This window comes from Euleptes europaea, chromosome 16 (genome assembly GCF_029931775.1).
Source record: "Euleptes europaea isolate rEulEur1 chromosome 16, rEulEur1.hap1, whole genome shotgun sequence".
In the NCBI taxonomy this organism is placed as follows: domain Eukaryota; kingdom Metazoa; phylum Chordata; class Lepidosauria; order Squamata; family Sphaerodactylidae; genus Euleptes; species Euleptes europaea.
In genome coordinates, this window is record NC_079327.1 from 35,876,487 (window position 1) to 36,134,245 (window position 257,759).

Below are 257,759 nucleotides of genomic sequence, written 5' to 3' on the forward strand. Positions count from 1 at the left end.
ACAGTCAATCCCGATCTCCCTGGAGCTGTGTAGCGAGGTGCAGGACTTCAAAGTGGACATAAGTTGGTTCAAATGAACCCATCACAGTCACAGGACAGGGATCCGGTATTCTTCCTGTTTCGGTAAGTTCTTCATCAGGGTTCAACACAGACTGCACAGTAGCAAGTTCACATGTTGATTGGATCCAATCAGGAATAGCCGGAATTCAAGGCGGATGTGAGTTTGTTTTGCCGAGAAAAGGGACCTTTTTTCCCCCTTGCAGAAGAGTCGTTAGCTATGGAGCTGCTAGGACCGCCCAAGAAACTGTATTGACCCTTTCCCACCAGGACATGGAGAAACGTATTTCCTCTGTACTACAAGAGGGCTGGGGACAGAAGTAGCGACAATGGGTTAAAGGGGGCAGGACCAGAATGCGTCGGGGGGGGGGGGGAGTTCTTAGCCAGTGTGTCCTCATTTCATCCCTGCAGGCGGAGGTAGCAGGAGACAGCTGTAGAATCCGGCCCCGACCATGCGGAGCAGGAGCAACTCCGGCATGTGGCTGGACAGCTACGCCTGGCTGGTGCAACAGACTATCCTGTGCCACCAAGTGAGCAAGTGCACCACCGGCTGGATGCCTGCCTGCTTGCCCGTGCCGGGGGGGGGGTCATCTGGGGCAGCTGCCTGCTTGGGGCTTGGTCGGCTAATTTTTAAGTTGATGATTTTGTATGGCCCGTGAATGATGTTATAAATATCCAAATGGCCCTTGGTGGAAAAAAGGTTCCCCACCCTTGTATTATACGATTGTATTTGAATGCATTTTTGAATAATATTCAGTTGACAGCAAAGCTACACTGTTCATGTTGTATGTTTCTGCATTTCTCATAGCCAACTCTGCTGTAAGAGAATGAAAGCATTCAGACATCACGACAATCTGCAATTAAACTCTGATTGCCCATGATCACAGCTTGTTGCTGTGTCCGCACCACTTGCTCCTACCACATCCCTTTAGGCACGGAGCTTGATACAAAGCTTCTCAATTTGATCACGCTCCAATTCACCATAGCATCCAAATGCAGGCATTTCAGTGAACTGAATTTTGTTCACCGTACTCAAGCCAAGATTCTAAATTGGGGTTCAATCGGGATTTAGTGACATAGCCTGATTTCAGTAAATTTTGATTGCAGTAAATCGCTGAGATACCTGCATATGGACATCTTGTCCCCTACCTAGTGGACTCCACAATGACCAACTCCCACTCCACTGGAAGTGCCATGGCAACAACTGCCATGCCAGGCAGGTCCCTCCCTCTAAACCATGGGGCCATCTTACACAGCAGGTAGTCAAAAGGACCAGCTGCATGGCAGCCCTTCAGCAGAAATGGCCGTCGACCCCTCAAGGCAGGCTGAAGGGGAAGGAGACTTCCTGAGGACGCTCTCAGCTGGAAGAGCCAGATGCTCAGCATTGGCTGGAGACATCAAACTGGTTGGTGAGACAGGAGCAGGGGGCACAGATGGCCGAAGACACAGGGGTATGGGGGCTGGGGGAGACGTTTGCCCTCAGGAGCAAACCAGTTAACTGAGCATTCTGGATAATCAAGTGCCAGATAATAAAGGTTGTACTGTACACAGGATAGAAGTTCTTGTAAAAGAGTTCCACAAGTAAAACAAGCACGATTGAAGGACATAACAGAAAAGCCTCTCACAACAAGGAACATGAATACAGATAACCAGAACGCTCTAAGAGACTGCTGAAACAGAGGCATTCCAATGAAAGCAGCACATGAAAAAAATAATCAGTGCAGAAAATTAAAGTGACAGTACCCTGTATGAGATTTTTGACTAATCCAGATTTACACAGGATTTGTATCACTAATCTTTTTAAATGGGTTCATTCCGCAATAATTCCTGTGTCAGTCAGTGACACACATACCAGAATTAGTATATAGAAAATTACCTGGGTACTGGAGGGCCCCACCGCTCGCCTTGGGACTTTGACATCAAAGCCGGTTTTTGGATCTTTCTCTCCCCTCAATGCTGGATCATTAAATGGTTCATGTCCGCCGTCCCAATCACAAACTGTCTTTCTGATGGCCTGGAGAACACTAGCCATGATCCAAAACACATGCGTTAGTTCCCGAACTCTTCCTTCAGAGTCACTAGCCATGCTGAACAAAAATGCTTTCCAAAGGCACTATGCATTCCACTAAACTTTAAATAAATCACACTGGGAACGCACTTTCAATCAATTTATTAACTAATCCAAGAGTTCAGACATCCAAAACATGTAAGCCCGGAGGCTTCTAGTTAGTATTTATTTCATCAGAAAATACTATGCCTATTAAAGCTTGATGAATGAATGAATTAGAAAATAGCACTTTATGCTAACAGTAACTCTGACCAATACTGATGCTAGCTTTGAGAATACAAACATGTCTACGTACATATTGCAATGCAACCAGATAAGACAATCTACAACAGGAATGGGGAACATCAGGCCCGGGGGCCGTTTAAGGCCCGCAAAATGATTTGGTCTGGCCTTTCATAGGTCCTGGCAGATCTCTAGCTCAGAAGGATCTAAGACTGGCAATCCGCCCCCTCCCATGGACAGGAATAGCCTCTATTCAAGGCGGATGTGAGTTTGTTTTGCCGTGAAAAATTTCTTCCTTGCAGAAGAGTCGTTAGCTATGGAGCTGCTAGGACTGCCCAAGAAACTGTGTTAACCCTTTCCCACCTGGGCCATGGAGAAACATATTCCCTCTATACTACAAGAGGGCTAGGGGTGGAAGTGGTGACAATGGAGGGGGTTAAAGGGAGCAGGGCCAGAATGCGTGTGTGGGGGAGTTTCTTAGCCAGCGTGTCCTCATTTCACCCCTGCAGGTGGAGGTAGCAGGAGCTAGCTGTAGAATCCGGCCCTGACCATGCGGAGCAGGAGCAACTCTGGCACGTGGCTGGACGGCTACACCCAGCTGGTGCAACAGACCATCCTGTGCCACCAGGTGGGTGAGTGCGCCACAGGTTGGATGCCTGCCTGCTTGCCTGCGCCCGGGGGGGTGTCATCGGGGCAGCTACCTGCTTCGGGCTTGGTTGGCTAATTTTTAAGTTGATAATTTTGTATGCCCCGCGAATGACGTTATAAATATCCAAATGGCCCTTGGCAGAAAAAAGGTTCCCCACCCCTGATCTACAACATAAACTCATCACTGTTTTCTCTTAAGAAATCCAGAAGACTTCAGTTCTGTGAAGTGAATTTCCATCATCTTTGCTAAGCATGCAATCACAAAAAAAAAACCCTGCTCTGGTGAGTTAACGCAAAGTACTATCTCCTTTCTTTCTCTCACTGCCATTGTAAGCAGAGTCCTAGAAAATCCCAATCACAGTATACTGCATGGCCCAGTAGCTACCTAATACCTGTTTGCAGCCCAAACAGTTACAATAGTTCTTTATGAGGAGTAAGGTATATAATCTTGAAGCTGGAAGTGGAAACATCAGCTTAAACAGTTGCCTTTGACAGCCTTGCCTTGCTGCTGGGTCATACTGTATAGTGAATCCATACATATCTGAGATTTGCCTAGGCGCCACTGCCTGCACTGACTGTGGAGAATGTAGCTAGACCAGCGCAGCAGGATTTCTAAATTCCGTGCAAAAATTATTTCCACGGTTCAATTGGGAGAAGCCATGATGGTTATGTTGGATTATAACAAGAATGCATCATAAAAGTGCCCTTGTGGCCTCCCTGACAATTTTACTGTAAGTCTGAAAGGCGGGGGGAAATTAAATGGGGTTAGAAAATGTCAGCCACCACCTTTGGATAACGTTCTTCTTCTTTTTGATAGCTTGTCTTAATGGTTCTCTAAGCGTAATCTGAGCGAAGTCCTGGAGAGCAGCATAGATAGTATGACGAATAGCATGATTGAAGACACTTTCCATCCTGCCCATCAACACCTGTAGACCTTTGATCATTGCAATAACCTGCACGGGGAAATGGCATTATTTTGCATAATTATATATATTTTTTAATCATTTGGGTAGGGAGTAGGAGAGAACCTGAACTTCTGGAGAAGATATATGCTTTCTCTTACCTCAACAAGAGCAAACTTTTCTTCACAGGTGTAATTGTATCTCGTTGCTCTTTCATATTCTTCTGCATTATCTGGGCAATCTTTGTTAGAGTATTTGTCAGTTGGATGTACTAGTTTCCACGAATACTGTAAAGGACAGAGGGAATACAACAGCAGCACTGAACTAACTGAATCATACTGGAGGGAAAATTAGCCAGACTTCTCACACACCATAAAGTTTGAATGAACGTTTCTACTCTCTTGTGCTTTTGGCCAATAAATGTGGGTGTTTATCTTAGCCCACGAACTATAATTTACTAGAATCCCTAAAACAAACCGTCATCTCCAATCCAGAAATGCATCTCTTTGCCCATAGAAGCAGACTGCTGCTGGCGCATTCAATACAGATGATAGTCGACATCACAATGAGCATCAGGATCTCATGAAAATGACTGAATGCTGTTGCACATGACTGACTATAGCTAAATAGGGACCCGTTTAAGAATACAAAGTTTAGCAGAACCAAGACCGAGAACCGAGTATAGCAACATAGCCTTTAAAGTGCTACAAGGCTAAAATTTTAAACAGAAGTATGTTCAATTACTGGTCCTCTTTTAGATCTCTTCTGCCCGCTCTCACTATCAGATGTTGACAGGGTCCTGGATGCTGTGAAGGTGACAACTCGCTCCTTGGATTCCTGCCCATTATGGCTCATGAAAGCCAGCCAGGATGTGATAGGAAGCTCCCTGAGAGAGATTATTAATTTGTCTCTTGCTCAGAGATGTTTCCTGGCTTCCTTGAAGGAGGCTATAGTTAGACTTCTGTTGAAAAAGCCTTCTTTAGACAAAAAGGAACAAACCAATTACCCCCAGGTATTCAATTTACCATTTCTGGGAAAGGTAATTGAGAGAGCAGTCGCAGAACAGCTCCAGGAAGGTAGGCAACAAAGAAGTATCGTCAAGGTTGACTGCCAGTTTGAATGCTGGAAAAAATTCCTTCACCATCCCCATATACCGTATGTCAGATGCGCCACATGAAAGTACTACCAAGCCTGTTCACTACATCAGACCTTATCTTTCACTCATCCAAATGAGGCTGGAAATAAGGCATGAGATACAAAACAAGAATAGAAAATCTAAGAATTAATGGTAATAATCTCCTGCTTGCTGTTCCATGTCCTCTTCAATCTGGACAAGAGCCTTTTTTTTGTGTGCACCCAATTTGTAGAATGGCCTGCCTGAGGAGATCATAAAGGCGCCATTTTTATTATTTCTAAAAAGAGATACAACAGCAGTTTTGTTGCAGATGGAATTTCTATTATGTGGGGCTGTTACCTGTTGAGAGGACTTGTGTTTGACCTGGTTAGCCAGAATTTTTATTGTTGACTGTTAATTTCTAATGTTGACAATTTAAACCACTGTTATTAATGTCTGCTGGCACATCTTTTGTAAGCTGCTTTGGGGGCCCCCTCAGGGAAAAGGCAGGATATATATTTTAAAATGTAATAAATAATACATAAATAGAGAACAAAATGCTTTTGTTCAGTCTCTCTGGACTTCTACATTGTCTGTCTTCACACATACCACTTCCATAACATGAGCGCTCCACTGAGACAGAAGTTGTAAACCTTGGAGAGAAAGATCAAAGAGTTTTCGATATTCTGCATCCGTTTTTTGAGCTTCCTGGCGGCCTGATCCAGTCACCACCTGGAAAGACAGCATGGCTGTTAAAACATACGATATATTTTAAAAAAACCCTAAATGTTTGTTCCACAGTGTAAGCATCCAGCTTTTTTCAGCTTCAAAGGAAGCCAAATTTCCCCACTACCATATTGGAGGTGGATGCTGGTTTCCCATAAAGCAATCACCGGCTGGTACAGCAATGTCTACATGTAGACCTACCTACAAATTACATAATTTTGCCCCATACCTCCTTGGCAATATTTGCATGGGAAGGCGCTTTATCATTTCCCCTGCCTACCAGGTTCCTTCAGAAGTGCATTACATGGAAGCCTGCTGCTATGGTCATGTACTGACTGAATTTTAATTTATGATGAATAAGCATCTAATCATGTTGGTGTCTTTTCTCTCTTTCCATGTAATGGTGGGGTAGAGAGAAAATTAAAGGGCTGATGTTTATTTAGAGATAAGAGAAATACACCAGATAAGAGAAATACACTCAGTGCATATACCGAAGTACTCTGCTTCTCACTTCACACTTTCCAGAGCTGAGCCTTACCATGGAAAATACATTTAGAGACCTGGATGTGTGTGATCAAATTAAACTTGAATTAGCACATATCATGTTGCCTCCTGTTTTTCTAGTGCAGTTATTCAGACAAATAATTTTTTGCCTAGATAAAAATAATTAGCCTGACATTAAAAATGTTCTTAACACATTCACAGAATTCACAACAAATTCAGAACAAGAAGCACTTCAATGAACCACTCAAGATGTGAACGTTCTCCTGACAGTGTAACAATTGCTCCAACCAGGCCGCACAAGACATGGTGGAACATTTCCAGTTCCTCTTTCCAATGTAAGAAATTGTCTGCACATAAACCCTGCCAGCATCCAAAGAGGAAGCTCATTGCTTTAACTCACATACCTCACTATTGCTGTAACGAGCCAGTTCTGAAATAAAGCGCATGTGATCGTCTCTGATCTGGATCATCTGTTCACAGATGTTGTACTGGGGACTACTGCTGGAAGATGTGCATGTCCATCTACAACAGCAAGAGAAAAAAAGTGTGAAATCTTTCTTTATACAAAAGCTACCATTCATGGCAACAAGCTCTTTCCCAACCCCTCAAATCTCCACACCTCTTGACCTGACAGCAAGCGTATAACACTCACAGCAAACTACTTTCTCCAAGACATCCATATTTTTATAAGGCTGCAAACAAGATTGCACAGCTGCTGCTCTTGTAATGTCTTTTAAACTATATGGCGATGGTCGAACAGATAGTTTGGAGGTATAAAGTGTATGAAAACTAAGGAGATGTGGAACTGAACATAAACTGGGACAGGAGATAACAAAACAACCCATGTAAGAACAGGATGTAACTACAAGCAGTATTTTAGAGACCAAAGTAGTGAAGGATGAGAGGACATCATACTGAAGGTTTCCTGTCCCCACAAGCAGCAGCCAATGAAGAGAGCAACCTGCAACACAATTATGTGATATCCACGTTTTAATTTACTAAACATCACTAGGGCAAAATAGGGGAAGAGATATGAGGGTGACGCTTTCAGCAGCAGCCACGTGATCCTTATTATGTCTAGTTTCTGCCCAAGTTCCTTAATTTTCAATACTTATTGCTAGGTGTGATTCATGTAGCCTTTTAGAAGGTAAGGAAATGGAAAGACTGCAAAAAAAAAAAAAGCATACATTTATGAAGGTTTGAAAAACACCAAGCCAGGAATGAGAAATTCTATTCCTGCCTGTTCTACAAGCTGAGTTTCCCACACAATGTGTAAAGTCACAGCTTTATAAAAACAAAAAGAAATAAGATAGTTATTATTGCCCCAAATGCAGTGCATGAACACCCATCTCTGCAGACATCAGTTCTTCCCATCTTTAACTAAATCCTAAATCTTCCAGAAACCTGTTTTATGTTTAAAAAAAGGGGAAAGCAGCTTTATGACTTGCAATCCTCCTAAGCACACTTCTTAGAAAGCAAGTGACATGAAGCTCAGTGGTACTTATCTCTAAGTAAACATGCATAGAACGGGGCTTCAAAAAGTCAGACCAGAAGGCAACATTTCTAGTTGGAGTTCTAAGTGGCACCAACACTTGCTTATTTCAACTCTGAGATCTTGTTCAGTCAGTGCGACATACAACCAGCTGCCAAGTGCTGTGGTAAGAGGGTTAGAAAGCATTCACATGCATACGCACAACCACACCTACCTTAAATTGATTTTCTTTTTTAAAACAATCTACACAATTATGAAGAACTATTCTCCTGCCCTTGCCAAAGCAAACTGGCCTTTCTTTTCACTCGTCAATCTTACCGGGATTTGTTTTCTTCATAGTGGGCGCTAGTCTTAATGTATCTTGCCAGTTCGATCTGCATGTCACCAAACAGGGGAACTACTTGTAGCTGCTATATTCAAGACAGAAAACAAAATAAGCAGACGTATTCTACCATTTGCCAGAAAGCTTAGTTAAGGTCTTACCCAGCAATCCAGGAATGAAAGCACCGATCACATTTTAGCCTTTGTGCTATATTTGCACTCATTCAAAGGCCAACTGCACGGAATCAACTGTGCAGGTAATGGAAAGGGGGAACACTGGCTGTTTACTCCTTAAAAAAGGGTCAAGGTAAATGGGCACTTATGCTGGACATGAGGAGTGCACAAGGAATAAAACAGAAACCAGAATTTAAAGGCTGAGGGATGTTGTGATAGATGCAGAGCATTTGGCAGTGGGGTAGCTGGGCTAGTGCTTGCCACTTTCCACTCTGAAGCGGAAAGTGTTAATCCATGATGCAATTAAATTAATAAAATTAAACCTATGAGTTGCAAAATGGAAGCAAGGGCAGTTATGCCACTTGCCAATGTTTATGTCATGGATGCTATGCCATTCACAATCAAATTCCTCTATGGCAAATCACAAGAGATTTTTCTCTGCAGAAATATTATGTTTCTGGCTCAACAGCCGGGCAACATCTTCAGTGTGAAATCAGAGCTAGGAAAGTTGGGGGCGCCTAGCCCAGGTGTCACTAAATACTGTATCTTAGCACCCACAAATTTTGATCTTTCCCCCCACCTCTGCACAAACATGACAGTTAAAAATCTGACATTTTGTCTTTCAAGGTTAAGTACAGTTTCTCAGGAATCTAATTTCAGAGGGTAGCCATGTTGGTCTGTAGTCAATCACCTACAGTAGCACCTTGGGGACCAATGAGATTGTCTTTGCATACAGAATGGAGTAGCAAACTTCTTGATTTTGCATTAATGGCTAGACTAACTCACTAAAAATGAACTCAACTGATGAATTTATGACAAAATGGCAACCTTTATATGACTATTACTCGCCATGAATATTTACTACAATAATACAATACAATACCTTTATTGGCATCATAACATGATATAACACGCCAAAACGTCAGCAAAAATAAGTTAAAATCTTCCGCTGTTCGTTAAAAATAATATTTATCGATTAAAATTTTATTTAAGTTATCTTAAACCGGGTGAGCTTGATGCTTCTCTCGGTAAGGGCTGAACCTAGAAAGGAAGCTACTGAAGCCATGAGGTGAATATTTACTAAAAATAAATAGTATAGAGAATTACTTTATGAACTATTCAGCATATGTTTATAACAATGACTATTTGTTTAAGACGACTGATGCTATTTTGATTTGATGATAGTTTGGAATGTATAATGCTCGAAGGCTGAAATAGATTTGATTTCTTTTTTCCTTCCCTTTCCCTATTTCCCTTCTTATTTTCTGTATCCCCTTGTAAAAATAATAAAATACTTAAAAAAAAAAAATTCTCTGTGCATAAGCTTTCAAGAGTCAAAGTTCCCTTTGTCAAAGAAGGAGTTTTGACTTTTGAAAGCTTATCCCAAAAAAATCTTGTTGTTCTCTAAGGTGCTACGAGACTCAAATTTAGCTGCTCTCTCAGGAATGTGACACACATATAAATACACATAACTTCTCATTCTAAACCAACCTTAAAAAATTTGTCAATCTTGGTCAGATTTATCCTTTTCTTGGCATCCAGCTTATAGATGTTACTGACACTGCCATCCATCAGGTATAAGCCGAAGCCCATTACCTGGAAAGGAAAAAATCACACATTGCTAGTCAGGGTTAAGTGATAAGCATAAAAAGTGTTTCATTTGAAGACAATACAAACACCTGCAAACTGCCCAAATCCATGTTAGATAATAATGGCAAAGGCTTCATGTGTGTGTATGTGTGTTAAGTGCCGTCAAGTTGTTTCCGACTCATGGTGACCCTATGAATCAATGTCCTCAAAAGTGTCCTATCCTTAACAGCCTTGCTCAGATCTTGCAAATTGAGGGTCATGGCTTCCTTTATAGAGTCAATCCATCTCTTGTTGGGTCTTCCTCTTTTCCTGCTGCCTTCAACTTTTCCTAGCATGATTGTCTTTTCCAGTGACTCTTGTCTTCTCATAATATGTCCAAAGTATGACAGCCTCAGTTTAGTCATAAAGGCTTCATAAGCAGGATTTATATTTTACTCATGATTGCTTCATTTGATCACAATCTATCTGACTATATACAATCTACCTTAACTGTATTAAGTTTGAGTTGGCAGTAACTGATGCTCATAAATACACTCATAAGTCCCAAGAAAGTCTAAAATTTTGTTTTTTAAAACAAACCTTAAACTAAGAGGACACTCGCCCCATCCCAAAGCTTCCAAGTAGGCCCATCCAACACCCCACCACTTCCCCCCCGTTTCAAATTAATCTGCATAAAATCATACTACTATGGGCCACCACAGAAAGGTGCTTGAAGAGCAAATAGTTAAGGGAGCCTAGCCCACACAATGCACAATGGTTCAAAAATATATTAAAGATTCCAACCAGAACAGGGGAAGGTTTCTTACTGATCCATTATTTAGCAACAGTTCAGACCCTAAGCAAAATCCCAGAGATGGCCAATTCTTTCCAAGAGAAAATTTCAGACATACTTCTTAATGGTCTGTAGATACAAATGCCTACACTTTAGCCTTCCACTGCTAAAAAAGGATGAACTTCCTGTCTCCAATAAGCAAAATTGAAAAACCAGAACAGCAAATAACCATATCATCCCTGATATAGGTACGTTTTAAACACACACAATCAATAGGGAGGAAAGGTCTTTAACAATCCAATTTTCACCTAGTTATTGTATCATATGTGGAAGTTCAGAAACAGGTGAATTACAAATTACCCTTAAAATATCAATCGATCATTTATATTCCCAACACCTGATATCATGCCTAGGATTACAAAAGTGACTATCTGGATTTTCTAAATTGTAGGGAAGGACCATGGCTTTATGGTAGAGCATGCAGAAGGCCCCAGGATCAATCCCCAGCATCTCCAGTTAAAAGGATAAGATTGTAGGTAATGTGAAAGACCTCCACCTGAGACCCTGGAGGGCCTCAGCCAGTCTGAGTAGGAAATTCTGACCTTGATGGACCAATGGTATGATTCAGTACAAGACAGCTTCATATGTAAATATTAAATGGAATGCTAAAAGGTACTCAAATATGCTCACAAATCACAGAGAGTGACATTGCTTTCCCACCCACTCTCTTTCCCCCGCAACAATGAGACCATGAAAAGCCTGATGCAGGAGGTTCTGGGATCCATATGGACAAAAAGAAACACTGTTTGGGGTGTGGGTCACTTTAGCGAAAAAGATGAATTGGTGAAATTATCCTTTTCTGCTGACAAAAGAGATTCTGTTGCCCCAAGAGCAAGGTTGGGGCTATTTCATTTGGGTCCCCCTCCTCATTGCAGCCCCCTAATCCACACAGGTTTGGGTGGTTGTTGTTTTTGTCCCTGGAAGCCCTACAGCCTCTAGCACCAGCTTTGGGGAGCTTGTGGGAAGGTGTTGGGAAAAGGTGGAGGAAGTAAAGGTGCATCTCCACAAAAACACTGCACTTGTACCTAAGATCTAGAACAACAGATACTTTTACCTCCTAAAATGCAGAGATGCACGTATTTAAGAGATAAATGCCCAACATTCTTAAAGCATGAGCTCTGATTTGATAGCTGTTAAATTAGCTTCCTTGTACAGTCTATAATTTTCATTTTGGGGTAGATTTAAAAGTACAAATTGTCTTTGCACAAATACATTACTCCTTTCAGCACATTTTTAAAAATAAAGCAGTTTTTTAATTACTATATTCATTTAGCTAACAGTCAAAGTAATGAATGGGTTCTGAGCAATTTGGTGCCACAAAGCATTGTACCTGGTAGATTTGCTTCTGCATACCTTTTACCGACTATGACAAAGTGACACAAAATTGTACAAATTACATTGCTGCTTTTCTTCCAGTTCCCCTTGATAAAAATGACTTGCACAAATGAGAAGCGAACCCCACTGAACAATAAAAGGGAGGCTGTAAAACCTTCTAGAAGAGCCCCGTGGTGCAGAGTGGTAAGCTGCAGTACTGCAGTCCAAGCTCTGCTCACGACCTGAGTTCGATCCCAACAGAAGTCAGTTTCAGGTAGCTGGCTCAAGGTTGACTCAGCCTTCCATCATTCCGAGGTCAGTAAAATGAGTACCCAGCTTGCTGGGGGTAAAGGGAAGATGACTGGGGAAGGCACTGGCAAACCACCCCGTAAACAAAGTCTGCCTAGGAAACGTTGGGATGTGACGTCCCCCCATGGGTCAGGAATGACCCGGTGCTTGCACAGGAGACCTTACCTTTACCTTTTTAAAACCGTCTAGAAGCATTCTGAGTTGTTTGGCAAACTTTAGCATTTCAGGAGCATATGCACCGTTTGCCAGCAGTTTTTTCCCCCCTTCATAATGTGGGAGTGTTTGCAAGGAACAAATCTTACCTTTAAGAGCATGTGCTTCTCACTAGGTGTTAGATACATTTTGTTTTCATAATAATCTACACATAAATTCACAATATCTGCAAGCAGTTCTTCATATCCAGGAATAACCTCAAGTTGTTGCTGTAAAGACTGAAACAAAAACCAGTTAAAAATTATACATGGCAATAAAGTTTCAAGAAATATCTATATATTAAATTATCAACATGGCCCCATCTGCGGATACTTAAATCTGTGGATTAGGGCCAGGCAGAGGGAAGGGACATTTCCCTACAAACTCAGGGGACACCCAGGGTTGCACAGGAATATGAATAGTTTTTTTTTAAATGGAGAAAGGGTTTAACCCCCTCAACAGAAGATAGTGCATGTGGGAGACAGAGGGAGAGTTATCACTACCTGAGCCAGATAGTCAGGGGCAGCGGTGACAGGTGACACTGCAGGTCAAAACAGGAGGGGAGAACCACACTCTCACCACTCCCTGTGGTGAGGCAGAGAGGCAGAGTGGGTGGATAGGGATGCAGACAGAGTGCAGAAAAGGGTGGGCAATGAGATTCTCCCTCTCCCATGGGTGGTAGTACTGCAGGCTGGCAGATGGCCAAGTGAAAGAAAAGGGAGAGGATAGTACTCCTTCCCACAAGGTCTCACAGGTCCCTGCTTTGTATATATAGTAATGAGATTATGCTTAGCATACATAAAGAAATCTAACAGTGCACTCTCAAAGGGGGGAGCGAACCACGGTGGCCAGGACAGCGCAGCTGAGACGCCTCCTTAGAGGCTTCCTAGCCACCGTGGAGGGTAAAAAAACCTTTTTTCCAAAATAAAACCAGGGAAAAAGGCTTTTTTCCCCCAACAGGGGAAAGCGGGCCTGTGACACCTAAATAGGTGGCCCAGGACCTCCGCCATCCTGGGAGATGTTCCTGGGGCGAAAGGGGTTTGGAGGCTGCCTAATGGCAGCTCCACCCCCCAGAAAGCCCCAGGAACGTCTCCCGGGACACCAGTGCAGGGACTTGCATTGGGAGAATGCTGGTACCCAAGCCCCACCGGCGCCCAAGCCCTTGCTGCCACCGCGGTCTAGGGGCAGCCAGCCTGAGTGGCACTAAGCCAACATCCGTGCCAGTTTGCACAGTGCAAGTGGCACAGGACGCCAGTGTAGTGGTCCCACCGGCTCCTAAGAGCATTTGTCCCCCCCCTTTAGGAATGCACTGTCTGTGTCTTTATTACTCTATTGTACATAGAATACTAGGCACTGAACAAAACAGATCAAGTCCCAACAATTCATAAACAGTACAAGATATAAATAGTCATTTGATACATAAGAACATACTTGTGTGATCTTGTTGTGATTAGCGAGGAACATGGAGAGGTTCTGGGATTCTTGGATAGACTGAGGATCGGCCATTTTACGCAGAAACTGGGCAGCTCTTTAAAGAAAATAGGGGTGAAATTAAGTTCTATGAGAACAATAATCAGTGTTTCCCTATAGAAAAGCTACTTTGCAACGAGTCTCAAGACAGTCTACACACAATGATATTACTTCTAAGTCAGAACTATAAATTAAGGATAATTGATGTAGTCTATGAATCATCATCCCTGCTATGGGAAACGCCCATTCAGCACCATAAGCCTCACCTCCAAGACTGGCTCTAACAAATTTTATGGCAACGAGGTGGAACCATAATTTCCAGGAAGCAGTTTTCAGCATCAAATGCCTACCATATGAAGCATATGTTTAGAGATCACACAGAATGCAACGTGGGGCTGGGCTAGTAGGCATCAATAAACTACTTTTCCTGCACCCAAGATAAATATAATTCCTTTACTGTTTCTTTTTCTCAGCACTACATCCTCTCCTCCTCGAAACATACTAATTGTTCAGTTCCTTACTTTAGCTTCTGCCCATCTGTACATGGCACAGAACAAATTATGCATGCAGCCCCACCAGTCTCAATCTTGGTGAGCAGTAAACATTCTCTCCTCTGCGCCCACCTTTGTTGCTTCTTCCTCTTTATCATTTGTGGGGCAATTACCATCCTAGACTGTTTATTTTATATATTCACCCTGAAATTTCTAAAACATGTCACAAAAGTCTCCACTGTATTGTAGACAAAGTTCTACCTCAGGGTTCTGATGCCCAATGACACTTTTCCTGGCACCCACCAAGTGTTTTTAGAAAGCAGGCAGGGCCAGGTGGGACTATTGCCCAGCAGGGTTTCTGACTGGCCGCTGGACATCTGATTGGCGGTGAAGACAAAAAAAAATTGCTTTGGCAGCAAATGCCACAACAGCATAATAATCTTTAATGTGTGACTGTAGGTTAGCTGTGTGTAAGCAAGAAAATCCTTTCATACAGTATGTTCGTTTAAAAAGGTATCTTGTTAAGCAGAGCTTCTGCCTGAAATGTTGAAGAGTTACTATTAGAGCAATGCATAACCTCACTCCCTGGCATTTTGCAATTGGCTCCGGCTCCAGCAGCATCCATTTTGTAGTTGTGCCCACCATCCTATATCAGAGGGTGCCCACAGCCTCAAAAAGATTGAGGAGCCCTGATCTCTTTCTCTTGTGTTCTGTTGTTATTAGGGTGAAGCCACATAGGAAAAAGTGTTGTAAACAATACAGACTCAGTGAGTTATGGGAAGGTGAATAAGACTTAGATCTTAAAAGTTCTCATGGACTTAAGCCAAACCCTTGCAAACAAGACCGCAGAGAAACCTCACAGACCTTAAGGCAAACCCCCACAACGGGCAGAGATCCAAAAACCCGTACCGCTGACAAGTTCTGATACAGCACTTTCTTCAAAGCCTCTCTGCCTCTCAAAGCATCTTTGCAAAAGCTGTTATTCTCAATATAGCACTAGTTCAGCTAGATCAGTGATTCTTAACAAAGACCGTGTGCAAATGTGGGAACAACTGACACCACCTTGTGGCCACAATGTCCTATAATGCAGCTGTTTCACACATTAAGAAAGCATGCATTGTTTCATGTGGGTTACACAGGAAGACTTACAGTGCAATCCTAAGCAGGGCTACTCCGAATCCTGCCCATGTCCACTCAAGGAGGCTTACTCCCAGAAAAGGGTTTTTAGTATTGCACTGTTAATGTGGAACTCTCTGCAGCGGGCGCTTATATAAAATATGGGTGTTAAAAACCAAAGATTTTTAAATGATTTTAAAGGTATGAATACACTTTTAAAAAGCATGGGGGAGGACCATGTCTCAGTAGTAGAATGTACAAGGTCCCAAGTTCAATCCTTGGCACGTCCAGTAAAAAAAAATTAGGCAGTAGGTAATGTGAAAGACCAAAACCCTGGAGAGCTGTTACCGGTCAGAGCAGACAATTCTGATCTTGACAAACCAATGATCTGACTCAATATAAGGCAGCTGCATTTATTCACTTTACCCATTCCAACATTTAAGACTATGTGAAAAACAGTTTTATGGATACATGTAAGTGTTAATGTGTTCAAACAGCAACTGCATGTTTCAATACATATATCATAGAGGTATGTGCGCCAGGGAGCTGGAACGAATGGCATTTACCTACCACAAGGCTAACAGGTATTTGCCTTCACATGAAGTGTGAAATATCCTAATTCAGTACATATGACACTCAACAAGCCACAGGTGATTGTACAAATTTGTTGATCCCAATGTGTTACCTGAACAAGGGAATTAATAGGACTGATGCAAAAAAGTATCATTATTGTAAACATGGCTATGACACAAAAAACGCTGCACTATTTCGTATCCTTTTATTTTGGTACCTCCTCCCACCTTCCTTTTTAGCACCACACCACAATGAAACCACCTGTGACACCCCATGATCTCTCAATAGGCAACACTTTCCCCCTACAACTCACCGTTTATAGGCTGAATGGTCATTCTTCACACTGCACTTCATGTTTTTCAGCTCATCTAAAACAGCAAACATGTTGATAAATTTTCCAAGAGTGATCAGATAGGCTTCAGATACAAAATCCTTTCTCCTCTCTGCATGGCACAAGCGCTTCACTTCACCACAGAATCTTTCAATTGCATTTCTCTGTTGAAAAAAAAAAAGAAATTAATGCTTCAGAAAAAAATGTGAAGAGTGTAATCCAAAATATTGTCGAAGGCTTTCACGGTCAGAGTTCATTGGTTCTTGTAGGTTATCCGGGCTATGTAACCGTGGTCTTGGTATTTTCTGTCCTGACATTTCGCCAGCAGTTGTGGCAGGCATCTTCAGAGGAGTAACACTGAAGGACAGTGTCTCCTGTCCTTCAGTGTTACTCCTCTGAAGATGCCTGCCACAGCTGCTGGCGAAACGTCAGGACAGAAAATACCAAGACCACGGTTACACAGCCCGGATAACCTACAAGAACCAGTGTAATCCAAATTGCATATTTACTAGCCATGTCCCCGCCATCAAAATATCTGCAAAAGTAGGTTTCCCCAACGCTAGAAGAGTTAGTTTTTATATGCCAACTTTCTCTATCACTTAAGGAAGAATAAAACTGGCTTACAATCACTTTCCCTTCCCCTCGCCACAACAGACACCCTGTGAGGTAGGTGAGGCTGAGAGAGTGTGACTAGCCCAAGGTCACCCAGCTGGCTTTATGTGAAAGAAGTGGGGAAACCAACCCGGTTCACCAGATTAGCCTCTGCCGCTGACGTGGAGGAGTGGGGAATTAAACCCGGTTCTCGAGATTAGAGTCCACTGCTCCAGGCCACCGCTCTTAACCACTACACCACGCTGGCTAGGATAAATTATTTTGAAAACTTGGAGGAACCCTCAGATTTCAATAAAAGTATTTTTTAAAGGGGGAGACACATAAAATAGTATAGAAGCACTGAGATTTTGGTCACCACTGTGGGATGCCTAAGCATTCTAGAACAACTCTGTAGGGGCAACCACCTCTCTTGCACATTGCAGGGGACATCTGATGCAGGAGGGAAGGGGTGGCAGGGCAAGGAGTAGTACTGCAAGAAACAGGAGGGAAGACAGCTAGCAGGAGCGAAGGAAAGAAAAAAGTAAACACAGCCAATGTGAGAAGAGAAAAAAGAAAGCAGGGTGGGAGAAAGAAAAAGAGAGGGAGAAGAGCAGAGATGGGGAACACATGAACACATGAAGCTGCCTTATACTGAATCAGACCCTTGGTCCATCAAAGTCAGTATTGTCTACTCAGACCGGCAGCGGCTCTCCAGGGTTTCAGTCAGGGGTCTTTCACATCACCTACTTGCCTAGTCCCTTTAACTGGAGATGCCGGGGATTGAACCTGGGACTAGCTGCATGCCAAGCAGATGCTCTACAAACTGAGCCACAGCCCCTCCCCTGGGAAAACCAGACTCAGCAAAGGAAGGGAGCAAACGGATGGAAAAACCAGGTGAGAGACAGAGCAAACAGGAAGAAAGAGTAGACAAAGGACTCCTGGGGAAGCAAGTGGGGAAGCAGAGCTGCAGCAAGGGGAGAAATGCCCTTTAACTTCATAGCAAGAACGACTACTGATTTTGAATGGATCCGTGCTGAACCCACTCTTTGTATAAATCTCATACTTTTTCATACCAGACTGAGAGCAAAACCACCTATTAAACACACACATACATCCCACGGGTCAGGCATAAGGAATGCTAAAGCAGGGGGTAATCATGGGAGGCAATGTGGAGAAAGAACAACCAAAGAGCATCTAACATCCATTTACCTGAAAATACATAAAATTCATCAGTTTGGTGACCTCTGGTTCCAGAACTTCAACAGTTTTTTCATAAATTTCCACTCTGTTTGGCTGCTCATTACATTTCACCTAAAAAGGAAAAGGGGAAAGACTCGAGAAACTATTCAGGAATATCACACACGCCTTTCTTCACCAAGTGGGGGAAACCATTCCTGAAGGGGGTGGTGGATGTGCAGCGGCCGGGAGCGGCGCAGTGAAAAGAAAAACAATTTAAATTGAAAAATGGGGGGAATGCCCCCATAGAAAACAGTGAGGCTACGCCACCAAAAAAGGTGGCATAGCAACGCTGCAAGTTGAGGTGAAAGGGGTTAGGATTCTGTCTAAAGGCAGCTCCGCCCCCCAGGAACACCCCGGGAATGCCTCCCAGGACACTGGGGCATGGGGACTTGCACCGCTGAAACGCTACTAGAAGAAGAGTTGGTTTTTATATGCCAACTTTCTCTACCATTTAAGGGAGACTCAAACCGACTTACAATCACCTCCCCTTCCCCTCCCCACAACAGACACCCTGTGAGGTAGGTGAAACTGAGAGAATGTGACTTGCCCAAGGTCACCAGCTGACTTCGTGTGTAGAAGTGGGGAAACAAACCCAGTTCACCAGATTAGCCTCTGCCGCTCATGTGGAGGAGTGGGGAATTAAACCCGGCTCTCCAGATCAGACTCCACCGCTCCAAACCACTGCTCTTAACCACTACACCACGCTAGCTAGGAGCCAGTGCCAGAGGAGGAGCCCCACACAGTGACGTGGTGTCCTGGGGCCGACTTGAATGCCCTCCGGGCCAGCATAAGTGCCCCTTATCCCGGGATACATGGGCACTTATGCTGGCACGGGATCACACTAGCTCCTAAACCGATTTCCCCCCCCCTTCAGGATTAAGCTCTTAAGACTCACACAAAAACGTTACCAATTTCAAAACATGTTCGACGTTCACCTGTGCCATAAAAACATAGTTTTTGTTTTTCAGAAATTGCTTTCAGGATCATCTGACTATATTAAATATTTTACCTGAATGGTGGTCCTAATGCTTCTGAATTATCTAAATCAATACATTGCAGGAACAACAAGATTGAGCCCAATAAAATTCGCTGGATATAACTCAGCTCATAGTTTATGCACGTACTTGCTGTCTGACCTATCACCATATCTGAGGAAAGCCCCCTTACCCCCCATCTTTCTTTAAATGCTAAGGATTACACTTTAGGATTGCACTTTTAGGCTATTTCAGAGCAACTAGCCAAGGATTACAGATCTCATCTACTGCAACATTTTACATGTTACTGAGTGCAAAGTATTGGAAGTCTGCAAACAGGCCTTTTAAAATCTTTTGCTTTGCTAAGCTTTCCCTGGGACGGGCAGGCAGAGTAATCTGGTGTTTGCCACTGCCTGGCAGCAAAGTCTGCCTCAGAGGTTACACACTTCCTGTCTTCACCTTTTTGTGGCTGACAGGAAGCAGAAGTGAGAAGACAGGCAACAGGACATGGGTAAAAAGTGAAAGATTCTAAGAGGCTGCTGCAACCATCAAATAAAGTATCAGGCCCAGACTCAGTCAGGGAACCCTGGAGCAGCCCTCTCCAACAGCTCAGAAGGCAGATTTGGGATGGGTGGGTGGAAGAAGCTCCCCCACTGAGAAAGGAGGGACGCAGTTTCAATTTGGCGCTGCTTCACTATATGAAGGGGTCCTCACATCTGCCCGCCACTTACAGCTGACAATCCACACATGCTCTTTTAATAATATTTTCCACTGCATTCAATGCATGGTTCATAGATTACATTCCAGTTCCAGCAATTTAAATATAGTGGCTATTTGCAATTATACCTTAGGTCACTGATGGCATCTTTGTAGCCCACTGAATTAGGCTTGTTAATGAAAGAAGACATAGTGACCTGGGTGGGGGAGGGGTTTAGAGTTCCTTCTGGAAGTGGTCCATTGACTCTAACAGCTGTGGAACCAGCAAAGTGTTAAGAAGTCGCCTACGGAACAGTAAGAAATTGAAACAGTCATTCTAAAAGTTGATTTTCCTGTTGTACCTGAGGGATGGCTCTTGAGCAGCTCCTCCACGTGTAGAGCATAATGGCATACTCTTGGCCTTCTTCCAACATTTCATTCTGTAATTTAAAAAAAAAGAGGAAAGCTGGCATTTACACAAAAAGGGTACAGTAATTGATCAAAACCAAGATACTAGTTATGTAATACTCCGTATTTCCGAGAAGATTGCAACTAAAAGCTTTGTCAGAACAGCGACTGAAATTATTTTTAATAATATCTCCAAACCTAAACATGTTTACTAGGAAGCTAGCCTAATTTTTCCATGCAAGCACACATCTTTGTTTTTAAGGATAATTGTGACTGCTTCAAGAACTACTGAACCAATTACCTCAGCTACTGAAGAAGGGGGGGGCAGATATTGTTGGGATGCCAATTTCGTATTAGGACTAAAAGAATGAGCAGAATCACAGAACCATCATAGCCCCAGGCTTAAGAATTTTTCCAAGTAGCAAAAAATGGCCCTTCATATCCCTCTTTGAGAGGAAACAAAGGATAAGCAGTGGAATTTTTTAGTCTAGTGTATGCACAACGGAATCAGTTATGGACAGATATTCCCACAAAATACAGTGATTCAATAAGGGTGGTTGCATCACTTTGGAACACCATTTCTCAAACACTGAATTTACCTACCACGCACGCACGCACTATTCTACATTTTGAATCCAGAAACCAAGATTTTTAGTTTATTATCAACTCCTACAGATCAATTTTTAAGTCTTCAGTTTAAAGGAATACAGTGCCACAACAGGAGACAGCCATAACATAGTTTTCATCTTATAAAACAGGAATGAGAATTTCAGTGCTCTAGCTATGAAACATGTAAAGTCATAAGCAAAAAGGGGTCCCAGGGTACATCCAGTGCATCCCATAAATATGTACAGCAAATTGATTTATCCTTAACGAATGTTATATGCTTGAAATAAAAATACAAGCTGGGTTTTCTTATGCCCTTTTACTACAGTAAGTATTGTCAGAGGTGTATCGTTCAATATTTACCATGTTAGAATGAACAGTTGCTTGTTCGATGTATCTCGCAATGCCTGTGACAAATGCATTCCTGTCTTCAAAATTGGTGTTGAAATTGGGCTGTATGAAAGACAAGAAAATGCACCAAAATGATGAACAGTGTTGAAGAAAATCATTCAAGTGGTAATAATTGAGCACATTTTAAAGTAATCAGCATGGCAATGGATACATCCTTTTATGCATTCCATACCTGATAAAGCAAGGATGATGGAGGGGGTTCAATACATGGCTGTTGGTCTGGCAGTGGTAATTCTTCCAAGAGATCGACATTGGACAAAGCATCTTCCAGGGTAACTTGAGCAGTCATTCTGATTCTGTAAAAAGTAACATGTGTGTATGTGTATATATATACATATACATTTATATATACATTTATATCTCAGAAGCCAAGCAGGGGTTGGCCCTGGTTAGTATTTGGATGGGAGGCAAGCAATGGCAAACTAGCTCTGAACATTTCTTGCCTTGAAAACCCCGTAAGGGGTTGCTGTAAGTCAGCTGTGACATGAAGGTGAAAAAAGTGTCATATGTGATACAACATGAACCAAAGGTTCATACCAAATGATATACCTTTGCCAGTCTCAGCATGATAGATTAAAGAAGTGTTAAGATGTGTGATTTACCACATCCTGGAGAAGCTCATATTACCACTCAGAAACAGAAGAAACATGCAGCGTACAAAACAGACTATTAGTGCCTGTACATCAAAAGTAACCTCATCTCGCACAACCCACATCGTCCAGGGAAAAATATTACCATAGTCCCAGCATCTAATTTCTTTGGGTTGAAAACCCTGTCTGCAAGAGCATAAATATTAGATGTGATACTGTTGCAATTCTCTGCAGTAAGGTAACAACACTCTTCCTCTCTCGTGTCTCATCAATGAGACTTGGAACTGCAGAGAGATTCAGACTAAATACTGATGAACACTTACTAAACTTAAAATACTGCACAATTCCAACATCTCTTTGCACAGCGGTTCATCTCCCCAAGACTGCATTCTATAGCCTCTATGACATCCTTTTACCACTTTTCTTCTCCCACATGCAGTTTTCTTGGATATGCTCTTAAATTCTGACATTTTGAGCATGCAGGAGCAATTCCACTGTGCATATTGCAGCCGGCCTATAACAGCATAAACTCACTAATTCAGAAACATTGATTCACCTTCAAATGGTTTGTCTGAACACATGCCTGGATATTGAAAGAGAAACAAAGGAACCTACTCCAAAAAAATAACACCTGTTACTAGTGTCAACCACCAAGGTCACATACACAAAACAGTAATTTGTGCACAAATTTAGAAATTCAAATTTATATAGTACAAGTATTTACTCTTTCATTGACAAGACTAAAGATGGTCAAACCCACAACATATCCAAATCAAACCAAAATCTTAATTGCTCAATGACAAGGTCTTATGCATTCATAACCCACAATATATTACCCTAGCTAGGCCCATAACACAAACCTTGATTTAATTTAATACTGATCCAAGTGGCAGATACTTTAAGCAACTGGGTAAGCAAACCAATGCCTTTAGCTTAACTTTGGGCATTTTCTGTTTTTTTAGTCTGTTTGTAACATGTTGTCTCAGTAGGATACTGAGATACTGGAATCAAGTCGGATAGGCATGTTCAAGATACTGCTCTGCTTTTTCACTGCACCCATGAAAATACAAAGTGTGTTGTAATGCAGTATTTGCCTTGAAGGCTATGATAGCTGGATGAAAACTGATATAACGTTCTAAACACAATTCTACGTTTCAGGCTGGAATGGAACCCAGTTAACCACTAACCACCACCACCACTAGTAAACATATAGACCAGTGGTTTCCAAAGTGGGCAGTACCACCCCCTGGAGGGCGATGGGATTACCTAGGGGGGCACTAAGAGGCAAGAAGGCAGCAGGGGGGCACTAGAGGTGGGCCTCTTCAGCTGTGTTGTTCACTAATTTACAATAGACCATGCTGGCAAATTTGGTAGAAACTATTTTTTCCAGACTTTGAAGAACAGCTGGTACCACTGGATCAAATTCATCAGTTTTGTTGAATAAATTTCAACTAAAAAGTTTTAATTTGATTTTGAATAGATGTGTAATTAATTGTTACTGTTTTGAAATTTTATCATTGTCTTCTTTAGTGAGTCACGCAAACCCTTGTTTTGAATAATGCTTTGTATAGGATAGGGGGTGCTGGGGTTGAGTTTGTGGAACCAAGGGGGCGGTGGCCCAAAACGTTTGGGAACCACTGATACAGACCAAGCTACATCTCTAGAATACTGAGATGCCACAATGAAACTTGATATGTTCCTTATTATTTTGTTTATTTTTATTTATATCCCGCTTTTCTCCCTAACTGTGACTCAAAGCAGCTTATCACATCATTCTCCCCTCCTCCTTTTGGAGGGGTTGTGGCTCAGAGGCAGAGCATCTGATTGGAACACATAAGGTCCCAGATTCAATCTCCAGCATTTCTAATTAAGAACCAGGTAGCAGGTGATGTGAAAGACCTCAAACTGAGTCCCTAGAAAGCCGCTGCCAGTCTGAGTAGACAATAATGACCTTGAAGGACCAATGATCTAATTCAATGTAAGGTAGCTTCATTGGTTCCTCCACTTTATCCTCAAAACAACCACCTTGCAGGTAGGTTAGGCTGAGTGAATATGATGGGCCCAGGGTCACCCAGTCAGCTGCCATGGCAGAACAGGGATTCAAACTATTCTGCAAGCAGAGCTCTGATGTGCTACCTTTTAATTCAATGCTACCCTAATTTCAACTTCAACGAGAACCAATCTGCTTAAATTCACGTAGCATCAATTGGCTTGCTGGGGTCCAACTCAAATTAAAGCTCTCAGATAGACACACTGGCTTTTTAACAAAATACATGACTGTAACGATGAATTTCATCCTTAGTTCCCTTTCTGCCTCCCCCAAAAGTTTCCTTTTTCACATCAAATGTTTATAGTATTTAAAAGATCAGCATTTTTTATAGTTCCTTTTTTTAGCACTAAGTAAGACAGAAACTTTGACTGGCAAAAACGCAAGAGAAATAGCCCATCAGCACAAATACAGCAATAAAAAAGCAGATTACCACTCAGCCAAATCATACCGTTATTTCTTTACTGTGGAGAGCCAGTGTGCTGTAGTGGTTAAAGTGTTGGACTAGGATCTGGGAGATATGGGTTCAAATCCCCACTCATGCCATGGAAGCTTAATGGGTGACCTTGGGCAAGTCACACACTCTCAGCCTAAAGATGTAAGCCACTCTGGGTCCCCATTGGGGAGAAAGGCAGGGTATAAATGAGGCAAATAAACAAATACTGAAAGTTAGGTCAGCTCTAAGTTTTACACAGAAGCCCACACAGTTGGGACACAAAAAAGTATTACCAACCCTTTTAATTAAAGTCAAACTCTTGCTGGCTGAACCAGAACACACAATACCACAAGGCAAGTTACTACTGTTAGATGGTGCAGATGAAATCATGCTTCTCAGAGATAAGCAGCTGGCAATTAAAGGAGAAAATAGATTGCCCAGGCTTCGTTTATTTCTAGTTATATAGAATAATAAAAGATGCAATTGCCTATGTACCACTAACAGAATTCAAGGGTGTACTTTTCTCAAGATCATAGGGCCAAACTACACATTACTATGTGTGAGTCCACCCTGGGGACACAAAGCCATATTGCGGCGGTGAGTGCCTGGTGAAACTTGATTTAAAACTTGTGTGGGGGCCTGGATTCAGATCAGGACTGTGGTGCAGAAAGAAGGCCTTCCTTCCTTTTCCAGTACACCGTTTCCCTGAACTGAAATGGTGCTGTCAGGTTCTCGGTTTGGGAAAACAGTGGGGGAGAGGCACTTACGCTGCAGTCCTGGTCTGAATCAGACCATTGCTGTGGTGCTTTTAAATGGAGTTCTCATCAGGAACTCACAGCTGCCAAATGGCGTTGAGTTCCCATGATGGACCTGCATATTTTCTAATGTGTAGTTTGGCCTAAATCAGTTACATTTGGAACATTCAAAATGTTCAAAGTCTTGTGTTGCTGTGTTCCACAGCAATTCCCAAATTATAATCTTGTCAGCTTTCCAGAAATATTATACCCTCCCTTATCCAATCCCTCCCTTCACAAATTTTTACCTAAAAACAGTCCCATCTCCACAGCTATAAAGATAGAAAGCGGCAGATCACCTCTGTTAATGCTACAACTGTCGTGATTTAAGATTTAACACCAAAAATATGGGATGCACTATACAATGATAAAGCCAACTCAAATTTGTCAGCCAACAAAGGAAGGCTGAGGCCTTGAAGAACATTGTATTTCCCACCTTTGATGAAATTCAGTTGGCTTGATTAAGAGCCATGGGGTTATATTGGATCTAGCATTACTGCTGGAGAAGCAAGTTAATGCAGCAGCAAAAATTGCGATCTTCCAACATCACGCAAGGAAGATGGACCCCTACATTGGATCAGCTAATCTAGCCACCTGGATCCATGCCATGGTAACATACAAACTAGACTACTGTAATGCTCTCTACCTGGGCCTACCCTTGAAGTGAAGTCAGAGACTCCAGTTGGTACTGCTGCAGCTTGATTATTATCAGGAGCTGCATGGAGCATTCTGCAATTACTCCAATTTCAGCTACCAATTTCAATGCAAGATACATACTATCATATACAAAGTCCTGCATGGCCTTAGACTCTCATACCTGCAAGATCGCTTCTCCTCCTGTGTTCTATTAATCTCTTCAGGGGCTTCTGCAAACGGACAAGATGAACCTGTACATGTACTTTCTCTGTTGTGTCCCCCACCTTGAATAATGGCCAGAGGGCTCCCTCACTCCTATCATTCTACAAACTATGCACAATGGAGTTGTTCAGGAGAGCTTTCTATACAGTAGTAGGGCTATACTGTGATAGAATCATTTAGGAAGGCGCTTTATACATGGAAAGGGACTGTACAATACACTACTGTGCATCGGGCGAATTATTGGTTTGCCCTGTTGTTTCATTGTTTTCTACTGATGTAATACCACTTTATTTCATTATATCCACACTCTGTATCATGCATATTATGCTATGCTCATTCAGATTTCAGTAATTCTAGTCCTATGCTCATTAGACGTCTCCTCATACTGACTGTATGAACTCGCTCTATGCTTTAGATGTCTCTTCGTACAGAATGTTATTGACTTACTATGTAATTCACTTTGAGTCTCAGTGAGAAAGGTGGACTATAAATACAGTAAATAATTAAAATAAATAAGATTTATTTATTTATGCAGTAGACATAGTACTATGTCTGACAAAAAGAGCTCTCGGAAGCTTACACCCTGAAACTCTTGCTGGTCTCTGAGATAATGCTGGGCTCAAATCTAACTGTAATAAACATATTGAGAACACTTTTTCCTATGGGTAAGTGGGGGGAGGGGGAATTCATCCAAATACCAAGAAATATTTTGCCATACACAGTAAATAATAAGAAAATAAAAATTTAAGTTGCCTTCTGGCCAGGGAGCATTAAGAGCATAATCATTTATTCGCTGTATGTACTGAGTTTTCAAGTACTCCACAGAAGTTTCCCTTATGAAAATAACTGTGAACACAGTGAACAGAATTTACCCTCCACTACTCCAGTGATGTGAACAAGGATCAAGGATGAGGACTGTAAGCAGCAGAAGGGCAAATGCTGCTCCTGCAATTCTGCACACAAGACCACAGCATCTTGTACAATATACAGAGACCTAAACTGCATATGCAGTTTATGCATATAAATGCGGGAGGATCTTTGGAGATGGTTTGATTTTTCTCAAGCAACCTTTACAGACAGCTTGCACAGAGGTATACAAATTGCTGCCCCACAAGCAAACAGCCCATCTCCAGGGCTTCCCCTCTTTTGCTTTGTGATCTAAGAACAGAGGAAATTAACATGTGCTGGAAAAAGAAGTCTGAGGGTGCCTTGTGAAGGGGAAAAAAGTGAGGGAAGTGCAATATACACTATGTGCAAACGCAGCATAAAAAGTCCCATCAACTCCCTCTTGTTGATGAGGTTCAGAATATCACTAGCCGGACTGAAGGCTACTGAAGCCGAAAAAAAGCCCAAGAGCCATTTATTTATTGCATTTCCAGCCCACCCTCCCCAGCCACAGCCAGGCTCAGGGCAGGTAACAACCGTAAAATCGCAGATTTTATATCTATATCTATACACACACACGCCAATAAAAACATCTAAAACAATGAAATATCAAAATGTTTGTGAGCAGTTCCAACATTCTGTTCTTGTAGGTTATCCGGGCTGTGTGACCGTGGTCTTGGTAATTTCTTTCCTGACGTTTCGCCAGCAGCTGTGGCAGGCATCTGCCACAGCTGCTGGTGAAACATCAGGAAAGAAAATACCAAGACCACGGTCACACAGCCCGGATAACCTACAAGAACCGATGAACTCCAACCGTGAAAGCCTTCAGCAATAGTTCCAATTGTGAACACACAGGCACAACTGTGGTTAAATAAGCCTCAATTCTGCATTAGTTTAAGGAATGAAATGAATCAGCACAAAATATCTGTAGATACACTGCCTAGAAGCACACTATATCACTGACACTGTATATCTTAGCCAGTTTCCAGGCACAATCCAATATAACGGTTTTAATTTTTAATGCCACGTCCTAAATAATACCATATATCTATATTAACTATCCCCTGTAGTGAAATAAGGCAGAAAAACTTCCATCTCTAAAAAATACAGTGTTTGATAAAATTGATTAACAACATAACGAAAGTCTGCAATTTTGGACAGATTCACAGTGCCACTCTAAGAATCTGGAATTGTCTTAAGCAGAGTTATACCCTTTTAAATCCATTGATGTTAATGGGCTTGGAAGGGTATAACTCTGCTTAGGATGGCACTATCAAAAGTTGATAATGTAATGTAATTCCCTTTTTTTTCTGCCATAAAGTCACATCTGACTTATGGTGACCCCTGGTGGGGTTTTCAAAGCGAGAGATGTTCAAAGGTGATTTTGCCATTGCCTGCCTCCACGTCATGACCCTGGTATTCCTTGGAAGTCTCCCATCCAAATATTTGGCCAGGGTCGACCCTGCTTAGCTTCTGAAATCTGACAAGATCATACTAGCCTGGGTTATCCAAGCCAGGGTATATGTGGGTCCTTACTCACACAACATTTAAAGTACACTTAATACGCCTTTTTGAATCCCCCCCCCCAATAAACATTTCAGATCAACTAGGAAAAATCCTTTTTGAGATATTTATATAGCGTGCAAACAGGGTGCACTTGTAAAATTTGGTTTACTAAATATAAGCCAAATAACCTTCCTTAATCAGATTTCAACAACTCGTATTTAAAAAAAAAATTCCAGAAAATCCAGTCTGAAATGGTACAATCATTACAAAGGTTGATGACACAGCAGAGAATGAGCTTTCAGAGTGCCCTGTTGGTGTGAAAATACAAATGGCAAACACATGCAGAAGAATATTCCCAGTGGCTACTACCAGGAAGCTGCCTATCTCTACACATTCACAGCAACAAGCTAGAACACCCCATCTTGAGTCTTGGTAAGAAAGGCTGACTACAAATGAAGTAATAAATAATAAAGGTGGAATATAAGTATAGTAGTAAATAATAAATAAAACTAGCACTTCTGTTGCAGGAAAGGCCATTCTTTTCATTAAGTGTAAGATTCTGCACTATTTAATCAATGGATATCTAAACATCTGTTTGCCTATTAAACTTATCTCTTGCTTTTTCCTTAGAACTCAAGACCATGAACCTGTCTTACATTCCAGCACTGAACAGTACAGAGCTCCTTAACTTCATCAAAGTTAACAGATCTTTAGGTCATACTTTGGGACGTGGGGTATTTAATGTTGTTTTAATCTGTTGCACATCACCATGAGCTTGTAGCGGAAAAACTAACCATTCATTCATTCATACACAGAAACACACTCCACACATCCGAGACAGTGCAACTGCCTTAACGTACACATACAACTCGAGAGCAAAAAGTTGTTGAACATTTTAAAACATAGTTTTTCATATTCGTTTGTGTGCCAGTATTTTTTTAATTACAACTGAACACATTTTCATTTTCCTAATGAGTACATGTAAAGCTTTAAATGTAGAACAATAAGAACTATTATAACCAGTCCTAAAAATCACCAATAGCCATTCAAAAATGTCTAAATTTGAATTACTTTGTTTCAGTCACAAAGTTATTTCAGCAAGCAGGTCTCCATAGAGGCTGTATATAAATTTTCTAAATAAATGAGCAATTTAATGCCATGTCTAGAAGAACATTATTCTGAATTATGCACACTATCTGGAAACCCAACCTGCAGCCTATTCTGCCATATTTTTAAACCTGCTCTTCTTCCAGGGAGCTCAGACAGACATACATATTTCTCCCCCACCCTCACAACAACTCTGTAAGGTAGGTGAAGCAGAAAGAGACAGAGAATGTAAATGACTAAGTTACCTACTGAGCTTCATGACAGAATGGGATTTGAACCCTGGCCTTCATCTGACAAGCTAAACACAGAACACTATGCTAGCTCCACATGTGATCAGTCACATCCAACTGTATTAAAAGTTTGAAAATTTTATTAAAATGTATTACAAGTTTGAAATTTTTTATAAAAAATACTGTTCGCACTTTCTATGTATTCCCACCAATGTATTAAGAGTTTGAAAACGTTATAAAAAATACTGTTCGCACATTGGGGGTTACCGCACTTTGTATTCCCAGCGATGTATTAAACTTGGTTCTTGTAGGTTATCCGGGCTGTGTAACCGTGGTCTTGGTTACACAGCCTGAATAACCTACAAGAACCAATGAACTCTGACCATGAAAGCCTTCGACGATGTATTAAAAGTTTGAAATTTTTTATAAAAAATACTGTTTGCACTTTCTATGTATTCCCACCAATGTATTAAGAGTTTGAAAACGTTATAAAAATACTGTTCGCACTTTGCTTGGCCCCTTGAGCTGCGAAGACGTCTTCCAACCATTTATAAGCCGTGGCATCAAAACACCCTTTTAAAAGTGATGTTTTTTATAACGTTTTCAAACTCTTAATACATTGCTAGGAATACATAGAAAGTGCGAACAGTATTATTTTATAACATTTTCAAACTCTTAATACATCGCTGGGAATACAAGTGTGGTAACCCCCTATGTATTCTCACCGACGTATTAAGAGTTGGAAAATGTTATAAAAATACTGTTCGCACTTTGCTTGGCCCCTTGAGCTGCGAAGACGTCTTCCAACCGTTTATAAGCCGTGGCATCCAAAAACCCTTTTAAAGCGATGTTTTTTAGAACGTTTTCAAACCCATAATACATCGCTGGGAATACAAAGTGCAGTCACCCCTATGGCTTTAAAAGGGTTTTTGGATGCCACGGCTAAAAAAAGGTTGGAAGACGCCTTCGCAGCTGAAGGGGCCAAACAAAGTGCGAACAGTCTTTTTTAATAACAGTTTCAAACTCTTAATACATCGCTGGGAATGCGAAGTGCGGCAACCCCCAGGGTTTTTGGATACTACGGCTTATAAACGGTTGGAAGACGTCTTCACAGCTGAAGGGGCCAAACAAAGTGCGAACGGTACTTTTTAATAACGTTTTCAAACTCTTAATACATCGCTGGGAATACAAAGTGCGGCAACCCCTATGGCTTTAAAAGGGGTTTTGGATGCCACGGCTAAAAAATGGTTGGAAGACGTCTTCGCAGCGGAAGGGGCCAAACAAAGTGCGAACGGTCTTTTCTAATAACGTTTCCAAACTCTTAATACATCGCTGGGGATGCAAAGTGCGGCAACCCCCAGGGTTTTGGGATACTACGGCTTATAAACGGTTGGAAGACGTCTTCGCAGCGGAAGGGGCCAAACAAAGTGCGAACGGTCATTTTTTAATAACGTTTCCAAACTCTTAATACATCGCTGGGGATGCAAAGTGCGGCAACCCCCAGGGTTTTGGGATACTACGGCTTATAAACGGTTGGAAGACGTCTTCGCAGCGGAAGGGGCCAAACAAAGTGCGAACGGTCATTTTTTAATAACGTTTCCAAACTCTTAATACATCGCTGGGGATGCAAAGTGCGGCAACCCCCAGGGTTTTGGGATACTACGGCTTATAAACGGTTGGAAGACGTCTTCGCAGCGGAAGGGGCCAAACAAAGTGCGAACGGTCTTTTCTAATAACGTTTCCAAACTCTTAATACATCGCTGGGGATGCAAAGTGCGGCAACCCCCCCCCCCAGCCCCACGGAAACGCTCTTTCCTCCTAGGCCAGACGGTGGGAAGAAAGAAAGGTTTGGGGGGGGGGTTAGCCTTTCCTCCCCCCCCTCCTTGCACACCGTCCTAATCCTTCCCCCCCCCCCCCCGTGCCTGGCACCGCAGGCAGCAAAGAGCGAGCAGCCTGACAAAAGGCTCGAGCCTCCTGCAAGGGCGGAGGAGAAGAGGAGGAGGAGGGAGGGAGGAAGGCGCGGATCAGGAAAGTTTGGCTCACCCGGTGCGGGCGCGCCTCCGAGCGCCGCGACCCCGGTTGCGCAGCTCCCGCGAGCTTCACCCTCTGCAAATGCAAACGGCGGAGGGGCTGGCGGGTTGCTTTTTCGCTGCCCGGGCCGCGCGGACCCTCGGAGTTTCCTGCCTGAGTCACTCCAACAGGGAAGCGGGGCCGGGAAACACCCTTCCTTCCTTCCTCCGGCTCCTCCTCCTCCTCCTCCCCTGTCCCAAACCCTCTCCAAAGCAGCCGGGCGGCCGCCTCCGGCTCCTCCTTCCCGGCCCAGGGCCCGCCTGGCGTCTCCAGCCCGCCAACGGGGGAGGATCCGCCAGCGGCCGCGGGGAGCCTGGGCGCAAACTTCGGCCCCGCTTGGGAAGTGGCCGCGTCGGCAAGCTCGAGTCCGATGTGCCTTTGACGCACGGGGGGCTTGGGGCTTGGGCTTGCCGCTCTCCAGATGCACGTTTCCCCCCATCTAGTAGAAAAGGGCAAGAGTCCAGTAGCACCTGAAAGACTAACAAATGTTTTCTGGTAGGAGAAAAGGGCAAGAGTCCGGTAGCACCTTGAAGACTAACACAAATGTTTTCTGGTAGGAGAAAAGGGCAAGAGTCCAGTAGCACCTTGAAGACTAACAAAAATATTTTCTGGCAGGGTATGAGCTTTTGTGAGCCGTGGCTCACGAAAGCTCATACCCTGCCAGAAAATATTTTTGTTAGTCTTCAAGGTGCTACTGGACTCTTGCCCTTTTCTCCTACTGCAGACAGACTAGCACGGCGACCCACTGTGAATTATTTTCTGGTAGGGTATGAGCTTTCGTGAGCCACAGCTCGCTTCTTCTGATACCCTACCAGAAAATATTTTGGTTAGTCTTTAAGGTGCTACTGGACTCTTGCCCTTTTCTACTACTGCAGACAGGCTAACACGGCGACCCACTGAATGTTCCCCATCTGAATTCTTAAAAACTCAACAATAAGCCCCCTGCAGTCTTGACAATTCGGGTGGGGGGGGGGGAAATGCGCATCTGTGTGTGTGTGTGTGTGTTAAGCGCCATCAAGTCGCTTCCGACTCATGGCGACCCTATGAATGAAAGTCCTCCAAAATGTCCTATCTTTGACAGCCTTGCTCAGATCTCGCAAACTGAAGGCTGCAGCTTCCTTTGAGTCAATCCATAACACCTTGCTGGACATACCAGGGTGTGTGTGTGTTAAGTGCCGTCAAGTCACTTCCGACTCATGGCGACCCTATGAATGAAAGCCCTCCAAAATGTCCTATCATTGACAGCCTTGCTCAGATCTTGCAAACTGAAGGCTGTGGCTTCCTTTATTGAGTCCATCCATCTCTTGTTGGGTCTTCCTCTTTTCGTGCTGCCCTCAACTTTTCCTAGCATGACTGTCTTTTCCAGTGACTTTTCCAATGCGCATCTAGAGAGCGGCAAATCCAAGGCAAAACCTCCCGTGCGTAAATGGCATAAGTATTTTATAGATCACATCAAGCCTGAACTGACCCTAGAAGCTAAAATGACTAAACCAAAGCTATCGTACTTGGGTCACATTGTGAGAAGGCAAGAGTCACTAGAAAAGACCATCATGCTAAGAAAAGTGGAGGGCAGCAGGAAAAGAGGAAAGACCCCACAAGAGATGGATGGACTCAATAAAGGAAGCCACGGCCCTCAATTGGCAAGATCTGAGCAAGGCTGTCCAAGATAGGACATTTTGGAGGACTTTCATTCATAGGGTCGCCATGAGTCGGAAGCAACTTGACAGCACTTACACACACACACAAGTACTTTTTCATGGTTAGTTGGAGATGTAGATTTTCATTCCACACCTAGAGCCACTAACATTAGAAGTAAGTTGATCAAATAAATGCAAATACTGTTTTTTTTAAATGAACTATCTTTGTAATGCACACCTTTTCTTTTGAATACATGCTTTAGAATTTTTAGTATGTCTGTTTCAGAGCATTTTCTGTATGAGCCACAGCAGTGCTACTCCCACTGCATCTGACTGGCAGCCACATTTCACAACTCCCTGCCTTCAGACCTGTGTCGCAGGAAGGCTTGCAGCTTACCCCTTCCTCCGGAGGTATCTGTTCAAGGTAAGAATCAGTTGCCAAGTACGAGACCCACAGGGCAAGAGGCTTGCCCACTTCCCTGAAACATGGGGCAGGCGTCACATTGGGAAACAATGCTTAGAACACCCACAGGTGGCATGTCAAAACAAACACCAAGTATGTTGGCACTCTGAAAGTTACCTGTAGCTCTAAGTCATACACACTAGGGGGAAACTCTTACAGAACAATCCTAAAGAGAGTTACTCCAGTCTAAGCCCATTCATTTCAATGGGTTTAGACTCTCTTTAGGATTGCACTCTTAGTTTTAAAATTGTTATGAGGCTCCTGACTTTTAGCTGTTAGAATTCAGAAGGAACATGGAAATAACCATTTTCAATTCAAAACCGACGTGAGTTTTTAAAAGCCAGTAAGCAGCCTATGAAAACAAAGAAGTTCCATTTTCCTGATCATAAGCATAGATCACTTAGATCCAGTTCATAAACACAAACAGCAACACAAATGGCCATCTGAAGTAAAGTTAGATTAATGTTTCTTTTACTGAAAACTGTTCTTAGGAAAACAGCTTACCGTGACATTCTGAAATGTTCCCTCACATCTGCACACTTTAAAGTGCCAGCATAAAGAGAAGTGGAGTATTAGGAAGTTTTGGACATTTGTAGGAATAGCTTGCAATGTGGAACATGGCTGGAATTTGAATATTAACCCTGATGAAACTTCAGTGTACCTACTAGACCCAAAGAGTTTACATTAAAGCCAAAAGCTGCACCTTCCAGAGCTGTTCAAACCAATTTTAAGATCAAGAGTAAAAATTACTACTACGTTTAATAAGTTCTGAGCTTTAATCACTTCCATAGTGTAACACATTACAAAAGGCAGGGCTGTTATAACCACCAAAACCTGCCTTCCTTTTCTTCCTTACCCCAGGAAGCAAAAGTTCTCCCAGGAATGGAAACGCTGATTGATATCTTATCAAAGAAACACACACACACAAAACAGTTTTCAGGCCATGTATCTGCTGACCGGCATAAACTAAGTTGTACAATTTCCCACACAATTGTTTCTGGCCATGATCACTGCAATCCTATCCAGAGTTACTGCAGTCCAAGTCCATTGATTTAAATGAAATAACTCTCAAAGGACTGAACTGTAAGTCTCTTATGCCAGACTCCCCCAAAAAATAAGTAATTAAAGTACAAATACGTTTGGAGTATAGGAAAAGTAATAATATCCTTGTTTGCTGTATTTATTGTTGTATTTTGATTTTTTACTGTACAAATGATGCAAATGAATAATACAGGGACAATCCATTACACTACACACTTATACTCTTCATGGTTTACAATATTTAAATATTGACATTTTGGAATTTGTCAGAGTTGTTAGGTTTTTACATTATACAAGACGATAACCATGGCATAAACAAGTATGACTCCTGTGCCAATACCGATTCCTTTTCTTGGAAAACAATGTTCAGTAGAACAGTACCTTTTGATATAGCTGCTGGAGCTGTGGAAATTTCAGAACAACTGACATACAATTACATCTAGAACAGCTGAAATACAATTACATCTTGGAGAAAAGAAAATGAATGCAATCCAGTGTTACCGGATTATTGTAATTGTATTATTGTAATTGCATTGAGGGATAGCCTGTAGCCTATGCACACCATCATCTTCTGGGAACCCTTTTAAAGTAATAGTTTGGTTGCTCACGTAGGACAGCAGAAAATAACATATTTAACATATAGTAATGCAGAAATAAATCATAAAATAGTTGCACCATTACTGTATTTTATTTACATGAAAAACATTTTACCCTTTACATGAAAACCTTTTACCATTTCAAGCAGAAACACACATAATCTGTTCATTTATGTACAAGTATGTAAATTCTAATGTACAGATTGCAGTACTGTGATTAGCCAGATCAAAAAATACTTTGAGTGATCATCAATGAATGACCACAGTGTGAGGAAGAAGTTCCAGTCTGTATTTTGCTAACTTTGTTCCATTCCGGCCATGAGTGATAAGGCTAAAGACTCCACTGAGAAAAAAACCACAAAGTAAATTATTTAAGTTTAGCATTTTATTTTTCATTGTTTATAGAAGACATCGGGATAGCTTGTGAACCAAAATTCAGCACAAATCGGCAAGTAGTTTTATGTCTTTTCAATTAGTTTCAAGTTAGAAATATTTCTAATAGTATGCTTAATATGCACCAATATTCTACGTATATATGATTATATGCGGTTAAAACTCAAAATATATGAATTGTAAGCTACTTTTATGCTTAGATTATATTGAACTGGGAGCATGAAGAAAGCTTGACAATGTATTATGAAATAAATGACCGATAATAGCAGAAAATCTCATTTGAGCTTTCTTTTCTCAATACTCACAATGTGGGAACGAGCCTCTACAGACTGCTTTGTTCAGCACTGTGACAAGGAACATATGGCAGTTTTTAAAATCTGATTCCATCTTCGTTATAGATTCCATCCTAAAACAGTGGAGGATAATTTAAGTAGAAAAATGGCAAAAATCAAACTGTACTAAGAAAATGACTTAAATCGTAAGGAACTATGAGTAGAGCATAGTACACAAAGGAATTCCTACTGGAGTTCTCAGAAAAGTTGTTCCAGATGTCTAGGGGATTCTTGGGAATGATGCGAGATATGATGCAGAGATTGCAGCTAGAATAGGAAAATTACCCCCCTCGGCCACCTTGTGCGAGTTCTTGCTCCATTCAGTAACAGCTCATACAAGGCAAAGGTGATTTCTGCCCATTTCCCCTTTCCAGCAGCAGTCCCCCATGCTGCATCCCACACCATTCAAGGGAATCAACCAACTTTCTCAATAATGGCTTTCTGAGGGGCTCAAGAGACTCCAGCATGACAAGGAAGATGCAACGATCCCTTCTGTGAACTCTGCTCCAGTCATGGTTTAGAAATCAAGCCAAGAATCTGCACTTCTTTCTAATGGAGAACATTAATGGTATTGGTATTAAAAGTAATAAGGACACATTTTAGTTGTGAATAAGTACATACTTAACACATTGAAGCTTTTATTCTTAGTCGTTGAATCTACTCTGAAACCAACGTCAGTCATCAATCACTCTTTCACGCACACACTGTACCAAACACCTAGTTTCAGTCATCTTTAATGGCATGATAGTACCAAACACCTAGTGAAACAATGCAATTACATACACTCAGCCTTGTTCCAGCCATCTCTCCTTCACAAGTCAGGCATAACATGTAAATAATGAATGCTTTTCAACGTGTATGATCTTCACTGCTTTTTTGAAGATCACCAGGCACATGCATGACATAAGCATGGTGGGGCGTGATCCTTAGCCCCACAGTCCATTCAATAGGCAGTCTGCCATGCAAGTCCCATGGATGAAGAATGCACAATATTGCAGCCCTGACCACAGCATCCTCACTATCTGCTGCCTAGACTACACTTTGTTATAAAGGAAGCATCTGAATGTATATATAAGGCTATCCAAACATCAAAGCTGGTGAATCCTATATCTTGTGTCAATCACAACACAACACTGTTATAGCCATTCCCAAGATACTTGTACTTTTCTACACAACCAGATTAAATCATTGCCCAATACATTTGTTATTCTCAAAAGGCAGAAATTCTTCCAGAGAAGTTTTAAATACCCCCAATTTGATGACAGAAATAATAAAAAAGAATAGTGTAAATAGTAAATAACTATTTACACTAGAGAGAAATGGCCACAAAAATGTAATTCCTTTTACTGGTGACCATCTACTGTGTCTCACTTACTGTATGAATGCACTATTTCCAACCTTATCTTTAACAGACATGCCGATTATGCAGCCAACATATGCTGAGAACTGATAAGATCCTGCTTCAAGTGAAATTCATTCTTGTTCAGGTGATTAGTCTAACCTTTCCACTGCATTCAAGTCATAATACTTCATATACAGAATAAAAACCAGCTAAAAGACAGATCCTGTAAAATTACTGCAACATGGATGACTATGCACGCGCTTACTTCCAAGCTCCCAAGCCAGCTTGCCAACGATCTGCAAACATCAGTACTAAGTTTAGTACTTTCATTATAGCTTCTTTCACAAAGCTAACCTGAACATGAAAAACGAAAAAAAGAAGCAGCTGTGATCCAGTTGCATTTAGAGATTCAAAAATGATACAATTCCCTAGTACTGACTACATTTTCCAGCTACTCTAGCTGATTGCAATGCTTTACTCATGCAGAAAAAACTATTTATCCTAAATATTCAGCTATTTCCAATTCAAGGGTATTAAATATTTCCAATTCAAGGGTATTAAACGTAAGGCCCAGGAGCCTTTACCAAGTTAGGGTAACTACAGTAACATATTCTACACATTCTGGAATAGGAAGCCAGTGTCACAGAGAGGGCCTACTTCATGAACGGCTCTAACTGCATGGCATACTGAATAGCTTATAAGAAAGCATACTTAAGTCAATGAATGTCAATGAACACAGATGTCTTGGATTGCAGCCATTATTGCTGTATTATTCTATTCATGCTACAATTATTTATGGAGATAAAGAACTTGCCTATGAGAATTTTTAAGATGTTGAAGAATTTTAACTAGAATTGTATGTTTTTAAATTGTGTAATATGTTGTGGGCCACCCCAAGCTCGACATTGCCAGGGAAGGGTGGGATATAAATCAAATAAATAAATGAATGAAAAAAATAAACAATTATTAATTTTTCCATTGTCTCGTTAATGTAGAATTGATATTTAGGTCAACTCTTCATAAAGGGTGGCCATCAGCATTTGCTGGATAGAAAATTTGGCACTGTAGGCCTTTTGAGTTTTACTTTACCATTTTCAGTCATAAAATCTTTAGCACATATAGGGCAAGAAGGCTTAAAATCTGTACACGGAAATATGGCACATTTCATTAAGCTTCAAGCTAACACCAGTGTTAAAATCAATCAACTAGAGGTTCTGAAAGAGCTGCAATAAATGTAGCATTTATATATCAAGTAAAAATCACAAGTTTTATTTAATGACCTATAACAACTTTATGTACCTTTTCTCTCAGCAGGCAACGATCATGAATTGTAGACAGGTATCTATAATGAATTTTAATCAGCTGATCTAGATCTTTTGCTTCTTCTACCTGATGTTGAAACTCCAAACCTGTACTATGAAGAATCTTTTAAAAATGAAAACATACAAAATGGTCAAATTTAGTAGTTAAATGCCTCTTACTATTCACAAAAGTTATACAGAGCTTCTACAGTTCCAGTTTTTCTCCACAGCCGTGACTAATCTGATAGCCAGGATCTGCTTTCATAATCTATCAGTCGACAGATCTGTTAAAACATGTTTACATTTTCTAAAACTTAATGAGCTACTTTTTCAAGTGACAATTCTATTATCAAGGATCACATCTCCTAAATGTAGGGATGGGTGTCTACAATACTGTCATTTAAGATATTGTAGCCAAGGATAAAAAACTGGACTTCCATCTCTAATTTCTTAGCAGCATGTGCTTTCAAGGCAAGCTACAAGTCTTGTCTCACCATTTCCGCTACAAAAAGTGAAAGTTGGCATTAAAAAGGCTTAATGCATACAGAATACAAATAGTAGTTATTTATCCATTACCACCTCTACCAGCAAATCAGGAGAAGGAAGCCAGGCCCCACTCATGCTTGGACTCAACTTCCCTTGAGTACCTCCTCTCTCTAAGAAACACTAGCTTAGCAAAATTCAAAATTTGAATAGCCATTAAAGTGAAACCGTAAGTCCAGATATTAGACCCCTAAATAAAGAGGATGCACTTTCCCTGTACAAAGTAAATGTCAAATTTATCTGCATGTATGTCAGAGGCCATTTGGAATGATTAACAAATACAAATTAGAACAGAGGATCCCAACCTTTTTGAATCTGTGGGCACATTTGGAATTCTGAGACAGTGTGGTGGGCACAGCACAAGATGGCTGCCACAAAATGGCTATCACAGGAGGCGGAGCCAGCCACAAAACGGCTGCTGCAGCTTACTTTCAGTCATACAGTGGCAGCTGCTACCAAAGCAACATTTTTAAAAATCTGCACAGCCGATCAAATCTGCAGTGGCCAATCAAAAGCCTTGCTGGCCAAAAGCCCCATCTGGCCCCACCCACTTTCTAAAAACACTTGGCAGGTGCCAGGAAAGGTGTCAGTGCCCATGAGAACCATGTTAGGGAGCCCTGCACTAGACATTAAATTCTTAACTTATTTAAGTTAGTATAGCAATACATACCCTAGTCATTATATAGTTGTGCAGGCTGTTAACAAAATGCATGAGTTTCATCCTTAGAAGGAACATGCGATGAGTTTGTTGTTTTACAGGCTCTGCCGGGGACCCAAATTGAGGAAGTGGGTCATGTTCAAATTCCGTCACTACTCCTTTACTCTGGGGATTTTCTGCTGCACTGACTAGCTCTTCAAAGAGGTTCAAGACAATGGAAATATAACATTAGGAAAAAGACCACTTCTATTGACTCATAGCATCTTCTAAAATTAATCCCCGATACTCTTAATATTAGCTATTGCTACTTTTTCTTCTATATTCAGCCGTTTAAAGGAACACATGGACTCCATTCAGTGTCAGAAGGACATTAGATCAACTACTGGTTTTTATTTTTTAAGCTGAAGGCTATCATTCTCCTTCCTAGATGGCCAAAGGAACACCCTAATACCAGCTCCACCCAGCAACACTTGATTCAAATCTGCCTGGCATTCTACACAACATGCAGACAAGACGCCTCAATTCCAAACAAAAGCTGTCTCACTGTTCTGTTTTGTTCTGGTTGGTCCTAATAAAATGTATTACGTTGGCTTTGTTTTTGCATCCTACCACTGCTGTTATTTTAACTGGAAAGTTAACAGTTTTCCAGTGTCAAATACTGTATTAAACAGCAACTGCTGATCTCAAGGATCTGTTCAAACAGCAGAGGGCAGGGATGCCTTGAAGTACGTAATAGGAAGTCAGAGATCAAGACAGTAATATGTGCTGGAAGATCCACTATTTAGTACAACTAAAAAGCATAATAAACAAAAGTGTATTAAAACCCAAGACTGAAAGAACTAAGATAGTAGGGTCATAAGATTTTAAACTTAAATCTGTAAGATAAATTTGCAACCAGGGGTATATCAATAGTAAATTGTGGAATAGAGAGCATAACTGAGCATCCAGAACATTTCAGTTCCTCTAAACTCTTATGGCTACAAACATTAGATTGAGGGGGCAGGATGTCAGTGCTCAGCCTACCGCTATACATTTATTTACTTCATTTATACCCCAGCTTTCTCCCCAATGGAGACACAAAGCAGTTTACATCATTCTCCTCTCCTTTGTTTTATCCTCACAACAACCCTATGAGGTAGGATAAGCTGTAAGCATGCGACTGACCCAAGGTCACCCAGCAAGCTTCCATGGCAGAGTGAGGATTTGAACCTGCATCTCCCAGGTCCTAGTCTGACACTCTAACCACTACACCACTGATAAACTGTACACATCACACAACATGCAAATATGCATAACCCAAATCACTAATTCAAGCAGCAAAATTCAATTTCTTAGCAAGGTTTTGAATTATATTTAGCGAAGTACCCACAGCTATGCTTATAGCAAACAAATAGTTATAGCTACTTCATTAGGATCTGAATAGCAGCAGCCCATCTATATGCTCAGTCATTCCCACCAACTTTCCTCAGCGTATAACTTGCCACAAACACTTACTTCTTCCTGTGTCTCCTCCATGACTGAATGCCACTCCATCAGGGGAATTAATAGGTCGTTTAAATAGGGTACCGTATTGTGAGACAGTATGTCAATGTGGTTCCGGCCAAATAGATACTCTTCAGCACGCTTTGTTTAGCTGTGACTTGCTCAGCGAGGCTAGAGACAGATGGCTAAAGCCTTTTATCTGGGAATCTGTCTCCAAAATGGATAATTTGAGGGTTATTTTAGCAGGGCTGGATTTTAATATTACATTGGCAGTTGCCAAATTTCTTTCCCAGGCAATTAAGATTAAAAATATTTATTTATGGGCTAGTTAGATAGATACTTTTTCTTATTTTGATATCAGTGTGACACTGTTCAGGGCCGAATTGGCCATGTGAACAATATCATTCAAGTAAGTATCTCCTCCCTTCACATACTCAGCTTCCACTCCTGCTTTCCTTTTCCTACCTCTTAAGGAAGCAGCATGGGCAGGTAAAGAAAGCATTAGATTCCCGTAGCACCTTAAAGCAGTCTGGCTACAGCTCCCCAGTTTTTTTAGATGTTTCTAGTTACACAATTAAGAGTCTATGAATTTCCTTACCATGAAATCTTAACACGTCCAAACTATATTTGGCCCATTTGATTTGTAGCAACAAGAGAAACACTTGATTATAAATTTTTTGACACTCTACACTTATAACGATATCCACAGGCCAAGGGACCTAAGGAAGACAAAAATGACCTTGATGAATTCATTTCAGTTTTTCCCCTGAATGTGTTGCATATTACTGTACTTTATATTCAGTGTTGTTGTGACTAATTTTTTTTACTTCAGTTTTTTCCCCCAATTTCCTATTACCTTATAACTCAGTATTAAACCATCCAAAGTATGAACAGGAAGTTTCTTCTTGGCAATATCAATATTTTCACATAATATAGACAGCCTAAGTAGAGAAACAGATATTAGTTGCCAATCTACAGTCAAGAACAAGATAGCTACCATTTTGCATCAAATGTATCAGGCAAAAAAATCAACCCTGTTGCAATTAATTCTGTTCCAATGTTTATAATAGGAGATTAGAGGGAAAGCTATGTTCTGACCAAATGATACATACCTAACTACTCTCACCATGTATCAGTCACGTTACATACTTTTATGAGAAAAACAACTGGGACTTGGTCTTTGAGGACTGTGAAGGTTGAATCTTCCCCCCTAAAAATCAAATCACTTATCCCTAGTTGTGTTATATAGCTACTCATTATTAAGTATACTACATAGATTAAGTGATCGATTGCTGGATCTCGGGGGTTACCGCACTTTGTATTCCCAGCGATGTATTAAGAGTTTGAAAATGTTATAAAAAACATCGCTTTAAAAGGGTTTTTGGATACCACGGCTTATAAATGGTTGTAAGACGTCTTCACAGCTAAAGGGGCCAAACAAAGTGCGAACAGTATTTTTTTATAATGTTTTAAAACTCTACATCGGTGGGAATACATAGAAAGTGCGAACAGTATTTTTTATAACGTTTTCAAACTCTTAATACATTGCTGGGAATACGAGTGCGGTAACCCCCCTCATTTCGCTTAGAGTAGCGGTCTGTAGGCTCAGGGGTACACACAGCTCCATGCCCCCTTTTGAGTCAATGTCCCTCATATTTACATCTAGCGTGTTCAATCCTACCAACTTTTCCACTGGCATAGGAGGGAGGAAAAGTTCCTTTTGACACTCTAAAAGACTATGCCAGGGATCACAAGACCCGTATGGACAAAAAGAAGACATCTGAAGGGGGGGGTAGAGAGAGACTACCTCTCCTTTCTATTGTGCCCACAAAAAACCTAACAGGGTCCAATTCAGCATGTTCCTATGTTTGCAAACATTACACTGTCAATCAGTGCATCAATCTCCCACCATTCTAGATTCTGCTTCTTTTGCAGCAGTGGGTTCTTACTGAAACAGAAAAGGCAAAGCCCTTCCCCAAAGCCTTGCACTCACAAAAAGATACACTTCCTCAAGTCAGCCAGAGACAGAACAGCTCTCTAGCATTTATGTCAGATGTGTTCATGTTAGTTCTTTCACCTCTCCAGTTTCAGGGCTTAACAGAACACAGTCCTGGATTCTTGCTTCCTCTTTCCCTCCTCTCATTTCCCCAAGCGAAGAGATTAAACCCAAACCAGACCAAACCAAGTTGATTTCAGCAGAAAATACAAAAGATGGAGAAAAGGGGATTCATGTTCTATACTTAGAAGGATTTTTAATTAATATTTTTATTTTTTTCTCCAAAAAGCCTTCCAGCAAAGAATCATGTGTTCTTCATCAGCTCCCTGTTAAACAGTAAAGGGGCTTTTCCTTTTTCCCACTTCAATTTATACTGCAATTATATAAACATGCTTATTAAACACAGCAGGTAAAATTATGAAAGGATTAGAGGAAATTAAAGTGATTAAATTTAATGAGTTGGAACATAAATTTTTTACAAAATGGTATAAAACACCCGCGCAATTAGCGAATATGATTCCGGGACTAAGCCCTATGTGCTAGCATTGTAGACAATCTAAAGGATGGTTCTCCCACATGTGGTGGGAATGCCCAGAGGTTAGGGACTTTGGATACAAATGCTAAAAATTATAAGGAGAATATGTAAAGTACCCTTAACCATAGATTTTAAGCTAATGTTAATGAGTACAACAGGGAACTTGGCGGTAAACAAGAGGGATCAAGCCACATTCAAGGCTATGTTATTAGCAAGCAAAGCAGTAATAGCTCTGTGTTGGAAGGATAAAAGTAAATGGACTATAGAAATCTGGCACAACTATCTGTTTGAATTTATACAGTCGGATATCGTCGAGATGATGCGTCAGAAGACTTCATGGGAAGGTAAGAACAGGGAAATCAGGAGTAGATGGAAGACCTATTTAGAATGGATATCAACGGAAGGAAGAAAAGACATTCGGTGGAAGATCCAGACTTTGTGCCCGTGGCTGGGGTTAAGACACTAAAAATTACAAGGAGAAGGAGCGGGGCTAGGGAGAGGGATGGGAGGGGTGGAAAGGGAATGAGAAAAGTATGATATACAAACAATATATGTTGAATAAGAAATATATATTTGAAACTTGTATAAAAAGAAATAATTAAAAAAAAAACCCATGCTTATTACCTTAAGCTATCTTCTGGGTAACGCTGTCCAACAGCTTCTTGGAGCTGAACATTAAGGAATGTCTCACTCTGCCATGTATCCTTCTCTCGTATTTTATCAAAAATAGACGTGTAGAAGTCATACATGGTATCACCAGCCTCAAGCAAGAAAAAGTTTCTCATTGCCTGCAAGTATTCTACCAGCCTGAGCAAGAAACACAATCACTTCTTCAGATTTTATTTCATCATACTTTGTAATTCAGTGTTCCAATTAATACTTCAATATTTATAAAAGAACCCTGTCAAATGCATGCAGTTCATGAAAATGAGCTCCCTTAGTGAAAGTTCATTCATACAGTACCAGTAAGGTGCATGATTCAGGAGACCTTGCTTCAGAATATAGTAGTTGCACCTGTTGTAAAACTGCAATTTACTATTAGTGCCTGCCCACCATTCTTCATCCCCATCCACTTTTTCTGGAGCCCACACTTCTTCCTTTCCTTGGGTCCGGTGATGTTTTCTATTAGCCCCTTCTTTCCTCGCCTCCCCTAGCTTCCCTGTCTTCTTTTTCCCCTCAGACTCCTGTCCCATCTACCTACTCATCCCAACAAGTCCCATTTTCTTTCCAATGCATATCCAACTTTCATCTTTAGCCAATAAGCCTTATAAGCTAGAGATATGAAGGGCTATGGGGGAGACCCAGAAAAATTCACGAACACGCCACTTTTTCCAGGGATCGTTTTTCAGGTTTTCCAACAGGCAAATTGGGACACTTGGGGGTACACTTAAAAGAACTCCTATGATTTGATTTTGAAATGAGTCACATCTTTAAGGTAACGTTTGACTCGTTCAAAAGGTATAACATTATAAATTTTATGTAAGACAGCCTGCAGCATTAGATATACTGTAGACATATACAAGGTATTTCCAAGGATATGCTGCTTATTTAAATGTGAATTTTGGTCACAATTAATACGCTAGAATGTGTTCAATAATAATAAACATAGCCCTGAAGTTTAAAGTATGACATTTCAGGGCTTTCTCTTGATTTTTATGGAGGATATTACATTACAAACAGAAAACGTTGACCTTTACTGTTAAATTGAAAGTCCTCAATTGTTCTCTGCCAGTCATTTGTAGAGAAGAAGCTTGGGGGATTTAATTCTATACAACATGCACAGATAATATGTTGAGTTAGTACTATGTTTTATTCCTTTCAGAATGCACAGAATAATATATACAATTCTGAAGCAAACATGCCAGGATCCAAGAACCGTGGAGCTCCGCCGGCCCCTGTCATCAGTGCAACCATGCCAGCAGGCACTTCCCACGCCGGTGTCGGGGGGTGTTCCCAGGGTATTTCAAGGGGCGGAGCTGATGTTAGTCAGCTTCCTAGCCCCTTTTGTCCTGGGAACACCCCCTTGAGTGGCGGCGAGGCTGCGCCACCTTTTTTGATGGCGCAGCCCCGCTGTTTACTATGGAGCATTTCTCCTTTTTCATTTTTAACATTTAAACAAGGCTTTATTTTCCGCTGCGGCCAGGAAGCCTCTGAGGAGAAGGCATGGCTGCGCTGCTCCCAGCCACCATAGATCCACCCCCACCCCAGGAATGGGCTGTAAGTGTTCTGCAAAAACAGACCAGATGCTGTAAGTGGCAATATGTGTAAATTCTTACCTGTAATCTTTCTTCAAAGTCTGCATTAAATTTCCACAGCATTCCAAATATTGTTTGTCTATGTGAGGATAAAGGCAAGACCTCAATGTCAGTTCAAATGTTTGGCACGTAACTGATTCAGAGGATCTATCCACACAAACATCATCTCCAGCAAACTTCTCATGAAAGTCACTTTGTTCCAAATACAATCTGCACAACAACAAAAATATTGATTTGAAATGTCTTTTAACACGGCAGACACAGTTACCAAATATGCAAAACTTTTTCACGGTTAATTACAGCATACTCCAGAGGGCTTCTGTCAAAGCCGGTGACATCAGTTCTTAAATCAGCTTCCCCAAAGTTCTAAAGGTGTCCAAATACTTTGATATTTGAGGATGGGCCAAATGAGCAGAAGAAGTTGCATGGATAAAAGCTGATGACGTGAAGATGAGAGCTAGATTTCTACCAAATTTCTAACTCTCTAGGTGAGGTCAACTAAACATTCGGGGCGGGAGGGGAGAAGATACCAGTTTCAGGAGCATCCTAAGCACCTATTGGCTCTGTATACCTGTCCAGCTAGCTAGAACCTTGAGGCTTGCAACATCAGCAGCATGCACCAACGCCTAGAAGTTTCAATGGAGACTTCAGCCAACATACTGTCCTACTAGCCACTTCAACGGCTAGAGAAATCTAGACATGAGTATAATGATATCCCACAGTATTTTGTAGAACACTTCAGAACCACCACCGCCACTACCCCTCAAAATCATGACACCCCAAATTCCAGTATGGGTGGAACTGCAGCGCTGGTATGATCTCAGTCAGGTTCCCTGGTACAAAGTGCCAAAATCAGTGCTGTCACCGGGTGTCTCTGTGCAGACCTTTCAGTGTATTCCCTCAAATCTCCATGCCTTCCAATCAGGTTGTTTCTTGACTCTCTGGGGCTACCTTGGCAACTAGCGTCCCTGGCTCTTGTTGCCCTGGCAGGCACGCCTCTTCAGGTGTTCTAGGGCCTGGCATTTCTCCTATAGCTGTCTGCCCACAGACCTTAATCCCTTCTCCTTCCCCCTCGCTCCTTCCGAGCTTCTTGACTCCTTCTTCTAGCAGGAGGGCTTGGCTATCTTTTCAGGCTGTGCTGAGTCTCAACCACCTGCACAGGTCCCAGTGACAATCCTCAGCTACCTCGCTGTCTGTGCCTCATCGACTCAGACGGGCTAGTTGCTCTTCCAGATGGGCACCGTCGCACTCAGTCTGTGACCCTGGTACATCTTCCTCTGCCTTGCAGCCCCCCTTTCCATGCAGCTGATCAGAGCAATCCCCACACTTCCATTGCCATCACCATGTTCCTTCTGGCTAAGCCGTGTTTTCTTCCGGCTGGGCTGTCAGGAGCACCCTGACATTGCCCAGGCCCCATGGAACCGTCCGAGAGGCCACACTGTGTATGTGTCACTTAACAATATCTTACTCTAAATTATTTTTGCCATCTGAGAAACAGGAACTCCTCAGTATTTGTCTGGAGGAAATATCAAAGCCTGGTCTTTGATACAGTCGTAAAAATCCATTATTTTGCAACTCTTCAATTACCTTGCAAAATTGATAGCCAGCAAGGGGTCATGAACATCATCCAGCTCCAAATGCCTTTCTGCAATAGACTGCATCTTTATTAGACTCTGTTTGGTTGCCTGCTGCTCTGTAATAACTTCCTGAACAGGTTCTTCCCCATGTCGCAGCCGTGACTGAACAGATTCCAGAAATAATGTGTACAAGCTCTTCCTTTCTGCATCTGAATCGGTTAGTGAAAAATTATTTAACTTATTAGTGGCTTAAACCAGAACAAAAATTTAAGCCCCAATATTGTTAATAACGCACAACAACAGAATATAGTTGAACTAACAAGAAACTGAGTTTGTGATTCTCAGACATTTTTATATGCCTACCAAATATGTGAATCTTGAACATCCAGGTGACATATGTCCTCTAATACTACTTGTGATGTCTTACCCAAAAAACTAAATAATATTGTGATTTGACACATTTTTCTCCTAATGGTCAGAATATTTTATTCATTGCAGAACCAATTTGGTGTTTAATGCTCAAGAGCCAGTGAAGACAGAACCCTCCAAACCATTTAAAGAACACTGCAACACAGAGAGCAGAACACAAGATGCTTCTGCCCTTATAGCTCTTACATCTTACATGGTTAATCCAGACCTCTTAAAAACTGATTACCAGCATTATGTCCAAAGATTCGAAGTGGGATAGAGTACCAATTCACACAACCACATTTTCATTTCATACTGTTTTTTGTAGTCACCACAGAATCCCTCACAATACTAATTAAGTATATTATGTGTTTAGTTCTTGACTGGCTAATATTCACAGAGACAAAGAAATGTAGATTGCCCAGTGTTCACTGGGACCACATTACAAGATGAACTATGTGAAAATCATGTGAACACAGAAACACACAAACACACCACCCACCCATGGAGCTCCCACTTACTTGGTTGACTCAGCCTTTAAGTCAAAAAAGAAAAAAAAAAGTATACTAGACATTTCAAGAACTGAAGCTGGTTTTCGGGGCTGACTGTAAATCTTTAAAACTATAAAATACTTAAATTCAGATATGATAATCGCTGAAAATTTAAGCTTTACAAGTGGCTTACAGCCTAGAAGGCAAAAATTAATGCTAGCTGTGAGACATATAGGTAATTGTATTTGAATGTAAACATCTATTTAGGAATCTGCAACAAAACGTACCCTTTTCAGTCGCATGTGAAAATGTACATCTACGCAGTGCTAGGATAGCAATGACAACTGCATATCACCAAAGACCAGGGCTAATAATGGTCTTATTCACGCAGCCTAACTATTTTTTACCTCTTGATGATGCCTGTTGTGAAGAGCCATCTGTGCACTGTAAGTTCTTTAACAACTGCATGGACTTTCCAGCCATGATGATCTGTTTTAATACTGGTTTTAGAAACGAGACCATGGTGTGTTGCCTGCTTGAAGGTGCTTGATCGCTGCCAGAACTGGCACTAGCATTATCGCTCATCTTCTCTTCATTCTCAGTCTTTTCAGATACACTATACAAGGTGTAAGTGGCATACCAAAAGTCCCTATGGTTAACTGGAACATTTTTGTTTCTGCAAAGACAAATATGAAGTCACTAGCTTTCTCTTTTAAAAAAAAAAAGTGCTTCCCTATTGAGGAGGAGAAGGAGTAGTTGGTTTTTATATGCTGACTTTCCCCACCACTTAAAGGAGAATCAAACCGGCTTACAATCACTTCCCTCTCCCTCCCCACAACAGACACCTTGTGAGGTAGGTGGGGCTGAGAGAGCTCTAACAGCTGTGACTAGCCCAAGGTCACTCAGCTGGCTTCATGTGGAGAAGTGGGGAAACAAATCCAATTCACCAGATTAGGCTCTGCAGCTCATGTGGAGGAGTGGGGATCAAACACGGTTCTCCAGATTAGAGTCCATCACTCCAAACCACTGATCTTAACCACTACACCACGCTGGCTCTCAAGTAGTGTGTCGAATGAAAATTACCAAAGATTATCTTAACTAGATGTCAGCTGGGGGAGAAAACCATTCTAGTTTTGTTTTAATTGACAGTACACACAAAAGTTAATCATAGCTCAGAATGACCATATTAACAGGGTTAAAAGCATATATATCTTCACCCTGGCTTTACAGATCAACAGCCGAAATCCAGGAGGCTGTCAAATGTCTGAACATCACTATGCAGAGCTTTTCAATACAGTTAACAAGAGTAAAATAATATTACACAACACAAAATGGCCATGAGACGACAAGAATCATGAAGAAGATCACTGAAGTGATCCCTATATTCAGAAACATGTCTAGAAAAGGGTGATTATTTGTCTAGTTCCACAAATCTAACAACTGTCAAACACAATCTACTTTCTTCAGTTAATAATCAGATTTTTTACTATGCTTACAATGTTCACCTACAGGGTGATCATTTTGTCTGTAAATTGTTTTGATTCCCACAATCCAGTTCTAACACATGTGTGTGTTAAGTGCCGTCAAGTCGCTTCTGACTCATGGCGACCCTATGAATCCTCCAAAACGTCCTATCTTTGGCAGCCTTGCTCAGATCTTGCAAATTGAGGGCTGCGGCTTCCTTTATTGAGGCCATCCGTCTCTTGTTGGGTCTTCCTCTTTTTCTGCTGCCTTCAATTTTTCCTAGCATGATTGTCTTTTTCAGTGACTCTTGTCTTCTCATAATGTGACAATATGATAGCCTCAGTTTAGTCATTTTAGCTTCTAGGGTCAGTTCAGGCTTGATTTGATCTATAACCCACTGATTTGTTTTTTTGGCAGTCCACGGTATCCGTAACACGCTCCTCCAACACCACATTTCAAAGGAATCTACTTTCTTCCTATCAGCTTTCTTCATTGTCCAGCTTTCACACCCATATACAGTTATAGGGAATACGATGGCATGAATTAACTTGATCTTGGTGGCCAGTGAAACATCCTAACACATACTTAAAGAAAATTAGTCATTGAAGAGTTTTTCTCCAAGATGTACTTTACTAGCTATTTTATGAATGGCAACTGTCAAATCAATTTGATTTTGTAGAACTAGATATTAGATCATACTTTTGACATTTCCCTTTGGTGAAGCTAAAGAGAGAGCAAAAGACAGTTGCTTATTTTGACTCTCACAGACAGCAGTCCACAGTGTTTACATGGCACTTCCACAGCTGAATATAGGAACAAAGCTCCATGGCTGCACAGGATGTGTGTAGTTTGCAAACAGGAAGTCCCTTACAGATGCTGGGTTGCTTGAGAAATCACAGCTATGGTCATCTAATCAGGGTTTGCTGTCGTAATGAAAAGCATTGCATTTCACAGAAGTGTTAATTAACCCTACCTTTGAATTATAAACTCTTTAGCAGGATCAAACAAGTTACCATGGACAATCCACTCATCTACCGTCTGCAAATATGGCCTTACTGTTTCAACCCAGAGAGAAAATAAAAGGGATACCTGCAACAAAGTTTTTAAAATAGTATTATTTGGTGTTATAAATATGACAAATATCTTCCAGAAATGAACACAGATCTATCCCCCTTGCCTCACAAGAAGGCTTTGGGATGAACGTCAAGAGCAAAACACACAAGACTAGGGAGTGAATCCTCCCCACCCAGGATAACAAGCCACCACCAGCTCCTCTAAGGTAACCCTCAGTGAGATACTGAGGGACCAAGTCTCCAGCCCTACAAGTTGTTAATCAAGAAGTCAGCCCTAAAAGATAGGACACTCTCAAGTTGAGTTCCACAAACAATTACTTTGGTAGCTGTAGCCAAAATAGGCCAAGATTTAAACCGAAGCCCCAAAACCCAAATAACACCACAGGAATATGATTAATAAGGTTTAATAAAAGAAAAGTGCAAAAGTATACAAAGACTTGTATTTTCATAATATCTGGAGAACAGGTGACATATACGGTAAATCTGTTGGTTCACATGACTGGATAAGTTTCTTTTTCAGATGATGGCAGAAATTGCTTGTTTCTCCTATAGGAATTATAATGAGGTGAGAGCTTCTACATACTGTTTGTTCAGAGGCTTCTCCAACGTTGTCATAGTCGAGGATAGCTTTGTACAGTGTATTAAGCAAATGGGATGCTCTCACAACATTTCGAGTGTCAGGTGGTACTTCTGCAACACCGGTGCTAAAAATTTTATGAAGTACCTTCAGCTGTGCTAGTCGATGTGACAATTTATCTATGACTATGGAAAGAGTGATGGTTGTGTCTGCAAAACAGAGGTATATTAATCAACATATCTTGCATGTTCACACCAGATTTTCCACAAACTTCTCTGTTATAATGAAAAGTCTTTTACCTTTGTGGATAATGCACTTCTCAATTTCAGTAAGTTCTTCTTTGAAACTAATGAAATATTTATAGAGAGCAAGCATGAAAGCTTGATAGGTTCTAAATGGAGCTTCTGCACATTTCTTAGGAGTGGAAATGGTTCCAGGTATTATGCTTTCTGAGCTGTGACCCATCACTTCATCAATGAACTTCTGTAGCCTAAATACAACTTGACCATACGCTGCTATCCGCTCCAGCATAGATCTTAAGGAATTCTATGAAACAAAGAAACATAATTCTGTACTGTTTTCTAATGAAAAGTAACATCATATTGTATACAATTATGAACTGGGCCATAGAAAGTGGATCAAAAAATGCACACAACTGTGTGACTGGCAAACGGGTGGCATGGTTTTAGAAGCATGGGGGAAGCCCCAGGTTTACAGAAAAATATGAAATATAGAAAAAATTCACTGGGGGTTCGAAAACTGCAAAAAAATCATAGGAACAATGTCTGCTTCTTTAAAAAAAAGTGTGCCACTGAGATCTCACAAGACTACACTGAGGTCTTAATGGGGTGTTACTAGGCAACTCACACCCACCATTGCCAAGGATTCCAAGATTCAGTTACAGCCCATGCCTGAAAATCCGGCTGAAAGTCCTGGAAGGCGCACGCCAGCGTGTGCGGCCCCAGTGCTGGCGTGCACGCCTGTCCCCAGCCACAGCAACGCTGGTTTGGAGTTTGGAGGCTTTCCGGGTCGGGAATGCCCCTTTTTGTTTTTTAAAAGATACGCCAGCTTTTTGCTGGCGTATCTCCCATGCAACCCTATGAGGTGCCAATCCTCTACCCGGTGCCAAAAACCCATGCAACCCTATACGCCAGCAAAAAGCTGGCGTATCTTTTAAAAAATGAAAAGGGGCATTCCCGAGCCGTTTAGGAGGCAATGCCGCTGGGTTGCCTCCTAAAATCGGCACAGGCATTCCTTTCAGGAATGTGCTGTTAGTGTCACAGTGCAGAGGAAAATGTGAAGAAAGAGATTTAAAAGATTAAAGATAGGAGGAAGGAAAGGTAAACCTGGATGGGGAAGAACTAAAAAGGGAAAGCTGAAGATGGGGAATGGGAACAGAAAAGGGTGGGTTGATGCAGAGTATTATCTCCGCCCCCACCCCCATGGGGGAAGCATTACATTTAAAACATGTGGAAAACTAGGAGTCTCTTTGTCTGTTCTAATGCAGTTTATTATTCTCTCTTATAACCAATTTCTGGCAGTTAATCAACCCTCTGATTGAAGACAGGTCAGAAGTTCTATTTATTCCAAATGTCAAGAAAAAAACTTGTATCCAAGCCAAAGAGCATTCAATGTTATCTTTTAAGATATTTATTGAAAATACAAAAATCACTCCCATATGTCAATGAAATTAGAAACAGAAGAGTATACTTGTCATCTCTTATACTATCTATCTTAAATTTAAACAGTAAAATACAATTTCTAAGATTCTCACCAGAGCATTTTCAGAAAGATAAGATAGCCTCCTAAAACCCAGACCTGAGAGATTCAGGGTTTTTTAGGGCATGGCTACCTTTTATATGTCCAATTATGTGAACATCATATGATTCTATTAAACCATCTAATTTGTCTCCCTCTGAAGACATGATGTAGACATCTGAGCATTGACCGACACGTTCCCAAGAAACATTTCTTTCAAAACTGTGTTCTACTCATTCCGCTCTTTCTAACATTTAATAAGGCGTAAGGCCATTTATTCATAAATGACCTTTCTCAAGGATAAAACAGTAAGCTGGGCTGACACAGCAAAAAACAAATATGTGGTTGCAGAAATTCTCTGGCCTGCTTTGTTCAATAATCTATACCAGGGGTGTCAAACTCAATCGTTACGAGGGCCAGATATAACATAAATGTCACTTGTTCGGGCCAGGCCTTGCCAGCCCAGATTGAGAGTGTGGGGAGGGCTGCCTTGGCTGACTCGCAGGCTGGGTAAGAGCTCTCAAGGGGCCGGATCCGGCCCTCGGGCCTTATGTTTGACACCCCTGATCTATACCATTAAGTATCAGTCTGCGCAGGGCCACTGATTGAGGGGGGCAGTGGCTGCCATGTGGAAAAACAGAAAAGGATGGGAGAGGTTATAGGCGCTGCTAGAAGGAAGCAAACAGGATACGCAAGAGGGGGAGAGGTAATGGAGAAATTAGGTATCTACCCACATGTCCTTAAGGGTCCCCCCACTTGTCAAATCAAAATTGCATGATGCTTTCCTTTCAGGTTTTATGAAGCACATAAAATTCCACTTATATTAATAACTAGTCACAGGAAACCAAGATACAGATCAGGTACCACTTTTGGACACAACCTTTTTTTTTAACTACTAAAACCTGGTACTTTCAGCAGCAAGAGTCATTACTGAATCAGATCACTCTACTTACATGGGTCAAATGGGTTACCATGATATCATTTCTCACAGTAATCTTTCCTTCATTCAACTGAAATATAAAGAGGTTTTTTACACCAGAAAAGAGCCTGTAAAAAAGGACAATACAGACATTTAGAATAACTTTGCTTATTAAGAGAAACTGTCATAGAAACTACATACCCACACCCACTGGGGAGAGGAACATAATCCAGAACAAAATAAGGCACGCACAAGGCCAACTGATTTCAACAGAAATACCCTTGGATTACCCTTAAGTTACTGGTGACAAATTGGGTCATAATTAGTTTATGAAAATTGGAAAATTCCCCCTTATATCAGAATCTGGGTGTGCCCAAGGTAAGATTTCTGTGGACAACACTGAGAAAGTGCTTATTATCCCAATTAATAATGTAATATGTATTATGAAACTAATTTCTTCTTTAACCCATTTATGCTGGGTAAGCCAAGTCACAAGGATTCTTCGTGTTGCTTTCACGCTGCCACACTGGCAATGAAGCTTTCACACATGGGACTTCGTTGTGCATTTTCCTCAGCCTTTTTTTCCAGCTTCTCACTTTCACGTGTGTGTGTGTGTGTGTGTGTGTTAAGTGCCGTCAAGTCGCTTCCAACTCATGGTGACCCTATGAATGAAAGTCCTCCAAAATGTCCTATCTTTGACAGCCTTGCTCAGATCTTGCAAATTGAAGGCTGTGGCTTCCTTTATTGAGTCAGTCCATCTCTTGTTGGGTCTTCCTCTTTTCCTGCTGCCCTCAACTTTTCCTAACATGACTGTCTTTTCCAGTGATTCTTGTCGTCTCATGACATGACCAAAATACGACAGCCTCAGTTTCACATTTACTACTTTCACATGTACTACACAACAATTCCACGTTGGCTCTTGAGGTTATGGTCATCATGCCTGCCATGTTGATTTAACTCCCCTTCTTTTGTTTTCTTCATGTACACACTATAGTGCTAGAACAGTTCTATTAAAATTAGAACAGATAAGTGGCAATATGATTGTTACAGCAGTACAGCACTTCTGCACTATCTTCATCTATTGCTGCTTATTTTAATAGAACCATTATTACAACAGGTCATTATAGCTATAGCAATTAATGAGTTTTAAAAAAAAAAACCTTAAAAAGCCCTCCAGTGGCATGGCAGAAAAAATTATGGAAAAACGGTATGTGCAACAGGCTAACATCACAAGAATGACACTGATATGGGTGAGACTTTTACGAAGTAGCAAAACGTGCCCCATTCCTTCCAGATGGCATGCTAACATGCTTGGACTCCATTCTTTTTGAAAAGATCAAAATAAAGTAGGTCCAGAAAAGAGCATATTGAGGATGAGAAAAACCTGGAAACAGGATGATTGTAGTACAATATGATGGGAACATTAATTTCTTTTTTGAACTTGAGTATCACCTGTACATCAAATGTTTAATGAAGAGTTACATGTTCAATGAAGATTCTACAACTTGCAATGTATTTCAAATGGCAACTACTTTCAATGTGCTGCTTACCAAATGGTTTCACGAATCACCTGTGTTTCGGTGACAAGGATTCTCTCCTCTGGCACATACAAAGGATCACTGTTATATAAGTGCTGCTCCCTAAAGACAAACATTACATTTTGTAACAACTGGCATTACTACTAAATGATACCAAGTACTATTCCTCTCAACCAGTTTTTCTACAGCACCAATGGGCTTAAGGATTTATCAAACAAGTAATTAAAGGAACCATTCACCCTTTTAAAACACTCAGAAAGGCATAAATATATGAATCACTATCAGTGCATTCCTAAGGAGAGTTACTCCAGTCTAAGCCCATTGAAATGAATAGGCTTAGACTGGAGTAACTCTCCTTAGGAATGCACTGTATGTCTTCCTCACCTGAAAAGTTCTTACAGGGTTTTTTTTTTTTTTAACTATTACACTATTTGTACATGGATGTCCAATCCTTGAGACTGATAAGGTGCACACCTGGTTCAGTAATGCTGCAGCATCAGATGTTCCCAGATATTCAAAGCTCTTACAGTATTTATTTTAAAGAACAACCTTCATCTCAGAGTCACACTGATTAAGACCTGTATAGGTTTGGAATAAAGTTTTACCAAATTAGAAAAGCCGACTCCATGAGGTCTTGTAGTTTTTCAAAGCTACCACGTTAGCTCCTTACAGAGCAACTGAAACAGAATTTCTTGCATGGATGTTCAATTACTGCTTTATTATAACTGCTGCATATATACTTGACACCAAAAAAAAAACCCATGCACACAGGAGAGAGATGCACAGGAAGACAGGAGAAATAACAATATAGTATTTCATAGTATGCAGAAACTACCAGGAAAGGGTTTCTACATATTACTGTGGGATGGTAGTTATTTTAATCAAGAATGAACCACTTTGGAGACAGAATTTATTTCCTTCTTACCATACAGCTGCTAAATTGGAATGAAAATGCAGACTATGGGGGAAACGAATCACTCTGCCAGTCCAGTATTGAGGAACTACATGCTGCTCCAGCCAGGTACGTGCATCAGGTTCCCCTACAGAAGAGACATTTCACTAAAGTGGAAAGGCTTCCATTTATACACAATGGAGACTTCTGTGACACACAAGATCAGGGTAACTGTTAATACAAATAAGAATAGCCCATAAATGCCCCATGTGAAAAATCAGACTCTCAGAGCAGATGTTCTACATGGCACACTGAGGCAGGGCTAAATCAAGGAAGTCCCGCTGAGTTTTCCTCAAATCAGGGACAGAAGGCTTGCATAGAGAAGAGACGCAGCCCATTTACAGAAGGTCTGACCATGCAGTCTAGGATAGCCCCCCTCCCCCTTTTCCAACCTCCTCCCCACTAGACTTGAGGATGGAATAAAGTTGCAACAGAGATGGTGTCAGAGAAGAAGCAGAACATGCAATTGCTGATTTCCTCCTTCTAGTTCAATGCTATCATCTGTTGTATGCCTTAGTGGTGGAAAGTGCTGCCAAGTCACAGTCTACTTCTGGCAACCCCGTAGGGTTTTCAAGGCAAGAGGCTAAATGAGGTGATTTGCCATTGCCTGCCTCCGCATAGCAACCCTGGACTTCCCTGATGGTCTCCCATCCTAGTATCAACCAGGGCCGACCATACTTAGCTTCCAAGATCTGACGAGATCAGGCTAGCCTGGGCCATCTAAGTCAGAGCTGCTTTGGGGGCAGGTATCCTTTAAAGCGTACAGTCAAGAACAGCACTGGGTTTGTAATAGGGAACCTGACTGCACTCCTCCTAAGGGCCCAGCCATGCAGTCCTGGTTTGAATGGGGGCATGGACAGCAGCTGTGCCCTTTTGTGCCTTACACAAGGCCAGAAGGCTTCTGTGATCTGGTGCTGTGATCTTCAATGGCTAGCAAAAGTGCATACAGTACATGCTCTCATCACCATGGTTTTGGGGGAGAAGTCATTCTTACTACCTGCTATTGTTCCAGCAATGTTGGAGGGACCTGTACCAACACTGCAGGGACCAATGTTACATCTGAATAGGGACAGGCTAATAACTGCACAACTGCCCCAGGCCATTGATTACACTGCAGAGTTGCCATTTCTTTAATTAACAAAAGATCATGTATTTTACCAACTTGAACTCATCAGTGTCAGCTGTACAGATTTCCATATTTAAGTGTTGATAGCATCAGTGACACACCACATGGTAGTAACTAAGACATTAACACTCCATTCCAATATAATATCCTACCAAAACAAAAACTTTTAAGAACAAACCTTTCCAAGTAATGTGAGACACCGCCTTCTTGTTTTGATCTTCTTGTGGTGTCCTGTCCACTTGAATGCCAGAGTCTTCCCTGCTCAAAGGCTCAGTATCATCATCACTTATGTCAGACCACTCCTGGAAAATTTTACCATACAAAGCAAATTTTATTGCAAAAATAGATAACATGTTCTGTCAACTTCTGTCAGCATGATGTGTTCTATCATGACATGCTGTTACACATAAGAGTTCTTATTTTACAAAATGTATTGTAGCATGCCCTACAATCAAAGCACAATACGAGTTTTGTTAACTGTAACTCTGTTAACCAGAAAGCTTATTGAACCAGCATGCCCAACCAGGGCACCTGGGTGAAAACTTTGTTAACCAGCATATTTGGTTTATCAGGAACCACAATTCCCCACGGATGCCAGCTAACAAAGCTTTTACTGTATCCAGATTAAAATCCAGACTTTCATTCATTCCATGGGCAAATACCACCAAAGAATAGCAACTGCTGCTTTGCTCAAAGGTCCATTAGGCTAGCATTCTGCCTCCAACTAATCCACAACTCTGCTTCCAACACCAGCTAACCAGATGTCCCCCCATTCTGTTTACAAGCTTGCCAGAGACATCAACTGTCCCCTACATCCTACATCACGGGAATGCTACATCTCAATATACAGGTTCCATTCTTAATTCTCATATGGGGGACAAGGTGGTTTTTTCCCAGGTATCCAGCACACCTACAATCTCAATATAATCACAGCAGCAATGGCCCTAGAGTAAGTGCAGACCTACAATCTCTATAGCCTACATTATGTGTGAACTTTTCAGGAACACAGGGGAAAAATTCCCTCAGTTTGTTTCATAAAGCAGAGTTCTCTATTACCGGTGTTTCAACATCAGGACCAAAGTCAAGTTCTTCACCTTCCATCAAGTATTTTCCCCAATCAAATTCTTCTTTTTCTGTAAGAGATATTAACTTATGATCAACTGCCTCTTCAGTAATTTCCCATCTCATTCACTGCAATTACGGGAGGATTAAACAAGTACGCTTAACTACTGCTGCTTTGATTTTTTTTAAAGCTCAATACTAGTAACATACAACTAAATAAATTATAATGATAATTCACAAAATAAAAAGGCCTTGACATTTTAATAAATGAATTATATGATATTACAAAAGTGACAAAACATCATGTTTTACACTTGATTTCTAGGATTTTCATAAACATAATAAGACAGCAGCAAGAATTGGAAAAATACTGAAATACGGTACAGGATGGTAACAGATGGAATGTTGATTGGACGCAGCTAAGCAAGGAGAGCCCAGGATAAGAGTTAATTGGAAAAGCCACAGCATAGGAGGAATGTTGATTAACATTTGGTTAAACACTAACCTACACATGCAAATGATGGGCTCCAGACAGAACTATTTCTGACCAATAATAATCCTGCAAATGTAATGTAATAGAGCCAATCAGAAATGAGTAAAATGGTGTATAACCAATAACTGCTAAGTAAATGTTTTGTAACCAGTAGCAAGTAGAATCAGAAGATGCATTGCTAATGACTCCTAGAAAATGAATACTAATGAATCCACTGGCAGTGGATAAAAGTAACACCTTTAGCCTTTGAAAGATGTTCAGCTTTGATGCTTGCTAAAGCAGGTTGGGCCAGCAGCTGCCAATAAAAACTGTTATTCTCGAACTCCGGTCTAAGGGTCTCTGTTCCAGCCCTATTTTTGCCGCAACAATAAGTAATAATCTAAGACTTACCCACTTCTTTCTCTCTTGGTTTTTCAGCATAGCTGGTATTGGAAGGGGACTCTGACAGGCACAGCAGAAGGGAGAGGATGGCATAATGGGTATCTGTCTTGAACACAGAACAGAAACAAGAAATTCAGTGACGGGGAATACGTTTGTTACGGAAACAGAGCCGACCTTCCTGAGACAGGGGCATAATGACACGCAAGAGAATAGCTTCATTGGCTCACACAAGAATATATACTGCAGGAACGGAGTCAAGTTACAAGACTGCCTAAGTAACAAAAAGCACCAGACTGTATAACAGTGTATTTCAATTAGCAGAGTTGACCAGAAGCAGAACACACATTTCTACAACCTGGTTTTTAAGCTTCAGCGCCAATTCCCACTGTTTCATCCAGTCTCCACATGCTGATTCAGAATACTCTCTTCAACTGCTTTTAGCATAAGATGTTCTTTTTGCAAGAATGCTGAAGCTAAACCTTTGCTTGCTTTATATGGAAACTCACTTGAGCACAAGCTTGGGCCATATTTAGAAAATTACGTGCAAAACAGAAGTCTCTTCACAGTCTGGATGACTGCTACACTATCGCCAGGGACGCCAAAATAGAGGTATGAGTACTTTGCTCATCGTTCTGACCCATACACCACTTCAAATCCTCTATTTCTGAAGTTTCTGAAGTTTCTGAAGTTTCCATTCTTCTGACTCACAGTATTCACCTCAGCAACCCAAAGCCTGAATTCAAAGTGAGGCAAACTTCACAGATGCCAAATTCTTCTCTGGTTAGGATGATAAAGCCAAGCCATCCCCTTCCAGCTCATCTGTCCTGCTGTTAAAGAGTTAGGCTTCAATGGCCTCCTAGCCACCACAAGGGTGCTTCCTTCTTCCATTCTTTTTTCTCTCCTTCCCTCCCTATTAGTGATTTGAACTTACAATGTTTATAGAGCCCATGTTGTAAAAGTGCTAACCACAATAGAATAAAATTAAATACCTTTGTTCCTTCAGTAGTTAGAAGAGGTGAATTCAGGAATTCTTCTACTAATCTCTTCCAGCTTGCAGCTTTAATGAGGTCTGAGTGAACAATCAGCTTTTCATAAATTCTAATATTAAAAGATTACACATTAATCAATTAAAAAGAATTCATCAAATCTGAAAGACTTTCTCTTCCAATACAGACCCATGTACCTGTTTAGATCTGCCCGCTAATACCTGTTACCATGCCATCTACTCTAGGTGTCTGGTTGGTATTTACAAGGAATTGGGTTTTGTCAAATTAGAAATCTGAGAAACTGCCTGCCTGAAGAAGCATGCTAAGCCCCCACTCCACTAGGCCTGTAAGATCTGATTATTCCAGAGAGCTTTTTGTTGAACTCTCATGTTCTCTCGATTGAATTTCTTCTGGTCAATCAAATTTGTTTTTCTGGCTTGGATTTTTGGACAGTTGGCACTTGTGGTAACAACTGAGTTTTGACTTCTACATGTAATGTTTAGTTTATGTTTTATTTATTCAGAAAATGTATATATGGTTGTTCTCCACCCTTAGCCTTTTGGAAGCAGGATAAGAATATTTTAAACAAATACACAGAGTTTACTAAGAATAGAATGGTCTTACCCATCTACTATCTTCTCTATTCTGTGACTGCTGACATCGAGAAATTGATGAAATCTAGATAAAAATTACAGAAGAATAACTCTTTGTATCAGAGTGCTGATAGATATGGGTTAAGCAACAGAACAAGCTTGCAGTAACTTTTGGTGAAATATCTATTTAGCATTTTGTGAATTTTGTGTTTGCATTTTTTGAGTCGGCAACCCTAGGCAGAAAAAAAGGAATAGCACAAGAGGATTCTTTAAACTGCCTAGGATTGCCAACTCCAGCCTGGGAAATTCCTGGAGGTTTGTAATGATGGGGCAAATACCCTTTAGCCTGATGTGTGAGTGCCATCATTATCAGAGTGATACCTTTCTAAACCCATTGACGTCAATGGACATAGAAGGGTGTAACTTTGTTAGGGTGGCTCTGTGAATGTCCTAAACCAGACCATCCTCCTCCTGCATTTCAGAATGGATATCTGTCTGATCCATTCTATATCTCTTTGAAGTAGTGTATAGTTCGGGGGGGGGGGGTGTAAAGTGCTTTCAAGTCACAGCTGACTTATGGCAACCCATCATGGGATTTCAAGGCAAGAGACTTCAGAGACAGATTGCCATTGCCTGCCTCTGCTTAGTGACCCTGGGCTTAGCTGGTGATCTTCCATCCAAGTACTAACCAGCGCCAATCCTACTTAGCTTCTGAGATCTGATGAGATCAGGCTAGCCTGGGCCATCTAGGTCAGGACTACCTCTGGCTAACAGAACTCAAAAAACAATAACAACTGTAGAGCTGGAAAATGTATATGACAGAACAACTGAAGGCATTTGGAGGTTGAAGCATCTTCCTTAAGGCAGACATACATGAAGTTGTGATTATTTTGTCTATGAAAAACCATCTCTGAGCTTCCCAGGGTTTTACTCCACAGCAGCTGAAACGAGACCCTTCATAGTGGTGCTTTTAAATGAGGCGAGAAACTTACAAACTCTTACCATAAAGACTAAGAAAATTTCTGGCAGGGGACGAGCTTTTGTGAGCCACAGCTCGCTTCTTCAAAGCTGTATCTGAAGAAGGGAGCTGTGGCTCACAAAAGCTCATACCCAGCCAGAAATTTTGTAAGTCTTTAAGGTATGCTAGCTGTATCTGAAGAATGTATTCTAGCTGTATCTGAAGAAGCGAGCTGTGGCTCACGATAGCTCATACCCTGCCAGAAATTTTGTAAGTCTTTAAGGTATGCTAGCTGTATCTGAAGAAGTGAGATGGGGCTCACGAAGGCCCATACCCTGCCAGAAATTTTTAAGTCTTTAAGGTATTCTAGTTGTATCTGAAGAATGTATTCTAGATGTATCTGAAGAAGCGAGCTGTGGCTCACGATAGCTCATACCCTGCCAGAAATTTTGTAAGTCTTTAAGGTATGCTAGCTGTATCTGAAGAAGTGAGATGGGGCTCACGAAAGCTCATACCCTGCCAGAAATTTTGTTAGTCTTTAAGGTATTCTAATTGTATCTGAAGAAGGGAGCTGTGGCTCACACAAGCTCATACCCTGCCAGAAATTTTGTTAGTCTTTAAGGTATTCTAGCTGTATCTGAAGAAGCGAGCTGTGGCTCACACAAGCTCATACCCTGCCAGAAATTTTGTTAAGTCTTCAAGGTATGCTAGCTGTATCTGAAGAAGTGAGATGGGGCTCACGAAGGCCCATACCCTGCCAGAAATTTTGTTAGCCTTTAAGGTATGCTAGCTGTATCTGAAGAAGCGAGCTGTGGCTCACGAAAGCTCGCGCCCTGCCAGAAGCGCTGCTGGTCTTTCAGGCGCCGTGGTACTCTCGCGCTTTCCTGCTGCTGCTGACAGACTGACCCGGCTCAGCCACCGCGATCCAAACCTGGCCTCTAACTGGCCAACGGAAATGCGGCCTGGCGCCAACGGCCCCTCCGCCCCTCCCCCGCGCCCCGCGCGGACGGACCTGACGTTAGACCAGGCGAAGTTCAACGCCGCTTGGAATGGACCGGGGCGCTCTCCGTCGCTCCGCTCGCTCAGGCCGCTCACCCGCCGGATCAGCTCCCGCAGCGCGACGTCCTGCTCCTGCTCGAAGCGGCTCCAGTGCGGCGGGGGAGTCGCCGCCGTCGCCATCACCGACCGGAGTGGAGAAAACGACACCAGGTCACGCCCGCCCAGGGCAGCTTCCCCATGCCATAACGAACTATTGCCCGCCTCAGTTTGTTTCGGTAGCCATCGTTCATAACGTCACGCGATATTACAAGACCTCGCGAGAGTTTCCGCCGGAGAACGTCTCTAAAAGAGCGTGGGAAACTCACGCGCATGCGCTGTTCTTTCGCCGCTTCTCGCTTAGGGAAGAGCGTCTTTCTTGGCAGAGTTTGTTTGCAGTGTTTGGAGAGCGGCGGCAGTGGGGAGGGGCCATGGCTCAGTGGTAGAGTGTCTGCTTGGCACGCAGAAGGTCCCAGGTTCAATCCCCGGCATCTCCAGGTTAAAGGGACGAGGCAAGTAGATGAGGTGTAAAGACCCCTGCCTGAGACCCTGGAGAGCATAGGGGAGGGGCCGTGGCTCAGAGTATCTGCTTGGCATGCAGAAGGTCCCAGGTTCAATCCCTGGCATCTCCAGTTAAAGGGACTAGGCAAGGAGATGATGTGCAAGACCCCTGCCTGAGACCCTGGAGAGCCACTGCCGGTCTGTGTAGACCACTGGTTCCCAACCTGCGGGTCCACGGATCCGCAGGGGTCTGCGAGAACTAAATTAAGGTCCGCGAAACGAAGTTATAAACCCATAATAAATTAATATTTTCAATTAAAAGTTCTCTATTATAAATATATATATTCAAATATTATCCTAAGTTTAATGTTTAACTAACAGTTATGATTAAAGTTTATTTTCAAATTCTCTGAATTTTTATTTTGAACCTTGGGGTCCCTGCACCGAACAAAAAAGTCCTTGTGGTCCCTGGTCAAAAAAAGGTTGGGAACCACTGGTGCAGACAATACTGACTTTGATGGACCAAGGGTCTAATTCAGTATAAGGCAGCTTCATGTGTTCATGTGTCTTGTGAGCAGTGTGTTAGCTATTAATTAAAACACGTAAACTACAGAATGTCTTGTTGTCGCTTTCAATTAAGTAGTAAGCGAAAAAGCGTTTGCAGTCTGGTTTCTTTATTCGGAACCAAGTCATGTTACTTTTAATGAAGCTTAGGGCGCAGGCGAGTAAGCGTAGGATGTGTAACCTTGATAGAAAGTGTGTGATTCTGTTTCATACAGTGGGGTGATGATCTTCTTCCCCATTACTCAAGAGAACATAAAAAAGGCCCTGCTGGATCAGACCAAGGCCCATCAAGTCCAGCAGTCGGTTCACACAGTGGCCAACCAGGTGCCTCTAGGAAGCCCACAAACAAGACGACTGCAGCAGCACCATCCTGCCTGTGTTCCACCGCACCAAAAATAATAGGCCTGCTCCTCTGATACTAGAGAGAATAGGTATGCAGCATGACTAGTATCCATTTTAACAAATAGCCATGAATACCCCTTTCCTCCATGAATATGTCCACTCCCCTCTTAAAGCCCTCCAAGCTGGCAGCCGTCACCACATCCTGGGGCAGGGAGTTCCACAATTTAACTATGAGTTGTGTGAAAAAATACTTTTATCTGTTTTGAATCTGTCACCCTCCAGCTTTAGCAGATGACCCTGTGTTCTAGTATTATGGGAGAGGGAGAAAAACTTCTCCCTGTCCACTCTCTCCAAACCATGCATAATTTTATAGACCTCTATCATGTCTCCCCTCAGCCGCCTTCTTTCCAAGCTAAATGGCCCTAAGCGTCTTAACTGCTTCCCACAGGACAGTTGCTCTAGAGTTTCTTCAGCCTTTGCAGTTCTGTTCTAGGGAGTGGTATCTCTGTTTTGACACAACACATTGCTCTCTGATTATTACAAAGCAAAGGTACTGTCATACACCTGCTTTTGGCTGCGCTGGATAAAATCCACTTGGTTGCATTTTACAAATGTTATGAGCTGGGACTAGAGTGAAAAATAGGATACAAGTATGGGGTTACACATGATAACTCCTGCTAGAATGACTTTTGCCAGACACTGAAACAAAAAACGACTCCAAAGATAGAGGAATGGTTGGTTAAAGTTAAAGAAATATATGTTTTAATTAAGTTAACACCGCATCAGAAAAATGGTGATACAATGAGTCTAGATGAGTGATGGTTTTGTGTGTGTGTGTGTGTGTGTGTGTAAAGTGCCTTCAAGTCGCAGCCGACTTATGGCGACCCTTTTTGGGGTTTTCATGGCAAGAGACTAACAGAGGTGGTTTGCCAGTGCCTTCCTCTGCACAGCAACCCTGGTATTCCTTGGTGGTCTCCCATCCAAATACTCACCAGGGCTGACCCTGCTTAGCTTCTGAGATCTGACGAGATCAGGCTAGCCTGGGCCAACCAGGTCAGGGCTATCTAATAGTTAGTTAGTTTGAATATCAACTGTTCTCTTACAAAGGAATTTTAAAGGGAGATTAGAAAGAGAAACTGCTGAATTACAGTTGATATTCAAACTAAAGTCAATGCATTTACCTGGGCTGAATAAAGACCTTGCATTCATGGCCCATTACCAATGCTGATTTCTCCACACCCATCTGTCCCCTGGACATCACAGACTCTTCTGCATATCACACCTAATCCCATCAAGCCTGCTATTCACATTTACATACTGTTCCTCTACTTAAAGACCGATGGATTCACATTCTAGCTGTATCTGAAGAAGTGAGCTGTGGCTCACGAAAGCTCATACCCTACCAGAAAATATTTTTGTTAGTCTTTAAGGTGCTACTGGACTCTTGCCCTTTTTATCCAGCAAAGATTAATTAAAGTTGCTTTGATTTTTGATTTGTTTTTGTCTGTTGGGGATAAAGTTGAGTAATAGTATTTTAAGCATGTTGGCAACCAAGCCTGACCTTTGCAAATGCTAATGAGCATTCTCCTTGCACAGCCTGCCACATTCATTTATGTTCATTTTGCTTTAATGTCTTTTCCTATAGGGTTTTCATGAATGCCTCTTGTTTCCAGTGAAAACATCCCAAGAAAATGTTTCCTTTAAAATGTTAATGGAACTGTTCTCTAGAAGGGTGTGTATGTGTACACTTCTACTATCTGGACTACTTTAAAACAGTTTAAGGGTGTGTATGTGTAAACTTTATAACAGTTAGATCTCTCCATGTCCTTCTCTAGGGCTTCCTCATCCATTGGATGTCTCTCAACAACTTCCAAGTCTTATCGCCAGAGATTAATTTATGCTACAAAGATAAATTTGCATCTGATTTCCAAACTGATTTTAGCAGGAGTGTGTGTACAGCTACCCTCATATCAGGGTATGTGGATAACTAGCCTCATATCAGGGTGCACTGATATTATATAAATGTGCAGCTTGATCCTCTTCATGCTTACTTAGAAGTAACTCCCACCATTTGATGGGGCATTGAAATGAATGGGCTGAGACTGTAGTAACCCTCCTTAGGATTGCACTGCTAGTTTTTAAAAAGTAGTCCAGATAGTAGAATGAAATACACGTGTAGGCTCACCTGATCCAGCTCTGGAATCAATTTTTATGTTATTAATATAAACTGCTTCTCTTAAAGGGGCAACCTACTTCTAGGCACAGGAGGTGAGTATGTGTATGTAATATTTTGAACACGCGACCCTGCCTAACACTGAATCAGACCCTTGGTCCAACAAAATCAGTGTTGTCTGCTCAGACCTGCAGCGGCTTTCCATGGGCTCAGGCAGAGGTCTTTCACATCACCTACCTGCCTAGTCCCTTTAACTGGAGAAGCCAGGGATTAAACCTGGGACCTTCTGCATGCCAAGCAGATGCTCTACCACTGAGCCACAGCCCTTCGCTAAAAAGGGAAACATTGCAACTGCGGCCTTTTAAACCCTGAGGTGGTACCCCTCCCTAGGGAATGGCTGTGCTAACTAATTGAAATCAGCACTACAAGAAACACTCTAGCCTGTTTCTCATTTTGTCTTAGTGGCCTGAAACCCCACCCTATGACTTACATTCAAGGCTAGAAATTGTTTGCTATGTTTCCCCTGCCACTAGGATCTTTCCACTATATTTGGCATAAAGAAACTGGATACTTTTTTGTTTTTGCGATCTGTAGGTCACATTAGCTTTAAAGATGGGAAGAAAGGGTTAGTTTTTTAAAAAAAATTCAATTGTAAATAAATAATGGAATGTTTGGGTGAAGAAAAGCAAATCTTTCAGAATAACAAACAGCTATCTGTCCTTATTCCAGCTGTTGACTTCATACAATTCCATAACAACATCAGAAGCTTTTCTTAACTCTTTCCCCATGTGGCTCTGTCTCAAAGGAACCATGTTATGACTCACCAAGAAACTGCACAGTTCTGAACAAATGCCAACAACCATGAGCTGACAGATGCCTGTGCTACTGTATCTTTAACATGTTGCCAGTGACCAAACATGAATCTAGTTCACATAGTACTGGAGTAAAAAAAATGTATTGTCTATTGTTGTGGAACCATCGCAGATGCCAAGTTGTGACAGCAGAGAATAATACAGTAAAAGGCTTTTATTTTTGCTCAGTAGTGCTGTAAATTACACCACTTAGTAATTGTTCCAAATTGTCTATTTTTCCTCCCATGAATTTCTTAGCACAGAATTGCTTGGCAACAGAAACTGCTAAAAATACTAAAGCAATTAGAAACTAATTAATGTAGGTTATTATAAATTTGTGCTGACCTGGATAGCCCCAGGCTAGCCTGATCTCAGAAGTTAAGCAGCGTCGGCCCTGGTTAGAATTTGGATGGGCAACCTCGAAGGACTACCAGAGTCATCACACGGAGGCAGGCAATGGCATATCACCTCCGAATGTCTCTTGCCTTGAAAACCCTATGGGATTGCCATAAGTCAGCTGTGACTTGACAGCACACACACACGTTACAAGTTTCTGAAAGCCAGATTGATTCAGACTTTAGGTCTATCCAAGTCTGTTTCATAGAGAGGCTAAATAAATGATACAAGAGCTATGTCAGGATTGTGTCTCATGATTCCTCATCAAAAGATGAAGATCCCATGGTGGTAGATCCCATGGACAGGACAACCATGACAGACCCCCAAGGTTGTCAAGAGACTTGCAGCCAGCTGTGGCTTGCAGACCAGACCAGAATCTCAGGAGGGTCAGCAGTAGGAGTGGTCACCAGATACTGAGACTGTATAAGGACCCATGAAGGAGAGCAGCCTATTGCCAGGGATTCCACAGTCGTTCCCAGGACCCCAAGAGTAGAGAAGATGGAAAGCCAGGGAAGAAGTACAGCTCAGACAGCAGAGGACACGACTGGATGCCCAAGGCCTCTCGATGGACAGTGGTGCATCTGGAGATCTGAATCCACCGTAAGGCTGCAGGATGCTGGACAAGGTCCAGCTGTTAGGTCCTGTAGACTCCAGGCCACTGCTACAGCTGCCGGCACTTCTATAAATAGCCTCTGTTCAGCTCTGGCTGTTGTGGGATCAACAGCTCTGATAATGTTTGCTGTCCCTACTTGCCTGCCAGATATCCCTGGGTACGAACGGGACACAATTATACCATACTTGTCCACTCCAATCCACCCACAAATGTTTGAGACTTGGCTTGGACGTGCTGAACAGGGCCAGAGCGCACGATCTGCCAGTGACTTTGGCACTACCTGTGTCCCCTCTGCCCATCCTGTCCTTCTAGGGGGGAGATGAAGAGGAGGAAGGGAGCTGAGTGCCTGTTCTGCTGAAACCCAGCAGAACAGGGACTTTCTACTCCATACATCATTCTCTTTGTGAGAGAACAGAGCCGTAGGAGGGAAGAGAAGCCAAGCTTTTTCTGCTTTAGACCGTTCTGCATCTAGTTGCTAAACAACTTGCAGTAAGTGGGATGCTTGGTGCTTGTGTACACATTGAAAGTGCTCTATTGTTTACCATTACCAGTTAATTTTTCAGTATGCAATGTGCTTTGTATGCCCTTATCTCAGAACAGGGGTCCATAATTGGCTTGCTGGTAAAAAGCAAGTTAACAATCACAATAAACAAATTCTCGCAATAACCCCTGCCCTTCTGGAGAAGTATGGGATCTCTCCCTGACCCTGTACTGAGCATCAAGATGAGCCAGCATTCCTAATGTCTTCAAAGTCAGTGCAAGGTCAGGACTCTCAGTAGGCCCTGAGATATCTCTTGGTATTGTTTTGTCTCTGCTTGAAAAAGACAACACCCTTTAACTGATAGGAGGCAGGTAGGCAGGGTTATGTTGAGGCCTCACAGATGAGTTTGGGGTGTTTCGGGTTGATATCATAGATATCACACGTTTCCTCTCCCCTTGAGAAGAGGGCCTTAATTAATGGAGATAACAAAGTTCGGCTGGCTAACCCTGACCTGGATGGCCCAGGCTAGCCTGATCTCGTCAGATCTCAGAAGCTAAGCAGGGTCGACCCTGGCAAGTATTTGGATAGGAGACCTCCAAGGAATACCAGGGTCGTGATGTGGAGGCAGGCAATGGCAAACCACCTCTGAACATCTCTTGCCTTGAAAACCCCAATAGGGGTCGCCATACATCAGATGTGACTTGACGGCAAAAAAAAGAGGAAGACCCCTTATTATTTCCCATTTATCTGGGCCTGACTGGGAGGAGTGAAGTGCCCTGGTTGTCTTATAGAGTCCAATGAAGACAACTAGGAGGAGGTTAAAAAGAGCAACAGTTCTTTATTTAGCTAAACACAGACCTGGGGGTGAAATAACCCACAAATAAGATGCAGAGTTACTCACCCCAGAAACAAAGGAAGCTTAGGATCATTTATGCATTCGCATGGAGCAGGCCCATGGCTGCTGACAAGCAGATAGATACACAAAAGCACCAATGCACATTAAGTGTCTACTTCACTCTAATTAGCATAGCCATAGATATTGCCCGAAGCCGTATCTAAGCAAGTTTTAGGTCTTGTGATCTTGGAAGTAGAAAACACATTCCTAAGGATTCCTAATTCAGAGCTCTACTGGTGAAAGGCCGTACCAAGCACAGAGAGCATGATTTGTTGGTTCATGGCTCCCGGATGCCAACTTCCCCAAAGCTTCATTGTGTGTGCATATGAGTACATAGTATTTTATACCAGCCCTTATATCTGGGCATTACAGGAGTAACACCAAGAATGATTCAATTAGAGACTCTGTGGGCCAAGCATTCTGTGGGTGGTAATTCTGCTGGGAGTCTGTTTTAGGTACAGAGATGCAGCAGATATTACAAAGACACAGCAGACTTATGAGGGCAGGTTGCCAGATCTGTTATTCAAACAGATATTCAACACCCACTGTCCTTTGTGGAATCTCAGGAGCCATTACTTACTGTATTTATTTTTTCTTGCATTCTAGGAATTCTCTCCCAACACACTTGTGTACTCTGTACTACATTGATCTGTGAATACAAATATTTTTAAACATTCACACTGACTGGATAAATTCAGATGAATGTTTGCAGATTATAATGTTGCTATAGTGTCTGTGGCAGCAGCAACACAAAAAAAGCATTAGTGAATTTTCTGGTCCCCTAAAAATGTGAGATATTTTTGAAATCATTATGAAATCATTTGAAATCATTAATCATCACTATTAATTGGAATGGATTTTATCTCTGCATTGCTAAAAGAAAGAAAAATTCTTCTCTGTTGTTATTCTTCAAAAACCCTGTTTTCTTTATAAAATAACATTTATTTGAGAGTTAAAGCGAGGAGATTGGAGTACAGTGGCATCTGTCCAGTGACAAAATGGCTGTACTTGACTGAAATAACACAGTGAAAAGCAGGATTTGCAGAGGAAATAAGATATTCAGCACAATCTTATAAGATGCTGGCCCAGTTCTTATTCATATCAGTAATAGCATCCACTGGGGCCTCTCTGGCTAATTTCCCAACACTGTAATTCAGAAGTGCAGCCAAATTAGACTAAATTATAACTATAGTCTCTGCTGCAACAATAAAGTAACCTTAAGTTGTATTTTTTATTTGGGGAGAAAAAAATAATTTTTGGAGGGAAAGCTGGGGGGATTGATAATGAAGAGAGATGTGTTGTATGTTCAAGCCAAAGGCCCTGTGAGATAATTCTAGACCTTTCCCCTATCACAATAAACTGTTTCTCCACAAAAGCAAAGCAGCTCATTTTCTAAATCTGTTCTTCCGTTTTTGTGCCCAATTTACACCTGCCACTAGAATTACACTGATACATGATGGAATGGAGAAGAGGCTCCACAATGTACAGACAATGTCCTAGAAGAGCAACAAAAGGATGAAGAAAATCATCAAAGGCAACCAGCAAAACCCATTCTCTGCAGAAAACAGTCACAGAGCTCTTATCACAAGCCACAGAATGCCTACTGCTTCAGGGATTTCCCCCCCTCTCCTGAGTTTATTTTTTGAAATGGTTTGGAACTGATCACAGTAGCTGCATCTGAAGATTTAAAGTAACATTTTGGCATAAAGAGGAAGGGGCAGTTTGTAAAAGCAACATTTTATTTTCTGTCTCAGCAGCTGAGATGATATTACACTAAAGAGAAATGCAGCTTGTAGTCAATATGAAATTCTGTTTGGAGAAATGGAATAATCAAGTGAAAAAGCCATTTGCATGTTTGTATAGGGTGTTTTTGTAGTGGTTAAGAGAGCCAGCGTGGTGTAGTGGTTAAGCGCAGTAGTTTGGAGCGGTGGAGTCTGGTCTGGAGAACCGGGTTTGATTCCCCTCTCCTCCACATGAGCAGTGGAGGTTAATCTGGTGAACTGGATTCGTTTCCCCACTCCTACACACGAAGCCAGCTGGGTGACCTTGGGCAAGTCATACTTTCTCAGCCCCACCTACCTCACAGGGTGTCTGTTGTGGGGAGGGGAAGGGAAGGTGATTGTAAGCCGGTTTGATTCTGCCTTAAGTGGTAGAGAAAGTCGGCATATAAAAACCAACTCTTCTTCTTCTTCTAGTGTACAGTGGCATGGCTCACACTGTCTTTCGATCAGCCTTTCTGATCGTACCGCACTTGCTAGAGAACAATGGTAGAAATGTTTTTGCATAGTAGAGTGCTTACAAGCCCTATTTGACACCTCCAGTGTTCATCAGAAAAACGAACAACTAGTTTAGCCTTTTTAGGGATTTGTGTGTTTACTTAATTTATTCCCTGTCTTTGTTCCCGGTGGGACCAAAAGTGGCTAATCCAAAACAGGTCTACTCTGAAATAAATCCTATGTTATTCAGTAGGATTTACTCTGAGGAACGCATCCATAGGACTGTAGCCTTTAAGTGTGAAAAACTATGAAATATGTTTTCATATTTTCATCATCAAATCTGATCAGCATCTGTACAAACTGAAAGTTATGACTCCATTTGACTGGAATTGGCTTCCCTCCATTCCATGATGTGATATTAGGGTTGCCAGCTCTGGGTTGGGAAATACCAGGAGATTTTGGAGGTGGAGCCTGAGAAGGGTGAGGTTTGGTGAGGGGAGGGACTCCCATGGGATATAATGTGATAGAGTCCACCTTCCAAAGCAGCCATTTTCTCCAAGTGAACTGGTCTCTGTTGCCTGGAGATCAATTGTAATAGCGAGAGACTCTCCAGTCCCCACCTAGAGGCTGGCAACCCTATGTGACATACAAAAATAAAATCCTGAATTACTTGTCCTGTGGTTCACCTCCCCCTTTTAAAATAAACGAAGTCCTTATTCCTAAGGATTATGTATGTAATTTAAACTGAGATGTGAGACTTTTTCAAATATGTGTTTAGGATTTAATATTTTTTGGGGGTAGAGATTAAATATTATACAACTACACTGATACCTGCTAATATTAATGAGTCTGTGGTCACATCTTGTAATAAGCACAACCTTTCTGGTCAGAACAATGACCAATCTAACCTATCTCTAACAAAGGGGCAACTTGGAAAGATTGAGAGGAACTTTCCAGTACAAAAAGGCAAAAAGAAAACAATGCTTTATTCCTTATTGATCATTTCTGGGTTCCAGTTTAGAAATCCCCTGCTGTAAACCAAATGATACATATGCTAACACTGCTGCACAAGATTCACAGGTATATGTGTCATTTATATCATGTTGATTTATAGCCTGAACAAGACTAATCGATTAAAGAATCACACTGAGTTGTAATGGATGTTTGCCCTGAAGCATATTTTTTTTAAAAAAACATATGGCCCATTTGTGTTGTTTCTAGGATTTTGCCTTGGCATAGGATGTAAATTTTAGCTGTCAGAGACAGCATTTAGCTTCTGAATGGTTATTGCCACCCTCTTTGTAAAAAGAACACTCAAGATAATAAAAAATTGCTGACTGTGAATGTGAGTGTCTTGCAATTTCCTTGATAGGTATTTTCCCTGCCCCCATCACACAACAAAGACTGATTACTGCATAGATAAACTAGGTCACTCTTAGTAACAAGGAAGTAGGGTAGGGAGGAGATGCTTACATCTGTATTGGCAAGGTGCTAAATTTTATAACTATGTCCTTGAGGACTGGCTTGTAAAAACTGGTTGCTTTCAGCAAATGAAGTTAAAGTAGTTATTGATGAACTTAGAGAAACTGCCTCAATGTTATTTGCCGCCCTGAGTATATTTATACAGAAATGTGGGAAAGCAGTGAACTAACTATTAGATAGCCCTGACCTGGTTGGCCCAGGCTAGCCTGATCTTGTCAGATCTCAGAAGCTAAGCAGAGTCAGCCCTGGTGAGTATTTGGATGGGAGACCTCCAGGGAATACTAGGGTTGCTGTGCAGAGGAAGGCACTGGCAAACCACCTCTGTAAGTCTCTTGCCATGAAAACCCCAAAGGGGTTCGCCATAAGTCGGCTGCAACTTGACGGCACTTTACACACACACACAACTATTAGATAAAATAACAATGTTAATAAATTTGCGACTTCTAGAGTTATCTTTGGTGCTAATCAGCTGCTCTGCCAGGACTAGCAGCAGCTTAACATAGTCACAGTTCTGTGCTCAGCCAGCATCAGCCTCAATAGCACAACAAAGCCTGTAGACAGAAAAGCTACCAGAATAATCAGAAATTCAGAAAAGGGAAGAGAGGGGGAGAGAGGTGGCAGAACAATGAACAAAAGGTCTGGGCAAAACGAAATATTTTTACTTGGCGCCCGGAGCTTAAGAAATCGGGCACAAAGCAAATAGTCTCGGGTACAGTTCCAGAGCCGAGGCAGCACAACAGCAAAGGCCCACTCCCTAGTAGCCTCAGAAAGTGGAGCGCACCCAACAGGGCCTCTGTAACAGAACTTAAATTTACAGGCAGGCTCATGAGGGAACAGACAGTCTTTAAATACAAACCATGTATCACTTTGAAGGTAGTAGCCAGCACTTTTAACAGGGCCCAGGAGATAATGGGAAGCCAGACGAGCTTTTAAAACGAGTGAGATGTGATCCATATACACATCTGTCAGTAATCTTCCAGATGTGTTCCACATTAACCAAGGCTTCTGAACAGTTTCAAGGAGAGCCCTACGTACAGCACACTGCGGTCATCTAACCTGGATGTGATCAGAGTGAGGACAATCAAGGCCAAATCATGCCTGCTCAGAAAGGGCTGCAGCCAGCACAACAAATGAAGTTGACTAACAGCATTACAAGTCCCGAAAGAGTCATGAGCCACCAAGCCTTAATAGGCCCCAAAGGCAATCTCTAATTCAAATTGGTTTAATGTTATGTTTTCATTGATTCCAGTCACCTGTAGTACACATTTTCCCCGCTTTGATTGGTCTGAAAATATCTGGGTTTGGGGATGTTCTGAAGATTAGACCAGTTTGGTCAAGTTTCCCAGATCATAGCCATCCTTTAAAAAATTATGCATACAGAATTGTTCCCTTTCCTGTTTGTTCGTTGAGGGTTTGAAATTCACGCAGGAATCATCGGAGTATTGGCATGTAACTACTTGAGGACTCACAGCTGTGCTGCTTATTTTGAATAAAACAACCGTTAACAAAGCAGAGATGGTTTGTGACAATGACAGGAAAGAGATTATGGAAGAATGGTTCCTGCTGATAATCTTAATCTCTTAACATGTACTTTAATGGTGACGGAAACATCTGGTGAGGATGTATTTTCTTGGTCAATAATTTCTATAACAGTAGTCCGAAAGGAGAACTGACCATAGTGGATAATAGGGCAAAGTACTATTGCAATTTAACACATACTCAATGCCAACGATGCACTAGGTGCTGTATGATGTGCAGAAAGTGATGCTGTTCCCATCCATACTGGGTTTATGCCTTTCTTGCTGCATTAGAGCACCCATTGCTTTATTATACACTAAAGAGAGTGCCCTACTGGGTTGCCCTGTCAGCTGCAACCTGATGGCACTTTACACACACACAATGAGAATGGAAATATAACAGCACAGTTGCAAGGGTAGGCATGAGTAGGCGATGGGGACAGTGTGTTTTGTGCATCTACAGATGCAGTGGGCATCTGTTGTGAGCATTTCCTCAAAACAGGTAATTCTGCTGTTGCTCCAGAACAGTAAATACACGAGGCAGGGTGGAGAAGTTGCTACAGAGATCAGGAAGTGGGTGGTATCAGGCTGAGACAGCAAGGGAAAAGTCTGCTGCAGTACAAGAATGTGTGTTGAGTCAGTGGGGGGAAAGTCATGGTGAATGATAAAGGGGACTGGATGGAACCGCTGTGCTCCTGTGCTCCCGACTATGTGAAACTACCAGATAAGCACCAAATGTTGATGTGTCATGTCTTAGCATGGAACTAGGATAAAAGTTCATTCCCTAGTACAATCGGGGCTCAGTCTTTTGTGCTTGTTAATGCGGGCTGAGCCGCAGCTGCAATAAAACTTTTCTCGACTAACTGTCTCGGGTCTCTCTCCTTCACGAACCTCCGTTTCTCCTCATCAAGGCAAACAGCTGTGGGGTGAGAAGACCAGCTGTTCACAGAGCCAGTGACTAGGTGCTAAATCTGTCTATGGCAGAGGATGAGGGGAAAGGAAGGAATTCAGAACTGACTGAGAATGTGAAATCAGCAAGCTAAGGATTTCATTGGATGGATGCAGAAAGATGAGCTGCGTTCAGACATCATAACAAATGATGATTTATAAACCATGCTTTGATTAAAACCTTGGTTTATGATGACATCTGAATGCAGGCTTCCAAACAAACTGTGGACTGTTAAACTTGTTTGGTAGATTAAACAAGGTTCTCATAACAAACTGTGGTTTAAACAATCTGTTGTTACATCTCAGCTGATTCATGGTTTCTTTGGTAACAATGCAGGGACCTGGGACAGAAATATTAGTGTGTCAAAGTACAGAGATCAGGTATTTTAAAATCGTATTGGCTGCAGCAAGGAATGCAAATCTTATTGGAGTCTTGCAACCCCTATAATCGTGCAAATTAAGCAAATGTACATATGTTTCCTTAGCTTGCATAATTTTTTAGTTAGAAGGACTTCAATGCCATAGAGTCCACTTGCCAAAGCGGCCATTTTCTCCAGGTGAACTGATCTCTATTGGCTGGAGACCAGTTGTAATAGCGGGAGATCTCCAGCTACTACCTGGAAGTTGGCAACCCTAGTGTTCACCATGGAAAAGGCTCATTATCTTACTGTAGTCGTATGGACAGTTCTAAGTGATAGCACTTTAAGGAGAAGAACTTAACTGGAGCAGGGGAGTATACCGTGAGATGCAGTTCATTAAGTATGAGGGACTTAGGCCATGAATGGCTTTCAAAGTAACAACCAGAGTTGTAACAAATGGAGCTTCCAAGACTTCTTCAAAGGCAGACCCAAGTACAGTGAATTACAACAGTCCAGTCTGGAGATTACAATAGCATGGATCAATGTAGCCAGGTTTGCAGGAAGCACGGATAATGAGATATAAAATTGCAGTAAAGAAAGTAATGCCTGCGGTAAAGAAAAATATATTACCGGATCCATCCATGCATGTTGAAAGTGATTGGCTGGGGGTGGGGTGAGGGTGGAAGGACCAAAGCACATATGCAAACCATTTTGTATACGTTCAAGGTGTCCTCTGGATGATGACTCCATTTGTCCCAAAATAATGGCCAAGATTCAAAGACTTACTTTAGGCACATACAAAGGCCTGGGTGAGTGCTGGTGTATTTTAACCTTATTTCTTTGAATGGCAGACGCGCTCCCCCCCCATGCTATATAGCAAACTGTTTACGAAGCTTCCCACAAATTCAAAAGAGGTTTGACATACAGCATGGGTAGGTGCTGCATGAAATACAAGACCCCTTGATTGTTCGGAACTGAATTGATACCTTTTGTTGAACCTAGGCCAGTGTAACCTATCTGTAATTGCTAAGGAGTGAAGTATAAGTAATAACTTTTTCCTCTCAAGCCCAAATCCAAAAGTAGATAAGAGGGCAGAACTGCAGTTAATGCAGCAAAGAACAGTTCATGTTTAGGGAACATTTTGGGAGACTTACATGTATGGCATTGTTTTCTGAATCATTGAGTATGCACATTTCTGAGTATGGTTTTATAGTTAAGAAGTGTCTACTTTTATGCATTATACTTAAAATATATAGTTATTTTAGTGTTCTGTTTGTTCTATGCATTATGTTTTTTGCATACATATTTAACATTTTACGTACCAAATTATGTAAACTCAAATGGATTTATCCTTTATTAAATAGCTGTAGTTTATTGCTGAGTAAAACAATTTGGTCTAGATTTATGTTGTTTGTGCCTGTGGCTATTCTTTTTATTGCTCTTACGATTCTCAGTAACTTCAAAAGCTACAGCTCTGCTATTTACAGCAAGATGTTCTGCTATTTACAGCAAGATGCTGCATCTCTACAAGGCAGGAGAAGGACAATAAAAAGTAGATCTCTAGGTCACTGCCAAAATAGATCATAAGCACCGGTTCATTCTAAAGCTCTACTGGACAACTGTAGCTGTCATGCAATAGAAAGAACATACACCCAAGTTGAATATTCTTTATTCAACCTTCACAGTTTTAACACTACAGGAGGACAATAGCCGCATATTGTCAGTAATGAGATGTCATGAAGAAGATTTTAAAAGGAAGTAAAATTAGACAGGAAAAACCCTAAACTGTAATGCAAGCCGTCAGTGGGGATTTTTCTAAATCATTGAAGAATAATCCATTATGCAACAGATAAAGTCCTAATATTTCTTATCTAAAATTCTATGTAAGTGATCCGATAACTGGATTAGTTTGTATGAATGACTACATAGTTCTTTCATGATAGATTAGGATTAGGCAGGATTTCTTTTCCCCGGGCCATATTAAGCAGGTGACTGCTTTGGTTTGGAATGGGTGGGGGGCTTCTCTGTAATGTCTAGCAATGAACAGTCGCTGTGAGCTTTAGGACATTTTTAGGAAACCCATTCCTTGCCTTATAGGCACGTCTCAGGTGAGAAAGTCTTGTTCACACACTTGTGATATGTTATACATTCAGGCACTGAAAGGTAGATCAGAAGAGACCAACTGAATGTATAACATTCCAACTTATTGCTGGAAATAGGCAAGATTTTAAAAGTTATTTATTTTATAATAACCTGTCCAACTCCTTTGTCATAGGGACACACACCCCTCTTGGTGTTGGCATGGCCAATGCACCTGCTGGCTCAAACAGGTGAGGCATAAAGTCTATATTGATGTGCCTTTTGCCAGTTTTATAGTGTACCGAGAAACTTAAAGGAGACAGGGTCAGGTACCATCTCAGCACTCAAGTCATTATGATCTTTCATCCTCTCTAGCCACTGCAGAGTGGTGTGGTCTATTACAAGCACAAAGGGGTTGCTAGATAGATAGTACTGGAGGGCCTTGACAGCCCACTTGACCACTAGGGCCTCCCACTCCAGCATGGTGTACCGCATCTCCAGGGGTTGTAGTTTATGGCTCAGAAACACCATGGACATATCCTGGCCATCCCACTCCTAAGAAGGGGCTGCCCTGTGGCCTCTTTCCAATGTGTCAGTCTGGAGGATGAACAGCCTGTCAAAGTCAGGATTGTGAAGGGCTGTTGTCTGCAAAAGGGCTGACTGCAAACAGTAGAAGGCCTTCCACCTCTCCGGGATCCACTGGATGCTTTGGTTGGCTTTGTTTAGGAAGTCCAAAGGGTGCCACCTGGGTCAATGAGGTTTTGGAACATCACCACTCCATGCAACCTGAATCTTCCAGAATTGGCAGAGGCTCTGGGGTGTGGTGAACACTGTCATCTTGTGGTCCTGCAGGGATATTGGCACCTGCCAGTACCCCTTTGTTTGGTCAACAGCCAACAGGAACCGAGTTGCCCCTAGTTGGTCTATTTATATGGCTGCTCTCAGCATGGAGTATGCATGCCTACTTTGTTTAATTCTCAGTAGTTAATGCAGAAACCTGATATTACTATCTGGTTTCGGGACCAGGACAATGGGGCTGCACAATGCACTGACCAGATGACACCCAACTGTAACATCTCATGGAGATACAGCTGCCAGTCTGAATAGACAATACTGACCTTGAAGGACCATTGGTCTGATTCATGTATGTGTTCATGAGGAGGCTGTCCACCTGCCTGGCTTGCTTGAGAGTCAGGTGAGGATCAATCCATGGCCTTTCCCCTCTGGGGGCATCTGCTGTCCAGGGCAGGTGCCCTCTCTCCAGCTCCATGGGGTTGTCAGCTAAGATGCAGTTCTCCTGTGGACAGGTCAAACTACTGCTTGAGGTGGCTGATGTACAAGTGGCAAAAGTTCCATGGACAGACCTGTATTGAACATCATACGTTGGGGAGGGGATGGCTCAGGCCATTGTGAATGACTCCTGCCAGGGTTATCCCTTCTCCTCCTGGGGAAGCCTGTTGGTGGACAAAAGCTTTGTCCTCTGGTGCAAAGATTCAGATCTGTGTCCCCTAGTCATGCTGGGCCTTGTGTGTCAGCTGGGCTACAGTGAGCCATCTTTCAGCCTTTCCTAGCCCACTCCACCCGTTTCCTCAGCTGCTGGAGATATGCATTGGGGGGGGGGGCAGTGCCGCTGAAGGGTCCAAACATTGATCCTCAATCAGAGCCAAGATACCACAGGGTTGCTGACCAAACAACAACTCAAAAGAACTGAACTTCGTCAAGGCCTGTGAGGTTTCCCGGATGGTGAAAAGGAAGGGATCCAGGAAGAGGTCCCACAGCCTAGGCCATCTTCGGGCTAGCTTCTGAAAGGCCATCTTCAATATCTGGTTAAAGCGCTTCACCAGGCTGTCTATCTGCAGGGGTGATGTGAAGATCTGATTTATGCCTAACGTGAAGCACAGCTGTTGCAGGGAGGTGGCCTGAACTGGCATCCTTTGGTCTGTCAGGATCTCCATTGGCAGCCCCACCACTGCAAAGAAATGGAACAGGACCCTTGCCACCGCTGAGGCCTGCATCATCTGGAGAAGGATAGCCTCTGGAAACGCGGTGGCATAATCCACTACCACCAGAACCTATTGGAAGCCTTGTGGGGCTCAGGAGTGAGGCCCAGTAAAGTCCATGGCTATGCAGTGGAAGGGCACAGTTGTTGTGGGGAGCAGGCCTGCAGGCTCAGGCTGGAGTTTGGCTGGACACTTTTTTGACCCACCAGACAGACCCGGCAATGGGCCCTGACCTGGGGAATCATGCCGAGCCAGAACCTGGACCAGGATTTTAGCTGGCCCTTGGTGTCCAGCTGCTGGAGATATGCACTGGGGGGGCGGGGGCAGTGCCTTTGAAGGGTTCAGCGCTATGCATTGATCCTCAATCAGAGCCAAGGTACCACAGGGTTGCTGTCCAAACAACCCTGGCTCTGAATTGACCCAGTGTTGCCACCAACTTAATTCATCCTAGCCTGCACATAACACAGGACTGAGAGGTACTCCAACAAAGGAAGATGATCTTGTCCCTTCTACCCCTTCTATATTAAAAGTCATCTAGTGTGCTGTTTATTACGACTCTTCATTTGCACAAGGTCTATGTTTACAGGGCATTCAAAATTCAATTAGCATGTTATTAGTTTTTCAACTTCCTGTGAAATATTTTACTTATCAGATTGTAACATGCTTCCCACTTCTCCACTGAGAACCCCCATAAGAAGAGCTTCTGGGTTTTGGCTGAATGAGATTTATGCATTTTTATATTTCCTTTACTTTCAATATAGTGAAGCATAAATAGAGGCTAAGAGACATTCATACAAGCTTTGTTACCCTACCACAGATGTCCAGGTGTTTAATTTACAGCCAATTCTGGAACATAACTGGAACATAGAACCAAAAAAAAAGTTTCTTATACGCAGTTTTCTAAACACGCCTCTCAGAACCCAATTCTGCAGAAGAAAATCTTCTTCAAAAAATCTACTGATATTAGTGTGCTTTGATAGGTAAAAGACCAGAAGGCAGCAGGAAAAGAGGAAGACCCAACAAGAGATGGATTGACTCTATAAAGGAAGCCACGACCCTCAATTTGCGAGATCTGAGCAAGGCTGTTAAGGATAGGACACTTTGGAGGACATTGATTCATAGGGTCGCCATGAGTCAGAAATGACTTGACGGCACTTAACACACACACAAAAGCCCAGATTCCCATCAGGTGTCACTTTTGGCAAAACCATTATATATCTGTTATTTCATTCATGTTTTTGTTTACATGATTATAAAATTGCCACCGTATGACTGTTAAAACAGGCAAGCAGTTGGCAGCATTTGTGTCAATCAATGAGAAGCTTGTCTTTCATCTCAGGATTGCCTGCTGGTATATGTTGAGTGCAATCAAGTACGCCCACTCTTATAGAGGCATTAATGAGATTTTAGACTGCACTGCTTATACAATGTAGAAATGCAAGTGTGGATATTGTACTGGCATTGCTTTTGTGTTCAAAGGAGAGCAGAGACTGTGGTGTGTCCAAGTGTCTGGATTCCTGCTTTTTGCATCACTAGAGGAATGGCTAATGACAACAAGAATGGGGGTAACATGGTCAGGCACCAGCTAAGATTCATGCCTTGGCACAGAGCTGACTGCACACTACTTGCGACCCCTGGTCCTCAAGAGGGAGCTCAGCAGGTAGATGAGACAGCATGCAGCAGTCGCAACAAGGAATTGCAACCACTGCTACCCACTTGCCTGCTGGCAGTGAGGGGAGGCCACAGCTAGTGTCTTACCGGAAGGTACTCCAAACCTGAAGCTGGTTCCGGGAGAAGGAATAACTGTAAGGTATCTCAAGATATTCACATTCTTACATTTCACAGCAAGTGACATTTTTAAGCACAAGAACACTTGAAGCCACCTTATACTGAATCAGACCATAGGTCCATCAAGGTCAATATGGTGTACTTTTGACTTGTTGCAGCTCTCCAGGGTATCAGGTGGAGGTTTTTCACATCACCTACTACCTGGTCTTTTTAACTGAAGATGCTGGGGATTGAACCAAGGCCCTTCTGCATGCAAAGCAGATGCTCTAACACTGAGCCACAGTGCTCTACCTTCGTCTGCTGTGGATTCAACACAGGTCACAGTCTCTCCTATAGCAAGTGTGCATATGCCAGGTTGTTGCTTGCAGTATTTCGGTGGACCAGGTGTAATGGAAATTGCGGAAGACCATTGTAATTACGAGGAGGTAGATGGTGATCAATACAGCCCTTCCCCATGTGAGAGCAATCTCAGGTCATTAGGTAGTTAATTTTCACCCAGCACTGTAAATAATGAGCACCTGGTGGTGGGGAAATCTGGCTTCGCTCGCTACTGAAGAGAGGAGAAGAGGGCTCCAGATAAGAAGACAGAGAGAGAAGGAGCGTCTGCAGAAGAAGGATGGGCTACCAGACAGGATAAAGTGGCTTGCTTGCCTCCCAGGAGACGACTTCCCATCTTCTGAAGGTTATTAGCCTGGGTAAAGGGTACTGTTTGTTTAATAAAGCTGCATACCTTGTTTTCCCCAATACCTGCCTGTTGGAATCCATTTTTTTCTGAACCATGGGTAATACACCAGGTTGAAAGTGTGTTTAGAACAACAGTTCTGGTGCATTAAAAAAATCTGGATTCTTTCAAAATCAATGACAAATTCTGTATTCAGTTGTAGTAAACAAGCTTAGAATCTGCAATACGGCTTCGATGTCCTGAGCAGTAATACAAAAGGTATTGAATCAGAACACATTACTAATTGCTTCTATAACTGTTCACTTGCCCATGACTAGAACAAGTATGGTTTCTCAGAGTAACACATTACGTCCACATTGGTTTTTTTAAAAAAAAAGAATCACTGTATAAGAGTCATTTTATAAGAAGACGAATTTGTGGTATATCTGATCATAAAACTGCAGTTACATTTCTTCGCACTTCTTAACCTCTAAATAGCCGTCCCATATTACTGACAAAAAGAGTTCAAAGAAATTCCTTCAGACTAATTTGTTTTTGTGACCGACATTTAAGATATAAAAGGGGAAATATTTGGTAGAGTTTGTGTTTTATTGGGGCTTTGTAATAAGATAGGCTCCAGGTGGGCAGACTCTGTGAATGTTTGCGGTGTCAGCAGGGTTGGGGGGGGGCAACCCACCCTCCAGAGCCTTGACACCTACCCTAGATCTTCTTCCTCTTTCTACTGCCTTCTCCTGTAGCCAGTTAACTGGCAGGAGGACTAGCACGCCCTCCCAGACCAGAATCCCTTTCCCTTATGAGGGAGACTCCCTGGGGTATGCCTGCCCGTTCCTCTTCCTGCCTCCCTGAGGGTTGCATCACCCTCCTGGGTTGATTGGCAGGAGCTTTTGCCGATTGGGTATAACTGCGCCAGGCTGACCTCCAGCTTCAGCCTCTACCTCCCTTGAATGGCCGCCCTGCCTCCCCTTAACCACCTGATGGTGGCCCATTAAGGTTCAGGGCTTGCACATCCTCCTGCTGGGTTGAGTGCTCGGCTGGCTTCTTGAGCAGGCCTGGCTTCAACAGGTCTACCACCTGGAGAGCGGACGGCCTTGCTGTGTCAACCGGCAGGGACGGGGCCAATTTTTGTTGTACACAGGCTGTTGCCGGTCAGGCTGCTCTAGCTTGGACCTCTCTCCTTCCCCGCTGGTAAGTATGGGGGTATTGAGGCGACCCCTGGAAAGATCCAACTAAAAACTGAAGCTAGTTTAAAAAGTGAAAAACTTCTACAATTTAATTCTGCAATCAAGCAGGGTTTGCCAACCCCCTTGCTGGTTTTAACAGGGCTAGCATTCTTTCCACCCAAACTCAAAGTACACTGCATTCTTTTATTCTATTCAAAATGTAAATGTTCATATCCCAGTCCCATCCTATTCTGAAATATTGGCAGTGTTCCATAAGCAAATTGCGCATTGTTGAGTGAAGTACTTGCTTCACTGACATTTTTACAGAACAATTCCAAAGTAGGTCTACTCAGAATCCCGCTGAGGTCTAGGTAATGGGGCTCACTCCCAGGAAAGTGTTTTTAGGATTGCACTGCTAACAGTATTAAAATTTTAATGTATAACAATAGCATATAATATTTTTAAACAGGCTAGGCTATTTGCATTGAGTTTTTGTGGTGATAAGGAAAGCAGGAAAGTCACACCTGAATCCCCACACACCCCCAATGCCTTTTTTCCCCCCAGAAGAAAGCTTCACCACACTTAATGGGTCCCAAAGTAAGTGTGCGTAGGATTAAAGTCCTAGGATTCTCCAGGTTTAAAATACAGATGCTTTAAAGAAAGATAAAACAAACAGGAACCTACTGGCACCTGAAGTACCAATATTTATAACAGGGGTTCTCAACAAGGGGGGAATCCCCCCCGGGGGGGATTTTAGGGTTCCAGGGGGTGGAATTGGGACCACTATTCCGCAAAGTGCATATTATTCGGAACGTACCTTTTGAGATAGATTATTTTGGGAAGTGTGTGTGTTAAGTGCCGCTTTGGGAAGGGGGGGGAATTATATTCTGAACAATGGTGAAAGGGGGGAAAGCTTTATTTATTTATTTATTGGTAGTCTTTAGGGCGCCAATAGTGAAATAATTATTAAGCTCGAACTTAAAATGATTTTTTATTCATAACAAACTTAATAATGCAAACACTGTTGCTGTTATGCAGGTTTTATTTTGTTTTTTTTTTAATCTTATATTTTGGAAATGTACATCCAGTTTTGTTTTTTTTCCTTTAAATTTTTTTGGGGGGCCCCCAAGAGAGCGGGGCCCTAAGCGACAGCTGGTTTAGCGTATACATAGATCCGGCACGGACACCCACCTCTTGTGGGGGGTCTTCCTCTTTCCCTGCTGAATCAAGGACACTAAAGCGAGCGAGCGTTTCCGCAACTTAAAAAATGAATTTTTATTCATCACGAACTCAACAATGCAAACACTGTTGCTGCACGCAGGTTTTATTTTATTTGTGTGTGTGTTTTTTTTTTATCTTATATTTTGGAAACGTACATCCAGTTTTGTTTTTTCCCTTTAAAAATTTTTTTGGGGGGGGGACCCAAGAGAGTGCCCTGACCCGGATGGCCCAGGCTAGCCTGATCCCGTCAGATCTCAGAAGCTCAGCAGGGTCAGCCCTGGTGAGTCTTTGGATGGGGGACCCCCAAGGAAGTCCAGGGTTGCTGTGAAGACAGGCACTGGCAAAACCACCTCTGTTAAGTCTCTTGCCATGAAACCCCCCCCAAAAAGGGGTCGCCATAAGTCGGCTGCGACTTGACGGCACTTTACACCCCCCCCCCCAAGACAGCTTGTTGAGCGTAGGCGTCAACCCGGCACTGACACCCATCTCTTGCAGGGGGGGGGGGCTTCCTCTTTTCCTGCCGAATAAAGGCGACTCGAGGGTGCGTGCGTGCGCTTTTCGCCCTCTGCACCCAGGGCAGGCTCTCAGCCCAGAGGGCGGCGGCGGCGGCTGGGCTGCAAGGAAAGGCAGGCGGGCGGCGGCTCCCAGCCTCCCTCCACCGACGTGTGGGCGTGTTCCTAGGCCGGGGGAGGCGGACGGGAGCCGCAGCAGCGACCCCGGCACCACCTCCTCCTCCTCCTCCTCCTCCTCCTCCTTAAGTCTGCGCCTCTTTGCAGACGAGCAGCCCGCAGCCTGCCCGGAGGAGGCGGCGATGAAGCGGCGTCGGTGGCGCTGCGCCCTGGGCTTGGCGCTCTACACGCTGCTGCTCCTGCTGCTGGTCCCCTACGTGCTGGACTCGGCCGGCAGGGGGCGCGCGAGCGAGGGAGAGGCGCCGCCGGCGCCGCGCCGCCGCTGCCCCGGCCTCCAGGGGGCGCTCGGCGAGTGGAGCTGGGCCGAGGAGCCGCCGCCGCCGCCGTCGGGGGGAGCCGCGCGGGGTCCGCCGTCGGGCAACGGGACCGGGGCGGCGCCGGGCAGCCTGGCGGGCGGCAAGCGGCACATCTACGTGCACGCCACGTGGCGCACGGGCTCGTCGTTCGTGGGCGAGCTCTTCAACCAGCACCCCGACGTGTTCTACCTGTACGAGCCGGCGTGGCACGTGTGGCAGGCGCTGTACCCCGGGGACGCGCGCAGCCTGCAGGGGGCGCTGCGCGACCTGCTGCGCTCGCTGTTCCGCTGCGACTTCTCGGCGCTGCGCCTGTACGCCCCCTCGGCGGCGGCCGCCCTCCGCCCGCCGGCGCCGGGCCTCCCCCGGCCGCCCGTCCCCCGGGGCAACCTGAGCACGGCCAGCCTCTTCGGCTGGCGCACCAACAAGGTGATCTGCTCGGCGCCGCTGTGCCCGGCCGCCGCCCGCCCGCGGGGCGAGGTGGGGCTGGTGGACGGCGCGGCCTGCGAGCGGAGCTGCCCGCCGCGGGCCCTGCGCGACCTGGAGGCCGAGTGCCGCAAGTACCCGGTGGTGGTGATCAAGGACGTGCGGCTGCTGGAGCTGGGCGCGCTGCTGCCGCTGCTGCGCGACCCGGAGCTCGACGTGCGCGTGCTGCAGCTCTTCCGCGACCCGCGCGCCGTCCACAACTCCCGCCTCAAGGCCCGGCAGGCGCTGCTGCGCGAGAGCGTGCAGGTGCTGCGCGGCGGGGGCCGCCCCCCCGCGCCCCCCCGACGGCCGCAGCAGCGCGCCGAGGCCTTCCTGGCGGGCGCCCTCGAGGTCATCTGCCAGGCCTGGCGGCGCGACCTGCTCCTGGCCCGCCGCGCCCCGCCCGCCCTGCGCGCCCGCTACGCCCAGCTGCGCTACGAGGACCTGGTGCGCGAGCCGCGCGCCCAGCTGCGCCGCCTGCTGCGCTTCGCCGGCCTGCGCGCCCCGCCCGCCCTGCAGGCCTTCGCCCTCGACATGACCCGCGGCGCCGCCCACGACCCCCGCCGGCCCTTCCTCGTCTCCGCCCGCGACGCGAACCACGCCGTCCGCGCCTGGCGGGAGCGCCTCAGCCGCCAGCAGGTGCGCCAGGTGGAGGAGGCCTGCGGGGACGCCATGCAGCTCCTCGCCTACCCGCTCAGCGACGACGGCGACGCCAGGGGGCGCCCCAGCGCTCCCCCTCACCCAGGTGCGTGTGTGAAGGGCCGCCAAGTCGCCCCCGACTCAGGGCGACCCTAGGAATGAAAGTCCTCCCAAATGTCCTGTCTTGGACAGCCTTGCTCAGATCTTGCAAATTGAAGGCTGCGGCTTCCTTTATTGAAATATTGTCGAAGGCTTTCATGGTCAGAGTTCATTGGTTCTTGTAGGTTATCCGGGCTGTGTGACCGTGGTCTTGGTATTCTCTTTCCCTTATTGAGTCCATCCATAACACCTTTCTGGATGTACCAGGGTATGTGTGTGTTAAGTGCCCTCAAGTCACTCCCGACTCATGGCGACCCTATGAATGAAAGTCCTCTCAAATGGCCTAACTTTGACAGCCTTGCGAATTGAGGGCTGTGGCTGCCTTTATTGAGTCACCCAGGTAGCCACCCACTAAGCTCTCCGGGGTCATACAGTGAGGTCAGCAAGCAGGGTCTGCCCTAAAGCTGCTTGTCTGCGGGCGGGCATACCGAACAATGCCCTTTCAATCCAGTTTCAATGCACTTTGCAGCTGGGTTTTACAATGGGGGTTACTGCATTATGTATTCTCAGCAATGTATTGTGGGTGTGTGTTAAGTGCCCTCAAGTCGCTTCCGACTCAGGGCGACCCTAGGAATGAAAGCCTTCCCAAATGGCCTCACTGACAGCTGTGCTCAGACCTCCAAATCGAAGGCTGCGGCTTCCTTTACCGAGTCAATCCATAACACCTTGCTGGATGTACCAGGGTGTGGGTGTGTGTTAAGTGCCGTCAAGTCGCTCCCGACTCATGGCGACCCTATGAATGAAAGTCCTCCCAAATGTCCTGTCTTGGACAGCCTTGCTCATGTCTTGCAAATTGAAGGCTGCGTCTTCCTTTATTGAAATATTGTCGAAGGCTTTCATGGTCAGAGTTCATTGGTTCTTGTAGGTTAACCGGGCTGTGTGACCGTGGTCTTGGTATTGTCTTTCCTTTATTGAGTCCATCCATAACACCTTGCTGGACGTACCAGGGTGTGTGTGTGTTAAGTGCCCTCAAGTCGCTCCTGACTCATGGCGACCCTAGGAATGAAAGCCTTCCAAAATGTCTGTTGTGTATGTATATAATTGGGGAGTTATCAAGGGAGGCGGAGGAGCTTGAGTTCTGTCGAAGGATCCTAAACCCTGCTCACCCTATTGGTCAAGCAAACGGATCCTATTGGCCCTAAGCCAGCATGTCCCATTGGTCACCGAGAGGGTATTTCCCCCCTATCACAGATCAGGGGGGGAGTTCAACAACACAGCTTTATTTGATTTCAGCACAGAACTAACTAACTTACACACTGAACGTGCCCTTCTTATGTGCCCCCCTGGCTGCCAGCCGTGCTCAGACCTCCAAATCGAAGGCTGCGGCTTCCTTTATTGAGTCCATCCATAACACCTTGCTGGATGTACCAGGGTGTGGGTGGGTGTTAAGTGCCGTCAAGTCGCTTCCGACTCATGGCGACCCTATGAATGAAAGTCCTCCCAAATGGCCTGTCTTGGACAGCCTTGCTCAGATCTTGCAAATTGAAGGCTGTGGCTTCCTTTATTGAAATATTGCCGAAGGCTTTCACGGTCAGAGTTCATTGGTTCTTGTAGGTTATCCGGGCTGTGTGACCGTGGTCTTGGTATTCTCTTTCCTTCATTGAGTCCATCCATAACACCTTGCTGGATGTACCAGGGTGTGTGTGTGTTAAGTGCCCTCAAGTCACTCCCGACTCATGGCGACACTATGAATGAAAGCCCTCCCAAATCTCCTAACTTTGACAGCCGTGCTCAGACCTCCAAATCGAAGGCTGCGGCTTCCTTTATTGAGTCCGTCCATAACACCTTGCTGGATGTACCAGGGTGTGTGTGTGTGTGTTAAGTGCCGTCAAGTCGCTTCCGACTCATGGCGACCCTATGAATGAAAGTCCTCCCAAATGGCCTGTCTTGGACAGCCTTGCTCAGATCTTGCAAATTGAAGGCTGTGGCTTCCTTTATTGAAATATTGTCGAAGGCTTTCACGGTCAGAGTTCATTGGTTCTTGTAGGTTATCCGGGCTGTGTGACCGTGGTCTTGGTATTCTCTTTCCTTTACTGAGTCCATCCATAACACCTTGCTGGATGTACTAGGGTGTGTGTGTGTTAAGTTCCGTCAAGTCGCTTCCGACTCATGGCGACCCTATGAATAAAAGTCCTCCCAAATGTCCTAACTTTGACAGCCGTGCTCAGATCTTGCAAATTGAAGGCTGCGGCTTCCTTTACTGAGTCCATCCATAACACCTTGCTGGATGTACCAGGGTGTGTGTGTGTGTTAAGTGCCGTCAAGTCGCCTCCAACTCAGGGCGACCCTATGAATGAAAGTCCTCCCAAATGTCCTGTATTTGACAGCCTTGCTCAGATCTTGCAAATTGAAGGCTGCTGCTTCCTTTATTGAAATATTGTCGAAGGCTTTCACGGTCAGAGTTCATTGGTTCTTGTAGGTTATCCGGGCTGTGTGACCGTGATCTTGGTATTCTCTTTCCTTTATTGAGTCCATCCATAACACCTTGCTGGATGTACCAGTGTGTGTGTGTGTGTTAAGTGCCCTCAAGTCGCCTCCGACTCATGGCGACCCTATGAATGAAAGTCCTCCCAAATGTCCTAACTTTGACAGCCTTGCTCAGGTCTTGCAATATGAGGGCTGTGGCTGCCTTTATTGAGCAGGTAGCCACCCACTAAGCTCTCCGGGGTCATACAGTGAGGTCAGCAAGCGGGGTCTGCCCCAAAGCTGCTCGTCTGCGGGCTGGCATGCCGAACAATGCCCTTCCAATCCAGTTTCAATGCACTTTGCAGCTGGGTTTTACAATGGGGGTTACTGCATTACATATTCCCAGCAATGTATTGTGGGTGTGTGTTAAGTGCCGTCAAGTCGCTTCCGACTCATGGCGACCCTATGAATGAAAGTCCTCCCAAATGTCCTATCTTGGACAGCCTTGCTCAGATCTTGCAAATTGAAGGCTGCGGCTTCCTTTATTGAGTCAATCCATAACACCTTGCTGGATGTACCAGGGTGTGTGTGTGTGTTAAGTGCCAAGTCGCTTCCGACTCATGGTGACCCTATGAATGAAAGTCCTCCCAAATGTCCTATCATTGACAGCCTTGCTCAGATCTTTCAAATTGGTTTTTTTAATAATTTGTTTTCCAAATTAGTTCATATTCAGTTACAAATATCCATTAACAAATTATATAATATAACAAACTTTTTTCTTATCGTACTAACATATATATCTTTGACTTCCCCGCTCCCCTCCTCTGTCTCTTTGTTATCATTGTTACTCTCTTTGTGTCTATTATCTAATTCTTCATAATAAAACCCATATCGGTTCTTGTAACTGTGTAACCGGGGTTACACAGCCAGGATAACCTACAAGAACCAATGAACTCTGACCGTGAAAGCCTTAGACAAAACCCATATCATTTACTTATAAATATGATTAATTCTCATCTTTTCGTAGTTATGTCAGCATATTTCAATTAGATCAAAATATATCCCTTAATATCACAATTGAATTCATTCATACAATGTTTTCTCCATGCCTCCCATTCTGCCACAAATTCAATGTCTTCTTTTTGATTTATGAATGCTGGAAGTTTTGCCATTTCAGCTAATTCCATCATTTTGTCTATCCACTGAGATCGTGCAAGTTGAAGGCTGTGGCTTCCTTTATAGAGTCCGTCCATCTCTTGTTGGGTCTTCCTCTTTTCCTGCTGCCCTCAACTTTTCCTAGCATGACTGTCTTTTCCAGTGACTCTTGTCCTCTCATGACGTGACCAAAATACAATAGCCTCATATTAGTCATTTTAGCTTCTAGGGTCAGTTCAGGCTTGATTTGATCTAGAACCCACTGATTTGTTTTTTTTGGCAGTCCACAGGATCCGTAACCCTCTCCTCCAACACCACATTTCAAAGGAATCTATTTTCTTCATATCAGCTTTCTTCACTGTCCAGCTTTCACACCCATATATAGTAACAGGGAATACGATGGCATGAATTAATCTAGTCTTGGTGGCCAGTGACACATCCTTACACATAAGAATATTTTCTAGCTCCTTCATGGCTGCCCTTCCCAGTCTCAATCTCCTTCTGATTTCTTGGCTGTAGTCTCCCTTTTGGTTGGTGGTGGAGCCAAGGAATAGAAAGTCTTGAACAATTTCAATTTCCTCATTGTCAACCTTAAAGTTGTGTAATTCTCCTGTAGTCATTACTTTTGTTTCCTTGATGTTCAGCTGTAGTACTGCTTTGGTACTTTCTCTTTTAACTTTTAGCAGTAGTCATTTCAAATCTTCACTATTTTCTGCCAATAATGTAGTGTCATCAGCATATCTCAAATTCGCCACCCACTAAGCTCCCCGGGGTCATACGGTGAGGTCAGCAAGTGGTGTCTGCCCTAAAACTTCTCGTCTGCGGGCGCGCATGCCGAACAATGCACTTTCAATCCAGTTTCAATGCGCTTTGCAGCTGGGTTTGACAATGGGGGTTACTGCATTATGTATTCCCAGCGATGTATTAAGAGTTTGAAAATGTTATAAAAAATACTGTTCCTACTTTCCTATGTATTCCCAGCGATGTATTAAGAGTTTGAAACTTATAAAAAATACTGTTCGCACTTTGTTTGGCCCCTTTAGCTGTGAAGAAGTCTTCCAACTGTTTTTTAGCCGTGGCATCCAAAAACTCTTTTAAAGCGATGTTTTTTATAACGTTTTCAAACTCTTAATACATCGCTGGGAATAAATAATGCGGTAATCCCCAGTTGTGAAACGGAAAAATCCACTTGCAAATGATCATTAAAGTGCATTGAAAGTAGAGTTGCCAGGTCCCTCTTCGCCACCAGTGAGGTTTTGGAGGCGGAGCCTGAGGAGGGCGGGGTTTGGGGAGGGGAGGAACGTCAATGCCATAGAGTCCAACTACCAAAGCAGCCATTTTCTCCAGGTGAATTGATCTCTATCGGCTGGAGATCAGTTGTAATAGCAGGAGATCTCCAGCTAGTACCTGGAGGTTGACAACCCTCATTGAAAGTGGATTGAAAGTGCGTTATTTGGCATATGTGAAAGTGCCCTGTGTGTTTGTGCTTCGCTTGCCATTGTTAAGGCAGGAACAGTGCCCTCCCCATACTTCCTCCTCCACTCAGTAACAACTAGAAGGATGAGTAACAAGAATCCAGCCACTGCTGGAAAAAGATTTTCTCCCATGTCAGGCCTCTGTAATAATGATGTACTGCCTGGGTCCTATGCATGTGTACTCCTAAATTAGTTCCACTGTATTCCATAGGGCTTACTCTTAAGTAGGCACAGCTTGCAGCCTTAATGTCTGAAATCAGTGATGCCAGACCGTTACCACACTAGGTATTCCCAGCGATGTGTTAAGACTTTGAAACTGTTATAAAAAATACTGTTCGCACTTTCTATGCGGTGGACTCTGATCTGGAGAACCGGGTTTGATTCCCCACTCCTCATGAGCAGCGGACGCTAATCTGGTGAACCGGGTTTGATTCACCGCTCCTGCACACGAAGCCAGCTAGGTGACCTTGGGCGAGTCACGCTCTCTCAGCCCCACCTACCTCACAGGGTGTCTGTTGTGCGGAGGGGAAGGGAAGGTGATTGTAAGCTGGTTTGATTCTCCCTTAAGTGGCAGAGAAAGTCAGCATATAAAAGCCAACTCTTCTTCTTCTTCTTGCAACATGATTTTCTCCTCCTCTGTCTTATCTTCACAACAACCACCCTGTGAAGTAGGTTAGGCTGAGAGAAAGTGACTGGCCCATGGGCACCCAGCAAGCTTCCCTGGCAGAGTGGGGCATTTGAACCGGAGTCTCCTAGATCCTATTCTGACACTCTTAACCACTACACCATGCCAACTCTCTAATGGGACACAGGATTGTGGGGTTGTCTTTGCAGGATTAATGATCCGAGAACCAATAAACTGAGTGAAATTCAAAGCTTAGTCCAGAAAAGACTGACACGCTGTTGGTCAATGACAGTCATTCGAGGACCTGAGCAGTCAGCCTGTCCTGTGGTGGGGGGGCTACACTCCTTCTGAAGGAGCAGGTTGGTAGCTTGGAGATGCTGCTGGAGTCTAGCTTGCAGTTGGAGTCTTGAGTCTCCTCCATGGCACATAGTGCATTTTTTCAGCTGAGGGCAAGTTACAGGGGATTCCTCGAAAAGTGTGATGTGGGCATGGTGCTCGATACTCTGGTTGCATTAAGATTAGATTTCTTTACTGTGCTTCACATGAAGTTGGCTTCGAAAACTGTCCAGAAACTTCCATTTGTCCAAAATGTGGCAGCCAGGTTATTGCTGGAGACTGGATATAGAGAGCGTATCTCCCCTGTGCTAAAAGATCTGTACCAGCTGCTTACCTGTTGCTGGACACAATTTGTAGTGCTGGCTCTTTAATTTCCTAATTGGCTTGGGGGTGGGGAACTTGATGGGCCACCTCTTCCCCCACTGTCTAGCTCACCAGTTAGAAAGATTTTCTTCCCAAGCCCTGCTCTCTGTGTCACTGCGTGCAGAGATGAAGGGAGGTGGGGGAAACCAGAGACAGGGCTTTGTCAGTGGCTGGAATTCCCTTCCCCCTTAAGTTTGCCTAGCACCTACCCTATTAGGCACTAGGTCAAAACTTTTCATTTACTCTAGCTCTCAACTGAGAGTTTTCATCTTTTTTAAAGCTGTTTTTATGGTCTGTGGTTAGCCTGAAGATTGTTTTCTGGCTATCATTTTATGGGTCGGTTTATTAGTAGTAATTCTTCTGTTGTTTTAATGATTTTAATGTATTTGCTTTTACTTTTTGAGCCACCTCAAGCAAGTACCTGAAGAGGTGGTATGTACATTTTTTTCATTAATAGGGAACACTCAGTCCATACTTTAAAGTTAGCAGAAAAGTACAACAGAGGCTAAGACCTTAGCTCTGCAAACTAATTTGTGTTGCTTAACGTGTTGAAAACAACCTGGAGGGGTGAAACTCACGTGATGTGATGTGGGCTAAAGCATTAGCTAATTCTGTCTTTGATTTCAGTTTCTACTAATTTGCTTGGGACAGATGACTAGCCTGTAATTTCTTGGTTCTTCTCCTCTGGGCCTCTTTTTAAAACTCAGCGTAACATTTGCTACTGTCCAGTCTTTTAGTACAGTGGCTGATTTTAGTGACAAGTTACACATGTGTGTTAGTAGATCAACAGTCTCATATTTGAGTTTCCTAACAACCCTTAGGTGTATGCCATCAGGATCTGGAGACTTATTGGTTTTTATGTTCCCCAGTAGGTCTGAAACTTCATTGCTCATCACCTCAATTTGACAGTTGAACACGTGAAGCTGCCTTATACTGAATCAGACTCTTGGTCCACCAAAGCCAGGGGATTGAACTTGGGACCTTCTGCATGCAAAGCAGATGCTCTACCACTGAGCACCACAGCCCCTCTTCACTCCCTGATGAGTGATGGTATACCCTCACTTTTAAGTAACCCTTAAGAGCCCAGTATTTCCACCCATATTGCTTCTTTTGGGGAGTTAATTCTGCTAATATTTTCTGACTTATTTGATTCTATGCCCTCTTTGATATACAATGCATTGCCTCTCCCCAAACATGCATCCCTGTCCTGCCTATAGAACTTATACCCAGGGATAACCATATCCCATTGATTTTCCCCTTTCCTCCATATTTCTGAAACACCCACGATATCTAAATTGTCATTTAGCACCAAGCACTCCAGCTCCCCCTCACAACTATCTTGGTTTTATCCTGTTGTTGGCGTTCCAGAGTCACTGGTTGGCCACTATGTGAGACAGGATTCTGGACTAGGTAGAATACTGGTCTGATCCAGCAGTGCCCTTCTTATATTTATGTCCGTTTATTCTGTTGGGTTTTTTTGTTTTTGTTTTTTTGGTAGGGATTGATCTGTTCATCCTGTGTAGAATGCAGTCCAGCGCTGTTGATACATGATGGCATATATCACATTACGGAATCTATCTGTATTGTAATTTGAAACATGAGCAAGGCGTCAAAAAGCTTCCCTTGTGCTTGTGTAGAGAATGTTTGCAGAGGTTTAAAGTTAATTCCAGATGGCTAGCCGTGTTAGTCTGTAAAACAGGAGCCCAATGGCACATTTATTCCATCATAAGATTTCCTGAGTCAGAGCTCCCCTTCTCAGATGTATTGAAGCATACATCCATTAACTTGAGTAACCAGTTCACTCAAGAGTGGGTAAGGACAACTCCCAACTGCTGTGAGATAGCCAAAGTAGACTTAACATAAAATCTACTACATGATAAGCAATTACAATAGGAAATAACAGAAGTATAGCTGAACTTATTGATGTACGTAACATGCAGGATATGCAAGATTTTAGCTCCTGGTGTGAGGAGTCATAGAATCATAGAGTTGGAAGGGACCACCAGGGTCATCTAGTCCAACCCCCTGCACAATGCAGGAATTTCACAACTACCTCCCCCACACACACCCAGTGCCCAGAAGACGGCCAAGATGCCCTCCCTCTCATGAACTACCTAAGGTCATAGAATCAGCATTGCTGACAGATGGCCATCTAGCCTCTGCTTAAAAACCTCCAGGGAAGGAGCACTTACCACCTCCCAGGGAAGCCTTTTCCACTGAGGAGCCACTCTGACTGTTAGAAAATTCTTCCTAACGTCTAGATGGAAACCCATTTGATTTAATTTCAACCCATTGGTCCGACCTTCTGGGGCAACAGAAAACAACTCGAAACCATCCTGTATATGACAGCCCTTCAAGTACTTGAAGATGGTTACCATATCCCCTCTCAGTCTTCTCCTCTTCAGGCTAAACATACCCAGAGCTCCTTCAACCTTTCCTCATAGGACTTGGTCTCCAGACCCCTCACCATCTTTGTTGCCCTCCTCTGGACACGCTCCAGCTTGTACAGTTAAGTCCCAGTTAAGATGTGGGGGAAATAGTCATGAAAGGATTCTAATCCAGCAGTTTTGCATTGGATTCTCCCTCTGACATTCCCTTGCTGGAAAACAGTAACTTTTATATCAGCAACAGAATTTCCTGGAAGTGGTTTCTGAATATTGTGGTTTTTAAATGTCAGATTTATGTCTATTTATTGTTTTGTGTAAGGACTGACCTATTTGTCCAGTGCTGAGAGTCTAGAGGCATTGTTGACATATGATGGCATATATTACATTGGAGAATGAGACAGAGATGGTGTGGCTGATGTTGCTAGGTTTTAAGGGGCTTGCCAATAATTTTTTAAAGTTAGATTTCTTAGAAAAGCAAAAACTTGGAAGTTTTTCTTTATTATACTGAATCCTACCTAAGTCCTAACCTGTAAAGTCCATTGAGAAATAGATACCTTTTGAGAATTTAAGTGGTTTTCTCAGGCATCAAAACCTGTGGTACAAAATACTTCCTCAGCTTCCTCCTGATGCACATATTTTCATCCTCTTGACTGTTAAACTCTGGCAAACATACAAAATAAAATCCATATGTTTCCTGCCAAGTTAATCTTGTCAAGATATATAGGGGTTGGGAACACTTGTCTTAACATATCATACTGGGTTAGCATTCAGAACAGGTCTTCACCATTCCCGTCTTTTATCGATCCTATTTCTATTCTAGTCTACTGTCTATTTTCTCTTCTCTTCATATCTTCTCTATAGTCGTTTATATAATTCATATAATTCAGACAATTACTCTAACATTTCTTATTTTCTGCTATTCTAACTCGTATCTTTGGTCATAACAATATTTACATTGTTTTTATCTTTAGTTCACAGTATATCTTTCATAGAATGCTTGCCATTTCTGTTTATGTTCACCCGGTGGTTTTTTCTTCGTCCAATTGGAGAGTCTTGCCATGTCTGCATATTCATACATTTTTGTAATCCACTCATCTAGTGATGGTATTTTTTTCTTTCAAGTATCTGGCATAAAGTGTTCTTGCTGCTGTCATCCCATATAAATCTTATATTTTAAATACGAAGGAATTTGGGGTGTTTTTTATAAACTTAGCATTTCAGTAAAGTTACAGGATATTTAAGGTTACATTCCCATTTGATATAGAAATTATACTGTGAACCTCAAATTGGGGGTTAGCCTGGATCAAGAATGATCCTATATGTTAATACTGCTGAGAAGAAAAACAGTTGACACAATTATTACAACCACATAGAAGGAGGTTTTGCAGCCTCATTTTAGGTTTTTATTATTATACTGAGTTGTGCTACTCCACAGAGAATGTCAGTTGATCTAGTTATGGTTTAACAGCAGAATCCTCTGCATGTTTATTCAAAAGGCTGTAGTTGTATGCACCGTTTCTTGGGAATAAATTATACTGAACCCAGTGGCACTTGCTCTTGAATGAGGCGCCATAGGCATGCTTTTAATGGGATTAATTTGCGGTTAGGTACGCAACGTTTAGTCAGAATCAGGCAGCAGATTTGTTTTTAAGGTTAACTACTTCTGATAAATCAGCTGCAAAAACTATAGGTGGTTGACAGCAGGGGCGTAGAGTTCTCAATTTCCAGGAGGGGGCACGGAACTGAACCTGGTCCAGCCCATATTTAGTAATCTATATTGAGTTTTTTCAATATGACAATATTATTTCAATATGAGAAAAGGAGATTACATCCAGGCATGGGGGGATAAAAAGGCTGGCAGGGTGGAGGCTTCCCCCATGTCTGGGGCAGGCTTGTAGGCTAGGTGAAATTCAGGGAAGGTGAGCAAAAGGTAATCAGCTCACCTGCCTGCTTGATAGTAATTAGATTTTGCATGCAGGAAGACTTGCATTTGCTGATGAAATTACCATGATATATCAAGGTGGGTGCCTGGCTTTGCAAGCCCCCTTGGCAATGGGTAGGCATGCAGATGTCCTATCCGTCTCCCGCCTTAGGTTTTGGCCACTCCCTAGCATAGCCTGAAGAGATTCTTGACCTCACCTTGAAATCAAGGCATAGCTGGCCCCTAACATGGCTGCCAAGGCAAATTTAGCCAGGATGGAATCAGGGCAGACAGCACACATCTGGATAGGAAGGGGTCCTTTGTAACACTCCTGCACATCCATAGCTAAAGATAAAATGGAGACTGGGACCATTCCTTTCTCTAAGGCATGGCCACCAGGTAAAAGGTAAAGGTAGTCCCCTGTGCAAGCACCGGGTCATTCCTGACCCATGGGGTGACATTACATCTTGACGTTTACTAGGCAGACTTTGTTTACGGGGTGGTTTGCCAGTGCCTTCCCCAGACATCTTCCCTTTACCCCCCAGCAAGCTGGGTACTCATTTTGCCAACCTTGAAAGGATGGAAGGCTGAGTCAACCTTGAGCCGGCTACCTGAAACCGCCTCCCATTGAGATCGAACTCAGGTCATGAGCAGAGCTTGGACTGCAGTACTGCAGCTCACCACTCTGCGCCACGGGGCTCTTAGGGCCACCAGGACACAAGTAATAAAGCAATTATCCATATCCCACCTGTGAAGGCAAACTATAATTCTCCTGATCCATTACTTACATCAGATCGTTCCAGAGGGTAGCCGTGTTGGCTTGTAGAAGAGCTAGATTCGAGTCCAGTTATACCTTAGAGACCAACAAGATTTTTTTTGGGGGGGGGGTATAAGGTTGAGAATCGATGCTCCCTTTGTCATATACCAATGAAGAGAGCTTTGACTCTTGAAAGCGTATACCCCAAAAATCTTGGTCTCTAAAGTGCTACTGGACTCAAATCTAGCTGTACTTAACATCAGAGTTTGTGTTGCAGGTTACAGGAAATGCATTCCTCAGTCCAACCACGGAGGCCTCCTGATTTTTAGATGGACTGATCTTTCCCTTTCCCCTTCCATGCTCTCTCTCTCTTTTCTTCACAGACAGTATTATCCAGTGGAGGTCCCCCCCCCTCTTACCTTTACAAAAACGCATAAAACCAGCCCTGTGCCTCCTAGGAAGCTATTAAGTTGCTTTAAAGACAAACAGGGCTGACTGTACCTGAGAACCTGACCGCCTGACCAGGTTTGGGATGCTACCTGGCAGCCTGGGGGGAGGCATTGCCCCTGCTGGAAAATCCGGGGTGGGGTAGAGAGCCCGAAGAAAGCATTGCCCCCACTGGGAAATCCCAGGAGGAGCTTGAGTCCCACAACCCTCCCCCATAGTTTACACCTCGGTCAACCGAAGTTTTGAAGAGGCCGTCCCTTTTTTTCCTCCCTCAAGAGTGAATGTGTTTTTAAAGATGGTGCCTAGGACAGTTATGTGCCTCATAGGAGCCTTCAGTCTTTTTTTATTATTATTATTAAAGATTGTTAATAAATTTTCAAACAGAAAAAAACAAAATACTAACAACAAAGAATATAAAAAAAGATAAAAGACAAAAAAGTAACAATATAGATAGCTACATAATAAGAATGATATATCTATTAAAAAGTTCACAAAAAAATAACCAAACGTACAGTTGTTACGTACAATTATCTTATCCATTATATTCAGGAGCCTTCAGTCTTGTGCACTGAGTAAGCTGCAATGACTTCTGAGCAACCAAATATAATATTGTGTTGTGTGATTATTTTAATTGGCTGCTAACTCTTAATTGCTGTGCATTCCTGCCTTCTTCTTCATAAAATCATGGTGCCAGAAGCTCATATTAATAGGAGAATGAATACAGTTCTATTTTTCCTTTTGCAAGGAGTGTGCGCGTGTGTGTGTGTATGAAAAAAAATGTTGCGGTAACTAACTTTCCACTTCTAAACTGCTATAACCTGTATAAAAGCGGTGTCTGTTCTCACTTGTCGAGGTATGAGTTACAAACAGGAATCGAATTCTGCTCCTAAGGCCGGTCTTCCTGCACACATGTGCAGATAGATACTTCACAGCATCCTGGCCTACTTCCGTTCTGTTAGCCATATCCTGCTACAGAGCCACATACTGGTGAATAGATTCAGCTTCCCCAATGAGGCCATCACAGCCGCTCATGCAGCCACTGGAAGAGCAGCAGTCAGACAAATATTGCTGTGTCTGAACCGGTGGTCAAACAAAACGTTGGCCTAGATAGAGTGGGACAAAATTTCAAAGGCTTGAAAGTTGCCCGGCGCGGGGAAACATTTTTTTTTATTTACCTTTATTTGATAACTAGATTTTGAATCCGCATCTTTCAGTTAATTAATTCCCTGTAACCCAAGTACATTTTAAAACTGTAGTTAGTATCTGAAAGAATTTGATGTTCTTTTGATGGCTGCTAAAAAAAAAAAAAAACCACCCTCCAGCAGGAGGATTAAAAATGAGAAGCTGGTTTTAAAAATGCCAATTATATAAAGCATAAGAAGCTTTTGAGAAAGCAGATAAGAATTACACCAAGTAGCTAAAAGGGCTCTATAGATGTGCTTGAAACAAGGCATGGGCTGGATCCAGATTAAACTGGCGATTTCCACCAGTTCTTCCTTCCTGCTGTACACACACCTCATGTTGTTCCCCAGGGTCTCCTAACCCCAGGAGCAGCATTTCATGGAGATAAGTGGCTGCAGTGGAAGGGGGGAGGAGGAAAGTTCTGTTCTGCTAATGGAAAATTTAATCTGGCTCCAGCCCAATAAACTGTAAAGCATTCAAGTGATAATTTTTGTGTGATGTGAAAAAAGAAGCTTGTAAAATTATCACAGTACTGCTCTGTACAAGAAAAGCCTTTTCTTGGAAACTGATAGGTTTCTTCTAAAAAAAATTTTTTTTTAAATATAGCATGCACAGTCTTTATGTTGAGAAGCTCAGATTCTTCAGGAATTCACTGCTGATGGTAGATGAATCCTCTCAGCTTTTCCACACAAGGGCATTGTGCCATCAGGAATGTCTTGGTTTCGTTTCAGTGTGTCCATTTTATTTGGTGAGCCAACTCTTACTTGAAAAAAACAACACACCAACCCAGAACAATCATGTAATGCCAAAAAACTCTTGGGTGGCGTCCTACTGTGATGTCAAGTACTAAGAATACATTTTCTTTTGGAACTCTTAATGACCCCAGAGTTTAAGTAGGAGCAGTTTCTCCTGCAATGGGAAACAGATTGTTTTGAGAACAACTTCAGGTAAACGGCATAAAATCCTACCCAGGGGCATGACCCACAAAGCATGTATCCGATTGTTGAGACAAAGCAATTGCACCCCAAATTGGGAATCAGTACACCAGCATCAGAATCTTGAAATCACAGATCACTGCTAAAAATAGGGCATATTTCACTGCTTAGCTCAAGGCTTGGACCAATATGTTTCCATTGCCTCAGATATCATGAAGGAATTAGCATAACCCCCCCCCCAAAAAAAACCTTTCTGAAAACGCCAGAAAGATAATACAATGAAGTATGAATCATCTTTGGACATGCAGATGCAGGAAGTTCTGTTTTTCAGAACTGTAGTTGCAGTGTACATTAGTAAAATGTGCTGCTTCTAACTTTGATTGCACTAATGTACCCAGAAGTTTCTCCTATGAGTACACCTGGAGGGTCTTATACCTGTATTTATTCATGAGACAGACACCTGCATGAGTGAAGGCTTAGAAGCGGATGTATACACCCATGTACGGGGGGACAGTATTACTGACACGAGTCTTGACATTACTTGACAAATAATGAGAGAAAATACTGAATCAGACCGACGTGGCACTTTTAAGAATAAAAAAGATAGGCCACCTGAAATGTGGCAGAGGAGAAAGACCATTGTTTTAACCTAGCATTTGGTTTGTTGGCATGTACAACAGTAATTTCCATTGTGAAGCCAGGAGAAAGTTCAGCTCACCCCATGGTTGACAGATGTACCATGAGCTCTAGTTTTATTTATTTACATTATTTATGCCGAAAAACAGAAGGAACTCCATTAGGAAACACAAATTTTAGGTTCAGCAGGGGAAGGCAACAAGACATTTTGCATAAGAGTTTCTTCAGATAATTACTGAGAAAGCAGAGAACTTGATAAGTCATTTACAGCCATTAAAAAAATTATTTGCTAGGAAAGAAGTTGGATGACCACACTAAAACCACGTTCCACCAAATATGTTGGAAATGTAACAAGTAGCTTCTTAACTACTGTCAGTAGTGCAGGATAGGAACCAGAAATTCCCTTCTTTAACCAAACCTCTTGGTACAATTTCTTAAACTTTGGCTTCAGCTCAGTGTCATTTTGTAGCTCAGTTAGTTCTTCTTCCACTACCCCAATTTCCTCAGTATCTGAAAATAGATTTATCACCCAAACTGGAATTTCCATCAAAAGAAGATCCTCAAATGGCTCAGACATCTTTTCATGCAGCATATGCAAATAGTCATAAAAACTTGCAGCTTATCATCTCGTATCCTACCTTTCTAGCTCAGACAGGCTCGGAAATTGGTATAGCTCATGATGGCCATTTAGACCCCCTTCCTACCTAGTCCTTGACACATTATGTGAAGCAGATGCTGGAAGGGCTTTGGAGGTAGAATTCTATAAAGTGGGTTGTCCTGCAGTTAAGGTACAAGCAAGGCATTCCCCTAGCTGTTGGCAAAGGCAGTCACCCACTATGACACATGGTTAGAATTGTCGGGGAGGAAGTGACGGTGGAGTCGGAGTAGGCCCGTTTGGGGCATACGCGCCTATGCTGCTGATCTCACTGCTCCCCATACTGCTAGATTTACTGTATCAAAAGCTGCAGATAAATCTAACGAGCAACAAGGAGGCGTAGCCTTTGTCTACACTCAGATGGAGGTTGTCAACTAAAGCTAGTAGAGATGTCTTTCCCACATCCCAGCCTGAAGCCAGACTAAAAAAGGTCTAGAGCGGATGAGTTATTCTCAGTAGGGTCTGCTGCTGCTCTCTAAACCACATTGCCAAGAAAGAGCAGGTTAGAAACCAGGTGATAATTGGGCACATCATTTTGTGGTAGGGATTTTTTTAAAGTAGCAGACGGATATCTGCCTCTGAGTGGCTGAGGGAAGGTATCCTAGTAAAGCCTTATAACTGAGCATGTTTTTAGGATCCTAAAATCCCCTAGGGCATTCTGGAGCCCAGTAGGATGCATAAGCCTCTGCGGGCAGACTATTTTAACCAGACTCCCTCACATGCAGGGTATTGGGGCCACATTTGCCTTTACTTTAAGTAGTTAGTGGTCAGACCATGCTTCAGGTCAAAGCTCTAACCCCAAAACCAGGCAATCCCTCAGTTGCTCAGTGCCAGAAATTAAATCCATTGTGCAACCTCATTCATGTGTTGACCCAACACAATTTGACAAAGGCCCAAGGCAATCAAAGAGACTATAAAATCCTGGGATGGTCCTGGTAAGGTATCCTTGGCATGGATATTGGTCCCCCAGAATGATCAGTCATGGAGTCTCTGGTAGCACATCCAACAGTACCTCTGCTTACTCATGTTTCTGTTAAGCAAGCCAGGTCAATTTCTTCTTCCAGCAACATCTCATAGAGGAGGGCAGTTTTGCACTTCACTGATCTGGTGTTGCACAGTATTAATGTAGACATGGGGCGGAAGGGGGCCTTGGTATCATCAACTCTTGGGATGCTGCTGATAAGAGTAATTAAGAGTAGTATTAATAGATACTGTTTGTAATGTTGGAATTCAGATCTTTGATTAATTAAAAAATTGGTAAAGTAAATGCTCAAGATGCTTATGTGATATCTATGCAACTTAGAGCAGTTCATTATTAAGTAGAATCTATTGTATAAATGAGTGATCTTTGATCATATATTGGCTTATTTACAACTATTCACTGATTTCCTTGGAAGAAGTATCAATCTGTGTGTGTATGTAATGTTTAAATTCTTTAATAAAATATATTAAAAAATAACTCTTGGGATGCTGCAGAAGTTAGACAGGCAGTGAGCATCCTTGCCAGACACTGGCAATTTTTGATAAATTCCACCCCCATGCCTACCAGCTCCCATTTGCACTGGAATAGTGCATTCCTCATCCATCCCGTTCCAGGTGAAAGATTACACCTAACTTCTAGTAAAAAACCTCCCCAACAACCCACATTATAGTATCCACAGAGAAAGCCACACAACTGTATTTGGGAGTATCTTCTCTTTGTACATTTCCTCCCTTGCACTTTCTAAAGGTAAAGGTCCCCTGTGCAAGCACCGGGTCATTCCTGACTCATGGAGTGACGTCACATCCCAACGTTTGCTAAGCAGACTTTGTTTACGGGGTGGTTTGCCAGTGCCTTCCCCAGTCATCTTCCCTTTACCCCCAGCAAGCTGGGTCCTCATTTTACCGACCTCGGAAGGATGGAAGGCTGAGTCAACCTTGAGCCAACTTCCTGAGACCAACTTCTGTTGGGATCGAACTCAGGTCGTGAGCAGAGCTTGGACTGCAGTACTGCAGCTTACCACTCTGCGCCACAGGACTCTAGGGTTTCTTTCTAGGGTTATTTTATTCCTACTTTTTAATTAAAGTGGCAATAAGACATTGTATATATTTGCATTATGTTCTTGTAAGGGGAACAATCTCATCAGACGAAAACATCCTTTGGTTTCAATGAAATAGTCCAAAGCCTACATGGGACATATGCACGTTCAGGCAAAATATTTTTTTTGGGGGGGGAGAGAGTATTGGGATTTCTAGTGCCACCTCCTTGCAGGCACAGTGTTTATGCACGTATAAACAATACGCTTACAGGCTCCATCCTGGTTCCCACCTCCTACACATGTTGCCTATGCATACACATCTCATATACAGTGGGAAACTCATGCTTGAATTAACTTAATTGAAATCATTGGCACTGAAAATGCTTCATTTTGGCTGGATTGGGCCCTGTGTGTATAGCTAAGGTTATCCCCCCCCCCCAATAACTGCCAGCCTTGCAACACTGGAAAGATGGGGGATTAGTTAAAGTAGGCTATTTCCTCTTCAGGTTTTAATGTGGGTCAACTTATGCCCCTTGAGACTCTTGCAAATCCTTTCCCTTTAAAGGGTTTAATTAGGTTAACTGATCTGGATGGAGAAGAGGAGGAAAAATCTTTATCCCCAAGAAGAGAGAGAATCTAGCTCTTATAGCAGTTAACTCATATCTAATAAGAGAAGTAAAGATTTAAAAACCGGCACATTGGCTGACAGGGGTAACTGTGTGTGTGTCTGTGTGAAGAACAGTGATGAAGGATCAAATGAATCTTTTTTCTTCCATGCTCAGAACTGATGAGAAGATGAGAGGGGCAGGCTTTCCTTCACCTTACTAATTTTGCAGGGAAGGGCATAGTGGAGTCTGTCTGCTGGACAAGGAGCTGCAGTTGAACAGGTAGCAAAAAGGGTCGGCTTTCTCTTCTCCCTTTGAACTCGGAGGAGCACCTGTACATGCCTTATGGTATGAGCCAGGGCATGGAGGAGGGGGTTGAGCATGTTGTCTTCTCCAAGGACTAAAATTTCTGTCAAAGGGGCTTACCTATTTAATTCTACAGTATCTTCAGGTTGGATGAGCCATGTTCGTTGCAGAGAGATAAAGCCATTTAAAGGTACCCGTCTTGCAATGGGTGACGTGAGAGAAGGGAAGTATGATCCTGTAACGTATCCTTCTGTGTAACAGGTGGAAAAACTTCAAATATAATAAGTAAGAACTGATAAGACTGAATATTGAGAGTTGAGCTTTGACTTATGAAGATGTTATTTTTTTCATGGATACATCCTTATAATCAGGTAGAAGTATGTGGGCTGCCCAGAGGCAAGAAAGCTTGAAATTGCCATAGTTATTTAAAGTACCTGAGGCGGGTTAACTCACCCATGTTTCTTCTAATGCAAAGTGATTATTTCTCCCTTTAATCTTCCTATATTGAGGTCCTTGTGGGACTGGGTCAAATAGAGTCGACCATGGCTTTAGCTGTCAAGATTTTTGACAAGTTATAAAAAAACAGATGTGCAAGTCCTGCCTACTACCATCAGGAAGATCCCAACTCTTGTAGCCTAACTTTTATCTTCCTCTGTTGTGCATTTTTGGATCATTCCTTGGCTGGTTTTATGTGTTTGAAAGAAATGCTGAACTGTGACCTTCGCATCACAACAGGTCAGAATGATTAACCTCATACTGTCGGGAGAGTCTAGCAAGGTATTTAGAGCCAGAGAAGGCAGCCTGTCAGTCTTAAAGTGTTAAGCTCTGATGGCGACCTATATTATTAACCAAGCAAGACGGTCAGTGTATGTTTCATTTGCCCCTTCAGCTGAAATTAAACGAATCCTGTTACTTCTCTGCACTTTGAAGGAATCAAAAGAAATAGCCAGTTTTACATCTGTGAGATTTTCTTCTGCATTGGTATTTCCTTATTAGTCAGAGGAAGCAGGAGCTTGGCAGGTTATTTTTAACTGATGTATAAAACGTAGCCTTTCTCATACTGCCCACCATGCCCTTCTTTTGTCTCAAGGCTCTGTGTAAGGATTATTGAGTGATTCCCCCTACAGCTTCTTGGTCCTGCTTTTTTTGTAATGTATATCCCCTCTCCTGAATACAGATCTTAAGCAAAACTTTTCTGTCTCTACCAGCCTTCCTTCTTTGTCTCTCTCAGCAGTTGACTCTTTACTGTTGAAAGCTTCTTTGCCCCACTGCTGCAGCTAGGATGTTTGAATGCTTTTATGACATCATTTCAGCTCAGACAATGGCTGAATCTGGAGGGATACTAATGACAGCAGCCTATTTTTAACTTCTTATATATAAATCATACTGGTACATAATGCTGAACATTTGTGTATCCATAAAATTGTAACTCTGCCATTTTTTCCTGTCGAGTTCCACTATTACAGCCTGACTAAGAAAGCACTTTTCATCTTAGTTCTCCCTGTGGGTAACCATACAGAATATTAATTGTGTGTCTTTGTTTTATATACTAGTTGTGAAACACAGACACACATACAGCCCAATCTTATTGCATGTTTATTCACTGTATTCAGTGATGCATAGTCTCAAGTAAATATGCAACTTCTAGGTACAATATGTAGGTACATATGTACTGATATGTTTAAAAAGTGCAGATCAACAATAATGTGGAACCTGTTCTTTCACATACCTTTTTCTTCGCTGGAACGATGCACAGACCCGGCTTGCGTCGTTCCAGCGCGACGCGCACGTGCCCAGCCGGCTGTGTGTGGCCCCGCCCGCCTCCCAGCTGGCCGTCGGGGCGGGGAACGCCGGCTCGCGCCGTCCCGATGCGCACAAGCCCAGCCGGCATTCGCTCCATAAGACAAGTTTTTAGAGGAGGAAAACAAGATTTTTTATTGTTTTCCTTCTCTAAAAACTAGGTGCGTCTTATGGAGCGGTGCATCCTATGGAGCGAAAAATATGGTACCTTTGCAACCCAGATGGAAAGGGAGTAGGGTAATGGGAAGCTAGTAAAAATATTTCTGTACTGGTGAGATGCGTTCCAAATCCTATATCAGATAGCACTCTTATAATTGCATTCTGGACCAACTGAACTTTACAGACTGTCTTCAAAGGTGGCCGGCCCTGTGTAGAAAACACTGCTGTAATTCATGTGATCAGTGTATGAATAATTGGGCCCCTATCTTGCTGTTCCAGGAAGGAAGGAACTGAAATAAATTGTTTAAATACACTACGGGCGTTCGATCCTGGCTGGATCCTGGCTGGAACAGGGAAGAAAGGAGGCTAAAGCGACCGTGCGTTTTAGCCCTACATGACATAGATTAGACCTGTTCCTCTGAGACCTCAATTTAATAGCACTCCCAAAGTGCAGTTTTAGGTGGAGCACAACTTCATCTAGGATAAACCCAGGTTGGCTACATTATCAACTAGCAGTAATTCAGTGTTGTCTGGACTGAGTTTAAATTTATTGGCTGTCATCCATCCCATTACTGCTTCAGGCACTTGCTTTGAATCTACATCACCTCAACTGAAAGGGAGAACTAGAATTAAATGTAATTTGCATACTGGTGACACCTTACAAACCTCCATACGCCTCTTGCAGCAGTTTTGTGGAGATGCTGAACAGCAAGAGACACGAGATAAAGAGTTTTGGGGGACCCACCCTGTAGATGATTCCCACTACCACTTCCTGGTATTGATATGCCACGTAGGAACCACAGTGCCTCCAATGTCCATTGCAAACAGTTGGTCCAGAAAGATACCATGGTGGATGGTACTGAAAATTGCCAAAAGGTCCAGAAGAATCAACAGGGTTGCACTTCTGACAGGGTGTCTAACAGTGCAATCGTAAACAGTTATTCCAGTATAAGCCCATTTTCAGTGGAGAAAGACTGGAGTAACTTTACTTAGGATTTCACTGTCAGCCAGTTTCAGTTCCAAAACTAGAACAGAAGCCACATCGAAATGGTCCTAGATAATCCATCTGATCCAACAGTACCTGGAATTGAGTCACTACTATTTGCTGAAGCACTGTGCCCAAAGGAAGGGAATTTGTGAATGGCGAATACTGGTTATAATTGTTAGGATCTAGGGAAGGCTTCTACAAAAAACGTTTTCAGAACCACTTTCAGGATGGTGGCAGAAACCCTTTTCTCAAAGTGGCATATGTAGCACCTGAACCTAATTGGTAACTCTCCACTAATAAGCTGTAATGAGCCAGGAGGGGTGAAGATCAACCTGTGAGGTGGTAAATTGGACTTTTTCAAAGCAACTTATCTACTTCATTAGGTCACAACAACTGAAATCCAAACAAGCGTGATGCAACTACATCTGTGAAATATCTTGCCAACAAGTCACAGTGAATCTCCAGGCCCTCTACATTATCCTCTTGGGGACCTGAGAAGACCCCCTAAATAACCAGAAAAACATAAGAAATGAACTCACTTCTTATTGTAAACTCAGAGATTAGTATGCCACATTAATGTGAAATGTGAAGAAACTACTGTGAAATGTGTTCATCAGAATATTCTAAGGAGTCCTTTGTGCTTAGGTAGCCCTATGGTTGGAATCACCCACATTTGTTGAGTTGCCATATGAAATAATTTTACTGAATGCCATATCCTAAGCATTATCCTTTTAGTATGATCAAATACCTTTGATAATATGAAGTCAAATACTTTAATCTCTGAGATTAAGATACCCATCACTTACTTCTTATTTTCACAGTATAGTATGTCCTGAAACTCAAGTCCTAGAAAACATTTAAATTAAAAATGTACCTGCCTTGATGCCGGTTTCTCAGATAACAAGATAAGTACATCCAGGCTCTATTTAACCCAGTTTCTGAGGATGAAAAAGGTAGTGAGCACAAGACGATACGGTTGCTTAAAGGTGTTAACTATTTAACACAGGAGGTGTTTGAGTAACTCAGTAGATGCAAAGACGAAACTGGCACAAACTGCTGGGACATACTTCTTGATCCATGATGCAGTCTCCCCCCCCCAGTACATCCCAGTTAGTTTGTACCTGTATAACAATGTTAGTAAGAAGTTTATTTTAAGCCAGTGATTATTAACAAGGATCATACACCTCTCTGAGGAGGCGATCTATAAATTGGGAGGGGGGATTTTAGGACTGGGGGCAAATAAGGAGCATTTGGGATTTGAAGATAGTTCCTTCTCTACACTTGCACTGGCTTTTGACACCCAGTTGAGCAGAATAGTTTTATACTTTTCTCATTCTAAAGATAAAATCCCAAATGCTCCTTTACTTGATCATTAAGGAGCTAGCTGGTGGCCGTCAGGCACCAGGGTCCCATTGAATTATGCCTGAGATTTGTGCATTATATGCATATGTCATAAATATATGTAAATAAAGCTGCCTTCCCTACACTGCTGTTTTTATATTATGATTTTTTTACTTGTGGCTGGAGAGTGCAGCCTACTTAGCGTGTAGTAGAACCTTAAAGGTTAAGAAACAGTTTTAAACAGTTATGGTCAGAGAAAGTAGTAGATGTTGAAGGAAATCACTGATTGAGAGAAACTAGTTTCCTTTTTATACCCTGACCTTCTTCCCATTTGGGACCTAAAGCTGCTGGCATTGTTCCCTTCTCCATTTTATCCTCGCAACAGGCTGAGACTGTGTGACTGGCACACTTGAGGTTACCCATTGCAGAGTGGGGATTCAAACCTGGTGCCCTGGAGCCTACTCCATCACTTTAATCATTATACTCCCCTGTAGTTTCTCTCGTTGAAAGTGATTTTGTTTCATCCAGTTTTGAGACTGTGCTTAACTGAGACCACATGCTTCCACCTTCTGAGATAAAGAGGACAGCCGTGGCCTTCTCTGTCATGGTGCCTCAACTGGTTAAACCTCTCGGTTATTACATGGGTTATTTGAACCCCCAAACGTACTACCATGGGGGGGGGGGAAGTCATGATTTAAGTGACCTCTATTATGTGGGATTTAAGCTGTTATCGGGGTTGCGTCTTGGCAACCCGATTTGTTGCCCACTGGTATCTGAAGTGCCAGTGGAAGGAAATGGGGACTCGTGCCAGCATCATGCCACAGAGTGTTTGCAAATCCTAGAGCATGCCATGATGTCACTTCTAGAGAAAACTGGAAGTAATACCACATGCCAGTGAGCCAGTTCCAAAATGCTCCCAGGGTATGGTGGCTGTGGCCTAGCAACCCCAGCTGTTATTGATAAAGCATTGAAGCCAGCCAGTGGGAAGCATCATACAGACGTGCGATCTGTCTTGAGCCTGCGGCAAAGGTGGACAATAAATGAAGTAAATATGATTTAAAAAAATATCACAAAATTCATGGTCTGAGCCAGGATTATGCAAAGTTGAAAACCGTGGCAATGATTTCCATACATATTATATTCTAGTGATGCTGGCATTTAGTTCTAAAGTATTTGAGTTAATGTGAAATTATTGGTTCTTGTAGGTTATCCGGGCTGTGTAACTGTGATCTTGGTATTTTCTTTCCTGACGTTTCGCCCACAGCTGTGGCAGGCATCTTCAGAGGAGTAACACTGAAGGACAGTGTCTCTCCAAACACAGTGTTACTCCTCTGAAGATGCCTGCCTCAGCTGCGGGCAAAACGTCAGGAAAGAAAATACCAAGACCACGGTTTCACAGCCTGGATAACCTACAAGAACCAACGAACTCTGACTGTGAAAGCCTTCGACAATAATGTGGAATTAATTTGCCTCTTTGTATGTAATTCAGCTTCATCTCTAGAGAATGTGATAGCATGCCCCCGATTGGCCTGTCACCCTGTTGTATCAGTACACCCTTGTTTCCAAAGAACACTAATGTGCACGGAAGCTTTTGAAATCATGTCCTAATCCAAGCTTTTATTTTTTCTCTCTCACCTGTACAGGCTAACAAACCAGCAGCTGATTTGTAACAGGATACAGACAAGGAAGTATGCATTGCATACACAGTGGAAATGGCAGCGGACAGCAACTTCTACTGTAGATTCAACATTTCAGAATGAACACAGACCAATCTTAATGGAGCAGACATTACTATAAAGACAACTTTGAGTAAGGAGACTGGCATGGTGCAATATTAATAATTGTCCCTCTGCTTGTGAAGTACTTTATCTTCCAACTCCAAGCTGCCAGTGTGTTTTCAGTTCTTGGTACTGCCGCTTCCAAGAAGCTTTATCAGCACGTGAACAACCGGCTACCGCAGGAAGAGGAATATGAAAGCGTGTGGTTTGTTAATGGACACGTGGTTCACAATCATTTTAAATGTCCTGTTCATTTCATAAAGGGAGAACTTCAAATACAATGCCTGTGCGATTCATGAGTCCTTATTAGAGAAGGTACCCAGTCAACTGTTAATGTAAGACAGTAGTTTCTCACCTAATCATACCTACCTTGATCACCGTCAAAGGACTTGCCTTTAGGTTTTTTATTGTATTTATCCTGTCTTTGCTTCTTCTCTGCATTCATCTTTCTCTTTTTCAGAAACTTCAGAATTGGTGATAGTGGTATGACCATCAGTTTGGAAACCACTGATCAACTGAAAAGCTAGATTTATTTTAACACAACATATAGAGGACATAGGAAACACAAACCATTTCTTTTCAGAAGTAGTATTTGAAATGCAACTGAACAGCCAAAACACAAGCTCTCACCAAATTTATTTACTATCCAAAATAATCTTGACACTATTTGGTGCTAGGAATTGGAACGTTGTAATTTTTATTAGAGTGTTTTTGCATTTCTGAAAGAATGCTATTGTATTCATTTGGGAAAGGGGACAAACTGTAATGCACCGTCCTCTAAATGAACTGCTACTAAGTCCAGATTTTTGAGAGAAGCTCACATTTGTAAGGAAGGTTATAATGAATCTTGGTTTGTATAAACACCAATTTGCATTCATGAGGGCAAGGTATATTTTTTATTTTTATTGTACAGAGTTAATTTATAACATATCTTCTACAGGCTCACCATAGGACCTGGTTGGGCTATGGACTATACTGTTCCTGTCTCTTCCTACCCTGACTCTTTCCATGTTAGTGCTGTCTGATTCAAAAACTGCAACTCAAAATTTACAAAGCAGATGCTTTAATGTCAAAACTGGTCTAGGCTGTAACAAACATATTTGTTGTGGGTCTCCGTCTTCGAGGTATACAAAAGACCCTATTCTCAACATGCTGAAAGAGTGTCAGTAACACCAGTTTTCAAGCAAGATATTCTGATTTAAGAACTCTCAGTTAAACTATACCTTTGTTCCTACAGGAAAAGGAGCCATAGGACCCACAAACTGTATTAGAATGGAAGCCTGAAAAGTTTGTTAACCCTGTGTGTTCACACCTGAGTCCTGTGCCTGTTAATACTTTACTACCATTGTGATCAATAGAAATTACTAGCCCAGGACTCAAAATATGAAAGGGACTGTTGGTTTACTACTGTGGTGCGATGACAGTGTGAAGGAATTACACATTTCAATAATGTGTAATTCAAATCAGTGGAGCAGTTAGTACTTGTATCTTGATGTTCAATCAGCACCAAGTTTGCTACCTATTATTGTATGGTATACAATTTTACAATACATTGAAAACAAAGTAATATAAATCAGGAAAATGTTGAACATGCTACAAATAAGCTTCAGTGTTTTGCCTTCAACAAATAGGGGTATTTTTTACCTTTTGTAAAAAAGGCCGAACAATTAGAAGACCCAGTGGGCTGAAAGAAAATATCAATATTCATTTGAGTACAATGATGAATTATGTTGGTCAGACAATTAACTCACAGAACAAAATGTGAAGAAAAATATAGTTCTGTCACTGAATAACTGCAGTCTCCCCCCAACGTCTGGTTGCCTGGCATCACTGTTTAGTCATTTTGGGAATTATCTCCCCTTTGCCATGGCGGAGTTGTTGTTCCTGAAAGGGCGGGTTGAATTGACTCCCTTTACAAAAGAAACCCCTTCTGCTGTGCCAGAAGCTCCTCTTCTGGTCTGGTCTGAAGAGAAAGAGGGTGTGGTAGGACCTGAAGTTAGGAAAGGCGGATGATCCCCTTCTATCTTTCCTGATATACTTTGTCAGTGCTCTTTTCTTGCCCTCTGTTTCTACTAGTATTTTATCCAGTCTATCCCCAAACAATCTTCCCTCTTGGAAGGGATAGGCCATCACTATTGATTTGGATCTAACACCAGCCTGCCAGGCCCTTAAGCACAAAGCCCTCCTAATAGCTAAGGTGGCTGCAACGAAGCCATAGCATCCAGGGACACATCAGACATGAAGGTGGCAGCCTTGAGAACCCTACTAAGACTTTAGGCTATCTGACGGTCATCCCCAGGCATTAGTTAGATTAGCTTTCTGACACATACAATGGATGCCTTTGCTAATACAGATGTAGTGGCTATGGCTTGGATCACCAGTGTGGAGGCCTCATGAGCTTTTTTGGTTAAAGCATCGGCCTTCCAATCCAATGGATCTCTAATAGATCCTATGCCATCCTCTGACAAAAGGGTGGAAGATTGGATGGTGGCCACTGAGGCATCAATTAAAGCATTTGAAACATGTCCATGGCATGCGGTGCCATTTTATGGAATCTTTTGGTGCTTGCAGGAAACTGCCTGTTGGTAACAGGCTTGCCCCACTTGGCCCTTATACAGATTCAAAATATTCTGGAAATGAGACCATGTTGTTCTGGTTCTGAGATCTAGGAAATAATTCCTTAGTGCCCTTAGGCCTAGATTTAAACTTGGGCTCCTCAGCAGAGTCTGGTTCTTCATTCAGATCTAAAGCCATTATGGCCTTTACAGGAGACCTTGATAGTCCTCTGTTGCAAATAATCTGGGCTGCTCGTCAGATACAAATTCCCCCTCTTCCCTCTTGTCCTCAGAGTCTAGGTTATGGTAGGAGCACTCCTCCTGGTGGCTGGGACCTGCCACTGCAAAGGAGGCTTTCATACCTGCCTTGGTCGGCTGTTGCTTGCCAGGCCTCCCTAAGGCTGACTGTGGATCCCCATCTAGGCATTCCCAAGGCTGGAATTGGTGGAGGGGGGTACTCCCAGGGGAGCCAACCGAACCCATAGGGAATCAGAAAGGGATGGGGCCTGCAATGCTTTGATGGCTTGAAGTTGTTTCTCCAGTGTCATGATAACTATAGCCAGTACCTCCGACTGGGTTACTGGCCTCCCAAACGCGTCTTTGTGAGAAGGGGGAGGGAGTACATTACCGCCTGTAGACTGTAGAACTTCTCCCCCTGATCAAGCCAGTCCTGCTTGTTCTGCTGCATTCTGGGCTTTCCTATCTCCGCAAGGGTTGAGGTGGGCCGATGTAAAAGCTGTTCAGGCACTCTGAGGCTTTGTGTCTTTTTTATGCGGCTCTTCCAGTTGTGATTTTTTTGGCATGCTGGTCTTTCTGTCCCTCCAAAACTCTGCGGTACCCCGTCTGCGCCATTACAATGCTCCAGCTCTGTGTGCCAGTCAAAACGACAAGGGCTGAATTGTGGTCTTCAGCATTCTTCCCTCTGGACACCATTTTGAACTCTTGGAAGATCAAAAAAGGGGAGGGGGGTATTGGAACAGAAGCCAAAGGAGGTAAGATACTAGGATTTTTATATAAGGGTTGTTAGGAAGGCAATAGAAAAAAGAAGATAGTTTTGAGAAAAGTTTCCCTAAGAACTACTAAGGCTAGTGTGGAGCTGTGCTAGAATGCTGCTCACCCCATGTGAGGCAGGACGGAAACTGGGCTAAATGGGTGATTCCCACCCAGGAAGACAGGAAGTGAAAGATTTGGTCCTGCCTCCCTGAGCACGCAATGGGAATCACCCACAGTTTCCAGGATGCCCTTCCCTCAGAGCAAGAATGGCAACTATGTTGAACCCTTCTCACCCCCGTAACATGTAGCAGAAATGGTGGATGTGAAATGGGCATTCCTGGCTATGGATAGGCAAGCCTATATACAACATATGACATCACACATTATCTTACTTTATAGGTGGGGGAAAGAGAAAAGGAATGGAAACAAGATAGGATGCTTTTTTTGCAGTGGCCCCATAGTCTTTAGCCTACAGAGCCAATATAGTATTGTAATTAGAAACGGGAAGACCCAGGTTCAGTTCCCTACTCAGCTGTGAAGTTCTCTCAATAACCATGGGCCAGTCATTCAGTTTCAACCTCTCATACCTCACAGGGTTGTTGTAAAGATATAATGGAGGTGGTGACAACCATATACATATACACTATATGTCTGTATAAATTCCAGGAGGTCTCCCATCCAGGCATGAATCAGACACATACCTGCTTAGCTTCAGCACTACTGCTGCATCATGTGCTTTGGGACCACATGGCCAATTTAAACACTTCCACTTGCATAGTAAACTAAATTTTTCATTATGTCAGAACTGCTGATACATTCCCTCCAGGTTGGGATTTCCAGCCACGGTTTAAGTCCATCCAAACCAAGACTCACAGCCAGGATTAAACCATAGTTTGTAGTTCCAGCAAACTATGACATGTCATAAAAGCATATGATTATTAAACAGCTTGCCAAGACATGCAAATCCAATGATTCACCCAGGCCTGTTCAAGTGATGACAACTGAGCTATGATTGTGCACACTTAAAAAGCATATGTTGTGAAACACTGCCAAATCTCACCTCACTGATGCCTGTGGCCATGAGTACTCCTTAGTCCTGTCACCCGAAACTTAATGAATTTGGATCTGAAATGGCAATTATCCAGAGAAAAGCTAGTTGACATACAGGTGTTAAGACCAATTTAAAATTGGAACGAATAGGCAATAACATAGGTTTGCTTTACTGAAGGCATTCTTTGCCTTACAAGAACATATATTCCTTCTGCTGATGCCACCTGGACCTGTTTTTAATCAGGGTTGTTTTCTATTAGCTACTCTTTCAAGGGTGTTTTTGCACAGCTGCATCCTGCCTTATTGTAGGGACTAAGACTGTACAGGCATAACCAGAGATGTTTCATCTTTGTAATGAAGAGTAGGATCATTTGCATACTTATTGGAAAGAAAGCTCATTGAAGACATTGAAAGTTTTGTCAGCACAAACTCACAAGATTGGGAGGCATAGGTTCCTGGCTACTGTGAAAGAGTAGGAAAGAAAGACAGCACGGAGCTCAGGAAAATCAATTGCATCGCTATATTAGGCTTACAAGCCAAATAAGTTGTATACTTCAACAGTAATAATATTACAAAGCTAAGGTAAGTAACCAAAGTAAACTTTGGTTACTTATCTTAGCTTTGTAATATTACTGTTGAAGTATACAACTTATTTGGTTTGTAAGCCTAATATAGCGATGCAATTGATTTTCCTGAGCTCAGTGCTGTCTCTTTCCTACAACTTCTTGTTGCAGCATAGGTGTTTTTTGCTTAGTTCTACTGTGAAAGAGTAAGCTGCTTACTTCCAGCTCCCATAAAGGTTGCAATCCTCTTTGCTTAGCATGCAAAAATTACCACAACAGGAAAGAAGAAGAGAATTATGAACTTTATTAGGTTGGTTCCAATTTCATTTATGCTTCACAAAACAGACTAAGATAAAATGGGCAAGTAAAGGTTGGATTTCATGGTAGTAGGCAGAAAAAAGGGATATTTTTTTTAAGATCTCCCTAAGCATATTTGTCACAATTAAATTACAAGGTAGTTGGTTTAAGAAAAACCCCACCCATGACAGTCAAAACATTACACTGAATCCTGCTTGTGGCAGCTGAGCTCCTGGGCAGGGAAACGGAGATCTAATTGCATCACTGAGGTCATTCATTTTTGTATCCTATATAAAGGATTTTCTTTTCACATTACAACATGATATTCTTCTATTATTACAGGGAAAAGGCACAGCACCATTTTAAAATATCTGGATAATAGTGCAACATGCTGCTAACACACCCACATGGTTTCCAGAGAAACAAAAACATTTTGCTTTTGCTCTGATGTAAGCATCATGTAAAGAGAAACATTTGGGTTGGCTCATCCTCCTTGATTAAGACGCACAGTTTAAATCCAGAACTTGGAACTTGAGCCAGATGCCATGAATACTTGTGCATCTTGAACAGGCAATTGCATTGCACTCAATACTTGGTCTTCACAGTATTAAACTCTTGCACTTGTGAAGAGGGTGGTCACCATCTACAGTTGTCACAGGGTCACTAGTCATTCCTTCCACCAAGGAATTCTATAACTTTAGCAAGAGAACCTGATGTATTAAGGGCACAAGACCAGAAATGCATGTTATGGGTGGCAAATAAATGGACTTGCTTGTGACGCAACCATGGATCTCTGAACAGAAATGTCAATACATTTTCCCAGGTTATGAGAAGAGAGAACACTTTCCCCTTTGAGACAAACACTAGCAAGGACTTAAAAAAAAAAAATCCCCTGAAATGAAATGGAGCTTTGTTTCTCAGTGACACATCTCAGAACAGTGTTGCTGATGTTAATATTTTGCATTGTAGAATTGTTGTCTTTTGTTCCTTCCTTTTTTCAAGTATAAGTCAAATAAACATTGCACTTTCTATCTACGATAGACACCAGCATCCTCTCTTCCTTTCCAGGCCAAAAGCTTTTGTTGGTGGCCTGTTATTACAGTTAATATTCCAACATCTCTTGTCAGACTAGTGCTGCAGCACAATGAGATGATTATAGCATGCTGCTTTAAATTTCAAGTATGCTTTTTTTTTAGAGAGAGAGACACTGACCCAATTTTTTCACTTGTCTGGTTTAGACAATGTCAGGATCTTAAGTTAAAAGAGAGAGGGTCAAGGGTGGCATCTTCAGATCTCGATAAACCACTTGTACAAGAGATATTAATTGAACTTGCTAAGCACCTCCACTGACATTGGGACCGACAGCCATCTTGGATCCTTGGGCATACTGCTGTCTTGACTAAGCAGATCATCACGCATCCAATGGAAACACTAGCCGAGTTCCTCTGCTCATCACCTCAGGTGCTTCTGTTCCCAAATCACGTTCCAAAGCCTCCTCTGAGCTACTTTTTGTCTTCCTGCCATCAAGGCTAGTAGTAGCAGTGTGCGAGCCAGAGGATCCATTAGCAGTTATGGTGGTGTCCCCATATGTCAAAGTCAGATCACTGTCATTAAGAATAAAATCAGAGTCTTCATCTCTAAGCTGTTCATGATTCTGGAAGAAAAAAAAGGGTCCGGGTAGGGTGTTTGTGGGTTGTTGTTGTTTTTTTAAAAAAAAGAACAGCACATGTTTTAATATTCTTTATCAGTGATGGTGGTTACTAAAAAATAAGTAAAAATGCTAGAGAATGTTAAAGGATCCGGAGCAAACTTAGAGAAATTCCACAGACTGAAGCAACTGGTAGGACTGCAGCTAGAACTCATTTCATATTCAACTGCTGAAAGTAATATCTTAACATAGATCAAAGACCTCTATAAATTTTTGTGTATGTATAATATCATGTCTACTTCACTTTCACAGGAAATTCACACATGCAAGTCTAACAACTGATAATACTGCCTACTTCCTTGGTCCACTGTTCAAACTGCACACCTTCCAAGCCATTATTAGGGCCTGGGCGCTCTCAGTTTTTAAAATTTCACACTGGTTAGAGTGTTCATAATTATGCTTTTAGACTACATTTTACCCTACTGAAGCCAGAGGGCTTTCAGCCAGTAGCTACTGAGGCTTCAAAACTGCAACTTGGATTTATTTCAGAGCTTTTTCTTCTTTCAAATCGAAAGGATCCAAATCGAAATGATTTTCTGCTGCCTTTTCGCTAATATTTTTTGTCAGTGAAATGAAAGTAGTTTTGCGGTAGATGAAGGGAAGACTAAATTTTTAAACAGTGTGTTTTTAAGTTAGATGCTCTACAATATTCCCAGGCAAAATATACCAACTAATAGCTTTGTAACGTCCCAAATAATTTTTCTTCCTTTTTCCAAAAACAGGCACTCCGTTTTTTCTCCACAGTCCTCTGGGGCCATGCCAGGAGTACTTTAGAGTGGAAACAACTCAGCTTCAATCCACTTTCTCGAAGAGGCTCTGCCTTTCATAATTTGTTTAGCTTTATCCCAGATCAAACTATAAATTACAGCCAACAAAATGTGTCTTATATACGATTTCTAAATAAGCTCATACGCATGAAAATTGCTTTTAAAAACAATGACAGCTTGGCTTAATATGCCTACCCAGGATTATGTTGCTTTAAGTGGAAAGGGCATGTGAACACTTCAGATGGAGCCTAAGTAATCTGAAACATTCTTTTGAAAGAGGCAGGAATGCAATCCATGTGGATCCCAAGTGACTTGAAATTCTTCCAAAAATAGCCCTAAACTGGCCTCTCCAATTCCTTACATTCTTAGTCATTCAAGCCTTATTTACTCCATCGCATAAAAAAACAACAACAATAATACACAAAGCACCCATCCATTTAAATAGTGTACATTTCACATTCCCATGTAAAGTTATTTTGTATGAGCTCAGATGGAATTGACACTCAGGCACCAGCGTTTTTACGACTGGTTTTCAGTAGAAATTCCTCACTAAACAAAAATCAGGTTGCCATACGACACAGCCCTGCATTTAGCAAAGCACTAGACGCCATCTGTGTGAATTTTCAGACATAAACTAATGCCATTAAAGTCTCCTCAGAGCCAGCAGCAGAGAACACAGTAAATCAATCGTGAAAAATCCTAGCTCGATAATCTAGAAGCCTGCATACATCTTTCTAGCACTCCGCTCATTTTTTGTGTGTGGGCATCCATCTGAGTGCATGCTTGTGCGCCAACCTCACCAGAGGTCTTTTAGCGGCCCTTGGCAGTCAGCCGTTATCTGTGGTCCCTCTTGATCCCTCCCTTCTGCTAAGCCTTCCAGCCTGCAAGGACTTGGAGGGGGTTGGGGCCACTTGCCAGTAGTCTTTCCGGGTGCCCCCCCCCCAAAAAAGATCTGCAGCACAAGGAGGGAATCGGTGGAAAACCTCCTCCCTTCCATCAGCTGAAACCCAATTACACGATCTTCCTTAACAAGAATCTTTGCAGCCTAGATTCAATCATTTCAGTGGTGCAGCAGTGGTTTACTTTCTGCAGGTCTGTCTAATGCTCAGAGCATTCCACCGATTTATATTGCTGAAGTGCAAGAGACACTTTTTGCTGCAAAGGAAAATCTTTTTCGGGAAAGGAGAACTTTTATGGGCAAAATTGTGCTTACCTCATAAACCTGAGGAGTCGTCAAGCAGCGAGCTATCAATCCACACCAGCTTGGAAGAGTTGTTGTTAGTGGAGGGCCACTGTGTGTAAGGATGGGCTTCAAGTAACTTTCAGTGTGCCATTAAGGAAAGAAATCTCTCTCTACACTTTGATTCACGTATTTGTTTTTAAGTCATGGTTTCTGACAGAGTAGCTTGGGGTTGTTGTTTTTTGATTATTCCTCAGACCCGCTCTTGCTGGAGCTCAGAAAGGCAACAGCGCTCGTTTAATCAACTGAGTGGTGTGACTTGCTGCACCAACTCATGAAGTTCTTCGAACAGGGGAGCCGGTCGGCAATGCCAGCACAATATCACAAAATACCAGGCTGACTCTCTCAGGCACAAACATTTTGAAGTTTTAGCCTGAAGCACAGAACCCATTCAGCTGAGAAGAGTTACGGTGACCGAACCAAGTCTAGGCATCATTCAAATTATTAAAATGGTGGGATTTGGCTCTTGCCTCCTTTCTTAGAAATGAGGTTGACTCCACCGTAATAATTTAACAGAAGTGTTTGGTTGAGGTTTCTTGAACTTAACAGTTCAAATTCAACACCAAGACACTGAAGCAATTAAAGGCCGGTTTAATACAGTGGAGAGGGGTGAACTAGGTAAATACTGGTTAAAACTCCCTATAAACTCACTGGATGACCTTGGGAAGTCACTGTCCCTTAGCCTAATCTACCACCCAGTGTTCTTCCAGGGATAATATACAGTACCTTCAAGTATGCTACCTTAAGCTCCTTGGAGAGAGGATGGAGTTAGAACACGACAGCATAGGCTTTCACAAGTTCACAAGGTTGGAAGAGACCACAAGGGCCATCCAGTCCAACCCCCTGCCATGCAAGATCCCACAACCAAAGCACTCCTGACAGATGGCCATCCAGCCTCTGCTTAAAGATGGGGACTCCACCACCCTCCGAGGCAGCGCATTCCACTGTTGAACAGCCCTCATCGTCAGAAAGTTCTTCCTAATGGAATCGCTTTTCTCTTAGTTTAAATCCATTACTCCGTGTCCTAGTCTCTGGAGCAACAGAGAACAAGCTAGTTCCCTCAACAACATGACATCCCTTCAAATATTTAAACATGGCTATCATGTCACCCCTTAACCTTCTCTTCTCCAGACTAAACAAACCCAGCTCCTTAAGTCTCTCCTCATAGGGCATGGATTCCAGACCTTTGACCATTCTGGTCGCCCTCCTCTGGACACGCTCCAACTTGTCAACATCCTTCTTAAATTGTGGCTTTCATGAAACACTCGCATTAGCCACTAAAGAACTTAACTACTTACTTTATATTAATGCACTTCATAGTTTCATACTAATGACCAGCCTAGCACACAACTGCTACTTACGACTTCTGTAATCTATAGAAGCACATCTGGGCATTGCTTTTGCAGGACTATATTTTTTGCTTACCAAAGTTTTTTGTTTTGTTTTTTGGATTATTATTTTTTGGTAAGAGGTTGAAAAGGATACTTGTGGTCAAAGCTATACCATAGCCTGAAGATCCAAGCACTTTCCTGCTTTGTCCTGTTCCTTCTTTCAACATCTGGACCATCCTGTTGAGATAACATTTGCATTAAACACATGTATTCTCTGTTGCCACTCCCACCTTATTGAATTGGCCTGCTGCCTGATAAGTTCAGGAAGGCTCCCACTCTCTTGGCATTTATCACACTACACAAAGCTAAATTATTCAGGAGGGTATTTTTATACAGGTAATAGGGCTTTATTGTCACAGAATGATTCAAGAAGAATTCTTTAACAAAGAGAAGATTAGATTATTGCATATAGTATGCACTATCTGTTGCTCAGAGAGCCAACATGATGTATTGGTTAAGGTGTCAGAGTAGAACCTAGGAAACCCAGATTCAAATCCACATTCATGCCATGGAAGCTTGCTGGGTGATCTAGGAACAGTCACACAGTCTCAGACCTGACCCTGGCTAATATTTGGATGGGAGACCTCCAAGGAATACCAGGGTTGCGATGCAGAAGCCGGCAATGGCAAAAAACCTCCGAACATCTCTTGCCTTGAAAACCCTACATAGTCGACATAAGTCAGCTGTGACTTGATGACAAAAAACAAGTATCTGTTGCTGTATACATTATCCTATTATGTAACCTGTGCTCCCTTTAATATACTGTGTTAATACTTATGCTTTGATTCAGCTTTGTCCAAGATTTTTATAGGTAAAGGTCCCCTATTCCTGACCCATGGGATGACATCACATCCCGATGTTTCCTAGGCAGATTTTGTTTACAGGGTGGTTTGCCAGTGCCTTCCCCAGTCATCTTCCCTTTACCCCCCAGCAAGCTGGGTACTCATTTTACCAACCTCGGAAGGATGGAAGGCTGAGTCAACCTTGAGCCGGCTACCTGAAACCAACTTCCATCGGGATTGAACTCAGGTCGTGAGCAGAGCTTGGACTTTTTACTTTGTTTTAATTTCTGCAGCCTAATCCTATTAAATTACTTATTGGATGTCCCATCCTATTGACTGCATGAACTTGCACTGTGTAATCTGCCTTGATTCTCAGTGAGAGAGGTGGACTATAAGTAACGTAAATAAAAACATAGGAGACAAAGAATTTAAAATTTGAGCTCATTATTATGAAAAAGGATTCTGATTGAAAAGTTGGACCCAGTTCTATTAGGTCAGCTGTCAATAGTTTCCTGAAACAAACAGGTCAACAGAAAAGACAGAGAAGATGGAACATGGACTATGAGATTGTGTTGACCTCTGACATCTTTGGATACTTCAAACTTTCCTGGTATAGGAAGCACAGCCTTTGGAGTCTGTATCTCACAATTGGGGTTTACTTTTTGGTTCTGTGAAGCTTGTTGGGGCTAGAAGTACTTACCTTCAGCTTTACCCTGGACATTTAATATTCCTGCTGGGAGAGTACAACCAATGGAGTTGTTCCTCATGAAGGGGGAGCATTTCCTCACCTTAGATCTAACGTTATTATGATCTAATGAAGATGACACAGATAAGCTTCCAATAAGCAGCCTAGCAATTCCTCCACCTTGGAAAGAATGGTATCAACAGCCACTCACAAGTCACCTTCTTACACCTCAATGTAGTGATAACGTTTAATATTTAAAAACACACACACACTTCACACACACTTCTTTGCTGAATACTAAGCTCCCTTTGATATCAACGGTTTTGAAAGCGTTGTACAATTTTTTAAAAAGCACTGGGCTGTTTCTGAAGTTGGTCCACCTTCTTTTAAACTTCATTTGCTTTTATTTGAGTTGTAAGCCTTTCATTTCATATGAAAGTAAGATTTCTCTCACACACTCAAAGATATGGTAATGGGTTAAACACTCAGTGCTGTCCAGAAAAAGCATTACCTTGTCTCTGAAATCCCTCCAAGTTAGCTTTGTCTACCGGTCTTGGGGGAAGTAATGAAGGATTTGATAAATGCCAGACCAGACCAGACTAAGCTCCAGTAGTGTTAACATGTTAACTGTAATCCTTTTAATGCAGCAGCAGAACCACAAAATGACTTAGCCACCTGTTTTGCTGCGGTTACGTGGGTTTAGCTCTGGCTGTCAGTTTGCCCTACAGGAAAAGCTTCCTAACCAATGACATCAACTCTCCAAGTCAAGCGATCAAGGAAGAAAAATTAGAGGCAATAAACATTTTACAGAATCCAGTGTCAGGCTAGCACCAAATGATTTTTAACGCTTTTAAAAAATATATAAGCTAATTTGTCAAAGTGGAATTTCAGCATCATTGACCTGTTTGGAAGGTTAATTACTCACCCCTTGTAAGACTTGAAAGCTGTCGTTGCTGGGCGGTGGGTCTTGATCTGGGTCAACTCCAACTCTGCACAAACATCGGGGGGGGGGGGAGGGAAGAAAGGAAGCCATGTGGTTAGCTGAACTTCAAATGCCTTTAAACTGGACTCCAGCCTCTTGTAAAAAGGTGGCTGAAAACAATTATTTAGCACTTTCAGAAAAGTGTCTGACTCGGTACAGCCTTCACGCAAACACCTTTGTGTGGCAGTTCAGGCAGACTAGATTTTAATAGCAAACTTATGTTCTGAGGTTGATTACAACAAACTTATTTAGCTTGATGTTGCTTTTCAAAACCCTGGATACATCTCCCATTCATAAAGCTGCTGTTTGCATATTATTTTGTAGAGTCAGATGATTGTCTGTTACCCCAGAACATTGTTTCATTTTCATGACGGTAACTCATAATTAAAACCACATTAAAGAAGTGCAAAAGGTATCTTATGTAAATATGTATAACAGTACTAATCTGCATGTGGAAGTTGAGTTCATAATATTATCCAGGCAGATGCTAGGAGATTGGTATGATACTTAGAATGCAGAGGCCATCCCTTAATTATGTTTCACAAGTCAGTCCCAGAAACTAGCAGGAAAGTAATAGGAATCCTACAATTAGGAAAGTTATAACAATTCTACAGCTAGAGAGACTGGACCAGTTTGATACTGGCATGCCTAACAGTTTTGGAGGCTCTGATACTTTAAGTGAAGACAGCTATAGCGCAGCATACAGAGTCAAGATCCAGGCATACAGAAGGCCAAAATGATATTAATTTAACCACGGGAAAAATGCTGAATAGGGTGTTCAGAACAGGTGAGAACACACATATTGAAGCAGGAAAGCAAGTAGTTACTAGCAGCAGCATCCATCAATGACCCAGAAAAAACCCAGCAAATGTATCCAAATGTACAGCAGACATGGAGCCAATTCCTGCTAGGCATGTTACCTCAACACAGCTAAATTAAACATTGATAGAAATTGGATGCCAGAAACATGGGACAGGATGGACACAGTTCTCAAGATCCCCAGTTAAAAGGGCTTCAGAGGGCTGCAAAACAAGCTGTATGGGTTGACAGTATTGGAGAAACCATCGGTTCTGGACAAATTCCTTGAGCTGCCTCAGTTCCCCCGTAAAACATTTGGGCTACCATATAGACCTGTACTATTGGCACGTTTACGCTTTAAACTTCTACAAAGGCCTTCATTCTCTTAAGCCGATACTAGAGAGCACTGCAAAACTGCCGCACCCTGTCCTACCACTGGCACACGTGTCTTGTCTTTTCCTGCTTCTCAGATGGCCTGAAGTAAGGTGAAAATACAACACACAAAATCTGGTGGCAAACAAAATACAGTGTTGTACAAAAACACCTCATGCCGTCACAATAGGGCTAGTTGCATGTTTGATATTGAGATAAACTTTGTAACATTAGAAACACTGGTGTCTTCAATAGCGTTTCATCACCATTTATACATCACAGCTTATAACTGTATAGAGGATTTGTTACATTTAAACAAAGCCTCCTTTAAAATACTGTATAAGTCTACAGTGTACACATTTTGAGCCAGTAAAACCTTGTCTTAAAGATTTCACTCATTCAAAAAGGGAAAATCTTTCACAGGGTTCCCCCCCCCCCAGTGCGCCCCCAAATTTCCTATTTTTCAGCTGTCAAAAAATTGGGGGGGGGATCTTCTGGGGGGGGGGGGAAGAAGACCCTGCACTTTTGTTTAAAGAAATTATCCCTAAGTCTTCATATCTCCAACTCGGACTCCAGTAACTATGCAAAGGACTGAAGCATTAGCGACTGGCTTTGAGAAGATCTTTTCTGTGCCACGACGACGCTTGAAAAGTCACAGGGGCAGCCTAGGAAAAGGACAAATCTCACTCTTTAACTTAAGGGGCACACACACCATGGAGAAGGGGCAACTGCTTCCTTTTAGCCCACACGAAGGGGAGTTTGCATGAAACCAGGAGAGCCATAGTCTTCCACAGCACTAAGAGAAAAACATGCAGCAGACAGATAGACTTCAGGTTAGGAAGATGAAGAAAAGCCAAGCGCCGGGCACGGTTTGTTACCAAGGGAGCTACATGGTCACCTGAAGTACAGCCAGCGGCTTTCATGCATCTCTTCCGCCGATGGGACGTGGTCGCCAACTCTGGTACAGCATAAGAATGGAATGTGAGTAACATTGGGGGAGAAATGGCTGCGACCCCCTTGGTGGCCCCCAACCCCCTCCCGGGCTCACACAAAGAGGCAAACGCACACAAAAACACAAGTAAAAAGCACAGGTGGGGCTGAATTAGGATCAAACATTACAGAAAAGGGGAGCCAGAGGCCTTTAGCTGTATTTTTAATTGGAATTATTAATTACGCTTTACTTGCCTTACAAGTTCATAAATATTTTAAATAAAATAAACGGCAGGTTTCCCTTCACAATTGACCCATATCTATTTCTCCCTTCCAACTTCTAATTCTGCCTCCTCCTTCTGAGCTTCTCTTGTCTTTATAGAACAGGTATTATTTTTCCTTTCTTTTTTAAAAAAAATTTTATTATTATTTTTTCAAATAATTCATACAATCACTTAACATTATCCATTAATCTATTCCAAATCTAATTTAACCTACAATATATACTTCTAGCGTCTTCTTCTACTACTGTGACTTCCCCTCTTCCTTCATCTAACTCTAATTTATCTTCATAATCCTCTTTGCATTTATTTTCTAATTCTATATATAACATTCTATAATTATTAAGAAAAAAAATGTAACAAATTAGAATTAGTCTAGGTCATAACCTTTAACATTTTGCATATTAAGTTCATTTTTGCAGTATACAATCCATGCCTCCCACTCCTTATTTTTCCTTTCTTAACGCCCCCCCTTCCGGCTGCTGTTACCCCCTCTCCTTTTTTTACCCGCTCCTGCCTCATCTGCTCACTTTCTTTTTTTTTTTTTTTTTATATAGATTTTATTGGATTTTATACTAAAAAATTTCCCTTGCATTAAACAACATCTATGACAATATAAAATTTCAATTCTAACCTAAAGTTGTTATAGTTCCATAACATATAATAAAGAAAAAAAAGAAATGGAAAATTTTGACTTCCCCTTCACCTCTATCTTCCTCTTAATAAAAAGTTCATCTCGTCGTAGTTAATCTAATCTTAATAAACTATCAATATCCTGTATAAAAAAAAACCATAATCTGTTAGTAAATATAATTATGCTTATTCATTATAAAAAAAACCAAAAATAATCCTCTGGATCAGATTAGAAAATATTCTTCCATTCTTCCCAATTTTAACTCATATTCACAATAATGCATCCACGCCCCCCATTCCCCCAGAAACCGAACGTCATTTTCTTCATTTAGAATAGCTGTGAGTTTTGCCATTTCTGCCACTTCAAACATTTTAACAATCCAGTCTTTTTTCTCAAGAATTTCTAGCCCTTTATTCCCAAAATGATGTCTTAATCTTAATTCCACTACATCATTAATAGCCATGCCACCCGTCCACACTATCAAAGCCTTTGGATCCAGCAATCATGTTTAAATCAATCCTTTAACCATGGTCTAATACTTCCTTCTGTAACTGAAATAGGCCAGTCAGGTATGGGAACAGGATTTCTTTGTTCTCTCTCATTTCCTCAGACAGGATACGTATCCAAAAATAACTCTTTCTGGGCTTCATCTCCATCGTGGCTTCAATCTGTATTCCTTGACCTGCTCTCTTCTTCCTTATATCCACACGTCGTTCCATGACTTTTTTAAATGAAAAGTCCATTTCTTGTATGTCTGATCTCTTTATCGCCGGCTGGTTGCTTTCTTGAACTTCTGTCTTCTTCTTTGTATCCTTGTATTCTTCCATGACTTTTTGGGCAGAAGAGTCCATTGCTTGTATGTCTGTATTTGTGGTCATCGTTTGAATTTTCAAGACTTTTATGTCTTCTATAACCAGATCCAACTTCTGATTGCCTACCTGTGATGATTGATCAAGAGTCGTCATCATTGAAATCAGTTGAGCCATCTGTGTTGAAATCTGTTTTAATTGTTTAATTGTCGCCTCAGAATGTTTAGCAAGCATGTCCTGTACTTTTTTTTCCATGTTTGAATTCTGTAAAATTCCCTTTGATTTCATAGGAGCAGGGCTATGTATTAAGCCAAAAGAAGCTGGTAAAATACATGTCCACAGACAGGGCCTTTAAAGTTCTAATTAAAAGATAATAATTCAAACATCAGCCTTATAATTTTTTCGGGTTGAAAAGAGTCGAAATTGGCTCTAGAGTTGCGTTTTAAAGTTTTGAAATACCAGTGAGTTTTTTTCGGTCGCTCTAGGTCGGGCTGATCAGGAAGTATACAGGAAGTTGCTAGTGCCGTGGACCTTCTACCGCCTCTTCTCGATGGTTGTTCCTTCAGGAATGATTTCCAAGTAACTCGAGTGCGACGCGTAATCGGTCCTACGACTACTTCCTGTTATTTTAGTTCCGATGATAGATAGGTTGTTATAGAGGGTCTTCCGTTCCAGGCGCTCCCTTACTGCAAACGTGGCAGGATATTCTTCGCCGGAAAATCAGGAAGAAAAATCACCCTCCCCTTCCCTTGGACCCATTGGTGATAGTTCTTGTCAATCAAAAGGTATCCTTCCGACTCTTTATTATGGTTTAGGCTGATCGGATTGATAAGGCTCCTGTCGCTAATCCCGATGGCTAACTCAGATCAAACTTTTTCAGTTCGGATTAAGGAGGAATGGGGGTCCCAGAAATATTCTTATCAGCCCCCCGTCTGTTCAAGTTTCCAGTAAGTAGACGAAGAGTTCTTTTGTACTCACTTGGGTGTCAAGAGGTGAGGTTCTTTTCTTTATGTAGTCCTTATGTTGGTATTAAGGTGGTGGAGGGTAGAGCTTGATGCCTAAGTTGCGTTTTGGCGATGTCCTTCCCTAGTGCCCTCGCAGGACCGGCGTCCAGGACTCCGAGGGGCTTAAAAAGCCCCCTCAGAGTACCTAGGAGGTCAAACCGCGTTTGCGGGCTGCAGGGAGTTCCTGCTTTCCAACCCACTTGCAAGGGTCGGATTGGGGTATCTATGTACCCCAGAAATAACGCAAACTTGGATTTCTCCCAGGACAGCCTGGGGAAATGGAGTGCTCTCCCCAGCAGCACCACCGGAAGTCATCTGCTCACTTTCTTAAATGCCTTTTTGTTCTTCCTCCCCTCATGCTTGTGCCTTCAACTATCTTTTCCTCAAGCATACCTTTTCCCAGTCTGGTCTGGTGCATACCCTGCTTCTTTAGTTCAGCAATCCCAATTTCAGGCTTCTTGCTCCTATTACTACTCACTTAGACTATAAGAACATAAGAACGGCCATGCTTGACCAGACCAAGGCCCATCAAGTCCAGCAGTCTGCTCACACAGTGGCCAACCAGGGGCCTCTAGGAAGCCCCCAAACAAGATGACTGCAGCAGCATTGTCCTGCCTGTGTTTCACAGCACCTAATATAATAGGCATACTCCTCTGATCCTGGAGAGAATAGGTATGCATCCTGACTTGTATCCATTTTCACTAGTAGCCACGAATACCCCTCTCCTCCATGAACATGTCCACTCCCCTCTTAAAGCCTTCCAAGTTGGCAGCCATCACCACATCCTGGGGCAGGGAGTTCCACAATTTAACTATGCGTTGTGTGAAGAAATACTTCCTTTTATCTGTTTTGAATCTGTCACCCTCCAGCTTCAGCAGATAACCCCATGTTCTAGTATTATGAGGGAGAAAATCTTCTCCTTGACCACTCTCTCCATACCATGCATAATTTTATAGACCTCTATCATGTCTCCCCTTAACCACCTTCTTTCCAAGCTAAACAGCCCTAAGCGTTTTAACCGCTCCTCATAGGGCAGTTGCTCTAGACCTCTGATCATTTTGGTTGCTGTTTTCTGCACCTTCTCAAGCTCTGTAATATCCTTTTTTAGGTGTGGTGACCAGACCTGTACACAGTATTCCAAGTGTGGTCTCACCATAGATTTATACAAGGGCAGTATGATAGCAGCGGTTTTATTCTCTATTCATTGTCTAATTATGGCCAGCATGGAATTTGCCTTTTTTACAGCAGCTGCACACTGGGTTGACATCTTCATTGAGCTATCCACCACCCCAAGATCCCTTTCTCAGTCTGTCACTGCCAGCACAGATCCCATCAGTGTATATGTGAAGTTGGGATTTTTGCCCCAATATGCATCACTTTGCACTTGCTCACATTGAATGTCGTTTGCCATTTTAATGCCCATTCCTCCAGTTTGAAGAGATCCTTCTGGAGCTCTTCACAGTCCAATTTTGTTTTAACCACCTTAAATAATTTGGTGTCATCTGCAAACAATCTAGTGTGCATTTTAAGCTCACCCTTTCTCAGAGGACCATCTGTGATCTCACCACAAGCTTAGTGTTAAAAATTGCGATAAAACCTATAGGGTGAACTATTTTCGGCAATAACTATTGGGCTCGTAATTTAGAAAAGGACAGTTTTCTGAGGAAATCATCGCAACTGGGTGGGTTTGCTGCTGAGGGGGAGGCAAAGGAAGTAAAAACTATGTCCATTAACTCATTCTGTTTATTGAAGCTGATTTAACCCATTACTGATAATCCAGACAATAAAGATAGAGTGGTCACTGTCTAAGAGACAAAAGCACATATACTTTAAAATTACCAACTTCAACAACTGTGAGTGAATCCTTATCACTACATAAATCCTAAATAAAAAAATACAACAGATTTTGAAACTCAGCTGCTTTCAAAAGGAGCTTTTAAGCTCGCTTAAAGCACACATTCATATCCAAATTCACACTCATTAGATCTCCTGTGGCTAACAAACAGTAAACCATTCTTTCAGCTGCAGTCTTGTTTCCTTCCTCTGCCAGAGCTACTAGAGGGAAAAATAGCTTTAGTCAGCTACTTTTTGCAGAAGAAAGCTGCAATTGGTTTTTTATTTCCTGACTCTCAAGGTCTTTCTCTCTTTAAAGATTGCTATGTGCCGCAGGCAGAAGACAATCTTTTTAATGTCTGCATGAAGGAAGACTGGGTTTTAAACTCTCTTATTAATGCATTACTTAAATGCAGCTGCACTTTCCAAAGGAAACAGACTTCTTAAAAAAGGTCACTCATTTCAAACATTTGCCTGACAAGCGAATAAAGTAATTGATAGGAATTAGCCAAGTAGGCACAATTGTATGGTTAGGCCCAAAATGATTACCAACTATAGTTCAACTATTAAACAGACTATTTTAGTTTATTGTTGTTACGGTCATAGACCAGCACATGCATAAAATACAGTCTTAAACCAACACTTATATAAAATGCAATCAGTAATCCATGCTAAAAAAATTACATAAACCACAATAGTAAAAATTATGTACATCCGTAATTAAACATGTACCCAGTTAAATACAAGAGACCTATACAGCGAGCCTGAGTCTGAACAGATTACTGTATCATTCCTTTCTGAGCAATCTTGGTTGTTACCATACTGTGAGGATTCTCCATATTGCTTTTATTAGCACTGCAAATGCAGAGGCATGCATCTTGTCAATAGAGCTTCCACACATGAGGATTTTTTGTACAATTTCCTCTCTCCTTTTTTCAACTTTCCCTTTCCACACATGTTCAGTAGCAACTCTGCTATGGCTCTTGGGGATATGATAGGCAGAGCAGCTTACCACACCTTTTCTTTTTTGTCCTTCATGCACCAGGTAGAGTGCTTTAACATATTTCTTTCAGTTTTTAACAGAAAAGTGGTAGTACTGTTCTAAGCACTGTAGCAATTACCAATTTTTTAAAAGCCGTCAGGTGGTGCAACAGGGGGAAAAATGCCAAGAAAATGGTGTCAATGTAGGTGGGACCTTTGCAGGGCAGGAAAATCTACACCATTCCTTCCAGATGACATGCTAACACCCTTGGACTGTGTTGTTTCCAAAGATATCAAAGTAGAACAAGTGTGGAAAAGAACATATTGAGGACAGGGAAAACCTGGAAACAGGGCAATTACATTATGACATCATGCGGAAGCTCCCGCCCAAAATACTCAAGTTTGGAAGCCAAGGCAAGTATTTGGATGGGAGACCTCCAAGAAATACCAGGGTTGTGACATGGAGGCAGGCAATGGAAAACCACCTCTGAATGTCTCTTGCCTTGAAAACCCTATGGGGTCACCATAAGCAAGCTATGACTTGATGGCAAAACAAAAAAACAAAACAAAAACTGCAGAATAGAACCTCAGTGATTTATGACTGCAGTTCAGACATGTCTTCTGCTGTGCTGCAGCCCCACGGGCAACCAGCTAGCATCCAGTACTATTGATGCAGGAAGGCTTCGGTTTGGTTATCTGGTATGGCAGCAGCATCTGAACCAATGACCAACTCTTTTTCTTTTAAAAAGAAAGTTGCACACGACTGCCATCTCCTGGATGAAGCATTTCATCTCACGCAGCTCAATTTGCTGCCGTTCTCAGAACTGCTCAGTGCTAATTAAAGGAAAGGATTTATGCCAAACCATATTCAGAGTACCAGGCAGATTGACTTGCCTGGCAGAACTATTTGAAATAATTCCAGATAGGATATACTGGGTTTCAGGCCTGGCACTGATGATTCGCCCCATCACCATAGATTATTCAACACAATTGTTCACCCTATTCTTAACATTATATTTCATCACCAGCATGATAAAAGCATAATACCGCAACAAATGGTGGCCATCCAGGCCAACCAAGCAGAATCCACCAAGCATGTTCGAAAAATGGCTCACATTTCATTTGCCTATAACAAGAATGGAGGCATGAAGACAAGTAACAACAAAGTTACATTTGCTTGTCCTTTCTTCTTGCAAGAAACCAGGAAAAGTTAGAAGAGCACCAGATTTTTTAACACTAATGAAGTCCATGTTTTTCTAAGGGACTTTGTTGCACTGTCTGGAGGCGAGGAAACTGGGAAACTCTTGCTGAGCTTGTTAGCAGCAGCATCATACTATCTGGGCTGACTTCATTTTTTCTTCTCCTTGCAGGTACTTAAGCCTAGGCATGCATAACCAGAGGTACAAGAGCCAAAAGGCTCTTGGTCCATGGTTCAAAGACTAGGGCCTATAACATGCAGTCCAGTGATGTGTTTGTTTCACTTACACATGAAGCCGCCTTATATTGAGTTAGACTACTGGTCTATCAAGGTCAGTACTGTCTAGTCTGATGGGCAGTAGTTCTCCAGGGTCTCAGATAGAGGTCTTTCACAGCACCTCTCCATTACCTGGAGATGCCAGAGACTGAAACCTTATGCATGCCAAGCACTTGCTCTACCATTCAGCCACAGCTCAGAAATGCCATAACAAATGTAAGCTGGCACCAAGCAGATGCTTGAATGCCATCTCATGCAATGCCAGCAAGGGGGCCATAAAAGGCAAGTTAAGAACCAGTAATACTGCTTGAAAATACTGTGAGAGGCATGGAAAGGGACAGCGATCCCATACAGAATATTTGGTTACAGTACATTGGTAAGAATAGAGAACTGAATATTTCTCCATTAGGTTGATTATGAAAAGTCACTTCAGGAGAGAAGGCATGGAGCCCATTTCCTCCTCCAGTCAACGGGCATTCATTAACTTTAAGAGAAAGACCTATGCAACATGGATATGACAAAGCTTGTTGGGCAATTCTATACAACCATAGGAAGTGACTTCACACCAGAGGGATCTGCCATCTATCAAGGTTAGGAACAGAGGGGAGTTACAATAAAAACATAGAACATTAAAAACAAAACAAACAAACATGTTTGTAAAAATGCAACAGAGGGAAGCTGTCATTCTATCTAGATGAAAGATCAATCCCCCTATCCTGCCACCCCACCAGTACAAGATAAACCCTGAATGCTTGGAAGCGGCAACATCATGGTCAGAAGACTTACCTTACAAGGAAGATATCCAGACAGTGAATAAACAAATGGGGAAATTCATGCCTGTATTGTACAAAACTGGGCAGAGGATCTGCTTATTGCAGGCTAGGAACTCATTTTATTTGTTTAAAACATTTTATCCCACCTCTCAGACAAAGGCTTTCAAGGTGGCTAGCAGTAAACAAAACATTAACTGTTGGTAAGTGACAATCCACACAACTAGCATCATCCCAGAAGAATAAGAATAATCCCCAAGCTAAATCAGACTGGGTGGGGGGGAGGAGGGAGAGAGAAGCCTTATCTAACTAATGTACAGCAATGTAAGCAAAACCAACATATCACAGCCAGAATGCTGAATGAATAACATGTTTTGACCCAATGCTTAAAACTTTGGAGGCTAGGCAGCAAGCAGATCTGTGAAGAATTGCCATTAGAGAGGTGGTCTTGACTCTGGTAACCATCCAGCTTGCCTGAAGGGGGGGGATACAGTGACTGAGAAGTGATTGGAAGATTTTAATTGAGGGGAAGATACAAATTAGGGTAAGTAATCCTTTAAAGTACCCTGGTCCTAAACCATTCAGAAGTTTCAAGGTAACAACATCCAGTTGAGCCAAGAAGCAAACAAGTAGCCAGTGCAGGGTTTGTTTGTTTTTAAATATATTGGGAGGTATGTTCCAAGGACCTAGCAGCAATCTGTTAGGAAGTATCACTTATAGGGAAGTACATGGGAGGATGTTGGCAGTCTAGTATGATAGCCTACTTTCAGATAGCTTGATTTTGTTTACAAAGTACACTTGTTAAAACACACATGCACACAGAACTTTAGAGCTTCCTGGAGTACCAAGCAGCAAAAGCATTTAACATTCCTAACATGATAGCATGACATAATTTACACTCAAAAGGCTTACCGTATATTTAACCAGGAAAGCATGGGTGTTGTGCCGCCCCCAATTATCCAAACAGTAAAGAAGACAATCAAAAGTGTTGTGGTGAACATCATCTGGTGAGAATAAGTTGCAGTGTCTCGGATCGCTAGAGCAAATGCCATGGCTCCTCTAAGACCTGCAGACAGTAAATGAGAGGAACATAAGCTTCTTCATGCTAGGGGTATTTTATGTGGTACCTCCCCCTTCCATGCAGAATTAAGGGGTTAAGACAAATACTTAGTGGGCTACAATGCCAGCTGATCTGCCCATCTGTGATTTGCCATTCAGGCTCAGTGCCAGCTTTGGATACTGTTTCTCAGACTCTAGTAAAAGGGGCATGTCACTACAAGCTTCTACGGGACTGCGTGCAGGCTGCTCACCCCCTGCCCCCGCAAAAAAAGCGGTAGTTGTACAGCCCCAAAATATGCACTTCAATTACTTTATGCAAGTTGAGAAAAGTTTCCTTCTACGTTTATACAGCTTTCCAGTCTCAGCGAGAGAAAACAAGGATATGGAACCTAGGGAAAGATTTGGCAGCTTGGATAGTTTTCTAACAGCCATTATGAAAGGGGAAACCCTGACACTTCACCTTTCTGCCTCTGGAAAACTTGCTTAGGCCTGTTCTCGTTAAAAATATTTTCCCAGATGAGGCTTATGTGGTTCCACGTTCTTCAAGCATGAACGCTTGAACACTTAAGCACAGGCTGCTTCACTCTTACCTACAACCTTATTTCATACCTTTGAATATTTAAAGTCTAAAGTCCTTTCCTAAGCTTGTTCAGGACCCTCTTCCAATATCAAACTTACACTAGTGACCGTTAAGGCCTGTTCTAATGTCACATTTTAAATACACACATCCCCCCCCCCCCGGTCCTCACAAGACAAGCAAGAAGTTGATGCTGCATAGTGTGAGTACACTGCAATTCCTCTACCTATTCATGCTTCAGCCTTGGAGCACACCTTTGTTAAAACTTTGTTCTAGAAAAACAGGGTAATTGTAGTAAGCAGTGGCTTTATTGACACCCACAGAACTCCAAGCGGACTTTTGAAAGAGATGGAACACGGCCAGTTCTACCATGGGAATGCCTAACTGGGATTACATGTTCCAACTGTGTGGGTGCTCCAGATTGCCCAGATGCTGCTGCCCTACCCATGCCATAAGCTTTGATGCTTTCCCAATTCTCCTCTTAATTGGGAGGCAAGCCCAAACAAAAATACACCGGCATGACAAACAGCTGAAGTTGAGAGCACAAAGAAGCCTAAGCACAAAGCCATACACACCAAGTCAGTGGCCACAGGGTTATTTTTATGTATTTAAAACATCTATTATCCACCTTCCTTCCTAATGGAGCCCAAGGCAGCTTACAGCATGGATAAAACACATGGACAGAATAAGGGCACTCTTCCTCATCCAACAAAAATTCAATCAGAACTAATAATATTCTTTACACAGACAGAAGCGCTCGACTCGATGGTGGCGAGTTGTTTTCTGTTGCCCCAGAAGGTCGGACCAGAACCAACGGGTTGAAATTAAATCAAAAGAGTTTCCGTCTAGACATTAGGAAGAATTTTCTAACAGTTAGAGCGGTTCCTCAGTGGAAAAGGCTTCCTCGGGAGGTGGTAAGCGCTCCTTCCCTGGAGGTTTTTAAGAAGAGGTTAGATGGCCATCTGTCAGCAGTGCTGATTCTATGACCTTAGGCAGATGATGAGAGGGCCATCTTGGCCATCTTCTGGGCATGTAGTGGGGTCACTGGGGGTTTGGGGGGGAGGTAGTTGTGAATTTCCTGCATTGTGTAGGGGGTTGGACTAGATGACCCTGGTGGTCCCTTCCATCACTATGATTCTATGACACACAAGAGAGATTACTGACTTCATTTTATCGTTTTACCTGAAAACATCATCATGTGCTGAAAATTCCAACTGATCTTGTGCCTTCTGCCCAAATTCAAGAAGAAAGAGAGTGGGTAGATGTGTGCAGCTCTCCCAAGGAAAATTGCTATCTAACCACACCTTTTGGTTAAGGATCCAGCAAGAATAGTATCACACAAGTATTGAGCTGTTTCTTTCAACTTAATGGCCTATGTCTTAAAGATATTCTACTTAATATTGATGCTTTCTTTTAGAAGGTAATATGACAGTTGGCTAAGTTGTACCTCAAGGCTGCATGGCTATGCTGGGAGAAAATGCTAAATTGTACCTCAAGGCTGCATGGCTATGCTGGGAGAAAATGCTATCAGCTACTGACTGTTAATCTACTCTCCAGAATGGAGTACCTTGTTGCTCCTATTCAATGCTTCACACACACTATAAACTGAAGCCAGTTCATGTGAAGAATTCATTTTAAGAGGCTATTAATGCATTTTAACATCTGCGCTCTTCTCGTGGTGTACTGATTTAGCCATGCTTAGAGCAAAGTGATGAAATCCTTGTATGCTGGCTGGTCCTCGTTGTTTGCCTAGGGAGCTGAAAACTACTTCTCAAGCTCCGACTCCAGCGACAAGAATATTTTAGTCCATGTTTCTGGTTTTATCTGGCTAAGGGCCGTAAATAAACAATCCAATGGACTCCAGCGAGATAAATTTCAAGAAGGCACAGTCAAATGACTGCCTGTATGAAAAGTGAGGCAGAACAGTTCCTCCATGAGATGATACCTGTGATTCAGAGCCAATTCAAACATGCTTAGAGGAGTTAAAGTTGAGGGGGAAGAGCCAAGCATGGTATTATAATAAAAGGTAATCTTATCCTAAAGCATTTGTTCACATGAACCTCTCTGCTCCTTCCAGAATGCCCTGGTACACCACCAGGAAAAAGTAAATGAAAACTCTGAGATAACCTTCACAAAAATTCACTAAACATGAGCTTGTGAAGAACATATTCCATAAAGTATATGCACACAGTGCAGAGCCACCGTTTTTTGAGTAATTGCCACAGGAGTACTTATCAGATATCCTATGTACTTTTTTCAAGAAGGCAGTCCATGTGGTATGGATAATTTCCCCCTATGAGCAAGTAGGGGGCAATGTTTTTGCTGTTTCTCAGTTTACAACTACCAGGAACCTTACAATTTTTTACTATCCTAAAAAAGTTGTGCTGAAGGACCAATACCTGGTATATGTTGAAATTTCTAGGTGAATATTGACAATCCCTGATCAATTTAGGGAACATTGGCTTTCACTGACGAATCTTCTCACTGATCCACAATGCAAAACTAAACGCTTGCTATTTCATTTCAGTAATCACTGGTACATCTCTAAAATTAGTCTGGAATTGTCAACGCTCACTCTTTAATGTCAACATTTACTAAACTTCAGATATTCACCATCTACTTTTCTTTCCTTAAAATGTCTCACAGAAAGGAAACAAGAACAGAACGTCTCGGCTGCTTCCTCAATTAGTCATATACAGTGCTATGTTTTCCCTGCATAAATCAATATTAACTGGTATAATTTAAAGATGCCAGCTATTTTTTTGAACAGTTGTTCAGACAGATTTAAAAATCACTTCAGCTTAACCATCTTGCAGTGACATCACTGGGGCTGAAACAGAAGCCTCAGGTATGTAATACAACCAGATAAAGATTTGCCAACAGGGTGCCCTAGGATTAGCATTATCCTAGGGCGGAACTACTTGTTACAAGGAAAACATGTTTTCCTCATACAGCAAATGCAAGGGGCACTCGGAAGGATCAGTGGCCGGAGGGAATACTTAATTCTTCCCTACTCACCTTTTTTTTGTTGTTTTTTTTGCTGCAAGCCCTTAAGGCTGTATTAACCTCAGTCAGGCTTAAAGACCAGAAGTCCTGCTGGAGGATAAACAGTCTCTTGGTGTCACTGGCAGGGAAGAATAGGTATTGGCTGCTTTACTAGGTTGATACCTGCACACATAGTATATGAGAGACTTATACTAACCAGTAATACAACAAGAACCTATTATACCAGATGTTTGAGTAATTGTGAATAGAATTTACAACATATACACATGCCTGTTGGGTTTGAACTGTTTGTATTTGTATTCACTAATGTATTTCTGTAAATGTGTGCAGGCTTAACAAAGGGTTTTAATTAACCGCTGATGAAGGCCCCATAGGCCGAAACGCGTTTGGTATGTGGTTACAGTTATCAACCTCAGGAAATGCCATTGTGCTATTTTAATGCTTTTAAATAATTTTAACTTTTACATAGCGCTTCTAATAAATTATACTTTCAGTATTTATACATAGACTTATATATATTTTCTTTTCACCCAACCTTGGGTACCCAGCTTTTGTTTTTAGGTTGGGTTTTATTCCTCTCCTTTTTTTTCTTCTTTCTTCCAGGGAAGAATAGGTAGACATGTAGGGAAGAATCAAAGGATGTTGTGCTGAACTCCTTTTTGACTACATCACTAAAGAGCAAGGTCTAACACAACTCTCAAAACACAAGAACTTTGAGTTGACAAGGGAAACAGCCACAAAACCTCAAAGTTTTGCTTTTTAAACGCTTAAAGGAACCTCTACTGCCAGAACACCGAAGGGAAACCCACTCTTAATTTCCTTGGCCAGCTCTCACCATAAAGCAATTGGAGTGGAGAACCTGAAAAAATGCTTTGCAACTCTGAAAGATAGCTGAGGAACTTGTATTTTTAAAAACCAAGAAAGGATACAAAAGCTCCAATGATGAAAATGGGGCTGAAAACGTGCTTCTGGAAAGTAAACAGTGCTAAACCCATATAAGAAAATATGAAATTCTCAGCCAGGAAGTGAAGTACTTCAAAGAGCTGGGGAGGAAGATGAAAAAATTTACATATTAGCCCACTAGATGAGTTAAATATAATTCACACTTCTTATAAATAATACCCTTGCTGCATTCAAACCAGTCAACTTTAAAGAAACAAGTTCAAATTGACATGAAAGCTGTAAAATTTTAGTTTAGAATGAAGCCCGTCATTTTGTTACCTTCCATTTTTACCAATGTTATGTTGTTCATTCAAAACTGCAGCTGTGAGTAACCACCTGGCTCCCCCGCCGCCAGATATTTTTGTTTACCCTTCATGTTGACTCACCTTCCTCAATATAAAAATTTACAGACAGAATAAAAGAGTAGCTAAAGAGACATATGGCTGCAGTGGCATCATCCCAGGATGCTACTTCAACTTTTAAATCTGCCAGTGCTAAGAGGCAATTGTTCAGATCCTGCACACCTAGCCCCAGCTGGGCAATGGCTGTAAGAGAAGGCCCTGGGCAGCTGGTCCTATCCCCAGGGAGCCAGGTCTTTAGAGCTCACAGCAGACCAGAGAGGAGGCCAAAGGAAAAAAAGATGCCACACATAAAGGGGCCCCCTTCAGAGAGTTATGCAATGCAGTGTTTCTTGGATTGTACCACCCAGACACCAGGTAGGGGAGTACAAGTTTGAAGGGTAGGCTATAAAGACTACCAACCTACTGATTTTGTCTGATCTGGAGAACTGGGTTTGATTCCCCACTCCTCCACATGAGCGGCGGAGGCTAACCTGGTGAACCGGGTTGGTTTCCCCACTCCTACACATGAAGCCAGCTGTGTGACCTTGAGCAAGTCACATTCTCTCAGCCCCACCTACCTCACAGGGTGTCTGTTGTGGGGAGGGGAAGGTGATTGTACGCCGGTTTGAGTCTCCCTTAAGTGGTAGAGAAAGTCGGCATATAAAAACCAACTCTTCTTCTTAAGCGCAGGGAGCTTTTTCAGATAAGGGAACCCTCATACAGAACAGTACAATCTAGATCAGTGGTTCCCAACCTTTTTTTGACCAGCGACCACTAGGACTTTTTTGTTTGGTGCAGGGACCCCAAGGTTCAAAATAAAAATTCTGAGAATCTGAAAATAAACTTTAATCATAACTGTTAGTTAAACATTAAACTTATAAAAATATATATTCAAATATTATTCTAATAGAGAACTTTTAATTGAAAATATTAATTGATTATGGGTTTATAACTTTGTTTTGCGGACCTTAATTTAGTTCTCGGGGACCCCTGGGGGTCCACGGACCCCCGGTTGGGAACCAGTGATCTAGATGAAAGCCCTGCACCACATGGTTTGCCCAATTGTACTTCTCAGCTAATCAGTTTTGTGTCAGGTATCAGCAATTTGACATATTGAATGCACACGGTACAGGCTCTGTAATTTACAAGCAGAGCAGGAGGGAGGGGAAGAGAGAGGGGGAGGGGAGCATCTCACCTGCTTTGTTCGGCTTCCTGACTCAACTGATAAATTGTTGTATGTGTAATGAGCTTGTGTGATTCCACAGAACAGAACAGCTACCACACCTGCCATGAAAAGTAGTATATCTATTAACTTCAAATGATGCAGATCATTTCCCCCCTAGCTTCAGCACATTTAAAAAAAAAATGTATAAATCCTCTTTAAGTTTCTGAAATGTTAATACTCATAGCCTCAGCACAGTTTGCTTCCTAGAGGCACACTCTGGGGCGCTGCTCTGACTGAGACAGATCAATTGTTCTGGGAGCCCCACCTGCAATGACAGGCTGTGGTAATTCTGGGGCGAGGGCAGTTGCTTCGTGCCTTCTCCATGGCACTTTATTACATATATTTTAGGACTCAGTCTTGCTGCTGAAAAACAATTCCAAAGCTGAATCCTCAAACAAGTTGACTCGCAAGCATTTTAAGTGTTTTTGAAGAAGTGATTGGGTACTTCCATACACCGCAAAAATCAACCCAGAAATGCCACCACTGGGCAAGACCGAAAATGGATGGAAAATGCATTCAAAGATTCCAACTTTGTGTATAAAGATTTGTTCACACATTTTGTACTGGTCTGTGGATAGATGCTACTTATCCACATTGCTCCACCCTAAAAAAGCAACATCAATTCTTTCCACAAGACTAATAGCACTAAGATCTAGTCCCCAAGGACTAGAAGTGCAAACACACTCAAAATATTTGTATAGATATAGATATATGTGTGTGTGTGTATGAGAGAGATATACATCTATTTCTGTCAGAACAGTGCATACATTGTTGGGTTACATGATTCTACTATTAACACAGTGAAAATTAAAAGCCTACGGATCTGAAGAAATGTGCGACTAGTTCCTTGCAGTCAAGGGGACTTTGAGCCTGTATTTCTTGAAATGCAATCCCTCAGGCCATATGGCAAATCAGTTTTGAAAACTGAAAGGACTTTAAAGAACAGCTAATGATAAGTCATTATTTGGAGGTCTGTGGTTCCAAACTAAATATTCCATGGGGTGTGCCCGAAAAAGCTCTTTGGAAATGAAGAAAGCACCATCACTACTTCTGCTATGTGGCAATCAGTTTTGCGTGTTTGCCAAATTTGTTGTTGGGTTGGGCAAAGCCAACCTGATTCCTCAATATGTGAAAGCACCTCACAAACTAACATGACATAAGATGACAAAGGTCAGTAAAGCAACCGCCCAGGACACTGACCATCTTTTATAAAGAGATCAATTAGTTCTAGACAGTAAAGACACATTTTCACTTTTGCCCCCCACCAATTTCTATCACTCTGAATGCTACTTATTTTATTTGAGCTAGAATTGTGCTATTGGAATTCAAATATAAACCAGATTCATACTGTAAATGTATGCCGGCACTGTGACCCACAGAAACGTCTTCAGTTCTGTAAGACAGCGCTGCAAGTTTCACCTGACAGATTTTGACAGGTAACAAAATCAACACCCAACTTCCAGGTGAAATGTTCTGATACTGCACTAATCAGGCTGTCAGCTCAAAACTGCTGGATTCCAGGACTGCTCTTCTTTCAAGACATCTTACCTGTAAACCCACAAGCTTCAGCCAGCAAGAACGTGCTCCAAGACATCAGGAAAAAGAGTGCCGTCTCCAGCAAGGGGAAGCAGTGCAGCTTTGTAAACTTCGTTACGTAATTATTTTATTAAGGACTCAAAAAAAGCCATTGGATAGATCTTCCAGCTATCAGAGTTATTTATTTTAGAAAATATATGTATCTTCCAGTTACCTGCTCATGGTAGCTCACAAATTAAAAACAATACAAAATAGTAAAATAAACCATAAATAATAAACTATTAAAAGCATGAAAATATTCACTGGACTACAATAATATTAATAAAACAGTCTTCAAGCTAGAAGCAGCAGAACAGCAGCTAAAAAGGATAGAAATCCATTGAAGTCTGTATATGTGAATACTGAATATGAAGAGAGTCATTGTGATGCAGTAGATACAGAGGTAAACCCACTGGTTCCACCAAACCTGGCCTTATTACAAATGCTTCCAGGTCAAACCTCAACCTTTACCTGCCAACCTCCAGGTACTATCTATAGCTCTCCAACTATTACAACTGATCCCCAGCCGACAGAGATCAGTTCGCCTGGAGAAAATGGCCGCTTTAGCAACTGGACCCTCCCCAACCCCCTGCCCTCCTCAGGCTCCACCCCAAAAATCCAGGTATTCCCCAACCCGGAGCTGGCAACCCTACCGAGAAAGCCCTGGTGGCCTCCTGCTTTCTTTCCGGGTCCCTGATTTTCAGCCTATCCTCCAGAACCCTTCCCTCACTATTCTTCACCTTGCTTTCCTTTCTACTTGCTGACTACGTACTTCCCTACTCCGGCCTCCTTCAGAGGAAGCCCTCGACCTTGACCTGCAACTGTTTTGCCTCCAGACTGACTCTCCTGTGACACTATTCGGTCCTACATTAGCCGGGAGCCCCTTTTTGAACCTGACACTACAAGGTTCTCCTTCCTTGAACATCGTTTTTAAGAGAGAAGATATTCACCTCAGCCCTACAGATAACTGGTGCTTCTCTGCATATGCTAACAGCAATTTTTTCCACTTCCCAAAATCAGCAGTTAATTTGTAAATGCAAATTTGGAAGAGTTTTAAACAAAGGATATCAGGGCCGTCACAACTCCCGTCACTGCTCCCATCATGAAAGAGCCACTGAAGATTCCAAGGAAGACTCCGACAGATTTAAAAAAGGCTGCTGCATCAAAAGCATGGACGTTCCCCCCTGTGGGCTGATAGGCTACAATAGAGCTATGGGAAAGGCAGGGGGAAAGAAGCATTAACACAGTACTTATTTCACTATGCAACTGTCGTCAATCAGATGAGAATCGTCTGACTCCTGTGACAACGCCTGAACATTTTCAGCCAAATGCAGAGACACTGGCCTTCACAAGTGAGATGGACAAGACAGTGGGAAAGCTGACAGTTTTGCTTTGGCCAGCTTCACGCCGGCAAATTTTTTACTTACGAAGAAAGAACAATGGCAACGGCATCATTAAGAACACTCTCTCCAAACAGCAGTGCATAGAGATCAACATCAGCGCGCAGTTCGTTAAAAATTGCCAGTACGGTGACTACAAGTGGGGGGGAAAGAGGAAGGAGAGACTTAGAATTAGTATTATGTACAATTTTGAGCAACCGAACTGATATACCCAACACAGACAAGTTTATAAGCATCCTGTAATCAAGTTTGCTAGAACTCCACGGAGCAGAGTGGTAAGCTGCAATACTGCAGTGAAAGCTCTGCTCACGATCTGAGTTCGATCCCGACAGAAGTTGGTTTCAGGTAGCCAGCTCAAGGTTGACTCAGCCTTCTGAGGTTGGTAAAATGAGTACCCGGTTTGCTGGGGGTAAAGGGAAGATGTCTGGGGAAGGCCCACCCCAAATTACCCCATAAACATAGTCTGCCTAGTAAACGTCATGATGTGATGTCACCCCATGGGTCAGGAAAGACCTGGTGCTTGCACAGGGGACTACCTTTACCTTTTACCTAATCAGGTTTGCAACCTCGTGGGCCCCCCTACAGTAACACTACAATTAGGCAAGCCATGTTGCAACCACAACTTCAGAGCCTTCACACAAAAATCCAGGTAAGGAGCCTACGGATTTCTCTGAGACTCTGAACTAGAAACTCATATATAAAAATTACAAAAATTTATTATGCTAATGCAAATCGATTAATATAAGGACTGTGGGTCGACTGTGGCCCCTTGCTAAATATTTGCCGTCCATGGAGAAATTCAGAGTACTCATTCTCTGCTCCATTTTCCACCTCTACTACAATGATGGGGGGGGGGGGGACTGCTGCAGCAGAGCTCTTTCCCTCGTCGCTAAGGTTACAAGCAAAACCAAGGACAGCTCCTCAGCACTCCAGCATAACTCCAGTTTCTGGGAAGCAAGGTACTGCTAGAAGCAAGCTGCTCCCACACAGGTCAAGGCTTCTCACATTACCTTGGCAGTACAGAAAGGATCCCACACTGCCAATATATCTGAAAGAAGCCTAAGCCAAAACCTAGGGTAGAGATATGAAAATTCCTCCTTCTGCATTGCTTCTTCAGCTGTTTCCCAGTTAGTTTCAGCCAGCCAACCAACCACGTTGCACACACACCCCAATTCGGTGCATTCTTCTGCAGTTTTGCAAACCACATTTCTGCTCCAAGCCCTCTGGAGAGGCCAGCAACTACATCTGAATTAATGCTGCATTTTATAATTCTGTAAAAAGCCACACGTCAACGCACAAGGCAAGTCAGCTAAATTATACACTCCTTCTTTATCATAATTAGTACTTCTAATTTCCCCTAGATGTAAAGTCAAAAATCAGATAAATATTTCTTATCACAGGTATATATTTCACCCAGGTGACATAGGGTATATCTTTTGTCATATGAGATACAAGTGATGGCTGAACTACCATGAAGGTACCAGTAATAAAAATAAAATATTTTAACTTCTTAAAGCCTGTACAGCACAATACCTGGATCAGTAGCAGATATAATAGCTCCAAAGAAAAGACAATCTGTGTAGTAGAATTTATCAGAGAGCTGCCCCACCAGCTTCATTAGTTTCACAACACCATACATAAGATTCCTACAAAGGAGGGGGGAAATATATGCATTAAATCCCATATTTGCACAGTGGCTGTAATTCAGATTCTGAATTTAGTGTACTGCCCTTCTTATAAAAAAATGATGCCATATATGTCTCTCTTCCAGGGATCTGTCTTATAAACCTTGACCTCTTTTTGTCACTTGGACATTTGGCTCAGTGAAGGGGGAGGGGGAAAACAGGGGACTCGGTCTGTCCTAAGGACAACAAGTGGATTGAAGCTCATGGAAACAGAATTCTTGCCTCTCCCACTGTAGCCCCATGGGGACCAACGCATCAGAGGGCAAGGGTCAGCAGGGGGAGCGGGCATAGGCAAAATTGCCTTTTCCCACCGAAGGAAGAGCCACTTTGCTAATGCAATAGCTATTATGGAAGAGCATTTTTGGATACAGTCCACTGTAAGAAGGTTGAGAGGGAAGGGGAAAAATACTGCCCCCTTGTCATTCTTAGGAATTATTGCATGTAGTATTCACTATTGGGTACTGTTCACTAATTATAGGCTAATATATTTCTACTTATTAGAGACTTTTTACAAGCGAGTAGATACCCCCTCCCCTCACGTGACCCTATCTTAAGATCAAACAGAAGAAAACGTATTTTTATCATATGGCTGGAGATTCTATAAATTTCCTTCCTAGTTTTTTGAAACCCACAAACTGCCATCACATGATCTTATTATGAAGGGAAAGTGTTTTTAAAGATAATGAAATTGGTCTACCCTTGAATGAATAAAAAAAGAATGAGGGTTTTGTTTTAAGATAAAATACAACTCCGCCCTTAAATTGATTTTTGCAGTACTGACACCATTAAGTTTAACTACACTGATTTGGATGAATCAAGTCCACCTAAGCAAAGCTTAAGTAACAAGTAGCCAAAAATTACATACCAGGAGTGTAATAATTTCATAAAATTCACTTACCCGATAATGAAACAAGAGACTGCAGTTCCAAAGAAGGCATAAGCCAGAATAGACCCCAGATTTCTGAAGAAGTGTCTCTGAAGAAAAAAAAAAGGGTTAGATGCAAGCATACAATCTTCTTTAAAATCTCTTTAGCAATATACTAATGCTACATTTTGCTTATGCAATACAGGCTTTCTGCAATTTGGAAGACTGAGACATTGTCATGTATGAATCATGCTTGCTGCAATATACTTCAGTACTGTCTGGCATAGTGGCTTCACATGGCTAGCACACTGGAGTGGCCTCACTGTGCCTCTGAGAACTCTTCTGGTTCACCAGAGAAAGGGGGTTAAGCTCAGAACATGGACCAATATGGGTTTGCAAACAGTGTAGTTTCTGGGTGCTCTTAATGCTTTTCTGGCTTCTCCTTAGCTCAACAAGGCAGCCTTTAGGAGAAATAACCCCCATTCACACAGAAAACCCCCAAAAAACTCAGATCGAGCTGGCACACCAAGCACTTTGTAAGGGGGCTTCCTCAGTGGACACTTCTTAGGTAATTATTGTCTCCTTTCATTTTGGCCCTCCTAAAAATGAAGGGCTCTCCCACCTCTAGCCAGAAAGCCTCATGTTTCTATTGTGAACCCTCAAAGGACCATTCAGAGCAAGACCCAGCAGAAAGCATGGGCACACAAAAATGCTTCCAATATGTACACAGATGTATCTGGTCACTATGGTCCATGGCACAAGCTGTTAATGGTCATAAACCCCAGATAAAACAGCACATGTCATAGACAAAAATGTAGCTGATTAGTGTCTGGTAAGCCATCCAAACAAAGACATGGGTGGTCCGATGGTTCCCCTTTGCTGACTACAAAGGAGAAACCCACAGCCCGTGCATTTAGGGAAGTCCATTTGCCAGTCAGAAAAGGAATCCTGAGTTGCACTAACCATTCTAAGATGTTTCTATAGCTCTCCTTGGCACTAATGCATTGAGCCTCACAGTTAACCTGCAAGTTAGAGCAAGAGAAACAGCGACTTGGCCAACGCTATCCAAATGACTCAAAGGAGATCTGACCAAGGTTTTTCCAGATCAGAACTCAATCTAGCAACTGTGCCAGAATGAATCCATTAAGTATCTTGATGTAAGGAAACAGAAGAGCCTGTAATATAATGGTTAGCAACTTAAACCCTAGAAGACCCGGGTACAAATCCCCACTCTACAATAGAAGTTTGCTGTGTGGTCATGACCTCATATGTTTTTGTAAGGATAGCGTGAGTAGAAGAAAATGTTGTAAGCTTTTTTCTATTCCTTTTGGGGAGCAAAGCATGGTGTAAATAAGTAGCCAGCTAAATAAATAAATAAGAGCTGCTAGTCCTGGCCGTCTCATACTTTGCTGCTTGGCTTGCCTAACTTCTTTCCAAAACAAGCTAGCCGCAGAGTTTAATGCTCTGTCTTCTGCCAATTGTACTCAACTCTCAGAAACGTCAATTTGGTCTATTTGTTTTGCTGTTGCAAATATTTGAGAAACTTGGTTGCCTGTATGCTTTGTAAATCTTGTGTTTTAAAGAGATAAGGGCAGAAACATTCTATTGTAAACTTAAAATCCCATCCTAACCCTGTTTCCTGTAAGAAACTCCTCTCATGAAAAATCCACAGGCCTATCAGTAGGCTCAGTAATTAGCCTGATGCCGGTGTCATTCAGAGAACTTCACGCAGGCTTCTGCACTCCTAAACTCTTGTCCTGAGAGCCATCCCTTGCACAACTTAACACATTTCATGAAAGCTAGAGAGCCTTCAAGAACAACCTACAACACAGAATGAAAAACTGTGACTGAAGAAGGAAAAGGCATAGTATATTGTGGAAGTTCTTTGTATCCTGGTGATACCCAGGCCTGAAAGGCCCAGGCCTTAAATAAAGATTGAGACCCTCATACTGGAGGAAGGTTTCATTATAGGCTCAAACATGCACATGCTGCACGGATCCACTCAAAGAAACTCACTGGATCCTCATCCTTTTTCTGCTTTACACCCCATAAAGGTAAAGGTCCCCTGTGCAAGCACCAGGTTATTCCTGACCCATGAGTTGATGTCATATCCCGACGTTTCCTAGGCAGACTTTGTTTTACGGGGTGGTTTGCCATTGCCTTCCCCAGTCATCTTCCCTTTACCCCCAGCAAGCTGGGTCCTCATTTTACCGACCTCAGAAGGATGGAAGGCTGAGTCAACCTTGAGCCGGCTACCTGAAACCAACTTCCGTTGGGTCTGAACTCAGGTAGTGAGCAGAGATTGGACTGCAGTACTGCAGCTTACCACTCTGCACCATGGGGCTCCTATTTATTCGTGCATAATCCTTTTTTCTTAGGAATTCCATTCCAAAGACCATGAACCATACATGCTCTGTATGTCCCAAGTCTAGATACATCTACTACTACATGATAATCCCAGTTAGGCTCAATCAGTGGACAAGTTTGATCTTGTGTCGTTCCTCCATCCCCAGCCGCTTTTGCCAACCTCTCTGCGTGTTTCCTTGCAGCAGCTAAAACAAGGGACCTTTCCTCTGTAGTAAGCAGGATACGCAGCAACTGCTGCATGTCCTGATATGCTGGATCATGTGTAGAAATTACAGATTTGATTAAACTAGCCCTATTCACCGAGTCTATAGAATATGGAGCATTTTGTGGTTTCCAGTTATAAAGGTCTGATGCTATAAAGGTCTCAAAACTGGACTAATTAATGGTCTGTTTCCACTATCCCAGACCCTAAACCCAATTTATTCCTATTAACCAGGACACATGCGGGGTGAACACCATGGAACCTCTTTACTACTTTCCTGTCCCATTATGCCCCAATTGACTGTAGCACTTGATGTTCCCTCTTTCCATCGAGGGACCACTCCTAAGCTTGTGCTTACTTCTAAGCCAGTGCAGCCTCAAACCAGGTTCAGACAGGTAAGAGGACTTACAACCCTTAGGGAAAATTAAACATGACACACACTCCTTTTCCTTCAGGGGATTCCCAGCCAAGCATCCGCCCCTGACAATCCTTTCACCTCAATGACTCCTTCAGCTGTTGGATGGCCCCAAGGCTTCAGCCCTGAATCACCTCCACCCCTGAAATTGGGGGGGGGGTGCCCAGAAGGGAGAGACTCCACAAAGCCAGAGGCCACACCAAGGTCGAACGACCCAGCAGTGTCAACACTAAAATGTTGCCATAAATAGGTTTGACCCTGGTGCTGTTGAGCCAATAATCACCCACCACGGGGGTGAAAGGAATAAAAGTTTGTTTCTGTGCACACAAATAAGGTGCTCTTTCCGATGGGCTTTTTCAAGAGCTCGTTTTAATGCCTTTCCGTCGGCCTTGCTCAGCGGGAGATTCCAGCATTTACCTCTGGAGTCTAGGTTGTGCCCTTGTTGAGACAATCACCCATATTTTATTGTACTTTGAATTTTATCAGGATGTCAGAAATAGGCTGATTTTGCCCTTGTTGACCAGAGTGTTTAAACATTCAGATGATTTTATGATTAAATATTTACTTGAGGATAAAGATGCCAACATTTCCTACACAGTGGCAAAGTTTTGCTGCATTGCCACTAGAGTGCAAAGAGCTCGGGTTAGTGCATCAAAACTGTAATCCTGGCTCTGTATTGATCAATTGTAACAACATTTATCTGCTGGTCAAATTATCGTAAATAAACTGAACTGAACTAATAAGGTGCCCCCCCCCAGCTCAAGGGGTTGTTGAAGAGAAGCACACTGTACTCCCAATCACAGACAATTTGGAGCATCTCATTTCCTCCTTCCGTTATACATATTTGGAAAGCACATTACTAAATGGCACATTACTCATTATTATTCAATACGGGTACAGCTTACTATCTTATATAATTAAACTCCCACTGCGATGGCGCAGCCATCCTTGGAGGAGGACCACTTTCTAACAAGAGGTGTGTTACGACCAACTTTACGTCACTAGTAACTCCCAGTCATTTTGTGCAAGGTTGACCTGAGCTTGTTGTGATCTTAGCATTGTTTATGACACTCCAGCTGTTCCTTGTTATGTATTATTCCCTAACAAAACTAAGAATGCGAGACACATCTAAATTATTTAAATTAGATTTCAATGGTATAAAAGTCATAAAAATTGTCTCAAAGCTTTGACTGAAGTAGGATATAGCAACTATAATAATTAATCATTAGAATTAATCTAAGTAGGATATAGCAACTATATTAATCTAAGTAGGATATAGCAACTGTAATCATATAATCATTAGAATTAATTGTAATATATCAATATCACTAATTAATATATAATTTATATTGACATATTTATATTAAACGGTTTATACAAATTTACCAATCTATTAATATTAACAATCAGCAGAATTTGGAATATGACACTGAGAAAAATATTCCAAGCCCTGTTTTAAGCTACACATTTTGAAGTATAGAACTGCTTTAAAATAACAGCGTCAAACACCAGCCGGCCAAAAAGCCAATCATGATTCATGAGGCCATCAGTAACTCAAATTCATTATCAATCATCAGATCCTATATACACGACTGAGACACACACAGATAAAACTGTGTCCAGAAAATGATTTGGGCTCACCTTCTTCAAACTATAACCAGCATGAAAAATAATAGGAGGCAGGAGGATGTTGAAGAACACTTCTGGGTCAAAGGTTACCTTAAAAAAAAGAGAAAGAGGGCTCTAAGACCAAATTTTTTGATAGCTAAAAATTGCCAAGATTTTGATGATACAGATCTCTCATGTCAATATCTCCCAATCATATCAGTGTAAACTATTCAGAGACTGATGGGCTTTGGGAAAGAAGAGTATCGGTGACTTAATTTTGGAAAATGATAACGTTATCTCGTAACAGCCTATGCCTATACAAATAAATTTACTCTTACTTATATTGTGTAGTGGTTAAGAGCGGTGGTTTGGAGCGGTGGAGTCTGATCTGGAGAACTGGGTTTGATTCCCTACTCCTCCACATGAGCGGTGGAAGCTAATCTGGTGAACTGGATTCGTTTCCCCACTCCTACACACGAAGCCAACTGGGTGACCTTGGGCAAGTCACATTCCCTCAGCTTCACCTACTTCAAAGGGTGTCTGTTGTGGGGAGGGGAAGGGAAACGGATTGTAAGCCGGTTTGAGTCTCCCCTGTGGCAGAGAAAGTCAGCATATAAAAACCAACTCTTCTTCTTCTATTGTACTACTGTTGTGCAATAGTAGGCATCAGGGCTGGTGTCACCATACACTTAGGTGGAGCATCTGACAAGGCCCAGTGCCAGTTACAGTCTCTATCTTTGAACAAAATGGATTTCGGACCCTGACTCTCTATTTTACCATTACAAATTGTGACTTCTGTTTAGACTGCAGTGATACAGCACTGAGTGATTGCTAACTGCAAGTAGTTAGAAACACCAGGAAAGCACCTCTTAATATTGAGAGAAACCTTTCATTAAGGGAAGGGGCAGCTTGTCCAAATGGATTTTTACAACAGAAGACCCCTCCCATGAGAGAACCCCAATGCATGATTATGGAGTGATATTATGGGGTGAGGAGAAGAATGAATTGCTGTATTTTTTATTCTATTTTGTGGAAATGCTCCAATGGCTTTGGGAAAATCTGTGGATTCAGCTAAAGGAGACCAGAAACTGGTGTGTCAACTGGGATATTAACTTTGCTAACTCCGTTAAGATAAGCAGCTGCTGAGATGCCATGAGAAGCAGCCTGCACAGGACTGGGTTCCACACACAAGGGAAAAAAGACACCTCCCCCCAAAAAAGCTGTTTACACACATAGATGAATACTTTCCCTTAAACTCTAGCCTGAAATTCATCATTGGAAGTCCCCAGAATGCACTGCTGACTGCTGAGAAAACAAGAAGTCCCCAGGACACAGGTGAACACCTGTAACCATGGCAAACAAGACGACCAGTCTCATGACTGATAAGAAGAGCTTGGACCAACATTGGTTCTTGTAGGTTATCCGGGCTGTGTAACCGTGGTCTTGGAATTTTCTTTCCTGACGTTTCGCCAGCAACTGTGGCAGGCATCTTCAGAGTAGTAACACTGAAGGACAGTGTCTCTCACTGTCCAGTGAGAGACACTGTCCTTCAGTGTTACTACTCTGAAGATGCCTGCCACAGTTGCTGGCGAAACGTCAGGAAAGAAAATTCCAAGACCACGGTTACACAGCCCGGATAACCTACAAGAACCAATGAACTCTGACTGTGAAAGCCTTCGACAATATTTTGGACCAACATGTTTTTTTGTGATACAGAGAAGATGCTATGGGTATGGGGTTTTGCAGTCCCCTGGATGTCAAAATAAACAATGAACAAGGGAAAAATTAAGTCACTCCTCTCTCTCTACCTCTTAGGAGTGACTTGCCACCACCCCTGCCCAAAGAAAACATAGAAAAGGCCAGGGGGAAGGAAAGTTTGGTATACAGCAGCCTCTTTTTTGGTAATGGCAGCTTTCCTTTTTAGGCCAAAAGCAATGTTTTCTGTTTAAGGGCCTCCTGCTTTGAGGATCTCTTGAGGCCTCCAAAGGCCCACCCTCACCTTGCCTTCCCCTCATTCTACTTCTCAGGAGTCAGAGGGTGAAGAGGCTCACAAACTGATTAGAGTCCTACCTCTACAACATTCCTGGATCCTTGAATGGGTATCTACAAAACTGCATCAGCTTGCTCGCTAGAAAGCTGAGCTAAAACTGGAAGGACAGAAGGGTGGGAGGGTAGCAATTAATGGTTTAACATTTAGATTGGCTAATATGCATTGTTTGTTCTCATGTTTGCAGTTGTTTCGAGTATATTCACAGGTTTTAGTGCTTTGTGGTTCATCTGTCCACTACCTAGTGTGTCCTCTGCTGGGCTGAAACCGATTTAGAATTATACTCTATTTGCTCATGCTTCAGAACTGCCTATTTATCTGTTAATTTTATTTTTGTAGCCATCTTACTGATGGATTTGTACCCATGCCTTTTCATATGCGTTCCTGTATCAGGCATCCAGTTCAGTTTGCAGAGTACAATTGATTTAGTAGTTTATTGTGCAGTAATGCCTTCCAATAAACCGTTTAATTCATATTAATAACAATCTGGATTCTGCGCCTTCCTACTGACAATGGTGTAACCACTGGGGTGATAAGAACCCCCCCCCCAAAAAAATAGAGGTCTCTTGCTTAAGGAGACCAAATTAACATTTGGTGGTGTGAAAAAGGTAGAATTCTCACCTGCCATGCAGAAGGCCTGAGTCTGATTTGTGACCAATGCACCAATGTTAATTCATGCAGAGAGGAATTTAATATGAGTTCTTAAGAGTGTATATTATCACCATCTTTGGTTTCTAAAACCAACAGGGAAGGGTGGAACAAGGAAGCAAAAAAAAAAGAACCCTTCTATTAAATACTTTTGAGTGCCACTAATTTGCTACAAAAGCATCACCAATTCTATTATGCTGACAACAGAACCCATAACGCAAACAGACTCAGCAGAACACAATTGTTTCCTATATTCAGCCTCAATAAGTGGATCTGCACATAAACAAATTCAAAGGGTAATTCTCACTTTCCGCAACATGTCATTCTGTTCCACATTGTGTATTTTTCCAGGGCTTATTTCTCCTTTTAGCGTATATTCAAAATATTTCCCACTGATGTTGACCAACAGGGTTGTAAAGGCACGATTCCCCTGGGAGCAGCTGAACGCCTTATCTTGACCACTGACCGAAGGTGAGCCATACCTCAAGATCACTCCGACAATCAGCCCTGAAAGACAAAAAGGTTAACTTTTATTTATGGTTCAAACACTACATTGGAGTGAATCAGGTGGAGATTACAAAGTTTCTTCACAGTTAAACTTTTGAACCATATAGCTCTCTTCAGGATGCTTTATTAAAAGCTGAGCTTCTTTCAGTCAGCAGCAGACTATTATTATTCTACACATTGACTGAAGCCATTGCTTTGACCCTCAGGCAGCTCTGATTCCAACAGAAATGCTGGCTGTTTAACTGCCCCTCTCAATAATACTGCATCATGAATAGCTCGACATCTGGTCTATGTTGGAAATGTTGCAAAGCCAGGGGCACTTTTTATCATTGCTGGTGGACTTGTAAATCAGTCCAGAAATTCTGGAAGAAAATACACAAGAACATAGAAGGCATTCTCGGTTACAAAATTATATATGACCCTAAACTATACCTACTGAATAAAACTCCAGACAGCATCGACAAGGACCAACAAGACATGTTAAAATACTTAGTTACAGCTGCAAGGATAGTTCTAGCATCGCTATGGAAAACTAATAGAATTCCACAAATCGAGACTTGGATTGATAAAGCATACGAATATATCACAATGGCACAATTAACTAAAACACTACAGAAAGAAACTCAAAAACAAAATAGATAAATGGAAATCCTTCTACGAATATATTAAAACCAAAAAATGATAACAAAACTTTATAAGACACAGCAGATTCATAATGTATCCTTCTGTATCCCATTTTCTATTAAAAACCAATAAAAATATTTATTAAAAAATAATAATAATACTGCATCAGCTCCCACTTTCATCTACCTTTTTTAGACATTGCAAGGACCCTCTTTAATATCACATGCATGCAGCACAAAGAAATAGGCAACATACAGTGTCCTCCTGACTAAGGAGCAATTTCACCAATGTCTCAAGCTGGAGAAAGGTAGATTTAGAGATGTGAAAGCCCGAGGGGGGGGGACATGCTGGTGCCCCCGTGTATCTTTTTCCAATATGGGAGAACACTGAGAAAAGACTCCTATGATCCCCCCCCCCTTTTTTGGAATGAGGGAAGTGCGCTAAAATAGCTTACAATGAAGCAACCTGAAGCTCTTTTGCTTTAGTATTAGGTGCATTTATAGCCCCACTTGTAGGAAAGTAGGGCTTTTGTACTTTTAAATTCCATAAATATGCCAATTAATACAATTTTACATGGTAAGTTATTTATTATGCATTTTATGTTGTTAAAAGCAGAAAAATGGGGTGCTGTTCGATAGGAAAGTATTGCATATATGTAGGAAAGTATTGCATATATGTTGCCTCTCAAAGTGTCCCTTCCCCTCACCCCCCATATTTTCTTTGGCTTCAAATTTTACATCTCTAGAGGAGTGTCAAAAGGGCTTTTAAAAAAAATAAAAATAAAATAAATCACTGTTACATGGGACTGGAAGACCACTGGCCCAGCTAGCATAATATGCTGTAACATGCAGCAATTCTGTCTCATGCAGATGGCTTTCCCAATGCAGAGTTCTGGGATTCTTTTGACTGGAGATTCCAGGGACTGAACTGGGAACTTACTGCACACAAAGCACATATTCTGCCACAGAGCTATGGCACCTGATGCTCAGTGATCAAAATCAGTACCTTCCCTGGTCCCAGGTAAAAAGAAACCCCAGAGCTGCCGTGCACATTAGAGTCTGAAACTCTGTTTTGAAGAGGCACACGCTCAGCTCTACATACAGTCTATGATGCTACAGAATGGTGTGTTTAATAAGTTATTTTTTACTGACACATACTCATCCGATACTCAAAAGGAAGTTATTTTTAGTAGAATGCTGTTGAGGGTGCAAAAAAGGTTACGGGGGTGGGGGGAGGCCCTTTCAATTAAAATACATTCAGTGCCGTTCTTCTCCCATGGGGAACCCAAGATAATTACCTAAACAGTTATTCCCGACATCTCATAATACAACCCTGAAACATCTCAGTAACCATACCACTTTAAGACCCAGGTAACACATAAACTGGCCATCTACAATAAACAACACAGAACAGTAAATTTAAATAAAAGCCCTTGTAAACAGGACTGCTTTACACAGACTACAAAAAACAGAGAGGGGGGACACGGCTAGGACCTCCCCTGCTAGCCCCTTCCAGAGCTCTGGAGACATCACGGAGAAAGCACTTGAACAGGCTACACAGATGTCACTCTCCTGCGAGATAAGATGGAAAGAGGCAGTATGTGGGTACCAGGTCATACAAGGATTTCAAGGTTAAAGCCAGCACTTTAAACAGAACCCAGAAACGTATAGGCTGCCAATGCAAGTGTTCTAAGATTAGGGGTAATATGCTGAAACTGGCAAGTCAGTCTGCCTAGACGTAGGCAGCATTTTTGACAATAGTGCTGACCCATCAGCACAGAGACTTTTCAGACCATCAGCTTTCTACTGTTCTGCAGTAAGAGATCTCAGCATAAATACGGGGATTCCATCTTTCAGCAAGAGGAAGTATAAGAGGAAGGAGCAATCTGAAGCTGAGGTCACAGATGTAAACTGAAATAATCCTGAGGGAAGACAGAAATAGCACAGGCAGAAGTTAGCACGAGCAAAGGGGAGAAGTAGAATAGGAAAAAGTAATAACGGCATAATGAATGGAAGGTACAGCATCATTGCAAGAAGATCTTGGAGACCAACCTCTACATCAATGAAGAAACATTTTAATTGTATGTGTTCACTTGCCTTATGGAACTCACTTGTTACAGCCTGGATAACTACAGCAATCAAAAAATCATACTCTTTTTGGAAGATGGGGACAGGTCCCTTTCCATTAAATACCTCTTATGCTTTTAATTCCTGACCAAGAGACTCAGAAGCAACATGCAGCTGTCCAGCATCAAAAGGAATTTTGAGTGGGCCCTGCCATCTCATTTTAGAAGTTTAACATCTGGAAGACGTGCCAATTGTACTGTGTTTCATAACAAGCAATACCAGAGCAAACAAAAAGTTACATCAAAAAAAAAGATGGCCCAGGAGACCGACACCAAAGAGCATATGCGACAAGGAGTAATACTGATGTAAGTTTTATGTTTGTTTACATGCCACTGCCCCTTTAAGACTGAGCCCTGCGGCATTCTGGGAAAATGGCAGTCATTGGTTCTGAAAGTGTTTTTCAGAAATAAAAGTCAACATTTTCTACACACCCTGCCTTTTCCCCTGATCGGAGTGTAACACATACAACTTGCAAGAAAAGGAACACACACACACACAAAATCGTTCCAAAGCCCAAATGCTACAAGGAATCCAATGACATCAGACAGCTAAACTATGAGTTTGCGGAAGAAATGCATTGAGCCGCCTTGCTCCACTTCCCAGCTAACTGCTGACATGAATTAGCAGGAAAGCTGTGCCTCAAAAAATAAAGCCATGTAGAATAATCACTGCAGCGGCTGAATAATGAGGCAGTAGCTTATTCGGCTGCTCAGAAACAGAACCTAAGAGATACCAGACAAAAAAGACTGGATAAAAAAAGATGCTGGAATTGACCGAGATGGCGAAGCTTACAGCTTTGATAAACCAGAATGATAATGTACAATTTGGGGGGGAATGGGAGGCTTGGAGAACCTATTGTGAAAATAAATTCTTAATGGGACCATTTAAAGGATACTCTTTGATCTAATCCCTTATTTATACTTTGTATTAATGTTATATTAGGTTTTGATTTAACGAGCCCCGTGGCGCAGAGTGTTAAGCTGCAGTACTGCAGTCAAAAGCTCTGCTCACGACCTGAGTTCGATCCCGACGGACGTTGGTTTCAGGTAGCCGGCTCAAGGTTGACTCAGCCTTCCATCCTTCCGAGGTCGGTCAAATGAGTACCCAGCTTGCTGGGGGTAAAGGGAGGATGACTGGGGAAGGCACTGGCAAACCACCCCGCAAACAATGTCTGCCTTGGAAACGTCGGGATGTGACGTCACCCCATGGGTCAAGAATGACCCGGTGCTTGCACAGGGCACCTTTACCTTTTAGGTTTTGATTTAATAATGTTGGATAGGATAAGAACAGGTTAATTAAAATAATATTGGGATTAGCTCCGTTAGCAAACGTTTATACAATTCATTTTTAGGTGGAAGAGGGAGAGGGGGAGGTAATCTTATTGTTAAATTAGGGATACTACTTGTTTTTCTTTTTATTACTATTATTTTTAGTATTGGATGTCGTTTGTTGATATGTTAAATGAAGAAAATAAAAAAATATTTAAAAAGAAGAAGAAAGAAACAGAACCTGAGAAGCAACTGCCTGGTGCCTTTTTTGGAGATGATATAAGCCTGTGGGCATAGGGTTGGCAGGTCCCTCTTCGCCACCGGTGGGAGATTTTGGGGGTGGAGCCTGAGGAGGGTGGGGTTTGGGGAGGGGAGGGGCTTCAATGCCATAGAGTTCAATTGCCAAAGCAGCCATTTTTCTCCAGGTGATCTGATCTCTATCGGCTGGAGGTAATAGCAGGAGATCTCCAACTACTACCTGAAGGCTACAAGAAAAACTCAACACTGCTGTTAATATAAGATAGTCGTAAGAACCAAACAGGGTAGGCTCGAAGTATCAATCTAACAACAATATTATTCAAAGTTAAGCAATACAATTACATACAAATGCAACAAATACTATACAAATGTGCTACTCAATAACAAAGTTCAATAAATACAACAAAAGCCCAATGGCTGTTGGATTATTTATTGAACTTTGTTATTGAGTAGCACATTTGTATAGTATTTGTTGCATTTGTATGTAATTGTATTGCTTAACTTTGAATAATATTGTTGTTAGAGCCTACCCTGTTTGGTTCTTATGACTTTCTGAAGGCTGGCAACTCTAGCTCAGGTGGCAGCTGTTGCCGAAGGAGTGGTTTCTAAAAACACCTGGGAGGTTCCAGGAAAGGTGCTGGTGGGTGCCATGGTGCCCAAAGGTATCATGTTGGGGGCCCTTTCTATAGGAAGATTCCTCCCCCTGGTCATCAATTTAAAGTCTGACTGTAGATAGGGCTCCTACTTTGTTTTCTTTTTATCTCCTAAAAAAGTTTATTCATACGTAACATATATTTAAACAAGACCAGCTCAGAGTATTTAATAAACTGAAGAAAGAATAATAATTATTCGAACAAGAAAAAATATTTTAATAAAGGAAAAAAGAACAAACACAGAATCATAGTAAAAATTCTTTAACTGCAGATTGTACTTTCAACTGCAGTATTAGCAGAGTAAGCTCAACCTTTCTTGATACAGTAGAACTTAATATTCATTTGGAATTGCATCATTAGGGCTCCCGAATTTGGTTGTGATTGCTGCTAGCATGCTGAAGTCAAGAAGTTTATTTATTTAAAGCATTTTATGCCACCATTCTACCCAATCAGGGTCCACAGGACAGTGAATATTTAAAAAAAAAATTGAGCAATCAAAATCTCAGCAGTCTGTTGAACATGGTTCTAGTCCTTCTGATGCCCATTGTAGTTACTTCTGATGAGTAAGATCTCTAGAAATGCAGCTATAGTATCTTAACACTATAAATCTTATCTTCAGTGTTTCTATTATCTGCTTTTTAAATTTAGATGACTGAAAGGCAGAAATATCATTTTAAATAGCTGTAGTTAGCACTTCCAGAATTCTTTATAATCTTTGTTAGTTTCCGTGATCACTTACTGACAGAAACTTTCTCCTTCCCAAGATTACAACACAACTTATTTATTCAAGTTCACAGATGCTCCTGTGTAGCCAGTTTTCCCAGTTTGCAATGAACTTAGTGGGGATGGAGAGGCAACTAGACAATGGAACACACAGAAACCAGCAAAGGGATCTAGCAGTTTGCATTTCATGACTGCACAAGAGAAACAGATATAAATCTAATAATCAAAACAGCAGCCTCTTCCCCCATTCAAAAAGAAGTAAAAGATGTTGTGGAAGGGAGCAGCAGCACAAACAGCTTTAACTGTCATGACTTCTTCCAAAGAACCACGGGAATTGTAGTTCTGCAAGCATGCTGAGAAGGTTAACAACCTCTGACCCTCTCATTGCATAACCCCTAAGGAAAGAGATGAGAAAAGGGGAAGCAGCCATGATTGTTAAAGCACTTTGCTGTTGTACAGTGAGCCTCTCGCAACTCCTAAGGCGCTTGGTGAGATTTCTGTCTCTATATCTTTTTAATCTCCTATGGAGCTTCAGCTTCTCTCTCAAGGCCAAGGGTCTGCAACCTATGGAGCCTGAGCCACATGTGGCTCAGCATGGAATCAAACGTGGCTGTTTTAAAAAGAAAATGGTATTTATGGTATACTGGAGGGGTAGGTGGGATGCTAGAGAAACCAGTATGTGGAGCGAATGGCAGGAAAATATTTTTATGAGATTGAAGGGTTTCTCAGAGACATTTTATAGGGAGGGGAAAGAAATAGGTAAACAGCTGCCAGTAATCCAGATGTGAACCATGCGCAGATTTATGCCAGTGGCACCATAACAATTGCACAGGGCGTTCCTGTGTATATTGAATACTTATTGTGACACCTTTGTGTGTGCAACTTCATAAGGAGTCACAAGAACCAGTGCTCAGCATACAAGAACATAATGGCTACGCATATTAATAATCTATAATCAGTCATGTTAAACAGTATATTTTCATTCATGCCATTGATTTCCTCATACTGGCTCTCTGTTGATCTCTTGCTGTGAATTTTGATATATGTTGGCTCTTTAATTACAAAAGGGTGCTAACCCTGTTCTTCTCTGAAGTGAAAGAGGAAAAGCCTTAACAGTCATAACCAAGCAGTTGCTATATGACATTAATATAGAACATTCCTGACCATTGTCCCTGGACCACTGGAGGTTTCCAAATCTTTTATGAAAAGATTTACACAGTGTGAACATGTATATTGATTATTTTCTAAACACCCACTAAAGGTATTCGTTCTCCATTTTTCCAGCTTCCTAAAAGTCACTCAGATAAGACTACTTTAAACGAGTATAACCACTTCTATAGCACCTGTGTTATCATTATGCCTATGCAGGGCAATTAAGTTAATCACATGACAGGTGGATATAAATTACGTGTAGCCAAACATACCACAATGTAGTGAGCAAGTTTTCCTGGAAATTCTTCCTTGGGCATGTCCATATTTATTCTCACAACAGTCCTGTGACAGAGCAACTGGCCTCATGCAAATTTCATGTCTCTGTGGAAATTCAAACCTAGGACTCCCCAGAACAATACACCCAACTACCTCAACAAACTGGTCATTTTATAGTATGTCGGCATTTTTCAAACAGTCACTGAAACTACGAAAATGTGATCTGAAATATGTGCAAGATTAAGGGAAAGTAGTCATTCCTTCTAACAGGAAGTTAAGTCCCCTAACATGAGAGGTTTTTTTTGGGGGGGGCACATTGCCCTTTCCTGGATTTTGAACTCATGACGCTGCCCTATTCTGAATAAGACCCTTGGTCCATCAAAGTCAGTATTGTCTCCTCAGACTGGCAGTTTACAACTGCCTTGTAAACTTCGGGATATGACGTCACCCCATGGGTCAGTAATGACCTGGTGCTTGCACAGGGTACTACCTTTACCTATAAAACCAATTTACCTGCACCAAATGCACTCTGGAATAGCTTTGTCTCTCCAGGGTCTCAGGCAGAGGTCTTTCACATCCCCCACTTGCCTGATCTCTTCAACTGGAGATGCCGGGGATTGAACCTGGGACCTTCTGCATGCCAAGCAGATGCTCTACCACTGAGCCACAATTGATTTTGCAGACTGGTTAAGGAAAAGCTGTTAGCTAGAGATAAGGATTGTACTTATCTGCTAGTTTAAAAGAATCACTAGAAAATCTTCTAGAAGCTTAGAATTCTGTACTAACACAGGAAAGCAGTATGTTGCTCTGCAAGGTGCACCAAATCTGTGAGGGAAGGGAGACTGGAAGAGTAGTTTCACACCGTGTGTCACTTCTGTTTCATATTACAGAAACATTGAAAGAAGAAACGTTGCTTTACAGCACATGAACATTGGTTTCATGAAAATGTAACATGCATATTATCTGCTGTAGCACACACCCAACTGCAGATCCTGACAGCCCAAATTACTGTATCAAAACCAACCCCAGTCTAAATTTTATAGTGCAGCGAAATAATCATGTAAAGGGCCCTCATAACAGTCCTAAAAGGAAGCCACTGCAATGGTTGCATGTAAAATGATTGCTCTGATTCAAAAGAATATCACCATGTGCATAAGAACTGTGCATAAGAATCTGCCAACTCATTTATATCCAAGAGTTTGCTCAGAGAACCATCACAAACAAGTATGTGGACAAAATAAAACAAGCAAGAACAGCAGCTTCAGTGCAGAAATGTATTAGTACATGAAGCACCAAGGCACCAGAAAGAGGCTGGGGTAGGTGGCAGAATCAGCTCTAGGGATTGTTTACGATTCTTTAGACAAATTTGGCTACCACAGATTTCCCAAACCGGTTATGTACGTGCATATTGGGATAGCATTTTAATTAGCTGAAATTTTAGAAATTTAAAAAGCTTTTAGCTAATGCTTTATATATTTCAACTAACTGTCTAAACACTATCAACCATATAGTACTGAGGAAGAAAAAAACCCACAATAAATCTAGTAACAACAGTTCTGATCCAGCCCGACCCCTTTCTACACATGTACAAAAAGGGGAGGTCTCCTTCCCCTTAAAATAAAAACAGCTTCCCCAGATACCGTCAGAAACTAGTTACAGAATTTGGTGGTGGAAGAAAAGAGCGGGGTAAGACACGTGGCAGAGGCTGAAAAATTAAAAAGTTAAGTTGATCTTTCCAGATGTTTCTCTGTGTTTGATCCTGCATTCGCTATTCTTAACACTATTGCTGCTAGCATCACCACCATATTCTGAAACTGAATAGATGGTACCAATGGAACAAGGTGCAGCGTGGGTGACTTTGTGCTGTAGTTAAATATCTGAAAAAGCTTCAGACACATTTAAAGTATTTATACTCTGACTAATATTTGGAGCCCCGTGGCGCAGAGTGATAAAGCTGCAGTACTGCAGTCGAAGCTCTGCTCACGACCTGAGTTCGATCCCAGTGGAAGTTGGTTTCAGGTAGCCGGCTCAAGGTTGACTCAGCCTTCCATCCTTCCGAGGTCGGTAAAATGAGTACCCAGCTCGCTGGGGGTAAAGGGAAGATGACTGGGGAAGGCACTGGCAAACCACCCAGCAAAACAAAGTCTGCCTAGAAAACGTCGGGATGTGACATCGCCCCATGGGTCAGGAATGACCCGGTGCTGCACAGAGGACCTATACCTTTACCTTTTAATATTTGCAAGTTCAAGGCAGCTAATAAACCAGCAAAAGCTGCAAGGATACAACATCATAAGCATCCAGCAAGTTAAAACCACTATACACACAAGGAAAACACAACAGATGACATTAGAGCTAACATGTGTAGTTAACCACAGTTAAGAGCCCTGTGGCGCAGAGCGGTAAACTGCAGTCAAAAGCTCTGCTCACAACCTGAGTTTGATCCCGATGGAAGTCGGGATCAGTAGCCAGAACTCAAAGTTGACTCAGCCTTCCATCCTTCCAAGTTAGGTAAAATGAGTACCCAGCTTGCTGAGGGATAAAGTGTAGATGACTGGGGAAGGCAATGGAAAACCACACTGTAAATATAGTCTGCCTTGTAAACGTCGGGATGTGACGTCACCCTATGGGTCAGTAATGACTTGGTGCTTGCACAGGGTACCACCTTTACCTATAAAACCAATTTACCTGCACCAAATGCACTCTGGGATAGCTTTGTCTTACCTTCCCGAACACGGCAAGTAAAGGCACCCGTGCATCCACGCCAATAGGCCATTCCACAGGAATGGAACTATGCAAAGAATGCCTGTGACCTCATTGGTGTTAAACAGAAAGCTCTGCTCACGACCTGAGTTCGATCCCAACGGAAGTTGGTTTCAGGTAGCCGGCTCAAGGTTGACTCAGCCTTCCGAGCTTGCTGGGGGTAAAGGGAAGATGACTGGGGAAGGCACTGGCAAACCACCCCGTAAACAAAGTCTGCCTAGTAAACGTCGGGATGTGACGTCACCCCATGGGTCAGGAATGACCCGGTGCTTGCACAGGGGACCTTTACCTTTCACGTGAGAGTACCACCAGGAGAAGGCTGTCTGAGGAATACAACAGGCATAGAGCCATAAAGTGGGAGATGCAGCTTGAGATTATTCACCATTTTTGAGCAAAAGAGGCGCTTTTACTCATTTCTATGTGCTGGCATAAGCCTCAGGCATGCAGCAGCCCTAATGGGAAGGAAGCTTTAGAAAGCAGTTCCTCCACTAAAAATATGCACGCAGCCATTGATCTGTATGTAAGAGGGCCTACCAAATTACATCATAACCAGAGATAGTGTAACCTAACCTAGATCTGTCAGCACTGCTTACACAGATCTCAAGGGAGAGTGTCAATCAATTTCAGTGTGCCTTCAACCTTCAGTGTTGCTGTTGTGTGTTCCAAATAATGATTGTTAGATATTATATAGTCTGGAAGCAGCTGGAAGATTGCAAGTGCATATGAAACCTCAGCTCACTCTAAAAACATGGCACACTGTAGAATAAAATCTTGGTCCGTCATTCCTTTATTGGCATAAAAACATAATACAAAAAGGGTACAAAAGGAATGGAGATCTTAAAAAGTGCCCTTTATGGAACAGTTAAAAGACAGTTACATCAAATAGCGCTGTTTGTTGATACTGCCATCTAATTAACCGTTTGGCGGGCTTTTAAAACAAACTTTAAAAACTGTGCCACCATCTCCAATAAATGGGGCAAACGATTGTTCAATAAATAGGAAACGTTAAAAGAATCTGAGACTTTCTGTCTATTAACCAACAGGGGGCTTAAAAGTTCGTTGCGAGATTCTGTGTAGAAACTACAATAAAGTAAGACACAAGCAACCGTTTCAGTACAATTGTTGCCACAAGGGCAAAGCCTGTCAGACAAAGGAATTTCCCGAAATCTGCCTTCAAGTAGCGCAGATGGCAAAACATTAAATCTGGCCAGAGACATGGCTCTACGTTGAGAAGGATCACACAGGTGAGATAAGTATGGGGAGGGCTGATAAACATCAAAAGGTACCCCTAAATTTGATGGGGAGCATGTTTTATTAGCAGCGCTGTTTAGGTCTTGAAGTCCTATATCTAAGAGTCTGCATTTTATCTTTTGAAAAGCTTCTCCCTCAGTAAACATAAGCAAGGAGTCGAGGTTAAAGCCAATAGATTTAATTTTGCTCTCAATATGTTGAAGCCTCTTAGAAGCATGTGACTCCATGAGCGTATAGTAGATAAGGGAAGAGGAATCTACCTTAAAATGGAGGCATAACCAGAATTTTACATTCATGAGCCACGCTCTTGTTTCAAGTAGCATTTGGGCAGTTTCCAAGCACAATGCGGCATATGGGACACAACAGGGCAGAATAAAATCTTGTTATTGCACATACTATGGTATTGGATCAAAGTTCATGCAGGCTAACATTTGGTTTTCAGCAGTAGCCAGCCAGATACTTCTAGGTAACTCACATGTATGGCATAATGTTATTTGTCTTGGTATTACATTGCCTTTGAATGTGGCTGTCTCATTTAACTACCACACCTGATTAATGCTGATAGCTTTCAACAATGTGTTTAATCTTTGAAGAGTCATTTTGTTAATATTATCTTGCGGCACTAAATTCTGTTTTTTAAAATATTTATGCACCCACTTTTCTCCTTGACAACTGGGACCCAGTGCAGGTAACAGAAAAGAAATGAATTCAAAACAACTAGTTCATCAGAATGAGAAAACATTAAGACACCAAAATAAGTCATCAAAACACAAGCCATGCCCACTATCAAACTCCTGTGCAAGTATCCCAGACTATGGCAAGCCCTCCTCCAGAATTTTTACAACCCTTGTGGAATTCCAGCAAACTTGATGCTTTCACAAGTTCCTCTGCAAAGTATTTCCAAAGGCAAGCACCAAAAAAGCAGTAGCCGAATGCACTCACCAAGGCAGTGGAACCAGCAAGCGTTGCTGTGCTTAGTGAAGTTGCCGCCAGGGCTCATACTGACAGACCCTCTTCAAGCATATGGGCCCCAGATGATGAAGGACTTTAAAATAAGCACCAGCACTTGGAACTGGGTCCAGAAAAACTGGCAACCGAACCAGAAACTGCAAAATGGGATTAGTACGATTGCTATAGCTAGCTGTTACATGAATTAACTGTTCCAAATCAATTGCTGATCAGCTGCATCACAAGGTCCTGAATCTTTGCCTTGGTAGAGAAATGGAAACGTCTTTCAACACCATTTACAATTAGACCTTTATTGTACCCAGACTCCTCAGCTCCCTCTTACAACAAGTTCCAAGAGCCCATTTCAATGATTCTTTGTAAGGATAGTTTTCCTAACACTCCATCATTTTAGTTGCTATTTCCTGTACCTCCTGCAGCTTTCTAAAAAAGATGAATAGGGAAGAACTAGGCCTGAACACAATATTCCAAGTTTGGCTATGCCAAATATTATACAAAATGACATAGGTTTTGTTTTCAGGCCTTTCCCTAACAATCCTCAACACAGAACTCGCCATTGCGATGAGTTGATGTCTTCAGCGGCAGTTGGGCGTAGGACCCCACTCAGCCTCACCATCTGCAACAATGCAAGCCCCTCCTCTCTCCTCCATGGTGTCAGCCGACAGCCAGGACAATCCCCTTGCATCACTGGTCAGGGCATGGGCTGTTAGGATGGCACCAGCCTGTCCTCGCTTGACCAGAAGTGAGACTGGCTTGGTGCCACCCACTTGAGCCACACCAGGGCTGGCTCACAGGGAATGGGGCAGCAGACAGGCTGCAGAGCTGGCTCCTGAGGAAAGGAGCAAGCTAACAGGCATCTGGTACGGTTGGGACTGGCCTATGAAGTAAGAAGCAGCCCTGCAGAAAGGTAGTGGGGAAAGGCATCTGGCATAATGCCAGATGGATGGGGGTAAAAGGAACCTGCCCAGGCCAATGAAACTTTCCTCTGGTCCCCAGGACTTCCAGGTCACATGGGTGGGGTGGAAATGGCAAGGGAGCGCGGCATCCCATTGGTTATCCAAAAAGGACCCCAGAAGCAGGATGATGTTGCTAATCATGCTCACATCATTGGGGAGCAGAGGTCAGTGAGGAGGTGGAGGAGGATCCTGGACTTGCAACCCCCTTCTCACTGAGGCCTAGTGGATCCTCAGCTGGTAGAAGAGGTCACAATGAAGGGGTACTTGGTGGGTCAAGAGAAGCCCCACAGTGGCCTACCCATTATTTCCAAGTTCTTTTTTTGGGCCCATCTACAAGATGAGTGCAATGCTAGTATTCTAATAGGCAGAGAAACTGCACCTTCCTAGGTATCTTGACTTATCCCCAGCTGTTACAAATCCCCTCCATCATTTTAAATGGAAAACAGACAAAAGGGAAATACCATGGGAGGAAAACACTAAGTACCCTTAAAAAAAAAAAAGGTTAACAGTGCTGATTTGCTTTGTCCAATTCACATCCAAATTTCAATTTGTATATATATATTTTTAGGACCACATGATTGCTTTGTGGCACACATTTAACTGAAATACAATCTGCAGTAACAGTTGATGCAGCTCCTATGACACAAGCTAAAAATCTATTCGTATCTAGATTTGCCATTAAGATATAAGGAAAAGCAAAACAAAAAAGATCAAGTATCATGCACAATTTGTTCCTGGCTCCCTCAAATTTAAAAGACATAAGCGGATTCTAACTGGTATATTCTAACTGGTATATCAAATTCTGAGAATAGCAACACTTCATGCCAGCACACACTGCCAATTAAATGTGCAACAAGACAATCTGCCCTTTCATCAGTGCTGGAGTTCATCATTCCTACACACACTTCATCCTTTGCAGATGCCGTTCTTATCAATGGCAGCTTTCTTTCCTAGATGTAAATACAGCACAGACGGTAACTATCAAAGGAAAATGAGCATTCACAGCCGTGCTGTGGGAATTTTTTTGGTTCTAGCAGTGTTTAGTATAAGCAGGGTCCTGCTTTCAAAACACAAGAATCAAAATTCATATTTATGTAGTAATAAATGGCTATTATCTGGCTTCCAGTCTGAGCATGGGACAGAAACTGCTTTGGCTGCCCTGACTAAGGGTAATCTACAAGAAGAATGCATCCCTGCTGGTTCTTCTATTACTCCTTGTCACTTTTAATACTACTGACCATGTCCATTTTCTGGTTCACCTGGCCAAGATGGGTTTGTTCGAGACATACGTTCTTATAGCTGCAGATCCCAGAACGTGGTGCTGAAGCCACTGCTGGTTGCTGTGACTCACAGCCGCTGACCCACAACATTCTATCTGGTCTTCCGTGCTATTTAACATCTAATTTGCCTGCAAGACCAGGGGCCATTCCCCGTTGGGGAGGAGCCATCTTTTCTCCACATTGTCAGAGAGGAGACAACATGCCAGAAGTGTGACGCTTGTTCCTTTAGACTGCCCAATTCCAGAGGTCAACCATCACTTGCGGCGCAGCCAGCTCACGACTCCTCACCTCTACCTGTTTACACCTTGCTACTAGGCTGCTTTCCCTGCCTGGGCCTTTCTTCCAGGTCCTTAAGCTCCTGCCCTAGCTGCTGCACCCTTCCTGCAGAGTTAAGCCAGGGGCAGCCCATCTGCCGGGGTCAGGCATTCAAAGTTCCCTCCTGGCTGCCCTTGGGGCCAGGACTGCTGACTTTTGAGGCTTCAAGAGGCCTGGTACCTTCCTGTCTACAAAAGCCCCAAGGCTGCCTGTCCACGGCCTTCGGTTGAGGTCTTTTATCCCACCTCACCTTGTCACTCAGCCCCTATTTCCCTCCTCCTACTCTCAAGCAAGCCCTTCCTCTCAAGGAGGCCTTTATACCAGAGGAGTCCTTTACCCCACAGGAAGCTAGTACTGGTGGGCCTCCCTTCTGACTGCTCTTCCCTTGCTGATGCCAACCCACCTGGCTCTCCTCCCAACCCTACCACAGGGCTGCTCCATCCCTTTTCCCCCAGAGGTAAGGAGCCCTGGACTGTGACATCAAGTTCAGGCCTGGCAATAGGTAGTAAAGACAACAGTCTAATGTAACTTTTCTAGCTTTTTGAGAATTGAAAGCCAAGGACTTCTGGAAGCACCAGGCAAGACAGAACTCATGCCTGCCAGTTTTGCCAATTAACAAAAAAAAAAAATGGCTGCAATTTTTGCAGGCTGACCACTTTTGCAGGGATGGAATTACTTAATATCCCATCTGGTTGCACCCACACTATGGTCAAAAATGCATGGTTGCTGTAGCCCTCCTTTATTCCCTGTTTCAGCCAGGATCAAATTTTTGAGAATGGACGTTACCTTATTGATTGTCGGCTCAGCCCTGTTTTGACACAAAATGAACCTGGCTTTTCCCATTCCTCTTCTGGCCCGAGTCACACCATTCTTCCTGGCTCGTCATTGGTCAATTTGAAACAACCAATCACCGGACGGCAGGGGGCATGACAAACTAAACAGGAACTCCACGTCTCCCATATTTTCTGTTTTCATGGATTGATTTGCACACAGTTTCGTCCCTGCTCATTCAAGGTAATGTGTCCAGTTTCCCCCCCAGCCCGGGTTACTTTGATCCTGGCTGAAACGGGGAATAAAGGAGGTTCAGCGACCATGTGTTTTAGACCTATATCTCTGTAAATATACGGCTTCTCAGTGTATTGCTTCCTGTAGTCCTCATGTGAGCTATCTACCCTTTTCAGATCATGTAGTAAAAGTTTTATTGTGGACTTAAGAACCACCTCCTAATGTCTCTTGTCATGAAAATCCTACAGGGTTGCCATAAGTCAGCTGTGATTTGACGGCACACACACACACATTCTTCATTCTGACAAGCAATCTAAGACTATGTTTCTCAGACAAAGACTGTTTCTCAGACAAAGAGGAAAGCAGCCAGGAAAGAAAACAGGGGTTGCAGAGAAGTGCTCCATTCCTCCCCTACAAATACCTCCTTGCCCACAGTTTGCACATCAGAGGCAAACACGGAAATGGAAAATTCAGCACAGACACTGAACACCTTGTTTTGCTTTGAGTTCCTAAGACAGGATCTTGCATTGATTTCAGACTGTACAAGAGATAGATGTCTGCAAAAATTTGCCCATGCGGAGATACTGCTAGATGCTGAACAACTTACATTTCCTCACCCTCTAAATATGTGTGCACAAAATTGAGACAACCCCAGGTATCAAGAAATTGGCCAATGCAGCCTAGGATGCACTCTGCTGGCGACATCACATCCCACCAGATAATTGACGCCAAGGAGTTAATTTCTTTGTTGCTCTTCAATATAGCATGTTTTCCTTTAAAATATTCTTATTTTATATTTTGACTATAAAATAAGAATATTAAGACTGGAGAAAAAAACACAATACTGGTGAAAAGATGCTCACTTACCTAACCCCTATATGAAGCGTGCAAGCTTCTGCATTGGTCTATTGTGATATCACCAGCAAAGTGCATACTGATGACCTGCAGGGAAAACAAAACAGAAACATCAGCTGAAGTTACTGTCCTGCTAATATACCCTTCAGAACATCCTATGGAAGGCACGAAGCTACACAGAAGCAGCCTTGGGAATTGTTCAGGACATCTCTGCTCAGGACAGAGATGCAAGTAACTGCTAGCTCAGCGTTGTCTTAAACCACATGTTTACCCTTTTACCTATATGGCATATGGAAGGCCCAGGAGCTAAATCCATCTTTAGTGTACCACTGGGAATAATCTAAACCTCTAGCATATTTAAAAATGGTTTCAAGATAGTTACAGTTCTCCTTCTTCCTCTAAAGTTCCCTTAATAGACCTAGCTGCAAAGGCTTATTTTGTTCACTTGCCACTTAGGCTAATGATTTGGATACAAAGAACACAGATTTCTCGCACTCCTTCCTTCTTTCACACATAAGCCCTTTGAACAAATCCAGTTAACTCCGCCCCTTAAGATTATAGTTACATCCAATCATGACACACTTCCCACCCATCCAGCCCCCCTTTCTTACCTTAAAGGTAAAGGTCCCCTGTGCAAGCACTGGGTCATTCCTGACCCATGGGGCGACATCACATCCCGACATTTCCTAGGCAGACTTTGTTTGCGGGGTGGTTTGCCAGTGCCTTCCCCAGTCATCCTCCCTTTACCCCCAGCAAGCCGGGTCCTCATTTTACCGACCTCGGAAGGATGGAAGGCTGAATCCACCTTGAGCCGGCTACCTGAAACCAACTTCCGTTGGGATCGAGCTCCGGTGGTGAGCAGAGCTTGGACTGCAGTACTGCAGCTTACCACTCTGCGCCACAGGGCTCCTTTTCTTAGAGGCCTACATTTTAAACCGCAGCAAACATACATATGAAGCCACACAATAATATGCAGAAATAAAACACACAAAGTAGTTACATAGCCAAACCCCACAGTAGAGAACAAGGATGTCCTCATGGGGCATAAGTGGCATCTGAAAGAAGCCCAGCAAACCCTGGCCCCATAAGTGGGAGCGTACTGCTTTTGTGACAGAATGCCACCCAGAAAGTTCCACTATCAATAGGGGATTGAAGGCCTTCAATTCTGATTTAAGCGTATAAATTCCTCATAACAGCAAGCTCCTGAGCTAAACAGCCAAAATCCAGCTAGGAGGCCAAAATCCAGCTAGGTCTGTTATCACATCAATCCACCTCAGCCAAGGTTTCTATTTCCCCTTATTATCCATTAGTTTGCATCCAAGCTGCCGCAACCTATCCGCTGTGTCAGAAAATATAGATTTCTGCAACCTCTTCTGTCTTCCTCAAATTTCTGATTTTTAACTTTAGGGTCAGTATCACTGGCGATTGTTTTTACAGTCTTTCCACTCCATTCACTTATAGCAAATTATTCTCATGGTCGACCTGTGAGGTTTGCCTGCATATTCAAAATTCCTGTCCGCGTGTTGCCTCTTTCGCCGCTGTATTTGTTCTACCAGAGAACGTTTTTACCCTGTCCGCATTTTTCTGAAACATAACATGTTCTCTCCCCCACCCACCCCGGGGGAGCGTGGTGTCATTTGTGACATCGCAGGGTGCTCCCCCTTCCCCTCTTTTTTGTTTTGTTTTTACGCACGCGCGCCAACTGTGGTGCAATGGTGCACTGTGATTCACTACCATCTCATTGGGTTGCTTTTTTGAATGGTTTCCTTCACTATTTTTGTGGGATTCTTGTGTCACATCACCATATTGGGAAGCATCACATTTCCACGGCATGCAGAAAGGTTTATTTACTCAAAACAGATGCCACAACCCTGACCACGATCTCCATGCAGGCACATTCCCTCTCCCCTCCAAACAATCACAGAGTCACATCCTCTCGGCTATGAATTTATACTCTTGATGGATGGCAGCCTATAGTTTATTTTTAAGCATCCCTCTCCCTTCAATCTCGGAGGACAAAACCTGGCTGTAGGATTGTTTTGTGCAGGAACAACATCACAGAAGAAATCATGCCCATGCCCCCCTTCGCTATCTGGGGGCGGGGGGGCAGGATTCCAGTGGGGGGAAAATGAACCAGCGAGTTCTCAGGCTTGTTTTCTCCTTCCCTTGCGCACAGAGCATAGAGGCTACGACTTACTGGTTTGGAATAAACTGCAAATGAGGCAAAAGGGGACTGTCCTCTTGCCCACATATCAGTACCCCAAACAGTACAACCCCTGGTAGACAAACGGAAAAAGATGGCAGAAAAAAGTTTGTAATTTTGCCTGATTTGGACATTGCAACAAACCACAGCTTGTTCCAAATCAGGAAGTCTACAGTCTTCATGCCTTGTGCGAGTTGAGAAGGAACTGGGTAGCACATGTTCTGATGACTTCCTGCTTGTTATGTCTTGCTCGAGTCATGATATTGTAGAAAATATCTTTCTTTCCTACTAATGAGTGAAAATACAGGCCATTTGGGACTAATTAAATTGTTCGGGACCAGATCTAGTCTCTAGGAAGCCAGCAAACCATCACTGCCTTAAGCCAAAAAACAGAAATAATGAAATCAGATGCAATTATTAAATACAAAAGGAAACTTTTTCAAAGTGCTCAGTTTTTAAATATTTAGCACCAAGAAAGACCAATCATACACACTAAATGGTCTCTGAAGCAGGTGTACACTTGTATGCTTGGTGGACATGCACTAAAATGCAAAAATTTGGGGAAGTGATTCATGTTAATATTAAGAACATAACTAAGTGAATTAGACTTGTTTTGCTACATACATGGTGATGCAACGTATTTTTTATACAAATGTAATTCAGCGTTTATTAACAGCTGCTCACCTTGTCATTCACAGCAATGGAGGAATCCAAACTCTATCTGATCATAATTGAATTTCAGGCTGTCACCACAGCTCAGAACTCCACAAAGGGGGACAAACGAAGCATTATTTTATGGATGAGTAGTGGCCAAGAATTACTTTATTTGGAAGGGGAGCCACCAATATTTGGAAAAGCCAATTAAATATCAGTATAGATATATAGTTCAACTACAAGCCTGGGAACAAGCAATATAATGGATTTCTGTGGGCACAAAGACTTCTACCCATGAAGCACAACTTTCTCGACTCACCCATTCTGTGGCAGTCCAAAATGACTTTAAAAATGCATTTCAGGCTGTCATGGAGGGGTGAGATAGTAGTGAGATTCAATCCTGTGGAGGGAAGGAGGACGGAAACTGATATTTATAGTTATTATTTATATTGTCTTGTCGAATGAAAAATAAGTGGTTAAAATGAGATGCAATTTCTGAAGCAAGAGTAAAGTTAAGGGATGTAGGGTATAGTGATTAGAGTGTGGACTATGACCTCTGCGTCCCATGATCGAATCCCTACTTTGCCATGGATGCTTGCTGTGTGTTGGATTAAACACTGGAGCCTAATTTGATTGACAGGGGGCTCTGTGCTCCTCTAGAATCAGCCCCTCCCTTCTGGTGACAGTTACTTGTAATCAACTGATGCTGCCAACTGTCATTCGCTCTCTGCCTCACACTCTATCAAGATGTCACACTGTTACAGTTAAGATGAAGTAAATGTTATAGAAACCTCTAAAGGAAAATGTTTATTTTAAAAAACTTTATGGACATTAAAAACAGTTTTCTTCCATTTTAATAAGTGTCCTGTTCATATTCCTCCACATACATAGTATTGGCTGTTTTGCAACTCTGCTACTTGAATTAGGTGGAATATCCTGCACAGAGTGAGTGCTGGGATATTGCCCCACAGAAGGGAATGGATTAATTTCCATTTTCTCCCCTACAGTATGGTATAGTGATTAGAGTGTGGACTATGACATCTGAGACCCATGTTCGAATCCCTACTTTGCCATGGACGCTTGCTGGGTGACTTTGGGCCAATTATACACCCTCAGCCTCATCTGCCCTACAGGTTGTAGTAAGGATAAAATGGAGGAGAATGATGTAAGCTGCTTTGGGTCCCCACTGGGAAAAAAGCAGGGTATAAATGAAGTAAATATTTATTTAAATGTCTCTGCATGAATAATTGCAATTGTTTCCTTCCAAGGAACTATGATTCTTTGAGGAGGACATCAGGTATCTCAGAGCTTTTAGCACTGCCACAATGTTACTCTATAGTTCTATCTAATGTTCACCATGGGAGAACCAGAACACTGAAACTCAATTTAATAAAATCAGAACAGCCAAGCATAGTCAAACCAGCCATAAAAGCAGAGGACTATTCAAGAATTGCGTGGTAGCATTTTTCTTTACATAGAACCCTTATTACCACTGTTTTTGACAGTGGGCGCCAGTTTTCACAGCTCCCTGTTTCAAATCCAGTTATGGTAACTATTCCAAACTCCATCACAAAACAAATTCCATCATATTTTTAATCATTAACAAACTTGGGCTGCCAATGAAACTCTGCTAACAGCACATTTTCATGCTGAGCCTTAATCTCAAGGCAAACAAAAACTAAACTAAAAACCTACCCACGGAGGGCACAAGCACCAAGATTGAGGAGATATAAATAACTCACCGTGGCCTCTCCTTACATGGAAGTGATATTGCGCAAGCAAGACCAGCATTCCTGTCATAACATGAGACAAGGACAGGCTTTCCATGTCCCAAACAGCAACCATGTGTATTAATCACAAACCTTTCCCTACACAGAAGTCTACGGCAGAAAATTGTTGCGCAAAACACCATAAAGGTGTTGCTCAATATGACTGCAACAGTGCAGGAGGAGAAAGAAGGTTGGATAAACTGAAGAATACCGGATGGCAACTTTGCTCAAAGGCAAACAATTGTTAATGTCTAGAAATGTCTTCCTCACATTTAGGTAGCATGTGGTTAGCTTATATGTGGATGGGAAATGTACACTGAAGCATCTAACAATAGCCCCAAATTAGAGGTGTACCAAATTTGGTACACATCAGAACATTTTTAAAATCAGGGCATCTCACTCTTAAGGCATCATAAGGTAAAGGTCTCCTGTGCAAGCACTGGGTCATTCCTGATATCCCAACGTTTCCTAGGCAGACTTTGTTTTACGGGGTGGTTTGCCAGTGCCTTCCCCAGTCACCTTCCCTTTAACCCCAGCAAGCTGGGTCCTCATTTTACCGACCTCGGAAGGATGGAAGGCTGAGTCAACCTTGAGCCGGCTACCTGAAACCGACTTCAGTCAGGATCGAACTCAGGTCGTGGGCAGAGCTTGGACTGCAGTACTGCAGCTTACCACTCTGCACCATGGGGCTCCTATTTATTTGTGCATAATCCTTTTTTCTTAGGAATTCTTAGGTTCTTATTATGAGTCAGCATAACTGCCTCATAAATTGGCAGTTTTTACCAATCCCCCTTTCTGCTGCAGACCTTCCTCACATCATCCCTTTGGGGTCTCTTTCCCACAGGAGCAGCATTTGGTGGAGATCAGTGGGCTGCTGAGGCAGTAAGGTTCTGTTGCACTGACAGAAAATTTGGTTTGAGGCAACCCACTGCCTTGAAAGCAACAATACAGAGGTGTTGCTGCTCTAAAGCAGAGCTGCAGTCATTCCTATCTCTTTCACTGAAGTAAAAGGGGGGAGCCTGAACATCTGGATCATGGGGGTCTATGATTCGATACTGTCAGTATAGGCATAGCCTTCCAATTATCATCGATGACAGGGAAATAAATGCTCATACTGATGACGTTCATCTGCCACAGCCAATAATGGGAGCACTATGTATATAAGGAGCGCTGAATCATTCACCCATTCAGATTTAGAAGAGTCAAACTGGTATTTAGGCTGTCACGGTCAGAGTTCATTGGTTCTTGTAGGTTATCTGGGCTGTGTAACCGTGATCTTGGTATTTTCTTTCCTGACGTTTCGCCAGCAGCTGTGGCTAACAGACTAACAAAGCTAACACAGTCTGTTAGCTGTGGCTAACAGACTGTGGCCAGACTAACAAAGACTACAGTCAACAATAGCCATGCAGATTAGCTTTGGATTTCACACATTAACAGATCATTTCAGGATACAATGGTTCCATATTAACATACCACACATTAGCACATTATCTTGATACTTACAGGACAATGATTAGCACATTACCTTTGATACTTTTTGCAGGACAATGATTCAGCTCAACCCAACCTCTTTCTGACTATATATTACTCTTCCTACACACTTGACACTGAGAGACACTGTCCTTCAGTGTTACTCCTCGGAAGATGCCTGCCACAGCTGCTGGCGAAACATCAGGAAAGAAAATGCCAAGACCACGGTTACACAGCCCGGATAACCTACAAGAACCAATGGTATTTAGGCTGATCATGAATTTAGGCAAACTGTGAGAGGAAGGACAGGAAGAGATGAGCCAGTGCTCAGCTCTTGTGGCCCTTTATGCCCAGGGTAATGCCAATTGCCACTTTGGGGTCAGGAAGAAATTTTTCTTTAGGCCAATTGGCCCAGCAATCCTGGAGGTTTTTTGCTTTCCTCTGGGCATACAGCAGAGGTCACTGGGGGAATGGGGGGAGGTAGCTGTGAGTTTCCTGCATTGTGCAGGGGGTTGGATTAGATGACCCTTGAAGTCCCTTCCAGCTCTATGTTTGGTACTTCCAACCTCCAAGTTGGAGGGCCAGGCTCCAATTATTTTAAACCATTATTATAACTTCCCCTTTTAAAATTAAATTCCACTTCCCCACAACATGCTTCACTGCACTTCATTACATTTGCCTATGCTTACCACTCCTGAAGGCAGGCCAATAATTTGGTTAAAATGTATTACGAGAGCTTTGACCTACATTATGGAACCCCAAGAACAGATAATGCCCTAGAGAAGGTTCTTAATCTTTTTTGTGCCATGGACTCCTCTGGCAGTCTGGTGAAGCCTATCAACCCCTTCTCAGAATAATGTTTTTAAATGCATAAAATAAAATCCATAAGATTACAAAGGAAACCAATTATATTGAAATACAGTTATGCTAAATTTCAATTAGAGGTTACTAAAAATAAAGATGTAATTTCCCCCCCATCTAAGTCCAGTGGATCCCAGGTTAAGAACCTCTACCCTAGAGCCTTATATTTGACACCTTGGGAATACAGAATCTATGCTCAAATCCATATTAATTCTTTCCTCTACCCACATTGGTTTTATCTGTTGCATCAATTTCCATGATATATTTTATAATGTGTCGCAAATTTTGTGTGTGCATTTAAAATATTTTGAGCTTTTCCTGTGTAGATGATTTTTGATATTCCTACAGGAAAAGCTCAAAATAATTGTCATGCACAACTGATAGAAAAGCTGAAGTCTGATACACATTTGTCCAAAATTCCCCAACTACTACAAAGGTTTGAAAAGCAGGACATTTTAATATTTAATAGTCACAATGTGTAACAGATGTCAATAGCACTCACAACAGCGATCAAGTCAAACTATGAACTGACAGAAGGGAAGGGAATGGCAACCACCCCTTTACCCAGTGCAACCAACTTCATTCAGACTGAGGAGAAAAGAGGGAATTCACTGTGGTGGTCCAGAACATTTCTGTTTGTTTTTTGTGCCATCAAGTCACAGCTGATTTATTGTGACCCTTTAGGGTTTTCAAGGCAAGATATATTGAGACGTGGCTTGCTATTGCCCGCCTCCATGTCATGAACCTGGTATTCCTTGGAGATGCCCATATAAATACTAACCAGGGCTGACCCTGCTTAGCTTCTGAGATCTGACAAGATCAGGCTAGCCTGGTGCTATCCAGGTCAGGGCTTTCTATGTTTGTGTGTGTAAAGTGCCGTCAAGTCGCAGCCGACTTATGGCGGCCCCTTTTGGGGTTTTCATGGCAAGAGACTAACAGAGGTGGTTTGCCAGTGCCTTCCTCTGCACAGCAAGCCTGGTATTCCTTGGTGGTCTCCCATCCAAATACTAACCAGGGCTGACCCTGCTTAGCTTCTGAGATCTGACAAGATCAGGCTAGCCTGGGCCATCCAGGTGAGGGCTTTCTATGTTTAGGGAACACAAATTACAGTTTCTGGCATAATAGCACAATATAGAACTCTTCCCCACCCAGCACCACTCCAATAATAAAATGTGAAAGGCATTCTACAATATTAGTTTTCTTTATCTTTTAAAGGCACATATAAGTCCCTGAGATGTATCCTTCTCAGTAGTCATTTGAGAAGGCCATAGGTAAATGGACGAGTTATCAAGGCATATGGCTCAAGAGGACATGAAGGTAAACTCAATTTCACATTTGCCACTGGTTCATTGTGTGGTTTGGGGTAAGTCATAATTTAGCACAGTTGTACAACTATAAAATGAAAACCATAGTGGCATGATTCTAAACACCCAAGTAAAACAAAAATTATAAAAGCATATTGCAGTTGGAGTTGTACCAAAATGAGAAATCAAGTACTATTTAATAATTTGTTCCAAATTAGATTTGGGAAGGGATTGGCTAGATTGGGAAGGGATTGGCTAGATCGAATCCTAACTCAACATTTGTTCATAGTTTATATACAGAATTACTCTACAGAAAGTGGGCACGTAATCTTCATAATGGCTCTTTTGCACATTAATGAGGACATTAAACGAACCTGTGTCTCCATTCTTCAGGATAATATACAAAGATATCCAGCTCTCTAAAGCAATTCCACCTATTCTGCTTCCTATTCCTGAAACTCTCCCCCATAATGTTTGTTACATCACGTCCATTTCTCTCCAAGCCCCTTCCTTGGGGTGAGGTCTAACTCCCTAAATCCTCATCTTAATTGAAGTAAGTATACCTAAGTGTTCTAGCTCTCATCCTTACCACTCTATTGATGGTGAAGTAGACTATTTAACTTGTAAGCTCCAAGAAACATGGCTCTTTTTTTGGCATAATACCATGTAGAATACTAAGTACCCAAGAGCCAGACATGGGTAACTTGAAATCTTTATCCTTCTAGAAACAGATCAATGGGTTGGAACCAGACTGAACCTGCAATTTCCAGCACTTCTCCCTTCCACTCAAGCCTTTTCTCAGAGTCTACTGACCCCCAGAAGCAGCATTTTGTAGAGACAGTGACGTCAAAATGAGCTTGTGAACTCTCCGGCGTTTTTGTCCCCAGACAACAATAGGTATGTGTTAGCGCCAGCAGAATTTCTTTCATATTTGGAAACAAACAAAGAAGGGCTTTTTCGCTTGCTAGAACCTCTGCCCTACCCTCGGCGATCCTAGCAGTGAGATTTAGGAGATTACCAAGATCAGAATGGGGATGCCCCTGCAAGTCGGGTGAAGTTGAATCTACTGTGCACGTCTTTTTCATGTGCTCTTTCTATCAGGAAGTCCAATACAAGCTAATTTCCCCTCTCCTTAATCTAATAAAGGATAGCTCCGAGGAAGGGAGACTGAGGAGTCTCCTTTGGGAAGGATCAGACCAGAGGGTGAAGCAAATAGCTAAATTCTGTGCCGCAATATATAAGATCCGTCAGACAAAGCTGGGGCTTGGTAACTCAACTTAAAATGGAGAACGTTTTATTAATTTGAGGTCTGTTTAAATTATACAAACTGTCTATGATGCATATATCCTATAGTTTTATTTACTGTATATTCTCTTATTTTAATTCTGTAACTGATATTAATGTTTTAATGGCATTTGCCATAGTAATAAATGAATCTGAATCTGTAGAGACAGTGGGCTGTGGTGGGAGGGGGGAGGCAGGAAAGTTCCATTCTGCTATCAGAAAATATAGTCTAAATCCAACCTTGTATCTCTAGAAATATTGCCTTGGATTTATAAATATGCAAGCGTTGGCAGTTGGTAATCCAGTTTGTCAGATGGTATTTGATGTTTCTCCATCTACACAGCTATCTATACCAATACCTTGAGCAAAATAAAGATGATTTCTGATGTTCTGATGAAGACACACACATACTGACTCCAGTGGTATCCATAGAAAGCCTCATTTCATGTTTTATACATTGGAACATCAAAACATTAAGTATCCTCTCAAAGCTTCTATATATTGACTTCTACACTATTACTACAGAATATCGGACTCTGGAATATTATCTTTCCAAAACAAAACAAAAACAGCCAGCCAGAGAAGTTAAGAGGATCACATAAAATACCAAAGACAAGATTTTTGGTCATGTATTATCCATAATTAGCTACTGCTTACAAAAGCTGATGGAGCAGAAGAACACTATGCAAATTGTTACAATGAATCAAACACTTTCTTGTCTTTGCTTCAGGGTGTTTTTGGTTTTTAAAAATAAAAACATTGCACAACAATACAGCAGGGAACAAATCATTACCAAGATTGTCATGGGTTGAGAAACCTCTGCAGAGAAAATTCCCTAGTTTTTCCACACATTTATCTTTTAAGGAGTTGTTGGGGAATCACTGGGGGGGGGGGAGAGAGTTTTTTCCCCATGTGCCAACATTTATCAGCACAGCCTTACTACAGCAAACATCTGCACCATAGAATTTTCAGCAGAAATTTTACCCTGCAATACAGAAAAAAGATTTAAACATCTGCACACACAAAAGAACTGAATACACTCGCAACAAAACAGCAATCAATCCCACAGCTTAAAAAAAAATTATTTGTCTAACCAGAATTCAAACATTGTAAGAACTATTTGACATTCAACGATAAAATCAAACCGGTACAAGGTTACGCGCTACCACTGTAGGCTCAGACACAATTTTCTGCACCAGCCATTAATCAAATCTGGTGAGTACTGAACAGTACTCCCACCTCTGTGCCATACCAGATAGCAGGTGCTATATCAGATGCGTCATTGTGCCTTATTTCAGTTTTGCACCATGATGCTTACTACATCGTCGAAGCACCCATAACAACATCAGGTGCATTGTGTAACCTTTCCTGGTGTCCAGATCCACCACACTCAGGTAGAAGCCAGCAAGCACCAGCTTCCAAAAGACTAATAACAAACATTAAATTCTCAGTCAGCTTCCAGGGGAAGGGCATGAATGTTTAAACATGTTTCTTTTCATTCTCTACCACATCCAGGAGACTCAAGTGAGATACATTTCAAGGTAACAAAGAGGCCCCATTTGTAAATAGCAAAAGTAAAGCTATATGCTACTTGTTCAAGGAGAAGCACATAACAGGATCTCACAGTCTGCTACAATGCAAATATTTACTGTAGTTTTCCTTAGGGGGGGATGCAACTTCTTACCACTCTTTGGATTGCTACTTCATGTAGCAGGCCTCCATAACACATGGTGGCCTTATACATAGTCAACTCCTCTGTCTATCAAGGTTCATATTGTCTACTCTGACTGGCAGTAGCTCTCTAAGGTCTTTCACATCACTGACACCCTGAACCTTTTAAGTGAAGAGGCCAGGGATCGAGCCTGGGATCCTTCTGCATGCAAAGGAGATGCTCTACCGCTGAACCCAGAAAGAAAAAGAAGGACCTTGCACAGGACACAAGAACATCCAGTTCACCTTTTTTAACCACTTGCAACATTGCAGAAGGATTCCTGTTTAGAAAATTACATCCATGCCAACAGGAAAACCACAATAGGAAAACAAAGGGAAAAGACTGTTCACATACCCTGCCCTTCATTATATACAAAGCTATCGGTATTCACCCCCACCAGTCATGACCCAGAACAAGCCTCCAAAGTAAAGTGTCACAAGAGGCAAAATTACATAACATGCATTTTTAAAGAGCCGTATTAGCATCACAGTCTTTTGCATATAAAAAGGCTGCAGAGGATGCTCACAGGGATTTGACCTTCTGCTTCAAATTAGCACTGTCTGTCAGGGGTACCTAAGCAGGAAACATCCAAGGCCCAAATACACGCTCATTCCTCTTCAAAAGCAAGCTCACTAGAGAAGAGGGGAGCAGTTCCCATGCACAAATATTCATGCATTGGGGGGGTGGGGGGAGAGATGCTCATGAACGTTGGGAAAACAGAGCCAACAAGGAACGCACAGTTATGTTCCTAAACTCAATGAAGGAAAGAAACTACTAGAGGAGGGAAAAACAGAGAATTACAGAGCAAACAGAATTACATCCCCTGGCAATGAGGATGCCGAGCAAAAGGAGACAGGGAAACAGAGCCAATGCTGAACCCTCTGACCTCTGTAGAGTATCTCTAACTCATACACACACACAATGCCATTTACCCACATACAAAACAATTTTGTCTCTCCTTTTTACTTCTTATTGGGCATACTGAGCACTCCCCCCAAACCTTTGGGAATCCAGAGATTCCCCTCCCTTTAAATAAAAAAAAGGGGGGGGGGGCAGATAGATGGAATAGCTTTAAATCCCGGAATCATCTTTCAGCAACTAGAATCATCCAAAGAATCGTATCCCCATGTGCGCATCGCAATTAAAAATAAATAAATAAACCACAACCCAAAAAGAGGCCAAAAGGAAACGGTGGACCAATCAATCAATCAATCAATCAATATCTTTATCGGCATAACCGTAACAAATTCTATTTAAAATGAGCCGGCCAAAAGACCACGGCACCTAGAGGGTCTGCGATGAGGAATGAAGGGGTCCTTCCCGGGAGGCGGGCAGGGGCGAGCGCGCCGCTTTGGATCGGGGGTCGCCCCCAGACGCCCCCCACTCACCCCCCCCCCACGACTCACCATAGATCATGGCCAGCCCGGTCTCGTGGAGGAAGCGGACCCGGCGGTGCTTGAAGAGCCAGATGGTGAGGATGGTGAGGGTCAGCAGGAGGGTGAAGGTCAGGAGGCTCACGCTGTCCTGCCGGTGGCTCTCCTCCGCCTCCTTCTCGGTGGTGATCTCCTCCAGGGCGCTGCCGCTGCTGCTGCTGCTGCGGGGGTCTCCCGAGCCCAGACCGACGGCGCAGAGGAGCAGCGCGAGGCGCGGCATGGCGCGGCCCCTTCGCAGACCCGCGGCGGCCTCCCCGCGCGCCAAGCCGCCCGCGTCTGCAGCGCCCGGCCGCGCGCCTCCAGTGCGCAGCAGCGCCAGGCGCCGCCCCGTCCAGCCCCGCAGCGGGAATCGGCCCGCAGCTGGGAGTCCGCCCGCCCCTTAAAGGCGCGGGCGGCGCTGGGGTGCGGTGGCCGGTGGGGGAAGGCGCTCCTGACGCGTGCTTTCAGAAGCTCCCGGCAAATAAAAAGCGGCCGCATCAGCCAACAAGGCGCTCGTAAGGACATCGGAAAGGCCCTGCTGGATCAGACCGAGGCCCATCAAGGCCAGCAGTCTGCTCACACAGTGGCCGACCAGGGGCCTCTAGGTCCTAGAGTCTAGGAAGCCACAAACAAGAGGAGTGCAGCAGCATCCTGCCTGTGTTCCACAGCACCTAATGTAATGATATATAATATAATAAGAACATCAGAAAGGCCCTGCTGGATCAGACCGAGGCCCATCAAGGCCAGCGGTCTGCTCACACAGTGGCCGACCAGGGGCCTCTAGGTCCTAGAGTCTAGGAAGCCACAAACAAGAGGAGTGCAGCAGCATCCTGCCTGTGTTCCACAGCACCTAATGTAATGATATATAATATAATAAGAACATCAGAAAGGCCCTGCTGGATCAGACCAAGGCCCATCAAGGCCAGCGGTCTGCTCACACAGCGGCCGACCAGGGGCCTCTAGGAAGTCCACCAACAAGACCACTGCAGCAGCATCCTGCCTGTGTTCCACAGCACCTAATATAATTATATATAATAAGAACATAAGAAAAGCCCTGCTGGATCAGACCGAGGCCCATCAAGTCCAGCGGTCTGCTCACACAGTGGCCAACCAGGTGCCTCTAGGAAGTCCACCAACAAGGGACTAGGCAAGTAGGTGATGTGAAAGACCCCTGCCTGAGACGCTGGAGAGCCGCTGCCGGTCTGAGTAGACCAGACTGCCTTCGATGGACCAAGGGTCTGATTCAGTGTAAGGCAGCTTCATGTATCCCCACATGGTGCCCGTATGCGCTATGGTGCCCACCAACATCTTTAGTGGCACCTGCCGAGTGATTTTAGAAACTGGATGGGGCCTCATGGGGCTTTTGCCCAGCAAGGCTTCTGATTGCTCACTAGAGATTTACGCGGCTGTGCAGATTTTTTTAAATATTGTTTTGGCAGCAGTTGCTATCACAGCACTGGAGCTAATATGTGGCAGCCATTTGGTTGCTGTCTATGCTTCCTGCAGCAGCCATTTGGTGGCAACCGTTTTTTGGCTGCGCCCATCATTCTGTCATTCATTTAAAAGGCTGGAGACCCCTGTTGTAGGTTGTCTGAGGCAACCCATTGCTTCATCATTATATAGTTTGGGACCAACATACCTGAAGGACTGCCTACTCCCTTCTGAATCTACCATACCCATACAGACATCTTCTGAGGCCCTGTTTTTAGTGCCCCCCACTTTCTGAGGTTAGGCAGGCATAGGGTTGCCAGGTCCCTCTTCACCACTGGCGGGAGGTTTTTGGGGCGAAGCCTGAGGAGGGTGGGGTTTGGAGAGAGGAGGGACTTCAATGCCATGGAGTCCAATTGCAAAAGCATCCATTTTCTCCAGGTGAACTGATCTCTATCAACTGGAAATCAGTTGTATTAGCAGGAGATCTCCAGCTGGTACCTGGAGGTTGGCAACCCTAGGCAGGCAGCAACCCAGGAAAGGGCCTTCTTGGTCATGGCACCAAAACGGTGAAATGCTCTCCTCAGGAGACTCATCTGTCCCCTTCTATTGCCATCTTCTGCTGGCAGGTGAAGATTTTTTTGTTTCATTTGGCATTCCCTCAGTGATCCCTCTTTCCTGCCCAAAGTTTTAATTGTTGTTTTTTATTTTTTTGTATGTATTTTAACCCTAACCATCCACCTATCAAAGGAATGTTCCCTTGAATGAGTGGCATACAGCACAGACTGACCTTGCATTCCGAGCACCCCATCCCTTTTGGCCCTGCATTGGGAGCTGACCCCATCCTTTGTATTCAAACAGCAGTTATTTATTTAATACATTTTAATGCCAGCTTTCCTCCAAGGACCTGAGAATGACATACATTGTTCTTCCTCCTCCATGTTTTCTCACAACAGCCCTGTGAGATAAGTTAAGATGAAGGAGATTGACTGCTCCAAGGTCATACTGTGAGCTTTGTGGCAGAATGAGGATTTGAACCTGGGTCTCCCAGAGTTTATGCTGACACTCTTAAACACTACAACACACCAACTCTTTATTCAAAAGTTAAGCACTTTCTATTCCTTGGCTCCATCATCAAGCAAAAGGGAGACTGCAGCCAAGAAATCAGAAGGCGTTTGAGACTGGGAAGGGCAGCCATGAAGGAGCTAGAAAAAGATTCTGAAGTGTAAGGATGTGTCACTGGCCACCAAGATCAAGTTAATCCATGCCATCATATTCCCTATTACTATTACTATGTATGGGTGTGAAAACTGGACATTGAAGAAAGCTGATAGGAAGAGAGTAGATTCCTTTGAAATGTGGTGTTGGAGGAGTTACAGATACCGTGGACTGCCAAAAAAACAAATCAGTAGGTTATAGATCAAATCAAGCCTGAACTGACCCTAGAAGCTAAAATGATTAAACTGAGGCTATCGTATTTTGGTCACATCATGAGAAGACAAGAGTAACTGGAAAAGACCATCATGCTAGGAAAAACTGAAGGCAGCAGGAAAAGAGGACGACCCAACAAGAGATGGATGGACTCAATAAAGGAAGCCACAGCCCTCAATTTGCAAGATCTGAGCAAGGCTGTCAAAGATAGGACATTTTGGAGGACTAGGGTCGCCAGTAAGTCTACACAAGACAATAGCAAGTTAGAATGATGGAGACCCAGGTTCAAATCCCTACTTTTCCATGGAAGTTTGCTGGGTGTCCTTGGATGATTCATTTTCAGCCTGACCTATCTCACAGGGAAGTTGTGATGATAAATGGAAGATAGAAGAACGATGTAAATTGCTTTAGGTCTTCAGTGTGGAGAAGAACAAGTATAAATGTATCTAAATAAAATTAAATGCACATGGCACATTTGTATAACGTGTTTAGATAATTGCATAATAAAATATTTAAATATGATGTATTTGACTAATAAGAATGCAAAGTAGTCATAGGTCTGTCATAGACAGGATTTGCATAGAGAATATTGCAGGTTGCCAGTTGAAATGTCAGATTTTGCATAGTTGCGTATTCTATTACAGCCCATTCCTGACCTTTCTGAGTGAAAATGGTCAGGAGGCTCGCAAGGGCCTGCGCTGGCATCTGTGCCACTTTTGCCGATGCCTCTACCCCTTGCGCTGTCAAAACTGGCATGGATTGGGGCTGTCACGCCAGCCTCCCTGCACGGGGCTCTCGCACCAACCTCCCTGGGATGCCGGCTCTGCCTCCAGCTGGCGTCCTGATGGCGCAAGTCCGCACACCGTCATCCTGGGGGGCATTCCCGGGGCATTTGTGGGGTGGAGCTGCCAGTAGGCAGCATCCTGGCACCTTTCAGCCCAGGAGCGCCCCCTTCTGTAACAGTGGTGCTGTGTCAAGTTTTGTTGGTGCAGCATTGCTGTTTGCTATGGGGCTATTTCCCCCATTTCCTAATGTTTATTTTGAAAAAGGCTTTTAATTGCCTTGCAGCGGCCAAGAAACCTTTTTGGAGGCGCCACGGCAGTGCCTTGGCCACGCCGTCCCTGGCCGCTGCAAGACTCAGGAATGGGCTGTCAGTTTATTAAGGCTGCAATCCTGAAGAAGGGGCTGAAGCTCTTTAGGAGCCAGCGTGCCCGTGCCGACATAGGTGCCACCTTATCATGGAAGAAAGTGGCACCTACGCCAATACGGGGGCAAATACACCGGTGCCAGGAAGCCCCGCCACTGCGTGGATCTCTGCCACTGGCGTTGCTACAATAGCAACAAAATCCTGGAAGCAGGAGCCCACACTGGCATGGGGGCAGGGAGCATTCTCAGGGGTGGAGCTGCCTTCGGGCATCTTCCTAACCCCTTTGGACCCGGGAACACTCCCTCAAGTTGCCGTGTGGCTATGCCACCTTTTTCGGTGGCATAGCCTCACTGTTTGCTATGGGGCATTTTCCTTTTTGTACTTTTAAAACTGCCTTTCTTTTATTTTTGGTGGCTGTAAAGCCTTTGTGGATGCGGCACAGCTCGCTGCTCCCAGCTGCCATGGATCTCTCCCCCCTTAGGAATGGGCTGCCCTCCATTCATCTAAATCTGGGCATTTCTCTGCTCTCCATTTTGCTGCATACACCACTCCTGCCACTGTCACCCTATACTTAAATAGTTCATTATGTGCTTTTGAAATATTTGGTAAAATATTTAATAGCATGCTTTTCAAATCCATCACAAACTTAATTTTTAAAATCGTTTGCATTTTGTCATGTATCATTAGCCAATATTTTCTTACTTTCATGCAAGTCCACCACATATGGTAAAATGTTGCATCTGTATTATCACATTTCCCATTAAAGTCTTTGTTGGCTTTTGCTGTATCTTTCGGTGTGATGTACCACCTAAAAACATTTTATACCAATTCTCTCAGTGCTTGACATTCAGTAAACTTTACTTCTTTAGTCCACGGATTCTCCCATTGTCTCATCTGTATATTTTTTTCCAAAGTTTTGCATCCATTTTATCATATAATCTTTAACTTGCTCTGTTTCGGTATCATATTGTAATAAGGTTTCCTGCAATCAATGTCTTAAATCTCTTGTAATTAATTGTTTGAAAGTCACGTCTTTTCTTAAATGCCCACCTTTTTTAAATTAATTGTCTCAATTTAGAGGCTATTTGCCATATACTTGTTTTGATGATTTTTTTTTTTGCTGTTTGCAACTGTTTCGTGGTTGTTGTTTTTTGCTGTTCTAGAATTATTGCCAAATTATTGCCTTTCCGATCATGCCAGGAATAAACGCTCCAACTCTTTTCATAGACGTGTTATGAGTCCACCTTGAGCCGGCTCCCTGAAACCGACTTCCGTCGGGATCGAACTGACGTCCTGAGCAGAGCTTTAGACTGCAGTACTGCAGCTGACCACTCTGCGCCACGGGGCTCCTACAAACTCTTCGGCCTCTTTCCAAACGACCTGACCCCGCCTCCCGAGGCGGGATGGAGGGGTAGAGCCGCGAGGCGGGGAGAAGAGGAGGCGGCGCTTCACGATTCGCCAAGCGCACCTGATTGACGGGAACGATTCGCGAAACGCCGAGTTCCTATTGGCGGCAGCTTGGCCAGCTGCGAAGAGCGGCGTCGCCCTGGGAGACAGAGGAGGGCGAAGCCGGAAGCGAGCGTTGAGTGCGGCGGGCGGGGTCGGGTGAGGTCCATTCGAGCGGCTCGAGGCGCCGACGGAAGCCGTCGAGGGCTGTGCGGCGGCGAGCGGCGGGGGGACCATGGGCTGCTTCTTCTCCAAGAGACGGAAACAGGCCAAAGAGCCGCAGCCCAGCGCTGAGAGCGGCGACCGGAATGCCGCCGGCGACCCGGGAGCCGAGAAGCCGCCGCAGTACAGCTGGGACCAGCGAGCCAAGGTAAACTGCCGCTCTAGGAAACGCGCCCCCCCGTATCGTTTTCTCCGGCCTCTTCCTCTCGCCTGGCGTCCTGCGCGCCCCCCCTCCCCCTCTTCTGTGAAGGGGAGCCCGTGCTGGTCTTCGACGGCAGTTGGGGGCGGGGCCGGTGCGACCGTTAGGCGCACGAGGCGGTCGCCTAGGGCGCAGACCTCGGAGGGGCGCAGAACTGGCCTGAGGGGCAGTCATTCATTCTTTCATTCATTCATTCATTCATTCATTAGTTTATTGCGGTCAATAGACCAAAAAAACAAACAAACCCCAATTTAAAATTCAGGGCTCTACAGCAATCGTACACCTCCACATTGTAATGCCCAGATATAAGGGCTGGTTTAGGACACTATGTATTCATACGCACACACATGGAAGCTTTGGGGAAGTTGGCATCCGGGAGCCATGAACCAACAAATTATGCTCCCTGTGCCTGGTATGGCCTCTCACCAGTAGAGAGCTCTGAATTTCGTTCCATCTTCAGGAATGTGGTTTCTGGTTACCGAGCTCACAAGATCAGGCACTCACTAAGTGACGCCTTCGGCCAGTGTTTATAGGTTATGCTAAGTAGAGTGAAGTAGACACAACGTGCATTGGTGCTTTTGTGTATCAATCTGCTTGTCAGCAGCCATGGGCCTGCCCCATGCGAATGCATAAATGATACCGGCTTTCCTTTGTTTCTCTGGTGAGTAACTCACATCTTATTTGTGGGTCATTTCACCCCAGGGTCTCTGTTTAGCTAAATAAAGAACTGTTGCTTATTTTAACCTCCTCCTAGTTGGACTCTATAAGACAACCAGGGCACTTCAACATCAAATATACAAACCTGTTGCCCAAGAAGGCCGGACCAGAACCAACGGGTTGAAATGAAAAGAGTTTCCGCCTAGACATCAGGAAGAATTTTCTAACAGAGCGGTTCCTCAGTGGAACGGGCTTCCTCGGGAGGTGGTGAGCTCTCCTTCCCTGGAGGTTTTTAAGAAGAGGTTAGATGGCCATCTGTCAGCAATGCTGACTCTATGAACTAGGACAGTTCATGGGAGGGGGGGGCACCTTGGCCATCTTCTGGTCACCTGGGGTGGGGTGGGGGAGGTAGTTGTGAATGTCCTGCATTGTGCAGGGGGTTGGACTAGATGACCCTGGTGGTCCCTTCCAACTTTATGATTCTATAAAACCCATAGAGCATATAAAAATGATTAAAAATTCAATCACATACAATAATAAACAAGTGCAAGTAATATCCTTGGTACACTAATTGATAGGCTCATGGGTCCCCATCGAGAACTGGAGTAATAATATGACTCGATTTGGCCTTCCTTACATTACACACCAGTCTACAAAACCTGAGGGGCAAAAAAAAATTTTTGTTTTAAATTAGCAATTTCAAGTTTTGTGTTTTTATTTTTTCTACAAGACATTTGTTTTTGAAGATTGGTTTGCAGTGCGGGGCGCAAGTAGTTAGCCTTGCCCAGAGCGCAAAAAAGCCTGGCACCGGCCCTGAGTAGGAGCAAGCCTCCAGGTCCGATCTCCTTCGAGTGGGGGGAGTCTCCAGGATCATCTCCGGGATCATACTGAAGCGCCTGGGTTTTAGTGGTGGGGCTAGCTGTCCCTTAACACCCCCTAAGCTACCTGCTGCATTCTCAGAAAGTGCGTCCTCTTTTCCCTCATCTCCCCCCAGTATTTTACAGCTCATGGGGGGATTCTGGTTTCCACTAGTGACTGGGAGTGTGGAACTGAGGCTTGCTGCAAGTTGGACACTTAAAATAGTGTGAGTGACATAGGGATGTGTGGAGTGTTGAATCTCTTGCTAAATCACTGATGGATTTACTTTCCACTCCTTCCAAGGACCTCTGAGCCCAATGAGGTTTCTGCATTTGCTTTGCAGGCATCTTCTATCTTACCTCTGTTTTGTTCTGTGTATCTTCAGCACCTTCCTCCGCTTATCTAAAAGGCTAAAGGAGGGGAATCCCGTTCTCTTCTATCCCTGTGCCTGTTCTTTCAGTATGGAGAGGAGAGCTATTAAAATAGTCTTGTGGCACCTTAGATAGTACGCGCATGCTACATGTATTAAAATGTCACAGAACTCATTGGCCATTTATGCATGGGAGGTTTTGCCTTGGATTTGCGGCTCTCTAGATGCACATTTTCCCCATCCAAATTCTCAAAACTCAACAATAAGCTCCCATGCAGAGTTTTGAGAATTTGGATGGGGAAAATGTGCATTTAGAGAGCAGTAAAACCTCCCATGCATAAATGACCATTATGTTATCTTTCAGTGGAGTAACAGAGCTGTGCCTCTGTGAAAGTTAATCTGTGTTGGTGATGGTAGAAGTAGCACAGCTGTCTGAGGGTGCTAATATTTTTGGGCTCCCAGGCTGGTTGTTGTGAGAATCAAATGGAGGAGAACGATGTAAGCCATTTTCAGCCCCCATTGGGAAGAAAGGTGGGATATAAATGAAGTAAATATACATGTATTTGTATATTTCTGTAATCACAGTAGTTCTAAGCTGCCTTAGTGGTTGTTGAAAGGGCAGGAAGGCGGGATACTAATTCTGTGAATAAAAGGAGACTATGAAATAGTGCTTGCTTGTGTGTTTGATGTAAGTCATAATGGTGTGTTATTTCTCTTTTCCCCTAGTCATCCCTTGTGTCTAGGGGATGAGGCTGCTGTCATTCCCTTAGGAGTCTTTGTTTGTTGGTAACTAGCGGTACTTTTTCCACAACTCTATGCATGGCTCTATTAAAGATTGTATAAACTCCCTCCCCCCTTGCCCCAGAGATCTTTTGTTTTAGCTGTCATTTTCATTGAACGCTGGAGGAAATGTGTCAGTATGGTAAACTTGAATCATGTTAAGGTCTTGTCATCTTTCTTTGCTGATTTCAACTTAACTTCCATATAGCCTTGGACTCATTTCCTCTTGTGATGATGAAAAACTTCCCTAATTGTAGAAAGATTGCTTACTGGCTGTTTGTATATCTGAAGTTAGTACTGATACTGTGACTAATTGCATATAAGATCTTGCTTGCAAGAGGGCACTTATCTTGTGAAGAATGGATTGCCAAACAAATAAATGAGTATGCTCCAACACCAACATCTATAGGGTGATAGTACCTAGGGAGAAATGGTAGTAGGGCTGAAGTTGCTGTACTAGGGTTGAGCAGGAGGGGGTATAGAAATATCCTAAATAAATAATAAAATAAATAGAATACAATCAAGTAACTCATAGATCAATACTGATGCTCTAGTTGGATGTTAGTAATTCTGTTATTTTTTAGTTTATTAGATTTTTTTGTTGTTGCTGCTCACCTAGGGGGTCTCACCTGAGACTGCTGAATGGAAGTTAGAATCTAGTTCTGTCTTGTCCAAGATTTGATCCACAATGTAGACTCTCAGAAAAAGCTTCAAGGACTGAGAATCTTTTAAAACCATATTCATAGCCTACTTTTATCCCTCACTGGGGGTCCAAAGCAATTTACAATATCATCCTCACAACAATAATCTTGTGGGGTAGATTAGGCTGACAGAGAAAGACTGGCCCAACAAGGTCACCCAGCAAGCTTCCATGGCACAGTAGAAATTCAGACCTGGATCTCCAAGATGCTAGTCCAAGCACTGTGCCACACTGGCTCTCTTGAGGTACTAAGTCACTGCCTGATTGCTATAAACTATTCCTTCAGTGTGTAAAGAAGTTGCCTGAAGCACAGAGCTTTGCTAGACAATATGATAAAGGTCAGTTTGACTCTTCTACCAGCTATTGTCCTGGAAAAACAGTATGCCGTTCCTTTAAAGGTTTAAACAAACTCAATTTTGAATTAAACTTTGTTTTAACTACCTCAGTGCTTCCACAGGTTGTTAGAAGTATGTTTTGAACACCAGTGTTTGGCAGAAGGATTTGCAGGTGCAGTATGATAGTTTGGATTTACAATTGGTTTTTCGAAGGACAGAAGCAGTGAAGGAGTGAAAGGAAAGCTAGTCTGATTCAGTTCTGTAAATTAGATAGTTGCAAATCATATTCTTTCATTTTTTATAGCTAACCTCATCCAGCTTCCCTCGTGTAGCATCTAAAGCCTTCAAGTGGATTACATCAAGCCATGGGTTTAATGTATTCTAAAACTGACGGCTGGGTTGGGGGAGGATTGGAATTAAAGAGATAAGGGATGGAGTGTTCAAGAATCCTAAATGAGTCCTGTGACATTTTAAATAAGAAAATGTATTGTTACATAAGCTTTTGTAGTACCGTATATACTCACGTATAAGCCGAGTTTTTCAGCCCCAAAAATGGGCTGAAAAAGCCGGCCTCGGCTTATACGCGGGTCAATACGGGGGGAAGGAGGGAGGGGGGAAACTTACCGTTGCCGCCGCTGCCGGGCCCGTGCCGCTTCCTGCCGCAGGAAGGCTGCCCCGGCCCCCCCGGCCCCCGCCGCCATTTTTCCCGGGCGGGAGGGGCGTTGGGCAGCCTCCTGCAGCCGCAGGATTGCTGCCCCGGCCCTTCCCGCCCCCGCCGCCATTTTTCCCGGGCGGGAGGGGCCTGGGGCAGCCTCCTGCAGCCGCAGGAAGGCTGCTCCGGGTCCCCCTGGGCCTCGCCGCCGCTTCCTCCTGCCGGGAGTGGCCTGGGGCAGCCTCCTGCAGCCGCAGGAAGGCTGCCCAGGCCCCCCCGGGCCACGCCGCCGCCGGACCCTCGCCGCTGGAGAGCCCTGACAGGTAAGTCTGTGGGGGGGGGAGGGGTTATAAGCCGACCCTCTGCTTATACGCGGGTGCCTAATTTCCCCCCATTTTTGGGGAGAAATTAGGCACCTCGGCTTATACGCGGGTCGGCTTATACATGGGTATATACAGTAGATACCTTATTCTCCCTCATAGAGTCCTCCATGGAAGATGTGTTCCAAGAGTTGTTTTGAAGGAATAAAAATAACTTCAACCATCTTAGCCCACACATTAAAGCCGCGAATGCAAAACTTGGAATTGTGCCTTCTCAGTTTCTATGGCTATGAGAGAAACGGGCATATGTATCAATAGAGATGGTGTTAATTAGTATTCTTCAGTAATGTTGTGGTCTTCTGTTCTTGAAATCAGAATCCTATTAATGTATTGCTTTATAGATCTGTGTTCCTCATGCCTTTATCCTGTTTCTTAATTCAAGTGTACAGAGATAATGTTCTGAACAGAGGTTTCTTGCAGCATTTTTTGCTTTTTCTGTAGATGAGATCTACATGTGTGGCAATAACCAGCATATGCATAATTTCACTTTCTTTGTAGTTTTTAGTTCCACTTGAATTTAGCTCAATATGGAGAAGTCCATAAATGTTTTGTTATTTCTGTTTTGAAGCCTTTAGAGCATATGTACTTTTTAAAAGTAAGACAATAAAGAAGTCTATGAGGTTATCTGATTCAGTTCATACCCATTCTGAGTAATATTTTGAACTGTACATATAGATTTCAGTTTGTAAAAGTAAATTGTGTACTCAACAAAGATTAAAGGGAATGATCCTATTGAACTAACTGATAGCTGAATTACTTACTTCAGTGGGATTTAGGAGCAGAAACTTTCTCTGGATTACACTGATGTAAAATTACAGATGGACTTTAACAAGACACAGCCTTACCACATACACAACCACATATTAGCTCTCTCCAGATGTTACTGCTTCCAGTTAACAGCATGGGCTCACAGGAGGCTTCCAGTCATAAGCTGAAGGCTAGCAATGGGCTGTCTTGGCAGTCAAGCCAGGCTGTTATGGAGAATTCCATGGAGAATGCTTAGCTAGTTGGACTCAACAGGTTTAAAGGGCCACTTAAAATCAAGAAACAACCATATTTTAAGGAAAATATAATGAAATTGTATAAGGCTGAGTCAGCAAGAACTGGATTCTCTGCCCAAGTTGTAATTTTTTCCTGGTGCACAAAGAATGGTGCACAAAACCTAGAATCCATTTTTGGTACAGGTTTGAAAGGAGAGGGTTGTTCTCTGTTTCTGGAGGAAATTGGTAAAGCTTATTGTATTAGAGGAAGCTAAGCAGGATTTCAGTAGTGTTTCAACTGTATTGCTGAAATTGCCAAATCTAAGAGAAAAGGGAAGAGGAAAAGGGAGACCAAGAAGCTGGCCATTTGGCCTAGAACCCACACGAAGCTGCTTTATACTGATTTAAAGCATCAGTCAATCAAGGTCAGTGTTGTCTGCTCAGACTGGCAGCAGCTCTTGAAGGTCTCAGGCAGAGGTCTTTCATATCACCTATTGTCTGATTCTTTTAACTGAAGTGCTGGGGATTGAACCTTGAACCTTCTGCATGCAAACTAGAGGCCCTTCTCCTTGCAGCTTGTTCTCCTGTATTTTGTTCTCTTTCTAGCACATTTGCAAATGTAACCCTGATCTATCCTACAATTCATGTTCTGAGACTCTTAATTTAAATTGTGACAACTTTTATACGGCATTTATTTTTGTTCATTAATTCTTGAGTTTCAGATAGTTTTATTATTATTTTAACTGTTCTGGATTTTGTAAGTAAGCTAAAAAAGTAAAAACATTACAGTATTTCATCAAGAAGGTACAGAATAGCCAAAGTTTACTTACTAATTCTTTATTTGGCCGTATAAGGATACGTTGGCCAGAACTGTACTATATTTAATCCATTCTACAGTGCATCCTCGCTCTGTTACCTTAGTTTGTAACAGCCTCAACCTCTAACCAATAACCTTTGCTGCCTATAGTATCTTTCCTATTAGTTAACTCAGTTGCTTGGTGTATGTAAACTGTAAACCTTACATCTCAAAAAGTACAATTAGTTATAGTCTGATAATGTTATTGTCCATTATTGAATGATAACTGAAAGTCTCCATGTGTATTTTTTAAAAATTTATTTCATGGAAGCATTTAAGATAATTGAATGTTTTGCACTTGTGTAACTTGCCGACAGAAATTGGTCCTGTTATAAGCATCTTTTATTTTGCATTTATTATCCTTGGAGAGAACATAAAAAAAACATAAGAACATAAGAAAGGCCCTGCTGGATCAGACCAAGGCCCAACAAGTCCAGCAGTCTGTTCACACAGTGGCCAACTAGGTTCCTCTAGGAAGCCACTAACAAGACGAGTGCAGCAGCACCATCCTGCCTGTGTTCCACCGCACCCAAAATAATAGGCATGCTCCTCTGATACTAGAGAGAATAGGTATGCAGCATGACTAGTATCCATTCTAACTAATAGCCATGAATACCCCTCTCCTCCATGAATATGTCCACTCCCCTCTTAAAGCCCTCCAAGCTGGCAGCTGTCACCACATCTTGGGGCAGGGAGTTCCACAATTTAACTATGCGTTATGTGAAAAAATACTTCCGTTTATCTGTTTTGAATCTCACCCTCCAGCTTTAGCAGATGACCCCGTGTTCTAGTATTATGGGAGAAGGAGAAAAACATCTCCCTGTCCACTCTCTCCATACCGTGCATAATTTTATAGACCTCTATCATGTCTCCCCTCAGCTGCCTTCTTTCCAAGCTAAACAGCCCTAAGCATCTTAACCGCTCCCCATAGGACAGTTGCTGTAGTCCCCTAATCATTTTGGTTGCTCTTTTCTGCACCTTCTCAAGCTCTGTAATATCCTTTTTTAGGTGTGGTGACCAGAACTGTACACAGTATTCCAAGTGTGGTCTCACCATAGATTTGTACAAGGGCAGTATGATATCAGCAGTTTTATTCTCTATTCCTTGTCTAATTACGGCCAGCATGGAATTTGCCTTTTTTTACAGCAGCCGCCCACTGGGTTGACATCTTCATTGAGCTATCCACTACCACCCCAAGATCCCTTTCTTGGTCTGTCGCTGCCAGCACAGATCCCATCAGTATATATGTGAAGTTGGGATTTTTTGCCCCAATATGCATCACTTTACATTTACTCCCATTGAATCTCATTTGCCATTTTAATGCCCATTAAAATGGCATTAATGGAGCAGAACAACCACCTATGCCTGTATGTGGATTAGGGTAGAGCACTTGACAGTCAAGGACAATTTGGGTGTTTGACCCACCAAGCAGGAGTTTGTCATTTATTTTTAGTGTTCACTTAATCAAACAATATTCATGCGAGGTTTATTGTATAGTTTTTACTGGTCTGATTGTACCAATAAATAAATAATCAAACAATGCTTACACTTATTTCAATAACAAAATAGTTAACAGTCTGGAAAGTGAAGAGTCTGAATTCGTATTGGATTAGCTAAAAATATTTTTGACAACTTTATAGGGTAAACTATTTACTCCAATGTGATCATCCTGTATGGCTGTGTAACTAGCTTAATTTTGTCTATTGGGTATAAAATGTAGTCTTGCTACATGATATTGTGTCTCTTTTCCAGATTGATCCAAAAGACTATATGTTTTCTGGACTCAAGAGTGAAACTGTAGGACGTCTACCCGGGAAAGTTGCAGGTCAACAGTTTGTTATTCAGGACTGTGAGAACTGCAATATCTATATCTTTGACCACTCAGCTACAATCACTATTGATGACTGTACAGGCTGCCGAATCTTTTTAGGACCTGTAAAAGGCAGCGTGTTTTTCCGTGACTGCAAGGACTGTAAATGTATAGTGGCCTGCCAACAGTTTCGTACCAGGGACTGCAGGAAGATGGAAGTGTTTTTGTGCTGTGCCACCCAACCCATTATTGAATCCTCAACTGGTATGAAATTTGGGTGTTTCCAGTACTATTATCCAGAGCTGGCGTTGCAGTTGAAAGATGCTGGCCTGAGCATCTTCAACAACACATGGAGCAATATCCATGACTTCACGCCAGTCTCGGGAGAGAACAATTGGGGTCTTCTACCAGAGAATGCTGCCGCTCAGGATGCAGTACCACTTCCAACAACTGAAGAACTGAAGGCTGTGAGAATTTCAACTGATGCCAACAAAAGCATAATCCCAATAACTCGGGGGCAACGTCCAAAGTGCAGTGAGGAGTCTTGCCTGGTAGTATTCTTTGCTGGGGATTACGCAACAGCCAATGCTAGGAAATTGATTGATGAGGTAAGGAGCACTTTGCTGTATCTCGCTCCGAGTCTTCAGTTGTATGTCTGCAAATCTTAGAAACTTTCTAGAGAAAATTACAATGATGACAGTTGTTAGCTTCCAGATCACCCCGAGTAATCACACTTCATATGGCCAAGCTACATGATGCCATTGCACAGTATTTTGGCCATATAAAATATTTTATATAGCATATTTCCATGCTTTACGAGGGAAGATTTACAAAACCGTGAGAAAAGCTTCCTAGGCAGGCATTCAAGAATTCTTATGTCAGAGAGTTTTGTGGCCTATTTATTTCATTCTTTGTTGCTGTTGGAAATATAGCTTGCTATAAGGAGAACAGGGAAGCAGTTGTAGAACATGATGCAGAAGAAGCAGCTGCACTCTTTGACCACCAGAGTTTAATTCAGTCACATTTAGCTTCTGAAGCTTAATCAAAGGAGATGATCAATTTTATTTTAAGGATTTGCAATCTGTATTTAACGCAACTTGTATTTCTCACAGTTGTGCATGTTGTAGTATAGCTCATGGTATTTTGGATAATCTAACAATTTCAGATGGCAGAATAGGTTATTGATTACTTGTTAAAGTAATGGATAATTAGGTTATTGATTACTTGCTAAAGTAATGAATAATCAGGCTGTTATTCTTTAATAGCAAGACTAGTGTATTTTTTAGTATGCATTGCACTACATGTTGCTTGCATTAAGGGTGCTGTATAAAAATAATCAGCATAGACCTGATTCATACTGCTTAATTAATGGCCAGTGTCTCCCACTGACTGAAACACTTCTGTATCGTCACATCAAGGTCTAATTCATTCCTTCCCATTCCCAAGTGTAGCTTATTCATGTAAAATTCATATGTTATATGAATGAGAGGTTATATGAATGTCATATGAATGAGATGTTATATGAATATCAATGTTATATGAATGAGAGGTTCAGAACACTGAGGTGCTAATTATAGTACGAATACAGCATAAACAAAACAAGGAAGAAGCTGACTTAATATTGAAAGCGGGATTAGTATTTTGCCTATCACTTTAGACCATTATTTCTAAGAATGTAAAAGTATACATTAAATAACATTCAGCTGACTTATAAGCAATACTAATTCTGGCTGAAATTTAACAGATGACTGGAAAAGGCTTCTGCTTGGTACAGACTAAAGAAGTTCCAATGAAAGCTGATGATGCACAAAGAGTATTCCAGCAAAAAGCATCCGACTTAATTCCTGTACTTGATAAAGGTATGGCTATTCTAAGTACCCACATAGAACCTTCTGTTTACCTAAAATCACTTAGCAAGCAGCATTTGTAAGGTGAAAGGTTATACAAAAATCAGTGGGAATATCATAATGCATATAAGCTTTCATGTAATTCAGATTTGGCCCATTGTACTTTGAGAATCTCAACAAGTTTGGGTGTAATTTGGCTTTGATATTATGGTAATGCTCCAGCAGCTCTCCTGATTGATTGGCTCTTCTGGCTGCGGAGGCTGAAAGGGAGAATTTCGCCATTTCCTCCTTCTGCAGGCTCCCAATTTGCTTCCTGTGCTGTTCCTTTGGTTCACAGACCTGTAGGAGCACAATTGGGGGGCGGGGAACAGAAGGATTCAGTGAGAAGCAGGAAATTGCATTCTTTTAGTATTGTTGTTCATGCTGCTTATGGTTGAAGTGATAGGCTTGGTTTCAAAGAGTCAAAAATAAGAGTTTGCATTCATCAAATTTTTTGTAGTTCACCTATCTTATTGCAGCCCCTTATGCTTCCCTTGCTATTCCTCCTGAGGGTCAGTGTATCAGAAATGAAACAAGGGACTTGGAGGACTGCAGTGTCAATGGGGAATTGGTGGCAGTCACTTCTCGACTCTCTTGAGCTCTTGGGTAAAAAGAGGAAATGCAAGGAGGAATTGACAAAGATTCGGTTTGTAGACTCTGCTCTGATAGTTCTTCTGGTTTGAGTACTAATGTGTTATGGGCAGGTTTCTCAAAGATACCAGAAACTTTTGGTACATGCTTAAGAGTCGCTTTGAGGTAATATTTTAAATAAAGAAGTTCAGGAATTAAGGGTAAACTATTTTTATATTTAATAATTTATGCCCCTTCATTTGGATCAAAATCCTTTAGAATTACGAGAATAACTGAAGAAGTCATATTGCGGTCACTGGGGACAATGTGCTTAATTTCTGCTTATATGTAACTACTCTAGATTATGAAGATAATTTTTTTTCTGAAATACCCAGCACTAATGCAGAAAATAGCATTCTGCGGATTGTAATGTTCCATTAAAGTTTAAATGTTCAGACTGAGAGGTTCTCACCCTTAACTGGTAGATTGAGGCTATTAACAGAAAGCAGAGTACAAATGGAACAAATGGGTTATTTGTGGTATTTGAGACAAAAATTGGGTGGTAGTAGTACACAACATATAGTATAGGTTCAGAATTTGGTCCATGCAGAAATCACTGCATAAGGACATTAACTTATCATTTGAGTGCTTTAAAGATCTCCTGGGAGTCCCAAATACACTGCCTTCAGTTTTGTGATTGGATGAAAGGCAGAATAAAAATGCAATATCTGTAAAATGGCTTTAGTAGCATCAGAAATGGTTGGCTTGCTCAAAATCCCACAAAAGCCTTTTCAGCATTTCCACCTTTATGTAACCAGCTTTTTGTACCTTATTGTCCATCTGATCTCTTTCTGACACGTCTTCCCTTATAACTCCCCAAGTACAGTATATTTGCCTGTCTCATGCTGATCTGCAGCTTCAAATGGCTTGTTGTTTGCACAGGGGAAGCTTTGTATTTCACTCCCCGCCCATATACAGTATTGACAGGACTACAGAGAGGAGTATTTGATGGAAAGCCAATTTCTTTTCCTTCTCCCCTTTTTGCTATTTGGGAAATACTGGCTTAGAAGATTGTGCTACAACAGCTACATGCGTTATAAAGCTGAAAATTTCATGTTTGATATCTGAGAACTTGTGACCAGGAATTAACTTGCATAGTTTATTCATGGTTTCACTAAAACTCTGTACAGAATTGTTGGCATAGTTGTTGCACTAGAATAAGTACATTAGAATGGAGTTGGTTTGGAGAGGACAGTCACTCATGTGTGGGGAGGGGAGAATGCAGATTCTTCTGAGCCAATACATATTTCAACCAGTGCTGTGTGTGTGGGGGGTACCTTGTAAGGAAATGTGGTTTCTTTGCTCCCTTTGCTTTTGTGAAAAGTTTGTCTTCCTGAAAGTCTTGCCTGCACTACTTGTTCATAAGCATGGTTTAACATTCGATTACCTAAAGGAGTGATATTCAACAATTGCTAATGATCGCTATCTCTTTCACTGATTAAGCTTGTGGATAAGTTGTTTAGAGAAAATGGAAAGAACATGATGGGCATTGCTCTTTGCTTTTTTTAAAGCAGAGCTTTCTAGAAATCTGTAGCTATATGCACTGATTCCAGTATTTGTCTCCATATAGCGGAAATCTGATTTTAAAAGCATTTCTGTTTCATTTGCATTGTTACTTACCTTTACTAAGAAATCCTTTTCCTGGTACCACTTTCTGGAAGACTTTTCTGGGGGAAGGGAAGAAGTCTTCCTAACACCGAGTCGGCTGCAAATAAAGAAGTAGCAGCAGCTAGAATGCCTGGGCTACTTCCATCTCATTCCTTTTTTTGCCATCTGGAACAGCTGTAAAGGAGTGAAACTGGAAGTCACACTTGGTTCTGCCAGACTGAAAGAAGAGGAACTCTGACCTCTGGAACTGTCATCTGCCAGGATTTTCTGGTGTACATGAGTGGGTGGAAGGACTATTGCAGAACAGAGGAACATATCACATAAAAGCTCAGTTGTGCCTGGAGGAGTCCTCCATGAGAGGGCGGGCAAACTAATGTGTTTAATTATTTGTTGTGAGTTGTCATGGAGACCCATACATCTGGAAAGACTGACAGTACTTTAAATCTGAATCTTGTTGCATTAATATTTCCAATAGGAAGGCAGCTATATAACTGAGACTTTTAAAAAGTACTGAAGTTTCTATGGTGCATTTCTGTTTAATGTACTGTTTTAATCCATAACTATGAAGGATGGGATACGAAGTAGAGAAGCAGTGTGGTGTAATAGTATCACATTGGGATGAGAGAGACGTCAGTTCAAATCATCATTCTACCATGAAGCTGTCTAGATGGCCTTGGGCCTGCGTTGCTGTGTCTCTATCTCTCCCAGCTTAATCTGTCTCACAGGGTGGTTGTGAGGGTAAAATTGGGCGAGCCATGTATATGGCCTTGAGTTCCTTGAAAGGAAGTATGGATAAACATTAAGAATTGATAAATATACTAAAGGCCGTACTTGAACAGATGTCCTATTAAACACTGAAATTTTTTCTTAGGTTCTGTTATTGCTCTGGAGTTCAATGGAGACGGTTCCGTAGCAGCCTGTCAAGACATTGTTGCTACGGTGTTCACTAATACTAAGGTGAGTGATAGCATAGATTCCTCATGTTCCTAATGAACACAAATTGCTTTAATTATTACACAGTTCCACAGTTCTCCAGTTCTGAAACAATTTTGTTTTAATTTTTCAGAGGTACACAAAATAATAGGTGCTTACATTATTATTTAATGTCGTGTATTATTTAATTATTATGTTAAGTCTTTATCCCACATTTTCCAAGACAGATTTGCAGTATTAGAAATTAGAAACCAACTTTATCAGAGAAATGAAAACAGGGAACTTTTCTTGATGTATATATTAATTATAAAACACTAAGCATTTTTAAATCACATACTCAGTGACTGGACAGTAGTATTACATTTATTTGCAAAAGTAATTTTCACTTTTCATTTTGAGAAAGCAGTAGTTATTCCAGGAATAAGCTCAGCAGTACAGTGGCTCTCTGTTTGCACTGTTGATGCAATGGGGAATAAGCTCCTTCAGTTTAGTTACACTACATCTACCAGGATGAAGTATTTACTGCTAAAATTACTGCAGGAGTGAACAATTGTTGTTTAAAATGTAACCAGAGTACTTGTAGGAAATTTCCAATGCCATTTTGTGACTTCATCTTGAATAAACATAGTGGAAGCTGTTTTGATTTCTAGTTGAAATAACTTGAACTGGTGTTCCAGTTGTAATGGCAAGGTGATTTCTTAATTGTTAATGATATGTGTTCCTTTGATAGTAAAAAGGTATAATGAATTATGCTATCTTCCTGTAGATAGCTTATTAGATATGACTGCTATGGTTACCAATATAACATTTCCTTTTTATTCTAAAACACAGGTTTTTGTATCTGAAGACAAGTCATCTGCTTCCAGAGAAGTAGACAGCTTCTATAACTTTGCTGATATGCAGATGGGAATGTGAAATAAATGTTCCATCCCAGAAATGTTACTCAGAGGTGAACACATTGGCAGTTGACATATACATTAGGTTTGTATAGCTGTCTGCATAGATAGTAAAATTTTCAATAGTAACTTACTTGTCTTTGCAAAAATAACATCAATTGCATTCCACAAAGACCATCTCTTTGTGAGGTGATATTAAGTATAATTTCAATACTCATCTCTTGTAATGTATATAATGTGATTGCACCCAAAGTTTTTCTGCCAGTTTTTCTGAAATTGAAAAGTTGGTACATATGAACATTTGTCTTAGTGAAAATTCAGATGGATTTAACTGATTTTACCGGTTCAGAAGTTACAAAACTCTTACCATTGTATGTAATGTGCTTTCACCGAACATGAGTACAGTTGTGCCAAAGTTAAATACTTCCTGATTGTAGTGGGAAAGATTTCAGCATGCCTCCAACTGAATTCAGTATAACTTGGTTTGATCATATTCTGTGAGTGGTGGAGCTCGTAAAAGCTAGTTGCTTGAATGTTTTCCTCTGAAGTCTCAGTTTCTATCCCTTCTCAGTAACTTTGGTGGTTCATATACTTTGGCAATATAAGCAGCTCATGTGAGGAGTGTAGAAGCAGGAGATAAGTGTTTTTGCTTCTGTTGTAAGCAAAAAGTGGAGACTTGTGGCATTCTCTGCTGGTGCTATTAAGTCCTGCTCTGAATGTTGTTGTTCTTTGAGGGTAGATTGGGATATCCACAAGAAGACTTGCGGGAGAAAATTTCACTTCTGATTTCCTCCTGATATAAAATCCACAGTGGAAGATCATAAATCTTGCACCAGAACATCTCTATCTTCCTGAGAATTTTGGGGAGGGGGATATTGATTTCATTTGATATTTATTTTTTGCCACCTGTAAATGGTAAGAGGTTCTAAAAGAAGGAATGTCAACATTAAGGAATACTGTAAAATCTTAACAACGAAGCCGGTCACACAGTTGCAGTCTTTCATATATGTGGGGTGCAATATTAACATTTAACACAATTATAAGAATACAAGTCATGGAATTAGATGCTAAATATCTGTGAAGAGAGCAAGTGAAAGAATTTTATCGCCTTCCACCTCTCTTCCATACAGGTCACAGAAAAGGTCATGTAAGATGTGAGAAAGATTTCGCCACATCCATGTTCTGGCTGCTGTCCCCTGTATCTTGTCCTCTAAAGCTCAGGAGTTGCATTCTGGGGGGCATAAGGAGCTGCAGTGTGAAGGGGGTATGTGGTAAAAATCCCTCTGTAAGCAAATCCCTTAAGATCTGCCCCACATTTCCCAGCCATGCTGAACCTGGGCCTTGGAAAGGAAGTTAGCTTTGAGTAAACCGAGTGTTGTTTAGCAAAGCTGGCCTGATTATACTAAAGTATGATTCATGTTCTCTTTTTGCTTTTAACACAAATAGATGTCATTGTGTTCACTCCTATTTCACAATAACAGTCAAGATGTGCTATATGTAAATAAAGGTGTTTCTCCTATATTAGCACTTTATGCTGGCTAAAGACAACCTGAGGATTTTTTATCTGAGACTTTAGCATGAAATAGAACTTCAGTCGGTCAGTGAAAATTCCCTGCCATATGCTGGGAGAGAGATCATTGTAAATCAAAATGGATAGCTAGTTTGTTACATCAGTCAAGATTTTAAAAAACATTTTCTGTTTTTTTATACTGTCAAAATTGAAGGATTCTGTATAGTTTCTAAATATTTTAATTAAATATTGCCAGTTCAAGAATACTATTATTCTTTACAACGTAAAATGTATCAGTTAAGTCATTGGTTATCTATTATATTACAGAATGTGCTTTATCAAGGTTTTGTATGTTATGGCTTTTATACACAGCTTGCCTAGCTTTTGTGAAATGTGATTTGTAATAAAGAATACACAAAAATGCCTTTCATTTTTTATTAAAATGGATAAAGATGTATGGTGGTCTAAACCAACCTGTTCAGTGTCATATACAAGGAATTTAATTTCTGGAGTTAGTTTAAGAGTTCAAGGCAACTTGTGACTAACAATCAATAATGCAGGCTGTAAAAATGAAGGGAATACACTTATCCTCTTAAAATTTCTACTTTCACTCTACTTTTCTCTATTAATCCTAGATTCTGAATGACCTTATTTTTGCATGCACTGCTGATTTTTAGTCTAATACAAAGTTTAGTCCTTGAAAGATTTAAGTGGTACTTGCTTGCAGATTGTTTCATTTCAATTATTTCAAACTCTTCTCCTGTGGATGATTTTCTGAAAATCAGAAAAAAAAAACAGGTTCTGAAAATCTTTAGTGCCTGGGGAATCTGAAACTTGCACACTTCGGTACCTAATTTGAACAGTTCTAGCTTTAAAGTGAAAGTTGTGATCTCTTAAACTTTTTTCTTACGGAAGAGCTAAGAATTCTTATTCAAAAAACTAACTTTAAAATGCAGTTCCATAGTGTGTAAAAAGTTATGGCTTAGTTGAATGCCCCCAATCTGTTTTACAATGTCTACAGAATGTCTTCAGTGTGCTCCTGTATATTTTGGCCAAAGCTCTTGTGATTTGTCCACCTGTAGATAAGACAGCACTGAGTTTTCACGTACTATATACAGGTGTTTTCATAATGCAAATAATCATTTGGTCTACTCCATTTGGTCCTGTTCTAAACAAAACTATTAGGGTTTTGCTGCTGTGGTCTCCTGGAAGAACTTGGACTTCTGAGTCTATCATGACAAGCAGACAAACATGCACAACTGCCATACTATACAGTGATTCCCACAGGTCCTCCTGGGAGCTAATCTAGCAGTTTACTCAGCAAATGTACAAATCTAGATGAAAATTTACTAATTTCTTTGACCAGTAATTTTGCATATCTTTGTCAACCATAACCTCTATTTTGCCACTAGAGACCTAGCAAATTGTTTGACCAGGAACCTGCTCTTGATGTGTCATTTCCCTTTTATAAAATCACAGCCCATTCCTAAGCTGGGTGGGCGAAAGTCCACAGGAGGTGCGCAAGGGCCCATGCCGGCACTGCCAAGAGTGGCATGGATGCTGGTGCTGGGGCGCTTATACTGGCCTCCCTGTGCTGCCGGCTCAGCCTCCCACTGGCATCCTAGGAGGTGTTCCTGGGGTGCAGCCAGCTTTATGTGGCTTTCTAACCCCCCTTCAGGCCGGTAATACCCCCTTTGTCCTTACTTGGAGTTACACCAGGTGGCGTAGCCTTACATACTACATAAGATAAGGGTGAAAAAAGTGCTCAGGATTGTTCTGGATACCATGTTCTACCCTTTAAGCTATGTGATATAACATCTTGTTTGCATATACTGAAGGGATAAACTTGTGGGGGTGCGAATAGTGACACAAAAATTAGCCAATCTTTTCTTGGCTCAGCATAAACATATAGATGTAACCAGGAGTCTTGTGGCATCTTAAGGACTATTCCATTTTGCTAACTCTCTGGAACTATTAAAGTATTTAGTGGGGATGCAGCTCCACCAATGGAGAAGTGTGGCTCACCGCTATTCAGAGACACATTTTTGTTGATAGGCCTTGCGCTTTGTCATAGTTTGGAATGAGAATGTTGTGATAATAACCACTGTTTTATAGCTAAGCACTCAAATGTGGCATCTTCTGTAGTCTCCCCCCTAGCTTTAGAGAACAGGTTATGAAATTTTCATGGACATGTAAATATCTTGTAGAATTCTTGTGTGACAGACCGCTATGAATTAAGTGGTTCCAAGGTGCCCAAAATGTGTGAAGTGGAGCCTTATTAACTTAAAAATTCCCTCAAAGGGATCTCTCCTAAGCATATTAATAGATGTGCCTATGACAGTTCCTCAGAAACTCTGGACCCACTCCAAAGCAAATAGATTTGGAAGTTTAAACCTATATAAGAGCGTAATGTATGTTTTGTTCTACAGGACTTCCCTCTATCCTAAGTGTGCATAAAATTACCCTTTTTTTGTAGTATGGTCATTCACTGTGACTTGTGTCGAAGAAGTGATCAGAAGTAACATCGGACCAACATCCTAATGTGCTTAAGCACTGGTGAACCCAGTGCTCTGAAGAGCACTGTAATCATATGACTCTAACTTGGCTATACACTTGCAGAAACCTTACTTTGCCTCATTTCATATCCTTGCACCATGAGGCTTTCCTGCTGTGGTTTCACTCCTCCCCACTTGAGTAAGTTGGAGCCATCAATTTCTACTCTCCCCCCACACACACACACCATCATAACTGGACATTAGCATTGCTAGCTCTGGGATGGGAAATTCCTGAAGATTTTGGGGACAGAGATTGGGAAGGAGCTTCGGCGGGGTATAACACCACAGGGACCCTCCCCCTCCAACACAGACATTTTCTCTGTCACCTGGAGACCAAGTATACTCCCAGAAGATCTCCAGCCGCTTCCTGGAGGCCGGTAACCCAACCGGACATCCTCGATTCCGTGCTTGCTCGAGCCGCATTTTAAAGTTTTGCCACTGCTTTAGAATCGTTTTTACCGGCAAGAGGGCAGCGGACGCTGCTTTCCAGAAGGACAAAGACAACGCTCAAGCGGGAAGGCTGTCGTGCATGAACCTGAGCCAAGAATGGTGTGTGTGCGTGTGTAAATCCTTTTTAGAGCAGCTGGGCAAGCGAACAGTGCGTCTTTTTTAGGGTCCCGTGCAACGGGAGGGGGAGGAGAAGGAGAAGATACCAAAAAAGAATCTCAGTGAGTGGCCATTGGAATGCATCAAATACGGCCAGATTGGTACTGGCAACATTGTGGAAACAGGAAGATATTCCAGATGTGGAATGATGGCAACAGAAAATGGATGAATTTGTGGTGATGGCCAGATCGACTAATTTGATGAAAGAGAAGACAACTGATGAATTTCAACGAAAATGGGAAGGTTATTTAGATTAAGTACAACAAAAGGGATAGATTGTTAGAAGCAAATTAGACTATATAAAACTTAATAATCAAAATAGAAGGAATTCATTATATAAATTACAAAGATAATGTAGAAGACTTTTGAGATGTAAGATGAAACAGACTCCCCGAAGGAGTATAAACAGTATGAATGAATGATTATATGTTGATAATTCACAGTGGGTAGCCGTGTTAGTCTGTCTGCAGTAGTAGAAAAGGGCAAGAGTCCAGTAGCGCCTCAAGACTTAACAAAAATATTTTCTGGTAGGGTATGAGCTTTTGTGAGCCACAGCTCACTTCTTCAGATACAGCTTAGACTGTGAATCCAACTGTCTTTAAGTAGAGGAAATTCTACTTTCCTCTACTGAATTCACTTTCCTCTACTTAAGGACAGATGGATTCACATTCTAGCTGTATCTGAAGAAGTGAGCTGTGGCTCACGAAAGCTCACACCCTACCAGAAAATATTTTTGTTAGTCTTTTAAGGCGCTACTGGACTCTTGCCCTTTTCTACATCTGTCTTTAAGTATAGGAGCGTACTTCTATACTATACTTAAAGACAGATGGATTCACATTCTAGCTGTATCTGAAGCTGTGGCTCACGAAAGCTCATACCCTACCAGAAAATATTTTTGTTAGTCTTTTAAGGCGCTACTGGACTGTTGCCCTTTTCTACATCTGTCTTTAAGTATCGGAGAGTACTTCTATACTATACTTCTATACTATACTTAAAAGACAGATGGATTCACATTCTAAGCTGTATCTGAAGAAGTGAGCTGTGGCTCACGAAAGCTCACACCCTGCCAGAAAACATTTTTGTTAGTCTTTTAAGGCACTACTGGACTCTAGCCCTTTTCTGCTACTGCGCACAGGCTCATGAAAGCTCCTACCCTGTCAGAAAATATTTTTGTTAGTCTTTAAGGCGCTACTGGACTCTTGCCCTTTTCTACTACTGCGGACAGACTAACACGGCTACCCACTGTGAATTATCAGTACGAATGAATAATTATATGTTTGTTCCGTTTGTATAGATTGAAAATTTTAATAAAATATTTTTTTTCAAAAAAAGAAATGCATCAAATACACAGGACTGTAAGTTGTTGTTGTTGTTGTTTTTTTAAGTGGAAGAGCTTTTAAAAAGTAAAGGCTGCCCCCCCCCCCCCAGAGATTGGGGGCGGCGGGAGACCACGGCCACCGCGCAGAGTGGGGGGCAGAGGCCCAGGAGACCCAGCCGCGGGAGGGAGCCGAGGCCGCGTCGGCCCGCCTCGGAGGGAAGCCCCTCTCCGGCGCGCGGGCGGCGGGGAAACCCCAGCCCGGGCAGGAGAGAGAGAGAGAGAGAGAGAGAGCGGCTGCTGGCGGGGCGGGAGCGAGACGGGAAGGGGAAGAGGCGGAGCCTCGGAGGCGGCAGCAGCAGTGTCAATAATACAATAGGGCTCTTGTGCCGCCGCCTGGCCTGCCCAGGGGGAGACTGCAAGAGCCCTGCAAAGCACGGGGGAGAGGGGGGAGGATATGATGAAGGGGGCGGCCGGGTCGTAGCCCAGCCAAGCCCGGGGGGAGGAGGAGGAGGAGGAGGAAATGAGCAGCACCCGGTAGTAGCAGCAGCCGCTCCGGGCCCCGGCGCCACCCCACGCCGCCCGCTCCAGAGCCACAAGGTGAGCGACGGAGCCGCCTGAGGCAGAGAGGCGCGGAGGCGGCGGTTGGGGGGGGGAGGCTTTGTGGGGGAGGGGAAGCGGCGCTCGGGCCTTCCTTCGGGCAGAAGGCGACTTGAGGCGGAGGAGGAGGAGGAAAACGGCCCTCCCGGCCTAGCCCGGCGGCGGGGACCGCTCGAGGAGCGGGGGCGGCCCTAGGCCTCGGCCCGGCCTTCCCCCCCCCCCTCCCTTCGCGCGCGCAAGGCGGCGTTTGGCCCGAGTCACGCCGGCGGGGCGGGAAGGGGGCAGGGCGGCCATGAGGTGAGCGGGGAGGAGCGCCGCCTCAGGTGCCTGTGTGGACGTTGGCGGCTGTGGGGACACGTGGTCTCGCGTGCGTGAGTGCGTGCGTGCGCGCGGCGCCGCGCCGAGTCCCCTCCGGGCTCCTCGCCTCAGGGACGCGTCGGGTGGGTTCAGGATCGGGCCCGTTTTTAACGCCCTCCCTCCTGCTCTTCCCTAGGGGAGGCGGGAGGCGATCCCGTGCTCTGCCAGGGTGTGTCAGTGTGCCCTGGGGGAGGTGGAAAGTATTTTTTCAAAATATAATATTTTTAATTTTTTCTTCCTTTAATAGGTCAACAGAAACAAATGTAACAGTAAGGATAAAAAGAACAAAATAATTTTAAATATTTTTATTTTTCTTCCTTTAATAGGTCAACAGAAACAAATGTAACAGTTAATGATAAAAAAAAATAATTTAAAATATTTTTATTTTTCTTCCTTTAATAGGTCAACAGAAACAAATGTAACAGTAAGGATAAAAAGAAAAAAAAATTTAAAATATTTTTATTTTTCTTCCTTTAATAGGTCAACAGAAACAAACACAACAGTAATGATAAAAAGAAAAAAAACAAGTAATATTTCTAGTTTTCACAATCAGATGACTTCCCCCTCTCCCTCTCCCATCTAAAATTAAATTGTATAAACTTTTGCTAACGGAACTAATCCCAATATTATTTGAATGAACCTATTGTCGTATCAAACATTATTAAATCAATACCTAATGTAAAAATTAATACAAAGTATGAATAAGGGCAAGAGTCCAGTAGCATATATTTTTGTTAGTCTTTAAGGTGCTACTGCACTCTTGCCCTTATTCATACTTTGTATTAATTTTTACATTAGATATTGATTTAATAAAGTATGAATAAGGGCAAGAGTCCAGTAGCACCTTAAAGACTAAATATATATATATATTCTTTAAGTTGCTACTGGACTCTTGCCCTTATTCATACTTTGTATTAATTTTTATATTAGGTATTGATCTAATAAAGTATGAATAAGGGCAAGAGTCCAGTAGCACCTTAAAGACTAAAAATATATACATTTTCTTTAAGGTGCTACTGGACTCTTGCCCTTATTCATACTTTATTAGATCAATACCTAATATAAAAATTAATACAAAGTATGAATAAGGGCAAGAGTCTAGTAGCACCTTAAAGACTAACAAAAATATATTTTCTTTAAGGTGCTATTGGACTCTTGCCCTTATTCATACTTTGTATTAATTTTTATATTAGGAATTGATTTAATAAAGTATGAATAAGGGCAAGAGTCCAGTAGCACCTTAAAGACTAAAAAAATATATATTTTCTTTAAGGTGCTACTGGACTCTTGCCCTTTTCTACAACTGCAGACAGACTAACACAGCTACCCACTATGAATAAGGGATTAGATCAAAGAGTATCCTTTAAATGGTCCCGATAAAAAATACTTTTCACAGTACATTCTCCAGACCTCCCATTCCCCCCAAAATTGCTCATTATCATTCTGATTTATCAAAGCTGTAAGCTTCGCCATTTCTGTCAGTTCCAGCATCTTTTTTATCCAGTCTTTTTTAACTGGTATCTCAACTGTTTTCCAGGGGGAGGTTGAAAGTATTGACCGTATGCTCTTGCATTGTCCGTTTCATTGGGCGGGTTGCCGCACTTTGTATTTCCAGGGATGTATTAGGAGTTTGAAAACGTTGTAAAGAACATCGCTTTTAAAAGGGTTTTTGGATACCACAGCTTATAAATGGTTGGAAGACGTTTTCGCAGCTCAAGGGGCCAAAGTGCGAACAGTATTTTTTATAACTTTTTCAAACTCTTAGTACATCGGTGGGAATACATAGAACGTGCGAACAGTATTTTTTATGACATTTTCACACTCTTAATACATCGTTGGGAATACATAATGCGGTAACCCTTGTGAAACGTGTGCAGTCCTTTTTAGATCCCTTTCTCTCAAATCATGTAGATCGAGCTGATGATAGTAAGATCAAATTTGTTGTTATCCTCCCGAGATTCTGAGACTATTGAATCGGTGGCTAAATTTTTTATGATGAAATTGTTAAGAGGCAGAGGATTAAATGATGTTTAGAGGGTTGGTTTTGTTTGATCGACTGCTTGATGGTATGCCAATACAGGTATTGAAATTGAATTGAATTGAGGATTGGTCTGGCGACCAGTGACTGAAGGGATGGAGTTGGGGTTCAGGTGGAGCCAAAGGCTTCTGTTTGTGATCCCTTGGTCTGTGCAAAACTCCCGAATTCCGCACAGTCTTTGGGGGTTACCGCACTTTTTATTCCCAGCGATGTATTAAGAGTTTGAAAACGTTATAAAAAACATCGCTTTAAAAGGGTTTTTGGATACCACGGCTTATAAATGGTTGGAAGACGTCTTCGCAGCTAAAGGGGCCAAACAAAGTGCGAACAGTATTTTTTATAATGTTTTCAAACTCTTAATACATCGCTGGGAATACATAATGCGGTAACCCCCAATGTTCTAATTAAAACACCTTCTCTTCCCCCCCTTTTATCTTGGAGGTATGTCTAGGTCAGCCACTCTGCCTGAGGATGGTCTGTTTTTATTCCGGCCCATATTGTGCTGGATAAGGCAGCAAATAACACTGAATCATTGCCACACTGGTCACTTATGCTTTAGGGTGGCCTCCGCTCTACAGGTTTGCAGCCCTAATTGTGAACAGTGTGTTTTGCCTGGGAAAATGGTCCACAAGCTCTGTTGGGAATGTTTTGCAAATGCGTGTCAATAGAGCTTTGCAGTCTAAGGCTGCAGTTGTGTGTGTTTCTCTGAGAGTAAGCCTCCTGAAACTCAGTGGGTTGATTTCTGAATTCACAGAACTGTGATGGTACCATTTTTGCAGATCTAAGTCATGACTCTGCTCTGCACGCAGTAATGGAATTGCCTTACTGCAGTTGTGTGTGATACCTGTGCTGTACAACTATCTTAATGAGCTTACTGTGTTATAATAATAAGAAACCAGGTAGCTGAGGAAGCTAGTGTGTTTATCTTTGGGTGTAGGTTCTGTCCTCAAGCAAAAATTGTTAGTTGATCTACCTTCTCACTAGTTTTAATTTTTTAATCCTACCAGTTACTATTCAAGTGAAACGTCCACAATTCTGTTTATATTACAATACCACAGCAGCCCTTTAAAAACAAACATGTGTCTTAATTCTGATTAAAATTGGTCCTACTGATTATTCAACTGAATGTTTAGTCAATCAATTGTAACAGATTTCAGCTTGAATGTTATAGGACAGAATAAGAAATTATTCTCTTGGAAGCAGTGTAAGGACCAGTTTCTACTCTTGGTAGGAGTAATTAAAAACTTCTTAGGATGATACTTATGCTGCTTATGTTTAATGTATATTTAACTAGTTGCTTGTCATGTTTTAATGTTTAATGTCTTAATATGTATGTGAATGTTGGGGGGGAGCTGAATGATCTGTAAACAACAGATGTTGCAGCATTACTTGAAGATGTAGATCTCAGCAAGTGTAGTTTTCATCTGTAATATGGATGGGAGATCCATATAAGAGTAGGATAGGTATATAAGCAAGATATATAATATCATTATTATTATTTTAAAAATGCATTTTCATTGGACCTCATATTTTCAACAGAGAACTGCTATGATGGAAATACTAGTAGTAGCTGCTGGGAGCAGGGCGAGAAAGCTGGCAGAAGGAAACAAACTTTGTGTTGGTGCCACCTTATTCCATGATAAGCACTGGGTCATGACGGCTCCTAAGGAGCTTCGGCTCCCCCTTTAGGAATGGACTGCCTGTGTTGCTACTGAATGTTGCCAAATATCTAGAAATGATTTATGTTGTAAACCCCTTTGTACCTTGCTGTTAACAAATGCCAGTACAACAAAATAGAAGACTGATCAGTTTTGTTGGCATTTCTTGGCTTGTGATCAAATAGCTTTTAATTGCTGTGCCGTCAATGTGAAAGCAGTATAAAACGCAATTAAGAGGTACAGAGGCAAAGTTTCAAAGTATATTGTACCCTTCATTCTGTGTATATCTCTCCTCTTGCATACGCACACAATAGTTGCTGAAGGCTAGAATAGAGTACTATGATGCATAGTTGAAAATGTGCGGTATCACAAAACCAGTGATCAGTTCCCTCATAGACAAGCAGCCTCAGCTCTTTCTCAGCCATACAGGTCGTTGGGATCCTATGGGGAAATGTTCAATGTTAACTGTATGATAGACAAATATTGATGCAGTTTGTATGCAGTATCTGGCAAAAGTGCAGTTGTTCCTGGCTGTTTCCACATAAGGCCCAGTTTGTGCTAATCTTTCTACATATGTTTGAGGGGCCATGGCTGTTCATGAAGATGTGAACTGGATCACAGATTCTGTTAAAAGAACAGGTGTTAAAATTACTGTGCTTCAATTAAGAGTTATGAAATTTTAAATACATGGAAATAAAATGTTGGTATATTGCAAAATGGTTTTTTAATTACGGAGTGCTGCACTTCGCTGGTTTCAACTACATTGACTCGTTTTTGCTAAAAGTATTTAAAAGTGTAGTTGATAAACAAAGGCAGAAAAATCTGCAGTACCACTTGAATCTGTTCCTCTTGGTTTTGCACTTGTATATATGGAAAATAAACCACTTTTCTTTATTTTATACTACAACTGTTATGCTTCTTTATACATGTTGTGATACTTAAAGCCTGGGCCCTATGGATGCATTTTGGGAAGAACCTATAATTGAGCTTGAATAGGACTGACTCCCAAATAAATACTTAACTAGAATTGCAGCTTTAATTGTTTTCCAAACATTTATAGTACTTTGTCTAATTTGCTTTTCATATTATTGAATGGTTTGATTTATCATAGTGCACACAATCATATAGATTGTTGAGAAGTAAACTGAACAGACACAGTGAGTTTCTAAGATCACCTCAGTCGGGTGAATCCATTAGTATGGTGCTTGATTACCTAGGAACATCAGTTCAGTCGGGTGAATCCATTAGTATGGTGCTTGATTACCTAGGAACATCAGTGCAGAGTTTAGTAGAAATATGTTATACTCTGTGTTGGTCTTGCTATTCAAATCCGTTGCTGCTTTTTAATTGGGAATGTTGTTGAATGGCCATATTTCTTCTTCTGATATTTAACACACAGTGACGCGGACAGTGGCAAACCACCTCTGAGCATCTCTTGCCTTGAAAACCCTACGGGGTCGCCAGAAGTCAGCTGTAATTTGCAAAAAAACCAAATATAACCAGCGTGGTGAAATGGAAGCCTAGGGAGCACATCCTACATTCCATAAAAATTATGTGTTGGGGCTACCTGGCATGTACATCTATCTTCCAAAAACAGATTTGTTGCTTATAATTCACCTTGAAGTTCTCTTTGATCAGAGACCACTGCATCGTGGCATAATTAGACCTGCCTTATTACAATCCTTAATTTAAATATTTTTCAGGCAAGACTGTTCTTGATAGCCAGTGCAACTAACTGAACTTTAGGAGGTTCCACAAAAGTGTGTGTGACAAAAATGAGCACAAATTAGAACTGGGAAACATCTTGCAACCTAAATTAACTTGCCAGAAGCTGTTGGTGGTAAGGGAATACTTGGACTGCTGTATTTGGATCCATAAAGATCTGCCTGGTTAGCCACCTATTTCTGGGCACAGTTCAAAGTTCTGGTTTTTACCTTTAAGCCTCTATACAGCTTGGAGCCAGGGCATATGAAGGACTATCTCCCCCCATACTGTCCACCTGTCCAGTTAATATCGACCTCCCAAGCCCTGCTCCCTGTGCCCCTCTTTCAGAGGTGTGAGGCTGGTGGCAACTAGAGAGAGGGCATTTTCTGTGGTGGACCTCACCTCTGGAACACCCTCCCTCTTGAAGTTCCCCTGGCACCTGTCTTTTAGGTGCGAGGCCAAAACACACCTTTTTACCAGGCTTTTAATTCGGGGTTTTATTTAACCAGTTATTTTAATGGCCTGCCTCTGTTTTATGCATAGTTCTTATGCTTGTTTTTACTGTGACATTTTAATTGTAAGCCGCCTCGAGCAGGACTCTGAAGAGGGGGCACAGAAATATCCTATATAAATAAATGTTTGGCTCAGTGACATGAATATGGCACTGTTGCCAAATCCTGGCAAATGCTTTGTGCCTGTATGTGTCAGTGAGGTGGGCATGCGGTAGGTTTTCTTTGCATCTTTTTGTCTTAAAATCTGTATGGAAAGCTGCAACGTATACTATGCTACAGTGCCCTGACCTGGATGGGCCAGGCTAGCCTGATCTCTTCAGATCTCAGAAGTTAAGCAGGGTAGGCCCTGGTTAGTACTTGGATGGAAGGCCACCAAGGAACACCAGGGTTGTTATGCAGAGGAAGGCAATGGCAAAACCACCTCTTTACACACAATGCTAACAGTGTCTGGAAAAGGTTACAATAGTCTACAGTTGCTGTTTCAGAGGACCTGATCCATTGGCCCTGTTAAAAATCCAGAAAGAGGTTTTCTTTTTGAGAGAAAAGTGTGTGTGTGTGTGTTGTCAGGTTACTTATGGCAACCTATGAATTGATGCCCTCCAAAATATCCTGTTAACAGCCTTGCTCAGGTGTTGCAGACTAAGGGCCATGGCTTCCTTTATAGAGTCAATCCATCTCAAGCTGGGTCTTCCTCTTTTCCTGCTGTCCTCAACTTTTTCTAGCATTATTGTCCTGTCCAATGACTCTTGTCTTCTCATAGTGTGACCATATGATAGCCTCAGTTTAGTCATTTTAGCTTCTAGGGAGACTTCAGGTTTCATTTGATCTATAAACCACTTATTTGTCTTTTTTTGAAGTCTATGGTATTCCTAAAACTTTCCACCAACACCACATTTCAAATGAATCAACTCGTCTTGTCAGCTTTTGTCACTGTCCAACTTTCACACCCATACATAGTAATGGAGAGTAATATGGCATGAATTTACTTGATCACCAGCAACACATCCTTACCCTTAAGAATCTTTTCTAGCTCCTTTATGGCTGCCCTTCCCAGTCTCAATCTCCTTCTGATTTCTGGGTTACAGTCTCAGTTTTGGTTCACGATGGAGCCAAGGAATAGAAAATATTTTAACATTCAGTTTCTTAATTGTCAACCTTCAAGTAGTGTAATTCCTCAGTAGTCATTACTTTTGTCTTCTTGATGTTCTGCTGTAATCCTGCTTTGGTACTTTCTGCTTTAATCTTCATTAGTAGTTGTTTCAAGTCTTCACTGTTTTTAGCCAGTATATAGTGTCATTTGTGTATCTCAAATTGTTAATGTTCCTTCCATCATTTTTCACTCCACCTGCATCTAAATCTAATCCAGTTTTCCTTATGATGTGTTCTGCATATAGATCGAAGAGACAGGGAGATTAAAATCTATAGCAGTGAGGAAAAATTAGCTTCAAACCCATGTGTATGCAATTTTCCACGAATTTGCTGGGAATACATCCCATTGATGCCTGTGAATTCTGCTTGTGAGAAGGTACTTTATAGAATGTAGCTTGAGAACTAGAGATTAATGCATGGAGTAAAATATCTTCATGGTGTGGGAAATCTTAATGTTGTAGCATCACTCGCATTCACTGTATTTTTAACATGAAAAGATGAGAGACTCTGATTGCAAAGAATTTCTAAAAACTTACTGCAGTATGAATGACTTTGCACCTGCTTTAACGAATAATCCTTTAAACACACAGAGCTTGTAGGCAGTCTTTTGTTTTTATGCTCTTAAGAGTTCATCATGTGTAATAGCATTCACAGCAATATATACTGTATTTCTCACATGACCTTGTAGACTTGTGTGTGTGTGTAGGAGAATGTGGTGTTTTCTAAAGAATCGAAGAGGAACCACAGATGTGTGTGTGTTCTAAAGCTGTTTAGAAATCTTTCAGGAAGCAAAGCCAGTAGTGCTTCAGTACAGTTTGATTTTCACCAAAGTAAAGTAAGGCAAAAAAAGCCCCAGATAATCCAAAGTCATCTTCTAACGACAAAAAAATACTTCTGTTTGTGCAAGAGGTATGTGTGGTTCTTTTGCTGATCCTCTCTTAGCCCTGTAGACTCCTTCTTGGTTCCTTATGTTGTTCCCAGGGGTCCACCAGCCCCCATTTCGGGGGTACACAGCAGGCAGCAGTGGTGAAGGGGAGGATAGAAATTTGAGAAACTCCTTAACTATCTAGAGGTGGGTATTGCTGAATAGGTTACCTTTGTTGAATTTCATATTGCAATAATGCATGCGGTTTAATAGTAATATAGAAGCCTTCAATGTTGTTTTAAAATATTGCCCTGCTTTTTTATTGAAATATTAAAATGTTTCAATTACAAGACAACATCTGGCAAGAGAGCTCAGAAATAAAATGTGCCCGCCAGGTGTTCTTTTTTTATGGAAAGAAGTCAAATCTCTGTCCCTGCCCCATATACATGCGTAATTGCAAACCAATCCACTTGGTCTCATTGCAGTTTTTTCCTCTTCCTCCTCCTCCCTTTCATAAATAGTTCACCCTTCCTTTGGGGGAAAGTAGAGCTCTGAGTCGTTCAGAGATCTAATTTCAGTGTGTAAGAGGCTGATAAGGTGGGATTGAAATGGCACTGGCACACAAAATCTCAGGCACGTTGAAAGCACCTGCACATGTACAGTTTGTATTTTGATCTAGGAAAAGGAAGGGGGGAATCCTTCATATGGCTGTGCATTTAGAACATAAATGGAGGTGTAATGTTTTTGCTGTGAATTAAGGTAGGATGTGCATGCAGTTTGACCTGAAATTCAGATTATGTAGACTTCTTTTAAGTATACCTGTTTGCAATCATAGCTGTATATTTGAAAAGTTTAGAGAGACAGTTTTCCTTTGTTGAATCAAGTAATCAACATTGCACATGTTGCAGAAGGCATCTTTCAAATTTGTCTCATAACTGCAAGAGACATCCAAAAAGAGGCATATATTGCGCTTTCACATACTCTTTGTTCCAGAGAAAAGATGACGTACAAATATATTCACAGGACCACAATGAGAGTAACCTTTTATTTCCAAAAATTGAGTTAATTCTGTTTGTTAAATACCTTCTATAGTATGAATTTAGATGTTACTCCTACTTGTTAAGGTCCTAAGGTTTTTAAATTATTTGCTAACTATCTTTTTCATTCCAAATGGTATACCTAAAACTATGAAAGTGGATAGCTTTTGGGGTTAAAAAAGATTTGCCAACATTTTTTCCATCAAAATATAGTGATTTTTTTAATTACTTAAATGGCAGCTTCATGTAAATAGGATTGAAATCTACATAGTGGTCTTTGTTCTGGTCAGAAACAATAAATGTGCATAAATTAAATAATTATGTGCATATACCAGTATGCAAACAGGAGTAATAATGTTTAATTTATTTTTTGATATAATAATTACAATTTAAAATTTTTGTACACACTTTTGGAGAGTGTTAGCAGAATAACACAGTGCTTTTGAGGAGATCTGGTTAGGATTACTCCCTCAGTGGTAGAGCTTTGTGAAACAAAATTGGTTTCTGTTTGCAAACATTGTATTCCATATCTCCCCTTTAAAAGCTCTTTTATCAGACCTCCAAATTGTAATTATGCTTTGGGAGTTCAGTCAAAATATGTAACATAGGTGTTAATGTTTTTATAAAAATCTTATTTTAAATGTATTTTTAAAGTCAACTGATGGTAGAAATTCTGTGCTGTCTGCTATGTAAAGCACATAATTATGCCAAGTGGTTTTAAAACAATGAAACATTTTCCATGCATGTTGTATTCATGACTAAGTTTTCCATTCCACAGAATTTTGTATTTGTTGGCAGAAAGCAATCACGAGATACTGTAATTCCGCAGACAGTGGTGAAAACTGACAGGGATTAAGTGAAATCATTTTGCTGCCGTTGGCTGTTCCTCCCAGCTTTCCCACAGGCAGGCACAGGGCTGCTATTCACTGAGGGGGTAGCTCAAATGCAGCATGGGAGTAAAGAACAACAGTGTTGTTTGCGGTAGCCCGGAAGGAAGTGAATACAGAAGTGTTTCTTCCTTGCCAGTGACTGAATGGAAGGGTGGCAGTGAAAAGAGAATTCTTCCAAAGTGAACCATAAACACTGTCAAGCATTTAAGCAACAAAGGGAGATGATTTGTGGCTGTCGAAAGAACATGTGGAGGTAAGCTGCTAAATTGGAATCTGTAGGCGCGGCTACAGCAATAGAGCATTCCTGATACACAGAGTAAAGGAGCACAACACTGGGTCTGTCCTGCAAAGTTACAATTCTGGCACCTTGACTAACGTTGCAGTCCCAGACCATAGCTAGTGTGGAGCAGCACAGGATAAAACCATTGTTACATCTTGTCCGCTTGGCACACAAGGGTTTTTATCCTTCCCCCTCGCATCCCAATCGCATAGGTTACTAAAATATAATTAAACGCTAAACCTTCTCTTATTTATTAAATATCATCAAAATATAATATAGTACAAACCCACCTTATTCTGTATTATTGCTGTGACTTTTTTTTGCTAATTTAATAAAAACTTGATGATATAGTACAAAGATTATAACTTAGGATATTTTTTTTTCTTTCTGTGTGCTTTATACACTATAAAGAAACTGGGTGCTTCTGCTAATCATCATAGGCTGAGTTCATTGTGATATTACTGTTCCTAGATTAGATGTTTTTGTTCTTCTGGAGTTTCATTTGTTTTGTATTATACTCCTAAAAAAGAAAAGTTTTATTGTTGACCCAATTTAGCAAAACTGACATTTGAGTGGGACAGATTTTTTAGAGAGACACATACTGAGTTTATCAAATAAAGTTTTGAAGCACTTTATCCTGCATGTTTATGTATTCTCTGTGCTTGCCATGTGTGTAAAGAAAGGTGGTAACTAAGTATATTAATTACTGTATGTTGCAGATTCATGTATTGGTAAAGAGAGACTGTATTTGGAAGGAATCAGTCTAGAAATAAATAACAGCTGGCTCTAACTTTGTGGGCTGATTTGGTATCTGAAAAATATTTTCCCTAAATTGATAAGTTCCAAACAGTGGCCCAGGGCCCAGTAGTGTATCTAAACAGATAAACAACATAGTTTAAGGAATGCAAGCGATGTATCTATGTATTAAGTGTTATCAATAGGGGGAAGAGAGTGGTAACTACACACCTAGATTTATTAAAATGGATTAAGTGAAACAAAATAGCTGAGAGTCTTCCACAAGCCATGTCTGCTAGCTGAACAAAAGGGGAATGCAGATATTCTTGACTCCTGAAGCATGTGGAAGGCATTTGATACTGCTATTGTACACCCGTATATACTACCATGTAAGCAGGATCTCCATCTTCTTGGACTGTGGTATTTCTTTGCAGTGGCAGTTGGCCTGTCCTATTTGGAAGGAAGTGATTCATCCACTTTTGGATAAGATTTGCAGATAACTTTCTAGAGCTAGCCTGCCCTTTACCTTCATGGCCTTGGCCTTCAACAGTTAGTCGTTCTCCCATAACTTATTCTGTCTAGACAGAATCTCAGTATATGAAGTCATTAGTTGCTACACCTGGTAAAAAGCTATACAGTCTGAAGTAGATTTTTCATGAGGTGTCCTTGGTTTTTCTTCAAACCTGAGATGTATGAGGCTTGGTGTTCGGCCTCTGCAAGTGTGCGGACTGTGATATTTTTGCATTAATTTTAATTGGATTGTTCACTCTCTTGTGCTGTACCATCACAGGATAATTATCTACCATCAGAGGAGGTTGCATGTGGCATTTTGCATTACGTAAATCAAAGAGGTAAATGCATTAAAATACTTTTTGAAAAGTCATTATTTATTACATACCACTCAAACTCGCTGAAATTTAATTCTGTGAATGTGTCAATTTTATATAGTTTAAAGCAAACAGATTTGTGATATTGACACTACAATGCATCTGTGATTTACCTCTTATTTTTGTTGCTAGAAAGTAAACTTGGTAATTGTTCAGTTTTTACTCTTATTTGCGTAAGGTATACACATAACTCTTGTTTGACTTACATTGGCCTTTTACCTAACCTCCTGTGAAAGGCCATTCCAGTGGACTTGAGCCACTATGGAAAAAGGCCCACAAATGGATTGAGGCAGTTCTCACCAGGCTTACATGATGGTACCACTACTAGGAGCTTCTGGGAGGGTTGCAGTTCTGTCATGGTTTGATATAGGGAGCTACAGTTCTTCCAAGAATGTGGCCTTGGGCCATGAAGAGCTTTAAAGTTAAGAACCAGCACCTTAAATTGAATTTGAGGGATGGGGAATAGAGACCCAATTATGATATTATAGGAGCCGTGTGTTATTTATTAATTAGTTCGTGAATGGTCTGCCATTCTTGCTGAGACTCAAGGCAGGTGTGCTAGATCTGCTAGCATCAGTTAAGTCAAGCTGCCGCATTTTGCAACAAATTGAGTTTCTGGGTTGTCTTAAACAGCCCCTCTTAGAGCATATTACAGTAGTCAAACGTAGAGGTTCTCCAGTAGCATGGCTCAGCTCAGTGCAGAAAAGATGTAATTTTGGTGTAATTAAAAAACACTCCTCACCACCATACCAACCTTTTTCCCGAACAAGAAGCAATCCCAAACTCTTAACCAAATCAGCAAGAGAGACTTCATTATCACCTCTGTCTAACTGACTTCAGTTTTTGCTTGTTTTCTGTCAGGTATGAGCTTAGGATGGAAACAGCAACTTCTGGAGGCTTACAGAAAAAGCTAGCTATATGTTATCAGTTTGCTGATCATGCATAACCCCAAAGCTTCAAATGATCTAATTTAGTGGCTTTTAAATAGATATTTAAAAGTATTGGGGATAACATGAATCCTTCTTGGACCCCACAAAATAAGTCTCAAACAACAGACTTTATGTTGTTATTCTCTGTCTGATCAGAAAAGATTGGATCCATTTGAGTGCTGTTTACTGAACACCCATCCTAATTTCTAAGCATCTTAACAAGGTTGGATGTCCACTATATAAACAAAAAGATAACGCCACATAGAGGAATGCATTCTCCTAGTTCTTTCGCAAGTGGAAATCATCCATAAGAACAAACAAAATGGCCTTCGTTCCAAAACCAAGCTGCTAAGTCAGATTGAAAGGCATATGTGTTGTCCAGAAGGTCTATAGTTCCCTCACCATCTGTTCAGTTATTTTGTCTAGGAGGGGTAGATCAAATAGAGGCCTATAATTGGCTAGACCCTTTTTGTCTATGAAGTCCCATCCCCCCTCCCCCGTATTGGTTCAAATCAGCCATTTTAAGAGGCTTTGAAAACATTCCCAGGGAAGCATTCACTTGAGCTGTTTTTATGTACCTTAAACTGTGACTTAGGAAATGATTTAATTTGCAGGTGGTAGCTTTCACATTTCCAAGGATCCTTTCAGCATTGGTCAAGGAAATCCTAATTATCCATACCAGAGTGTGTTTTTGAAGTTCCTGGTAATCTAACTGTATTCAAATTGACATTTAAAAATCTCTCTCATCTGATCCAGTTATCACCAAAGATGCAGGCAAAATTATCATAGCTAATTGCCAATTTATTATCTGTTTTGGATTCTTCCTAATCACTAAACAATTGAGATGGACGTGATTCAGCTGGCATGATGGTAGTAGGGAGGAAAAGGCTTTTTTGTTCTTTACCACTGTCACCACTGTCTTGTAGCTCTTCAAAAGAACTGTGTGGCATGCTCAGTCACCACTGTGGCTCATGTCATTGTGTTTTCTTCAACTCCCCCATTTCTTTGGTAAACCAATAAGCTTGAGTCTAGACACAGAAAAAGGTGCTAGGAAGCAACTCTGTCTCCTCGGATATCTCAGCACCAAGCTCCAGCCAAGGAATCACAGAGACTGAAAGCCATCTGGATCCATAAGATGCCGAGGGTGGGCCATTGTAGGTGCGGTGTTCACTTTAGGCTGCACAAAACATCATTTTTTGTTCTTATAGTACCAGAAGTAACTTGTACCAAGTTTCTGCTAAATTCTGTACATTGCCAGAGACCAGGGTGGGGGGAGGCAGTGTCTGCTTCCTTCTCAACTAGCTGAGTTTTTGCAAGCAGTATACAATCTCAAGCGAGTTTATGCTCCCTAGCTTTCTTGGCTGTGAAAGAAGAAGAAGAGTTGGTTTTTATATGCCAACTTTCTCTACCGAGGAAGAATCAAACCGGCTTAATCACCTTCCCTTCCCCTCCCCACAAGAGACAGCCTGTGAGGTAGGTGGGGCTGTGAGAGTTATAAGAAAGACTATCAATTTCATCATATTGGCATCAACCAATATTTTCCAAGAGCACCTGCAGTAGAAGAACTAACTACACCTTGATTTCAAAGGCATTTGGTAGAATGCTTCAGAACTAAATCCAAGAAAGAGGAACATTTCTTACTGCTACATGCTTTGTTAAGCGTGTAAAAGGGAAAGCCAGTTTCCAACTGTGATGTGTCCGTAAAGTGCCAGAAATTAAATTCAGAAAGTACATCCCTCGCAAATATTCAAAGAACTGCTTCTGCATTTAGAGTTAAGGTCCATGTTGAACTAGCGGTGATCTTGTACAAGTGGTGTCATATTCTAAGAGGAGATGGGTTTTTAAAATTGACAAATAGGCTACCTTTTTAACATTCTTCTCTTTTTTGAAAATATAAAATGTGTTGGAATAACTTAATTACGTTTTTAATTTACTCTCCAATAAGTTTGGGAGCAGAGAGTAGTTGGGCTTCAGCTATTAAACCTGTAGTGACTCGCTGGGGAGCACTGTGCCATTTATCAAAAGCTGGCTGAATGTGACTATGATCTCTAAAGGGAACACAACAGCATTATGGACTCTTAAGTAATGGTCCCGGAAGTACATAGTTCATAACAATCCCCCAAATTTGAGGGGATTAAATGTCCCTAAGGTGTAGAACATGTAGAACAACAATAAAGAACTGCCAACTTGAGTGCATTTTTAAAAAATAAAACCATCTGTCAAATACAAGAAACTTAGCAATAGTACAGAAATCTATGTGCTTTTAAAAATCCTAACTACAAATTTGATTGTTATTTAAAGTGTTCTTCCCTCTTCAAAGTTAGTTTTGTTTTCTCTGCCGCACAGACGGCAACCTGCGGGGATCCTTACAGTCATTTTTCCCTTCTACTTTCCTCCTCCAGAAGTTTAGAATGCCCCCAGCCCTTCTCCCCTTTTATTTGCAGTCTACAGGTTTCAATAAATCAAAGAAAGTCCCCAGGCCTTACTTTCCCCAGTGAATTAATCCAGTTCTGTGGCCATTTTCGGTCAGAGCCCCGACCTTTCTCCTCTTTGGAACAGCTCTCCAATAGATGGTAATTTAGGTGGTTTTAGGTGTTCTATTCAGCTCTTTTCATTCCCTTCAGACACACTAACAGGCACACGGAGATACAAACAAACATGCACGCAAATGGTGGAGGCTGGTCTAACCGGACAAGTCAATGGTCCTCCATTCTGGTACTGCCATGCCTGATACATCTGTATCAAAGGCTGCCAGCACGCCAGGCCCTCTGACAGGAGGGAGGGGGCTTAGGTAAAAATCTGTGCCCCTCCTGGCCATGATCCTCCAATCAGGGTCCAAGAAACGGATGCAATTTGGAGCAGCGATTTCCCACGACCTCCTGACCTGCTGCTCCAACTGGAAGTCCTTAAAACATATCTGTGCCCCTTTCCCACCCAAATAGTGTCCCAAGGCAGTGAACATCAAAGTATTAAAACATTTCAACATTAAAACCGCATTTAAAATTATACATTTTTAATTGAACTATTTTATATATTAACACACATTTAGTGGCCTTGGGCAAGCCAATATTATTTTAGACTTACAGAAGTAGCATAGGATCTTTACCACTGATTGTCACCCCTGATTCCAGCTATGTTCTTGTGTGGTAAAGACTCACGTGACTAGTCCGGCCTGTGTGGTGGTGGGATCTTTAAACATTATAACAGTACCATGTCATGAACTCAGGGCCAAGCAGGTACCCTGAGTGAACAGCTTGAATGGTATCCTGTGAAGGAACCTGCTGGAAGACTGTTAAGAAATAAAATTGTTGGTATCCTAGGAAGGACCCTTATGAAGGATTCTTGGATATGGATTCTTTAATATGAAATAAGAGAAGGGATATAAGGTGGGTGAAGTGGAACTGATGAAGAACTGAAATGGCTGTCTTCCTCTTTACTTTTGATCCCCTGCTTTGGGACTGAGTAATACTTACCTGGAATCCACACCTGAAAGAAGAAGAAAAAAACACCTTGAATTGGTATCTGTTGGAATTTTTTGGAAACCTTGGAATATTGTGACTTTTTGTCTTTATGTTTAAGAAATAGGACTTTTTGTATGTGTTTGTAAATGTTATTGTATAATACCGTCTGTTGTTTAGCTATACTTTGTATGGTTGATCTGTGTTAGATTTGGTGAAACTGAACCCTGGCAGGAGAGGGATAACGATGGTTGTGAAGATGGCGATCTTGAAGGGACATTGTACTTCCCTCCTTTGATAGGGTTCAGTTGCCTTGGTTAAGAGCCTAGGGGTTATACAGATCCCAGCATTTCCACTGGAAAAACAAGTTAACGCAGCTGCAAAAAAATGTTTTCTTCCATCCAACCTGGAACATGGCCCCCTACCTTGACTTGGCCAGTCTGGTCATCTGGATCCATGTTGCGCTAACATCAAGACTAGATGGTTGTAATGCTCTCTACATAGGTCTGCCCTTGAAGTCAGCTCCGAGATTGCAGTTGGTACAGGGTGCCACAGTTCGCTTATTATCAGGAGTTAGGTAGAGCATGCATATTACACTTATTCTGCAGTCACTCCATTGGCTGCCCATCAGTTACTGGGTTCAGCTTGAGGTATTGGCTATCATGAAAAAAGCCCTACATGGCCTTGGCCCCTCACATCTGAAGGACTGCCTCTCCTGCGCTCCGCCATGACAGTTCTGTTCATCTGTTCAGGGCCTTCTGCTGATGCCACCCTGAAAAGGGGCACATCAACAATGTGCATTCTGTGTTGTGGCCCCCACCTTGTGGACTGGCCTGCTTGAAGAAGTCAGGAAGGCCTCCACGCTTCTGTCATTTTGCAACCTGTATAAAACCCAACTGTTCAGGAGGGCATTTCTATAAAGGTAATACCGTAACAGAATGGTTCAGGAAGGCACTGTTCTTTTAAGAGGGAAAGGGACTGTGTAGAAGATCTATTATCTGACTGTATACATTATCCTGCTGTTAACTGTATTATTTTCTACCAACATAATTCCACTTTTCTTCATTGTATCAGCATTTTGTGTCATGTCTAACATTCTGTGCTAGTTTCAGACTTTTGTAGTCCTAGTCCTAGTACATTGGAAATTAGATGTCTTGTGCTGTTGATTGCATGAACCTATACTGTGTAATCTGTTTTAAGTCTCAGTGACAAAGGCAGACTATAAATATAGTAATTAAAAACATCAAAAGGTCATCATAGTGGTTGTGAGAACTAATAGTTTGAGAATGTGTGAAATACTTTGTACATGTAAAGTGCTGTGGAAATGAGAAACTTTTTTTCCCATTTAGCAACTGCTACCATAGCAACTCCTGTTGCAGATGAAATGTTCTGCCACCCCCTTCCTCTCTTTAATATCATGAAGCCTTCTCCTCGCTAATGTAATGGCGGGTTGACTGTGCTTCTAAATTTTAAAGTGACTTGATACTAAACATAAAGCAGTTTAATATGAAGGCACTGAATTTGACCCTTGCTGTTCTGTTTGGCTGGTCACTCACTATGGTTTGTTTAATTTTGTGATCTGGCAATGTATTTTTGAGAGCTGTTTTGTGAAAAAAGCACCCCTGTGTGAATGTGTGTGAAAATATTCCAAGGGAAGCAAGATTCACAGTGTATGTTTGTGTTGCCTTGGTGGGTGAATTTCACCAACCATTTCTTTTTCCTCTCCTCCTCTCTAGGATGCGTCAGGATGAAACGCCACAGGCATTTAAGCAGCAGTGACAGTTCAGACAATGAAAGTAAGTGGTATGATCTAGACTTCCTTTGATCTATCATCCCCTCTTGTGGTTTCCTTCTGTGGTCTGAGGGCAAACTGTTTTACCTCTTTTTATGGTTTTACAAAAGACACTTCTTGTTTGATTTCATTTCCCCTGTTCTCAGAAACAATCCACCACTGCCTAAAAAACAAAAAAACAAAAACCCACCCCACCGCTGTCAAATTGTGTGTGTGTGTTAAGTGCCGTTACGTCGCTTCCAACTCATGGCGACCGTATGAATGAAAGGCCTCCAAAATGTTCTATCTTTGACAGCCTTGCTCAGATCTTGCAAATTGAAGGCTGTGGCTTCCTTTCTTGAGTCAATCCATTTCTTGTTGGGTCTTCCTCTTTTCCTGCTGCCCTTAACTTTTCCTAGCATGACTGTCTTTTCCAGTGACTCTTGTCATCTCATGACGTGACCAAAATACGATAGCCTCAGTTTAGTCATTTTAGCTTCTAGGGTCAGTTCAGGCTTGATTTGATCCCACTGATTTGTTTTTTTGGCAGTCCACGGAATCCGTAACACTCTCCTCCAACACCACATTTCAAAGGAATCTATTTTCTTCCTATCAGCTTTCTTCACTGTCCAGCTTTCACACTCATACATAGTAATAGGGAATAAAATGGCATGAATTAATCTAGTCTTGGTGGCCAGTGACACATCCTTACACCTCAAAATATTTTCTAGCTCCTTCATGGCTGCCCTTCGCAGTCTCAATCTCCTTCTGATTCCTTGGCTGCAGTCTCCCTTAATTTCAAATTAAGAAACCTAATTTCAGAAAGAAGAAGAATGTGATTGTTCAATATAGTTTTAAGAATGGGTTTTTCTTGGAATTTAAAGCTACAAGACACTGTTGATAGAATTCAAACTTGAGAGAAATACAGGCAAATATTTTTGTGATCTTTGTTTTTAAGCTGACACTGCTGACTAACATTTACAGTAAACCTTCATCGTTTGTCTTTGCATGACTTGCAATTTCACTTATTTACAGTCTGTGGCTCAACCACGTGATGTTACGATGCCCCCAAGTGACACATACGGAAACAGGGAATACATGATGAACAGAAATAAAACACTAGATAGCACTTTATTGGTAGTACTGTATTCTCCCTAGCTCATTTTCTCCCATCACATTATAATGGTTACATCATTACATTGTACAAGTATGGTGGTTTCGCTCTTTGCAGGTCGCCATTTACATTGATCACTGGAAAAGATCCTCTGCAAATGGCAAGGGTCTACTATACTTTTATGGTTGTGGTTTGCAGCTTTTTAAAAACATAGACTGACTACTAAATAAAATATTTTGTCAACAGAAGCCAGGTATCGGAGCAGAAGATTCCCCACTGACATTTTCATGACTGCTAAAGATGCTTCTGTGCATGTGAAATCATCTGAATTAGATACCAATGTGTATTAAAGACTGTGTGTGTCTTCATAAGGTTCTGACAGCCACTACGGGTACCCACAGCAGAAGTGTCTCCTTCAGTGTCTCTTTTCCCCGTACTCCTGGCAGTGAGAGACTTGCTGCTGCTCAGTCTGCCAGCAGCATCTCACTTCTGCAGCCAGACAGCCAGCTGAGAGCAAGGAAAAGCAACTAAAACAGAGAGGGGAAAAAACTAATCAGAAGAACTTAGTAGCATCGTTGTTTTTTTCTTCCTCCCTCTGTAGTTGGTAAAGTAAAAGTGAAGTTGCTGACTTAAAAGGGAATTTCTGCTTGGAAGGCAAGGCAGTAGTATCTTTATGCTTGCTGAGAGTTTGGGGATTGTTCTGAAGAGTCTTTCTCAACAGCTAGTGAAGGCAGCCATGAATACGTTGAGTCCTATAAAAGGCACACAGATGCTTTGGAATGTATTGTGCCGCATTTATAGCATAGTGTGTGGCTCTGACCTTAATTTGTAGTGCTTGAGTTGCTGCAGAATGTACTTCAGAATTGTTGCTTAAAAAAACAACCAGCAACCCCCACCTGACTTTGCCTTCAAGAAGAAGGGATGTGGAAGGATTTGGTGATGGTGTATACATGTGATGTATACATGTGATGGTGTACATATGTGATTTATGTATACCAAGTGTTTTCTTCCAAACCAAGCACTCAACTGTCAAAATAAAGTTACTACGCTGTTTCCGTATCCTGTCACATGACAAGCTTCGGTTGTATGTCAAGCAAAAGTGAAGTTTGTGCATGTTGTAGCACAATACTGTTAATTTTTGTACATGTGTTCAGTTCTGTTTTTCTGTGCCCATGCGTTTGTTTGTGTGGTCAGTTTTTCCTGGCATGAAAAACAGGAGGATCAAGAACTTTAATTTGCCTTTCAGTTCTAAGGTTTAAACATCTGAAGAGATGTATAAACAAACTGGAGGCTGAAGTAGTTGTCATCCCGGCAAAACAAACCGAAGCAAAATATGGCCACACCTACAGGCTAAATCTTTAGGTTGCACTGTGAATAGATTAGTCTAGTACTTGGTTCCCTGTAACTTTACAATACAATACAATTCTTTATTACGGTCAATGACCAGCACAGGTAAAACAGGTAAGATACCAATTTACATACGTCTAAAATACACATCTGAATAAAACATGCTGGTTCATTTGTTAATATAGATCACTGGTTCCCAACCAGGGGTCCGTGGACCCCCAGGGTTGGGAACCACTGATATAGATAAACCACTTGGCGAGAAAGGGGAGCACATATAATTAAACTGTATCCCTTCATTTTCAAGACTGCTGAGTAGCACAGACCCTCCTCCGTCGTAAATCAATTGCCACTGCACAGAATCTAGCAACTGAATATGTTGTATCAGAGTTTACATCTTGTAGCAGAGATGGAATATGTAGTTGTCCCATATGGCTGGAAAATTTATGAATTAATGGTAGGATGAACCTTTCTCTGATAGCTGTATAATATTGGCAGTGGAGAAGAACATGTTTAAAGGTTTCTATGTATCCAGAACCACAGGGGCATTTTCTCTCCTCGTATGGCATCTTCCTGTAGCGGCCTTCCTGGATGGCTGAGGGGAGAGCTTGGCATCTGGCCAAGGTGAAAGCTCTTCGATGTTTTGGAATTTCAAGTTTGGTTAGATAATCCATGGGAGTAGGAAGGTACCTGCAGGATTCGCTAATAATGAAATTTGATGTTTTGGCTAGATCTGTTTGACGCTCTGTGTCAATTATACGTTGTTTAATTGTTGCCTTAGCCTGATCATAGCCCATGTGAGTTAGTACCTGCGGTGTAAAGCCTAATGTTGACATTTTGTCCGACACGCTCGTTTCCATGACGATTGAAAGTCATCCTTTATAATTAAGGGAGCAAGGCCTCGTGGTTGGCAGGATAGCTTAAGCCAGATGTTAATTGCGGCCATCAATACTCTGGCCTCAACTCGTGTGAAGCCTGTTTCAAGGCATAAAGTAGCATTAGAAACATATTTTGGGACTTGCAAGGCTGATCTCAGGAACTTGGATTGCACGCGTTCTAGTGATGATATATTGGCACAAGGTCCTAGTTGTGTACCATAGAGAAGCTGTGCAATCGACTTGTCTTCAAACAGTTTAAGGGCAGCCGGAATGTAGTGACCACCTTTGGTCCTAAGATATTTTAATATGGCAGCTACACTTCTTTGTGCGTTCCCAGCCGCATAGTCACCATGGGCTTTTCTAACCCTGTAACTTTTGAAAGATTAGAATGTGTTGCAGTGGGTTTTTGATTTTTTGTCTTTTTTGTTGTTGCTGTGCATATAGGTCCCTCCACTTCTTTTTCTTCTTGTTCCAAGTACAGGAGTAAATCAAAAACTCCAGCAAATGAGCAAAAGAAACCCGCTGAGGTAAGTAATGTTGTGCATTTGCCCAGTAACGTGGGTTTTCTAGAAAAACTAGAATCGGGAAACTTTCCGGAAAATTATCCAATGCCTTAAAAAGAGCATGGTCTGATTTATCATGTTTATTTTGACATACATTTAGCGGACAAATTTTAAAAGTATTTCATGTTAATTTTATGTTACAGTAGCAACACATAGTGGAACTGAAATATTTGACTAAGAAAGAAAACTTAAATCAAGTGGTTTCAGTAATATAGTCAAATTCAAAACTATATGTGGCAGTTAGTTTAATTTGAATAATACTTTGCATTGTTTAAAGAACAAAGGCACCAAAAACAATTGACACACTAATTTTAACACATCCAAGAACTATGCATGATATGTTGTAGATATGGTTGTCCACATCTATTTCAACAGAATTTACCTCTCTTCCCTGGAAGTCACTGGGGTACCTCAGTTTCACAGTTACTCTCCATAACATCTCTTGCGTTACTTGTTAGTTCCATATCAGATTGGTGATTGCAATAACCCCTTCCACCCAGAGTTGTGAAGGCCTGGAAAAAATTGGACAGAATTTTCTCCCCCAAGGCCTTTTGTTTTCAGTTTTTTTCCAATGGAAAACTGGGACATTTTGAAGAGTGCTAAAAAAAACCCTATGAAATATTTTCTGTTAGAATGAATGAAATGCTTTTTGAGGCATGATTTTTCTCATTCAAAATGTATCATATAAAAAGTTCTCAGAGTTATTCACCCCCCCCCAGTGGGAAATCTAGGGTAAAACTGGGGGGGGGGAATCCTATGATTTATTTCCTCCAGTTTGTAACTAGTGAAATGAGAAAGACAAGGAAGATTCCACCCTCTTTTCTTCCCGTTCAGCATGAAACAATTGGATTTGAAAGACTGAAAGGAATGCTGAAGTGAGAAGAAAAAAAAAAAACCCTGAGGAGCTGAACTGTCAACAACCAGTGGACAAAAAGGGAAGCTGGGGTTTGGAGGGAAAAGGGGTAAGAGGTATCCCAGCTAGACAGTGAGTCCAGTAGGGAGTATAGTGTATGTTTTTGACAGGCAGGGGTTGGATGCTGTTTCTCCATAAAAACAGTGAATTGTTAAAGCAGTCTATTTATTGTCTTTAAGTCTGATGAACAAAACTTGTAACCATTAAGTATCATATCCCTCTCAGCTCTGGTAACTATCACTTATCAGACTAGAGTGAGATGGCATTACAGGTCATGTTTACCAGCTAAATAAACTTACGTTTTTTTGTTTTATGGGTTTTCCATGTTACCCCCAACCTGCATAACCCACCAATGGACCTGATGTAGTAAAATAAAAGGACCATGTGGGTGGTGAGGTAGTTCACATCCAGGCCAGGGAGCAGTGTGTGTGCCACAATGTCACTTATAGGGAAAAACCTGGAAGCGGTGTTGGGTAGCTCTAGGATTCACCAGAAGCGCTGTGGTAAAGCCATAACATTTCTGGCAATTCCTAGAGCTACCCTATATCATTTCTGGGTATTCCCCAGAAGTGACATCACAGTATACATGTCGGCAGTGTGTGTGTGTGTGTGTGTTTGTGTGTTTTTAATTTCTCCTGAGTGGTGGTGGGCAATGAGGGCTGCTATCAGAAGACCTCCTTCCACAGTGGGAGGGCTGGCAGCCCTGTGAGGCAGGGGAGGGAGGAATGATTTTGTTCACTTCCCTCTCCCACTACATCCTCCCAACCTACGTTTCTGTTGTAAGCTGCTCAGAGCTTGGCCTAGCCAGGAATGGGCAGCATATAAACAAACAAGCAAAATAAAATAAATAAAAATGGCTATTACTTCACACAAGTCCTGCAACCCTGGAAATCAACTATCTCAGGGTCAGAAATGGCTGCTGGGGGGAAGGGAGAGCTTGGGAGGACCTGTGGCTATTAGCGCTTGCTGTTGACAGATAGTAGGTTCCAACCCATTTTGTTAAGATAAGGATATATAATTTAGTTGTTTAAGTCACTTATTTGAATGATTGAAATAATTTGTCTGCCTCTTTAATACTTCCAGTCATTATAATAAATGAGTGTTTGTTGCCGTTGTTTAAAAGTGTGATGACAAAACTAAAATATCACCGAAGTGCTCTTCCATGCAGTCTTACTGAATACAGTGCAACGTATTCCCAAGTTAACAGGCCCAGGCAGCAAGCATCCTACGTTTTTCTCCCCACTGAAAGTATTAATCACATTTGAAGTGTTTTAACATAAAATAGTACAACCCTGGTTTTGATGAAATATGTCAAGAATATCTTAAGTGGATTCATTATGGTTCTGGGTACTGGTTTTCGTTGTTGGACAGTGAACAAAACTTAGCTAATGTTGAGATTCTTCTTTGGGCAGTTGTCAAAAACAACTATTTGTGTAGCCCTCTTTAATTTCAGCTAGTGTTGCAGCAGTTAGAGCATTGACCTATGACTGAGATGACTCAGATTCAAAAACCTACTCTTGTTTTAAAGGTCACTGATCACAAAATGAGGGAAGACGTGTGTTTATTACATTTCCCACTTTTCTCTTCAGTGGGACCCAAAGTAGCTTACAATGTTCTTCCCGACATCATTTTACCCTCATAATAACCCTGAAAGGTAGGTTAGGCTGAGAGTGTGTGATTGGCCCAAGGTCACTCAGCACACTTCTACAGCAGAGTGGGGATTCAAGCCAAGATCCTAGTCCGACATTCTAACTACTGCACCATGTTGTTATGAGCTCCTTGGAGGAGGAGCAAAATAAAAAATATTTGGGAAGTCTAGAAAATTAATGTGCATTGACTAGCTACCACAGAAATTAAGGTATGTTTGCTCAAAGCCTAATGTGATTAGAGTTACTTGTATCAGCATGGGACATGCAGATGACAGTACCACGGAAATTGATGGGTAGGTGTCACGTTTCCTTTTAAGCTGTCCTGTTAAAATGCACGCTCCTTTGAGATTAGTTTTTCTTCTGATATTGGCAGTCCTTTTTCTTCATTGAAATGTTGAACCTGATTCCCTAAAGCAATTAAAGGAGAATAACCCTTTACTTTCTTCATGCTATGTAGAGTTTAACTCTTGAGTTGCTACCTTGCAGATTGTCAGGATTTAGAGAATGTTTCCCATATGGTCTCTAGAACAGCTGCAAGAGAGAACACTATTTTTTAATAGATTGCCTACTTGAATATTGCTCCCCACCTCAGAGATTGCAGTTAAACTTCAAACAGGGCTTTCATTCATGTTTTCTCCTTGTACCTTGGTGACGTGCTTAGAAGAAATGGCTGAACTGCAGTTATTTGAACTCTGAAACTCCCCAACCCTGGAATTATCTCATGCTTCTGTATCCCAAAGTTAGGGAAAATCCCATGTTCGAATGAATATGGGACTAGCAGTCCATGTGATTCTTTCAATGCACAGTGAGAAGAGCAAAAGAAAGTAAGTTGGCCTTCTTGTATTATACAGCTTTTGCAGTTCTTTAACCTGCATTTCTAAGGCATGTTCTCTCAGAATTTTTATGAAAAAGTCAGGTACCAAATAAGACCAATACATTTCCAGCCTTTCAACTTGGTGGAACCAAAGATGGGTTGATCAATGTTGTTCTGATAACTGTTTAGCATAGACTAAATGAATAAACTGCAGTCTGTGGTGTACTATTTGGTTTTATTATTAAAGAAGCAAAATAATTAAGGCTTCAAATGTTTTGTTATTCAAATCTACTCAGCATCATTTCTGTCTTTCATCTGCAGGTGTTTAGAAAAGACCTCATTAGTGCCATGAAACTTCCAGATTCTCATCATATTAATCCAGATGAATATTACCTCTTTGCTGACACATGGAAACAAGAATGGGAAAAGGGTGTGCAGGTCCCAGCCAGTCCAGATACCATTCCTCAACCTTCTTTAAGGTAATCTTTCTAAACATATATGGATTGGATTGCACAGAAACTTAATTTGCATGCTTCCATCCCAATATAGCATCACAATTTTGGTTCATATTAACTGTGGATTTCTGTAAGCCTTGAGTTATTGAACAATAGTACGTAATCCTACTTCCCATCCTAAAATGGGATCCGAATGTAGTCAAAGGCGCAGAATCTAATACAAATACTAATTAAAATGCAATGAAGAAATTCTGAACGCAGTCTGGATACAGTTGCAGGGCGCCATAAGAACATAAGAAAGGCCCTGCTGGATCAGACCAAGGCCCATCAAGTCCAGCAGTCTGTTTGCACAGTGGCCAACCAGGTGCCTCTAGGAAGCCACAAACAAAACGACTGCAGCAGCACCATCCTGGCTGAGTTCCACAGCACCTAATATAATAGGCATGCTGTTGCCTTCTCTCCCTCTGATCCTGGCAATAGTAGTTGGTAATTGAAGGAGGTAAGCTGGATCCAGGTATATGGGGAATGCCAGACGGCAGCCACTTTAGCATCTTATGGCCTCATATACTGAGAGCCAGTGTAGTGTAGTGGTTAAGAGCGGCAGACTCTAATCTGGAGAATCTGGTTTGTTTCCCCACTCCTCCACTTGAAGTCTGCTGGGTGACCTTGGGCTAGTCACAGTTTTCTCAGAACTCTCTCAGCCTCACCTACCTCACAAGGTGTCTGGTGTGGGGAGAGGAAGGGAAGATGATTGTAAGCCTGTTTGAGACTCCTTAAAGGTAGACAAAATCGGGGTATAAAAACCAACGCTGATGCTTCTTCAGTTATTGGTGATAAAATACAAGAACCTAGAAATAAAATATTAATATTAGATTATCCCATCATGGCTAACACATGTGGGCAGAGCCAGCTGTAGCTTCCATCACATAGTTTGTAGCCTTGTTTTTCCTTGTTCAGTGTGCAGTGGTTGTGATATTGGGCAAATATGTAATGGCACAGCTGTTTGAATCAGAATAATACAGTGGCTAAAAGAATGAGCTGCAATTTGGAAAGTTCCTGGTTCAATATCACTTCTGCTACAGTCTCGCTAGGTCTTTGGGCAAGCTTCTCATCACCCCCCAACACACACAATATATATGGCAATAATAATACTGGCCTACCATATAGGGCTGATTTAAAGATTTTAGGAATATAATGTGTATAACACCCTTTGAATACTGAAAGCATTATATGCATGCTTAACTGTTGCTGTTGTTCAAATCAAATTTAACTCTCCTGCAGGTCACCCCTTGCCGTTTCACCAAACACTAAATGTTCATTGTAGTGTTCCCATTCCTGTTGTATAACATAATTTGCTGTAAGCAGTGCAGATTATAGCCATCCAAAATATCTTGACAGCCTGTTATGGCTATAACCAAGTTTTAAAGCCTGTTTAGTATTCATATTTTTAGTGATCATATTTGTAACTGAACTACTATATTGAGAAGTCATAGTTTTAGACTGAAGGCAGAATGAATGTACATTCAAAGTAGTTGGTGTGTGCATTTTGATTTGATTTAATGTTGCAAAACTGTTGCGATTAATGATATTCTTGTAAGGAAGCAAAGTTCTAAATGACAGTATAGCAGTAACTTAATTTTTCTGTATAATCTCATATAGTTTTTTAAAAGGATTTTAGGCTACCTTTCAACTTAGACTTTCATAACTCAGCAAAGTGAGGATTCACACCTGTGTCTCCCAGATCTTAGTCTGACATTTTCACCACTATACCAAGCTGGCTTTAATTGTGCTTTATTTCTGCTATAGAGATACAAGCAACATACATCTTGTCAATTTTGCTTGAGCTTGCATTGAACTATTACCCAGACGGTTGATGTGAATTAGGGGCGTATAATGTCTAGTTTTCCAACTTGTGGAAGTGTTCCTTAAGCAAAGAGGTGGCACCTGACTTTAATATTAATCTCATTTAGAGTTGTAGCAGAAAAAGTAAAAGAAGTACTGTACACACGGCCCAGGAAGTACATTCGTTGTTCAAGCCAAGAGCCCTCCGAGCCAGGTTACATCAACATTCTGGAACTGGCAGAATCAATGTGCCGTTATGACTTGGATGACATGGATATTTTCTGGCTTCAGGAAGTAAATGAAGAGCTTGCCGAAATGGGTGAGAATGCTGAGAATTGCAGTGGAAATGGTTCAGTGTTGACTCTTCATTTGAACGAGTGTGAAACAGATGGCGTGACGCCCCTTTCCACTCACACAGAGTGTCTATCACCCTCTTAAACCTCTCTCAGGTTATGGGTCACATGTAGGTCAGGACATCACTCTCGTCACCCTTGTCTCTTTTAAATATACAGAGAGCCATGAGCATTTCACACCTCAGGTCCTGTCTGTCACTCACAGAGACATCCACAGACAAGGTAGCCCGGCCCCCTTTAATAACAAGCCCTCACTCGCACAGAGTTATTGGGGTTAGGGCTTAAACTCGGTTCTATTCACACTCTGCCACCATTTATTCATATCCTTATATCTATACCCATCTATTTATATACACACACACCAAGATATTAAATTGTGTGTGTTTCCCTTAGCCCATAGGGTTAACCAGAACAAGAAGTTAATTTTTATTTATGCTAGTAACCTAACACTGAAGAAAGCATAACACTGAAAATTTTGCTTCCATTGGTCCTGTTCCTTCAACGGGGATCCTTTGGTTATAAATTGACTGTTTTCAGCCTGCTCTAAGCAGCTCTTCTGCACAACTTCACTCAGTCAGACATTTTCTTTTTCCCTCTCAACTCCCCAGCTGACAACTCCCAACTGCTATTCTTGACTGCCATTTTTCAACTCTCTCCTAACTTTTCATCTCTCATTGGTTACTCTTAGGGAGAGGCAGGACGTACCTTGTCCATCCCATATGGTCATAACTGAATGTAGATGGTGTTTATCAAGCCTTGCACACCAGTTACCGGCTCACGTCTAACTGCAGCTAATTGTTCTTGAAGCCGGTACTGGCTATTTGAAGTCTAAATTTTTAAAGTATTTACAGGCTGGTTTTAGTTGTTGGTGTATTTTAGACTGTATTTTCATGCTTCAAATGATGTACATCCCATCATTCCATGAATATAAATACATTTTTTAAAATAAAGCCTCAAGACTTTAAGACAGGAGTGTGCATTGAAATTGACTTGTGGTTTAATTGTTTGCAAATGCATTTTGCTTTATTTTATACTGAGGCTTAAGAACAGCAGGATATATAGAGAAACATCAATCAGTAAGGGGTTGGTGTGTGCTTCTACTTGAGTTTAATCTGCTGATAATCTTATTGGCCTGACCAAATGGGCATTTAGCAGGCTTGCACTCTGCTGCTTCATAAGAGAGAGTAATACAGAAGAGTGTGTTCTATCATTATGACACTAGTAAACTGTAGAAGACAGTCTTGATCCCCAAAGAGCCTAGCAAGAGATTATTATTGTCTTGCTGTGGCAGGTCCTTTTCAACTTTACATTTATAGACTTAATTTGCTAATCTAAATGGGAAGAGGGTTGTTTGTGGCATTCACTGAGACATTTGACTGGAGGTGGTGCTGCCATTAGTCATGTAGTGTTGTATCAGTCTGATTCTAGTCGATCACCTTCTTTGAATAAATGTTGTTTTTACAGACTACATGAAGTGGGGGATTTTATGGGATGGATGGAAAAACCATGGGATCCCCTCCCTGATAAGGATCTGGGTTTTGGTGCTGGAAAGGGGGGATTAACCCATCCTCCTGCACCTTTGTTCAGAAGGAACTGCCCCTCTCTCCAGCTGCTTTAATCCACAGTAGGGGAAAAATACAGGTACCCATATTATGCCTTGTTTTTTCCTCTTACAAACTCTAAAAACAGACTGTAAATATGTCATTTTTTTATCAAAGCAATATTGGGAGAGCTGAGTGTCGTGTGTCTCCCCCCCCCCCCCGTGTCATGATCCTGATTCACACCCAGAAGGGGCTTTTAAGGGACAAAAAAATAATTTGGGGTTCATCACAGAACTGCAGTGTTGTGTAGTTAGGCACTTGCAAGTATTATTCAAGATGTTATTAATATTCCATTGAACTAGAACCTACTTTTGCTCTCAAAAATTTGGTTTGTGTGTAATTTAGATATGAAATGCTGAAATTCTCCTTGTGCAGCATCCCATATGGCCGTGTTGGCGAACCTATGGCACACATGCCACAGCCGGCACGCCGAGCCCTCTCTGTGGGCACGCGCGGACCCGTCGCGTCTGCCTAGGACTGTGCCGTGTTGCCGTGGTGAGGGCGCTGAGGGCGGTGCTCCTTCTCCCCAAGCCCATGCTCCCCAAGCCTGCGCTGGCGCCCTCCCTCTCCTTGCACCCGAGGCAAGCCCCTCCCCCTCAGGGCCCCGCCCGTCTTCAGTTTGGACCAGGAGGCTGTGGCCAAGCACCTTGCCACGCCCCCCCTCTCAGCTGAGCTGCGGGGCAGCTCAGTTCTTTGTCGGGGGGCCCACCCGTCTTCAGTTTGTCTAAAAAAGCATTTAGAAAATTCTACAACATTTGCAGACAATCCTACAAGCCATCAGGAAATCTACAAGGAATTTTCTAGCATTGTAGCAGCTGCAAAGGTGAATTTTAGTAACAGATTTTTACAGTTTTGTAAGATGGAGACAACCCTGTGTTTTCTTACTTCTCTAGAAAAAGCCAAATTTGAAGAACTTGATCTTTCCTGCCTACACTGTTTAGATTTAGAAAATCTGGAAATGAAGCTAATAGAAGTTCAAGAAAGCTCTATCTGGAAAAATAAATTCTATGAAACACTTGAGAAGATAGAAGGGATGCCAAAGGACAGCACAGTTAGTTCTGAAAATGAAATCCTTAAAGTGTGCAATTCTCTGCCAAATAATTTTAAGCCAATGAAAACATTTGGGATTGCTTTCCTTACTTTGTTTGGATCATCTTATGCTTGTGAGCAGCTGTTTTCAGCTTTGAATTATATCAAATCTGACACCAGAAACAGGCTAACAGATGACCTGAGTGCTGCATGTGTTGCTCTCAAACTTACAAAGTATGAGCCAAGGGTAGACAAATTATCAGCATGCACACAACAGCAAAAATCACATTAATTGTTCAAAAAATTTGACGATGTCCTCAAAGATGTCACAAAAATGGTGAATTACATCATGGCTCGTGCTCTGAATTGTTGACAGTTTCAAGCACTTCTTGAGGAGATTCAGGCACAGTATAATTGTTTACTTATGTACAATAATGTCCGGTGGTTGAGCAGAGGACGAGTCCTGGAGAGATGCATGCCAAATGCAAACTTTTACCTTTCAATAAATAGTTGTTTGTATCATTGAAAGCTCTGTTATTGTGTTTTTCTTCTAACGCAAAATATGTGAATGTGTGAGTTGTTTTTCTGAACTAAAACCTCAGTATTCAGGTTAAATTTCCGTATTGGCACTTGGCGATAAATAAGTGGGTTTTGGGTTGCAGTTTGGGCATTCGGTCTCTAAAAAGTTTGCCATCACTGCCATATGATGACTGAGAGATGTAGTTATATTTTGTCAAACTGTAATGTAGGCTGTGGTGCAAAATTAAAAATAGCATTAAAAACATGAAATCCTTAAAATGGAAAATGAAATTTCATTAAGCTTAATACAAGTGAATTGGGGCAGGGCAGGAAATATAAAACAAAACAGAATGTTTTTTCTTCAAAATTTGCATATGGGGTAATGGGTTGAGCTTGGTTTCTATGAGAGACTAACGCAGTTACATGCATTCCTTGAATGTGTTAAGTAAAATGTTACTTTTAATTCTCTTGCAGGGTGTGGGCAGCTTGATGAGAACACAATGGAAAAAATGGTGGAAGTCCTGGAACGTCATTGCCATGAGAACATGAACCATGCTATTGAGACAGAGGAAGGGCTGGGTATAGAATATGATGAAGATGTAATCTGCGATGTGTGCCGATCTCCTGATAGTGAAGAAGGGAATGACATGGTGTTTTGTGACAAATGCAACATATGTGTGCATCAGGTTAGTGCTAGCAGAGCTTTAAAAATACTGATTATACGGGTAATTAGAATGCTGTACTATATCGGTATTTGCTTTTTATAAAAAGAATGTATTAGAAAGGAGTTTGACATCTGAAATGAAGATTAAGGATTTTACCCCTTGATGTATAATTTCAGTTTGCACAAAGATTTTTTCTCTGGTGTTCCTTTGCCCATTAAAATAAAGTTGCAGAAGTCTGGAAAACCTTAGAAGGCAGGAAAGACTATATATAGATTTTCTTTTAAAAATACAGATGCTATGGAGAGAGCTGTTGTTTCCATCACTGACTAGTCTAGTTGTTTATAAACCAGCATGTTCAAACTTGATAGGTAGACATATTTTTATTTTTAGAAATCTGAACTCTAATATACCAGCAAAGCTTGCTTGGTGAAACTGATGTTATTGTGGAAGTATAAGGCCCTGTTCCAGAAGAATGTTACACCAGTTTTTAGCACATTGAATATGCACACATGCATTTAAACTAGACTATATTAGAGCTGTTTAAAGTATTTTCCTATTGATCCCAGTAGCTTAACTCCCAAGATGTTTTTTTCACAGTAATGAAGGTGTTTAAATTCTGGTTAAGACATGTCAACGAAGATTTTTTTTAAGGCTAATAAGTGTAGTATACAGAAGATGGTTGTTTTTTTGTTTAAGTTTCCTATAGTAGGAGGAAATGGAGCAGAGAGGAATGAGATTTTAAAAGTTTGTGAGTGGTTCTGGTAAATGACAGTGCAGTATCGGTAAGCGCATGGCAGTGGGGAACAAAGAGTACTGGGGGAGTGAATCCTAATTTGTTAAGATTGTCAACCTAGGCAAAAGTGAACTCTGCTGGACTAATCTGGAATACTTCAGAACTATTTTACTTCTTTTAGAATGGTCCTGTAATGCTAGAAGAGTACTTTTCTAAGTCAGACTGTCTGTATTAGTACTAGATGTCACAAAATAAACTAATGCGCAACTTTTCTCATAAATGTTTAAATAAAAACATGTAAACAAGAAATTAATAACTTCATGTCACTTTCGTATACCATTCGTTATTACTGGTGGTTAGAGTGTAGGACTAGGATCTCTGAGAGACCCAGGTTTGAATCTCCAGCCTGCTATGGAAGGTTGCTGGGTGACCTTGGGCCAGTCACATACTCTCAGCCTAGCCTATCTCACTGGGTTGTTGTGAAGATAAAACAGAGGACACGAGATTAATGTAAGCAGCTTTGGGCCCCAACTGTGGGGAAAGGCAGACTCTAAATGAAGTTAAATAAAAAAAAATTATATGCTTCAGCACTGGAGGACAGAGCACAATCTCAGAGCCGGCTCATGGTTTCGTTACCAGAGCTCCATCCATCATGTTTACTGCCTTCCTTCCACAGAGCTCAGGGAGCTACACATGGTCTGCCCTCCTCCATTTTATTCTCACAGCCACTCTGAAGTAGGTTCAAGTGGCATACAGTGTCTGGCCAAGATCACTCACTGATGCTAGTGGCCAAATGGGATTTGAACCCAGGACATTCTATTCTGACTAGCGTAGCACACAGATTCTCAGCCTCTTGCACTGAGCTGTCAAAAAGAATTTTCCGTTCCTGTTTCAGACGAGCTAGAAATGCCTTTAATGTGCAGAGTTTAGAAATATACTGTGGTCAGTATTGATATGTCTGGCTTACAAACACACGAAACACCACTTTTGTTTTTGTTATCAGGCATGTTACGGAATTCTAAAAGTTCCTGAAGGGAGCTGGCTGTGCCGGACTTGTGTCCTTGGAATACACCCGCAGTGTCTTCTGTGTCCGAAAAGAGGTGGGGCCATGAAAGCTACCAGGACGGGCACCAAGTGGGCACATGTCAGCTGTGCTCTCTGGATTCCGGAGGTATGGCCAACTTTTAATTCCGTACATATCATTACTTACATATCATTACATATCATTACTTAACGGTAGACAATATATGGAGGCCAGTTGGGGGCCCAGATTTGGCTATGAAGCAACTTTATCTAGCACTGAATTTCCATACCAAATTTTCATTAAAATTCATTCACTTAGAAGGGAAAAAAGCAACTTGATTATAGAACCTGGTCATTCGTGAGAAGGTCAGATTGTTCTACCCACTCTCCAGATTAGAGCCTGGAAAACAGAGTGACGCCCAAGAGTGTAAGCAAGTGACTGTCGCGGTTGGTCAAGAAGTATTTGTGATGGTTAACAAGTGAACAGTTATTTCCTTTGAGTAGAGCAAAGATTCTTGACAACCTTTGTGTGTGTGTGTTGAGCATTTCTTCTTATGCACATAAGTGACTGGCAAAGAGCCATTTGTGATGCAAACAAATGCCCCACCCTAGAACTATCAAAAAGGGAAATTCACAGTAAGTGACCAAGTTTTCCATCCTCATATCTGCTTGCCAGCTTTATGAGTTGCAGAATTCAGGGGGTTCAGTAGCTCTTTCTGGCAGTGTCAGCACAAGTAATTTATACGATATTTTGTTTGCAGGTGAGCATTGCTTGCCCAGAGAGGATGGAACCAATTACAAAAGTGTCTCACATTCCACCAAGCAGATGGGCTTTAGTCTGCAGCTTATGCAAACTGAAAACTGGTGCTTGTATTCAGGTATGTACCAGCTCTGTGTTGCGATCTTTAAGGCCATAGAGTAGAAAAGACATGCTTGCTTAAATACTTCACATTGACTGCTTTAGTTTTGTAGTGCACTGAGTGGAAGTCAGTGGTGGTAGCTTCTGCTCTTCCAGTAGTAATTTGCTAATGAGCAGTATTTATCAGTAGAAACTGACTAAAAATGATTGTGTTCTTCATGGAAGGCTTCCAGATGTCAACAGGCAGACCTCTAGCAGTAGTATACAGGCCTGAGAAGAACTGATTTGAGTTTGAACACCAGCGTGTTAGAAGACTGATGCTGGCTCAGATGTCTCCATGCTTGCTTCAAAGAAATATGAGTCAAAGCTAAACTGTTTCTTTCAGAGATACACTGAAAGTGTGGAGAACATTTTTATCTCCAATAATGAAATATTTTGAGACCTTACCTAATTGCCTGTAAAGCATTCCCAAGCTGTTCTGGTGCTCAACTGTGAAAGTCACCACAAAATAAATATATATATATATTATCTCCCCCCCCCCATTTTATTTGTGTTCTGCCTTTCTACTCAAATAAGGTCCCCAAGGCAGTGAACATAAAAAAACATATTAACCGTTCCAACACTAAAACAATTCAGTAAAAACATATTAGCGCACATAATACCAAAACCAGAGAGGTGGGCCAGCAAGTTGATGCGGGTATGCCCAAACAAAACAAAAAAAGTTTTCATGGTTACAGAAGACAACTGTAGAGGGACACTGACAAATCTCCCTGGGAAAGGAGTTCCAAAGTTTTGGCCCCACGACCAAGAAGACCTTTTCTCAGGTTGCCACCCATCTAGCGTTCGATGGCAGGGGCTCCCCAAGCAAGGCCTCCAAAGATGACTAGAGTGGATGAGTAGGTTCCTTAAACTGTGCTGACCCAAAGCCATACAGGGCTTTAAAGGTCAATATCAGCGCCTTGAATTGGGCCCAGAAGCAAATTGGGAGCCAGTACAGATGGAACCAGACTAGAGTAAAATGGTCCCACACCAGTTAACATCCAGTTAACAGAATCTTCTAGACAGCCTTCAAGGATAGCCCCACGTAGAGCACATTGCAGAAATTTAATCTAGATGTTACCAGGGCATTCACCACAATATATGAAATCTTGAATTTTTTGTTGTGAATTTGTAAGTTTCTTTTTACTTCAGTTTTTATTAGTTATTTATTTTGTTAGCAGATAATGTCAGCACAGCCCATTCAATCGCAAGGAAGTGTCAGTCTTCTTTCAGCTATGAACGAAGAGGTGGCTTTAACAGGCCGCTATTTTGTCTGCAGTGTGGAATTATAGGGACTGACTTTACAGGGGTTTTTTTGTGTGAAGATTCATGAAATAATCTATATGAAACATTTTGAATACTCTAAAGCTCTACATAAATGCTAGGTATTTGAAAGTGGTAGTATTATAAAACTGTCTGCCATGGAGCTAAAAGGCCTTTACCTACCTGCACTGTTTTGTAATTCTGTGCTGGCCATTGGCTGTAACAACAATAAACAAGGCCTTTACCTGTTCTACTAGTGGATGGTTTAGAGGTTGGTTGATATTTACTAACCTAATAAGTTTTGCCCGTTGGAGCAACTTGCTTGCTAGTCCTGGGCTTCATATTGGAAATTTCTTTGTTTGAATAATTTGTGTTTAATATAGGAACTACTAGCAGTGCCTTCTTGTCTTCAGTAGCTACAAGGCTTGGAACATTTGGATAACACGCTATACCTTAATTTACAGGCCGCATCTTCTAAGAAGCTTAAATGAAACAGAATGGCTTGATTTTTTGCTCAGTAGTTACCATTTGGACTTTTAACTTTTGAACTACTACCTTTAAGTTGAAGCAGCATCTTTTGAATATCCCTAATAAAAAATTTATACGCATTTAATAAAAGAAGTTCTGTGAAGCTTTTACGTTTTCATTGCCTGGTTTTCTGACTGACTTGCTCCTTTCCCTCCACAGTGCTCTGTGAAGAGCTGCATCACTGCCTTTCATGTCACATGTGCCTTTGAGCATAGTCTAGAGATGAAAACCATCCTGGACGATGGCGATGAGGTCAAGTTCAAGTCATACTGCCTAAAGCATAGCAAAACCAAGCAAAGCTTGTTGCCTGAGTCAGATGACCACCCCAAGAGCACAGTGGACCAGAAGCAAACTGAAAGCGAGAAAACCAGTTTGCGGGCTCAGAAACTTCGAGAGCTGGAGGAGGAGTTCTACTCACTAGTGAGAATAGAAGACGTTGCAGCGGAGCTAGGCCTTCCAAAATTCACTGTGGACCTGATCTATAATTATTGGAAATTAAAACGGAAAAGCAACTTTAACAAACCATTATTTCCTCCCAAGGAGGATGAAGAAAACGGCTTGGTTCAGCCAAAAGAAGATAGTATTCATACTCGAATGAGGATGTTCATGCACTTGAGGCAGGATCTAGAAAGGGTAAAATCTGCATGCTAAACTGTTCTTGTGTACTTATAATACCTCCAAATAAAAAAATACATGGTGAAGACAAACATGCAGTTCGGAAATGTAGAAGGAAAAAGGGTAAATATGCTGGAGACTGATGGGGAAAAGATGATTGCAAAGAAGCTAAGTAGTAGATAGCAGGAAGGAGATGTCTTGATGTTGCCCCAAGTGCCACCACTAATACGGGGAGCTGAAGATGCATTCTGGTGGTCGAATTTCTGTAGCATACCCAATCACAAACTCCGTTTGGGAAGATGCTGTGGGCAGATGAGGCTTGCACATGCTTGTTATCCTAACCTGTGTGTTGCTTCCCGTTGATCACAAGAGCACCCTTTGTAGTGTGTTCCTCAAGTCACCAATGGCTGTCTCCATGTCTATAACACCACTAATAAGACATTGGATTAGCCAGTGCTACAGTCATCAGTGAATTGGCCACTTGACATACTCGGGTATTGAGACATTGCCACAAGATCCTAATCTTTCTTCGAGGGGGAGATAATAGTGCAGGGTCTGGCGAGATTCTTCTAGTTGTTTTGCCCTAATTGTGCAGTTGCAGCTTTAGAAATCCACCACACCCTGATATAACACTATAACATCATAACCACTGATCTAGCCCTATAAAATCATAACCACCACAGAGTTTAAACCGAATAACCTTTTCCTCCAGAACTTTTCAAGCCCTTGGAAGAATGTTTTGGAGGTGAATAGTAGAGATGGAACTAAAAACATAGATGGAAAGGAAATCTCTAGAAGGTGACAAAGTATGCAGAATTAAATACATAGTGTAAGGAATGAAATGAGATCATAAGGGATGTTTGCCTCTCAGCAGTGTATGATGTTCCTGCACCTTTCATCACTGAACATGGAAGGAGACGGATCATTATAGCGTGAACTCTTCATTTTTGTCTGATAGTAGCTATTTTTGTATTTAGGGTCACATCTTTGAGTTTGTTTTTCTACTTCTAATACCTGGTCTGAGGTAATTTTAAGTCTACAGGCTTTAAACAATCCTTTGGTTTGCAGTTGCACGTTATCCTAAACGGCAGCTGTGAACAAAAAATCTGCAGGCTTTTAAGTGTACAGGGATTTTTCATTTTTTTTCTTTTTCCTTCAATAGGTACGGAATCTTTGCTACATGGTAAGCAGAAGAGAGAAGTTAAAACTATCTCACAGCAAAGCACATGAGGAGGTTTTCAATCTGCAAGTTCAGCTTATTAATCAAGAAATTTCCGCAGGTAATCAGCGCATAATAGAGATAGTAATTGCTAATGTTTTTGGTTCTTGGTTATGCTGTGGGATCTCCTGGAGTAATTTGAAGCGCTTTATTTTAGGAATGTTAATTTTATTTCTTCCTCTCTAGTGCCGTGTGCAAAGCCAATGGGTTGGATGCTGCACAGCATTTCTGTGAGGAGTTGGTAATAGATTGTTTATATGGTGAACCTTTTGTCATGGTGCAAGTATACAGTTTACATTGGAACCAGTCTGTAAAACCTTTGCTTGGACAACAGTGATTAGAATAAGCAAATGCCACAAACTTACTAGCGTTTTCCTGTCACTATGTCACAATCTTGTATTCCTTGGCTTCTGAGGAATATTGCTCTTTAAGGTGTTCATGCTAAGAATATCCACTAACAGATTAAAAATGTTTTTAAATGTTATTGAATAAACTTTAGGGAAACATAGAAAAGGCTTGTATGAATTTCATACATTACAAAAGTATGATAAAGCAGGTTGCCGTAGTAAGTTCAATAATAAATTTGTTGTATAACTTAGTATAATGAGATTTGTCTCTTCTAAATACATTATTGTTCTTTCCACCTCTCTTGTATCCTTTTGTTCTAGGCCATTCTCTGACAAATGCAGTGGAGAACACGCTATTTTATCCACCTCCTAGAATCACCTTAAAGCTAAAGATGCCAAAATCAGCTTTAGGAGACTGCAAAAATAATTTGAAGCCTGGTAACAAGCCCCTTTCTCCTGACAACAGTACTGCAGTTTACTGCAAAAAGGGTATTCAATTTCCCAAGGAACCTTTTGTTTCAAATATGAAACCCTACTCAAGGTTTCAACATGAAAATAGAAGTAATGGTTTACTTGGAGGGATTGTCAAGTCTAGGAATGAAGCAAAAGAGTCTGGCTTGGCACATTCCTCAGACTTCCATCGCGGACAGTCGTCTGGCAAACCTTTAGCACTTCAAGCTGCACTGCATGGACAGTCTTCCATTGGGAATGGGAAGATGCAGCAGAACTCTAAACTTGCAAAATCTAATGGCTTAATGAGCAGGATTGGTGATGTATCTCAGCGGGACAGCTCCAGCCAGACAACGTATGAGCAGCAGTCCGTACTCTCTGCACATTTGGCTAGCCAGAGCAGCTTCAGAAAATCTACGATAGAACACTTCAGCAGGTCCTTCAAAGAGGCAACCAACAGTTTAGTGAGAACCACAGAAGATCTCAGATGCTGCGAAAAGCCTACAAGAAGGCTTTCGATGAGAGAGCGTTCGTGGGGCAAGCAGACACTTGAATATCCAATGGGCAGTGCTCCTTACCAGGACAATGATGGATACTGTCCGGATTTAGAGCTCAGTGACTCTGAAGCGGAAAGTGATGAGAATAAAGGACAGGTCAAGTTGAGGAGAAGCAGCTCAGAGAGAGAGAGCCCAAGTAAAGACTTCAGTAGAGACTGTCACAGTAGAAACAAAAGAAATTTGATTTCTCACAGTTCAGTACAAAGATGATTAGAAACCCCTGATCACCAGAATGGCTCAATCCTTGTGTATCTAAAAGTATTGGCATAAACCATGGGATCTACAGGTTAAATAATACAGTGGTAGGCCGTGAGCAAAAGATGTTCTCACCTAATAGTGAATCAGCTTGCTGTTTAGAGAAATTTTAAATTGGGTTTTACAATGTCAGTGTGCTTATAACTAAAGGTTACTTGCATATTTCTGAAGAGGATTTTATCTGCCAGCTTCCCTGTATTGCATGGAATGTGCTGGGCTTTACATTGGTGCACAGGTATTCAAAAGCCCTTCCATCATTCTGTGACAATTTGGAAGAACATCTGTTGCAGCTGCAATATAATCTCAGTTTATGGGAAAACTTAAGCAGTTAATTTTAAAGGAAACTTGTCAGCTGCTAGTAAAGTTGGGTCAGGTGCTTAAATTTTTTGGGGGGATGTACATGACTACTAGATGGAAATCATGTTCTCAGTGAGTTTTCAAACAAAACATGCAATCCTTGATATTTACTTGAAAGTAAGGCCCGCTGAGTTAAAATAGGGCTTACTCCCAAGTAAACCTGGCTAGGATCAAGGTGCATGTAATGTTTTCTCCTAACTTGCTGAAGATTTATAGACACTGTAGTCAATGCTGCCAAACACTCTGACCTCTAGATTTTCCCCTTCATAGTTTGCTCTTGCTGAAGATTGTTTCCCTTTGCTATAGCAACTTGCTGTATTCTGTAAATACTCTTTAACTTTTAGTATTTTTTTAAATTGTTTTGTAATCCTTGTGTATATAAATATATATATATTATATATATATATATATAGCTTGTTGTGGGTTGCACTTGTAAAATATTTTACTCGGCCATGCCAGTACAGGTGGCTGATATGTGGATAGTGTTTAATACTAGAAGTCCTTAAGAATCTCTTGACATATTCAGGCAATCACCGGTGATGCCAGATTCTCTCTTTGTCAACTCAGAACGCTTTTTTACATGATCTGCCTCATTCACTTTTTTGTTTCTCAGCTAGCAAATACTTTGTCAGGTTTCTGAGCCAAAACAGTAAAATATCTGTGTGCAAAGGAATTTGTTGGTTTCCAAGTAACGTAGGCAGCCATGGTAATCAAAACAGGAAATAGTTATGCTACTGTGCCATTTAATTTGATTTTCAAGAAAATGCTTTTCACAACTGCTCACCTTTGATTTTTAAGTGGAATAAATTGGTTTTAGTGTGCAAAAATTGCTTCATTAATGGAATCATCACAATTGTTGCTTGAAATGCTAACATCTGAAGCAAAAGTATTTGGGTCCAGTTTGAAATCTGATTATTAAGGTGCAGCAGGGACAAATGAGAACTTTTCTTTGAAAGCCAAAACTATAATGCATTTTGTTGGGAAGAGAAAGGAAATAAAATGAACCTGGCTGTTCTGGCCTGCTTCACTTCATGCATTCTTAAAGTTTGCTTTCTTTACTTTTTTATGCTTGTGTAATTTCATCTTTTTTCAAAGTGATTTATTTTTAAGGCATTTCCATTTATGTGAATATGCAGCAGCTTTTTAAAAAAAAGTTTGGGTTTTTCTTTTTTGAGAAATGCTTGGCCTTTAAGTTGTGAGCCATTCAGAATGGTGCTGAAATTGTTCCTTGTATGAGAGTTCTAGTTCTCTCTTCTTTTTTTAAAATGTATTTATTGTTAACACTTTTTACTGGTCATGTGAGTATATGGAAGAACTTGGGAACAATTCTTTGGGCCAGGAGGAAGAAACACAATCGTGTTTCATGCTGAGTAGCATGAGCAAAATACAAAGTGTGGTAAATGGTGCTTCGACAAGATTGCAGAATTTTGCAAATATAAGGGTGATGACTAAAATATCTTCCCAGGCAATAGTGGTTTTTTAAAATTATTTTTACATGATTTTAATAGATACATGAAGGAGCCTTTGGCTGTATAGCTGTCAAGTATGTTTCTCCAAAGTGTATTTGCTAGTTTTTCAGTGTGTTCAGTGGCTAACTCTTTAAAGTATTACCTCTTAACCTAATTTGTTTTGTTTTCTTGTTTTGCTTTATACAAATATATATATTCAATTTTTTTCAAAAATGGACTGTCTTTTTCAGACGTCCCCTTTTTACAATGCTTTTTTCATTAAATTATGAAACTGCTAACCATACTTCCTTCGTTGTAATCTTTTAAATGCTTTGATATTCGTGGGGAGGTTGTAAAACAAATGCACTGCTCGATAGTCACTTGAGCATTTTAGATAACCTCAAAAGGACTCTTCAAAGATGGTAAAATTATTTAAAAGGAAGCACGTAACGATCCTTCTAGTGCATTTTGCTGTATGTGCAATTGAATCTTCAGTCATTCAGTGCAGGCACGCATACAGGACTGCTTCGGAGCAGGACTGCCTTCGGTAGAATTTTTCTAGTTCATAGCAACAGCAGGGGGCACCCATCCTTTACTCTCATGGGACGATCTTCCCGCCCAAATTGCCCTAGATACAAGGGAGGCACCCCTTCTCCCCCTCAGTTCCTTTTCTGACACCTTCGCGAGTAGAGGTTCTTTCTAGCATTCATAATTCATCCATTGTTGGATTGACTACAAGTTGACTTTGTTTCTATACGTCTGGGATCGGTGTGAGGTAGCCTGGCCGACTTATCCGTGCCCTTCTCTCCGACCTCCATTTCAAAACGAAAAATGGCCTCCAGGCCTCTTTTTAAGAAGTGCACTGGCTGCACTACGAAGATGCCGCACTCTGATCAAGATCAGGAGTTCTTGCTGTGTCTGGCCGAACCACACATGGTGCAGGCCTGTACCATCTGCCAAAAATTCACCCAAAGAGCACTCTACAATAGGGCTTTTCGCCTAAAAGCTGCTCTTTGGGAAAAGGCCCTCCAGGACACCAGATGCCTATAGCTCAAGACCGTTGGAGCCAGTCAGCAGAACCTGTGGCCCAAGACCGTTGGAGCCAGTCAGCACAGCTTTCATCTATGCTGGTTGACCCGTTTCGCATCCCTGGATGGATGGAATTCTGTCACCAGAGAGGCTTGGATGTTACTGGCAGACCCCTGCAGGGAGTCCCACGGAGTTCACCAGTGAGTCACCGTTCATTTGCACAAGCACCTTCATATGCGGAGACCCAGACTTTTGATGTGAGAATCCAGCTACACTCAGCTCTGAATTTGCATCTGGTACCTCTACCAATGAACACGTGGGTGAGAGTCCATTTCACCTAGTGAAGATGCTCGCTTACATGCAGAGCAGATGATTCGCATGGTTAGCGCTTTAGACCTTGACATAACAACTACAGATAACCTACTCAGGATCTTATCGCTTGGTTTGTTAAGCGCAGACTCACTGGGATTGTTGCTTTTCCTATTCTAGAAGGTTTGCAGGACATTACTGTTCCTATTCTTTCCAAACCGGCTTCAACACCACCTACCACTAGAAAGATTGAGAACCTATACAGGGTAAAACCTGATTCATGCCCCTACTTGACCCTACATCCTCTACCATACGCTCCATGTCATGATGGTTACTTGATGATCTTTTCCAGGGTATCCCCTTTGGGTATTGGTCACCTGCCAAAGTAGTGTCCGCTGATGCATCCCTGTTAGGATGGGGTGCACATTGTGCTGGGTTCTCAGCTCAAGGGCTGTGGGAGGGGGCACAAGCCCGTTTCCATATTAATGTTTTGGAAATGTTTTGGAAGGTTTGTCCTTATCTCCTTTGCAGATGTTCTTCGGAGATGCAGAGTACTCATACAGTTGGATAAAATGAGTACGGTTTTCTACATAAACGGAGGAACCAGGTCGGCGTCCCTCTGCCAGGAGACCATCAGACTTTGGAATGTTGTGTTGGCAACACGGAATTTCACTCAGGGCTATCCAGGTGGCAGGAGTACTAAATACTCTGGCAGATGACCTCAGCAGGAGATATGCTACCAACCATGAGTGTCTATACAGGACAGATACTTCCACCCTGTGTTCCGTTTGTGGTGTACCCCACATATAGACTTGTTCGCCACAAGGGAGATAAGGAAGATCCAGTTGTTTTGCGCACTAGAAGGCAACGACACAACATCCCTGGGGGATGCATTTTAAATTTCCTTGTCCAACCACCTAATGTATGCCTTTCCCACTGATTCCAGGGATGTCGGGCAAAGTGATCTCAGACCAAGCGCAGTGTATCCTTGTAGTTCCTTACTGTTCATGCCAAATCTAGTTCCCAGAACCTCTCAGGCTAGCAGGCCCAAATTATGTTTTTCTTTCCCCAGGTGCCAGACCTCAAGTGGGGGGAGCTACTACACCACGATGTGGCCCGCCTTCATTTGGCAGCCTGGTTGGGTTTTCCCAGGGGGTACAAGAGGTTTTACTGCAGGCATGAAGTAAAGAGCAGTCGCCCCCTGCTGCTGGTATGAGCTAGAAAAATTCTACTGAAGGCAGGCCTGCTCTGAAGCAGTCCCGTATCTGTGTCTGCACTGAAGACTGGTGAACAACAATTACAGGCAAGAGCAACTCTGTTATACCTCATCACATATGACAATCTACACAAAATTAACTCATTAATTTCTACAGGAGGAATGTGTCCTATGTAGAAATTTCGTAAAGTGTGTAGTACCCCTGCTAAATGTTAATACTTTTTGGAATAGGCTCTACTATAATGAAATAACTTTTGGGGGAGTGGTGGCAGGGATGAAATCCCACTTCTGCAAACAGCAATACTGTTCTGTTGGCAGAAATGTGTGGTTGGTTACATGCCATGATTTTCTGTTCGACAAATGAGCCTGGGTTATCTTCCAGTTTGTACACTGTGACCTCAACTAAACATGATGGAGAACTTGTGACCGCCGCAAGTTCACCATCACTACTGTAAAGTAATTTTTAAAATGCCGCGAGGCCCACGGTGCAGAGGTCTTTCCTTCTCACCCCATGCCTTTTCAAGTGCTAAAAGGTGGCGGAAACAAATACCCCATAGCTGTTTTGGTGCTTGAAAAGGCATAGTGGAGGAGAGCCTTGGGCCTGATCAGGATTGGTCTCTCACAGCGTTTTAAAATCACTTGAAAATGGCAACTGCAAACTCTTGTTGGCCACCAGTTCTCCATCATGCTTCGTTTAGTCCTACATCTTCCCATCATGTGTGGCCAGCTAATTAGATTTTTTGCAGCAAACCATAGTTTATGTTATTTCAAACTAATGTGTATTGCAGAGGGTGGTTAGAATCTTGGTTTGCAGGATAACACTAATAATAGTTTGCCAGTTAGATTGTAGCAGTAATTATTTTTCATGAGAAAGGGAAACTAACAGTTTAACTGGTTGTGCAAGAATAGAAGAAATTCACACAGGAAGCCACGGTTTGTCATTAAATCTGAAATATACCAATGCTGTCCCTGATGAAATAAAAATTCAATAGGGTGGGTACCCCCCCCCCTTGTGCTAGTTTTCAGGTTACTTAAAAAGGTAAAGGTCCCCTGTGCAAGCACCGGGTCATTCCTGACCCATGGGGTGACGTCATATCCCAACGTTTACTAGGCAGACTTTGTTTTACGGGGTGGTTTGCCAGTGCCTTCCCCAGTCATCTTCCCTTTCCCCCCAGCAAGCTGGGTCCTCATTTTACCGACCTCGGAAGGATGGAAGGCTGAGTCAACCTTGAGCCGGCTCCCTGAAACCGACTTCCGTTGGGATCGAACACAGGTCGTGAGCAGAGCTTGGGCTGCAGTACTGCAGCTGACCACTCTTACTTACTTGGATCTTTAAGCTACAGCAGTAGTTTAGTACCACAGTAGTACAACAGGAAAGTACGTACCTGAGAATTATGTGCCCTGTGAGACTAAAATGTTAACAGAATTGAAAGAGAAATGAACGAATCTATGCTCTCTTTGCCTTGGCCATCACAGCCTATTCTGGCTGCTTAGAACATTACACTATGCAAAGAGCAAAACTAGCCTATCTGGCGTGCCTGGCCAGCGAAGGCAGGCAGCAGC

General features: G+C 42.1%; 6 protein-coding genes across 6 annotated transcripts in view; 3 read left to right on the forward strand and 3 right to left on the reverse strand.

The window, feature by feature from the left end:
- CYFIP1 (cytoplasmic FMR1 interacting protein 1) overlaps nt 1-21,664 on the reverse strand; it is a 57,206-nt gene extending 35,542 nt beyond the window's left edge. Inside the window, exons 1-14 of the mRNA XM_056862070.1 lie at nt 21,543-21,664; nt 21,323-21,412; nt 20,308-20,385; nt 18,246-18,347; nt 16,428-16,609; nt 13,896-13,992; nt 12,575-12,703; nt 9,719-9,823; nt 8,051-8,142; nt 6,645-6,762; nt 5,620-5,742; nt 4,058-4,183; nt 3,781-3,947; nt 1,933-2,080 (exon numbers count right to left, since the gene is read on the reverse strand). Of these exons, the coding sequence (XP_056718048.1) occupies nt 1,933-2,080; nt 3,781-3,947; nt 4,058-4,183; nt 5,620-5,742; nt 6,645-6,762; nt 8,051-8,142; nt 9,719-9,823; nt 12,575-12,703; nt 13,896-13,992; nt 16,428-16,609; nt 18,246-18,347; nt 20,308-20,385; nt 21,323-21,412; nt 21,543-21,659 (1,674 nt within the window). The 5' untranslated portion in view covers nt 21,660-21,664. The remainder of the gene's footprint in view (nt 1-1,932; nt 2,081-3,780; nt 3,948-4,057; nt 4,184-5,619; nt 5,743-6,644; nt 6,763-8,050; nt 8,143-9,718; nt 9,824-12,574; nt 12,704-13,895; nt 13,993-16,427; nt 16,610-18,245; nt 18,348-20,307; nt 20,386-21,322; nt 21,413-21,542) is intronic.
- A 14,224-nt stretch (nt 21,665-35,888) lies between these two features.
- On the reverse strand, nt 35,889-64,002 carry TUBGCP5 (tubulin gamma complex associated protein 5). Its single transcript, XM_056862172.1, has 23 exons — nt 63,836-64,002; nt 61,897-61,950; nt 61,276-61,384; nt 60,296-60,392; nt 59,407-59,483; nt 58,529-58,652; nt 57,198-57,312; nt 56,285-56,374; nt 54,769-54,862; nt 52,357-52,603; nt 52,064-52,266; nt 51,381-51,496; nt 49,351-49,619; nt 48,055-48,253; nt 46,489-46,677; nt 44,837-45,019; nt 42,538-42,622; nt 42,280-42,400; nt 40,212-40,393; nt 38,997-39,122; nt 37,963-38,051; nt 36,329-36,429; nt 35,889-35,973 (listed from the first exon to the last, which is right to left on the reverse strand). The coding sequence occupies exons 1-23, from the start codon at nt 64,000-64,002 to the stop codon at nt 35,927-35,929; spliced, it is 3,084 nt and encodes a 1,027-aa protein (XP_056718150.1). The 3' UTR covers nt 35,889-35,926.
- A 22,935-nt stretch (nt 64,003-86,937) lies between these two features.
- Nucleotides 86,938-112,612, forward strand: CHST7 (carbohydrate sulfotransferase 7). The gene is made up of 2 exons (XM_056862173.1): nt 86,938-88,318; nt 112,512-112,612. The coding sequence occupies exons 1-2, from the start codon at nt 86,938-86,940 to the stop codon at nt 112,514-112,516; spliced, it is 1,386 nt and encodes a 461-aa protein (XP_056718151.1). The 3' UTR covers nt 112,517-112,612.
- Nucleotides 112,613-119,389: 6,777 nt separating this feature from the next.
- SLC9A7 (solute carrier family 9 member A7) lies at nt 119,390-185,256 on the reverse strand. Its single transcript, XM_056861719.1, has 18 exons — nt 185,145-185,256; nt 172,495-172,569; nt 155,815-156,014; nt 152,846-152,923; nt 148,254-148,330; nt 147,204-147,316; nt 145,698-145,803; nt 145,334-145,480; nt 144,244-144,344; nt 142,666-142,754; nt 141,117-141,230; nt 138,364-138,475; nt 136,458-136,611; nt 127,728-127,787; nt 125,603-125,666; nt 123,305-123,387; nt 121,793-121,898; nt 119,390-119,758 (listed from the first exon to the last, which is right to left on the reverse strand). The coding sequence occupies exons 3-18, from the start codon at nt 155,824-155,826 to the stop codon at nt 119,516-119,518; spliced, it is 1,659 nt and encodes a 552-aa protein (XP_056717697.1). The 5' UTR covers nt 155,827-156,014; nt 172,495-172,569; nt 185,145-185,256; the 3' UTR covers nt 119,390-119,515.
- A 5,581-nt stretch (nt 185,257-190,837) lies between these two features.
- On the forward strand, nt 190,838-205,382 carry RP2 (RP2 activator of ARL3 GTPase). Its single transcript, XM_056861942.1, has 5 exons — nt 190,838-190,972; nt 199,344-200,009; nt 201,146-201,260; nt 204,397-204,482; nt 205,290-205,382. The coding sequence occupies exons 1-5, from the start codon at nt 190,838-190,840 to the stop codon at nt 205,371-205,373; spliced, it is 1,086 nt and encodes a 361-aa protein (XP_056717920.1). The 3' UTR covers nt 205,374-205,382.
- Nucleotides 205,383-230,162: 24,780 nt separating this feature from the next.
- Nucleotides 230,163-251,896, forward strand: JADE3 (jade family PHD finger 3). The gene is made up of 10 exons (XM_056861957.1): nt 230,163-230,235; nt 233,991-234,073; nt 237,807-237,964; nt 239,911-240,101; nt 243,759-243,970; nt 245,686-245,853; nt 246,467-246,583; nt 248,554-249,027; nt 250,172-250,289; nt 250,897-251,896. The coding sequence occupies exons 1-10, from the start codon at nt 230,187-230,189 to the stop codon at nt 251,790-251,792; spliced, it is 2,466 nt and encodes an 821-aa protein (XP_056717935.1). The 5' UTR covers nt 230,163-230,186; the 3' UTR covers nt 251,793-251,896.
- Nucleotides 251,897-257,759: the final 5,863 nt, after the last annotated feature.

Excerpts from the sequence above, each read along its gene's own strand:
- TUBGCP5 (XM_056862172.1), bottom strand. The coding sequence starts at position 64,002 with ATGGCGACGGCGGCGACTCCCCCGCCGCACTGGAGCCGCTTCGAGCAG. Across the intron at positions 61,385-61,896 it reads ATAGAGAAGATAGTAGATGG|AATTTATGAAAAGCTGATTG; the intron begins GTAAGACCATTC and ends TTTTAATATTAG. Across the intron at positions 60,393-61,275 it reads TAACTACTGAAGGAACAAAG|ACAGATACCCATTATGCCAT; the intron begins GTATTTAATTTT and ends TCTGTGTTCAAG.
- CHST7 (XM_056862173.1), top strand. The coding sequence starts at position 86,938 with ATGAAGCGGCGTCGGTGGCGCTGCGCCCTGGGCTTGGCGCTCTACACG.
- SLC9A7 (XM_056861719.1), bottom strand. Across the intron at positions 125,667-127,727 it reads AGCCGCTGGCTGTACTTCAG|AGTTGGAGTTGACCCAGATC; the intron begins GTGACCATGTAG and ends ATGTTTGTGCAG. Across the intron at positions 123,388-125,602 it reads GCTTTCAAGTCTTACAAGGG|GATGGTCCAGATGTTGAAAG; the intron begins GTGAGTAATTAA and ends TTATCTCAACAG.
- RP2 (XM_056861942.1), top strand. The coding sequence starts at position 190,838 with ATGGGCTGCTTCTTCTCCAAGAGACGGAAACAGGCCAAAGAGCCGCAG. Across the intron at positions 190,973-199,343 it reads GCTGGGACCAGCGAGCCAAG|ATTGATCCAAAAGACTATAT; the intron begins GTAAACTGCCGC and ends TCTCTTTTCCAG. Across the intron at positions 201,261-204,396 it reads AATTCCTGTACTTGATAAAG|GTTCTGTTATTGCTCTGGAG; the intron begins GTATGGCTATTC and ends ATTTTTTCTTAG.
- JADE3 (XM_056861957.1), top strand. The coding sequence starts at position 230,187 with ATGAAACGCCACAGGCATTTAAGCAGCAGTGACAGTTCAGACAATGAA. Across the intron at positions 246,584-248,553 it reads AAACTGGTGCTTGTATTCAG|TGCTCTGTGAAGAGCTGCAT; the intron begins GTATGTACCAGC and ends TTCCCTCCACAG. Across the intron at positions 249,028-250,171 it reads TGAGGCAGGATCTAGAAAGG|GTACGGAATCTTTGCTACAT; the intron begins GTAAAATCTGCA and ends TTCCTTCAATAG.